General features: G+C 40.4%; 2 protein-coding genes and 1 pseudogene across 4 annotated transcripts; all 3 read right to left on the reverse strand.

Annotated features, from left to right (window-relative positions):
• Positions 1–49,134: 49,134 nt before the first annotated feature.
• On the reverse strand, positions 49,135–231,222 carry MYO1B (myosin IB). 3 transcript variants are annotated; one of them, XM_068544759.1, is made up of 31 exons: positions 230,980–231,222; positions 199,913–200,056; positions 181,098–181,213; positions 148,013–148,107; positions 131,949–132,053; positions 127,972–128,018; positions 120,702–120,765; positions 109,417–109,515; positions 107,847–107,950; positions 106,248–106,395; positions 105,856–105,974; positions 100,301–100,387; positions 99,460–99,525; positions 89,410–89,514; positions 87,258–87,320; positions 83,721–83,921; positions 82,280–82,506; positions 79,524–79,724; positions 77,789–77,882; positions 76,791–76,940; positions 71,996–72,064; positions 70,639–70,725; positions 70,286–70,372; positions 68,389–68,475; positions 65,097–65,171; positions 63,342–63,476; positions 61,367–61,473; positions 58,121–58,253; positions 57,308–57,460; positions 55,692–55,819; positions 49,135–50,439 (listed from the first exon to the last, which is right to left on the reverse strand). In XM_068544759.1, the coding sequence occupies exons 2-31, from the start codon at positions 200,045–200,047 to the stop codon at positions 50,316–50,318; spliced, it is 3,411 nt and encodes a 1,136-aa protein (XP_068400860.1). In that variant the 5' UTR covers positions 200,048–200,056; positions 230,980–231,222; the 3' UTR covers positions 49,135–50,315. The 3 variants fall into 3 exon arrangements, with proteins under 3 accessions (XP_068400860.1, XP_068400861.1, XP_068400862.1); XM_068544760.1 differs by lacking the exon at positions 70,286–70,372; XM_068544761.1 differs by lacking the exons at positions 68,389–68,475; positions 70,286–70,372.
• LOC137765232 (T-complex protein 1 subunit zeta) lies at positions 122,581–124,519 on the reverse strand. The gene has a single exon (XM_068544758.1). The coding sequence runs from the start codon at positions 124,440–124,442 to the stop codon at positions 123,936–123,938; it is 507 nt and encodes a 168-aa protein (XP_068400859.1). The 5' UTR covers positions 124,443–124,519; the 3' UTR covers positions 122,581–123,935.
• Positions 231,223–259,213: 27,991 nt separating the features above from the next.
• LOC137764616 (transmembrane protein 216 pseudogene) lies at positions 259,214–260,856 on the reverse strand (annotated as a pseudogene).
• Positions 260,857–288,358: the final 27,502 nt, after the last annotated feature.

Consider the following 288,358-nt stretch of genomic DNA (forward strand, 5'->3'; position numbering starts at 1 on the left):
AACCCAAGTGTCTTCTGCAGAGCTAGCACACTGGGCCCCAGGGAATGGCGGGGAGTGGCTGTGTGGACAGTGTTACTGCCAGAATTTGGCCAAGGGAGATAAAGGGCAAGGCTGAGGATGGGAGTGTGATCCTGGGAATCCAAAATGAGTACATGAGAGGACAGAAGCACAGAATACAAGGGAAGAGGCCCAGGAGAAGCGAGGAAGACCACAAAGAAGCAGTGCAGAATTTAAAGATCAAGCAAGATAATACATGATTGGTGATCTTGCTCAAAACCCAAGACGTGCTGTTTCTTCTAAGACCTCCCATGGGAAGGGGAGAGGAGTGGGAAAGTTTTCCCAGAAGATCCACTTCCCTTCCAACTTCCAGGGGAGGTGGCATCTGTGCTGGTCTTAAAGACTGGGTTGGAATGAGTTAGTGATACTGCACAGACTAGGAACCCAGACAGCTGGGCTCCAGCCCGGCTGCATGCTAGTTGTGTCGTCTTAGCCTTAGCTGTGCCTCAGTTTTCTCATCCGTAAAGTTCGTTCATTCAGCAAGTCTTTGCTGAGCCCTACAGTGTACTAGGCAGCATTCTGGTGAATAAAACAGACAGAAATCCTTGCTCCCTACAGCTTGCCTTTTAATGGATGAGAATAATGATAGTAATAATAATAATACCAACTCAAGGGGTTGTCATGAAGATGAAGGAGCAAACACATATCAAGCACACAAAACAGTGACAGCATATGTAACAGATGCTCAACAATGTTATTATTATTATTATTTTAATTGTTAGGTGGGCAAGAAGGCGAGGGCATTCCAGTCAGAGGTGGGAAGGATGTGGTGAATATGGAAATAGCAAGAAGTTAATTATGGCCACCTTGGTGGGTACCAGGGGTAAAGATAAAGTTGGAGAGTTGATTTAGGACTCCAGCTCCCTGAGCCCTCAGCACTTCCTACACATCTTCAGAGGCAGCAGTGTTCAGGCTCTAGCGTTTGAATCTCAGCTCAGTTGTTCACTAACTTGCTTACTATGTGACCTTGGATAAGTAACTGGAGTTCTCTGTGCCTCTGTTTCCTCACTGGAAATTGCAGTCATGAGATCTATTTCACAAAGTCGATGGAAGATTAAGGGGCTTAATACTTGTTAGCTCTTAAAACCTTGTGATCGCAACTCAGGGAGCATCTAATAAGTCTAAGCTGTAATTAGTCATTCTCATTATTATTATTTCTGTCATCTTCCTCAACTCTCTAGTTTACCCATAGGCGCTACAGTCATGTTTTATTCTTCTCATTGTTTTTCTTTCCTTCTATCTCCAACATAACTTGCCAGGAAGCTCTGCCTTTTCCCTTCATTGGGTCTCTCGGATGCTTCCTTTTTCTGCTAGGGCTTCTTTTCTAGTCTAGGCCCTCACTGCTTTGTTCCAACAACAGAGCAGCAGTTTTCTAGTTGGCTTTTTTTTCTGAAGCCGTCCTTTATCTCAGTCCATTTTTCACAGAGCTGCCAGAATAATCTTAAAGAGCATCGTCCACGTGCTTAAGAATCTATATTGTCTGTTGTACATGTTAGCCTTACCCTGGCATTCAGAATAATTTCATAAGCCCTGCCACCTCAACCATCACCACTACTATCCTACACCTTCCCTACCCCTCCAGGATGGCTAGCTCAGGTGCAAGGTGGAAAAAGGTACCCTGTCCTCAAGATATTTGACTGCCATCTGCAGCAAAATTCTTGTTATAAGCCAGGGTCTCATCAGGAAACAGATGGTACATTGGAACTGGATAATTCAGGTACAGTTAATAAGAGGACTATTTACAAAGCTTTGGGTAGGATTTAGGGAAACAAATAATGGAGAGTGTAGTACCCCAGGGCTTGCAACAGTCAGGAGCCATTATCAAGCACTAGGCCTGGAGGGCAGGGTGTGGTCATCACAACCCAGAGAAAGGTAGCTGTATGGAAAGGGCTGTTTGACAAGAATTGTGACCTTCAGTATAGGGATGTGGGCAACCTATGGTGACCCGGCAAAGAGAATCAGGGGAAGACATGCTCCCACCCCACATTCCTTTTACCCTGTGATTTTCTCTGAATCCAACCAGAAGCCATTGAGATAGCTCATACAGGTCAATTTCTTGGACACAGAGCAAGGTGAAGAAGTGCGAAGAGTGGAACGGGAGGAGCAGATGGGAGATGCTCAGCAGAATTATAATAACAAACATAAATCTATGATGACCGTACAGTTGCACAGTAAATAATCTGCACAGCCAAATGCAGCAGCCCTGACACCACGCTATGACCAGAACTACCTCCACCTCCAACCACACTCCCACCCCTTAACCTTCCCCACCAAGGCAGAGGCTTGGCCCGAGGGAGCCTCTGTACAAATTAGAAGAAGGTACCCCTTCCCCAAGACATTTGACTTTTATTTGATGGAAAGGTTTTGGAACATACTGAGCTGGTTAGAATAAGATGTCGTACAGTCACCTGTCAGAAAGTGTTTATTATTATAAAGATACAAGGCTGCAATGCGAATGAGGTCTATGACTTCGGGATGGCAGCACGAGGAGCCCCACAGACCCACTCCCCAGAGAAACAAGCAAAACTGGTGAAAACCACATTTAAAGTCTCGGAAATTGTCCTGAGGGAATAAGGCAAATGAAGAAACGTGTTTTCAAGAAAATCTACCAAAGTCAGAGAGATCCTGTGGCATTTGAACCACAACCCATTTCCTCCCTTCCCCCTGCTTCCCCTGCAGCTCAGCGGCATGGAAATTCCACTCTAGGCAGGTGTAGCCACGAAACTGGGGCTTCCTTCCCCCCTTGGCTCCCTATCAAGAGTTAATATACCTCACCAGGGGAGGACGCAACCAGCATTCCTTACCCCTACAACTCTGAGTGAAAGAGGCTAAAGTCCTTGTGACTGTGGCTGAGAGGTTGGGGATCTCTTCTGCAACCCAGCTACCACTCATAAGGGGGGGCTCTGCCCCAGGCATGGAACAAGAATCCTGGAATGTGATCACTTTCACCTCAACTCACTGATAGGGTATAGGTTCTACCCTAGACGAGACAAGCTGAGAAGACGAGAGACTCTTGCCCTATGGAGCACCCAGAATAGTGGCTTAGAGATTTTGACCAGGGGGAGACAAAGTCCACAAGAAAAGGGGGCTCCAATGCTCTTCCTAAAGAAATTGACTTATTTATTTATTTATTTATTTAATTTATTTATTTTTGGCTGTTTTGGGTCTTCGTTGCTGTGCGTGGGCTTTTCTCTAGTTGCGGTGAGCGGGGGCTACTCTTCGCCATGGTGTGGTGGCTTCTCTTGTTGCGGAGCACGGGCTCTAGGCACGCGGGCTTCAGTGGTTGTGGCTCGTGGGCTTCAGTGGTTGTGGCTCGCGGGCTCTAGAGTGCAGGCTCAGGAGTTGTGGCGCACGGGCTTAGTTGCTCTGCGGACTGTGGGATCTTCCCGGACCAGGGCTTGAACCCGTGTTCCCTGCATTGGCAGGCGGATTCTTAACCACTGCACCACCCAAAGTTGACTTTATTTAAAACAAAGCGTGAAATGGAGCAGAACCCTGTGGGGCCCTCCTGGGTACAAGTCCCTTCTGTGTCCCCCATTTCTTGTTTGCAGGAAATAGGCTTCATTCAGCCTGCTAAAATCACTGTCATTCCAGGGTGGTGCTGTACACACCCAAGTTTTCACCCTCTGAGGAGCAACACTCCCAGAGGGTGAGACAGCGAGGGAAACAGCCTTCACTAAAATAGTCTAATCTAGTCACTAAATAAATAAACAAGCAAACAACACAAACTCCAGAGACAAGGGAGGGAAATTGGAATCCAGAGTTGCTACAATATGTTACCTAAAATACACAATTTTCAACAAAAAAATTACAAGACAGGCATAGAAAGAGGAAAGCGGGACCCATACATAGGGGGAAAAAAAAGAGCAGGCAACAAGAACTGCCTTGACAGGGCCCAGATGTTGGATTTAACAGACAAAGACTTCAAAGCAATCATTATAAAGATGTTCAAAGAACTAACGGAAACCCTACTTTAACAAGAAAAGGAAGATATGATGATAATGTCTCATCAAGTAGAAAATATTGATAAAGGGATAGAAATTATGTTTTTAAAAAAGAACTAAATGGAAATTCTCAAGTTGAAAATACAATAACTGAAATGAAAAATTCACTAGAGGGGCTCAACAGTAAATGTGAACTAGCATTATAATGAATCAGCAAACCTGAATATAGATGGACAGAGACTGTTCAATCTGAAGAAGAGAAAAAAATGCAAAAAAATTGACAGAGCCTTAGAGAAATGTGACACACCTTTAAGTACAGCAACATATGCATAACTCGAGTATCAGGAAGAGAGGAGAGAAAAAGGAGCAGAAGAAATAATGGCTGAAAACTTCCCGTTGTGAATGACAGCACTTTAGATGTGATGCTTTTTGTGTGACACACAACTTGTGCAGCTGTACATGGAAGTCTGAATTTACCACCACAGTCATCACCACCATTACATCACTTCAACCCTTTTTCTTCTTCAAAAGAGCAATTCTGCTCTAGTCAGGTCAGTCGAAGCTGTTATCTGAACCTGTCTTAAGTCATTCTAGCACATGTCTTTTCCCTTGACATCTCTTATTCTTGGCTTACCCTTCTGGTTTCTTTTTATTAGTTACGAACCCATCATTTCTCCCAAGTTCCCAAGCCCATGTATTTTTTATCTAATTATATATATATTCCTGACATGCTTTTTGTTTGTTGTTCTAATACTTCATTTAGATATCTGACAAATATTTATTGAATGCCTATTATGTTTCAGGCATCTTACTTAGCACTAGCAAACAATAAGACAAAGACCTTGCCTTCATTAGCCTACACACAAGTAAGCAAATACATAGCATAATTTTAGATAGCAGTAGGTGCTATGTGAATATAAAGCAGGGTGACAGAGTTTACCTGAGGGAGGAGAGCTGTTTTAGATAGTGTCCAGAGAGGGCCTGGCTGATATTGAAGACAAGGAGCCGGCCAGGTAAGAGCAAGGAGTGAGAGAGTGGCATGGACACATATACACTACCAAATGTAAAATAGATAGCTAGTGGGAAGCAGTTGCATAGCACAGGGAGATCAGCTCGGTGCTTTGTGACCACCTAGAGGGGTGGGATAGGGAGGGTGGGAGGGAGACGCAAGAGGGAGGGGATATGGGGATATATGTATACATATAGCTCATTCACTTTGTTATACAGCAGAAACTAACACAACATTGTAAAGCAATTTTACTCCAATAAAGATGTTAAAAAAAAAAAAAAAAGGGCAGGGGAAACAGCAGGGGTGAAAGCCTTGAGGCATTCATGGTGGGTCTAGAGAAGAGCAAAAAGGACAGAGTGATAGGAGTCCAGTAAACCAGTAGGAAAAGAGTAGGAGGTGGGGTTGGAGGAGCAGGGGGAGGGGGCTCCATTGTGTAGGGCCATATTGGTGTGCCTGTCTCTCCTTGGGATGTCTGTCTGGGAGTACTTCTTGAAATACCCAAGTCCTCCCTCATCCTCTACCCAGGCCCAATCTGTCCAGTGAAAGAAGGGCAATTTTTAGATGCAGGCCTCAGAGTCCCTGTTCTTGAAACTGAGAACTGTTATAGTCAAGAGTGAGGGCCAGATTGACTGGGGAACAGGAGGCGGGGAGCCGAGGGTTAGAGATCAGTGACGGTCACTAATAATGGTAGGGCCCCAGCAAGTCGACAGATAGATTTATTGGAATATTACTTACTGTACACTTAATCTATGTCAAAGCCTTTATATACACAACGCCATTTAAACTTGACCACAACCCTGTGACACAGGCATTATTATCCTATTTTACACAGAAGGAAACTGAGACACAAAAAGGTTAAGTAAGTTGTCCACAGTCACCCTGTTGGTGGTAAAGCTAGGATTTTAATCTACATCTGTTTGCTCCCAAAGCCCAGACTTTTAACTAACCACTACACTACCCCACAGAAGCTCAAAGATTTAACAGGAGGCCCACCAGAAAAACAGGAGGAAAAGAAGGAAAGCAGTGAAGGAAGTTAACAGGAAGAATTCCTTAATTCCTATGACCTGAGAATGTTTTAAAAACATAAGTAAATATTACTGCTTATGGTCAATCTGTTCTTCTTATTTCACATAAGTAAGCAATCGAATGAGAATTGACTTGAGAGTACAGAGATGAAATCCTATTTATTGAGTTTTTATTGTAGAGTTTTTATTGTAAAACCAGCAGCAAGCCTTTTGTTTTCCTCTTACAAAAATGTTGTGTGTTTTTTTTTTTGTTTAATTTAGAAAACACAGAGAAGAAAATGGAAAAAAACAAAAATCACCCTGAGAATACTCATTCAGCTTAAGTGCTGACATACCTGTCTAGAATCTTCTGGGTCCTCATTGTAAATTCTTAGGAGAATCTGATTGGTTCAGCTTGGATCATATATGTTCCTCAATCCAATCACCTGTAGCCAGGAGGGTTAGGATTATACAGTGATATTGGAGTTGCAGAGACCCACCCCTTTGGATTTTTAGAGAAGGAGGTCATCAAGGACCCCAGAGGCTATGAAATCTGGTTGTGGAAGGCTCTCTCTGAAGGCAATGTGGGGTGGGGGCAGGGGTGGGGTGCAGCAGGACCAGAGACAGAGAGATGAATTGGGGGCTGTTGCAGTGATCTAGGCGAGAAAAAAAAGGCTCCTGAACTAAGTAGTGGCTATGGGATGGAGAGCTGAAGAAGGAACTCAGAAAAAATTAGGAGGGAGAACCAATTGCCTTTGGTGACTGATTTGATATGGGAGATGAGAGTGGGTTTAGGTAAGAGGATAGGCAAATTGGTTAACAAGATCATGATTTTGAGGTGCCTGTGGAATATCTAAGCAGATGTGTCCCATAGGCAGTTGTGAGCAGTCAGAGCTTAGGAGAGTGATCTGGGTTGGAGTGAGGTGGCGGTTCCAGCCGGGGGTGAGGATAAGATAATCAGGGAGAATGTGTAGAGTGAGAAGAAGACTGAGGACAGAACCCAGAGAAGGCTGTTAATGGATAAGGGACAGGTCAATTAGGAGGCTGAGAAGGAGTGACAGAAGGGTGGGAGTACCAGCATGGAGTGCTGCCATGGAAATCAGCAGAGAGTATTGTCAGGAAAGCTGACAGGAAATGCTGCAGACAGATCCAATGACACAGAGCCTAGAGAGAGCCTGTTCAACCTAGCAGCAAGGTGGAGTCAGTGTGGGGAGGGGTAGAGGGTGAAGCCAGGCTGCAGGAATGATCACACAGTGAGAACAGAGACGATGTGTGAGGCCTTTCAGGAAGCTTGGCCATTAAGGGAAGAAGAGAGGGTAAGGGCAGAAGCCAGAATAAAAGACATTTGGACAGATGACAGTGTGTGTGTGTGTGTGTGTGTGTGTGTGTGTGTGTGTGTGTGTATAAGACAAAGAGAGAGGAAGAGGGAAACGGAGAGAAGAATGTGGCCAAGTGCATTTAGGAAGTCTAATAAAGAGTAAGATGCAGGAGACAGAAGGAACCCTGAGGACAAGAGAAAAAGATGTACCAGTGCCTTAGACAGAGAAGAGTGAGGGGTGAGTCTGAGTGGCGGGCAGTGTGTAGATAGAGAAGCAGCGGGCTGAGAGACCTCTGCCTGGTGGCCTCCTTTTTCTCAGTAACCAGACAGAACAGGTCATCTGCTGAGAAGGTGGGAGGAGGTGGGATAGGGCTTGAGGAGCATGAGCTTTTTGCCGTGTGAATTGGAAATATAATAGAGACATTTCCCGCTGATATCAGAATCCATGATGCTGTGGTGACCTTAGTCTGAGCAGTGGGGAATTCTCTGTAAAACTCGGCAGCTGGGGCTGAAGAGAAAGAATGCTCGTGGTTAGGCTGATCTGGTTTGGGGTTTTGGCTGAAAGTGGGGGACAGAATGGCAAAAGGGAAGGGCTGGTGGGCATAGAGAAGATGGAGTAGGAAGTGGCAAGGGCCAAGGTGTGACAGCAGGAGCACAGCACTGTGTGATGGAAAATGATCTAGTTTCTCCACCCAGGTGGGATTGTATGGCCACTGCTGACAAAGCCTTGACTCTTTTGTGCTTTAATGTTGTCACTCTGTGTTAGGCTTAGACACTCTGGCCCTTAGTCAAGGGCTGTCCTACCCACAGTGGTAATAACAAACTAATAATAAGCTAATAATAAACATTTCTGAGCTCTTCGGAACATTTGTGCTAGTGGCTTCTCATGTTTTACGTCATCTAATTCCCATGACAATTTTGTCCTGATGTCTGGTAGTGCCCTCATTTACAGAGGACATTTGGATTCAGGGTCTAATCAACTCCAACAACATGTGAGCTTGGTTGATTTTTTAAAATAACCCCTTCCCCCAAATCAACTCCAAATCGGGTGTTAGCTTCATCTATTGAACATTCTACCAGAGTTCCTGACAGCCTCATATATATACAGATAACCCAAAGTAGATCAAGAAATATCAAAGAATACTCATTTTAATTTCCATAAACTGTAGGAATTGGAAGAGAAGTGGTCCTTAAGCCCATGGGGAAAGGGCAGGGGAAGCAGGGGAAGGGTACAGATGATGGGGAGCGCCCTGAAAATGCTGAGAATCCCCCAGAACTGCAGATTCTTAACTGAGGTGTATCTGGCAGGAAGCCCCAAAACACCTAAAATCTTGAACCCTTTGATCAGTGGCTTTTCTGAAAACTGTTTCTCCCTCGGCCTGCCCGACACGTGCAGGACTGAGAAATCTTATTAAAGGCCTTTCAAAAAAGCTCCATGTCGTGGAGCATCTGCTTCTGGTGTGCGGGAGATTATACATGCGTGATCTCTGCCAGAGGGACCCAGCCAGCTCTAGGCTCCGTCAGGGAGACAGGACTTCAAAAGAGACGCGCTCAATTAAGGAAACAGCCTTTCCTGGTCTTGGCTCTGAATCTCATTTCCAGCACAGGCTCATCTGGTTAATGATAAGAAGCCCAGGATAAGAGCCTGCTTGTCGCCTGAATGGCTTCCTTCCTGAGGGAGGAGAAGAAAAGGAGAGAAAAAGATTAGCACAGCATCAGGCTCCTGATTTAGCTTTCTTTCTGAAAAAAAAAAAAAAAATTTACAAAGAGCCCTTTACCATCTGAGGCTGTCTGGATTTCTCTTCTCGCACTGCCCGATTCAGGTTGTGTCTTATTTTTTATGGTTGACCCTGTGCATTGTGGAGTATTGTGTCCTTTTTCTATGGAAGGCACTTAATGGATTAAATCTGAAAAGAGTCAATGGTAACCAGACATCCATTAGAGAGGACTATTTACGTGCAGTCACTCCTGCAGTTTTTGAAAAGCACGGAATTAAAAGAAAAAAATTGCTGGAAAATACAATCATTAGAGTCCTTTGTCCCTCTTGGCTCCTCCTCTTCATACCCCTCCACCTGCTATGGGGGAGGGGAAGGCACCGAGTCACTTCCACGGGATTGAATTTGGGAGGGTGGGCGTGGCTTCTGGGGTGAAAAGGACAGTGAGGACCAATGAAGGCTGCGAGACTCCTGGTTCTTACCGTTTTCCATTCTGCTGCTGCTGCTGTATCTGAGGGTCTTTTCCTCCGGCACTCATAGAAACTCTCTTGAACAATCTGATTCAGAACAACATCTAAAATTCTTTACAAAAAAAAGCGAGATGGCCTGATTTGAAATTTCAGATTCAACCTTGTGCTTGTACTTTAAATCAACAGAGTCCTGGGCCAGAGAGGTACTGACAGGGAGCTTGGAGAATTTCACATCTCCAGCTCCATTAGAGGATTTGCACCGTTGAGTCCTTCATTTAAAGGACTGTGTTATTATTTTGTTTTGTTGTAACAATCTACACGTTGAAGACCTCATTTTTGCTTTTCTTGTGCTTTGTGATCTTCACAGGGTTAACACAGTTGTTAGCCGGACACATCTTAACTCATTAATGGAGAAGGCTGGTAGCAAACACCAGATTTATGTCTTTTCCAGGTCACATTCATTATGGATGCAGAAATGGGATCTTTGCCTGATTTAAAGAAAGTACCCAGATGAGAGGAAATGCAGAATCCACACACTCTTCTGTTAAAAGATAAACTGAGGCATATCAACAATTTTAAGAGTTTGAGCAAAAATCAATTCAAATCAGGTAGCATCCAATTTAGCAGAAAGAAAGGAGCTCCAAGGAGCTGTACAAAAGGAGAGACTGTTAGAGCCAGAAGGGAGCAGGAACAAGGAAGTTATACTAGGCAAAAAAGTGCTTGGTTATTGCAAGGTCACTTTCCTTTAGGGGATGGCGGGGGTCTATCAGGCAGATGACCTCATTAGTGCTGATCAGGTGATTCCTGATTGACTGGTTTAAGATTCCATTTCTGGGAGAGCTGACACTAATTAAGACTCAGTTTGGGCTTGTTGTCTTGGTTTTTTTTTAACAGATCTCAAATCACTCTTTAAAGTAGAAAGGCTTAAGGGTTATAAAATTAATAAAAATTCAAAAATCTTTTGTTAAGTTGTGTTGACAGCCTAAAGCAAAATGGAAATCAATTCAACAAATATTTATTGACTATGCTAGATGCTTCTGGGAGTCAAAGATAAATGTAACATGAATGAACGTCAAGTCCAACATTTAGGTTCAATCAATTACATAAACTCACAATACATGGTACATGGATGAATCAATTAGGAGTTCCATGTGAAAAAGGCCTTGAACCTCTGATATGAATGGAAAATAGCTGGTGAAGCCTTGGGCTGCTCCAACTGAGGTACAATACCATTTTTTTTTTAATTGAAGTATAGTTGGTGTATAGTATTATATGTTACAGGTGTATAATACAGTGATTCACAATTTTTAAAGGTTATACCCCATTTACAGTTACTATAAAATATTGGCTCTATTCCCCGTGTTGTGAGATGCAATACCTTTTACAATAGGTCAAAGTGGGCGTTGCCTCAGAGCCTCCTCTCTGGTGGGACCATGTCTGGAATATTACATTTATTCTGGGCATTACATACACTACACTACATTTTAAAGTAAACATTGACAGAGCAGAATCCACGCAAAGGGAGGCACACGTGTGGTTTTCCAGCTTGGAAAACATATCATCTGAGGAACAGTTGACAGAATGGAGACTGTTGAACCTTGAGAAGATCCAATTTAGGAAAGAACTAGAATCACAGAACTGAGAATGACCTCCTCTACATCTTTTACGCTAATCTCTGTCTCTTACAGATGCAAAAACAGGCCCAGAAAAGGGAATGCCTTGCTCATCTCCATCTGTAGTCTTGCCTAAACCTGGCAGTTTTATTCCTGTATCATCAGGTTACCTAATCCCAGTACTCACTATATAGCTCAGCTTATGCGCCCGGTCATTTGGTTGATTCCAGTTGTCAGAGGGATGGACCTTCCCTGCCCTCAAAGTAGTAGAAAGAAGAGGAGACCAGGAGTCTAATTCCTCTTCCATCCTTTGCCTGGCAAATTCCTACTCATCCTTCAAGACAGGTCAGATATCACCACTTGGCTGAGCCCTCACGGTCCTCCACTGAAAATTAGTTACTCTCTCCTCTTAGGTGCCATGGCTCTCTGTTAATATCTCACTGTAGCATCTTTCACATTGCATTGTAATTATGTACTGCAATTACGTGTACGTTCATCTTTCCACTAGATTCTGAGCATCTGGTCTAACACGACTCAAAGACTCAGCCCGGCTGACACTGTTGCCCAGCGCCACACGTGACCTCTCCGTTTGACCAGGGCTTCCCCACAGCACGACTGCCCCAGGGTAGTCAGGCTCCAAGAGCAAGTATTCCAGTGAACAAGGCAGAAGCTGCATTACCTCTTATGACCTTGCTTCAGAAGTCACATGGTGTGATTCCCACCGTGCCTGCCAAGATTCAAGGGGAAGGGCACAGACCCTACCTCTCTGTGAGAGAAATGTCAAAGGATTTGCAGTCATGTTTTAAAACTACCACAGGTTGACAGAATATAAACTAATAAATACATAAACTACTAGATAATATGTCTAGTGGTGATAAATGTTACAAAGAAGAACAAAATTTTAAAGGGGGGATAGAAAGTACAGTGACTTGAGGAATTGGGGGTGAAGTTCTAGATAGGATGGTCAGAGAAGGCCTCACTGATAAGATGGCATTTGAGCAAATACTTTTCCCTACTTAATCTTTAATCCATATGTTCAACTATCTTTCCATTCCTTCTGTGTGTTTAGGCCTTATTCTTATTGACTTCACAGCACTCAAAGTTGTTCCAACCATGGACTTTTAAACTTTTATTTTTATGGCATCGTCTGTCAGAGTCTGCAATGTGGATTCCCTCTGCCTATTGCTCAGGAGATATCACATATAAGCAATCCTTGTTTGCATGACACTGTGTAAATGGAAACTCCTGCATTTCAAAACTGTCCTTGGGACTTCCCTGGCAGTCCAGTGGTTAAGACTCTGCACTTCCATTGCAGGGGGCGCAGGTTCATTCCCTGGTTGGAGAACTAAGATCCTGCATGCCTCGCGGTGTGGCCAAAAAAAAAAAAAAGAAGAAGAAACTGTGTCCTTGCTAAGAGGTGAGAGGTGTCAGTTACTACGGAACCAGGAAAGGGAGCACACAGTCCCTTCCTATTCGCATGAGTTTCAGTTAACATGGTGCTGTGCAAAGCAAAGACTGCCTGTATTCTCTCATTTAAAAAAAAACCCACATTATTATTTCAAGCCTATCCTCAGTACCTAAAAACCTCTCCTTTGCATGCACTGCTTGGCATGTTTGATCCAGGACACTTAAATGTTTGGGATGTTGAATGAGTGTTTTCTAGTAGAGAAAAGTTCACAGAGGTGGAAGACTAGTCAAACACAACCTCGTGGGATAACACACAATTATCCCTCGTGGGATAACCAGAACTGAGGTAGCTGGTAGATATTGTGTGAGTGTCTGCATTTTGCGTGTTCCTGTGGGCTCAGCTGCGTGCCCTTTTCTGCATTCACCTAGTGTTTCTCACAAACAAAATGGCACATAAGCAAAGGCAAAATTAGTTGTTATGCTCAAATTACTCCCTAATGCATCGATCATGTTAGAACAAATTCACAATTTCAAAATAAGTGTTATAGCAGAACTGACTATATTGTATTGAGCTTGAGATGCCTATTGTCAGGCAAGTGGAGCTGTTGAACAGGCATTTATCTAGAATTCAAGGAAGAGGCCAAAGCAGGATATATACATCAAGGAACCATGAGTTTATACATATATCTAAATCCACAAGATCATCCAGGGATTGAGTATAGATGGAGAAGGGAGTCAGACTGAGGTAGTCCAACATTTAGGGGTTAGAGAGATGAGGAGCAACTAGCAAGAGAGCCGAAGAAAGAGCAGCCTGTGATGCAGGAGTAAAACTAACGATTGTTCTAGAAACAAAGGGAAGAATGTATTCCCAGGAGAAGAGAACGATCAGCTTTGTTCAATTCTGCTGACAAATCAAACAAGATGACGACTGGAAGTTAATAACTGATGGAATGGTAGGAGCCAAAGCTTCACTGCAGAGGGTTCAGGAGAGAAATTGGAGACAGTAAGTATAGGTGCCTCCACCAAGAGTTGTGCTCCATCAAGGAGAGCAGAGAATTTGTCCATAACTAGTATGAGATATGAGGTCAAAAGAGATTTTAGAGATTTTTTTTCACCAAAGATGGGAGGAATGGCAGTCTTGTATACTGATAGAAACGGGGAGGGGAAAAGGAAAAATTACTGATGCCCTGGGGGAAGAAATAATTAAAGGAGAGAAGACATTCTGTATGTGAGAGGGGATGGATGGGATTCAGTGCCCAAGTGGAGGGGTTGGCGGCAGATGGGGTGTGGACAGTTGATCTGTGGTAACAAGAGGGAAGGCAGAGAACATGGTACACATATAGGTAGGTATGTACATGAGGTGGTGGGAGTTCTTGTCATAGCTTCTTTTTCCTCAGTGAAATAAGAAGCAAGATTAGGGTTCATGAGATGATTAAGTAATAATCATATAAAGTGTTTGGAACAGTGCCTAGCACATCGTCATAATTAAATCATTGGTAGCCATTTGTTATCATCATCATCATCATCATCATCATCATCATCATCATCTCACACTCTTTACTCTTAAGAAACTTTAAGCAATCTTAAAAAGAGGGAAGAGGGATTTAATATTGAACATTTAATGTAGCCTCCTTACAAGAATTTTCCATTACCATTGCCCACCACAAGGCCTTGCTTTTAACTAGATCAGAGTTTGTCTACCAATTTAGTCACTTACTCTAGGCTGCTGTGACAATTATACAGGCAACTCTGGGAGTGTCATTCACTCCCAAATGTGACCCAAACTGAGCTATCATAGAACCCTATGTCTCTGGTAACAGTAGTCCATTGCATGGTAGCCACATGACCCAGTCAGATTCTTTCCCTATATTGCTATATAGAGTGGAGAGAGAAAGAGAGAATTTTCTTTCTCTTGGGTTGCCTAAACTGGGAGGTGCTCCATATTGTTGTCCAGTTGATGCTTTCAACTGATTGCTGGTGTATCTCCATTCCTTCTTTAGAACACACTGAATGATGCCCACAGCACTTTGAATACTCACTCACTGCTTCTAGGGGACGCTCATGTTTTCTCATTTCTGCTCCTATTGGTTGAGTTATATACTTACCGAGAGTTGGTTGCATCTGTTCCCAAACCTATTCATAACACCTGTTCTTGACTATAAATGTATAATGTAATGTATACTGTATAAATCAATGACATATATGTGTGTAGAGAGAGTTGTGCCTATGAAAACAAAGTCAAAGCCTTTGGAAAGACTTGATAAAAGCAAAGCACTACACAGAATAAAGTTGCTATCAATTTAAGTGTAGGCAAGAAAACTTTAAAAGATTGAAAGAATCATAAAAATTGAGATTTGAAAGCATCTTTAAGTTTTCCCTCCACAATAAAGAAAGCAAAAATAGAAATGATAAATAATACACAACGGAATGGCTTATGCAAGAAAGGCCACTTAGAACTGTAATCAGAGAGAACTTGGCCCTTCATCAAAAAATTGATGAATAAATGCACATTAAAATGTTTTAGGTTAAAATAGAATGTTTAAGATAAATGAGTATCATTTTTTAAATTTTATACTGTAATCAATTTTTAAAAATTTACCTACCAACTCCCAGACCTGATCCCATAAGATAAGAATAATTCCTTAGCAGCTTTTGAAATCTCTATGTTCCAAATTTACTAGGAGGCAAAATATAGACAGTGGAGGGTTCCATTAAACAAGTGGCATGCAAGAGCAGGCACTGAATGGGGAAGGGGGGGGCGTGGGTCAAGGTCTGATCAGGAGTCCAGCTTAAATTGGTTTTGGGGGTGTTCCTTGATGTCCCCACAGATCTAAATGGAAAAGAAAACAGTTTATGGGAATTTTAACTAGAGCAGGAGGATAAGTGTTTCCAGGCACGTATGGGGGGTGATGAGAGAGGCAATCAGTCTAGAGGCAGGATTCACAAGTCATGCAAGCAAAGAGCAGGGGTGGAGGTGAGCACTGACCCTAAGGGAGAGGCTGTGGGCTGTCTGTACCACTTTATGCTGCTAATAGGGCCTGGTAATCCTGGGCCTCAAACTGCTATCCAGAGCCAGAAGGATGTCAAAGAGCCTCAAGGTGAATCTCAACCCAATTTGAGAAAGAGCTAGAGATGCTGAGATTCATTTACATTATGAAAGATTTTGACATTAATTTTTAGTGTGTAGGCTAGTCTTATTGAACAAAGTTATTTGAAGTAGGAAGGCAAAATACTTTCTATTTTGAAAAGATTATTCCAGGCATTACTCATGACTGAGATTTTTTTGTACTTAAAGACAAGTTCATATATCCTCAATGCCAGCAGACCTAGGAAAGAATTTTAATTCCTCTTCAAATGCCATATCAAAAGAGCAAACCTCACGCACCCGCCCTGCACTTAATCAGGTTCCAAAGATAAATCAAATACAGTCACAGGCTTTAAGTCTTCATCATTTTTACTGAAAAGCCAAAGGCCCCTTTATGTATTTTGAGAACCATACTGTAAAGCTGGATTGATTACTGATACAACATAAAGTCTAACTTGAATTTTTTGCTATATTCAAGATTAATTCTCCAGAGTTTTATGAGGCTTTCTCAGAAGACAAGATGAAGACATCTTGCTGTGCATCAGAATTAAACAGTAACTGTACGATCTGAATTTCTTTTACTTCAAACAACTCAGCAATTACATATGTTTCATTTCCTTGGACAGACGGTAACCTGCTGAGTCTCCTATGTTATCAATGCCTGTTTAGTACCCTGGCTAAAATTTATTTTAAGGCTCTGTAAAATCAATTTCTCCATCTACAGAAGAAAGTATTCATAATAAATATGTGGAAGGATCTGGAGATGTAACAGACTAAGTCCCCCCAATGTATTTGGATTCCATTCTCAGTGGAGATCTGGCCACATAGGTCTGAGGTCAAGTGACAAATTCAATCCAAGGAAGCTTCATAATGATCTTAAAACTGCAATTGAATGTTTTTGGAGCAGTCAAGTTGTAATCTTTCATTTGTTCATTGGTTTTCTTCCTTCACATTAAACATATCTGAAGGTTTTATGTGGAAAATGTAAAGATGAGATAGGACATGGTTATATGGAAACTTAAATGTTATTAACAGGTGCTCAATAACATAAAAACCAAGTAGCAACAAGATAGTCCATTTCTACTTGCTAGTGAAGTGGTGTTGGACAATGCATGTTGTGAATTAAAAGGAGGAAGAAACCCTCATGAGTTCATGTGCAGGATGACATCCAGAACAAGCTAGGACTTGAGCAGGGTCCTGAAGGATACACTGGAAAGAAGGAAATGAAACACACGGGATGAACCAGGGAAAGGGGGGGATGAGGCACGGGCACGGAAATGACCGTGCTCGTTTAGCAGGATGGACCAGTCTACCTGCGGTAGCTGCCAAAATACTTTTGTTGAGTTTAATTGATGGCACATTGGAGGAGAGTTTTCAATGCTGGCCTACAGGTAAAGGAAAGCCTTTGAAGTCTCTTGAGCAGGGGCCTGGAAGGATGAAGTTACAGAAGAAATTCCTGCTGTAGTTTAGGTATAATAAAACAAGGGCCTGGATTGGGTGCATGGGCCACAGTGATTGGTTCAGGAAAGTGAAAATATGTATCAAATTTATCCATTTAAAGTGAATCCTAACATTTTTGTGTGACGTCTGGAAGACAAATAGGCCTCTGTTGTGATATAGTCCTGGACAATGAGATGTAAGTTGAAGTTTTGGAGAGGGGCTTCCAGGAAAACTCCTTCAAAGGTCAGATTCAATAAACATGCACTATTTTGCCTTTTTTGCTTTTCCTTAATTCCTGAAAAGTGGAAGTGCTAACTAGAGCCACGAAAAAAAAGGGCAAGAGGGGAATTCCTTGGCGATCCAGCGGTTAGGACTCCGTGCTTCCACTGCAGGGGGCATGGGTTCTATCCCTGGTCGGGGGACTAAGATCCCACATGCCTCTCGGTCGGCCAGAAAAAAAATTTTTTAAAAGGCAAGAGCCTTACTGAGATCTTGGCCTTGATGATTTTGAGCCACCCAATGAACATCAGCTGATAACTGCCCATTTCTTACTAGTTCCATGAGAAAAACAATTGCTTATCTTGTTTTAGCCACTGGTATTTGGGTTTTCTGCTATATACGTCAATTTCACCTCTGCTAACTTCTCTTCCTTAATTTTCCAATTTTAAGTTTCTATTTTCCCCCATACTGTTTCCTTAACCTGCTCATGTATCTTCTGCTCCAACAAGAGGAAAATACTTTCAGTTCTTTCAACAAGCCATGTCTTCTTACCTACAGGCCTTTTGTATGCTCTTTCTCTCTCTCCCTCAAACCCTTCTCCTGGTTAATTCCTGTTCAACCCTATGTCTCCCCGCAGTGGCACTTCCTCCTTGAAGGAGTCACTTTCCTGCCCCCTCCCACCATCGCTGACCCCTGTCCAGATTTTAAGCCTTCCTATGAATTCCAAAGCACACGTTATTCTCTCCATAAGAAAAATAGCACATCAAAGGGGCTCTTTTAAGAACATCATGCCTTTCAATATGCTCAACATATGGGAGAAACACAGTCAGGTAGCAAGGTTTACATATCCAGGTTAACTGTCTAGCTTTGCTCTTTCCCAGAGAGCCTCTCTGCCTGAGAGCCTGTCAAGAGATCTCTCGTCAAGTACTGGATTCCTTTACTCCCGAGGGAAGATCTTTTACCCAACAGAGTAGAGACCAAAAAATGGAGCAATGTAGTTCATATCCTTTACCACACTGATCTGAGAGTCGATTCAAAACACAGGCAGGCTCGGCCTATCCTTTTTCTCTGGTAATGTAATACCTAGCTCGCTTTACCATGCTATGATGTAGAAGATCCAACAGAGTCTGGCCTCAGTTTTACCATGGTTCCATCCTTTATAACAGTTTATTTTCCATTAAAAAAAATAGTAATTGTGGGTGGATAATCTTCTCCCCCTGTATTCTTTCCTTTTTCCTTCCTTCTATTCAAGGAGGTCAGGAAGTCAGCCCTGTCCTCGTGGTCTCTGGGTAGGTTTGTAACAGGGATGGATGAGAAGTAGCTTAGAGAAAGGTCTGGCTTTGTCTTACAAAAACCTTCTCTCCTGTTCCTCTCTCTCTCCCCAGACTCGAAGAGGATCTCTCGGCCTGCTTGTGGAGAGGAAGAGGAGAAAGTGAGAGAGGGAAAACAAGTGAGAATGAGAGATGGAGACAGGTGAGTTCTGAGAGAGAAAGCCACAAGCAGAGGGCACAAGTGTTGCTCTCTCCAGGAGCTCTGAGGGGAAATGACTGCTGGTGCATCTGGGGAAGGGACCACAGGCTTCTGAGCAAGCATTCCCATGCTCCAAAGGTGTAATGGAAACAGTAGAGAGCCACCAGCCCTGCAGGCGATGTACAGATAAGAACGATGGATATCACAGTGGCAATGTGTGGGGACAACCGGAAGTCGCCTCCCTGCTCTCCCACCTCCCCACCCGAGGTCTTGGAAATTCGGAGTATCCAAGAACTCTGGCACCTACCCAGATGGGATGGGGGAGAAGCCCAGGAAAGACAGACAAAGGTTGTCAGGACTACTGCACATGCATGTGTTGGTGGCCAACACAAAAGTACCTGGCTGAGGGGTGTGGGTGCAGGCTGGGTGAAACCTATGTGTTTCCCGTGCCCCAAGCTCTGTACCTAGAGGAAGAGGCTTTTTGTGACTTGCTCACCTAAGGTGTGTTTTGTGATTCTACTACCTGGCAGGGGTGCGTTTTGGAAACTGAGTGTTAGTGGAGCCCTGAAAGTTGACTTCCACCAACCCAGAGTCAGAAATTAATTAATTCTAGAGAGTTCTATTCTTCCACACCTGAACTGTGGATGGAATCCATAGCCACTACATGTGTGCCAGGCCTACCTGATGGATGGCTGAGCAAATCAAATGAGGTAATATATGTGAAGAAAGTGTTTGAAAACTGGTGACATGCACACATGCTTGAGGCATTATTATCAGCAGTTTTGTGCTTTGGGGCCAGAACACTTCTTTTTGTGTATGATCCATATAAAACATTAAATGTCTCTTGGATGCACTTTACTTGGCAGTGAGAAGGGCTAAGCCTACAAAACTGCGTGTTCACTTTACTCATGTCATTGCATTTGGCTTGTGGAATGGTCGTTCTAGGTCCTTAGATCATTTGTTTGTTTAACAAAGGCAATACATGTTCTGTGTACTATTAAAAAAAAATTGCTGATCGTGACACTAAAATTAAAACTATAAAGTACCATGAAACTCAATTAAATTGTTCTCAAAGGACTCTGAAAAGCAAACTTTCACAGTGCCAAAATCATTTCTTCTGTCAGAATATCAGACCAGGTTTAAAATGAAAATATTGTGTGAACATAAAACTAAATTGTTTTGTCCTATATTGTCACAGTAAGAGTTGAACCCAGGGACTCTGCTTTGGAAACTGATTCCAATAAGACTTCTATTTTGGCTTCGTAAAGGCCTTTCTCTCTTTCCTATTCCTGTCTCATTTTATTTTTTAAGCTATAACTAAAATTACTTAGTAAAAAAATGTTTTGAGACATATGAATTCATTTATAAAGTAGTTCTGCTGTAAAATGTCTTTTTGGCATCAGTTTCAATGAGCTCACTCTCCCCCTTATTCTTATGTTTAAAGATGATAGAAGCTGGTAGGAGGAAAAACTTGGGGGGTGGGGGGAATGGTTGGAGCCCTCAGGACTGCCTGTGATAGGAAGTCCCAGAGGAACAACCCACGGTTACAGGAAGTGAGGAGCCTTTCTTCCCAGAGTCTTCTGCAGCTGTGTCCACTGAGAAGGCCACATTCCTGCACCGACCTCCACTTAATTACTCTGACCAACAAAGCCCCAAACTTTGTCCTCAAAGTGGTGAGAGTATTTTCTGATTTTAAAAGTAGTTTTGACTCCTCACCTCTCCTAGGCCAGCCACTGCTGTGGGCTCCACCCCCGGAAGTGCCTCGGAGCTGCCTCTTCTTGAGCAAACCATCTCCTGGGACTATTCCCAGGCACAAGGTACAAGAGCTGGGTGAAACCAAACAGCCTTGAAAGAAAGAATAGCAAACTGACAGTCTCTTGGATTTTACACAGCCTCCATTTTCTCTTAGTAAAAGTGTAATATCTCAGGGGATTCCAACCAGATCTGACGAAAATTTGTATTAATAATAAAAAAATAGTAACTGGCTAGAGGAAACAGAAGTTATTGACCCAGAATCTGGAGTTATATATATGCGTCATTTTATAACATTTCTAATACCCTGGGCAGGAAAAACATGTACCAGTGAGATATGTTTGCTTTCGACCTTCAGAGGAGGAATGTGATTTCAAGCCTTTTCAATAGTTGAAATACCTTTAAGCAAAAAGAAATATGCTACGTTGAGAGAGCAGAATTTTTTTCAGTGGTGGGAATGGGATGCTCTTAAAACTCTTGCCTTTGTTTCCTATTAGGGTCTTTGGGGAAGCCATAAGAACTCATCATTTAAAGGCACATTAGTTCTTCTAGGTCACTGGGTGTCATGAAGTAAATTACTGGCCCAAAACACTTTAAGGTGCCTTTGGGGCCTGAAAGAATATGTGCTTTTCTCAAAGAAGGACTAGATCACTGATGGTTGGCCTGCCTGCCCTTCTTCCCGGGAAAATCAGTACCAATCCATCTTAAACTCATGTTTAATTCTGGGAGGTTGCTATATATCAATGTCAGGAACCAGCTTCTGCTGAATTGCAACTCTGTGTTTTGTATAAAGGCTTGATACACTGATTCTTCTCCCTGAAATGTTCCCAACATTAGGCTAGTGTTTCCCAATGCTTTTTCCATGATTGTTCTCATAAGGGTCCTTTTAAAACATTATTATTAATTGCTACCCCTCTTCCTGGAAAATTAAATACTAAGTAACTAAGGAATAAGATTTTGCCAGGTAGGGTTGAGCCATTGTAATGTGTAATTTACTGTCCTTGTTGAGAATATATGCATTAGACCAGGGCTTCTCAGCTTTGGCACTATTGACACCTAAGGCGAGATAATTCTTTGCTGTGGAGGCTCACCACAGAGTAGAATGTTTATAGTAGGATGTTTAGAGCATCTCTGGCTCCACCCACTAGATGCCAGTGGTACCCCTCTCCCCTGCCCCAGTGTGACCACCAAAAATATCTCCAGACATTGCCCAATGTCCCCTGGGGGACAAAATTGCCCCCATTTGAGAACCACTGCTTTAGACATATAAACAAGTAGGAGGTATGTCAATGTGTAGCAAAAGTCAGAACAACATTTTTGACAAAATGCAGGAAAGACAACTTTTAAAGTAAGAACTCAAGGAAATCTAGGAACTAGAAGGTCTAATGCAGAAGACAATAGTGAGAAAAGTGAAGTGCAAAAGGCGATGTGATGTGGGGGCATGGGAAAGGGAACGGTTGGGAAATCAGACCTATTTATTGTGTCCTGGAGGGCAGCTCGCTGATCTCACTCTCCTCACCTGTTCTGCCCGCTCTGCCCTCGGGCTCCCAACACATTGAGGGCCTGATGGCAGCCTGTATGCTTATCTTTTATTTATAACTCCGTGGATCAGTTTTTTGATGTTTTAAATCATTAGTTCTGCTTCTTTTTGTGAAGTCTAGGGGAAGAGTTGGCAGGGCTTGTCCTAGATTGGGTTGAGTTGCTAGGCCACCAGGCCTCGGTTTATAGCTAGAGTTACCAAAGTGAACAAGAATCTTGACTTCCTTGGGGCTTCCCTGGTGGCGCAGTGGTTGAGAATCTGCCTGCCAATGCAGGGGACATGGGTTCGAGTCCTGGTCCAGGAAGATCCCACATGCCGCAGAGCAACTACGCCCGTGCGCCACAACTACTGAGCCTGTGCTCTAGAGCCTGCGAGCCACAACTACTGAGCCCACGTACCACAACTACCAAAGCCTGCGTACCTAGAGCCCATGCTCCGCAACAAGAGAAGCCACCGCGATGAGAAGCCCGCGCACTGCAACGAAGTGTAGCCCCCGCTGTCCGCAACCAGAGAAAAGCCAGCGCACAGCAACGAAGACCCAACGCAGCCAAAAATAAAATAAATAAATTTATGGAAAAAAAAAAGAATCTTGACTTCCTTGACAAACCCCTTTTCATAATCAGTAGCACTCATCCTCTACTAATTGATTCTAAACGAGTTAAGAGATGATCTAGACCAGTAATTTGCCTATGGCCCCACCCTTGCTTCAATCAGTACAATTGTGCTTCAGTCTGTTTGGAGTATATTCATAAGATCTTATTTGAAAAAAGAATTCTTCCACTTAAAAACATTGATCATTTAGAGGTGGTGAGTGACATCCTAGAACTTCATTTTACATAGAGTGCTGAGAAAAGAGCTAAAGGTATCAGAACAAACACAAATAAAATACTGTACCTCTGCCTTATTACATCTGATTCCAAGGAATTCTGAGGATCTGAGGGACACCTCTTGAAAACCAGCAATCGATATAGTTTTGTTGTTAAGGAATCCCTGTAGTGATGACAGGTCCAACCAAGGATGGGCAACAATGGCTTAACATGACCTGGAATAGCCCTATTTAGATTGGTATGATTAGATTTCATCTCTACCTGTGAGAGTTGGAGAAGACTGAGAAGGCTTAGGGAAGTACAGCAGAAATGTATAAGAAACCGTACACCTGAAATTAATATAATATTGTAAATCAACTATACTTCAATTAAAAATAAATGAATAAAGTAACTACTGATAAAGCAAAAAGAAAAAGAAAAATACGTAAGAAATAAGAACCAGCAGGAAAGGATTAAAGAATGTTCATTTTCTTGAAAGGGAGAGGCCAAGAGATGATTTAGTGAAGAAAAAGGAGAAGGTAGTTTCTAGATATCATGAATCTTAGGGTCACTTAATCTTTACAATAAGCTAGAGTGTAATGCTACCATTTGCCCTTTGTAACATTCATTCTTTCCTTTTGCCATGGTAATAACATTTTCAAGTGGGCTGATAGCCTCCAAAATAAACACTACATTATATGCCGCAGAAGCTGGAACAGGAGCAACCACCTTGGGACTTCAGGTGAACTTGGTAATGTAGGCTGCTATGGACAGAACCACAAGATGAAATGAGTCCCTAACAGCATGGAGTGCCATACCCACTCGGGACCAACCTCCAGATTTATATATGAGAGATAAATAAACTTCTATCTTGTTTGATCCTTTGTTATTTCAGATTTTTCTGTCACTCAAACTTACCCAATCTCAACTAATAAACCTAGGTAAAGGCCATTAACCTCCTTTCCAGATGAGGAAATTGAGGCTCAGAGGTGTTAAATAGCCCAAAGTTCGAAGTGCCCTTTGTCCAATGCCAAAGCCTATGTGCTTTGTATTATACTACAGCTAAACTACCATATAAATTTAGACAGGTCTAGGTAGAATGAATCTTATTACTGCTGCTCTTCATATCTGGGACAGAAAGAATATAGATTTATCTTACAGTAAGAGTTTGGTAGACCTATTGTATTGCCTGATCCCTAATTAGGAGAAGTCAGACTTCATCATTGAATTTGTATCTATGGTTTAAGTATAGACCTGCCTGACAAAGAGGACGATCCGAATTTATTCACTCGTCTGTGAACAAATGTCTAATGAGCATCTCTTAACTGTCAGCACTGTTCTGACACTGAGGAGACAGCAATGAACAAAGAGACAAAAACTCTTGCCTTCATGGAGCTCATTTTTTCTAGTAGAAGTAGAAAATAAAAGAGTAAAATGATAATATTTTAGATGGCAGTAAGTATTATAAAGAAAACTATATTAAGGAAAGGAGATAAGAAATGGGGAGGGGGAGGAGGGGAGGTTGCATTTTTAATAGAATGGTCAGGGAAGGCCTCACTGAGAAGGTGACATTTGAGCCAGACCTGAAGTAAGTGAAGGAGTGAGCAAGGTGGATACCTGAAGGAAGAGCATTTTAGGCAGGGGGAACAGCCAGAACTAATGCCCTGAGATAGGAGAATATCTACTGTGTGTTAGCACAGCAAGGAGGCAAGTATTCCTGGAGCAGAACATGAGATGTAGTTAGAGAGATAATGAGAGGCCAGGTGGCAGAGGGCCTTGTAACTCATTGCAAAGAATTTGGCTTTTACTCTAAATGAGGTGAGAAATAGAGGGTTCTGACCAGAAAAGTGAAACGATATGACTTTAATGCTAAAAGGACACTTTAGACTGCTAGGTAGAAAACTGAAAGGGCAAGAGTGGGAGCAAGGAGACCCATTAGGTGGCCATTTCTATACTCTAGGTAAGAAATGATGGTGGGTTCTGGTTCCGAGAATGGTAGAGTAACATGTATCAATTAAACCTCTCGCAAATAACAGTTATAAACTCTGAACAAAATGTTTTTTAAGGCACTGTCAAGTGATCAGAAGCAGGTAAAAACTGGAGAGAATTCAACCCTTGGAAGAAAGGAATCACGTTAAGTGAGATTGTGGGTTTTCACTGGATAGCAGGCTCCAGTCCATGTAACATGGGGCAGCTAGAACTCACTCAGAAAGCAGTCTTACCAGTTTGAAGAGACAGACAGAATTTAGAGGCTGTAAGAGCAGCTGGAAATTGAGCTAAGAAGTCTCAGAAAAAAAGATTCCACAGAGTGGGGACCCCAAAATTCTGCATGTAAATTCCATTCAACTCCTTGGTGGACCCCTGAACTGCAAACACCTGGGGTAAAAAAAGTCCAGAAGAAAACAATAGGAAGAAGACTACAAGAACTGACCAGAAATTTTAACTGCTGCTCACATAAGGGGACGCAGAGTTTGGAGTTTAAGTTCAGCCAAGTAAATTGTTTGCTAGAACAACTGGATAAAAGAATCCAAGATTCTCCACAATATACCATCCACAATGCCCAGTTTGAAATCCAAATTACTAGACATGTGAAGAAAGAGAAAAATGTGACCCATGGTCAAGAGAAAAAGCAGTCAAGAGAAGCTAACCCCAAGATGACCAGATAGTGGAATTAACAAGCAAGACCTTTAAAGCAGGTATTATAAATGTGTTCAATGACTTAAAGGAAAAGGTAGCCATAATTATTGATGAATCTCAACAGAAAAAATGGAAACTATGAAAAAGGTTAAAGTTCTAGAACTGAAAAGTATAATACCACAAATGAAAAATTCACTAGATGGGCTTAACAATAGACTGGAAATAGCAGAAGGAGGAGACTGTGACCTTCAAGATAGATCAATAGAAATGATCTAATCCACAGAAAAGAAAGAAAAAAAGTTTTTAAAAAATGAATAGAGTTAAGTGACCTGTGGAACAATATCAAGTAATGTATTATCTGTGTACTTGGAGTTCCAGCAGGGGAACAGAGAGAATATAGAATAGCAGACCTGCACTACTAAAATGACAAGAGAAGAATTGTTTTCAAAATGAAGACAAAGGACACCAGATGGAAATACAGATTTACAGGAACGAATGAAGAGCACCAAAATGGCAAAAATTAAAGATCACATTTTTCCTCTCTTTATTTTAAAGATTGCTCACTTTCTAAAGCAAAGAATATAATATCATATTATTGTATTATGAGATTTATAACATATGTAGATATAAAATACAGAAGAGGGATAATCCAACTGGATATCAAAATATATAATAAAAGCAATGGAATATAAAGCATTCAATAAAATATGTCCCTGAGTTCATACTGATATAAACAAACACATAATACATAAATAAATGGGAGATGGAAAATCTCTTTTTTACAGAATAATGACAACTAATAAATTTAGAAGGAATGCTGGAATTTGAAAAGTATCAATGGAAACTAAAACTAGTGGTTGAAAATTTGATGAGGAATAGCATCTTTACATAGTCTTAAAGTTAATTATAATTTAACACTGAAAAACCAGGTAGATACCACTTTAATCAAGTGACCAAGTTCAGAATAAAATATACGTATGTTTATTTGTGTGTGTGTATCTGTTTGTGTGTGTTACGTTTGTGTGTTTGAGAGAAGGAAGAAAAAAGAGATGAGTGAATGACAAAGAAATTGAAGAAAAATGTAAAACATTGGAAAATATGGATAATGGGTATATGGGAGCTCTTTATACTATTTTGGCAACATTTTTACATGTTTGAAATTGTATTGAAATAAAAGGAAATAATGGCAGCTTGAACCAGAGTGGTAGTGGTACATGTCATAAGAAACAGATTTCTGTTTGAAAGTAGAATTGGAAGGATTTGATGATGGGTTGGATGTAGGGTGTGAAAGACGGAGGTACCAAGGATGACCCCAAGATTTGGGACTAAGGCAAGTGGAAGGAAGAAGTAGACATTTACTGAGATAGGAAAACTGTGAGTAGAGAAAGTCTGGGGAGGTGGAAATCAGGAATTTGGTTGGGCACATAATAAGTTTGAGATGCCTATTAGTCAGCCAAGTGGAGCTGTCCAGTAGGCTATTAGAATATATACCTGGAGTTCAGGGGAGGGGTCTGGGCTGCAGATATACATTTGGGAGTCATCAGTTTATTTAAAGCCACAAGAGGATGTAGGAAATTAACATATCAGTAGAAGGCAGAATTCTGGGATACTCCTGATGAAGACCTTCCTGCTTTAATCTATAAACAGCATATAAGTCTACAGTCTAGATTTAGCTATTTGCATACTCATGGTACAATTTAATATGTTCTTCTGTCTAATTTATTCACTGAAATTTTATAAAACAAGCATTTATTGAGTATCTTCAGTATGCAAGGCACTGTCTTGATATGCCTATAGCACAAGCATCAACATGTCTAAAAGATTCCACCTAATAATAGGACTTAGTAGACAGCATAAATAAACAATCCAGAGTCATGTATCTTGTCATGCTGCCTAACTGATTCATAGAAATTTATTGCCCTGATAAATTACAAACATGTTTTAGGTAATTTCAAGCACGCTTTTGCAAGAGAAAACACATAACTCTATTTTCTCACCACTTCTGGGAGAGCAAGGGACAAAGCTTATCACTGTTTTGTTTACTTATTTTTTAAAAATAAACCTGTTCATGAAAGGTTACAGTAAATTGGAGGAAACTTAACCCAAAGTCCTCTAGAAGTAAGTTTGCTATGTCAAATCAACCCATGACCTCTGTGAGACATTGCCTTCCCAAACTAACAGTTATGGAAAAATTCACTCAATTTTTTGGTGGTTTTCTCTTCTTTCTTTTTCTTCATATCCTCTTTAATTTTACTGTAAAATAAAACACTAATATAGAAAACTACATGAATTAAATGTATGGCTTACTGAATTACTATAAGGCAAATGTCTCCAAGGTCCTGAAATAGAACTTCACCAGTCACGCCAGAAGCCCTTCAATGTGTCCCAACCCAATCACAAACCCTCCCTTCCCCATGAGTAACCACTCTCCTGACTTAGTTTTCTATTCTCTATATTTCCTGCAAACTAGAAGATGAATCCAGAGAGAAGGTCAGACTCTGGTTCATCCCCTTGACAAATCTGTAGGTGGTATTATGAAGACTTTGGAGGCACATAACATCTGATTGTCATTCATTTTGTGTTTTTAGAAACTGCTGACACTTAATACCTACCACAAATCGTGATATTCTAGTTCTATAACATTTTTTAATTTATTCATTAGAATACTTTCATAAAGAAACACTCCCCCTCATCCATTATTTGGTTGTACTGTGATACAGTTCATATAGGAAAGGAGGGATAAATATTTGGTTATTTAGCTCTACTTGCCAGTTTTCAAGATAATTATTTGATTTTCTATCATCTGCCAAAAGTAATAATTACTTTCCATATTTTTGTGAAATCATGGATTTACATTGCAATTATCATTATTAACTCAAAATTTTCCATTTTTGGCTAGTGAGAGCCTCCTCAGGTTGACTCCAGGGTCCTTTAGACACAACCCGAGCAGTGTTTGATAGCTTCTTTGCCATCTGGTGTGATGAGATGTTCCAGGGTCATCTTGTTCATTTCCTGCCTTATACCTAGAACCAGACATTTCTCCAAAGAGACCCGGTCCCTTGTAGTGACAAATGGTATTGTAAGACCACAATCTGGGTGCTAGAGATGCTCATTGCTATTGTGTAGCTTACTGTTTCTAGGTCTTTTCAGTGGCCATATCCAGGGATAAAATTAGATCAAGTACCTCATGGGTTTATATTGATAGTTCCAATTCAGTTATGAAATTACAGAGTTTTTACTTAACCTCTTCTCTACTACTTTAGTATCTCTTTTCTTCCATATCAAGAATCCTGATTCTCAAGGAACCAGAGATGACAGAATTGTTCTCAGGGACAAAGGAGATGATAGACTTGAATATCTCATTATTATTTATTTGTTTTATATTATACACCTAATAGTCTCAGGATAGCAATTATAAGATGAACACCAATATGATTACTGAAAATATTCCCTTCTCCATTTTTAAACAGTTGTACAATATCTACACTATCAGAGGATACAGCTCGAAGCATTCTCTCTTACTATTCAGTTGTCTTAGTTCTAGGGGACCTCTGTACTTAATGCTCACCAACAGTCCTTAGGTCAGTCAATATCTGTCTAGTTATTTTGTTGTCTGAAGCTCATTTTCTAGAAGATTTCACAGGAAGGAATCATGGGAGCAATATTTTCTGAGATCTGTGCCCATTACACTTGAAAGCTATGCTGGATAAAAAAAAAAAGAAATCTTTGATTCACACTTGTTTCCTTGAAGATCTTAAATGTGTTACTTCATATTTTTCTCATATAGAGCATTAGCATCAAAAAGTATAATAATCTAATTTTCTTTTCCTTATAAATCACGTACTCTTTTTTTCTGGATACTTAAGCGGTATCTTCTTTCTCTTTAGAGTTGAGTGACTTTGCTAGAATATGTCTTGGTGTTGATCATCATGGGTCAGTATTCTCAGGGTAGATGGTATGTTCTTTAAATATTTAAGTTTCAAATCTTTAATTTCAGAAAGGTTCTCATATTATCCATATGTTCTATTTTCTTTGCCTGTCTTCAGTGTTTATTGTGCTCTCTCAAATCCTTTTATGTCTGTCTCCATTTCCTTTTTCTTTTGTTTTTAAGCATTTTTTATTTAAAAAAATTTTCATTTTGAAATTTTAGACTGTCAATAAAAAGATGTAAAAATAGTACAAAGAATTCCTGTCTACTGTTCACCTAGTTTCCCTAAATGTTAACATCTTACATATCCAAAGCATGAGGATCAAAATCAGGAAATTAACACCAATATAACTCTATTATCTATCTACAGACCTTACTTAAATTTCTTCAGTTGTTTCACCAATGTCTTTTTTCTCATTCACAATTCAGTCATTACACATTGACCTTAGATGTCTATCTCTTTAGTCTCCTTTAACTTTGAACAGTTCTTCCATCTCTCCTTATCTTTCATATTTTTGAAGAGTATCGGTCAGTTATTCTGTAGACTGTCCCCCAATGAGGGCTTATCTGATGTTTCCTCACAATTAAACTTAGGTCAGGGTTTCTCAGTTTTGGCACCATGGACACTTTGGGCCTGATAATTCTTTGTTGTAGGAGGCTCTCCTCTGCATTGCTTTTATTGTATATTTAACAGCACCCTCAGCCTTGACCCACTCCATGCCAGTAGCACTCTTGACAATCAAAAATGTCTCCAGACATTTTTAAAGTCCCCTAAGTGTGAGAGGGAATCAATTCTAGCTGAGAACCAACTAATGTAGGTTATGTATTTTTAGCAAGGATACCACAGAGCAACGTGTCCTTCTTACAGCATCATACCAGGGGGCACGATTTGTTCCGTTACTGGTAATGTTAATTTTTGATCACTTCATTAAGGTGGTTCTGCCAGAAGTCTCCACTCTAAATTTAATATTTTTTCCCTTTATAATAATATGTGTCATGTAAGGTCGTACAACTATAGTGTCTCTCATCATACTTTCACCTACCGATTTTGGCACTCATTGATGATTTTTGCCTGAAGCAATTATTACTGTAATTTTTGTCAACATTTCCTTTTTCATTGATTACTTATACTTCTATTTGCTCCATTTATTTCTTCATTCAATTATTTATATCAGTATGGACTCGTATTCTTTTTTTATTATGTAAGTTTCAGGTGTACAGCATTATAGTTCAACATATGTATATGCTACAGAGTGATCACCACCACAACTATAGTTACCATCCAACACCATACAATTGACCCCCTTTACCCATTTCACCCACCCTCCTACTCCCTTCCCCTGTGATAATCACTAATCTGTTCTCTGTAGCTATGAATTTATTTTGTTTGCTCATTTTTTTGTTTTATTTTTAGATTCCACATATGAGTGAAATCGTATGGTATTTGTCTTTCTCCATCTGACTTATTCCACTTAACATAATACCCTCAAGGTCCATCCATGTTATCATGAATGGCAGGATTTCATTCTTTTTTTATGGGTAAGTAGTATTCCATTTATCCATTCATCCATTGATGGACAAGGACTCATATATTCCTATTTTATAGGTTATAATCCATTACTATCATTATTCATTTTGTTGCTCAAATTGTCCCAGATATGGCCATTGGGAGTGCCTTGAAGTTGGCTTTTAAAAAAACTTTGCTAATTTTATTGATGTATAAAAAGCAATCTGGGGACTTCCCTGGTGGTCCAATGGTTAAGAATCCGCCTTGCAATGCAGGGGATGCCGGTTCGATCCCTGGTTGGGGAACTAAGATCCCACATGCCTCGGGGCAACTAAGCCCGCGTGCCGCAACTACAGAGCCCACGCACTCTGGAGCCTGCATGCTGCAACTAAAGAGCCCACGTGCTCTGGAGCCCGTGTGCCACAACTAGAGAGAAGCCTGCGCGCCGCAAGGAAAGATCCTGTGTGCCGCAACTAAGACCCAACGCAGCCAAAAAATAAAAAAATAAATAATTTTTTAAAAAGCAATCTAAGTAAAAAAATAAGATAATTTTTCAATCTCCTTCATCATATTGCTGCCCCCAAGTCTCTCTCATTTGGGCATTCCAGAGGTGTCCTGCTTCCAGGCTATGAGATTTGGACTTTATTCAGTAGATGATGATGATGCGTCATTTGAAAGAAAGAAAGAAAGAAAAAAAAAAAAAAAAAAGGCAGGAGCCAGCTGATCAGGACTGCAAATAAGAAAACATGATTCTGATATAGCCTGAAGTTTGGAGGCTGGAGGCAGGGAAGGCAACAACACTCTAGCAGGACCAGTGAAGACAGGGAGGGCGGGTTATTTTAAGAGAATGGAGGTGCTACTGCTCTGCTGCAAGGAAGAAAGATATCTGTGATATCACGTAATACACAGAGGAAATGTGCATGGAGGGCTGACTATATGCCAGGTGCTCTGCTAAGCATCATCTCACCCTCTCTGCCTAAGAAACCTGTGAGGTCAGTACTATCAGCCTCCTCACCAAGCATGGCCGCCTCTGGTGTTTGGCCCGGCACCCTGGACTGTAGAGCAGCAGATTCAAATAATCTCTAATGGACCTTGAGCCCTGCATCACTCCCCAAAGACCCAAAATTCCACAAGTGTCTGAGTCAGTGTGAAGGTCCCATGACCCAGGGAGGAAAAATATCTGCTGCTTTTAACTTCTGTGGTGGGTTCTGCCTCACTGCTATTCTTGTATTCCCTTCTAAATGGAAAAGGTATTAAGAGTCTGGGCAGCCAAAACAATGGGTGTATAATCCAAAATTATAGATAATGATGAAAGGAATATCTTAATGCTTCAGTTATAGAATGCTTGGAATTGTTATGGCTTATAGTGTATATATTTATATACTCCCTTCCAAAGGATTGTACCAATTTCCACTTAGTCTTTGACACTGTGGATTGGTTGATCCAATAGTAAATTTCAATCTCTTCCTCTCTTGCTATTTTCTACTCTAGAGGCTGGAAAAACAAAGCACTTGATTTTCCTGCCACCTTTGTGCTAGTAGTGACTTTGTGATACAATGTGATACAATAGAAGATTACAGGGGAGGATTCTGAAAGTTTTGTTTTTTTAACATCATCCCAGTTTTTTCTTTCTTTTCTTTTTTTCTTTCCTTTCTTCCTTCCTCCCTCCCTTCCCCTTCCTCCCTTTCTTCCTTTCTTCCTTCCTTCCTTCCCTCCCTCCCTCCTGTCCTTCCTTCCTTCCCTCCTTCCCTTCCTCCCTCCCGTCCTTCCTTCCTTCCTTCCTTCCTTCCTTCCTTCCTTTCTTCCTTCCTTCCCTCTTCCCTCCCTCCCTACCTTGAATGCAGATGTGGTGTCTGGAGATGCAGCATCCATTTTGCAAAAATGTGGCAGTAAGCATGAGGGAAAGGTCAAGAGAATCAGAGACACTGCCATGACATCAACAGGCTGCTGAACCAAAGTCAGCACCTATTTGCCTCCAGATATCTTCTTCTGTGACAAAATAAACCCTTCTTGGTTTAATTTACTATACAGAGAAACAGAACTAATAAGATGTGTCTATATATAGAAAGAGATTTATTTTAAGGAATTGGTTCACATGATTTATAGGGTTGGCAAGTCCAAAACTGCAGGGTGGGCCAGCGACTGAAGACCCAAGGAAAAGTTGATGCTGCAGTTCAAGTCCAAAGGCCATTTGCTGACAGATGCTTGGGGGAGGTCAGTCTTTGTTCTATTAAAGCCTTCAATTGATTGGATGAAGCCCACCCACATTATGAAGGGCAATCTGCTTTACTCAAAGTCCACCTGTTTAAATGTTAACCTCATCCAAAAACACCCTCACAGAAACATCCAGAATAATATTTGACCAAATGTCCGAGTACTATGGCCCAGCCAAGTTGATACATAAAATTAACCATCACAGTCACTGTAATTCAGTTTGTGTTACTTGCAGCCAAAAGCATTTCTGATACATAGTGCTATTTGAAATCTATGGGTTGGCCAAAAAGTTCGTTCGTGTTTTCCCATAAGACATTACGAAAACCCAGACAAACTTTTTGGCAAACCCAGTATGAAACTACTTAGATAGTCCAAACATTTCTCATTCTAGTTCACCTCAGTCATACCACACAAAGTATTTCCCTACTCTGTCTTTATGTATTCTTCATCTCCTACATTCTCAACCAAGATCTATGCATCCATTGTACATGAAAGGCCCTAGGAAACACTGGTAAATATCTACATATTTTTAGATAATTATTTTTTTCAAACTTCTATTCAAATGTTTGTTATGGTATAGACCTGTGACCTTTAATACGGTAGCCACTAGCTACATGTGGTAACTGAGCATTTGAAATGTGGGTGGTTTGAATTGAGCTGTGTGGTAAGTATAAAATATACATTGAATTTTGAAAATTTAATTCAATAAAAAGATATAAAATACCTCAATAACATTTTTACATTGATTGCATGTTGAAACGATAAGATATTTGGATATATGGGGTCAAATAAAATATACTAAATATATCATTAAAATTAATTTTATTTGATTCTTTGTACTTTTTTAATGTGACTACTAGAAAATTTTAAATTACATATGTGAACTGCATTTGTGGCTCACATTATATTTCTAATGGGCAGGGCTGGTATATGCATAGAATTTTCTGAAAAATTTACTGTCATTTTGTAATTTATCAATATTGCATGTACATTTTACTTGGATTTAAAATTTTTATTCAACTATATAAGTTGACTTATTTGTTTTATTATTTTTTAAAAAGGCTAGCTGAAACAGTTCAGAAAAACAAAAATTATAATGAAAAAATCCTATGTGTAATGAAAGGGTTATAAGAACAGAGAATCAGCACTTTGTGTCCAAAAAGTTTAGCAATTTTCCCAGCTCACTGAATTGTGGGAACTCAGCTTTTCCAAGGAATAAATATGCTATTTTTAACATTTTTATTATACAATTTGTCACAGGCTGTCTCATGAGAGTATCAACAATCAGTTTCAAACAGAATCCAACCACAAATACTTCTCCACATGTGACTTGGAACATCTGTCCTGCTCGAGTACCGTCCATATCAGGCGAGAGCTGGTCTGCCTTTGATTCTTACTCTCCTAAAATCCTTTGTCCTACTTCCCACACTGGACATGAGATAGGGTGAAAACCATCTTCTCAAGAGCCAGCCTTAAGCAAGTCCTTCGCTTCCCCTCACTGAAGACTGCAGACCCTTTCTGATGGAGACAAATGCTGCACTCCAGGGATATCACTGACTCAGTGATTTATGTGGCATTTTCCCTAATGAATCAAGATGAAAGCTTTGATCTAGAAAAAAAATCCAACCAGCACCTCTTAGCTGAGGAGTTCATCATACCTGCCCTGAGCAGAATGCTTTAAGCAGGAGGTGCACATTCTTAGGAGACTACACCCTCAGGTAATGAAGAAAAGGCTCATGACTGGAAAAATGAAAAAAGAAAATGTGCTCATTCAGTTAGGGGCGCTGAAGCCAAAAGAGGGTGATCTAGTGGGATGTGGAGAATTACATAAAGGGAACCCAGGAGTCTTACCTTCCCTTTAAACAATATCAGTCTTTTTGAAGTTAGACACTCAGTATTAAAAACTCACTGATGTTGTTGGCTATCTAAATAAGGTCCATGGTGAGTGCTTTCCTAAAAGAAAAAAATCTTTGGTGAAGCAAAACTATCCCCAAATTATGGTTTCCAAGTACAGATCTCTATACCAGTTTTTCTTTAAATGAGGACACACGTAGAAAATTCTAGTTCATAGGAGAGGTAGAGTCTTCGGGATAGCACGTATTTACAAGTAAATGCTTGTTTGACACTTCAGCTCACTCCTATGCAATAGGTAGACACACTACACCTCTCACTACTCCATGATTCACATGAGAAAATACACACTTAGTTGTTCTCAGCAATGATAACAAGACTCACAAGAAAGCATTTGCCTCAGCAGGAAACAGATTTCATTTTTAAGAAGGTTATTAACAAAGTAGTTGAAAATATTTAAGCAGCCTTGATATGAATAAAAATTTTACTGTAAGATGAAATATATTTGAATGAATATATGCCATTCCTTTTTTAATGTTATTAATATTAAATATTAGTATGCTTGTTCCTTTTTGCCATAGTCATAATTGTATGAAATAAATGACAGAGAAGATAGCAAAAGATTCAACTTGAGTTAGACTCAAATTAAAGTCACTGCTACAATAAATTTTAAATTCAGTCTTTTAACTGCAATGACAATGTTACATGTAGCACATGTATATATTTTGTACATAGGGCACAATTTTTATTTCCAGACTTTTACAGGGAGTATTATACACTTTTTATGTCATTACATAGTCGTCATAATATTCATCTTTTTGAGTATTTAATGGATGAATGAATAAATGAATGAAAGGGAAGCAATAATGCAGGAAAATAAAAGAAATTCTACAAAATCAATATAGTATTTTCATTGGGAGGATGCCTTTTAATTTTAATGTCTAATGAGAATTCATGCAACTTGTGGAAAAGGTTTACCACCTTATCTAGTTGGTGAACGGTCTTCCACATCAACGCTGGGACAGCCTCTCTTGTTTGATTTTTCCCTTTGGAAGAAGAAAAGTTTGAGTGACGTATAGATAGACCACAACTGGGGAAGAAGAACCAGGACTAACACCTACATTGCAGGGCCATGATCAAGTTCTTCCTCTTAATGATGATGTTGGAGCAATGAGTAGATAAAATATTTACAACTATTTTTTAAAAGCCAGGTTATTAACACTGTAATGCTTCCTCCAACATTTCATTGGGTTTTGCCCATGCTGAAATCCCCTCTAACCACACAGATAGGCTGTATTCCAAAAGTTAATTAAGTTCATTGTTAGACACATGAATATCTTTTCTTTAAAAGTTGTTCTAAAAGATAGTTGGGATCCTATGCTCATAGCCAAAGCTTATTCATATTATAATGTGGCTGGAACATTATGTTTGCAATGACATATAGTTGAAAATAATACTATATAATATTAGTCATTAAGAGAGAAAAATAACGAGGTAAAATAAAAAATATTTTCACTGGAAAGCAGCACTTAAGGAAAAGTTTTAACTAGAAAAAGATAAGGAGATAGAATCTTATGTTTACTTTCAAGGATTTTAGAGCTTGATCATACTGGTTTTTTTATGATGTCTACTTTCAGTTGCTTTTTCTTTTATTTAAATGAGGATAATTTGTTGCATTTATTAATTGAACATAAGCTCCAGGAGTCTAGGGACTTGTCAATTTTTTTTGTCATTATATCCCAGTACCTAGGATAGTATCTGATATATAGTAGGTGCTCAATAAATACTACATTCATTCATTCAATAATTCAGCAAATATTTGTTGAATGTCTGCCTTGTGCCTGCCACTATATAGAAGCTGGGAATATAATAAAAGAAGTGAGAAAAACCAAAGTCACCACCTTCATGGAGTTATTCTCCTGCAGGGGAGAGAGAAATTCACAAAAGAATCTCACTAATGAATGTAAACATTCAAAGTTAGCCAAGTGCTCTAAAGGAAGTGTTACTTTGCCATGATTAGCACACATTTTTTGGCTCAAAAATGCCACGAAGATGAAGAAGAAATACAATTCTCCTGAGAAAACTGAGAGGCTAAAGGGCAAGAAGGAAGGAGATTATAAAGAGTGTGTGTAAGCAGAAAAGAATAAACTTTCCAGAGATGCAGTGAACCAAGCTGAGAGAACAGAAGGACAGAGATGAGGCACAGCACCCCTAGGAGAAGGTGGGGTAGAAGGAAGGAAGTGTGGGGAGGCGATGTCCTCCGCGGGCAAGAAGCGATACTGTCCAGAGCAGGTCAGTGGGAGTGGAGTCGTGGGGAGATGAGGGAGCTAAAATGCCGCGTCATTCAAAAGTACACAAGATGTTTCGTCCTTAGAAAGTTCCTACGTTGTCTTACTGAAAAGTTAATTTTTATGATTTAGACAAATAACTTGATTTAATGAGATTATCTTTATAACTGAGCTCTGGCAGACTAAGTGGCAGGAGAAGTGTAAGGGTATAATAGACACTTTATTAGTCGGTAAGGCATCTAACTCGAACTGCCTCTACACACAGCCATGTTTCCTCCCACTTATCATCCGGCCCAAACCTCCATTCTTAGCCCTGGTGGCTGTGCCTTGCCCGCTGCTCTGTTCAGACTGCTTGGCCACATCCCCGTCTCCATGGCGTCATCATCGGTCCTCCTATCTCTCTCACCCTTTTTCCCCATCAGTCTGTCAGAATGGCCTAGAGCCAACACACTAGTCCACCCTGCAGAGAGAGATGGCACATCTTCCTGATGGCGTGAAGGGAAGCAACATTTTTCCAGTAGGGAAGGAATTAACAGTGGTGTTTAGGGGTCTGGCATCTGGGACTTTGCATGGTGGAGCATGGTAGATACAGAGCATGGAATTCTATTTTGTTATTTTGCTTTTTCAAAATTTTAACCCAAGCGTTATGGTCTTTGAGGGACAGGACATATTGTTTTCAAGGGAGGCAGAAAGAGGCAGGATTATGTTGCAAAATAGTTACAAAAATATCTCCAGTACTTCCTGATGAGATGCATCACAGATAAGGAAATCTGCCTATTTGCAAGATGAGGTTAAAGTTCAAAGAAGCAAGTGCATAATGAGGTATTTTTCCTTTTTCTTTTTTTTTTTTTTTTCGATGTCTACCCATATGCACATGCGCGCGCACACACACCACCTTCAGAGCGGAGGATTCTGAACACCTTCTGTTTTGGAGAAAAATTTAGCCACAAGAGAATCATATGGTTTCAAAGAATAACATATGTTTGATGATTTTAAATATCCATCTGTCAGTCACAAGCACATGGAAATCTTATGACTGTTAGGTCAAGAGAGGCCCCATATCTAAAATTTAAATGCAAATAAGGCTCCCCATGTTGAATAAGTGACAGAAATAGAAGGAGGAAGAGTCTATATGTTAGCTTCTTAGCATATAAGCCCTAAGGTTTTCAAGGGGAAAAGTAGTAAGCTATTCCCTACAAAACTTAAATGAAGCATAAATTAAACTATGCAGATGTAATTATTTCTCTTTACGGTCCAAAGCACCAGCTGTGTAGATTCAAGAGCCACTTGGTGCTCAGGCGGCAGTCTGCCAGGCTGTCTCTGCTCTATTAGCTACCACTCACACCAAGTGCTGAAGGACATGCTTAAGATGCTGAAACCACCACACTATTACTCCGTACTTCAGTAGTTGAAAAAATACTTTCAAAACTGTAGCCATTTTTGTTTGTAACATACCTGATCATATTATTCTAATTTTCTTCAGTAACAGAATTATTCTATTTGGGGGCCTAGAAAATAAGAGAGGCAACAGAAAAAGTAATAGCTTACTTTTTTTGTTTTTTAAAAGAAACATGTGCTGTACAGAATATACCCATGAACAACAAAATCTATCCCCAGTGTAATAATACAAATATGTCTTTCTTAGGCATATTCTGAAAAGTTAACATTTTTATAAATTCTGACTCTCATCATTTTACTTTTTACATTTCTTTCTGATAACTTGTTTTTGATTTTTCTCTGACTGGAAGTGGCTTCCAACATATCAGCTCCTCAGAAGTGGAGAAGTGCCAGGCTGCCACATTGAAGCAGTGTGTGTAGCTCTGGGGCTGTGTCTTTGGAGGGCTGCTGACTACCCTTCGTGCAGGGCTCCTAGGGCCGGGATAAGTACCACATGCAGGTGAAGAAAAGGAGGGTGTCAAACCTCTACTTTTTAAGTGAGGACCTGATGTTGCTGTCATTTTGAAGAGAGTAGACTTCTCCAGATCTGCTTCAGAGGACAACCAAGGTGGAGATCACAGTCACAGGCTTTATAACAGGTGTTCTCTAATCATATCTTCATCTGGAACACAATTTACTGTGGGCCATTTTAATCTTCATCAATCTAATATCAATTTATCAAAAGCATCGATTTTGAGTTACTAATTTGTTAAGAGAAACTTGTGAGCAATCCTCCCCAGATATCTTCAGGGCCACACTCCAATGCCAATAATCTGGGCTCCTGCTTTGCACTTGTCCTGAGAAGGTTTCGAGATGGAGGGATTAGAGAGATTGAGATAAGCAAGGAAAATAACAGGGCGAAGTGAGCATTAGTGAAGGTTTGTCCTTAAAAAAATAAACATGAGCCCAGTGTGTGCTACAGAAGCCCTGGGCTGTGTGTGTTTGTAAACCAGGATTAAGAACTAATGGAGCGGGACTTCCCTGGTGGTGCAGTGGTTAAGAATCCGCCTGCCAATGCAGGGAACACGGGTTTGATCCCTGGTCCGGGAAGATCCCACATGCCATGGAGCAACAAAGGCTGTGCAGCACAACTACTGAGCCTGCGCTCTAGAGCTCATGTGCCACAACTACTGAGCCCATGTGCCACAACTACTGAAGCCGGCATGCCTAGAGCCCATGCTCCGCAACAAGAGAAGCCACTGCACCGCAACGAAGAGTAGCCCCCACCCGCTGCAACTAGAGAAAACCCACGCGCAGCAACAAAGACCCAACGCCGCCAAAAACAAAACAAAACAAACAAATGGAGCTGACCGACTGTAGAAGGAGCTTCCAATCTGCTCTAAAAGGCTCTTCCTAAAAGATGTCAGGGCCCCCAGAGTCTAAGCAGTGCAAATCTGTACGAACACCCATCATTACTTTGTTTATCTGAGGTTGCAGTCATTGGCTTACTGCAGCCTCATGGAACTCAATCTGTTTCCCTGATCCTTCCTATTAAATAAATGGTGTGTTGCAAGCAGCCACATTGTTCTAAAAAAAAAAAAAAAAAAAAAAAATGAAGTGCCGAGTCTCATACAGACTTAATATTGTTACTTTACACATGGTCACTATCAAATAAACTTAAAGTAACAATTTCCCCTAAGAGATAAAATACCTAACTGCTCTATGTCTTCTCAGACAGCTGAGGGTATCTGTTCTCTCCTCTTTCCTTTGGGGAAATCAGAAGAGTCTACTATCGACTTGTCTGAAAGAGCCCTGAACCCAGGAAAGGATCATCTGAGTTAACGTCTGACTCTGCCTGGCACGAAGCACTCTTCCCTGGACAGCTCTATCAGCTCTTCTACAAAAAGCTAAGTCCAGTAGGATTCAAGTAACAATTTCATGGACGTAGGGAAGATGCAAATATATTTCTGAAATGGGTGTTCCTGCTGCAGGATAGTTGATACTTAAAGATAAGATTTGTTTTTGGAATATACACCATCTTAATTCGCATAGCGATAGCTTCTATAATACCAGAAAGAATGAATGAAGACCAGGGGAAGACTTATTTAATTATTCATATAAATGTTACTTTCCAGGATCACAAGAGAGAAAATTTCTTTCTGAAATATTTGCCTGGGAATTTAGAACAATCCATCTGCTTGTGCCACTTCCTGCCAGTGGGATGGTCTCACAAAGTTATGACACAAAATTATTGGTGGTGGGGAGAGTGGACAGAGGTGGGAGTTGAATTATTACAAATAAATATCTTTGGGAAAAGCAGGTTTGAACATTCAATTGTATAAATTGAATGAACAAGGACAAGTGAAATCTTCATGTTTAAGGGAACTGGAACACTCGGGCAGGGTGGAGGTGGAGGGACAGAGGGTTAGAAATGGAGAAGTTGTGCTTCTATCTGCTCTATCTACTGAACAATTACCATGTGCTGGGCACTGCCAGTTTGGGCTTCCACATTGGGGTTCCATCTTTCCTGCATGTTTTTTATATTGTGGCATCTCCCATTAATACCCAGCACTATAAATTCATAAATGAAAATTCAGGAGTTTGATCATCCTTTTCTAATCCAACTAAGGGAGACTGTGGTGGGGAGTAGAAAAACCAGGAGACATGAATTGCAATCTAGTTCTGCCAGAGACCATAAAAACTTGGACCAATCACTGAATCTCTCTGGGCCCTGATTTTTCTTATCTGTGATGTAAAGGAATTGGAAGATACAGATTGGCAATTCTCAAACTATGGAGTAATTTGCAAGGGGTCCATGATTCCACATGAAGTTCTGTCTGTTGACTGTACTGATGACTGCAAACGTATGTAGTTCCTTTTTGCAAATGTGCTGAGATGTTCTATGATTAAGCAAATGCAAATTTACTTAAGTAATCAACTTAGAAAAGTTATGTACCTACCCAATCAGAAGATGCTAAAAGCATGACCACCATCATGCAGGCAGTCATGAATAAATTAAGAAGGGGTCTTCATACTAGAAAACATTGGGATCCACCCAACTAGATGACAGATGTTCTCAATATTGTTTCATGGCTATTCTTGAAACTCCAATGTGTAAAGGAAAGATTCTCTTTTTAGGTAAGAGTTGAAAGTGCTTTTCCTTCACTAACACTTTTAATCCTCAGCATCCACATTCTAAATCAAGGTGGCAACCTGTGAGACACTCTCAATGTACCTTCATTTGAACAGCAGTGTCAGGTTTCTACCAAGCAATCAGCTGGCATTTTTGTCTAGTGATACACATTTGGCAAGACTTGTTGAGGTGAAGTCTAAGATAAAGCAAAATGGCCCATTCAGGGATCTGATTTTGGTTTCAAGACATTTTATTAGCTTCATGAAAAGAACAAATGATAATGCAATTATTGAAAAATAAGTGACTCGATCACATCAAAATAGGCCTCAATGTCAAAACTGGAAGAATCTAAATTTTTACACTCAACATAAAGCAGTTCCCATTACTAGAATGTACCATGTCTCAGCAGAAAATATAATTGACCCTTGAACAATGCGGGGGTTAGGGGAACCAATCCTCCACACAGTCGAAAATTCATGTATAATTTATAGTTGGCTCTCCATATACGTGGTTCCTCCGTACCTGTGGTTCAGCACCCAGGGATTCAACCAACTGTGGATCGTGTAGTACTACAGTATTTGCTGTTGAAAAATAATCTACGTGTAAGTGGACCTGCGAAGTTCAAACCCATGTTGTTCAAGGGTCAATGGTATAATGAAATCCTGAAGTGGTTGCCCCAAAGTATTCAAAGATGGGTTTGTTTGGGAGGTAAGTGGCAACCATGTGACTAACGATGACTTCTAAGCAATCCAGGATGAGTAGAGCAGACCTGTACCAATTTTCCTAATTAGCCACAAGTGCCCATCAGAAATGGCATCCTTAGGGATATGAATGGTGTGTCTGCATCTGTACATATCAAACCACACTTGTGAAATATATTGTTTCAAACGAACTTTGTGTGTCTGGTGTGGGCAGTTCAAGACACCACATGGCATCTTCATCTGTGGGGTTTCTTTTCTAGTGGAAGGAACAAATTGGGGAGTGGATTTCCTTCCCTTTTTATAATGTTTCAGCAACAGCTCCCAACTGCTTTTCCTTTAATGTTACCAGATCCCATTTTTTTTTTTTCAGATCCAAGTCCAGCTTGTGCAAGGAAGTAAAGACAGCTGTTACCAACAGCCTCCAAGATGATCAGAAAGACTAGGTTCCAACTACTGACACTTCCTGAATCTCTACCTTAATTTGTGCCGAGTGAGTCCATAATACCCAGACACAAGAACTGTTTCCCCATTTCTATTCAAAGCTATAGTAAAGTGACCATGTTTTCCAACAAAAAGACATCTATGAACATCTTTCTTTTAATTTTTGTTTATAGTCACCCAAATCCTACAAAACAATGATAGAAATAAGTTGTCTCCCCTCCTGAGTAAATGGTATGCCTGGGCAGCATTAAACTTGTCAAGCCCTTTTTGAACTTGAATCTCAAAAATGCCAGCTGGGACATCTTAATAGAAACTTACTGATTTTCCCCCATCAAAAAGTATTCGGTAGTTTCAACTGAATAAAATGGTGCCGAATCCTATCTAATAGATACAGTTCTATCTTCCGTGAGCTTTATTCTAAAAGCGGTTTTCAATCTTTTGGAAATTCATTTCAGGTCATTTTTAGGGGCTATAACAAGGAGAATGAGTCACTATGATTACTCTGCTTAAATATAACACTATCCCCTTTCAGAAGATAGACTATATTCTAAGAGACAATAGAATGGCAATATTACCATATACATTATATTACTGAATAAACAATGAAGATGACCTTGTAGCTGAAGGACTACTTTCAGGTTTCTAAATGGAAGAAAGTTTTATTTTCTTCTATGCAGTGCCTCAGCAACTCCATCCCTCTCCCTTTTGTGTATGAGCTGAGACCCATACAAACTTCTTCCTTATTTGACTTACAGATATGCGTACCTTTTTGGGAAATTATTATTGTTGCATATAAAATCAATATTAAACATGTTTTTGTTTGCCTACAATTTGCCCCTGTGGAGAAAGAAAAAAAAAAAAAGGATCCATATGCCTTTCCTGCTCCACTCTGTCAATTAAAATCTCGACCTCAGGAAAGCTGAGTTTGCAGTGATCATTTTAGAGAAGGCAATTCTGAATTTAACTAGCTCAGAACTGCACACAAGAGAATGGACTGGGTGATTACTAGGAAATGATTTAGAAAAATCATTTCTTTCTAATTAAAAAAAGTGTGGGAGTACCAGAGAAGCCAAAGATGTGGACTCCGCCTGCAGCACCGCCTGGACTCATCTACAAACCATTATCACTGCACAATGTAAGCCGTTGTAAAAGACTGAAAAAATATTGTAGAAGATTGTTAAAGAACTAGAAAAACCCCAGAGGTCTCTCATTATCTACCATCAAAGAACTTAATCGAAGAGGGAAACACCTAGAAACAAAAGAAAATACTCACATGCACTTACATGATAATTTTATGAAGACTTTATGGAAAATTGTAAATGGGGATGATTAGTAATGTGGATAGGAACCAATGAGTTAATGGAAAACCAAAATATCACAAAAAATTAGAAGTTGTTAATTTACTTCAAGGAAACCTTGAATATTTTCCCCATATGATCCCATTAGGAACTCCCATGCCCAATCCCTGTGGCTAGTGAAGGGCTAATTTTAGAAGTCCAAATTTTTAGAACTCTATCACTACTCAAAATACCTGAAAATGTGTATTTATTAGTTTTAATGCTTTTCCCCCTCCTATCACAGGAACGTAGGACCTCTAAGAGTTATGAATTTCCCTTCTAAGTGACTATGCCAACATGTCACAAAGCTATAATAACTGACACAGTTTACTATTGACACAAAGATACATAATCAATGTAATAGAACAGAGAATAAACAGTGCAGTGGGGCAAGGATGACGTTTTCAATGAAAGGTGCCGGGTCCACTGGGTATCCATATGAAAAAAAAATGAATCTTGACTCCCTACCTCACACCATTCAAAAACAAAAACAAACAAAAATTCCAGTAAACTAAAGAGCTCAATGTGAAAGGCAAAACAATAAAGCTTCTAGAAGAAATCACAGGCAAATCTATTCATAACCTTGGATAAACAAATATTTTGTAAACTGCAAACTAAAAAGTACCAACCATAAGGAAAAGAATCGGCAAACTGGACTACACTAAAATGGAATGTCTATTCATCAAAAGACACTGGTAAGAGAGTAGAAAGGAAACCAGACTGTGAGAAGATGCTGACCACACACACATCCAATAAAGGTCTCATGTCCAAAGCACACATGCAAATCAAAAAGGCAGACAACCCCAACAGAAAAAATGGCAAAATACTTGAGTAGGCACTTCACAAGAGATGATAAGCAAATGGCCAATATTGAAAAGGTACTTGAGCTCATTAGTCACCAGGAAAATGCAAATTAAAGAGCCATCAGAAGGATCAAAATGAAAACGACTGCAATACCAGGTGTGGCAACTGCGACCCCATACACTGCTGGGGCGAGTGTAAAGTGGTACAGATTCTTTGGAAGTCAGTTTGATGGAATCTACTAAAGCTGAACATATCTTACCCTATGACCCAGCAGCTCTATCCCTAGGTGTATATCCAGCAGAAATGTGTACAGATATTCACCAAATGACGTGCACAAGAATGTTTGCAGCAGCCAAATGCCCATCAACAGCAACGTGGATTATAAAAGTGCCATCTACCCACATGATGAAGTATTAGCCAGGAGAACAAACTTAAGCTACATGCAATAATATAAATGAATTTCACAATTACAGATCTTCCTTAACTTACGATGGGGTTACCCTCCTGATAAACCCATTGTAAGTTGAACATATCGTAAATAGAAAATGCATTTAATACACCTAATCTATGGAACATCATAGCGTAGCTTGGACTACCTTAAACATGCTCAGAACACTTACATTAGCCTACCGTTGGGCAACATTACCTAACACAAAGCCTGTTTTATAATAAATGTTGAATATCTCATGTGATTTATTGAATACTATACTGCAAGTGAAAAACAGAAGGTTATATGGGTACAGAATGGTTGTAAGTGTATCAGCTGTTTCCCCTCGTGATCACGGAGCTGATTGGGAGCTGCGGCTGCAGCCACTGCCCACCGTCACGAGAGTATGATATCGCTAGTCCCGGAAAAGATCAAAATCTAAAATTTGAAGTAGTTTGAATGAAAAGAGGCCAGGAGGAGGAGTATATACTGGATGATTCTATTTATAGGAAGTAAAAAAAAATGGGCAAAATTAATATACAGTACTAGAAAACAAGAGAAAAGTTACTTTTATAGGGAATTATGTCTGGGATGGAGAAGGGGGCTCCTGGGTGCTATCTTTGGGATGCTTCTTTTTTCGGTGCTAGTTACATGGATGTAAAAATTCTTTGATAGGTCCATTTCTGGTTTGTGTACATTTCTGATGTGTATGTCATTAAACAAAAATATTTTAAAAGAGAATATGCCAGATCCATTAATTGGTGAGAGAAAGAAAGGAAAAGAAAAAAGAAAAAAGAAAGTTGGGATGAGTATAAGTGAAATGACCTAAGAGAGTACTCTTAAAAGTCCTCATCACAAAAATTAACTATGAGAGGTGATGGATGTTAATTAAACTTACTGTGATAATCATTTCACAATAATACACACATAGCAGATCATTATGTTGTACATCTAAAACTAAATGTCAATTATGTCTCAAAACTGGATTTAAAAAAACACATTAAAAAACTAAGTGAAATGATAAGGTAAGCTGGCTGATCTACTGATATTTCTCTCAGTACTGCCAGGCCTTTTGGTGAACATGGAATTAAATTCTGTTCCCAGTTTCCTCCTTAAACGCTGAGAAGCTGAGACTATTTTCCTTACAAGCTTAGATTTTTGTTGAATTTTATGTAACTGAGGAGAGGGATCTGGCCACCATGCCAGCAAAAAAAAAGTTAATGAGGAAGAGATTGTGGTTTACGCTGTACTGTGATTAACTCCAGATTCTGAAAATGATCTTCAAACCAAAGAGAACGAAGCAAATGATTCCAAGATTTGGAAGAAAACAACTGAAAAACAATTAATTTTCTACTGAGTGGCTATTGGAATAGAAGCTGATGAGACCAGAAAGCAAGTGCCAGCTGGTCAAGACCGCAGCTTCCTAGGGTTTAGCTAAGCAAACCCTGAGAATGAAAGCGCACAGAATGGGAATTGTTAAAATGATGTCCAAAGAAAGAGCACCTCAGCTCCTAACATTAAATCTTCAAACGGACAAAGAAAACTCACAGCTGCTTTTCTTACCAGGAGGGAAGAAAAGCAGAACTACTGCCCTTTGTTCCACTGCACTTTTTTGTGAATTTGAGCACTGCAGTATTAATGGAAAAACAATGCCCAGCTTAAAAACAAAGGCTCTTACTACAATGCCTTTTGGCAAAAGCCTAATATAATAGACCATTACGGAATTTACCAGCAACATACACCATTTTAAAAAGTGCTTCTTATTTGAATATCTTAGGGCCTAAATTACCTTACCTAGTACACGAAAAATAGCGTATAAAAACAAACAAACAAAAAAGCTGTTGTCTATTATACTTAGCCTCAAAGAATTTTAAACCATGCTGTAATTATCATAATTACACTCAATTACATGAACTTGAGAGTTCTCACTCAGCATATTATTGAAATGACATGATAATAAAACTGTTTATTCTCTTAGATTTCAGCCAAATCTTCAATACTAAGGATGTCCCTGATTCTCAGAACCCTTGGCCCTGGTGCTTTGCCATTACAGACATACCTGTAACCCCTGGGGTATGAGCAAAGGTACTCAAACTACAGCTGAAGGTCTTACATCTAAGTACTGGGTCCAAGTTATTATTCCAAGAGTGTGAAATACAAAACTGCAACCAGTCTTTAAGACAGTAACTTTCCCATGTTCGTTTCTTGCCTTGTGGTAGATGGGTGTCAAAGTCAAGGGCAACTGCATCAACAGCACTGCAAACTTGGCGACTACCATGGTCTGATGTTTGGTCCTCACTGCCTGGTTACTTTTTTCAAGCACAACATCTACAAGCCACTCCATGGGCTGGGCAACTAAGTGGTGGTTGGGAACAAGTTAGGGCTGTGTCACTAAGGTGAAGGAAATCTGGAGTGCCACCAATACTTTAATTCTCCATTGCAGGACAGGGACAGAAATTCAAAGATACAGAAGTACTGGGTGCTCACCCGCTGTAGTAGGCAACATTACAGCTTATCAGTAACCTCTAGTCAGGCATGGGGGCAGGTGGGCAGCACAGGCAGGTCTGGCCAACAATGCCGTGCCCCGTGAGCTTCCATTCAGGAAACAACCCAATGATGATCAGTAGGGGACTGGATAAATACATTATAGTGCACCCATACAACGGAAGACTATACGGTACAAAGAATGAAGAGCGAAAAAGGCAAAGTAAAGAACAATATCTAGGGGCTTCCAATAGTGGCGCAGTGGTTGAGAATCTGCCTGCCAATGCAGGGGACACGGGTTCGAGCCCTGGTCTGGGAGGATCCCACATGCCGCGGAGCAACTGGGCCCGTGAGCCACAGCTACTGAGCCTGCGCGTCTGGAGCCTGTGCTCCACAACAAGAGAGGCCGCGACAATGAGAGGCCTGTGCACCGTGATGAAGAGTGGCCCCCACTTGCCGCAACTGGAGAAAGCCCTCGCACAGAAAACGAAGACCTAACACAGCCAAAAATAAAATAAATAAATAAAATTAAAAAATTAAAAAAAAAAAAAAAAGAACAATATCTATAATAGCTTTTGTCTACTAAAGCAGGAGGAAGATAAGAATCTCTATTTTTATTTCTTCTTGTAAGCATATGCATAAAGTAAAACCAATTAAAAACAATGGTTAACTTTGCAGGGAGGCACAGGAACTGGGCAGATGGGTGACTGATGGGATGGAGAATTTGTATTATATATCTTTTTACACTTATTTGTATGTTGAACAATGTGAATGTATTACATATTTTTTTTTAAACATTTTAATAAAACACCTCTCAATTCCAAATTTCTACTCACCTATTTCAGTAATCATCAATCTACCACTTTATATACATGTTGGAAAAGACTGAAAGAAAGTAATTATATCCTCTACCTGAGCCAATAAACACAAAGGCTTCTGAGAATTTATGGGAGCAACTTTTTAAAGTACAAAAGTTAAAAGAAAATCCCCAGAAAATACTTTCAATGAATGTTTCTGGTTTATAAAAGGTAAGTGAAATTCAACTACACAGAGAACACATAATGTTTGGATTGTAAAGCCTTTCTGTGCGACAGTACACTGACATACACATAAGAAAATAGCTTGAAATACAAAAATACAGTTGTGATCCAGGAAATGGCACCAAATTAGAACAGTTTTATTATTTAACATACCAATGTATATACATTATCCTCCCAAATGAGAAACGATTTGATTCCGAAGCTTAAAATGTAGTTTCCAAAATGAATCCTTATTGTAAATTTGGGGGGCGAAATCCTGCAAATTAACACACACCATTTTGATCCTTGACTAAAATATGTACCCTGTACTAATCATCTCTCTCATACAAAATGTATATTATAAATAAAACTTTCAAAAAAGATCTCGGATGTTTATTGCACATCATATAGAATGCTTGCCACCATCTGAAAGGCTTTCAGCCTTTCACTGTAATTTGGGTGAAAACAACACTCTGCAGATATTAGCATATCTAGGATCATATATGATGTTTACCAGAAACAGGAAAATATAACCTTACTGGACTGCTTCTGTCACTTTTTCTAAAATAAGAATGACTCTTTTCTACCGTTAAAAGCAATTACAAGAGATCTGAACACTTTAAAAGTCCTGTTCAAATTTCAGTTTTCTCTTTTCAAATAGAAACCACATGTAGAGGCAATTTTACCAAGTCATATATCAATATATCTACTTCCTAGGACCAGCCCTTCTTGAAGTATATATTGTTAAAGATCATACTACAGGGTTTCTAACAAATGCTGTCCATCATCAACAGTTACTGTTTTGGTCTCAACATTTTCAAACTCTCTTAGCCCTGGTAAAGCCAGCACAAACCAGCCAGAATGCAATGGCCTTAAAACAAAACAAAAAGGTTCCTAATAAGTTTTCGTATCACCTAGTACAGTGCCTAGCGCAGAGTAGGCATTCAATAAATAGTTGATGAACGGATGCACTATCTGTTAAGACCGTTTCCTACACTTAGATGTACTAATGATTTATGAGTAATATGTTGCTTTAGGGCACAAAGATCTAGCAATGATGACTAAACAAGGAACACGCACGACATGGCACAGATACTGTTAGTTTCTACGATCCTGTCCCAGGACAGAATGTGTACTTTAAGGGTTAAAACTATTCCAATAGTAAAAATTGATTAGTCAAATATGTTTATTTTGCCAAGGGACTCTAACAGTGTTAACCTTTGGCAATTCCCGAACATACAATGAACCCCAAACAAAACAAAACCAAATTGCACTATTACAAAGAAACGAGTCCATGGAAGCAGAGGGGAGGCGCCAGTTAAGGGACAGCGACTTCAAGGAGACGGTTGTTTTTTCGCTTGCATGTTGGGACACTCCCATTTTTCTGGTTGCCCTGAATAAACTTCACACATACTTTGTCTTGTCTGAACTGCACCAGGAACCTAGGAGGAAAGAATAAGACAAACTGAAGAAAAGTACACACAAAACAGCTGATGATTACACTAACACCAGCTTTTGTTTTTTAATGGATATTTACCTTGACAAGTATTCCCCTTTCTTTCCATCAGCCCTTCTAGCCACAGGATCACACCATCAGGTATTACATTGCATTTTGCTTCCAGTGGCCATAATTTAGCCCTAAGTAAACTCAAGCTCATTAGCTCATCATATTCCTATACCGTAAGAAGGGCTATGAATAATTATTTCCATGTTTCAGATGGAAAGATGAACGTGCTATTTTCCATTTTTCTCCATTTCTGTATAGCAAAAATATTAAATTATCAACAAATTGAGAAAATGCAATACAGAATTTCAGAAAAGGGGCCTAGGGCTTCCCTGGTGGCGCAGTGGTTGGGAATCCACCTGCCAATGCAGGGGACATGGGTTCGAGCCCTGGTCCGGGAAGATCCCACATTCCGCGGAGCAACAAAGCCCATGCGCCACAGCTACTGAGCCTGCACTCTAGAGCCCGTGCTCCACAACAAGAGAAGCCACCGCAATGAGAAGCCCACGCACCGCAACGAAGAGTAGACCCCGCTCTCCACAGCTAGAGAAAGCCCGCGCACAGCAACGAAGACCCAACGCAGCCAAAAATAAATAAATAAATTTAAAAAAAGAAAAGAAAAGGGGTCTAGAGACACTCCAGACTATGGTTTCCAAATGTTGGATATTTACATACATCCTACGCATCTTTTTTCATATCTACACGCTAAATAAATGTTTCAAAACAGCTGTGACCTACTGAATAAAAATGATGAAATCATGAGTCTGATCCGCCAGTTATATTTCTAATATCCACACATACATAAAAATCTTATCAGTGTACACCTAAAGCCACCTCTTATGCTACCGGTGGTATATGTGGTACACTGTGGGAAACCATGTTCTAGTTCAAAGCTTTCCTTTCATGGATCATCAGCAGTCAAGTGCCTGCCCACAAGATTATTTGTCACTCCTTCCTACAACAGACATAGGACTGCCTTCCCCCTGGGCTGGGTGCTGCGAGGGACAGACATCCAGATGTATAAATTGAGGTCTCTGCCCTCCAGGACGGCATCACCAAGGAGGCGTGAGGGCAGCATGGCTGGACCAGAACCCAGCCCTTCCCAGCTCAAGGCCTGTGCTCTTTTCTCTCCACCATCAGAATCAGTGTAATGTTACCATGCTTTCGGCTATGTTTCTCAGGGAACTGTTTTCTGAGTTACTGGCATACAACCAAGTGAGTCACTCTAAAAACCACGTGATGGGTCACATGCTCACTGGCACCCACGACAACAGCTCTGCTCTGTACACGTTAGTCTCTGTTTCAAGGTCTAAAGAGGCCACATTTTGCAAACATTAGCTACTGGAGTGAAACGTGACACATAAGTTTGTACTCATCGGTGGTACTTCTGAGCTTTCAAATGGGCTGTTTCTTTTCAACTTGAAAGCACTAAAAAAGGAGCTCTAGTTCCAAATTCACCTGAGATCTCTCTCCAGCATGTATACTTATATCTATGTGCCTCAAAGGAAAAACAAAATCTTTCAAGTTTAACATAAATAATCAAATATTTTTACATTTTAATTTTTAAAGACCACTTGTAGTAATAAATGTACGGGGAGCTCTTTTCCCAATAACTTTAGCATACACTGGCTGTCTCTGTGTTCGCAATTCATGACCGCGATTCACTCTAGAAATAACAGTAACTAAACTTCACTGAGTATTTACTATGGCCCACACTGTTCTTAGTAAGTTACACATATTAACTCAACTTTAAAACAATTCTATGAGGTAAGTACCATTATTTATCTCTATTTCATAGAAGAGAAAACTGAAGCCTGGCCCACAGTAAGGACAGAGAATCAGAGAATCATCCTACAGCAAATAATCATGTCAGATGCATGATTTCACAGCACCAATAACAGTTAGAACTTCACAGTAAAAGGAACATAGATTAGTTGTTTGGATTTAAAATATTCAGAAAAACAACTGTATAACTTAAATAATATACGTGTGTGTATTACATGTATGTGTGTATACATGTATGCATATACACATGTATATTTAAAATACTGAATAGAAAAATTCACTTTAGTTTCTATTACTATAGATACATTTTTAGAAATACTATAGATCTTATTTAAGGCTATCCTTAAAATGCAATCTATTTACAGATTGAATAGTTTGGGAGTTTAAGGACTGGGGATTGTAAGGCAGTTGAGTCTCTCACTGACTGAATTCAATTCTCACTTCTACATGTGCAGGTTAAAACTGCTCTAAGGAAGTAACAGGCCTTTGACTTTCCTCCTGTAAACTGACATATAGGGATTGTGGAGACTGGGTTTGTTAGAATAACTACTTCTACTTCTGAAAAGGCTCTAATGAGGAAGGTCCTGGTCACCGAACTGTATGCTCTTTACAACACTGGTCCGTATAGTCTGCAAAAATACGTCATGGGCACCCCTCCCCATGACTCTGTAAAATTTTGTTTAAAATGCTCTCCAAAAAGGAGTATAATCCCTGCTTAAGAGCTCCCAGAGGTTATGAATCAGAGGCTACTTGGGACCCTTGCTCTGCCACGTGGCTTCCTGCACTGCCCAGGAAGGGACCACGGTGCTAGGCAAGCTTCCATCAGCTATTTTATTTTTATGAGACCAACCAATAATTAGGAATAGGGGAAGGAAAGGTGTTCTGGACTGGTTTATAATGCTACTAAATGTTTGTTTTCTTCACGTGGCCACACAGAATCTTCACACAGTCAAGCATGTTTATCGAAAGCCTACACAGCTAGAACATCAGACCCCTCTTCTGTGACAAGCAGGGTCCCTGCCGCCCTGAAGCAAACTATCCCCATCAGTGTTCCGAGATCATGTGCCTCGAACAGAAATTGTGAGAGCCACTGGAGGGGTTCTGTGGTTGATACAGCACATGGCACCCCCCGGAGCCCCTCAGGACAGTCACAATGTGCAACAAGACTGCAGGGGCTCTGGGAGGTGCTGTAGTGAAGAAGGACTGTACATTTCTTCACAGCACATCACTACTAACATCCTGCAAAGGCAGTGTTCTCAGAATGCCAGTTTGGGAAGTGCTTAAAAGCAGCAATCCTTTGTGGCCTGGATGTTGGCGTGATTTTCTCTGCAAAGATGGCCTTATTAATGTAGCGGACCAAATGCGAGGCTGCTTCACCCATATATCAAGGAGCTTCTCCATCTGAACACATAGAATCTTTCCACGATGAGTGGGAATGACCAGTCCCACCAAAACAGAAGTGTAGCTTCCTGAGTTATGAAAAATTTCAACTAAAGAGAGCTTAAAGATCTAACAGCCCTCACAGGTTAAAACCTTAATTGACTGGAACCCAACAAGCCCTTATCTTTTTTCCTAATTTCTTTGTTTTATGAGAAAGGACTCAATCATAAGGAAAGTTATTTTGTGTAAATTGCATTTTCCAATATAGAGTATACATAAAGGCCAATATCCCCACACCCCCGCACCCCATCTAAACACCATTCTTAGACCAGACAATGAACCTAAGGTTCTGTCAATCCTAACACATCAAGGAGAGCTGGTTTGGCTTACAAGGGGACAGGAATGGGTACGAATTTATTTTAGAGAGACTTTTATAAAGACTTGAGATAGAATAGGCTGGCAAAATCTTCATTAGTAAATAAAATCATTTCCTGAGCAATATGGTAATGCAAATTTTTACTCTGCGTGCAAGGAAGTAGATAAACAGATAGTAAACAATCTATTAAAAAGTAATCAAGGGCTTCTCTGGTGGTGCAGTGGTTGAGAATCCGCCTGCCAGTGCAGGGGACACGGGTTCGAGCCCTGGTCTGGGAAGATCCCACATGCCGTGGAGCAGCTGGGCCCGTGAGCCACAATTACTGAGCCTGCGCGTCTGGAGCCTGTGCTCCGCAACGAGAGGCCGCGATAGTGAGGGGCCCGCGCACCGCGATGAAGAGTGGCCCCCACGTGCCACAACTAGAGAAAGCCCTCGCACGGAAGCGAAGACCCAACACAGCCAAAAATAAATAAATTAATTAAAAAAAAAAAAGTAATCAAGTAAGTGTCAATCCACATAGTAACTAAAATTCATGTCGATGATCTCATACTGACAGATTTAATAAATGGAGGGATGCTCCAATCTGCATACAAATCACATGTCTCTATAATCAGAGCCCTAATGTGAAGCAAAAAAAGCAAATTTCAAATTCATAGCCATCTTGACACTAGTGAACTGCTGTCAACATGGAACACTTACTCTATAACTCTAGCTTATATGTAAGAAAAGGTATCTCAAGTACCTAACGCATCCCAAACTGGCACTCTTGACTCCCCACACCTCAGCCACTCCCAAGCCCCCCTTTCTTCAGTGTCAGCTACTGCAGTAAATGGTACCATGTAGGCTCAGGCCCGAAACCTAACACCCAGTCTGTTAATAAGTTCTCGTTTTCCTTCCAATCACACTCAGAACCTGACTACTTCTCACTACCTCCTACTCACACCCTAGCCTAAGCCTCATCGTCCTTACCCTCGACAGCTCACAGAAGCTCCCAACTATTTTCTCTGCTTTCACTCTTGCCTCCCTAACAGTCATTCCCCACGCTGCAGCCAGAGAGCTCTTCAAAAATCATAAATCGGATCACGCCACGTTCTTGCCCATAACCCACAGTGACCTTTCATCAGCAGCAAAATCTCAATTCCTGACCTCAGCTACCAAGCTCTACACAGCCGGGTCCCTCTGCCTCTTGCTCCAGGGTCCTTCCCCCCCATTTCACTCTGCCACCACGTCCACTCCTGCTTCAGGGCCTTTGTACCTGCTGCCTCCCCCGGAAGGCATCTCCCTAGATTCCAGTTTTGATTCAAATGTCACGGCATCAAAGAGGCCTCCCTGATCTCCATATCAACATTAACACCGTCTGACCTTTAACCTGCCTTTTTTTCTCCACAAGCACTTGACACTAACCAAAGTCACACCACCTATGCATTATTTCATCCGTGCATACTTGTCTCCTCCACTAGGACATCAGGTACGTGAAAGTGGGGACTTGGTCAGTGTCACTCGCTGCCCCTTCATCATCTAGAGCACATGCCAGACGCATACTCGGTACTTAATAAGTAGTAGTTGTAAAAATGAATGAGCCCAGATCGTTCAACGAAAACAAGAAAGTTAAAAGTGAAAAGGCATATTCAAACAATTCATGAGCATACTCGTCGGAGATTTCGATATTGAGCTTCTGTCTGGTTTGGCTGAGAGTCGTCCGATAGAGCTTGGTGGCCATTTCAATCAGGTGATCACTGCTGAAGAGGAAGTCTCCTTTACTGGCTGCTTCCGAGCCCTGAAAGGACAAACCAAGAGTCAGGCTGTCATAACTAAAGACAGCTCGGGAGGTACATGTTTACAGGTTTGGCTGAAAACACGTTTACAGTCTCTCTAAAACGTCAGCTCCTGGAGTCCATCCTCCCAAACAAACAATAATGACAAAAGCAGTTATTTCTTCTGAGTTGCTCCGAGCACTTTAGTAAGGTTACCTCACCCCTTGCCGCCCCAAGTTGGTCGACGGACCAGAAGTACCATCCGCATCACCTGGGAGCTTGTTAGAAAAGCAGGCTCTCAGGCCTGACCGCAGGCCCACTGCAGACGATTCCACAGGAAGACCCCTGGGTGATCTGTTGGCTCACTCAGGTTCGAGAAGCACTGACCTAACCCATAACTCATTCTGAAAGGGCTGTTCTAAAAGCTCCTCCATGATTTGGTTAAAAAGATAAGAACGACAACAACAACAAAAAGACTTCCAACAAATACCCTCAGGCAGTAGCTTTCAACCTTAGCTGCACAAGGCACTCACCTGGGGAGCTTTCAAAATACAGGATGCTTCTGCCCCATTCCAAGAAACTCTGATTCGGTTGGACTGGGGAAATGGCCTGGGGACCAGCATATTTTAATATATAATTGAGGCTCGGAATCACTGATTTAATATGCTCCTTTAGGCTAAAATCCAGAGTGGGGAAAACAGGCTGAACTAAGCTTATGGGATTTTCTTACGTTTACAATCAGCTAGATAGGTTACTATCTATTAGCTAGGTATATGTACCTATATATGATTAATATTTGCTGACATCTGTTTATTCAGTGACTATTTGTTATGTGACAGGCACTATGCTAAAAGCACGTTACATAGTTTCTTTTAACCCTTATAACAACACTATGAAGTCGGTACTAATATTTTCCCTATTTTAAGAAAAGGAAAATTAGGTTGGCATATTAAAGTTAAATGACTTGGCCAAGGTCACTGTAAAGTTGGTGACACCAATGCCAGAGCCTACACTCTTAACAGCTCAGTTCAAGCCAGGAGGTCTTACTTAAGCTGACATTAAAAAATCTTTAGGTCAAAATTACTAGGCAGTTGTTTTATTATAGTTGCATCCTTTAATTAAAAACCCCCAAATTAATGATGAACAAGAAGACATTTACTAATTTAATAGATAGAAGAAACAACAGAAGGAAGTATAATTTTGAATGTCTTGATATTTCTAGGAATTAGTCTCAAAATAAGGCACATCATGGTGGGTGTAAACAAAAAGCTACTCAGTGAAATGAGAACTCAAGTGAATGAGTCAAAAAGAGTCATTAATCTTATTCAGTTACTGAAAAACCAAGCCTGAGATTTTACATGAGTAAATATAGACCAAATTTGCAGGTCAGTAAGAAGAATATATAAACTTCAAGTAATAGGATTATTCACATGTGGAAAATTTTAGATCAATGGCTGAGAGATTGGACCAGTGCAGAAATCTTTCAGTCAAATCGATAGTCAAAGCTTTACCTCTTTGAGGTGGACGGCAAAGAAGCCATCATTTTGTGAGCTCATCGATACTTTGGTTACATCCACCAGGGGAACCTCTGACTTGATCTGTCCAGACTTTTGATCAGCAAGAAGGAGATTATTATTTGTTAAGAGGAAAATCCGGGATGTACTCTACAAGAAACCAAAACAAACAAGGATGTAAAACCAATGATCAAAAATCCCCCAAAAGAGTTCATGAGTTTAAAGCATTGTTATTTGTAGAAATGTAAAAAATATTATTCTAATATTTTTCAGCATGCACACCTACGTAAACGAGAACACACTAAAGAACATAGATAATCTATTTTAACTCACAAAAATTTCAGAGAACAAGCAAAATTCCACCTAAGCTTAAAGGTAAGAGAAAACAGCTCCATTCACAGTAACTCTGTGGGGTATATGAAATGCAAATTTTTTTGAAGTATAGTTGATTTACAATGTTGTGTCAGTTTCAGCATACAGCAAAGTGATTCAGTTATACATACACACACACACACACACACACATATATATATTTTTAGATTCTTTTCTGTTATAGATTATTACAAGATACTGAATATAGTTCCCTGTGCTATACAGTAGGACCTTATTGTTTATCTATTTTATATTTAGTAGTGTATATCTGTTAACCCCAAATTCCTAATTTACCCCTCCCCACTCCTTTCCCTTCTGGTAACCATAAATTTGTTTTCTATGTCTGTGAGTCTATTTCCGAAATGCAAATTTTGACATTCAGAAAACTGTCCCGACTGATAAACACTTCTTACAAGTCTTCAGGGTTAGCATTTTTACCTTCCCATTAGCACGGTTAATTTTGTTCACCACTTCAGCAATGATAATCTTTTCTTCAATGGCATCTTTGAGTTTCTTATACTTGGGATTCTTGTTGATTTCCAAGTAAGGCCCTTGGAATGGCTGCCCAACACTAAAGGAAAAAAGTTCCTCACATAAGAAATGGTTTCACATGGAAGTACTACTAGAAAAAGGTAACAGGTCAGTTGATTTTGAAAGTCAAATTTCAAATATATATATATATTTTCTTTTTTCTTTTCTTAACATCTTTATTGGAGTATAACTGCTTTACAATGTTGTTAGTTTCTGCTGTATAACAAAGTGAATCAGCTATACGTATACATATATCCCCATATCCCCTCCCTCTTGCGTCTCCCTCCCACCCTCCCTATCCCACCCCACTCGGTGGTCACAAAGCACCGAGCTGATCTCCCTGTGCTAGGCGGCTGCTTCCCACTAGCTATCTATTTTACATTTGGTGGTGTGTATATGTCAATGTTACTCTCTCACTTCGTCCCAGTTTACCCTGCCCCCTCCCCGTGTCCTCAAGTCCATTCTCTACGTCTGTGTCTTTATTCCTGTCCTGCCCCTAGGTTCATCAGAACCGATGTTTTTTTTTTTTTGGATTCCATATGTGTTAGCATACGGTATTTTTCTCTTTCTGACTTACTTCACTCTGTATGACAGACTCTAGGTCCATCTACCTCACTACAAATAACTCAATTTCGTTTCTTTTTATGGCTGAGTAATATTCCATTGTATATATGTACCACATCTTCTTTATCCATTCATCTGTCGATGGACACTTAGGTTGCTTCCATGTCCTGGCTATTGTAAACAGTGCTGCAATGAACATTGTGGTACATGACTCTTTTTGAATTATAGTTTTCTCAGGGTATATGCCCAGTAGTGGGATTGCTGGGTCATATGGTAGTTCTATTTTTAGTTTTTTAAGGGACCTCCATATTGTTCTCCAGAGTGGCTGTATCCATTTACATCCCCACCAACAGTGCAAGAGGGTTCCCTTTTCTCCACACCCTCTCCAGCATCAACATTAGAGAAATGCAAATCAAAACTACAATGAGGAATCACCTCAAATATATTTTTGATGTGATCATGGCATTTGGTTGGTAAGACTTTGATAAAAATCTTATCACATGGAACAACCAAGAAAGAAATCACTCACAAGTAGGACAGCCAAGCCCCGTGTGCATGGACTCACAGGAAGGAATAGGTCATTCCTTTTCATCTCTTATTATAAGGTTAACAGCTGCCTACACAGGATTCATTAATATCTTTAAACAATACGTAGCAATGGTAAAAAGAGCACAAATCATTACCATCACCTGCTCCAAAGAAAATTTTCATTTTCTCACAGAGAGTAAGGAAATCAGTAGGCCTTCTGGGGAAGGATAGATCCAGAGCAACCACTTGAGAAGAAAACTGCAGAGCACTTCATATTACCATGTAACTCTGGCTCTAAGTAGGCCAAATATGAAAGAAAAATCGGGCCTTTCCTCTTAGGATATGCCCCTAAATGCACAGAGGTGGCCAAGGTAAACATTCAGAATCAGAGCAGTTTTTCTTCCAAACTACTTCTTGCAAGAGGCATGATCGTGCACACAGCACCAAGGTGGCTTTCCCTAAAGACCTGTGGGGTGACAGGGAGGCTTCTTCAAAGACGTCAAGGAAAAACCACGGCTTCATTTTGAGCTATAAAGTTCTGGCAATGTGCAAATACAACTTTAAATGCTTGTGCTGTGTGTGGAGGATCAGGGAAGAAAATCCCGCGTAGGTGGTCAGTGTTTCACAGCTCCCAGGACAGAAAAGGCCGGCACCCCTAAGGGCTGCCACTTCACACAGCGGTGGGAGGGTCAACGATTCGACCTCTCTCAGTGCTGGAGGGTGAGCACGCTACCATCCCCGAAAACTAATAAAACTACCCAATAAAACTACCCAAGAGGACCTGGCTTGATATTAACATTTTTTGGTTGTTGTTCATATTCAAACACATTTTTAATAATACAACGTGCTAACAGTCTTTGAATTTGTTTCTTCAAAAATGCATTTTTTTCTCCTTCCAGCTTCTAAAGAGTCAGCCATAGGGAATGTTAATTAAGAAGGCCACTCTATAATTTAAAGACATATAAAGAAAAAGTTGAATGAATTAAGTTGGTGGAGAAAGCATATAGACAATCTACCTGTTTGAATATGCTTTACAGAGCAGGCACTTTGAACAATGTTGGATTTAGACGCTGTGTTTGATTGAGGGGACTGTACACCCCCTCAAGCAGCCAAGTCAGCTGACCAAGGAAGCTGTGCCATTTAAAATATCTAAAGCAAATGAGTTTGGCAACTTATATTCATTTAATCCTTTAAGAGGAAGAGCTTTCAAATATGTGTAGACGTAGACAATACACACACACCACACGCAGTACATGTGAATATACCTAGCATATAATGCATTTTTATTTCTAAGACATTCTTTGGGAAAAGCTAAAAGTTGTTACAGATTTGGCTTGAAATTGTACAATCTACTTTTTTAGAAACACCAGATGTAAAGGGGATAGGAATTCTAGGGGGAAAACGATGAACTTGGGAGATGTAAGAATATTCTGATAAGCAGTTTTTACCAAGAACTTCACTTGGCAAACTTGCAGTTGGTGTTCCTTCTTTTACTGAGTACTTGGTGTCTACAATAAAGGAACTGAACTTGCTGCAGAGGCCAGTGAACTCACGGCCAGTAAGTTAGCAGACCAAAGGCTACCACAGGCCAGTGCCTAGGCAACACTCAGAAAGTGACAGACTGGCTCATTCTTCATTTATCTTACAAATAAGATTCTGACCCAGCTTGTTAAAGCAGGAAGATTGGAATGGTGATTACAGTAGATTGCCATCAGAAACCAGCTAGTGTCCGAAAACTATGGAAAACTAATGGGAATTTACAATGTAAATTTATCTTAACAGCCTAGACAATTTTATTTTAAATGACAACTTCTAATTATTTAGGAAGTGTTCAGGTAATGCCAATAGAGTAAAACCAACAAATGTGATCTCATTTCTCTAAGTATACTATGGAAGCCCTTGATCAAATGTGTTACATTCATATCCAGCTGATCATAAAATAATTCATGAAATTAAAAATCTGTGTATTACTAAAATCAAAACCCACTAGAAAATGCCTATGAATATATTTGAGAAACTTTTAAAATATTGACTGTTACGGGTAAAGCAAAGCCATAATACCTAGATGGGTATAAAGCCTTCTTGTCTTTGAAGAGTTCACTGGCTTCTAGTTTCTCTTCATAAATAAGTTTCTGTTGGTCTGTGAATTGGTCCCTGTATTTTTTACACTGTGAGATATGAAAAGAAGAAAAAAAAAAGGACATCACTTATATAAATAAATCATTACTCATCCTTAAATATGCTAAGCCAATTTAACAGCAGTAAGAATAATCATAAATGTATATGAAATATTCATTTAAAAGGCCAAGAGAATTTTTCCTTCCTGAGCTTTAAAAGGTTGGTCTTGGAAAATGTCATAAAAACTACTGTTTGTATGGCAGAACTTGCGATGCTATTTCAAAACATCTGGCCTGGGCCCCCCGGGAGTACCGTTTCCTCCCACTATGACGTCAGCCCTTGGACATCCACAGTCCTGAGCTATCATACTCTTTCAGAGACTCACAGTAAGGAAAACATGGTACATCACAACCCAGTGCACATATTTATAGACACACATATAGACAACTTACACAAAAGCTTCACAAAACAATACTTATCCTTTCTACAATGTCGTATATTCTGTTATTTTCTGTTGTACTGTATTTCATTTTAAAATGCTGGTAGAAATCAACTAAATTGATTTCATGACCCACAAGTATGCTATCACCTATAGTTTGAAAAGCACTGTTCCGAATCCTCCATTACCATTTTATAACGTGGACACGGGACCTGAGAAATCTTCCCTTCACCTGATTCTGAGATTGCACTGAAAGGAGAGGGGGGTGGTGGGAGGGGCAGGACCAGGTTCTTTAGATGAACTCTCTAAGAAATTCAGTTCAGGGGTGGTTGAGAACCACCCACATAATCATATAAAGGAATGTTAGCATTGCTGCCCACCCTTGGAATAAACTCATCCCTCTCATTCTCCACCCCCAATTCCACGGAGGTAAAGGCAAGGCTCAGGAGCCGGGAGAAAGGACAGGCAGAGCGGATGCCCAGCATTAGAAGCTCCCCATCATTACTTCTGAAAATAGTTTCTATATCAGACTCAAAGGGGGAGATGAACATTGAAGACATTGGCGAATCTTGCCAAATTGACTCACTAAGTTAGGGAACAGAACTCAGAATCCAGTTCTATATGCTGTGCTGGTATCACTGATCAGTGATTATGTCGCTCTATACATAATTGATTCAGTTAAGAAGAAGCCCATAGTACAGGGCAGGAAAGTTTCCCAGAAGACATATCCATCAATTGTTCACTTACTAAATACAAGCCCTTCAACCTAATGATTTCATTCTATCTGAATGACATATATTTAGCATTCCATATATCAACTAAGTTATTAAATGAAGTCAACCTCTGTAGAAGTACCCCATGTATTCCACACAGAGCACCACCTAAATTACATGCTATGCTCTCATATAAAATTAAGTGAGCCAAAATATAAGGCCAAATCAAGTAGATTTTCAGCTTCCCTTTCACTCAGGTAGAGGGAAATTTTAATCTCTTTAATGTCCTTTGGGTGACTTTAGAGCTTTTTCCCCCCAGTCCATTAAAATGTGTGTGTTCTCATGTGTGTCTATGTATGTTTACGTAGAAAGTAAACTCATACAATTTTCGAGACTTTACTACTCACATGAAGATGTTCAAATTTTATTACTTCTACCTCCAGCAAATATTTCTTCAACTAAAGATGAAAACAAAAACGAAAACAAAAAACTCAACTACTTGAAAGCAACTGGAATCTGGACGGGAAAGACAATGTAGCCCTGCTCTTTCCTTCCCAACCACGGATGAGAGAAGATGCCACAGGAGCACCTGGGGCTCCAGGAATTCTCACAGAAAGCCAAGCACGCTGCCCGCTTCAGAAACACCAACTTCCTCAACTAATTCTCCTTGAGGCTAGAGGAAAATTCTGCTTTTACGTAACACTCCTCAAACACTCAAAATATATGATAAGAAGTCTCTGAAAAAACATAGCAAGACATTTTTTACCCTCCACAAGTGGAAAATCCTTTTTAGCTCCTTGTGAGTAGAATCCAAGAATAGGTAAGGTCTTGATGGCCAATTCTTATCTATCGGAGATAAGGAAGGCACCTTATTTTTCATTTCCAAGAAGTATTTTTGTACCTGTGTTGGGTTTGACAGAAAATACCAGATGAGTAAAATACACCAGAAAAAAACACTGTTTGACATAAACCAGACTCAAAGAAACCAGTCTTTAGTGGAATTTACCAAGTTTTAGTCCATAAGACTTTGTAACTCTTCTGGAAAGTCTCTATTCCACTCTTCGCATTGGTTGGAGAAATCTGAGCTCCACCAAATGGTTAAGAGAAAAGAAGAATACTAACGCGCATACTAATTTTCATATTAACATTAATACTAACACCAGTCAACATTAGAGAGCTGCAGTGTTTAACAGGTAGCCACTAGGCACAGGTGCCTATTTATACTTAAATTTTAAGTAATTAAAAAAATTAAAAATCCAGTTCATCAGTCACATTAGTTACATTTCAAGTGCTCACTAGCCACACGTGGCTAGTGGCTACTCTACTGAACAGCAAAGATACAGAACATTTTTGTCACTGCAGAAAGTTCTACTGGACAGCGCTGCTCTAGAGCAGCGGTCCCCAACCTTTTTGGCACCAGGGACTGGTTTTGTGGAAGACTGTTTTTCCACGGGGATGATTCAGGCAGTAATGCCAGCCATGGGGAGCGGCAGATGAAGCTTTGCTCGCTCGCCCGCCGCTCACCTCCTGCTGTGCAGCTCGGTTCCTAACAGGCCGCAGACCAGTACCAGCCGGTGGCCCGGGGGTTGGGGACCCCTGCTCTAGAGCACTTAACATGGGCCAGGCACTGTGGGAGCGTTACAGTGTTACTTCATCTTAATCCTTACCATACCTCTACAGGTTTAATGCTATTATTATCCCCATTTTACAGATGACAAAATGAGGCTCGCAAATCTGTGAGTGGTGGAGCAAGCTGTCTCCAGAGTTTGCGCTCTTCACCACTACATCTACTCCTTGGAAAGATGGAAGGGAACTTTAGAATCCATCCCGGGAGACGGGCATAGCCTTGCTCTCCCTCACCCTTCCACCCACTAGCTTGTTTGCCAACCTTACTTTACAGCGGCTTGTGGCAGTTTAGCAGGGCAAGCTCTTGGCATTCCCCTCAAATTCCTATGCTGAAACCCTAACCCCCAAAGGGATAGTGTTAGGAGGTGGGGCCTTGGGGAGGTAATGAGGTTGAGAGGAGGTCATAAGGGCAGAGCTTCCTAGATGGGATTAGTGCCCTTGTAAGAAGAGACAGGAAAAGAGTTTGCTTCTCTTTCTCTTTGTCATGTGAGGAGACCAGGAAGAGGCCCTCACCAGAACCAGTCCATGCTGGCACCCTGATCTTGGGCTGTCCAGCCTCCAGTACTGTGAGAAATAAATGTTTATTGTTTAAGGCACACAGTCTATGGCATTTTTGTTATAGCAGCCTGAACTAAGACACCTGGCTTTCTTGGGTTCACTTTCCCCGAAGTATGTTCTCTCTGTCAAAGAAGAAGAATATTTGATTAATCACGTACAGGCCTCTTTCTGACACAATTCTACTTGAATTTTAGAACCGATGATAAAAAAGGTCACAAACTCTCAGTGGCACAGTTATGATTTAATTGTTACCAAATAAGTCACATATTACTGAGTTGGTGCTATTAACTAGTTAATCCAATAATGCTAATTAGCCATATGTAAAGTATAAACTTACAATTCTCTGAAGTGTAAATTCATAAATTTTCTTTCCAGCATTGGCTCTGAAGAATTTCCTGTACTCCCTGCGTACCTTTAAAAAGAAGCAGCAGAATACAGAGGTTAATGCGCGGCCAGCAGATGCCCACAAAGGTGAAACACCTCTATTAAAATCGAACATAGATGGAACAAGTAAATTTATGAGTGTCTTTCTGGATACAGTAAAATAATTGAAGCATACTGAGACAGTGGGTTTTAAGTTGGAGAAAAAGAAATTCAGAGATGCAAGATAATACCAGAATGTTTTGATGTTTGTAATCCTCTTAACTAGTTTTTAAAGAGCCTGACAATCTGATGGAAACGCTTTACAGGCATAGCTGCAAACCCATCACAAATCAAAATACATTCCAGAAAAAATGATGTAAGGTAATTTTCACTTCAAATTGTTCTTAGAAGGCAAAAAAATGCCTGAAGAAATATATGGCAGTTTCCAAAAGCCTTGCATATGAAGACAGGACTTTAGTACTGCATACTGAGAAGTGAATGTGACTAAAAATAAGAATTTAAAAGGAAGCTATTGAATGATCATTATCTCCCATTTAATTGCATTATTTTTTCTCTTACCCCTACTCCCATCAAACTGTCTACTAATACTAATCACAGCACTTAAGACATCATATTACAGTTTTAGTTTACCATTTCTTCCTTGCTATATTGTCGTATTTACCTTGTATACTAGTGTCTAACAAATAAAATAACTGAGGTGTTTGCTAAATGAATGAATGATAGCTAAATTTGGAAACTGAGGGGGAAAACATTTAAAATGTTTATCATCATTCAGTTATAAATGGGAGAGTTAGAATTTAGCAAAATATTAGCCTACTTGAATAATTCAGACATTATGTATGTTTTTCTTATATCTTTAGCTTTCTGGGTTCAATTGCACATGTTCAAAATATTTCTACATTAGAGGCTGTAAACTAGCAAACTAGTAACCAAATTGTTTGTCGAAAAATGTTTTATATGCACATTTTAAAATTAAGACCTTCACAGAGGAATTCAGGCTGCAGGTTTCTCTTACAATTTTCTAAGATCTAGCAACAGTGAGTCCTATTCCCACGTGACAAGGACTGAGCGGACCAGAGCAGCCGTTCGTTGCTGCCTTTGGAAGAGAGCTGTACCCTCCAAACCGCAGGAGGCCCGCAGGAGGCCTGCCTTCCTACCCCCTACCTTCCATCTGCTACTTCCCTCGCCCATGTGACCTGCCTGGTCCCTCCGGGCATTTGAGCACCAGACCTATTCTCTACACCTGCGGATTATTAAGGTTTAAAAATTCTCCCATACACCACATAGGCAGTTCTTCCTTTAATTCATATCTTATGTTACTGATTATCATTTCTCTTTTAGCCATGGAGTGGTCTATAACTATTTCAAATCTCACTTACAAGGTTAGAAGGAACAAGAAGAAAAATGATACCTATTAATTAGCTCCTGAAATTGTAAGAGTGTACAAAAGCAGAGAAGTTAAAGTGAGTTTCATGAAAACATATCCTTGGAAATATACTAGAAGCCCTATATTTACTTGAATTTCATTGTAAGGGAGCTCAATGCAACATTCTTTTTGATACTCACAGGACAGGCCCTTTCTCCTGAAAAACAGCTACACACAGAAGAGGCCTGGTGACAACATGCTGGCATATAGAATGGGTTCCCTTCATGGGCCCCAGGGTCTTAAAAAGGGTCCACTGAACTTTGTAATCAATTCCACAAGAATCAAATCATTTAAAAGGGCAAAATTACTGTTCATATCAACATACTTCTTTTTTAAAAAAAATACAAAATTATTACGTTCTTGGACTTCGAAGATGTTTAATCTTATAACAATAATGGTAACATATTAAAATACTGCTGTTTTGTGGAAACTGGACAAAAAAAAAAAGACAGTTATGTCTATAGAGTAAGCCCAGTTAACTTCAGCTAAAACAGTATTTACCTGTGAACTGAATTTGGTTTACAGGATGCTAGCATACACTCTAACTTAAAAGTACTTTTTAAATCATATGCAATTAGTTAAATCCAGAAAACTGAAGATAAACATGATGTTGCTGGTAGAAATCATTATAGAGAGTAAAAATCCTGACTCAATGTCGTTTGTTCCTTCCTTTTATGAAAATTAGAATGCAAATTAGAATGTGAATAAAATGGGAAATAAAATCCTCCGTTTTAACTTTAAAAAAGTAGTAATAGAACTTGCTCAGAATTCTTGAAATAGAACATCTTAAATTCATATTTAAGTTACTTCTTAATTACCTCAAAAATTACTTGATGAATATTCATTATAATAAAAAAGTTAATTTACTAAAAGTTTATAGGCTAAACTTTCAGGGAAAAACGCAGATTGTTCAAAGCAGAGTTTACAGATATTGCTAAAACAGTTCAGGTTCAGAGTCAATGGTTTCCTGGAGAATATTCAAATATTTAGAAAAAATGAATTATTATAATATTATAGTAAAAATAACAAAGAGGAAATGTCAAAAAAGGGCCTAATTATCCCAAAATGACAATATGGATGGCTCCCCACAGTGAGGAGTTACTGAATATTAGGAAGACAAAATCCTTACATTGCCTAAAGGTCGTTCTCAAGGTTTTCCAGAGCTCAGAGTCATATTTACTAACATGCAAGCTTACCTCAAGTAGGAAGTATTGCTTTAAAATAAACCCGGCCCTAAATTAGAGGGCATTTGAATCTAAAGTTCTCTTTAACCTGAATGATCTACTGCTGGTCTTATTTGTCAAAATCTGTACATTTATGCAAAACCCTTTCGTTTCTATGCTGAACAATTAGAACGATGGGCACTTTGAAGAAAGCTCTGCTCCAGGAGCCGTCAATGGGACAGAATAGATGGGTAAAGGGAAACAAAAGCCCAATATCCCCAGGCTGGTCACTGCAATGGTAGGTCAGCTTTTAAGCTCAACTGCTGTAACTCTGTCTCATAAATGAAAAAAAAATCTTCATCCTCATAAAGAGAACATTAAACAGAACTTGGATAACAAAGAATAAAATATGCTACATTACTATTTAAAGTAATATGCTATTACTTTAAACTTATTATTTAAAGAAAGACAGTGCAATAAAATCAGAACATTTTAGTGTACAGGTTTGTTCTCAAAAGGAAACCAAATTAGGCAAGATGACATTGTAAAAGACTGTGCAGACCATCAGCAAGCGTAATCAATCGTTTGGTCAGAGTTAGTAGGTGCTAGGCTTCACTGAGTTCACCGTGGGCAGAAAGAAGAGGTTGAGGAAGTACCTTCAGTCCAAGCCAGTAAGCCCAAATGACAGCAACTGCATGCTTACGCCTAGCCTCCTCCTTCAAGCGTTTCAATTCCCTTCGAGCCTAGAATGTTTTAGATGGTAAATAAAAGAGACAGCCCAATGCAGACAGCACAAATGACCAGAAAAAGACACCCCACCAAACAGAAGAGCCAATTTATGTATCAGGATTTCAGAATGAAAGAGAAATGGTGCACAATCATTTAAACCCAAAGCATCAGTGTCAGGCTAGCATAGTCCCTTGTATTTTCAGTGCATTGAGACTCTGTCCCAGAGGAGGGTACCTGAGGGAAGCACTCCCCGGCCCTCCCCCTTACTTCCATTCTGTTCCTTTTCTCTCCCCTGTTCTCTCTCCCTCTTCACTCCCTTCTCCACACTCTCTCCCTCCCTCCCTCATCAAAGCCTTAGATCTGGGAGTGGCACCTAATGATTTCCATAGACTTCCCTTTGCTGCCAGCCCACGGGGCTAAAGAGGCTGTGAATTCCTGAGTTCATTCATTTGGACGTGTAAAAAGACAACTCTTGTGAACAACCATTTAGAAAACTGGAAGGAATAAAGGCTGCCTCTGAAGTTTCAAACAAAAACAACAAAACCCCCAATTTTTTCCAGTTGGAAAATTAGAAGTAGCATGTATCAAAATTCAATATTAGGTAAGGCCCTAAACAGTGAAATATACAGAAGCAAGATAAAAAAGTGAAGTAACTCATAGGTTTAAAAATCAATCTTAGGGAAAAATTAATCTGAGGCATGCTATTTTAAAAGACAGGAACAGACAGGCACTATCGTTTCATTACATTACAGTACTCAGACTGGGAAATGGACTTCTCTTGTTCAGTGGAGAAATCCCAGAGTAATTGTCTAGGAGTCCCTCTGCCTCTGCTAAGACAGTTCCTTCAGTTTATAAAGGGAACTAGTTTGTTCCACACAGATTTTCAGGGGAGAACACAAATGAACAACTTTGGTTAGTTTGTGGCAAGTTAACATCTTTATACAGGCAAATGTTGACTTTTCTCATTTTTCTCACAAGACGGGTTTATAATGTTGACAAGGTAGACTTAAAAACATAGGACTGTAATGATATTTGAGTTTCTCACTGGGATACACATGTTTAGCAGAGATGATCTTTGATTTTCTAAGTTAACAAAGACATCTAAAATGCTCCGTCCCTTGGGATATGTGAAACGTTCACAGAGCCCACGACTCTGCCTGGGGATTAGAGAGAGTATTTCAGGAGCCCTTTGTTTCTGAACACAAACAGCTGATGCCGAAATTCCTGGCATTCTTCAGGGGCAATTACTGCTAGCTTTGCATGAACATAGCTTTCTGCTAAATCACAGATGATATTTCTTTTCACATATAATATTTTGCTTATAATAATCAACAGCTGCCACAGTGAGCCTAAAAAACAATTTCATTCATGGATTAATATTTTTGTCGAGCATGCGTTAAAGGTGTTTCTATTATTAACATGTTGCAGAAGACCAATCGAAACCCAAACTTTAACATTCCCATCATGCCCCCCGTCGCGCACAAAAACACGTTCAGAAAACTGCCAGGATACATTGGGGGGTAAAAAACAAACAAAAAACCCCCCAAAACTAAACATGCATGTTACTCGAGAGTTTTAAAAAAAAAGAGCAACTATGCTAGTACCTCATTAGTAAGCAATTAGTCTTTTTTGCCTACGCATGCTTAAGCTTCCTAACGTGCTCTCTTGGCGCGAACATCTCCAGGGTTATTAAATCTGGCTACTAGGACATGCGCCAGTGTGAGCCACTGTTAACTACGGGTCTTCATCCCCTGAGATGCTAGAGATATGGATTGATTACTGCGGATTCCAGGATGGGAGTGATGGGATGTGCATTTCAAGTACCTTAGATCCAAGCCAGTAAGCCCAAATAACTGCAATAGCATGTTTATTCCTAGCCTCCGCCTTCAGCCGGCTCAGTTCCCTTCGTGCCTGTGATGCATTTGAAAAGGAGTTACAGAAAAGTTTAAGGCAAGAAAGGTTACTGCTGATTCCCAATGGAGAAAGAGGAAGAGAGACACCGGTCACCATCAAACAGTAAACGCAAAAGCGTGTGCCACCACCCCACACCAAAACGTTGGAAAGAGCAAGAGGCAAACACGTGCTCAGGAGCTTAAGCCAGTGAATCCCGAATGGGGGTGTCCGTTGCTCCACACATCACTCCTGACCCGCTGCCTTCCTGGGCGTCTCTGGCCTACCTGGGTGCCATGCCAATACGCTGCAATGGTGGTTGCTGCTTCCTCACAGCGCTTCTGATGCTTCAGTTCCCGCAGGATCTTTCGGGCCTAAAGCACAGAATGACCCAGAAAGATAGAAAATTAACACCAAAAAACTATATCCATAGTGACTTGAAAAAAACTACCTGAAGAGATAGGCATAATCCCCATTCTCAAGGGAAAAAATCAATAGCTTAAAGAAAGGAAAAGGGAAAGTTGCTTTATTAGCCCAAAATGGACCACGAGAAGGTGGTAAATGAAGACATTATCAAGCATGACAGCGCAGCCCCACTCAGATAGACAGCAGCCTCCCACGCCCTGATACGCGACAGGAAAAAATCTGACCACAGCAATACAAACTGGACACGGCAGATGGAAGGAACAGTTCTCAGAAGGTGGTCAGTGGATCTCCAATGATCCACCAAAATCCACTTGATCACTTTTATTATTATTGTCTGGAAGGAACTGTAGCTGTACTTTTTTTTTCAAAAGAGATGGCTAAAAACTTGCTATAAAATAAAATTCTCTCACTGGTTCAGGACTAGTGGCTTCTTTCCAGTAGTTGCTTGAAACTGATTTAGTGGGGGCCAGGAGGACAGCCGGTTTGGAGGCGAACCCTGAGTCCTGCCTCTGAAGTCTCTAGACTGCACGCCTGGACTCAGGACTCGGTAGTAGGTCAAAGAAAAACCTGTAGGCAGCAATTTCACTTAACTCTGTGTGCTCAGACTTGTATTTGGCAATTGCTGTGGGACAACTACTAAGCACCTGGGCTGCCCACAGGCCTAGACAAAGGGCAATGGAAGCCGCAGGACTCCTGAACCAAGATCTGGCTTGTGGGCTATAGTGTGCTGACTCTGAATGACACTTTGGCAGGAAGGACCCAGAACCAGGTGGTGTGTGCACTAGGACAGCCAGCGCTTAGGATCTTTCAATCATGATGGGGCAGCCTGCAAGACGGTCACAGGGAAGGTATGGAAGGCATTGTGCTGGGGTGCTGAGGTCTGGCAGGGCTCACAGGTATGGAGGCAACAGTGTGAGACAGGCTTTTGCACTACAGCTTCCCTCGCAAACAGGGGGCAAGAGGATATTGAAATCATGTACGGTATTATTTCAAGGACTTCCTGCTCAGAGAACAAAGCTCTTGAAAAGAAAGCAGGAAGCAGCCAAGACATGGTGTAGGGCCCGAGCTTGGCCCGTAATATTTATTTTTTCCATCTGACTGTTTACAGGGTAGGCAGGAGATGAGAAACCCTCCCCTGCAGGGTGAGCCCAGAGACATCATCCTTTGTAAAGAACATGAAAACCTCACATAAATAAGGATCACTTCTTTTAAACTCACCTTCCAACCCCGGATATAAGACTGAATTACCAAGGTAGAGCTCTTTATCTGTTGATACCTCTTTTGTTGCTGTAGGATGAAAGGGGAAGATATCAGCAATTCTATTTATATATCCATAACATGCACACTGAGAAAGAGAATTTGCTCACTTAGTGCAATGAACTCTTGATCACCCATATTCTTTCTGGGAACCAATAAGTACAGAAATCAAAATATCCAACACTCCAAAATTATTATGATTAATCCAAAGTTTGCTTCAAGGATGGTAAATACAATTAATTTCTAAATGACTCAGGATCCACCATTATTAACATCTGTTCTTTGTGTCATGCTGTTATAATACAACGTCGAGCACATAGCAGATACCCAGTGAACACACATGAATGAATACACACTGAGTTCTGCAACTGCTCCTAAGCCTTCTCTCTTCTTGGTGCCATTTCTCACCATGCTACTCACTGGGTCAGCCTCTAACGTCCCCAGCTCCTTTTAGGTTTGCTGCTTTTACTGCCTCAAGCTGGGAAATCAGCTAACAAATTTAAGTCAACTCCTATCAATCAACTAAACTTTATTTATTGAGCGCCTACTCGCCATAGAGCCCTTCAATAGAACTGTGAGGATGTTCAGCAGCAGCAGAGGTTACTTCCAGTGGGGGAAGGTTAAGGAAGACCCAGTGAGATCTCCCCAAGAATCAGCTCGGCAAGCTCGATGCCCAGAGGCCCTTACTTCCAGGGCCAATGCCTTGGAGAGTGGAGGCTGCTAGAACACTATCCCTAGAGAAGTGAGCGCTTACTGTATTTAGTGGGGAATATTCACTACAACGTGGGCATTTGTGATGAAATTTCACAGCTTTTCAAACAAAATACTGAAGCCAGGTTGTGACTCAGACCCTGGAAATGGCAGACTGCCCAGCTCCCCTTCTCTGAGGGGGAACAGATGCTCCCAGGACTCTAGGCTATGTTCTGGAATCTCAGAGAAAATGAGCAGCAGAACAAAAGAGGATGCCAGAGAGAAAGGCAAAGAGAACCCTGGGACCCTGGAAAAGTCACTACCTTCTTTGGGCCTCAGTCTCTTCATTGGGCAACTGAGGAGCTGGAAAATCTCTAAGATTCCACACAGAGTGATGGTCCACACTGTACCTACAATATCTGACCATCACTTCTGACATTCATTTGGTACCTCAATGTCTTCTTTCAAAATTCCTACATGGCTTGAAAATAACTCTGTCTTTAAAATTCACCTCAAGGAGCCATGAAATATCACAGAATATGGATTTTAAGATAAATAGTAACTGAAAATGGTCATTCGGAAAATCTTTGAGTTATTTGGTCAAGGGAAAATCACTGGCTTGGATAACTGTAGTTAACTGGTGGAGGTATTTACAAGCATACCTTGTTTTATTGTACTTTGCAGATATTGTGGGGTTTTTTTTTTTACAAATTGAAGGTTTGTGGCAACCCTGCGTTGTCAAATGATGGTTAGCACTTTTTAGCAACGAAATATTTTTTAATTAAGGTATGTACATTTTTTTAAAAAGATATAATGCTACTGCACACCTAATGGATTACAGTATAGCATAAACATAACTTTCATGGGCACTGGGAAACCAAAAGATTTGTGTGACTTGCTTTATTGCAATGTTTGCTTTATTGGAGAGGTCTAGGACCAAACACACAAAGTCTCTGAGGTTTGCCTGTAGTTCAAATTCTGAAACAGAAATAACACTAGAGCAAAATTAATACTTCCTCTAAAGTTTGGGCTATTATTTATCATTCTAACTCTCAGCATCACAAATTAATGATACATATGGAGACTTTTTTAAAATCTGGAGATACAAAAGCTCTATATTGGGAGGGAGGGTAGAAATAGCACTTGCTATTTTTGGTTCCTTGCCTATTTCTCCTCATCCTTCTGATGAAATGGCCCCTTCCAGAAGGTCTTCCTTGACCACCCTATCAAAAGTAATCTCCCCCTTGAGGACATTGTATTATGTGAAATGAGCCAGTCACAAAAAGACAAATACTGTAGGATTCCACTCATATGGGATATCTGGAGTAGTCAAATTCATAGAAACAGAGAGTAGAATAGTGGTCGCCAGGGGCTGGAGGGAGGAAGGAATGTGGTTACAGTTTCAGTTTTGCAAGATGAAAAAGTTCTGGAGATTGGTTGCATGTTGTGAAATATACTTAATACTGAACTATATACTTGAAAATGGTTAATATGGTATATTTTATGTTATATGTATTTACCACAATTTAAAAAATTAGGATGCTTAAAAAAGGAACTGTGATCGAAAACTACAGTTCTACTACTAAGGACTTCCTTTTTTTTCTTTGTATGATATTAAAAAAGATTACAGACATTACCCATTCTAAAAAATACATAGTCTCACATAAGATATTATAGAGTAAAATATGAACAAAGATAAAAGGTGAATGACAAAAATACTAAACAGACTCTTTTTGTCAGTGGGATAACAAAGAAATCCAACCAGGTAAATGAAGTAGAAAGGGACTTCCTTAATAGAAATGGTAATAAGCTACTTTCTGAAACATTAACATGTGATCTGAGCAAACAGAGCATAAAATACAATGTGGGCTCCTCTTATTTTCCTTCAAGTCTTTTAACATTAATATGAGCATTTAACAATTTTGTAAAATCCTGGTGAGAAGAAATCCTTTTTATTCAGTATACCTGCCAACAGACATTTTAAATGATAGGAATCCTTCAGGCAACTAGAACCTTTTTGGAAGCTATTATTCATGTCTCCTATAGTTACTTCTTTCTTTTGAAGTCTCACCACAAATGCCAGATGTCTACATTATATGTGAGGGGTTCTCCAATGACAAGTGGGTGGCATATTCTCTGCTACTATGGTTCAGAGTTGCCCCTGAATCTGAACAACCCCTGGCCCACTGGTGCAGCTTACTGTTGAGACCATGATCCAAGAAGACACAAGGGCTGGTATATGCTCCACCCTTAAGCTAGCTGCCTTCTATTGACAGAGGATTCCTACAGTGAATCCTGGAAACCTGCTCCCCTCTGTGTGAGACCTCCCCCCCCCCCAAAAAAAAACCCCTCAAGTTTGGTCTAAATTCATCGGTTCTACTTTTTCTCTCCAGACATTAGGAGTATCTAAACATGTGACTTCCTAAAGCAAGTCAAAGATAAATTTTTAAATTAATATGTTTAATATGCTCAACCAGCAAGATGGAGTCTGACTCTTCCACTGATTTTAGAAATTTAGGAAATTAACCCCAAATGCATGTAATAAACTGATCACAGCTCAAAAAAAAAAAAAGTAATCTCCCGTCTCCCCATTATTCTTTATCTCAGTTCTCTATTTCCTTCCTAGCACTTACTACAATCTGTCATTGTTCTATTTATTTGCTTAAATGCATATTGTCCCTCACTAGACATGAACTGTATGAGGTCAGGAATCAGGTTGTTTGGTTCACCTTGCTATCCCCTGAACCTGGCAGAATAAGGGTTTCAAAACTATTGGTAGAATTCAATATAGATGAATTCAGGATGCTTCAAAACTTGGTTTTTCTTAATGATCTCAAAATAAGAAATAATAAAATGGGTTCCTTGAGGACTGGCTATTTGTTGGTCCTCCCTTTCTCAGGCAAACAGAAAACAGAGCATTATGACTCTGCCGAAGGGCCAAGTACCACTGCTACGTGCAGCCAGGTTGGTGACAACAGTCTTCTGGGCCTTTGCAGAATACATGTTAATGAACCTATCATTAACGTGGCTGGCTAGGGTCATACTTTAACACTTGTACTGTTGGTTATACTCTTTTAGCTTGAGGAAGCGATTTTAAAGACATTCTTTTAAAGATCACATAATTTTTCCTCACTTTTCATTTAAGTAACTCATTAATTTCTAAAACTTGGAAATTATACATTAAAATGTATTACATGAGAACAGGCCAGCATAAATTATGTCCTGATTGTACACACCCTTAAAGCAAAACTTCTCTACAGCTGAAAAAGAGGAAGAACACCCTAAAGGAGATTTGACTGCAATTTTAATTCATTTTCCAACTCACTCTCTAGTGAAAAAGCAGAGAATGAAAATGTGTTTGGAAGCAGTGCTCTTATCATTAAAATTCATTTTGTGAGAACGCAATGCCAAGTTCAAGCTAGCCTAGAGATAAACCTTCAGGTTTCCCTCAAACCTGTTACGCCTCCAATGAAACATCTATAATTGAGTGAGAAAGAAAATTCCGCAAAGAAATTCCATATCAATTAAATAAACATACTTTATTTTTGAGTCTTTTCCCAAAGGGCCAGATATGTGAGGACTAAAGGAGATCCAACCCTTTAACCCAAACCCAGAATTCTACTAAAATGTGGCATTAGCTTTCTGGAATTAAAGCCATTTTCAGTGTTCCTACAATAAATGGAAAACAGCTAATTATTTGGGAAAATTGACCCTACTATACTCAAAGGGTTAAATGACATTATCTCTTCCAATCTGATAACCAAATTCAAGATGTAGATCTCCCACTACATGTATTTCCATCAGTGGAAGACAGCGGGATAAACTAAACTTGAGCTTTGATGTTGTCCTGGATTCAAACCCCATCTCTGCCTCATAGTAGCTGTTACTTAACAGCTCAATGACTTAGTTTTCTCGTCTTTAAAAAAGGGACCAGAAGAGCACCCATTTCACGAGGTCATTCGGAGGATGAAGTATGTAAAAAAATAACTACACAGTTAAGTACGTAACAAATATTTGCAAAAAAAAAGCATCGTGATTACAGCTCAAAAATGTCGGGGGCTCTCACCGCATATCTCCTGTACCAGGCAGCGATCACGATTTGGCTTTTTCTCATCAGCAGGAAGTGTGTGCGACATTTCCACCCCCGATAAATCTTCTGAATGAGAGTGGCCAGGTCCTCAAGACGCTGCTTCCTCAGGTCTTCTAATTTGAATAACTAATAAATAATAGATGGATTTATCAAAAATCCACCAAAAACTCGTGGCATATGTGTACATCATTCTCAGGAAATAAAATGTCACAATGTTGGAGTGAACCACATTGAGGAAAAAAAAAATAACTTAATTACAGATATTATGAATAGTAGTCCATAAGAAAACTATTGGGATGAATTCACGCAAGATACACAATTCAGAGTACAGTGCTTTAGAATTTATGACGAATCATGTAAGGGCTGAACTGAGCTCTAGATGTACCTTCACACTATCTGTGAGGATGAAATTATTGGAAGGGAGGTGACGGCAAGGTCTCTCTCAGACGATTTGAACACTTTCCTAATTCTCCAAATTTCCAATAAACTGCTATGTAAATTTTACTTCATGCTAGTCTATTCAGTTATAAAAAGGCTCCAATGGAGTCCTTCACTAAGTAGAATTTTAAGTGTTCTTTTTAACTTAAAAAAATTTTTAATTTGGGTGCCTTCGTGTACCTCTGAATAGCAGGGTTGTCTTTCCTAAAATTACTGTATAATTCAGATATTACAAATACAGACGGAAGTAACCTCCAATTTTTATGAATTAGGGAGGTTTTATTGTAATACCAGTTTCTTTATGATTTCTTAAATGCTGTACAATCTATCAGCTCAAAAATTTTGGTGTTTCATAAAAAATACAGATGTTCTTCCATTATCCCTTATTAAGCCACCCCTTTGGACATTTGCAGAAAAACACAAAAATGTGACATTCTTGGTAGCATCTTGGGTAACATTATAAAGTTAAACATCCTTTAAGAATTTGCCCATATGATTATAACACAAATTCAGAGTGTAACGTTTCGATTACATACTGTTCTTGGGTTTCGAATGAATATCTTTGATCTACCAAAGGAGTACTCTTCCACAGGAATCTCCAATTCATTAAACAAAACCTCCACACCAGCTCTATAAAAATAAATAAAAACAACAAATTTTCTGAGTTACAAAAATAGGTTATCTTATCTTAAAACATGATATTAGGTTCTCAGCAGTATAAAAAAATAGCTTCATTTCCAAGTATAAATGCTCTTTCGGTAAGCATCCTTCCATCAAAGAACTTCCAGAGTGAATTCCACAAATTTAACCAAATCCAGTAAATGCTCAAAAAGCAGTTTGGGTTTAGAACTACGTATTCTAAGAAAATATGGTATTAGACAATTTCTTGATTTCATTAGCAGAGGCGATCAAATATACTTGTAACAATGGACCAACCAGGGCCAGAAGGGTATGCAAGAAACTCACATCTATTTTGAACCCACTCAGTTACTTCTTGCAAACATTTTAAACACTGCTCCTGCTTCTCAGATTGTGGGCAGGTCCCAAGAGTGCTAAGTGCCAGGCCAATGGGATGCAAAAGAACACAGGGTGGGAGCAAGGCCTGGACTTGACTCTGGCCTCTGCATCCTGGACCGTGGATTTAACGTCAGCCTTTAGTACTAAACTTTGTCCCACCAACCTGTGGACTGGAGGCCAGGCTGGGAGTGAATCCTTGTTCTGTGTATTATAGTAGATGCTGACCATAATACCCTGGAAATTAGCAGTGGGAAATGAAATAGCACCCAGACCCTACATTATTTGGGTATTGAATTATGCATCAGGGACCACACCATATGTCTGGAGTTTATCTTCTTGTAATACAGGGTGAGTGTCTAATCCTACTGATGTTCCTGTGAAAGGCCAGGTCCAGTGACAATGTGGAGTCAACACCCGTACAGTGAAAGAAAAATCCCCATAAAACAGGCACGTCTGCCCTGCTGTAGTAGTTGGGAGAGCTTCTGTGGCCTGCAGAAAAGGGGCAACTTCTGGGACTGGTGAGAGCAGAAAAAAGGTCACTGCACAGACAAGGCCTGGTTTCTCTTCTGCAGCAGCCCCCCTGCCAGCACTCAAGTTCTCTCTGCATGTGAAGAGCTCACAGGGGCTGCTCCATGGGATGAGTCTGCAGTGGTCCAGCACTCTGTCTGTGACGGGATGGATGAGTGCAATTTAGGGCAGATGAGCTGAAAGCCACATGGCCCCAAGTTCTGCCATATTCTCCAATCCGGCTTTACTCACAATAACACTGACACTGTGAACCTTATCTGCTCCTGTATCTGTTTCTCAGTTGGTACAGACTTGGTCAAAGAGTGGGACCCCCACCCTTCACTCACTCTCTCTGGGGTTAATTCCCCAGAAAAAAAACCCCAAAAAGCTGAGAGCAGTGACCCAAGATGCCTCTAACTCTACCCTTGTATGATTCTACACAAATACACCTATCAATTACAAATTCTCCTCCTGCTAACTTGCCACGGCATATTTTAGAAGTTTTATTGACATACAAGTTCCAAATGTGGATTTGATAAGCCGTGTTTAAACCTTAAAGAAAACCAAGACTTCTATAATTAATAAGAATTAGCACAAAGTGGTATCCTGATGGAAGATGGTCCAAAACAGAGGTTACAGCCAACTTTTCATAGAATTCTGTTTTGCCTAAACAGCACGTGAAGAAAACAACATGGTATCTGTACGCTTTAAAACTTCATAATTAAATATGATCAATGAATGTCTTACCTTGCTGGTCCTTTCCAATGAGGCCATGTTTGTTTACAAAGCATTTTGTATCTTTCTAAGCAAGGTTCATAGGCCTGCCTGAAGGCATAGCCTGCTCTCCTCACGCGGACATTCTCCAAAAGACCCAGATACCTGACCTGATGACATACTAGACCCTCGTTGAAGATGCGTGCTGCCTTTTTATCATTCGGTTTGATACACCTAAAAGATTACACAAATTTTAGGTTTTAAACTCCTTCTCTTATGGATTTATCTGTCCATGTTTTACAAAGCATCATATGTAATTATTTCATGGTGAGATAATTATTTATTGTTCTTGGAAAACCTAGTCATTTCTTTTGAAATTATTTCAAATCGTTTTACAAAAACCTTAAGATAACTACACTGCAGATACAGCAATAAAAAAGAATAATACGTACAATAACATGGGTAAATATCACTGACATTCTGTTTAATGAAAGAAGTCTGATGTAAAAGAGTACATATTTTATGATTCCGTTTATATGAAGTTCTAGAAAAACTAATTCCTAGTGAGAACTCAGTATTGCTTTACCTCTGGGGAGAGGTAGGGGTGGAGATCGACAGGGAAAGGGCACAAGGGAACCTTCTGGGTTGATAGACATGTTTTATATCTTGGCTTGGATGAGGCTATACAGGTGTATACATAGGTAAAAATTCAACAACCTGTACAATTAAGATTTATATACTCTGTTGTATTGTATATACATTACATACCTCAATGAAAAGGTTAAAAACACTGCTGTCTCGCTAAATCCCTATATCTCCCTCCTTTTCAATAGGGCACTTTGCTGCCCATGGAAAGACTACATTTCCCAGCTTCCTTTGCAAGTAGGTGTGGCTATGTGACCAAAATTCTAGCCAGAGCATAAGTAATGTTTGCTACTTCCAGTGTGTCCTTAGAGGGAAGGGACTTGTTCTCCCTTTGCTCTTCTGCTAAATGCTGGCAGGAATGTTGACGTGGTGGAGAGCTATCTTTGACTATATAGATAAGAGGAAATACCCTGGCAACTGCAGAGCCACAACATAGAAGGCGTTGCTCTATTAGCCCTGGAGTCTATACACTTAGAAGTACATAAGAAATAAATGTCAATCTTGTTTAAGCCCCTGTTATTTCCAGATCTTGTTGGAGCAATCTCTATATCCTAATTAATATATTGTTAAACATTTACGGTTATGTCTGCCTCACTTCAACTGTCAAATTCCACACATACATGCAATATATGGACAACTAAATCTTACCTAGTTTGACCTCGGTTTTTTTATGGTTTTCCTTTTACATTTATAAAAGTAATGTCTACTTTTTGGCTTAAGGACAAACAGATCAATGGAGCAAACTAGTGAGTTTGGATCTAGACTCCTATACATACATTCAATTGATTTTCGATAAAGGCATCAGGGCAAATGAATGAAAATAGAGATTTTTTTCTTTTCAATATGTAGTGTCAAAACAACAGGATAACTATATGGAAAAAACAGACCTTAAAATAAATCTGAAACTATAAAGACTCTAAAAAATATATATATAATAATATATTCACAACTTTGGAGTTTATTAATTAAGACTTCTTAGAGATACATTAAAACCACTGAAAGGGAAGGGGAATAAAGGAAATTTCTGGGGTGACGGGAATGTTCCATGTTTTGACCTGAGTGGTGGTTACCAAAGTGTACACAATGGCGAAAAAACAATGGAGCCATTCACCTAGGATCTGTACATATCACTCCATGCAAATTACACCTCAGTAAAACAGAATCTTAAGGTTAAAAAAAAAAGAGTTTACTCAAATGAGAATAACAAAAGCAACTGATCACACAAAGTTTCTTGGTTAATTTCTTTTGAAACTAGGATCCTTAACCTAATATATGTTCTACCCTGTTTGCAATTAAACCAGGGGATTTTACCTATTTACATTTGTTATGAATATAAATATTAGGTCAACAAGTTAAACACAAAAATGTTCTTCACTCTAACTTCCTCATAACTGAAATTTCAAAGACAACTGTAGAAGGTATGTGTGGGTGTGCACCTGCCACATGAAATCTGACCCATCAGGCACACACCTTCTATTACCTAGTTCACCAAATATACACATCACAAACTCTAATCCTAGTTGGTCTTTACTGAATTTTGAGAACTAAGATGCCCTAGAAGCAAAAAAAAGAGAGAGAGAGAGAGACCAGATGCTTTTTAAGGAGTTCTTTCTATTGTTTTGAAAAAATTATTTAGATTGTTTCAGAAATCATTACTTTCTCTGGGCCTATAACTCTCACAGGGAAGAAAGAGGCACATACTTCCTCACACCAGACCTGCAACTGAAGCCCCAGTTGCTTCAATGCCCCAAGTCAATACAACAAGAATCCAAAATGAATCCACCAAAAGTTTATGCAAAACGTTTACCAGAAAAAAATTTACATTTTGTTTCTTAACTTGTCATTAAAAAAAACAACAGAAAACCCAGAAAGTTGAGAACTCCTATGTGCCAGCAACCCAATTTCATTAAGTATCTATTCCCATTCCCCACCACAATTTTTTCTTTTCCCTTTTTAAAATTCCCTATTTTAGGGCCACTGGAGTATTTTTTAAGCAAACCCAAGACACCGTATTATTTGACCCCCAAGTACTTTAGTTATCCCTCTCCTTGGGTTACGCTCAGATTTAAGCAAACAGGTAAATGATCTTCCTTGAGAGTGCCTTCATAATCGAATGGTCAAAGAATTTTATGTGCCAGAAATACCTAATGTAGTTTGGATTCTTGGTCTGTAGGTTTTTCATCAGAGTGGCCACCGATGCCTTGAATTGTGAGCCGGCTGTAGGAGGCCTTTTTAGGTTGATCTTGGCAGGGTTCCCTTCGGGGAACAAAGACTTGATGAGGGCATGGCCGGCCTTCCACATGGCTTGGGACAGGTCTCTATAGAGAAGGTCGTTGTTCTTATCCACAAATCCTTCCACTTGGTACAGCACCTACGAGCAGCAGCACATGGGACTCAGTGGCTGACACACTGCACACTAGAACATCAAACAACTGTTAAAAATATCCCAACACTATCTATACTGCAGCCTCTTCTTTCTCCATCAAAAAATCTCCAACAAGTTAGTCACACTCTAATACCAAATTAGCCTCCAAGTTTAAATTCCATCTGTCTAAATCACAGAAGAGTTCAAAATAAATTCTATTACCCTTCAGGATTTGTAAGAATAAACTCCAAAAATGTTATTATAACATTTTCAAAGGATTTTAGGGTTTTTTTGGTGTTCAAGCATATTTTTGAGGTTTTACTTGTATTTTTTAGTTTACATGTGCCAATTCTAGTGTGTTTAAAAGGAGACAGGGGGAAACTGAGATGACACAGATATTTTCATAGACATCCTAAACCAGCAGAGAAATTGACCAGGAAAGTATCTTTTAATAACATGGGCTAGTGAAAAAAAATGAAGTACCAAGTTCCAGCATTTTAAAATTAAAGGAAATTTAGATACTATATACTCCATTTTTACTAAAGCCATAATCAGATTTTTTCCCCTTTGAAGTTTGCAAGCTTATTTATAAGAAAGGAGGTATTAACTCCAATCAATAATCATTCAGGACTCCAAAAATCAATCTATTGTCCCAATTGTTTTTAATATTATTTTTATATAGTTGATGACGTAAAATTAATTACCCCAAATACTAACCAAATTAATAAATGTTAAAAAAAAAAAAAAGCAGATGTTTTCTCCAGTGTCGTTTCAAAATTCAATCTAAGAATTCATTATTTTGCTAAATGGTTGGTGCTTTTAAAACCTTACTGTAAGTCTTTTTTTTTTTTTTAACATCTTTATTGGAGTATAATTGCTTTACAATGGTGTTTCTATAAGTCTTTAGTGAATGCTAATTTTTTACTGGCAAATCTTTTATCAGTGTCGATAGATCTTTTTTATAGGCTAGCTTTCAGAGCTTGAAAATAATAAAATCGATTTTTAATATATACTTGAACTTTCATTAAGTCCACTGGCTTTCCTTTCAGCTCTCAGTATTAGTAAGATTTTGCTCAACATGGTCCAGATTCTATCCCCACTGAACACTTATTGACTCTATGCTTTCAGCAGTTCCATTTATCCTCAGGAGCTGGCGCTGTTCAGAAAGCCATCTCTGAGGCTGAGGCTGGGGTCCTCGAGGAGGGCCCAGGCTCCCGCACCTTGCCGGCATAATGCTGGATCCTGAAGCAGCTGTGAGGCAGGGACGTGTCGTTGAGGAACCGGGAACACTTGCTCATCCTGCTCTCAAAGTGCTGGTGGGTGGCACACACTTGGTTCAGCTTTTCCAAGAAGGTCTCGTCGGTGACCGTGCCCGGCCTCAGGCACTCCTCATCCAGCATGGCCAGGATTCCGTTTGTGTTCTGGGCGAAAGGAGATAAAAGGGTTTCCTTCCTTCCTCGCTGTATTGTTTTAATAATTATTCCTAATTATGCCATTAAACACAATCGACTTAGTCACAAGAAAATTCCGTTCAGGCACAACAAAGAGCAGAGAATCAAAACAAGTAACAAATCGCCCCCCACAGAAATCAGCCCTCTTCCAGCGGGGTCCCATGTGCGCTGGCGGGTGGGGAGGGAGGGAGTGTCTGCATGAGTCTCCCCCACCAGCCCACGAAGCCTCCCCGACGGCAGAACAGGACTTAGGAGTCACCTCAGCCACCTTAGCGGGCTGATAACTGAAATTCATGTTGTTTAGCAAAAGGCAAGTCAGACCTCAAAGATTCAAAAACAAATCTAAAAGTCAGAAACTAATGTGACAATACTGTCTCCTTATATAACGTGGTCATAAATCACAAAGCATAGTCTCTAAAGGCCATTATTTGATTCATAGCTTGAGAAGGAAATTGGTTTCAGATGTTTCCAAATTGTTCCTGTGTTCAAAATAAAGTTTATTTTCTCGGGGAAAAAAAGTGGTGTGATTCGGGAGGCTGCTTTTAACGATCAATGCAATCAAGCTGTGTTTCAAGAATTATCTGTTTAGAATAAAATTCTCCTTCCATTTAAAATTTCGAAATGGATGTTAAACACGGGTGAGAATTTGTTTGTTGGGTATTCAGACCCTGTGATCTTATTTATCCGAAGAACAGTCAGCCCAGCTAAACTGAATCAAAAATCAGGAATCTTCTACTTTGCTAAATAAAGGCTGTTGTTCCTTCGATTGCCCCTACAGGCCCACACATCTCCATTCCACAGAGAACAATCCACTGACCATGACCCCACCCACTTCCGCCAGGGCAAAGTCCCCAGGGCTCCTCTCCCCTTCTCCTTACAAGGCCATGACATCCTCTGACCAGCACTTATTCATTCCACACAAAATCTGGGGGAAGTGTGGACTCTCAGGAGTCAAGTGTGTTCATAACATCCCCGGAGTAAACATTATTGTTAGGCGATGCTGGAAGGAAACATTTCCTTTATGTATCCAGGCTCCTACGTGAACATGAGTTTCTTCAATCATATATGCAAGGGGATTTTGGGCTGAGATAATCTAGTTAAATTAAGTGTATTACCACTGGTTTTTTTTTTTCCCCTCCCTTCTTAAAGGTAAATAATTAAGTGCAATGTTACATTTATGAAGAAAAACGTGATAGTCATGACTTCTGAAAGTTAAAACTCCCCCAGCAAACTACTTTGGTCACAAAATTTACCAGAAAAAATTTTCAGGAAATCCACTGGTTTTCTAAATTTTAGACTAGAGTTTTAAATTGCTTAGGTGGAATATTAGTGTTCATAATCCAACATTGTTTACATTTTTCAAAACAAAGTTTATTTTTTAATTGAAAAATAGTAATGCTTCAGAATATTTTTTTTAAAGTTCAATTTAATCAAAGATGTGGCTTTCAAGAATATCTTGAATACTGAGGGATAAGATACTGGCTAATTAATAATATCCAAAACGTCTTGTTAAAGATGAATAGAAAATGATTTGCTGGACATTTGGAGCCTGTGATTCTATTGCTGATGCACAGCACTCACCTACACTGATAGCTAAAAAGACTGCAGAAAATAAAGTTTATGCATTGTTTCAAATTAACTTTGTTATTAAGGCCAGGAAGATTTAGTAAGCCTAAGCTTTTACACACAAATCAGTCTTCTTGCAATCAATTCGTTCATGATAAACTACATGATAAATATGATGTAAAAACAAAAATCTTAGATTCAGAAAGGTTACTAAAAATTATGCAGTAATTTTTCACACTTTAAGCCTTTTCACGTACATAATTTGTAACCTGAAAAATCCCACGGCCCTTGGCACCTGTCAAGTCACACACACACCATCTCTCACATCCCTGAAGCAATCTATGGTCCATACCAGCCACTCCTGGGATCCTACTTAATTTGGCTCCCGAGATGGTCCCTTTATCCTCCTTTATTTTTACTTGAACAGCATGGAGTTTTGTTGTCGTTGTTACTTTTTAAGAAAATTTTTCCAGCTTTACTGAGATATAATTGACATAAAATACTGTGCAAGTTTAAGGTATACAACATTTTGATTTGATACACTACCATAGTGTTAGTTACTTCTATCACATCATGTAATTACCATTTCTTTTTTGTGGTGAGAACATTTAAGACCTACTTTCTTAACCACTTTCAAGTATATAACACAGTATTGCTAACTATAATCTCCACACTGTACATTAAAGCCCAGAACTCATTCATCTTACAAGTGGAAGTTTGTACCCTTTGGCCTACATCTCCCCATTTCCTCCAGACTTTAGCCCCTAGCAACCACTATTCATTTTATTCTGTTTCTGAGTTTTTTTTTTTAGATTCTACATATAAGTGATATCATACAGTATTTGTCTTTCTCTGACATATTTCACTTAACATAATGCCCTCAAAGTCCATCTTTGTTGTCACAAATGGCAGGATTTCCTTCCTTCTCATGGCTGAACAATATTCCATTGTATATATACATCACATCTTCTTTATCCATTCATCTGTAGACGGACGCTTAGGTGGTTTCCCTATCTTGGTTATTGTGAATAAAGCTGCAGTGAACGTGGGAGTGAAGATATCTCTTTGAGATCCTGATTCTGTTTCTTTTGGATATATACCCAGAAGTGGGATTGTTGGGTCACATAACAGTTCTAATTTTAATTTTTTATAGGAACCTCTATACTGTTTTCTTTTTTTTTTTTTTTTCTATACCGAGTTCTATAGCGATTGCACCAATTTACATTCCTACCATCAGTACACAAGGGTTACCATTTCCCCACGTCCTCACAATTATCTTTTTGATAGTAAGCACTGAATACTATGTTAAGAGGTCACTAGAATTTTAGAAATGAAATGGATATTTTGACTTGGCAAACACCTTTTTTTTTTTTTGAGTCTCCTCTGATCAGTGCTCATATTTCCAGGAGCTGTGGATTGGACCCGGGTTCCCAGCACACAAGAAAGAATGGTGCACCTAAGGGCATGACATCTGAGCGTCATGAATGGGCTCTGTGATACGGCAACAGGATGAGCATGGAGGAACCTGGCTAAGTATCAAAAAGTCCAGCTGTCTATGTATGTGTTTGAGAACCATGTGTGATTTCTTAAGGTTGTGATAAAGTTTCCAGAACTCTGTAATTCTCTGAAGTGTTGAAATAGTGAAAATACAAAAGCTTAACACTGAAGGCAGTGAGATCATTCGTAAGTAGTGAATTACACTACCAAGAACTTCTTTGGGAAACTGTACCTAATACTCACATTTTCTATGAGGTCACAAATGATAGCATTATTGAAGTACTCAATGTGAGTCCATTCTATGTCCTGAAAAAGAAAACAGAACATAATCAAATCCCATATGATGATGCTACAACACTACCATCTCTAACATAAGACTTTGCCCATCTTACTATACTCCACTTCCTCTCTGAAAATTTCCTTTATAAAAATCAGTGCTGCAAATGTCATCTTCCGGTTCCCAAAACTTTCATAATGCAGCAGTCTAGCACTGACATGATCCGACTGAAACAAACGCCCTTGACCTGTGCTGAGGCTGCCTCCCCTTCCACCCTCCCATCTGTGGCAATTTCCCATGCACTTCGCTGGCCCCGGGCCATTTATTCAACAGGCTCTTGGGTCAGTATTACTTTTTGTATATTTACAATGTTTACAAGGAAATAAGTCAGAACTTGATCCCCAGAATGTAAGGCATAGATTTTTCTGTTCTTAATTTGTAATCACAAGGAAGAAATTAATTTTAGAGTCAACCCCAAATTGTAGGGCCGTTAACCATTTCAAATGTAAAAATAGAACAGTGCTAAGATAAGTATTTTCAACATAAGGAAAGACATGAAAACCTATCCACTGGTTCTAACACTAGCTACAAAGCCAAATCTGGGAGGCCAAATGTAATCATTCTGTATCTGCTTACGCTCTGTCCATAAGTTTAAACATTTATTTTTCTTCTAAGGGGAAGAAAGTTAATTCATACGGCAAGCTAAGGATCTTCCGATATACTCTTAGAAGTGTTTTAGACAATCTGTACAAACTGTTTTAAGTTACAGATCAAAGTTTGGGCATTCTCTTTATGATGAGAAGACAGGAAGAGAATGAATCTGGCTTTTAGGATGTTTACGTTACAAAAGGTGCCATTCAAGTATAAAATGTTTCTAAAGCGTGATAATCATTCCAAATGAAAGATGAAATATTCATGATTTAGTTTTTCAGTAGATGAGTTATTTTACTAAGTCACTGGGAATAATAATCACATTAGAAAAATCTACACTGAGAGGCCAAAAAAAGAGGATTCTGTGTCCTTAATGACTTAAAATGACACTATAGAAAATGAAGAAAAGGAAGTAATATTACTAAAATATTAAAGCAAATAAATGAAAGGGAAACAAAAATATAATACTATATATACAATAAAATTTCTCCTTTTTGTATGATATAAATAAATTTATACTTAGAAAAACACAGGCTATTTAAAAAATGAAAGGGTGAAAACCAAGTATGTGTTTTACAATTAAGGATGAAAGGACTCTGTAAATATTACTTCTGATTATTTTCCAACTACATTCAGTGAGATAATCCATCCACAGCACTAGTATAATACCTGGCATAGAGTAAGCACTCAACAAATGTTACCTGTTTTTATTATAAAATTTTTAGAAATCAATGCTTTTCAAGACTGAACAAAATATTAAATATTAAAATAGTGTTAAATACTGAAATAGTAAAGTATTTTCAAATTTATATACGGTGATAATTGACTTCTTTGGTATACAGTTCTCTTAAGTTCTGGCAAATGAGTAGCATCAGGTAACCACCACCACAGCCAGCCTCCAAAATTCCCTTGTGCTGCCCCTTTGCAGTCACACTCCTATCCTCTGGCCACTATTGACTATTAGACACTTTGCCTCTATAGCTTTGACTTTTGTAGAATGACATATAAATTGAATCATACACATGTAGCCTTTCGAGTCTGGCTTCTTTCATTTAGCAAAATGCATCTGAGACTCCTTCATGCTATTGTGTGTATCAGCTGTTTGTTCCTTCTTATTGCTGAGTACTAGAACCTTGTATGGATGCACCGTTGTTTTTCTGTCCATTCATCTCAGACTAGTTTTTTAACAGGGTATTATTTTACTTCACTCTACTGGAATCCAGTGAGACTCAAGTCGGTCAGCTGATGTTCACTGAGTGAACTACTATGTGCTGAGCACTGTCCTGGGCACTAGCAGCAAAGAAAATCCCAGTTAGCTTAGATGTCATACCAAACACATTTTTAAAAGGTACAATATGGCTAAACTTTGATAAATCTGATTTTAGGGTCATGTTTGTACAGTCTTCTGAATCCAGAATTTGTATTATGAGTAAAAAAGGAATACTTAAAAATTTTTTTCAACATTACCTCCCGTATATATTCCTCCTGCTCTTCTTTAAGAGTCAGCTCAATGAAGATTTGTTGCAGCTTTTCATTACAATAATTAATAATGAACTGCTCAAAGCTGTTGTCCTATATGGAGAAAAATGAAGACAGCCTTATAAAGCAAGCCATCGGCGCTCCCATGACAATGCCACTCTAACATCTCATTCCACGAGAAACACCACACACGGTCTTGCAGGCCTAACCGCGGCCCAGCACACAGCTCCTAGACAGAGGCTGGCACATTGCAGGCAACCAAGAAACGATTCATGAGTCAAGTGAATGAATGAAGGATACACAAGTTACACACTATTTGGAGAATGAAGAATTTTAGTTGACAAATAAGCAGCCCACACACATGGTAAAATAATGAGAAAGAAATACATTTCCCCCTAGAGGATCAGCAAAGAAACAGTGAGAGTCAACATCTCTGTCACCCAAGGTCTCAATCTTCCATTCTCAACTCTGGAGCTCAAGAAAGTCTTTCTGACCTGACTTCTTACTCCCCTACTCAGGGCCAGATCCTTCATTCTGACACTTACATACCAGCACTTTTGAAAAATCATGCTATGTGTATACATGTGTGTACATGTGCATTCGCATGTATTGATTAGTGTCATATTTATCTGTCTCTCTAGATTGTACATTTCTTAAGGGCAAGGGTTGACCATATATCTCTTGTTCACCAATGGAAGCCCATGCCTGCAGCACCTTGTACCCAGCAAGCACTCAGCGTGTACTGGCTGACTAAATGAATGAAGTGCCCACAAAATACAGACTCAAGGGAATCAGCACATCAAAATCATTTCCTAGCTAGAAACTCTCTCCTCTCAGAAGGGTCACACATTTATCACTCTTATGATTCTCAGCAGTGTCTTCTTCGTATCAGTTATTGCCTGTGAAGACCCATGCCTACGTCATTTCTGAACGATCTGCAGGGCTTAACGTATTTCTGTACATATTGAGGGCACAAATGCATGTCTGTTGGATGAATATACTTCACCAAGAACCACACCATCCCAAAAGAGGTAGATCTACCAATAAAACTTGTTATTTTCACCTCTATCCCCCTCTTTGCAGAGAGAGGAGATGGTGGCAGTGGGAGTGAGAGATGGTGACCCCACCACTGATAAACCAGACTCTTTTCCCACTGAGGTGGCCAGTCCTGGCCTAACTGGCTATGAGGGTTCACCTGTAACGGCAGAAGCTCGCCACTCCCTGTGAATACAGAGCAGCTGCCTTCAAATCTTTCCATAAATGATGAAATCAAAAGTCAAAGACTTTCTTGAAAGTTGATCTTTCAAAATCAAGTTTGGTGCAACCAGGACAAATTGTAAAATGATACCTAGGATGTATCATCTCACCACACGCCTTCCTGGAAGGTGGCTAAGGATTTCTAATCACTAGTGAACTAATTAATCTGGGGAGATTTTAAACTCAAAACCATAAATGACACATAAAATACATTATCACTGACTCATCTTTTAATGTTAAATGTAGTCGAAGATAAAAGTTTCTTTCTTTGTTTTAAATCCTGAAGGTTCTTACTTAAAAGGCACACATTTATCACCAAAACGTTCAACAAATATAGTCCTGGACACAAAGGTCATTCCCCAGTACTCATTTTCACGTTACGTTTTAAAATCCATGTGTTCCCATCCTCAGAGGTTAACAATTTAGACCAGAAGCTGAAGTCAGTCTGATATAGATGCCTTACAATCAGTATAATAAGGCCATTTCTTCATGAGAAAGTCTGCCTTTCTCAGTTTGGTGAAATATATCCCTATATAGTGCTACTACCCCAAATTAAAACTTATAAATAAAACTAAAATCTTAGTGACTTATAGGAGCAGATCTTTGGTTTTTTTAGAAAACAAATTCATGGAGTAAATCCTTTCTGTCATTTAACAGGTCTGTGCCTATGGAGCTATTTAGACAAAATTATGCTAAATTTTCAAATGGCAACTAATGAGGAGAAGGGAGGGGAGAACAACTGGTGTCTCTGACACAGTATATGGCTGTGAATAGCTGGAGGTACGCTTCCAGAACAGGAATATGAAATACACACGAGCAGATTAGAAACCAGAGGCAAAGCTTCACAATTACAACACAACCTAAGGAGTAAGTCTGAGCTAAAGTAAATTTTCCCTCCATTTTTATAAGTTCTTGTATGAATTCTGTATTTCATATCCACACACAGTTAATCAATGGTCATTTACTGCAAACTTCACACAGTTGGAGAAGCTATTAACACAGGAGCATGCGACAGACCGGCACTGCAAACGGTTCATACTTACTGCATTCTGGTGCACAAAGGGACAGATTACACAAAATGCAGTCAGTTCTCAATTTGCAATAAACTTCTAAAAGTAAACACTCATTGACAGTTATTCATCGGTGCAAATGACAGATTTTATCATCCAGGCTGTATTTCTTTTTTTTTTCTTTATTTTTTTGGCTGCACCCCACAGCTTGTGGGATCTTAGTTCCTCGACCAGAGATTGAACCCAGGCCCTCGGCAGTGAAAGTGTGGAGTCCTAACCGCTGGACCACCAGGGAATTCCCCAGGCTATATTTCTGACTGGCATAAAACTTTAGATCAAGACACGTGTCCTATCATCTCAAAAGACAGGACCACGATACCTACGTGTGGTATCTGAATTGGGGTTCTGCTAGGTGAGAGCTATTCAGGATAAAAACAGTCTGACTGAAATAATATACCATATAACTCGCTGGAAGTCCTAAGGCTTCAGAATCTAATACTTCTAATGCTAAATTATCAGGAAAAATAAAATGTGTCTGACACATCCACCAAAAGACTCAGGGACAAAGGCAGCTGGCAGGTCACCCACCGAAAGAGTGAAGAGATTCAGCAAGATCCAGGGCATCCCCCCTTTCCCACCACAGCGACCCACCCCTGTGCTGCATGGGCTGTACCCGCCTTCAAACACAAACAAGAGGGAAATGAGAGCGTTCTGAAGACAGCCTAAGAACAAAAACTTGACTCTCTGACCTGATCCTGCTGCTTAAAGAACAAAAACCAAAATCAACAGCACAATCATTAGGGCCAAAACCAGCTGACTTCCCCACAGAAATACCTCAGCCTCTACTGCAAACCTACCTCACAGCCCCCAAACATGTCATGAGTCGTCAGAGCGATTCATTATTGCTGAAAATGAAGGCAATCACATTTCCTCTGATTAACGTTTAAGTTGTTGATAGTGTCCAAATTTTTGGGAAATGAGACTTCACAAATCATTAAAAATAAATTGCGAAAATTTATAATTTGCAGAAAATTAAGGAAATGTCTGGTAACAGTCCATAGAGCTGCAACCTGCACAGGTCCAATTTCTTCATTCATACAGGCATTAAATATCACCCGGTTTTCCCACTCCCCTTTATAAAATAGCTAAACTGGGTCTAGGAACCATCACTTGAATACGAAGGCACCAAAGCAACTTGATATTTGGATGCTTTTTTGGTTTGTCAAGAACTGTGTGGGTGGCTGGCAGTCCCCGAGCCGGGCTCGCTTCTGCACACGGCAGTCCCATGAATCAAAGTCTCCAAGGGAGGAAGCAGGCAGGAGCTGAGGGCTCCTATGAATGACTCACCTCCTCTCCCTCCAGTCTGCTACCCATGCTCCATGCATGGAATTTTTCTCCATTGTCTAAAGCACATTTATCCCTCAGGACTGAGGGATAAACTCATACTCCCAATAAAGTTCATAACTAGTTTATACTCGTAAGTGTCAACCATGAGCTTTCCACTTGGAGTGATTTTGAAAGAGGGATCAAAAGTACTGGCCTGTTACCATATCTGTATATTCTCAGCAAAGAAGGCTAATGATGTCTTACACTCTTTAAGAGAGAGATTTAAACCTTATACTCTTTAAAAGTAATGTATATTGGAAGGAAGATGTAAAATAAAGGAGGCAGCTCCATCACTGCCGTCATTAGGACGGTGGATGGGAAGGAATTTGCAGGTGAATATCATTTAGAAAACGGGTGGGGGTGGGGTGTGGCAGTTCAAACACTAAGATCGTGACTTATTTCAGCAAAAAGTACTATTAATTACATATTTAACTGATGTTTCTCATAGCTCAACACTTTCGTCTGAGGTCAAATTTTGGACGTAACTTGGGTGGGGGGTTCCATATTTTACATACAATGTAAAATACATAATATTTTATTTAATGCATTCTGTCTCTTGCATAAGAAATGAAATGGTACATTTATCCAAAAGTTATAAAACTTTGTAACAGCACTGTTTTAGAGGAGTTGGGCTATATTACTGCTTTAAAATCTGCTGTTGGTCTTAGCAAAGATTTACTTGGTGGAAAGCCCTTTGGCAGTCCCCATTTATAATGCTGTTCCTACAGAAAAATACAGTGCAATTAACAATCCATTTTAAAAAATCACAAGGTCAAGAAATGGGCCCTAAAACAAGAACCACTTTTTTTTTTTTAAGAAAGTAAACTTTAAAAAAAATCCTCAAAATAAGAGAAAAACATTTAATATTAGATATTCTCCTTTTAAGACATTCACAAAATTGAATGACTGGCTGAAGTTACAGAAAACTTCCCTTTAAATATGTAACATTTTTCTTCTAGGTACATACTCAATTATGGTCAATTTTAGAAAAATATCAATAGCATTATAGTGCTCTTAAATATTTTTAAACAGGTTTTGATTTAAAAAGTTAAAGCAACAACACTGATGAACGAGCATATATATATTATTATGAACCATATTAACTCTCACTATTTTCGTTCTAAAATCTACTTTAAATTGTCTCCTTTCTCTTCAACTACAAGTTCTCTAGCACATAAAGGACAAAATTAAAGGCAAAAAACTGGAACAAAAAGCGTTGCCTGCAACTAGAATCAATTTTCTTTTAAAAAAATATTTTAGAAAACGAATCCTATAATCATGAGACGAACCTACCAGTTGGTCTTACACTGACGCTTCCCCACCTATTAGATTGTTTTATTTGAAACAATCATTGCACCTTGCCTATCACACCCTTACTGTATATGGCCACTTTCAACGAGGTTGTAAGGGCAAGATGAATAAGAGTGCCTGAATCCAAATAACCAGCGTTTGGCCTGTACAAAACTAGCTCGATCATACGAAAAGTGAAATACTCAGCCACTGCTGTCTTGCTTTGGTCTACAGGACACTAATAGATTTCCCCAGTAAACTACCTATCCATTCTAAGACCTATCAGATAAGTACTTAGAAAAAAGTTGAATCAATTTAGATTGCCCAACACTGTTTTGAATTTAATTTCACTTTTTAAAAGAATAGCACTTGTTATTTTATGGAGATGCTATAAATATTCCTCAGAGATCTAAGGCCATGTTTTCAGTTATAAGAATATCCAAACTGAATTGTGTAGAATTGGAGTATCTGGATTATAATTCTCTTCCTTTGCAAAACTGGATATGTTCTACCAGGATTCACAGCTAGATTTTTCTCCTCAATGAACTTTAATTCACTTCACCTTATTTTCGGTATCAATGTTCCACTAATCCGTTTTCCAAACTGACATCAGCTTACATGCGGCCAGCAAGGCAAAGCTATTCACCCAGCTGGCACTGGAATGTTTTGCAGTCAAATGCATGTGTTATCATCCCATGGTTTAATGCATCAGTTTCCCTCTTCCGTTTAGAGACAGACGAAAGTAAATGAAAGGTTTCCACCAGCTCAGCTGAAAAACGTTCTCGTGGGAACTGTCAGTAGGGTCAAGAGGCAGAATTAGAAACATTCAAACAAATTTCTTCTAGTGTCCTGTCTAATTTTTAAAGTGATGCCCAGGGCTCTCCAAAAGGCAGGATCTTAATTCCTGCAGTCAATTTTCACTGAAGAAGAAAGGTGGAATTTTCTCTATAATCTATCAGTTTATTTTCACTTGAGTGGACAATATCATAGAAATTTTCATTTTTGCATTTATGTGGATTCTGAATACTTCCTCTTGAGCCATACTCTGAGCCCTTGTACTTCAGCTTATGGTACTTTTAAGTCCTTAATTATCTGGGTTCCTAGTGTTCAACCCTATGAGCTTTGACATTTCCATGCGTTCCAGTTTTGCTGAGAATCCAGGAAAATGTATGATAGCATCTGGGGTATTTATGTGAATAAATTAAAAGAAAAAAAAAACGTTTCTACTTCTGTATCAAAAAGCAGGTAAAAGTATCTTAAAAGTGCCCAACCAAATCTCTACTCTACCTTCCCCCCAAATAAGTTTATTTATAAAATAAATAATACATAAATAGATTATTGAAAATCAAGATGTTTGGGAGATTAACTGAGAAGGTTTAGACAGGTAAATGGAGAGAACAATTAACTATCATGAAAAACAAATCCGAATTCTCGCAAGAAACTGGGGGAAAAAACCCCAAAGCATTTATTGCATGGAGAAGGAAAATTAACTTCTAAAGATTTTATGGCCATCATAAGATTTGCTGTAGACATATGACTGGTTGGATTTGGCCTTGGCTGAAAGGTCTGCTTAAAAAGAGTAAAAATGTAACCTGCTTGGTTTTAGGAATATTATATATACACAGATTAGGTTTAGGTTAAGATGAACTGTGGGTGATGTAGGATGTTTTACAAGGGCATCTCATGCAGAGGTCAAACAGCAAGAACACCACATATGTTTGGAATTTACAGTTCACGCTGAAGATTCCCATTTACAAGAGCAGTTGGTCTCAACCTTGACGGCACACTGGAACTACCTGGGAGCTTTAAAATACTGCTGCTTGGGCCGCACACCCTGAGGTTCTGATTTATTGGTCTGGGGTGTGGCCCAGACAGCTGAATTTTCAAAAGTTCCCCAGGTGATTCCAACATGCAGCTACGTTTGAGAAGTACTGAACTGGAGTGTATTCTTCTGAAGGAAGAAGACTATTTAGAAACATAATGCAAGCATTTTCATGAAGTCCATAACTGTAACAATGTTGAGAAAAATGGTGATATAACTTGCAGAAGGAAAGGATGTTCAGAAAGACAGACTTGTAGAGAAACTTGAATTAACCGTAAGTGAAAAATATTCCTGGATTGCTAAAGGGTGTTTCGCTTAGTGCCAGGTTACAGGATGTTTCCACTTGGAACATCTAAATTCTGTTCTGATTAGGTCTGTAGCAAACACTTTTAAAAAGTAATCTAGGGCTTCCCTGGTGGCGCAGTGGTTGAGAATCTGCCTGCCAATGCAGGGGACACAGGTTCGAGCCCTGGTCTGGGAAGATCCCACATGCCGCGGAGCAACTAGGCCCGTGAGCCAGAACTACTGAGCCTGCGCATCTGGAGCCTGTGCTCCGCAACAAGAGAGGCCGCGATAGTGAGAGGCCGCGATAGTGAGAGGCCCGTGCACCGCGGTGAAGAGTGGCCCCCACTTGCCGCAACTAGAGAAAGCCCTCGCACAGAAACGAAGACCCAACACAGCCAAAAATAAATAAATAAATAGATAGATAGATAGATAGACAGTAATCTAGTTTCCTGATTAGAGCTTCCTACCAAATAGGATGTGTCCTCAGCTGGCAACAGAACCACCATCTTAGGGCCAAGACCATAAGTTCCACGCAGGCAAGGAACACCTTTGCCTTGCTTACCACTGGCATCTGGCTCACAGTAGGCACTGAATAAATACTGGGGAAATGACTCCCTCACTTATACATGGTCAAATTGCTCATGAGGTTTAACTCAGTTCCCTGAGGGCTGTGGGTATCTGTTTTCCCATGGCTTATTTCCCATCTTACTGGAAGATGAAGCCAAGCCAATGTCCCATCATGACCCCATTATCCTATAAAAAAACGTTTCTATGATTTGTGACATGATATTAAGCACCTGCCCAATGACAAGGATCAACAAATTTTTTTTTGGCAAAATAAAAATAAAATCAGTTTCTTTGATTTTAGAAATATCATTGAATACATCTTTTTTCCCTCCCCTAACTTTCTAGTGAGATCTCTGCTTTTGCCCTATTCATGAAACACCTAAATAAAGATCAGCAATGTGCCAGGTAAGAAATCTCTTTCCCTGCCAACTGTAAAGAATGACTTTAGCATTTAGTGCCCATTTAGTGACAGGAACCTGAGGTCTTGCCAGAAAGAAACTAATTTTAGCACCATGACTTCTGAGTCTACTCCAGCAATCCTCCTAACTCACAAATCTCAAATTCTTCCTCTTACCAAGGGACTGGAAGCTTTCCTTTCCAGAGTCTGCTAAAGAGACACCAATATAAGCAGACACTGTGCTGAAGGGGAGTTTTCCAGGGCAGCACGAAGCACAGGTGTCTCCCACACTCTGCTACCAGCACACAGATGAACTCCGGGAAGGCTCCCCACGCTGCCCAGGAGCTTAGAATGATGCCAAACGTGCAGAAATAGGGAGCATCAGAGACTTATAGCATTTGGGTTTCTTCCTTATTTCCAGATACTGGGAACCATGTGAGTTTGGGGAGAAAAGTGAAGAAAAGCCCTGTAGAAGGCCTTTTATTATTTATCAAGGAGGCCTAAGATTTAGATCCTGAGTCTGACATTTAGTAGCCATGTAACCTTGAGATAGTTATTTGACCTTCAAAGCCTCACTTCTATAAAATAAAAATAACAATAGCAGCTACTTCATGAGACTGTGGTGGCAATTAAATCAGACAACATACATAACCCCACAATCCTTGCATATAGTCAGCCCTCAATAATTATTTACTGCTAGCTATTAAATATGGGACATGATAAAGCAAGGAGCAGGTGCTATCCCCAAAATAAATGTTATAAGAAAAAGGCATTTACTAGGAAGGCCTGGCCGAGCTGCAGGAAATGGGCTGATGTTTTTTCTATGACTCTGTGAACCTGATAACTTGAAACATGTAAATTATTTGGGTGGTCATTCTGGGTAGGGCCGGGTTGTTTAAAGGAATTCACAAATTACTTATGGGGAGAGTTAAGAAAGGAGAAGCCTGATCTACTCATTTTCCTGAATCAAACTGAAGTACCACTGCTAAAAGTGAGAATAAGAGTTTTAAAAGCTCCTTAGGGCTTCCCTGGTGGCGCAGTGGTTGAGAATCTGCCTGCCAATGCAGGGGACACGGGTTCGAGCCCTGGTCTGGGAAGATCCCACATGCCACGGAGCAACTGGGCCCGTGAGCCACGATTACTGAGCCTGCGCGTCTGGAGCCTGTGCTCCGCAACAAGAGAGGCCCGCGCACCGCGATGAAGAGTGGTCCCCACTTGCCGCAACTAGAGAAAGCCCTCACACAGAAACGAAGACTCAACACAGTCATAAATAAATAAATAAATAAATAAATAAATAAATAAATAAATAAATAAATAAAAGAACGTGAATTTCTTTAAAAAAAAAAAAAAAAAAAGCTCCTTAAAAATGTCAGCTTCTAAATGTCAAAGTTAGCAAGGGGGTGAACAGGAAATTCTAATATAAGTCTATAATGTTTAAATATTTAACTTGAAATAAGCATGGAGTCTTTTTAAAAATTTCATTATGAACTTCAGCAGAAATTCTTTTTCAACCTTTGCAGCAGAACTCATAAGACCACAGTTGTACGACACCTGGATAAGACCCAACAAATCATCTAATACAGAACCTCTCTGCCTGAGTCCAACAGAGATGAAGTGACCAGCTCTGGCCAGGCCATGAGCTCTGGCTCTCCCACTCCCGGATTTTTTCATGGCACCATCCTACCTCACTTTCAAGCAACCTACAAATGAACAAATGACTACAGACATAATGTCCGTATACCTTGTTGGAAATTTCACAGTAAGAATTTTGAATCTGCATTTCAAAAGTCAAGTACTAATACAAGGAAGTCTTTTTAAATAGCACTGTCTCCAAAATGCTGGATCTCAGCACTTAAAACACACACACACACACACACACACACACACACTGTTACATCTTTACAAAAGTTATTTGTAGATTCAAACATTTAATTATATTAAATGTTGTCTATAGAATGCAAGATTTACTCTCCAAACTGTTCTACATTAACAAATACAAAAAAAAAAAAAAAGAAGCAGCTCACCTCAAAAATTTCGAAGCCATAAATGTCCAAAACACCCATGACCTTCTTTCTCACTTTTGTTTGTGCCTTAAAAATAGTTCAAATTGAAGGGTTAACTTAAGCATGAAATATAACACTAAAAGCATACCAAGGAATATAGACATATATTACAAGTTAATTGTGTTTCAGACCTAGAAGAATATAATTTAGTTGTTTTTAAATGTATGAGGACGCTGGTATGGAATCTTCCAGAAATTTTAATAATAGATGACTTATTTAAAGAAGGCATGACTATGCCTTCTTTATTAGATACTTAATTATAAAAAAGAGATCACTGAATCTTACAACAGGTAGGGTCTTTCAAAATCCCCTAGTCCAATACCCTTATTTTACTGAAGAACATATTAGTAGCTAGAGAGGTCAAGTGACCTCTTCAGCCAAATGTGTACAACTAGTTAGTAGATCAGTCACAACCAGGACCTGGGATGCTGTCTCTCACAGTTACTCTGCCAATACCATTAAACTATTCACCGGTGAGATTTCTTATAACACACATGGCAAAACAAAATAGGTAGAACCACTGACAAATTTCAATCCTAAACAAATCCTTGTTTAGGATTGAAACTTGTCAGTGGTTCTACCTATTTTGTTTTCAAGGAACAATCCACTGAAACCTATTTTGAAACAATCCAAACAAATCCATTGTTTTCAAGGAACAATCCTTGAAACCTATTTTGTTTTCAAGGAACAATCTCTGTAAGTGGTAATCAATTACCTGATTATAAAATTAAAGTATCTTTAATGTGTATACTCTGAATACCATTTATTATAACTGATTTATTTATTTATAGAGATTCAGTACCTTAATGCTTTCATTGATTCGATTTACCAACCACGAAAACAACCTGCTGTAGAGGTTTTTAGCCAGAGCGTCACGGGCATAATAAGCCTATTAAAAAGAAAAAGAAAAATGCAATACCCGCAATTACCACAATGCTTAATTTCAATAAAATAATGAAGTTTTTAAAAAGATATTGAAAGCTCTTTTATTTCAAATTTCTTTTCAAGAGCGTTTTTATTGTACTCTGGATCAACAGTCAAGCCATTAAGAAAATTGGGCAAATTGTTTATACCCAGTTATTATACGTTTTCACATCCCAGGAAATTAATTTTAAATATTGCAAAAGCTTTTGCCACAAAGATATTAATCTCAATGTTATGGAAAAGAGAAAAATCACAGGCAATTTAGAAGTTCAACAACAGGGGCAGAGTAAAATAAATAAATAAGCACCTATTGGACGGGAAGTTACACAGTCACCATAGAATGATAGTTATAAAAATTAGATAATGAAATGAAAAATCCTTGTTATGTTTTGTGACAATAAAAAATTATATATTTATTATAATATCAACTATTTTCTTTAAGCTACTACATGTAGGAAACTCAAAAGGATATACATTAAAATGGTTTTGACTGATGGGATCGGTAAATATTTTTCGTCATTCAATCTTTTGAGCATTCAAAAAAAATCTTTCGTAATAAGCAGTAAAACAATACATTGTTGGATAATACTTTGTACAATAAAAATAGAGCCCTTTTACTTGCTTATCTATTTGTTTGAAAGCTGTTCATAGCTACTTGACAAAGAAGGGGTAGAAGACATATATGTCTCTCTGACCTTGACTTAGAATGCAAAGGCTGGAGGAAAGTTGGGTTTGGTCAGGAGAACCTAATAGCCCTTAAACATATAGGGTGCCGAGGGTGTGCAGGAAGTACTAATTACATGTCTGAAACCAGTGCTCCGGGGGAGGCCTGGAGATGGGCGGCAGCAGCCCAAAAAGTAACGGGCCCCAGGGCAGGAAAGAAGAGGTTTTGCTGCTGTTTTCAACACTGGACATATGTGTGTGTTTCATTGCTTATAAGTAGAAAGTTGGGCATTACAGTTAAAGTAAACCATTATATTTTTATTTCATAAAGAACACAATTTATTGGATTATGTGAAAATTCTTTCTCTGCAATTCTTCCTAAATGAAGTGTAACAATTTTAAAAACAGACTCACTCTCCTGTTGCAAGCAATGTACTGCAGCTGGAAAGAGAGTACCTTTTCCCTTCATTTGATACTTCCATGCTAATCCCAAACCTTGCTCCCTAAGTCTCAGGCAGCTACTCAAATGAAGGTTAGAAAATCCACCCAGAAGTTGGTAAAAAACAGAGCCTGACTGTCCAATGCTATACATGGACATGGAGGGGGGTAGGAGAGTGGGTAAATAATTCCACAGCAGAAAATGTATGTAAAATGCTGACACAAAGAAAGAAGCCTTAATTAAGATGGATACCCTTTTTCCAATACCCCTTCTTCTAGTTTTTATTTTCTTGAAATAGATAATTTAAGTGTCTAGAGCAGTGCCTGGCACATAGTAAGTCTACAGGTATGCTTATAATTATGACTTTTGAAGTATCCTCATTGTCTACTACTGCCTCATGAGACTAAATAATTCTTTAATCCTTTCCTTTCTTCTTGTAAATTCAAGTTATCTCCAAACACTACTTATTTGTAAACAGACCCTATTTCATCATCGCGTCATCCAGCCTTCTTACTTGTATGCTATCTGCTTCCAACAAACCACCATTTCAGTATGCAACTGAACTAATAGTGACAACTTATTCTGGTAAACGGCTTTACAATTTTTAAAGTGTATCCACAGCCAATATTAATCTTCCTTGCTTCCTTCAAATACTTATTCCAGAAGTCTCAAACTCAGATGCTTTCAGGGACTGAACAATAGAAATGAATGGGAAATAGTGGGATCTTTGGGAGCTGGAGACTGCATTCCAGGTTAAAGGCACTCAACTTCAAAATTTAAAAAGCAAGCTAACAAAACAGAAAAACCGAAAAACTACCCTTTCCTCAAATATTCATCAAATAAAATACACCTATTGAGCTACATCTGGCCGCAGGGGCTGTCACTTTGCTACCTGTAACTTCTTGAGTCTGATTCATGCCACCTAATCTCCACAATAATATCCTCCAAAGTAAGGGCAGGAAGGGTTACTCCCATTTAAGGATCACGAATAAGGTGTGTAGACATGAGGGAAGACGCCGAGGATGCTGACTTGCCATCTCAGATTCTAAGCACAAATGAAAAGACTGAGTTTCTGCAGCTGATGAAGCTCTTAGAGAAAGATCCCAGGTGGAATTGCTTCCGTGATGACCACTATCAGGCATGGCCCAGGTCAGTATGGTAACTGGAGACAGAGATGCACAGATGTGGGGTCCGCCCTCTGGGAGCTTACAGCAGAATGCGGGAGGTCAAACCAAGGAGTCAAACAATCAAAGGGCAGGTTCCAAGGGAGTTTGCAGGAGAAAAAGGAGTTCAGAGAAGGAAGACTCTGGGGCCTATGTGATCAAGGAAGGCTTTCTGGATGAGGTGCAATTAAAGGACCATTTAGACAGCAGAAGGAATTAGCAATGACATGAGCATGGGGGATAACCAGGAGCAAAGGGTCAGGGCTAGGTAAAATAAGGTAAAAATAAGCATGGCATTTAGAGAACCAGCAGGGAATCAACTGAGAGAAGTCATTTTGGGTCAGATGACAGAGGACCTTGGAAGCCAAGGAGGAAGTATGTGGTAGAAGCTGAATAGTAACTCTGCCTTGAGTTTCTGTTATTTCAATGTTAGTCATTCTATCTGGGGAAAGATCTAAATGCCTTGAGGAAAATGAGGCATGGGGCAATAAAGATGATAATGGGGCCCAAGAATTGAAGCTATGAGGAAAAGTTAATAGAACAAATCACATCACTTAAGAATCAAAATCTTCTAGGCAGTAAGATCAGTAGAAACAAATACTCTGAACCCTACATTAAAAAAAAAAAAAAAAACTTGAAAAAGGAGCTGAATAATCAAAGATCTGAAGCCAAACTCTTTTATGCCAAAGGTTAAAAGAATGTGGAAAAGTTTTACCGAGTGATGCAAGGTGACTCAAGCTTATAAAAGTAAGAGGCACCTGGGCCTGGTTTCTGTAGAGGATGATTAAAAAGCAAGAGTAAAACACACAATAAAAACAGACAAAAATAGATCCATATCCATATCCCATATATATCCACATATATTCCATATATATATGAAATATTCCTACAGGGCCTCTTAGATGTTTTCTCATCGCATCACTATGTACTTCACAATCCCCACTCTGGCTACTGAAATGTTCTCAACATGTGCCTTCTGGATGGACCACAGTGGCAGCAGCGTCACCTCTGAACTTGTTAGAAATGCAAATTCTTCGGTCCCACCACAAACCTACTGAACCAAACACTCTGGGGGGATGGCCTGCAGACCGTGTTTAAGAAACCCTCCAGGTGATTCCGATGCACCCTCAAGTTTGAGAACCACTGCTCCAGATGCGCCACTCGGACACCAAACGTAACCCTTCCAGCCACGTTGCTTTGAATCCTCTTCACATATCTAAAGCCATAGCCAAGCCTGATCAACCCTCTTCCTGATATGTACTCCAAACCTGGCTCCTCTCACTGTTTTCTTCTTGAAATGCCATTTCACCCATTCTTTATACATCTAAATCCTTCAAAGTCTGGCTCAGAAACTATCTTCTCCGAAAGTCCTTTTTAATCCCTTATGTCCCTACCAGCAGTCTACACGGGGGCTTGTGCTGTGCAGGCTCTCAACAAACTTTTCTTGATGAGGTAAGTGACTCACCATCTGACTTGGAAGGAGTGAGGGGGACGGGGACAGATGTGACGGCAGTAGTAGTAACTTAGGAAGGACACACAACAGTTATAGCTAGAAACTTTATGTATACATCAAACTTACATATGCATAAAGGTACAGTATTTCCATAACCAAAATCCCTCACCTAAAATAAGAAATCAAAGTTGGAAGAAAGTTAAAGGCGTGTAGGCATTCTTGGGTTAGTAGAAAAGACTAGGCCAGAGCAGCAGAGAGAAAGATTGAACCCACTCTACTGTCCTAAGCTTAAGGCTACTTGCAAGGAGGATGAGAATACAGTTGGACAAAATAGGCCTGAGTGGGAAAAGTCCTGAATTAGTCATTTAATTCTAGCCCAGATCAGCACTGACTGGTGGGACAATGTCTAAGCCGTAGAACAAAGGGTTTACACTGAAAGCGTCTCCACAAGCTCCTAGGTATACATGCATGCATATATACATCTGTTCATCCATTTTGAACCAAAGGAGAGAAGACAGAAGCAACTCAGATTTGTGTCTTAGAAAGATTTCATTGGCCTAAGTGTGGAGGCTGGAGGGGGGAACAGTCAGAAAGGCAGCGAGGCCAGTTTGGCCTCTTGACCACAGCCAGCTTTCCCCACTGCCTTCTGCAAATCAATAAGTGGCAATTCCATTTTCCTAGTTGCTTGGACCAAAAATGTTGAGGGTCATCCTTGACTCTTCTCTTTCCTTCATATCACACATATCAAGGCATCAGCAAGTCCTGTTGTCTCCACTTTCAAAACATATCCAGATGTGACCACTTTTTGTTCCACTGCCACCACCTGGTTCAAAAGCCACCATCATCTCTGGGTTAGCACACAACTGGGTGCTCTCCTGTGCTATGAATGTCTGTGTCCTCTCACCCCCAAACCCATATTGTTGAAGCCCTACTACTCCCTAATGCGATGGTATTTGGAGGTGGGGCCTTTAGATTTAGATTAGATTAGATTTAGATGTGGTCATGAGGGTGGAGTCCCCATGATGGGACTGGTACCCTTATAAGGGGATGAAGACATCAAAGCTCACTTGCTTGCTCTCTCTCTCTGCCATGTGAGGATACAGTAAGAAGGTAGCTGTCTGTAAATCAAGAAGACGGCCCTTACCAAGAATTCGACCCTGTTGGCACCCTGATCCCAGGCTTCTAGCCTCCAGAACTGAGAGAAATAAATGTTTTTTGCTTAAGCCACCCAGTCTACGGTGCGCTGTTATAGCAGCCAAAGTGACTAAGACACCCGTCTGTCCCCTACACTCTGCTCTCTACATTGCAGCCAGAATGACTCCTTAAAATGCAAGGCAGATCATACCACCCATGCTCAAAACTCTCCAGCCACTTCTCAGCTCACTCAACTTCTCTGCTCCCAACACTATGGATCTCCCTTACTTTGCTCTACTTTTTTCTCTTTGTCTCCTGCACTTACCACCTGCTAGCTTGCTATATAAATTTATTTATTAGGTCTACTGCTTTGTCTGGCTCCTTCTGACAAAATTTTAAGCTCCATATGGGCAGGGATCTTTATCTGTTTAGTCTACCCTGTGTCCCTAGTGCCTAGAATGATGCCTAGAAAACAGCATGACAGTTAAGATAATAGCCTAAAAAATAAAATTTTTGTTTCCACTTATAGAAAAATACCACAGACTTTAAAAACTCCCTTGCAGACATTATGTTTCACCCACCTGAGCCACGTTCAGTGTAGTTGAAACTTTCTCTTGCTTGGCCTCAACTGTTCGGAAACTGAAGGCTCGTTCTAGGACTGACTGGTCAATGCCGGTCAGCTCGCAAATTTCTTTTAACTCTGTTGTGCGGGAATGGACAAAGAGTGACTGCATATCTGCTGCTCATAATCACTTTCAAGGCTTACACTGTTCTTTCTAAATCGTTTTCAAACCCAACAGTGTAAAATATATAAATCAAAAGACTTCAGACTGAGCTGTAATTATGTTTCTGCTCGATTTCACTAGAAAGCTTTTTCAACTCACTGAAAAGCAAGTTTTACTTTCTATATTAAAAACTGGGCAGAAGTTCAAAGCCAGTTTTGCTAAACAGGGTCTGTCCTCTGCTGACTTACCGTTTTTATCTTTGATCTTGCTTTCATCTAAGCCATTCACTCGTGATTCGGGCTTGAACTCGATGTTCCCCAGCTTCAACACCGCGGCCACCACCTCCAACACGGACTCAACTTCGTGGTCCATGAAACCCACAATCTGCATGGCATTCTGGGGAGGGGGGGAAAGCACCTGTTTTCTTTCTGTAGCTCTTTATTATTTTTTAAAAATAAATCATATAACAGATTCATCTCTGAAAAAAACAAAAATAACAACAACAACAAAAAGACAAAGTGTCCTGGAATAAACTTTCCAAAAGACAAACCTATTAAGAGACCTGAAATAGCACCAATGTGGGGCTCTATCTTGTTCAGCGGCTTCAAGCTCTGATTCAAGGAGCCGTGGGGTACTTCATGGGCTGTGGCAAAGGGGGCATGTAAAGAGGAAGACAGAGGGAGAGAAGGCTGAGAGCTGAGCCCTGGGTTCCCACTCTGACTCCAAACAAACAGCTTTCATAACCCCCTACAAAAAAACCTCTTCGTTTATTTTACATACGAGAAAAACTGTGGTTTGCAAAGGTGAAGTGCCTGATTCCACGAACTATGGATAACACAGAACATTCGTCCAGTCATAAGTTTTTACTGAGTGCCAATGATTTGCCAGGCAAAGCAGTTATGGAACTGGTCCTGAACTCAAGTCTTAAACTCATGTCCAGGAGTCAACAGGTTTCCGTAAGAGGATGGTGAGACAATTTTAAAAAATGATACTCTAAAGAAACGCTTTCTTGTTAAGAATAGCCCAGCTTGCTTGCTTCCTTATTTACTTTATCTCTCTCTCTCTCTATCTACCTACCTATCTGTCTGTCTAACTATTTATAGTGACTAGGTTACATAATAATGGGAGTGCTGTAAGATTTTTTTGTTCTAGAAAATGTCAAACATATATAAAAGTCTAAAGAGCAGGAAAAGAACCCCACGTTATATTCACTCACCCCCAAAGATGAACTGATTCCAGTCTTGTTTTACCTATAATCCAACCTATTCCCCCCCATCACCACTATCACAGCTCTCTCATTTGGAAGTAAATAACAGTTATCAGATCATGTCCTAATAGAAGTAATTTTCCAAGTGTCTCATAAACATAGAATGTAGAATATAATTTAAAATAATTTCTTTTCTAATGAACACAAATGCTAATTATTCTGGTTTATGCATGATTTTTTTGAAAACTGTATATAAACATGACTTTCTGTCTGAAAAATAGATTTGACTTAACATGACTGTAGGACAGGTTTACATGTGGAATTTAACTACTGAGTTTGGCTATAAGGACATTTGGAATTTCAGTACAATATTAAGTTAAACCCCAAGATATATAATAAGAAAGCTCCTTTTGACAAACAGTAAAACTGCATGCTCCAGTAAAGCATGGCCTTCTCGATATTGTAGGATTTTTGAGCTAGTAAAAAATCAAACTAATAAAAATAAAACAAATTCTTCTATAATTCTAAAACCTTAGGGAGCATGAGTTATACATCAAAGAAAAGTCAGAATTATTACCAATTCTGATTGAGCAATATAGTGTTACCCATTTTAAAGAGTAATAAGAGGGCTACATCTTACCCTAACGGTTCTGAAATTTGCTGCATCGTCCACTCCATTAACTTTGGCAGAGTCCAGACTCAGGTAATTATATCTGCTGAAATCCCGCTCAAGTTTAAGCTTATCTATTGAATCACACATACACGTTTATAAGTTACTTCAACAAATCTAATCATCTTTAATATTTCATCCCCTTAACGCTTCAGATAAAAAGATTTCACACTATGCATTCAAGCAATAGAACAAAAATTGATACCCAAAGATTAATAGTATTTTTCTAAAATCACCTTTATCACCATTGTACATATTTCAAACTCTGCTTTTTTTACACGTATTCTTATCGAGACAGGTTCTTTCCAAACTTTGATAACATAAAGTATCTTCAACGTACTATTTCCTTATAACGTATGATGTCTGCCTAGTGATTCCCCCACTGTTGGACATTTGGATTTTCTCCAGTTTATAATAATAAATAAAGGACAGTGATAAATGTCTTCACACAAAAATGTTTTTTTGGATTCTTTTGAATTATTTCACTGGGTATATTCCAAAAAGTGGTGCACCTGGGCGGTAGGCTCTGATCATTTTACGACTTATTCTTCTTTGCCCATTAGTCCCCCAGGAAGAAGTCCTCACTTTGAAGTGACACCCACAAGCTCTATGCAGATCAGTGCCTGACAACTCTGCCAGCTTTATCCTCTTTAATAACTTTTGCTAATATATGTGTGGTGAACACTTCAGTGCTGTTTCAATGTACATTTGTCGATAATTAGTAAGGACAATTTTTTCCCCCAAGTGTGTTGACTTTCCATAGGTCTTCTTGTTTGAACTACTTGCTCAAAACTTTTCATCACTTAGCTATTGCCTATCCTGATGGACTTATATTAATTCTCTAAAATATCCAAAGGTCAGACTTTGATCTCTTGTATCAGTTGCAAATGTCTTCCCACTATTTTTAAATCGTCACTGATTTGTTTTTATAGAACTGTATTCATCTACTGCTCCCTGCTAATTTTTTCTCCCCAACTGGACTAATTATATTCTTCCATTTTATTTTTTAAATTGATGATGAGCCCCTCCCTCAACTTTTAGCTCTTTTAGCAAACCATATGAGACACGTCCCAGTACCTGGTGAGGTACTCCGGGGACAGATATCAAAGACTGCAAGGTGGCAGAAGCCAACACATCGTGTTCTTCCCTTCAACCAGAATCATGGGAAAATCTTAAGAAGGAAGAGGAAAAGTGTATGGAACGCTTCTGCTTTGGAAAAATGTTGCAAGAGTAAAAATTAAAACATAGAAACAGGGACTGGGGCTTCCCCAGTGGCACAGTGGTTAAGAATCTGCCTGCCAATGCAGGGGAGACGGGTTCGAACCCTGGTCCGGGAAGATCCCACATGCCGCAGAGCAACTAAGCCCGTGCGCCACAACTACTGAGCCTGCGCGCCTAGAGCCCATGCTCTGCAACAAGAGAAGCCACCACAATGAGAAGCCTGCACACCGCAACAAAGACCCAATGCAGCCAAAAATAAATAAAATAAAATAAAATAAAATTCTTAAAAAAAAGAAAAAAAAAAGAAACAGGGGCTTACTGAGGAGCTCTTCAGAGGCACCAGAAAGCAGCTGATAGAACACGTGGAAGTTTCTTTCACCTCTTGGCTGCTTAACAACACGAGATTTCTCTAAAAGATCTAAAGAGAAAAAGAATCAAATTCATGGTACAGTATTAGTTTCACTTTCAAATACACCATGCTTCTTTCTTTTCCCCCTCACTTTCTTTTTCATTTTCTGTTTTGTATTAATAAAATAATAACAGAAGCTACATTTTTGGTTCTACTTTCAGGAAGAAGCACAGCTCTAACTAAAACCACCAAATTAAACAAACCAGGTTCTTTTTGAACCATAGTGAATATGCAAAATAAGTTTAACAATACATTGACAAGCTGATTAAAGACAATACAGCTTTTATAATAATATTCTCTTGATTTTATATAATATATGATGACATTAAGTTTTCAATATGTAGTATTACAAATCTAAGCAAGGAAATGCAGCCATTCAGTTAAGAATTCACTTAAGAGTTATAATGATAACAAGTTAACATTTTTGATATCTTATTTTATGCTAAGTGCTTTATAGACATTATTTCATTGATTCCTCACCACCATTTTTGTAAGGTATGATTTTACAGATGAAAAAACTAACAGTCCAAGAGTTTAAGATGGATTTGAAATCAGGCTCTCTGACCCAAGTGCAGACCCCACCATAACCACATGCCCTGCTACCTGGCATAAGTGAACCAGACTTTCTTCATCTCTTGAAGTCTTAAAGAATGAAAGGTGGTTCTCAATTAATGGAATCTGGAGTTATTTGACAGTATACTTTCATTGATTCCAGATGATTTTTCATCCTGTAAATCTGATGCCTTATCAAGTTTTCAAGCTTTCAGGAAGGGGAGGAAGGAAGGAGAAAGGAAGGGATGAATCCATCAAGCAAGTGAACCAGAAAGGTGCCACTGTGGCAGTAACAGGGGGTGGCAAAGTACAATGGCAGAGAATATTCCTGCCTGGAGTCCTGTTTATCACTGAGCAGTGATATAAAAGAGGGTCTGGATTCTGTGAGCAAGGGCCAGATTTAGTTATAAAATTATGAATCAGTGATCCTATTACTGAGCACTAATTCTACAGAACAGACACATTTGATTTCCCATCAGATTGAAATCTAAACATAATTCAAAAAGTGAGTAAGGGAGAGAACGATGTGCAATTTCACAGGGACTTGTCCTTGATCTTCTTAATCTGTGTTTCTGGAATCTACACTAGCACGTGAGGAGGAGTCTAGGTAGAGTTAAAGAGTGTAGATTCAATGAATGAGAAGCCCTAGGGTGCTCCAAACACACAAGGCCATTTGTAAGAATGAAGAGATGGGTTGTAAGGACACATAAAATAAACTTGACAGAAAGAGAACAAAAATATATAAACACAAAAATTATTAGGAACGGGATGCTGCAGAGTTTTCATTTTCATCTCCAGCTCTAACTTGACCTGGACGACTGCCAAGGCCCTCAAATCATAGATGGAGAATAATGAAGACTTCATATTTAGCCAAAAATAGAAAAGGATTGTGTAATAGTCATCATCTCTAAGGACTGAACGTTTCAATCAACTTATAAATACTGACATCCAGGGCAGGAGACAGAATAAACAGGTAAGGATAAAAGTGCAGTATGATTGCACTTATCATGGACCAAGCTCCTTTGGGGTCCTAAGAGTACCAGCACAGTTTTAGAAGAAAGACCTCCCAGTGCATGGGCAGAGTCTTCATTGAGAAGCTATTCCTTACAGGAAATTCCTCGAGCCTAGAAGAAAGTAACTCGACTACATGAAAAATATAAACAAATGCTCTAGTTTACTTTATCCATTCATGCACAAATTCCTTCAATCAACTCACTGCTCACCCACTACGTGCCAGCACTACCTGGGAATAAGCCCGGCACTGACTGCAAACCTGAAGACCTTCTTCCTCTTGACCTACAATTGTCACACATACATGCTCTTGATTGCACCCACCACCCAGACCAAGAGCAGCAGCTCTGTCCAAGGTGGGCTGGCAACACCTTTAAGAGAGAGCAGGAGATGGGGGTGAGAAAAGAGAATGACCATGTGTCTTTCACCTGTCAAAGCCCGCAAACCCCAGGCTCCCCCCATAGCACCAAGAATCCCGCCCTGCCTCACCAGCCTCACCTCACAGGGGCACCTTAATGACGACGACAAACAACTGTTCTGTGGCACTCACCCAGTCACACTCCCCAAGCAAACTGCGGGATTTCAAGACATGAAATCACACCTTCAGAGCACCTGACAGGGCCACACTGTGCAACAGCAACCTGGCCAGCCTTATGTTTGGCACTTTTTGAACAAATGCTCGCACACAATGGAGAGTTTAGAAAGAGCAATGGCTATAAGCTTCAGCAGATAACAGTCACCAAGTTAAAGGATAATATTCACAGCCACCAGGTTAAAGAATAATATTCGCCTGCGCAGGGTAGAAAGGAATGTTGGCCAATGTACTCCTTGCACCACACGTGCTGATAGTATCAGTGATCACTATCATAGTCAAATCTGAAACATAATACAACGTGCGTTTAAAAGGAAAAGTGCAAGGGAACTTTCACTGACCTTCCGCTCTGCATTCAGTACTTTTCATTTGTTATCAGAGTCAACCCTGAGCACCTCCTCTGAGGTTGGTTTTATAATCCCCATTTTGTAGATGAGAAAACAAGGCTCACGTCACATTGTTACTAAGCAACAGAGCCAGAATGCAAAGCATTAGGAGACGAAAGTATCGTGCTTATGCTCTTTATAATTTTCCAGGAAAAAGAATGCAAAATCCACAAACACTTGAAAAGCTTGAGGCTGTTCTTTACATAAAATATATGACTTCATCTAAGCGACTCAATCACAAAATGAGGAACCTTTTATTACAAAGCAGTTGAGGGTTTTACCACCTAAAATGCTTTGTCGATTACCCCAGAGCCTCCTATTTCTTTATGACTTTTCTTGTAAGTTACAAGCTTCTAGGCAGAACAGTAATCAGGGAAGATGTTTGCTCCCAAATAATTTACTAGTGCTTAAAACCATTCCCTAGTCTATTTTTTTTTTTTTAAAAACCCAACATAATCTAACAGCATGAAGCCATATCAAATAATTACTCAAGGTACAGAACATAAATTCAATTCACTATAAGGACTTGCCACCTGAACATTTTAATGTGCCCCTGAATTAAGGCAAAGCAAAACACTGGCACAGCCTTCTCTTCTGCTTTAGATGCTTCTGCTACCACTGACTGCGCCTCTACTAACAAGACTTAATAAAAAGGAGTATAGGATATGCCAGATATTTCATAGAGAAGAGAGTATAATAGCCTCCATATATTCCAATGCAGCTACATTCCTGAACCCTCAAGATATAAATTTAAGTTCATATCAAATTTCATATAAATTTAAGTTTTAAGGGAACAGATAAACCTATTAAGCCATTCTAAAGGGGAAAAGCAATGGGTAGGGACAGAGAAACTCTGGAATCAGAACTTTCCCACCAACTCCACCATGACACTGCCACCTGACTATTAACAGAATCAGACCATCACTGAGGGGTTTTCTTGGTTTTGACTAATTACCAGCTAGTCTACAGCATATACATGTTCCTGGGCACTGGGACAACCTCCCTATGGCATAAGATATGAAAGAAGTAAAATGTCCATGTTTGCACCTGCTGGAGATGGAAGTCTTTTAATAAGCCAAGGAATAAAAGAACAAGTAGTGGTTTGGAAGGAGAAAAAAATCACATTACTTTGGAACATAACAGGTGAAGGATTAGATAGCATGATTAAAGTTTCTTTACTCTATGTATAATCTCCCTTCCTGAAAAAGGAGAAATGGTCCAAGTTCTTGATTAAGGCTTATGGAAGAATTTGCTTTGTCTCAGTTTTGCCAGTAAGGCCAGAAGGACAATGAAAGCCCAAGATGCAGACACGACCGACCCTGCTCCTCTCCAACTGCTCAAAGATACATATATGAAAAAAGTGTTTGAGTGGCACTGAAGGCTCTTCCAACAGATTTGTGCACCTTTAATAAAGTGAAATGATACAGTTAGCAATAGTGAAGGGCCTGCAATCTAAGTGACAACAATTTATCTCCCTTTGGACTCCGCTGTCTTGAAGAAGAAAAAATGTCAAATAACCAGTGAGTTACTGGGCATAATGATGGTAATTTCAGTGGAAAACTTGGATTATGAACTAACGTTTGCTCTTAGATTGGGGTATATATTCTAAAATCAACTCTATACTTTTTCTGGAAATACACAACATAACCCTCAAGATTGAGAATTAGGAAGTTTCACTGAAGACAAGCTTTAAAGTAAAAAAAGATGGGGCAAATGTCTTCTTATAAATCATTCACCGTGCACATGTATTACAGAAAGCAGAGGCGGGTGTTCACCCCAGGGCTCTCTCTCAGCCCGGGTCTCACGCAGACCTTTGTCTATCTGCAGGTTACAGGCTTTGAGAGACCTCAAACACCTGGCGTGCCGTGACGGGACAGTGTTTCCCCTACCTCCACCTCCATGCAGCATTTTCATTTCTAAGAAAGCACCTTAAAGTTTTAAATCAAAAGTCAGAGTCCTGAAGTTATAAATCAGCACCAGCGATAGCTGGACATGTTACATGAAAAGTTGTGAGAGGGTTCCCAGTGTCTGCACATGAAAAATCAACTTGGGCTTCAAAACACTAAGAAAATTTGCCTTATTATCTACCTAATTAAATGCCATTTTTTAAATCAGGATCCAGTTGCATACATATAACATTTATGCATTTTCACAACAGACTTTTTTTCTAATACAAATTTAAAGTTTATCTAATAATTGGAAAGTAACTGATGTGTGTATGTATCTGAATCTACAATTTGATACCCAACCCTGAAATAAAATTAATGAAATATCTAGTCCATAATATCTTATTATTATACATACTATTCTAATAAACCCTGATTCATTTCTTAATCTGAGGTTAATTTAGACATATTTGAACCCCTGATTTCTTCTATAGTATTGGTATATAGTCTTGTTTCATGATAAACATGTAGTCTTTTTTCATGGTAAACATATTTTTGTATAAGAAAGAACACCAAAATAAAATTGAGACAAAGGAAAGCATCTATTTTTATATAAAGCCATCCATTACAGAGTAACAGAATTACTCTTTGAAATTTCAGTTTTATTGCTACAGATACTTCACAACCGATGGTTGATTATTTCTATCTTCTTTAGGGGTATTAAATGTCAAAGTGCTAAAAAAGCCCAGCCTTGTATTACAAACTAGGCAAATTATCTCAGTTTTTGATGAATTTTGACCCTAAAGAAGACAGCTACTGTTTACTGATGAACAGTCACTAGCTGTTGAGAACTGACTCATGTACAGGTAAGTCCCCAATTCCACATATATATATCATACATATACATAGTCCCAGAAAACAAAGCAGATCAGAGTTTCCTTTAGGAAGTGTTATAACAGATAGTTTTGCTCCCGTTCACCCACTCATCATCAATTAAACCAAAGGTATGATATAAAAGGAAAAACAAAGCTATAAATCTCAAACAATTTAAAAGGGTAAACTTATATTCCATATGCTACAAAATGGCAGGAATGTGCCATACATAAGGATTAAACAACATGCCCTGAGATAGTCAGCACATAAATTAATTGCATCGTAAATTCAAAAGAAATGTAAAAGAAAAAGAATTCAGAGCAATCTGTTCTACCCTCCACCTTCCCTGTGAGTAAGGCAGGCACTTCTTCCTGCTTTATGATTCCATGTGGGAGGATTTCATGAGATGAACCCCCCAGCTTCTCAGCCCCTTACTCACTCCTCTCCTCAGCAGGAGGAAAGCCTCCTCTGAGCAGCGAGGTTTGGAAGAAGAAATGGGCATGCGTGTACAGCTCAGCCCCCTCCTTCCCCACACTGTGCACAAATTCAGCCCCAGTCCCAGGCTGTACGACAGACGGGGCAACGCGCACAAGGAGAGGCCAGGGGTTGCTCGGTGCTGTCAATGCCTGCCTACCTGACAAAGGACTACTAGCACGCCCTCTTGGCTGATAAACCAAAAGCCGCTTTCTTCAACCTTGCCTCTACAGTAATAAAGCTGCTTCCTCTCCAGCTTATTTCCTGTGCCTATTTCTCATGTGTTTCCAAACTGGGTGGGGGAAGGATATTACCTATTAGACCTTTGTCTCAAGTTATTTTCTGCTGCATAACAAATGCCCCCAAAACTTACCAGCTTAGACCAGTACCATTTATTAGCTCATGAGTCTGAGAGTCAGATTTGTAGTTCCTCTGATCTAAGCCCGCTTGGCTGGTCTCTGCTGGCAGGTTGGCTGCCAGCTGGCTGATCTAAGATGCCCTCACTCACACGTCTGCTGGTTCATTCCATGCGCCTCTCATCACCCAGCAGACTAGCCCAGGTTCACGCACATGGTGGTAATGAGTTCCCCAGAGAAGCAAGAGAGGATAAGCCCCAGTAGAGAACCAACTTTCGAGTCTCTCATTGTGCCATGTTTGCAAATTGTTCCATTGACCAAAACAAATCTCACGGCCAAGCATTAAGTCATTGAGAGAGGGGACTACCGAAGCATGTGGACACAAGCTAAGAAACTACTGTGGTCATTTCTGAAAACAATCTATCAGCTTTAGGTTATTTAAAATAAAATGGTCACGAATTCTTTTCCCACTCTTCCCACTGAGAGGTGGAATCTACATTCCCCAGCACTGAAACTGAGCAAGTTTGCGCCCACATGGACTTAACAGAGATGCTGTACGATTTCCCAGGCTACTCAGGCTTCTTCCTGGTTCTCTTGGAACACCTGCTGTCAGGATGTTTCCTCTTGGAACACTCCCTCTCAGAATCTAGCCGCCTTGCTGTGAGAAGCCCAAATCACACGAGGCCACACATAGATGGCTCTAGTTAACAGTCTAGCTGAGCTCACCCCTTGAATCATCCCAGCCCAGGGGCCTGACACATGAGTGACAAAGCCTCCAGAGGACTCCAACCCCCCCATTCATGCAAGTTACCCCCAATCACTGGAGTCTTCCCAGCTGAGGTCCCATATGTCATGGAGACAAGCCAACCCTGCTGAGCTCCATCTGAATTCTTGACCCACAGAATCCAAGAGTGTATAACAGGGCCGTTGTTTTACTCCACTAAGTCTGGGGTGGTTTATTGGGCAGTAATAATAACTGGGCCACACACCAATGTCAACGTTTGCTTTCCTTCATAACCACAGGACTGGGTTACTTCTTTCAAGCTGAAGAGAGACATCAGTAACAGATGATGCTTGATTACCAATAACTTTGTTTGCCTTTGTGGGATTTAGAAAAAGTATTTTTAAATGATTAACATAGAATATTCAGATAAACGTACCCAATAAAGAAGAAGCTTTATTTCTCAATAAATTTCTCTATGTCAAACTGTGCTTATTGTACATTAGGTACTTATGTGATTATTAATTAGTTAATTCAACAAATATATATTAGATGTTAGACACTATTTTTTTTTATTTTTTATTTTTTTATTTTTATTTTTTTATAGACACTATTTTAGTTGCTGTCATTTAGCAAAGAACCATACAAACTGAGTCTCTGTCATTATAGGGTATATATTTGGCTAGGAGCTAGAGACAATCAACAAATAAATATACAATAATGAAAAGAAGCAAACATTTATTGAGTGCTTACTATGTACCAGGCACTGGTACAAGTGCTTTAGATGTTAACAAATTATTTACAACTCATCACAACCCTATGAGATCAGTACTATTATCCTCATTTCAAAGAGAAAGAAATGGAGGCACAGAGAATTAAGTAACTTGTTGTCTTTTTGTTTAGACATTGGCAACCACATGATAAATCACTGACAACTGCGTACGTAGGCTCATGGATATGTCCCAAATAATAAAGCAGGAAAATGTAGAGCCTGCCTATATTTAACCAATTCCACCCTCATCTCCAGCATTTACTGAGCACCTGCTGTGTGTCAGGTATCACCCTAGGCTCTTGATACACTACCGTGAACAGGACAGCCGGGTCTCCCATCCTGACAGTTTACGCAGGTATATGCACATTTGAAATCTTAAGGCTTCTTCTTAGTATATCTCTATGCTATTCTTCTTTTAGGAGATAAAATCCCTTGAGACTTGTTCCACATTTTCTCCAGTCTAAATTGCCATTTAATGCCACAACTATAAGAAAGTATCTGTGACTATTAATAAAAGCAACAGGTTTCCAAACATTTCAAGTTCATAACACTAGATCCAAAATCCTCAAATGTAAATGTATAAACTTTATGAGACCCACAAGCATTAACAAAGTAGGAGAAATAGTACCTCACATCAGCCAAACATCTGGATGTGCTTCCATATTTTATCTTCTCTACTTAGGTAAATGTTTGCCATTTTCTATTTTTGTAACACCTCTCTCCTAATGATACTAACCCTCAGAGATACGTAGCTTTCAAATGAGTTCAAGACTTAGGTTTTACAGCATACCTCTCTTAGAAAAAGAGGAAGAGAGAGTAAGTTATTGGGCGTTTTTTCCCCACTTCCTGGGTACACAGCTGGCTCAAATGATCCTGTGACTTTTTCAAGGTAATAATTACAGCCAACAATGACCTATGCTTTTACTAGGCGGCTGCTGGAAAAGGAAGCAAAATAGACGACTTACAAAATGGCAAATCTTGTCTCCTTTTCTGGGTACAAGAAGCTAACTTTTGGCAGCTTGCAGAGAACAAGAGTGGGTTTACCCATTGCTTTATACCCCCTTAAGCCAGCAGGCAGCAGCTCCCCGTGGCCACCTATGAGTCAGTCCTCTCTCTATACGGGGTGAAATTTCCTGCTCTCACCACTAATGTATCCCTTTCCTTTCCAAAGCAAAGGATACTCTAAAATACCAGGGTGTTCCCACTACCACAAATTTCAGGATAATTTCATTGTGGGAACAAATGGTAACAAACACCATATGAAATTCATTCATGATGGTTTTTAATCTTCACTGGAAATGAACTGGGTGTTTACTATTTATTCTCCATGGATACTGCAAGAATTAAGAGACAGGATGACATTTCTGTTTGAAACTTGAAACTTCAAAATGTAAAACCCTAGTATTTTCTAATACTTAGAATAAAGGCATCCTTAAATATTTTCCTAGAGTCCTCAAGAGTAATATTGGCTCAATCATTCTAGAATGTTCTATAATAAAAAGTTAATGTAGCCTCATTTTAAAAAGTGTATTACTCAATTAATAACTAAATTTAATTTGTCTTGTAAAATGCAAGTGTTATAAAAGTGTTATAAATATCTTTCAGAATAAAAGCTAATCTTTCCTTAAAATGGTGGTCTTAAAACTGAGGCATACCTTTTCCTATACAGCTCTCATCAGCTGCCACATACTGTGAAGGAAGCTTGCGTAACAAACTTGGCAGGGTTATAATCACTTGCTTTTGGTGGTATTATATATGATTTGCATGAGTATTTCTGTTTCCTTATTTGACAGTTAAAACCATTTAACATAAGTAGTACCATCCTAGCCAATTTCATCTCAGATTAAAACTTCCTCTTCAAGACGTTTTTCCAATAATAATACATTTTTACAAATACGTATAATCCCAACAATGCATGGCACACAAACTAAAATAATAAATTAAACTACTTTGGGACTTCCCTAGTGGTGCAATGGTTAAGAATCTGCCTGCCAATGCAGGGGACACGGGTTCGAGCCCTGGTCCGGGAAGATCCCACATGCCACAGAGCAACTAAGCCCGTGCGCCACAACTATTGAGCCTGCACTTCACAGCCCGCGAGCCACAACCACTGAGCCTGCACGCCCAGAGCCCGTGCTCTGCAACAGGAGAAGCCACCACAATGAGAAGCCCGTGCACCGCAACGAGGAGCAGCCCCCGCTCGCCACGACGAGAGAAAGCCCGCACGCAGCAATAAAGACCCAACGCAGCCAAAAAAATTAATAAATTAAACTATTTAAAAACTACAAATGGTAGAAATGGGAAGAACCATGGAATTCATCCAGTTCAATCCTATAGTTTCCAAGATAAAGAAACTCTAGCCCTAGAAGTTTACTCTACAAACTATGATTTAAAAATTTTTAAAAAAAATTCAGCTGCATGGTTTGCCCAAATTCTAAAAGCACTCACTTTCAAATGGCATCCCTCTGGTTCTAGAGTTTCTCTGGAAGATCACAGGGGCCACCTGGGGGTCTAGGGGTTCTGGCTACTCATCTCCTCTTTAACCAGATCAGGCCTCATTTCATCTGTTTCATATTTGGAATAAAATTTCATTTGGAGAAGGAATGCCACTGCTATAGCAAAAAGCAGTGCTTTGGATACCTGAGCCAATTGTTATTTTTTAATCTAGTACAAACTTAGAGTTTTTTCATTCCAACAATCCAAACAGCATCTTAGGGTGGTGAAAAGGCCAGGGGAAGCAGGGTGGCCCTCAAAAAAACAAGAGGATATAACCAGGCTGCAGCTTCCCCTGGAGGTGCACTAACCCTGAGTGGTCATTGTATCCTTGCCAAACGAATCAGCTACAGAATCAACAGGAGCAGAGACATCAGGGCGGTGCCACACGTACTGAAGCTCCAAAGCATGGATGAAGGGGCCTTATCTACAACAGATACTGACCACTGCGCCCACTTGAGAAAACTCTGGACCTGGGGCTGTTAAGTAGACCTCACCTGATTTTGTTCATTTTTTCTCCTTTGCCAGAGAACATTTCACTTCTACAATCACAAATCATGACTAAAGAAAGCTAATAAATCTGTCTCTACTTAACAGGTGTACCACATTTCAATTATTTAAACACACTGAAGACAAAATTCTCACAGTAAAATTTGAAGTACAGGTTTTTCTCATTTTATCGGATAACTGTTACCCCAAAAGTCATTAAATTAAAATCAATTATTATTTATATTTTGTTTTCAACCATAGAGTAATTTTGTTAAAGAAAATAACGATTGGAGAATCTTTTTTATTACTGGATTGGCTTGAAGACCTATATAGGATATAAAATACAGTTGGGCTAATATTTATTTCTTTAGCAGACTTCTAAAAAGTTTTTCAAAGGCAAAGACCTTAAGTGATCTTTTAAAAAGATTTAGAAATTAAATATTATAAAACAATCTGAAATGCATAGGTTAAAAATTTAAGTATAAGAAAAGGAAATGTATTCTTAAACCTATCTCCTAAAGACCCAAGTATCTAAAATATTCTGTTATAAATATATGTTTTACTATTCTGAACTTCTTTAAAATACTTACAGTTACTTATCACTCCTCCCAGTGGATCGCCTTTAAAATCGAATTCAATATCCATATATTTGCCCTGCCAAAGAAAGACTTTGTGAGTTTTCAAGTTCACCTCAAAATATTCAGTCAGTGTATCTTAAAGCATAGCATAATAAGCCCTTTATGTATTTGTTTAAATGTAATTAAGAAGGACACAGTTTATGTAACCATGATGCAAAACAATGTGCCTCCAAAAATAATTCATACTAAATACCCCATTAGCTCAAAGTGAGCATATCTCGTTGCTAATTTAAGAATAGATCTTCTCAGCCATCATAAGACTTTTGGATACGTTTCAAACTTCTCAAGGGCGTGTGTACTCAATTCAAGAATAAAAACCGGGAAAATTAGTATTCCTTGAATATACACTAGCTGGCAATATAAATTATTTCATTTTTATAGGCAAAGTATGTTTTAAGCCATGGCTAGACATTCCAAACATACTGGACAGTGGATAAAATGGAAGACTTCAAGTTCTGTTTTTATATCTACTCAAATCAAATGCATGATTATGTGGTGTGACCAACTCAGAATCAAAGGCTGATCATTATTACTTTCTTTGGCTTTTAATCTAGATTATACAGAAATATATAACTCATGTTCATATTACACCTTATAGATGGTATCTTAAACACACAGAAACACACATGGAGTCTCACACTGTGATTTTTAGAGAATGGGTCTGGATTGTCTGGTTACAGAGTAACAAGTATATCAGAATAACCCTGAGAGCTGTTTTTTGTTTGGAAAAGGGTGTATTGATCTAATAAGTAGTCTTTGGTTTTGTTTCATGTTCTACCTTAGTCAGATCGATGGTTTGTAAATAATTCTCCCAGAGAAATACTTTAATTCTATTTTCAAAATAATGGCAAGGGAGGAGAAACATGATCACATGGCACACAATCAACAATGTAATTTGTGATTTTTTATTAGCTCGTGCATGCTCCCCCGCCTTCTCCTTCTTCATTGTCATGGGTCATCTGGCCTTTTTAAGTCTTCACTTGCTCATTAAGCAAATGTTTATCAAGCATTTCCTAGACACTAACGTAGGCACAAGGGAAAGCAAGGCATCACTCCTGCCCTCAAGGAATTTACAGTCTGGGGTGGGGGGGGAACTGAGACATAAATAGGACATAACCATGTACAGGAATGCATCCTACAGTGGGATCATGGCGCTGTGCACAAAGAACAGGGGACAGAGGGGGAGGAGGAGATCTGCCCTAGCTTAAAGGCGAAGTAGCAGGAGAAGTCAGGCACGCAAGGAGGCAAGGGATCAGGAAGGAGCAGGCATAAGCAGTGGCATCCGTGAGGACGGTGAGGGAAGTCAGAGCACATCATGACACCGACATTTTCTCCTGACAGCAAAGGTGTGTCATTAAACGTTCCTCAACAAGGACACCATGATCAGACTTACCTCTTTACAAGATCACTCTGGCTAGTGTGGAATGGACTGGAAAGGATCTATCAGATGTAGCTGACAGAAGTGGCAGCAATTAGGGGAGAAACACTGGTGGCTTTACGCCAGAGTAGCAAAAGAGGAAAGTAAACAGAGCTGAGAGCTACCCAGAGAGTCATGATGACTGGTCATGGTTGGATGGAGAAGGTAAGAAACGAGGGTGTTCAAGAATTTAAAAGTCCAGGAATGTGGCCCAGGCAACTGAGTGGATCGCGACACTCTCTAGGATGCGAGGGGACACTGGAGGCAAAGCGGACATGAAGGAGGGAGAAAGAGTAACTTCACAAGAGAGTCAGAGGATGACCGCATGAGAGGGGATGATTTTTTTTTTCAAGGAATATTTAATACGGTAGATAATATATGCTTATCTAACATGTATTTTTATATCACTGAAGCTAAAGCAAAACATCCTGTTTATTGGTAAGTATGGCCTGTATGTGTACACTACAGTGCAATTTAAAAAATACTGTAATTATAATTTCAGAACTTCAGAATCTGAACAGATGCCAGTGTTCTCTCCTTTTTTTATATGGGAAAAGAAAATCCTTTGAAAATCATTTGAAGCTTGGACAAAAATTCCATAGCTATATTCTTAGGATCACTCTGTACAATCTTCATGATTCAGATGATACAAGGGAAGCTTCAATTCAACCTTTTAGAGAAGACATTCCAGCTCTCATGATCTCATCAACCAGGAGAATGTTGGTGGCAATCACAGTGCAGGAATGAAGAAGCTGTTTCTTTACACAATAGTTATCCCATACGCCTACTTCTGCTGCTACCATTGGCTCACCTGTGTTCAAGTCCACACCCACAAGTTGACCTGATTCTGAATGTTCTGCTTTAACTTTAACTAGTGTTTCCTGAAGGTCAAAACCAGAGTTCTGAGCAAGAACCTTGGGAATAATGAGCAATGCATCAGCAAATGCTTGAACTCCAAGTTGGGCCCTGCCCTTTACACTGGGCTTGTATTTAATCAGGGCTTCTGCCATTGCCACTTCCACTGCACCAGCACCTGGAACTACACAGCCATCATCAATAGCATTTTTAACAGCCCTCAAGCCATCTCTTATTGCATCTTTGATCTGAGTAAGTGTGTGCTTATTTGGTCCTTTGATCAATAATGTGACCGAGCAAGGATTGTTACATTTCTCAATGAAGGTGAACTTCTCTTCTCCCAATGTATATTCATAGACAAGTCCTGCATGTCCCAAACAATCAGGATTTAGGTCATCAAGAGAATTTAGGGCTACCCCACCACAAGCAAGAGTCAGCCTTTCCATATTTCTCCTTTTAGCTCTGCGCAGAGCTACTATGCCTTCTTTTGCAAGAGCATCTAAGGAAAAGGGGTCAATTCCCTTTTGATTAATAACAACAAATCCTTTATCTGAATCACCACAGACTTTCTTTTTCAGGTCGATTATTTTTTTAACTCTGTCTTCAATGAATTTTCTTTCAGCTTTCACTAGTTTCTCTCTCTCCTCTGCACTCTTGTAAAAAAAGCCAGAATTCACTTCTGTTTTTTCATATTCTAATGACACGTTGCATGTGAGGATGTACGCATCTTCTACTCTCTTTTTCATATCAGGATGCCGTGCCCCATGGTCCAAAACAAGACCTCTGATCAAGCTTGTATCGGTTTCAGATTTATGTTTCATCTCCATGATCTCAACCATGAAGAGGTCAATAGGTTCATCTTGTTTTTTAATGGCTAAAATGGAGTCCACTACAGCCTCTGTTAAGACAAGAGTTCAGCAAGTTAAGGCAAGTTCAGCATGACCTTTAGTACGTAGAGATGTTCTGGCCACATCTATAAGTGTTTCCCTGTCCATCTCTTTGCTTGCTTTGACTTGTTCCAAAAACTGAAGTGCCTTTTCCTTTGCAGCTTCAAATCCTTCTGTAATTATTCTGGGATGAAGACCTTCAGAAATGTAGAGATCCGCCTGCTTCAGGAGCTCTCCAATAATTAGGACATTGGAAGTGGTACCATCACCAGTTATGTCATCCTGGGCTGTTGCTACTTTGGCTATTAAGGAGGCTGTTGGGTGTTGAATTTGCATTTCATGAAGCAGCACATTTCCATCTTTAGTGAGCTTGATGTCTCCAGCACCAGAAACAAGCATCTTCATGGTGCCCTTAGGCCCCAAGTTGGTCCTCAGCATGTCCTGCAGCCCCTGGGCCGTGCTGATGTTGACCGCCAACGCCGCCTGGGCTCGGGCCACCTCAGCCTTGGGATTCAGGGTCGTCACGGCCGCCATAGCTGACCCAGCAGAAGAAAATGGGGGAACCCGGCGTCCGGAAGGCCCAGAGCCGGTTCAGCGTGGCCGGGAGGCGCTATCCGAGAGGGGATGATTTTGATGGCAGGTGGTCCCTGGGCAAAGGAGGAGACAGATCTAGAGTACAGGTGCAGAGATAAGTGTGAGAAAGGAGCATGTATACTGATATGGAGACAGGGGAGGTGCCAAGGAGCGGGGCTAATTTGGTTTGAGAGCTTGGAAGAGGATGATTTCTGTGAAGCAGGCATAACGCCATCAGCCGAGAGTAAAGGATAGAAGGTTTGAAGAGAGTAGAGCAAACACCGTGGAGAAAGGAAAAGGAAGCTGACCAGGGCTAAACTCCTGCACAACACGGAGGACTCAGCTGATGCCCACACTGATGACTCCCCAAAGGCTTGGCTCTGACCCTGTCACTAGACTACTCACCAATAACCAGCGGCTTCCCACCACCTACAAAATAAAGTCTGAGACCCTGACCCTGCTACTCCAGGCCCTCCAGCTGGGGCCCGGACCCACCTTCCCAGCCCTCTGGCCCACGGCTCCATTCACAGACTCCCTGGTCTGGCCATTAACTCTGGCAAATGAAGGTCCACACTGGTTTCTCTCCTCAGTTCCTCATGCTGTACGGCCAGCTCCTCCTGCTTGCCACCCCATTTCGGCTTCTTTAAATCTTGTGGACCCACTCAGGACTGTCCCCTGCCCCGGACTCCTCCAGCTTCTCTATGCTGAGCTTCCATAACACTTCATCTATACTTTTCATGGGGAACTTACTAGTTTATGTGTTGTGTTATAATTATTTTCAGCCATGTCTATTTTTCCTGACTAGTTTATAAGCTTCTTAAAAATAGGTATCCATTCATCAATAAATCAATGTTTTCTGAGTGTCCACTATGGCACCGGCCCTGCTCTAGCTCCTGGGGCCACATCAGTGAACAAGAGGGCCGAGGGGCTCGCTTCCTCGACTCCTACTCTCCAGGGCCGATGATGATGTAAACGGGGGAAGGGAGCACAGTAACTCCAGAGACTGCTGAATGCCTAAAAAAATGAAAATAGGATGAAGTCACAGAGTCTACAGAAGGCATCATGGAAGTGACATCTGAGATAAGACCTAAATGATACAAGACGCCAGCCATACAGAGATCTGGGGACAGAGTGCATGGTGTAGAAGGACTGGCAACAGCAAAGGCCCAAGTCCAGGAAGCACTCGGCACACCTGCCAGTCACAAAGGCCTGTGTGACTGAGGCCCAGGGAGCCGGGCAAGGCTGGGCCGGCCCACCTTGCGTGCGGAGGCTTGGGGGAGCCCGGGCTATATTCTAGGTGCGAGGGGACCGCAGAGGCTGTCAGCCGGCAGGGGACGGCAGCTTGTAAAGATCACTCCAGCTACTGGTGGGGAAAAGACTGCAGGCTGCAAGAGGATATGCAGGGAGACCTAAGTTTAACTATGTTTAAAAGAAAACCCGGAGGTTTCAAACAAATGAATGAATTGTGTGTGTTTCTATTCTTACCGAATGAGAGGAGTGGTAATGAGATTTTCCGGACCCTAGAGCGCTCTCTCCCACACTCTCCAGTGCCCCACTCAGCTCCTGGCACACCGCAGACGCTCAACAAAATCCCCCTCCAAAGTCCTTAGTCGAGAACAGTGATTTTCGAAGCCTTAAACTGTTTTTTCTTTTTTCCCCAAAGCAATGAATCTCTCTTACTAGAAGCTCAATATGCCAAGTCAAAGTGCTGGGGTGAGGGTCATTGTGAGGCACCTCCATGGGAACAGTGGTCCACAATGTCAGCTACAATGAGGTGCAGCGTCTCCCAGATTTCTCAGCAAAGAGATCAAAAAATTTATTCGGAGTTAACCCGTCAAACACAGTTGAAGGAAACGTAATTTCCCTGGAGTCATAAACCTCTGTTATACATACAGTAATAATTTTAAATATAGTAGAGTCCTACTATAATATTATAACATAGGCTTGAGTATACTACTGGTCAAAGTCACACCCACAAAGCAGAGAAATTACTAAAAACTGGGCATGAAATGATTTAGCCTATAATCAAGTATTAATCTCATATCCTAATACCCATGTTATGATAGGATTTCTCTGAAGTTACTTAACAAGCCAAATCACCTGCCAAGCCTTTCGCTAGATTTTCCGATGTCTCTAAGTACTAGTGACTAAGCAATACGGTTTTCTGTATTTTTACAGCCTACAGACTAAATATATTTGCAAGTATTTTTTTTTAAAGTGTGTGTATATGAGATTTGCCAATAGCAAAAATAAAATCTCTATCCTATAAAGAAGCTTGATCTATTGGAATTACTTTTATCTGCCCACACTCTGCGTCTAATTCTATTTATGTTTTTTATCTGCCCACACTTTGCGTCTAATTCTATTTATGTAATGAGATTAGTCATGTTATCGCAACAGGAAAAGGCATGGCTCACATCAGTTTTAACAACTTCAGGGGCTAATCCAATGGAAAAAATTCACTGCCTTGGAATTAGGAACCTTAGCCTTCCACTTTCCAATCTATCAAAACTATCTCCACCTGAGGTCCTTTGCATGCCTTAAGCACAGGATAACGCCAATGAGAAAAAAGCAAAAAGGGGGCTAAAAGAAGCTGGGCAGTGGAGGTGTGGGGATGCAGGAAGGGTCTCTGGCAGCGAGGCACAGACGATCATCAATAATGGTCCCAAGTAATGTATATGAGAAGACAGCTTATAAAGTAAATGATCTTTTATTATGAAATTTATAAAACTGGCTCAACTATAGAAAAAAAGCCATCGATTTCAAAATGCCACCATCACACTCAACATATTTCCCCCAGCTGCCTCCAGGCAGTGTGTGTCCCTGTAAAGACCAGAGGCAGGAAAGAAGGCAGCACGGCTGGGGAGACCCAGGGGCTGATGTGCCAGAGTGCACACTGCAGAGGCGGGAGATGAGGCTGGAAAGGTTTCTACTATGGGAATTAGCGTTTTCCAACTCAGCCAGACTCAAAACATCAATTAGCTTCTATAGTTTTTACTATTCAGTCCTCCCCACACCCCCCATTAGCTGCCAAACTTATTGATTTTACCTCTATAAAGTTTTAGAATACACCTCCATCCTTTCTGGCCCCACTGAAGAACGGACAAGAGCTGTAGAGTATACAAACTTGACACTTAGTTTACCCTTCTTTCTATGGAATTTCTGAGTCTTAATTATGATTTCTAAATATCAAAACTCACATTAGTAAAGAGTTACTCTAAACAGCCTCATTTAAATTGCTCATGGAATTTTATGATAGATGACAAGAAAACATGAAAAAAAAGATAGCTTGTCACACTCCAAGAAGAATTAAAAAGGAAAATTCCAGAAAGCAGAAAAATAGTCCTTATAGAACTTTTAGCCTATGTCTCAATATGGTGTTTCTTATTTTTTAAACGTGTGTATTAAGAAATATTAAACATCTACTGGTTGCTTAAACACACATGAGCTAAATATTAGTGTTAACACTTATGCTTATACAAATACTTACAAATCTAGAGGAGTTGTCATTCCTTACAGTCTTGGCATTTCCAAATGCTGGTAGGAAAGAAACAGATGTGTGGTCAAGTGACAGAAAAATAATTTCAAGCCAAAAAATAAAACAAATGTAATATTTGACATCCATAAATCCTAGAAATGCAACTTGTAGCAATGACATTTCTGTCCAGAAAATTTCCATAGAAACTACTTAACACGAGTCTTAATAAGCTGCTAAAGCTTCCATGTCTTTTTATAAGTTCATAGAAAGAGTCATTCCTACGATACACAGAATTTTTTTCAAGTACTACTGTAAACTTAATCCTCTCTAATTCAACACATTTTAACTGTTTTGATAGTAGTCAGCTGAATGGCGAGCAAGCAGGGCTTCTGTGCTCTTCTCCCATTATTAACAATGAATAAGGTTATTTTAGAGATGACTACTTAACATTAACAAAGGTTTTATGAAACTCAATTGATGAGGTTTTCAGGTGAAAAAGGCACGAGAAACTTCAAATTGTTTAATTAACTTCGAAATAAAAGGTATTTAAACGTGATTAAATATATAACTGAAATACAGAAAGAGTAAGAGACTTGGAAACTAACATCATTTCCAATAGGCTAAAAATACCATATAGTTTCATTAGTTTATGTCCATCAGACCTAAGTGAAACTTTCCAGAAAAAAAAAAAAAAAAAAAAAATCAGCCCACTACGCAAAAATCCAAGCTTGTCCCAATCTTAGCTGCTTCGAGGAGCTAGAATCTCCCACAGGACGCCCTTTCAAATGAGAGCACGTAAGAACCACAGGGATGACACTGCCCCAGGCACAGAATGCTCCTGTTTGACAAAGGTATTTCAGTGTCATGAGCTAAAATGACTGTTTCATCAAGCTTGTGCACAAGATAGGAGCAAATTAATCTGGGCCTTGGTAGTAGAGGATTTAAGTGGAATAAATGTAAGTCGTATAGGAAGAGGGGATCCCTGTTTGATGCTCTGAAGCCCAGCAGTGCACCTCAAACTTTAACGTGTAAACCAATCACCTGAGGATCTTGTTCAAGTGCACACTTTGGTTCAATGAGTCGAGGGATGGGCATGAAATTCTGCTTCTCTACCAATACCCTCCCACCCCACCCCGAGGCTGTTACTGGGATCCGTGGGCCACACGGCAGCCAGCGAGGACTGCAGAGTGATGCACGATGATGCGGCAAACAGAAATGAATCTTTAAATTAAGAGGTCGGGCATCAAATCCCTGGAAGCCTCCACAACTTCATTAAATTAAGATTAGCGTAACAAGAGCTCACATGATTAACAATGGCTAAAAGCTGGTCCAAGTTTTGAAAGCAATCACCTGATCAAGATGTGTAAAGCTCACTGTGGATATTCAGTAGCCAAACCTGTTGTGTTATATTTCACGTTAGCTAGTATTTTTATGTTTTTGATTGTAAAAAAAAAAAAAAAATAGTTGGCTCCTGCTAGTTAAGACAAAATTTAAAGTCAACACAGGGCAAATTCTTTGATTCAGAGATTCCACTTGGAATGGGTATGGTTTTGTAGGTCCCTGACACCAAATTCTCTCTTCAATAGAAAATAAGCTGAGATGTTATATTAAGTAAGGAAACCTGCACATGGGAAACACTCAAAAAAGGATGCTGAAGAGGTTCACATCCTTATCCTACGTCCACCACCAGCTAAAGCATTTTAATAAATGCAACCTTGATAATGGTGAGTGTTGACCTAGTCAACATGAAGACCACGACATTTTTCGTGTTTTCATAGGCTAGATCTTTGTGGTGGGTGTCAACACGCAGGGATGCCAAATTAACTAATTTGCACAGCCCCAAAGTCCAGCACGAGCTGCTGACACATAAAGGAGAGTTTATTGTGGCTTGAAGGTCAAGGGCAAGTGAAGGAATTGCTTCAAAAAAACTTTATTCAGGGTGCCATTTGCAAGCCATAAACCATCTTTTCATCAAACAAATCTGAGTTGCACATTACTAAACACAGCTCTAAACACTAAAGTCTTTTACTGTGAGCCACAGAATCAAAAACAAGTGTTCCATTATAGAACACTTGAGACACATTCCTCGATTGTTTTTTTTAAGTTCATTGTTCTAAATGTTCATTTACAGTAGCAGCTCCAGTTAAAAAGTAAAGCATTCCCACAAAAGATAATACATGCCCACAGTACACATTTCTTCCAGTTCCTGCACTGGGGCCTAGTTTCAAATACCATTGAATAAAGGGCCAGATTCTAATCACAGATGCAAGCTATAGCATTCCACAGTGTTTCTCCTTTAGATCACAGCATTCTTAAAATACGCATCTATAGAAATATAACACATGTATAGCATCCTAACTAAAAGCAAAAGACAGTAAGCAAAAAGTAAAAGACTGGAATAATAAGATAAAGATAAAACACTCTCTACAATAGCTTCTTTTTTTGTTAAGGTCCTGAAGGGGAAGAAAGATCAATAACAATGTAACAGGTGTTCTGGCCTTTGCTTCGCACAAGCAAAGTATTCTCATGAGTTTTATTTCACTATCTGGAGGATAAAGATGCATGTGGTGCCTCCTTGTAATAAAGTGGAAGGAGGGACTAGGCCTGAGTAACAAAGACAATGGGCAGGTTCTGTTCCTCCATACTGGGGCTGGGGGGCTCTCCCTCCACAGAGCAGTTCTGCTTTAATCCATGTTAAATCTTGATCTTCCATGACTTCGAACAAAGGGCTGAACCAAACTACTCTTCTAGACCAGAGATTCTGATCAAGGTGGTCTTGATCCCCACAGGGGACATCTGGCATTGTCTGGAGACATTTTCAATGGTAACAACTAGAGGCAAGGGTTAAACATCCTACACTTCACAGGACAGCACCCCACAGCAAAGACTTATCCAGTCCAAAATGTCAACAGCACCAAGGTTGAGAAACCTACCCTACCCCAACAACTGTGTTAAATGACAACACTGGCATGCTTACAATATAAAGCAAGGCAAAGGGCTTTCCAGCAATAGGAAGAGGCTTTGAGTTACTGTTTCCAACATAAGGATGGTTTATACTGATGGTTTACGCCAACCTCCATGGCAGAAGGGGACTTATCTCTGGCTTTGTTTTCTGATGGTATTATGAACTAAATGTTTGTGTCCCTACCCGACCCCACCCCCCAATTCATATTTTGAAGCTCTAACCCCCCAGTGTAATGGTATTTGGAGATGGGGCCTCTGCGAGGTAATTAGATGAGGCCAGGAGCCAGCGCCCACCTGCCCATCATCCCCCCTCCCCCTCCCATATACACACACAAAGAAGAGGTCATGTGAGCACAGAGCAAGATGGCAGCTGCCTACAAGCCAAGGCTTCAGAAGAAAACCTACCTTGCTAGCAGGTGATCTTAGACTTCTGAGCCTCCAGAAGTGTGAGAAAACAGATTTCTGTTGTTTAAGCCACCCAATCTATGGTACTTTGTTATGGCAGCCCAAGCTGACTAACAGACACAGATGGTCAACCACAGAATTTGAGCTTTAAAGTCAGGTTTAGGCTTTTTGTAACCCTGAGAAAACTGGTCCTTAAATATTTCTCTGGCATAGCCTTGGTTTCCCTGACAACAGAAATCACCAGCCATGGGTGTTATCCTGAATGATAAAATAGTACTGCCCTCACATTGCTCTTTTCCACCAAGTTTCTCCCAGCTGTCAAGTCAAATGCAAATATCAGTTGATTATTATTAAGCAAAATGTAAGTAATTCAAATAAAAATTAAAAGGGAGAAAAATGATTGCAAGTGGGAGAGCTCCTTTTACACGAGTAAAGCGTTCCCTCCTTCAAGTGCGTGAAGTCAGGAGTTCCTAAGATGCCGCTACCTTTTTTGCTCAGCAGGTCTGGGCCTGACTCCCCCCCTCCCAGCACACCTCCCAGCACACCAGGTGCCGGAAGTGCCCTGAAAACTGGATTTACCGTTCGAGTCACACCGACCCAATGTACACAGAAAATCCTACCTTCCAGGACTGGGTTGGACTGTAAAAGCTGTTCTTTGACTTGATTAACTTCTGCTCCTTTCCCACAAACAGCTGCTACGTAGGACATAACAAGCTTGCTGGCCTCTGTGGATGAAAACAAGCCATATTAATAAATTAAGCAGAAAATTTTTTTTCAACTTTCAGGGGAAAAGATTTGGGAGAGAAGGCCCAGTAACAGTGTTTTCAAATGACTTCACTCCTGGGAGCAAAGAACGTTTTGGAAACCTTTTAAAATATTCATGCTTTCTATTCAGACATGTCATTGATTCAGATATAACAGGAATTGTGCTTAAAGGTTATCACTGGGTTGCTAAAAAATTGGCTGAGTAAACATAGCCAACAAAATCTGAGGAGGACTATCTTCTTAAAGCAATTGTTTCTTAAAAAACTAAAAATAGAGCTACTATATGATCCAGCAATCCCACTCCCAGGCATATATCCGGAGAAAACCATAATTCGAAAAGATACATGTTCACTGCAGCACTATTTACGATAGCCAAGACATGGAAGCAACCTAAGTGTCCATCGACAGAAGAATGCACAAAGAAGATATGGTATATACAAATAACAGAATACTACTCAGCTATAAAATAATGAAATAATGCCATCTGCAGCAACATGGATGGACCTAGAGATTATCATACTAAGTGAAGTAAGTCAGACAAAGACAAATAGCATATGATACCACTTATATGTGGAATCTTAAAAAATGACACAAATGAACTTATTTACAAAACAGAAACAGACTCACAGACATAGAAAACAAACTATGGTTACCAAAGGGGAAAGGAGGGGAGGGATAAATTAGGAGTTTGTGAGCAACAGATACACACTACTATATATAAAATAAACAACAAGGACCTACTGCATAGCACTGGGAACTATACTCAATATTTTGTAATAACCTGTATGGGAAAGAATCTGAAAAAGAAAATATATATATATGTGTGTTTGTATGTATGTATGTGTATATATATATATATATATATATATATATATATATATATATATATATATATATATATATATATATATGTGAATCACTTTGCTGTACACCTGAAACTAACATAACATTGTAAATTGAATATACTTCAATAAAAAATAAATTTTTTAAAAAAGCAATCACTTATATACAAATACTATATTATACATAGGTGATTCAAGTCAAAATTAACTTGATAACCTGGGTCTCTTTATCAAATGTATTTTTTAAATTTAAAAGAACTGCCCTTCCTCCAAAATAGTTTCTAAATCAAATTGGTTTGCTTACAATCAGATTAAATTAATTACTCTTCAAATTGATTAAAAAACTAAGCAACTAATCTTAAGGATCTGAATACAAGAAATACAGACCTTCCAGGGCATCTTCTAGTTGTTTTCATAGGCTTCACTTGTAGAACAAGTTCCCTACTAAAAGTAGCAGGCCACCAGAGGCATATGAAGAATTCTTAGCTCAGACTGGTACGGTGGGCCAAATTTGGTTTTATCCTTCCCCTATTAGTACATGTCTCCTCTCAGCATCTGTTTCCAAGAACCTGATCCTTTTAATACTGAGTTCCAAGGAATGATAATAGATATTCAGGGGAAATGAAGTCTAAAGTCAAATGAATTTGGGGCCACAGTAAGTTAGATGAAGTGAAACAGGTTTCCTTTTTAAATGGCTTCTTAAAGGAGCATGTGCATTGTGGAACTCTGGAAAAAGATGGACAATGCACCGTCTCCCAAACTTATTTGCCATAGAATCTGTTTCTCATTCAGCTGTCCTAGTTCTAATGTTCCATAATCAGGATCTGGGACATACTCAACTATTAAATGTCAGTAGAATAAAACATGGGCCCAGGTCCAGGCAGTCAAGGCAAGAAAAACCAATCTCCCCAAATCTTGCTTTCTTGCAATTTCTTTGCTCTGGTGCCACTGTCTGAGGGCAGGAAAGCCTTCCCCAGGTGTGAGTGGCAGTACCCCTACCTATGGGTGTAAGGGGACAAATCTCAACGCTGCTCTTTCTCACAGGGAGACCTGCAGGTGACTTCCAGCCCATTTCCCACCACTGAAGAAATAATAAATGAACAGTTGGAATGTGACCTTGGGCGCATTGCCCAACGTGTGCTTCAGGGCGTATATACAACCCCAAAGCATCAACTAATAACAGGAGCCACAGAGCACCAAGAATCTATGCAGGTCCCATAAAGTTCTCAAGGGAGTGCTAGCAAGTATGGTGCAGAGGAAGCAGACGATCTCATGGAGCCCTGAGGATTGCGGTGGGATGCTGGGTACTTCTTCAGTGGTTGGAGTTAAATCTCCCTCCAGTTTGCTTTCTGGGTAACGAGAATGGGTCCAGGTAGATTCTCTGGTGGTCTGTGATGGCGGATGTCTGCAGTCTCCTTTTAAAGACTGTAACTGAGAAACATCAGTCTTTGCATCTTTGCAATACCCTCCCTCCAAAGGGCATAGTCCCTTAACACATCCTCCATTGTGTAAAGTTCCTGAGCTACGTTTTCCAATGTTCTCAGGGTTTAACTATCTAAAGGCCGGTGAACTGTTTGGACACACTTCTGTTGCTCCATCGGGCTGAACGGGCCTCAGTCATGAACAAAGAGTTTATATACTATTACATTTCATTTCACTTCTTGGTGCTACATTCCCGTCTACCCACCAGTTCACACTGGAACTCTTCTTCTGTCACTTTGGGATACTTTGTTTCTAGGCTCCCTGGCTTTCAAAGTCAGGTGAGGCTGCCCTCCCAGCCAATTCCTGACATCTTGTGCTACCTGGTCCCCAACTGGGGGCCAACTCTCCTGCAAAGCCCACACATTCCAACCCTACAGTCTGGCCTCTGAAACAACTCACCTCCAGGCTTTCTCATCATCCTGCTTTCTCAGCAGCATTCTTTGCTCCCCATCCCCACCTACACTCTCACATGTATTATGTATATTCTTCCTTGACTTGAATTTCTAGTCTTCCTACCCATTACGCTATTAGAAGAGTGGAAGCATTTATAGGCACAATAACTGCTCCAGATAGTGGCAAACACACACACACAAATATATATGTACATATTTTAGATGAAAAGCTAAGTTTTCTTTTAGGTAAACTGGCAAGAAATAGTAAAAGTCCAGGCCATCCTATATTGCTTATTCCAGTGATTATGAACCTCACTGCAGCCAAACCTCAAACCTCAGATACATGGCTACAGCCAGTTCTCTGGAAGTTCTGTTCTGGTTCAGGATGGACACCATGGACAAACTGCTTTGTGTGTATGTGTGTGGGAGCAGACGGAGGGGGTGTGATCAACCAAGAATGAGAACTCTTTGGTGGCTGCTAGAATTGATGTGACCTCTCAGAGACCTTTTAATGGCCTGAACTAAATGGCACCAAATTCTCTCAGGGTCAAATCTATTTAAAAATGGCGCCAGGGGCAGATCTATTGGAATTTGGATTGGACCTACATCATATGGCTGTTAAATTGTATGTAAACCCACAATATCTACTCAGATGTAAAGATGAGTTAACTTAAATTGAAATTAGGAATCAGTTTTATTAACTTTAAAATCTAAGTACTTCAAATATCATTTTTAAATATACTTCGAAGATCCTTCTTTCTAAGTTGTTAAAAAGATTTTATGCTCAGGTTCTTAACTATCTTCAGGAATTCTATTACTGTGCTCATTTTAATAATTCATTTTTGGAAGCTGGGATTAAGGGTAATTTTCTCCAAAGTCTCATTGTCTAAAAGAGACAACTCATTATTTTTTTCCTGACATAATACTTGATCTTTAACTCAAGTAGTTTATGAGATAGTCACTACTTTAGAAAAAGTAAGTAAACCTGTACGGACAAGTTGCAAGGTCCAATGTAGTTTAGAGGACTGTTTTCATTATATTTCACCATGCTGCAAACAGGAAGTAACAGTTATCTCATGAGGTTTTCTGCTTCATTTCCTTTGGCTCTGCTGTGCTGAAGTTCAAATAAATTTGGATCTTTATTCAAATATTTACATACTTATCCAAATCAAAACTCTATGTAATAACCTCTATGAATGACAAATATTGTATTTCTGAGGAGAATCAAGAATTAAATTATCATCCTCCTCCATACTGCAAAGCCTAGTTCTTGAATCATGTTGACTATCATAGGAGCCAACTAAACATGACCTTGGCAAGCACAGCATAAAATCTTAAGCATTTTCCAAGGCAATACTTTTGAGTAGACCGAATACATTAATCTAGTAATCCTACTCTCAGTGACAATGTCTTGCATGTTTGCTGTAAAAATATAAAAGGATTCTATTTAGGACAAAAAGGTGTATTCTTCACATGTACTCAAAATACTGAAAAGCACTGCCATTCTAGATATAAGAACACTGGCATTTAAAATTGGCAAATCATAACAGCATTGCTTAGAACTCATTCTTAGTTCATCATTTTCTCTAACTCACAGATACTTTACATATGTAGATTTATGCACATATATATGTTTGAATGTTGAATTTTAAAATGCATTGAGTTGGACAAACAAAATATGAAGTCTTCAAAGTCAAAATATCTTCTCACCAGAAAACAGTAGAACATCTAGGGTTATCAGATATCCTGCACTAATGAACAAATGGCCTATAATAAAACATTTCTAGATCAAAATATCTAGACCAGAATTCATTTCTATAAAGAATGGAAAGGGGTTGTAGATGATCGTTTATGATTCTGGGAATTTTAAATTCCTGTTAAGGCAGAATGATAACTAATTTAACTCTGTATACTCTGGTACCTTGCACTGGGTTGTGAATAGTATCTACTATATGTTATTATATAATTATGTAGTATGTAATCATATAATCATATAAATTCATATACTATAATATTCTTTATGTAAGAAAACATTGTGAAATAGCAATCAGTGAATGAGAAAGAGAAAACAATGAAAGACATTTGTAACCATGAGGACAAAAGGATGGGAATCTCATGGGCAAGTATGAAAACCTATGCATGGAATCGAGCAGGCTCCACATAGATACTATGTCAGGAAAAAAAGGTAGGAATACAACAAGGCTTATTCTGAGCTTTTTTTTCAGAGCTAATAAATTTATCCAGGAGTTAACAAATATCGATGCATGCATTCATAGATACAAGTAATATCATAGGTCACAGACATATAATATAAACTATGTCATATATGTCATACAGCATAGAGAAAGCCATACATTTATACACACGCAAATACTGACATATTTATCTACGTCTATACCTCTCTATCTCCTTGGTTAAGACACCCAAGTTTTTCTAGGGACTATGCTTACAAAGGTCTCGTGGTCCAGTGACCTAAAGAGTATGACTGCCTAAATCAAGCAAGCCGTGTTTGTATACAATGAAACAAGGACTCTGAAACATAGAAGAACACCCTTTTTTAGCAGTCCTGAGTCTGCAGTGCTGCAAAATCACCCAGCTGCAGCACATCCAAACTGACCCGACAGGCAGCTGGGAACTGCCCCGATCACTGTACCAAAAACATGGGTCTTGCAATGAGAAACACAGCCTCTGCTCCAAGAGGAATCATGACTGGCAATGTTTTTATTGAAATACAACTATATGTAAGTTGCTTTGCTTCTGAAAGTTGGCCACAAAATCTGATAATTCATATAAAACACGTGAGTCAAGAGAGGCCTCTCTCACATGAGGAAGAAACAAAACAAAGCTCACGACATTTTGGCCTTGAGCTTGCTTAGCTATTCCGCTTCCATGTGGAGATATTCAGCATTGTAAAACGCTCATGGATGTTTAGGCTACAGTCAGTCAGTCACATCTCTGTCGCTGACCGAGTCAGAAAACTATCACAGATGTAAAGCAGTACAAGGTCATTTGGGGTTCAGAACCAAGGGTCTTAACAAGCAAGGCAGGCTTCATAACTCTTTTAGCAGATGGCTGCAGAGTTCCTAGAAACTGATGTAACTGTAAAATTAGAAATCAAATAATTTATAATGCTTTCTTATATCAGGATCATCTTCTCAGGCCCACAGTTTACTCTGATGTCCTTGGAAAAATGCAGTTATGATGGTTCCCTCATGTTCTGCCTCCCTGCCCCCATCAGTGCTTGAATGATTTTCCACAAACTATTTGTACTCATGATAGTGAATTGTGAGTTCACTGCCTAGAAATAGTTGGGCACTTTTATGAGGCATGATGAATTTTTTATTTAGCACAGCAGTAATGAATTAAATAGGACCCCAAAGGATTCAAAATGTTCACGCCTCTCCCTGAGTGCCCACATTATACAACCCTACAGTGTAAGAGTGTCTCCAGTGTTTAAGACCAATAACATCATCATCTGCCAAGGGGGGTTTACAACCTCGTTAACTTAATTACTTCTTATAAAATGAGCCCTCTGATACTACATGGTGGTTCTGTATATGCTATTAAGCAAAAACTCTCACTGAAAAGAGATACTATACGTTAAGTACATAGCACATTCCAGGCCCTCGATAAATGTTAGTTCTCTTCTTTCATTCATTCACTAACATAAAAATGTTAATAGCTACATGTATTCAAAAAAATTTTGGTGACTAAGATAATGTGACATTTCAAAAATGGCCTGGCATTCCTCTTCCCCACAGAATTGAGATTAAACCCCTTCCTGAAATTCCTCACACACTGTACTGCAATCCCTGTATTATTTTCCATCATTTCGTTTTCCCGTAAGTAATCTCCATGAAACAGAGACATTAAACAACACAAAGTCTATGCTTTACTCAAAACTATAGTTTGATGACAATTAAAACCTTAATACAATTTGAAACAATTTCTGTACCCCCTGCTTTCAAAAAGAAAGAAAAGTAGAAAAAGATGGGAATACGTAAGTAAAACACTAAATGTCTCTATGGAAATGGAGGTAGGAGATGCTATTGGGATCTATAAATGAAAAGAAAGGGCTGAGCAGCTACCAAAGAGTGTAGCTGAGTAGATATTTAAAAACAGCAGCTCTCAGGAGTAGTGTCCACTGCCCAGCACCAGGATTTTTGTGATAATGGACACATGAAACATCACCAGATCCAAAAAGCACAGTAGCTCAGAAACAAGACGAATGCTTCGAGTGACTTCTGGACAGTGCTACTCAAACTACGGTCTGAGGACCAGCACTACTCAAAAGCTGGTTGGCCCAGGGACTGCTACTGGTCTATCTACACATGAGAGTAGGCGTTGAGAAGTTTTTGTAGCAATTTGGTAGTTTATTTTGTCTGTGGAAACTAAAACCAGAAATTGGGGCCTGAATTTTCTATGTCTTCTTTTATTTTATTTTTCTGGTATTGGTCAGCAGCAGACTGCAAGAGAAGGGAACCTGGTGTTTCCCAGTGGAAGGTTTGAGACGTACTGCTCCAGGGTGTCTGTGATACCCTCTCCAGCCTCTTGCTGAAGCAGCACCTGTAAACAGAGCTTCCTACCAGAGGAGGAGGTGATGACCCTGTGAAGCAGCTGTCCATTCCTCAGCTTAGGACAGAGGGCAAAGGGGTCCTAGAAAGGACTAAATCCAGGGAAAACGATAGGATTTCAAGTGGTGAATGGGACACTGAAACAAAGAGGACAAGTTATTGACTAGAAAAATAGAAAAGAGAAGAGAAAAATATAGAAAAGAAGAATGAACTCCATGTGCCACTAGATTTCCACCAGAGGAATAAGGTGTTTTTGTTTTTCTCAGAAAAGAATGAATGCCCTCCCTGTGAAATAGTAACAGCAACCTCCATTCAGTTTCTCAATAAAGAAGGTACACGAGCCTACCAGGAGATGGAATTTTGCTCCAGGAGGAAGCAGTATGGTTTACAACTCTCTGAGAAGGAGGAGGTCATATACTAACATGGCTCATGAGTGGATGTGCTGTCTTCTTGGAACACATGTTCCAGAGGAGATGAAGAACTGGCCAATACCAATCAAACCAGTGACCACAACCCACTTCTGATGACTCACTCAGGAACAAATTGAAACAATCAGATACTCAAAGAAGTCTTTAGACATGATGAAGAATGAGTAAAAATCTAAAAAAGTTAATAGGCTTAGGAATATTTTCATCTCTTCCTCCCTTATGCTTTAAAAAAGGAAACATATGTGAAATGAATAGGCTTGTAGAAACAGTCAAAGGGATTGAGGTAGGGGTAGGTGGCATGAGATGCATCACCAATACAAATGACTTCTGTCAAGGGACACAGTTTTTAACTTGCCTTGCCACCATTTTCACTGGTTAACCTGGAAGCAAACAAGAAGCTGTATTGCTTCTAAGAATTAAATTCTGTTTCACAAGAAAAGAACTGGTTAGTGACACGGAAGGAGCAGAAACTTTCCCCCAAGATACCAGTGTCCTCTTAAAGTTCTTACTGGAAAGAAAGAGTTCTACACAACCAAAGATATCACAAATTTCTGAGTAAACAGTGGTAAGAGCCTATACCCAGAGTTCAAATGAATGATCTAAAAAGGGGTGGGAAACTCTATATAATGACACTGGCTACATACAATAAAGAGCAAGCCTTTTAGTGAAAAGTAACATGAGCTGCCATTAGAAGGGGGGAAAGCATGAGGGGAAGGTGAAGAACAAGGTCGAGGCTAGATCAAGCAGAATCTTGTGTAACAGGCACATGGGGTTTGGCTTATATTTTGGTGCAATGGAAACTATTAAATATTTTTATGTAAAAAGAATCTTGAGGCAAACAAACACGGAAAAACAATATACCAAAACTGATGAGATGCAGCAAGAGTGTTCCAAGAGGAAATTTTATAGCTGTAAATGCATACATCAAGAATAAAAGAAACATCTTAAAAAAAAACCCTAACATTATACCTCAAAAAACTAGAAAAACAAGAACTAAGCCCAACCTTAGCAGAAGATACAGTTTTTTTGAGGAAATAATGAAGATTAGAGAAATAAATGAAACAGAGAATAAGAAAGCAGTAGAAAAGATTAACAAAATTAAAAGTTGGTTCTTTGAAAAAATAAATCAAATTGGCAAACTAACCAAGAAAAAAAGAAAAAGGGCTCAAATAAATAAAATTATAAGTGAAAAAGGAGACATTCAACAGATACCACAGAAATAAAGGAACATAAGAGACTACTATGAACAATTATATGCCAACAAATTAGACAACCTAGAAGAAATGGATAAGTTCCTAGAATCATGACGAAATAGAAAATCTGAACAGACTGATTACTACTAAGAAGACTGAATCAGTAATCAAAAGCCTCCCAAAAAGAAAAGCCCAGGACCAGAGCTATCTCAAACTCTTGCAATACAAAGAAGAGGGAACACTTCCAAACCCAGCATTACCCTTATACCAAAGCCAGATAAGGATACTACAAGAAAAGAAAACTATAGGTCAATATCCTTAATGAATATAAGGGCCAAAATTCGCAACAAAATACTAGCAAACTGAATTCAACAGCACATTAAAAGGACCATATACCATGATCAAGTGGAATTCATCCTTGGGATGCAAGGACGGTCCAACACATGCAAATCAATAAATGTGATACCTCACATTTAACACATACATCACATTTTAATAGAATAAAAGAATAAAATCATATGATCATCTCAATAGATCCACAAAAAGCATGTGACAAAATTCAACATCCTCTCATGATAAAAACTCTCAACAAATTAGATAAAGAAGGACTATACATCAACATAATAAAGGCCATACAGGACAAGCATACAACTAACATCATACTCAATGGTGAAAGGTTGAAAGCTTTTCCTCTAAGATCAGGAACAAGACAACCCTCCCCACTCCTATTCAACATGGTACTGAAAGTCCCAGGCAGAGCAATTAGGCCAGAAAAAAGAAATAAAAGGTGTCAGAAACAGAAAGGAAGAAGTAAAGTCATCTCTGTTTACAGATGACAGGATCTTATGTACAGAAGATCCAAAAGACTCCACCAAAAAGACTGTAAGAACTAATAAACTAATTTAGTAAAGTTGTAGGATACAAAATCAACATACAGAAATCAGCAGCATTTCTTTATACTAACAATAAACAATTTTAAAAAGCAATAAAGCAAACTATCCCATTTCCAATAGCAACAAAAACAATAAAATACTTCGGAAGAAATTTAACCAAGAGGTGAAAGATCTGTATACTGAAAATGATAAGACATTGGTGAAAGAAATTTAAGTGACACAAGCAAATGGAAAGCTATTTCACATTCGTGAACAGAAAGAATTAATATTGTTAAAACATCCGTACTATCCAAAGCTACCTATAGATTCAATACAATCCCTATCAAAATTCCAATGGCATTTTTCACAGAAATAGAACAAACAATCCTAAAATTCATATGGAAGCACAAAAGACTCCAAATAGCCAAAGCAGTATTGAGAAAGAAGAACAAAGCTAGAGGCATCATACTCCCTGATTATACTACAAAGCTACAGTAATCAAAATAGTATGATACTGGCATAAAAACAGACACATAGATGAATGAAACAGAATCAAGAGGCCAGAAATAAACCCATGCATAAGCAGTCAACTAATACTTGACAAAGGAACCAAGAATATTCAATGGAAAAAAGGCAGTCTTTTTAATAAATGGTGTTGGGAAAACTGGATATACACATGTAAGAGAATGGAACTGACAAAAATTAACTACCACCCAACAAAAATTAACTCAAAATGGATTAAAGACTTAAATGTAAGACCTGAAACTGTGAAACTTCTAAAAGAAAACATCGGGGAAAACTCTTAGACACTGGTCTTGGCAATGATTTTTTGGATATGACACCCAAAGCACAAACAACAAAAGCAAAAATAAACAAGTGGGATTACATCAGACTAAAAAGCTTCTGCACAGCAAAAGAAATGATTAACAAATGGAAAGGCAACCTACTGAATGGGAGAAAATATCTGCAAATAATATGACCAATAAGGGGTTAATATCCAAAATACATAAATAGCTCATATAGCTCAACCAAAAAAAACCCAAACAATCCGATTAAAAAATGGGCAGAAGGCATAGCACAGGGAGATCAGCTCGGTGCTTTGTGACCACCTAGAGGGGTGGGATAGGGAGGGTGGGAGGGAGGGAGACGCAAGAGGGAAGAGATATGGGAACATACGTATATGTAAAACTGATTCACTTTGTTATAAAGCATGAACTAACACATCATTGTAAAGCAATTATACTCCAATAAAGATGTTAAAAAAAAAAAATGGGCAGAAGACCTGAATAGACATTTTTCCAAAGAAGACATACAGATGGTCAACAGGCACATGAAAAGATGCGCAACATCATTAATCATCAGAGAAACGCAAATCAAAACCATAATGAGATACCACCTCATGCTTGTCAGAATGGCTAATATCAAAAAAACACAAGAAGTAAGTGTTGGAGAGGATGTGGAGAAAAGGGAATTCTTATGCACTCTTGGTGGGAATGTAAATTGGTGCAGCCACTATGGAAAACAGTATGGAAGTTCCTCAAAAAATTAAAAATAGAACTACCATATGATCCAGCAATACCACTCCTGGGTATATATTCAAAGTAAAAAAAATTACTATGTTGAAGCGATATCTGCACTCCCATGTTCATTGCAGCATTATTTACAATAGTCAAGAAATGGAAACAAGTAAGTGTCTGTCTATGGACGAATGAATAGAGAAAAATGTGGTGTGTGTGTGTGTGTGTATATATATATACACATACACAACTGAATATTGTTCAGCCAAAAAAAAAAAAAAAAAAGAAGGAAATCCTGCCATTTGTGACAACACGGATGAACCATGAAGGCATTATACTAACTGAAATAAGTCAGAGAAAGACAAATACTGTATGATCTCACTTACATATGGAATCTAAAAAAAAGACAAATTCATAGAAACAAAGAGAAGAGTAGATTGTTGGCTTGGGAAGGAGAAGGGGGAAATGGAGATGGGTGAAAGGTGGTCAGAAGGTACAAACTTCCAGTTATAAGATGAAGTTCTAGGGATCTAATGTACATCATGGCAACTACAGTTAACACTGTATTGTATACTTAAAAGCTGCTCAGAGAAATTCCCTGGCGGTCCAGTGGTTAGGACTCTGCGCTTCCACTGCAGGGAGCACGGGTTCGATCCCTGGTCAGGGAACTAAGATCTTGCATGCCGTGCGGTGAAGCTAAATAAAAAAGTTGCTAAGAGAGTAGATCTTAAAAGTTCTCAGCACATACACACACACACAAAAAGGTAACTCGAAACAAATTTTTTTTAACAGGCCAAGCGTTTGATCCAGTTTTCAGTTTTACAGATCATTCTGGTGTCTGTGAAAAAAAACTGTAGGCAAGCATGGGGGAAAAGAAGAGACCTGTTAGATATTGCTACAAACAGTCCTCAAAGGAAGTAATGGTTGGTGGCTTGGTCTAACTAGAGTCACCATATGGATACAAAGAAAAGGAAGAAAGAACTTGGCATGAGATATATTTTAGAGGTAGGGTTGACAAGATTAGAAAATGGGATTCATGTGGAAGATACAGAAAAGGAAAATATCAAGGATGACTGTTACATCTCTAGCTTGAGAAACTAGGCTGATGGGTGGTCCCATTTATTGAGACCAGGAAGTTTGGGTAGGAGGGTAAAATCAAAAGTTCGGTTTAGGGCATGCTTAGTTTGAGATGCCTCTGAGAGACCCACACAGACTTGTCAAGCAGGTACTGGATGTGTAAGCTGGGAGACAAAGTAAGAGGTACTGAGTGGAGTGTATAGTTTAGGAGGCAAAAACATAATCTGAGACTAGTTGTGACCCCCCTAAAGAGAATATAGAAAGATAAGGAAAGATGATCCAGAACTAATCAACACAACAACTTTTTTTTTTCTTTTTGGCCGTGCCATGAGGCTTATGGGATGTTATTTCCCCGACCAGGGATCGAACCCGGACCCTCAGCAGTGAGAGCTCAGAGTCGTGACCACTGGACTGCCAGGGAATTCCCCCAAATTAACTTTTAATGAATTAACTATGTTTCAATTTTCAGTTGTCAGGATCAGTCTTTGTCCTGGTCTGACTCAGTATTTTTGTCAATTTCTTAAATTAAGACACAGGAGGAGGCTCGGGTTGGGGGATGGCATTTATTCAATCATTCAAATATGTAGTGATTGCCTAATGGGTCCCAGGCATTAAGTCAGGCTATAGGGACACAGAGATGAAGAAAACATAATCCCTGCCTTAAAGAGACACTGGAGGCTAGTTTTAAAAAAAAATTACCAACAAGGGCAATGTGTTTAATGGCACTCAAAAAGAATCATGTTCAAAGTATGAAGATACAGCTTAGCATAGTGGATGAAAATGGTGCTGTGGATTAAATGTTTGTGTCCCCCTGAAATTCATATGTTGAAACCTTAACCTCCAAGATGGAGCCTTCAGGAGGTAATTAGGTTTAGATGAGGACATGAGGGTAGGACCTCGGTGATGGGATTAATGTCCTTATAAGAGGAAGAAGACCAGAGCTTGCTCACGCTCACTTTTAAACTCTCTCCTCCCATGTGAGGACACAGAGAGAAGGTCCTCACCAGGCACCCTGACTGGACTTCCCAGCTTCCAGAACTATGAGAAATAAATGTCTGTTGTTTAAATCACTCAGTCTCTGGTATTTTGTTACAGCAGCCTGAGCTAAGACAAGTGGGGTCTCTAGAGCTATATATCTACCTGCGTTCAAGATCCCAGCTCTGCCACTTACTCACTGTGTAAGTTTAAGCAAGTTGTTTAACCTTTCTGTGGCTCAATTTCCCCATCATAAAAATGGGGATAAGAAGAATACTTATCTCATACGTGCAATATGCTAACCACAATGCCCAACACGTGGTAAGTGCTCATGTAAGTTAGCTAATATTATTATTTCCCAATGGCATGGCAGTGGTTCTATGGGAGGGGACAGAATCATAAACAAAAGATTCTACATGTAGGCTTAAAATAATTTTGTTGAACAATACCCAACTGAGAAAATCTGACCAAACAGAAGTTAATATACAAGAAACCTATAACATCTTGCTCGATGAAAAGACCAATATGAGTCAGTACATGTACCACATTAATAGAAGTCTAGTACCCACAATAAGAGGGCGACAGTTTCACAATAACCAGGAGCAAATTTGAAGTATTCTGTTTACTTCTTGGGATGCAATTTTATAAAGCATGTTGACAAACTGGGAAGATTCTGGAATAATATGACCATGACAGTGAGGAATTCGGGAACGAGATTCAATCCTCCTGTTACATGTTCGTATAAGCACCCTTACAAGTGTACACTTCACTTCACTACACTTAATGTTTTGTATATAAATTGTATGTATACATGTATACATTTAGATGTATGTACATATATAGCGTAGAGCTATTGTTTATCTCCTGTACTACACTATAAACTTGACAAGGACAGGAATGGTGTCTGGCTCACCAATGTATCACTAGTACCTACTACAGTACCCTTCACCTAGTAGGTACTCAGGAATTATTTCCTAGATGAATGAATAAATGAATGTGTATCACATGAGAAATTTTTAAAGAAAAGGGATTTTTAGCCCTAGGAAGATATGTTGGATGACTTCAAAGAATTAAGTGATTGTCTTGTAGGAGAGAAAGTAGACTAATTTGGTAAGGTCCAAGACTGCAGAGTTAAGATGAATACATAGAGGCAGAATTCATCTCTAGGTAAGGAAGAACTTTTGTTACCAAACCTGTGTGACAAAGTCCATAGGCCGCCTTACAAAGCAGTGAGCCCTGCATCACTACAAAAGGAGTTTGGCTGTCCCTGGGGAGGACCCTACACTAGATGGTCTATAACTAAGATCCCTTCCAATTATATGAGGCTGTGCTCTCTGTTAACCTTAGATTCTTACGTGCCACTCTTTTCCCCTCCATTTCTGCCCATCCAGAGCCTAGAACCTGCGCAACCTTGCAAAGAAACAGTGCACTATGTCTCCAAAGGCTCCGGGAAGGGAGCTGGACACATCTTATCTAACCATTCTTTCTCCAGCTACTTTGAGGGGTAGGGAAGAGGTACTCCTTAAGAAAGTGGAGGAAGAAATAGGTATAGAAAGAAAAGCCATTTCAGGGCAGATAGGGAGACTTTAAAGGCACAAATCTAACTAAGGGCTAATGAACAAAATGGATTCAGTCAGTTGACTGAAATATCCATGGGGGATTTTCTTCTCTTGAGCATCAGGATATCAAAGTTATTAATCTGATAATTAAATAGCCAAGTAAAGTTGAAGCATTTAAATCCCACTTTGGCAAACTAGCAGAAATTACCAATGATCAAAGTCTTATCTATAAAACAAGAACATCTTACAGATGAACCAGTTATGAAAATACCATCCTCCTCTTTCATGGACTCATCAGTTCCATCAAAGAAACCTACTGACAACAGCGGTTCTAACCTGTCCAAGTCTGGACTCAGAGATCACAGCTCTTTTGAACGTTTTCCAGGTAGCTGGGCACCATGTGTAAAATCACTTTCTCACTCAAGACAATCACACACATTGCTTTTATTAAAAGCACAAGGAAAAAAAAGCATACTCCCTCCCCATTTGAGGGGTTGTTTTATGGGGAGGTTGCCAGCCTGTCTAAAAATGTGTACAAAAATCTCAATTCTTCAGGCTTCAGAGGAAGACTTTTTCTACAGCAAAATCCAGCATTTTCCTGGTGCCCTCCCTCACTTTTTAGCTTTTAGATAGTCTGTGGTTGTGGGATCTCCAAACCCAAACAGTCTGGCATTCCTTAGGGAAGTGGTGAGACCTTGCACTAGACCTTGGTGTCTTGGAGGGAAGGTAAAAGACCTTGAAGTACACAGGAACTGCAACAGAAAGGTCTAGAATCCAGAAAGAGACTCCCACATTGGTTGGAACCCTTTTGATAGGTGCCTGCTCCTTCATGTAAGAGATGAGGCAAGTCCTTCCCAGAGAACATTCCAGGATCCGAACCATTAGCCTTCCCAGCATGAGCCCTGTGAGCTTCATGCTAATGAGGCTCCACCCACCCGCTCTGCCGTCGTCATTCGGTGCAGCGTTTACCCTTCTATAGGAGAAAGTAAGGTTGTCCGGTGGCCTTACCTGTTTTTCCTGCTCCGCTTTCCCCAGTAATCAGAATACACTGGTCTTTATCTTGATCTCTTAGGGATCTGTATGCTTCATCTGACAGGGCAAAGCTGCAGGGGGTAATGGGAAAAAAGTCCTTAAAATTCAGCTCATTATTATGTGTTTATCAGATATAACTAACTACAGGCTCTTTAAAGGGTCATTGATACGCTTTAGATAGAAAGCTGAGATATCACATTTTATTTCCTTCACATTCTTAAAGTAAATAAATAAAGCTATCCATTCTCTGTGGCCCGTGTTACTTTCTCCTATGCATTCTCTCTTAACTGAAACGGTACTGATGTATTGTACTCTAAAGATATAGAGTACACGTCCACATGTCCACAACTGGATAATGTTGCTATTTGCAGGACAATACACTGGAGTTTTGAAACAATGAGAAAAAATTTTTTTCAAACATTAGAAAAATGTTATCATATACCAAATAGCTGATATTACCATCACTAAGCTAAACATAGAACTACTGCCTTCACAAACAAGATGGTTGAAACTGTAAGGTCCACCAGAGGCAGGTGGTACTATAGGTTTGCCATGGTTCTTGTCCAGATGACAAAGGGCCCCCTATCGAGAAAGTCCTCATGCTGACCTTCCCCTCCTCAAAATTTACTAACAAGGTAAATTTTGCTCCCTCTAACTGAAAAATAATTTTGACAATATGATACTGTACTTAAAATAGGAAAGCTCCTCTTCTAATTCATTTATTAACAAGTACTTATTGAGTCTACCTTATGTGAAGAACACGCCAGGAATGCAGGGGAGAGAGATACAAAATAGAAAATAGGTTAAGTGCAAGGAAAAAGATATGCGCAAAACATTGCAGAACCAGACAGGGCCCTCAAGGGGGTAGGGGTTTGGAGTAGGAGTATCTTAAGAGGTAGAAAAACAGCCCTAAAGAATTCATTAGCAAGACAAAGGGCTTTTAGGCAAAAACAAAGGCCGTATATCCTAGGAGGTGGGGTAAAGGGTATAAGCAGTTGCAGCTGCTGAAAGGCAAAGCCTGAGGAGTGATGCGCTAGAGAGATGGGCAGACTCCAAATCAGGAGAACAGAGGTGATCGGGAGCCACCCAGCGGGAATGTAAGCAAGGGAGGGACAGGATCACATAGTAATCAGAGAGTAATTAGAGCTAAAAATAGCAGCATTCACCCTGTACCAGCATGGTCCCCCAGGACCTTCATATTTAATCATTTTAAATCTCACAACGAAACTACTACAAATAAATTATTATTAATCCCATTTTCAGAGGATGAAATTGTGGCAAAAAGTGAAGACAGAAGGTCACACTGGCAGTGTGCTCTTGACCACTAGGACACACCACCTCCGTGTTCTGGACAGAGATCACAGGGCCACAGGACGGCATGTAAGAGAGACCAATCTGGAGGCAAGGAGCCTGGGGAAGGGCTGGGATACAGGAAGAGCGTCAGTTCAGCCAACCAGACGTTGGCTTCTCTTCAGGAAATGTGTGGCGCCATTAATAATGACAATGTACTGAGCACCTTCAATGTGCCAGGAGCTGGATGAAGTGTTCTCCTATTCATAATCAGATTTCATCCTTACAGTAGCTCTGTGAAGTGAATGCTACTTGCATCCTTAAAGAAAAAGGATCCAATGAGACTGAGAGGTGACATGACATGTCCAAGACCAGGACAGTCATAACTTGAACCCAGAAATCCTGTGTATCACATTCTTCCCCTCTCCTCACATCCTCTTACGATTATCTGTGAACTTATCCTCTGGCTGGACCAATGTGAGGCCCCCAAAGAGAGTCACCACAAGCCTTATTTGTAACCATCACATCAATGACTCCAACCAACGCCTTGCACATAAATATACTGATTTGTTGAATGAACATATAAAGAAAAGGAAAGAAAGGGACTTTTTCGAGTAACATGTTGCTTTAGCTTGCTTATGTGAACAATGTACACTGATCTCTTTCCATCCAGCATGTCTTCCTCACCCTCAGATCCCTTCAGCCATCCCCTAAGTAACCTTGAGTGTCTTGCTCACCTCCCAAGGTCGCTCAGTGGCCTCATCCTTCTCTAGTGTTCTCTGAATCCCCGAGGAGGAAGCAAACATCCCCCTCTGCACCACTGCATACTGGGACAGTGGACAAAACAGTGAATCCCAGAGGCAGAGGCATCCTGGATGGACAGGCTTCCCTGGGCCCCAGACCCCCAACTTAACACCTACAGGACCCCGAGCAAGTCACTCACCCTGGCTGAGTTTTCTTCAGGTACAAAATTAAAAATGTAGCCACGTACTTCCACTTAGAGGATTAAGTATACCTGTATGAAAGCACTTTAAAAGTGATCAAGTCCTGAATAAACGTCCAATGTCCTTCTGTATCATAATTAGTTATGCAGACATCTTCTGATCCCTTACCAGAGTGTAAGCTCCTGGGGACACAGCCTTTCTGTGTAATTAATCTTTGTGCATCCCACAGAGCTATGAACATAAGACATCGTCTATACCAAAATACGAATGCATGAATGAGTGGATCCTCTCAAGTACTGACAAAGTTCCTACTGGACTGCACTCCATAAAGGGTGGTGAACAGGAAAGCCATGTCTTCTATGACCTTCACAAGGGGAAGGAGAGCTTTACTTGGATTCCTTATTAGGCTTCCTCCCTCCCACTCCTTCCACCTCCAGACAATAGCTCAGTGATGCCGCTGTCATTTTCATCATTGGCAAGAAACAGAGGAAAGCATGTTATGGCAAATATACAAATGAACTTTTCCAACCACACACATTTGCCGACCTCTTCGTGGGTTAACACAGGCCTTTTCCCATGCTCCTAAGACTGCAAGTTAGCTTTATATATTACACTATTACTAGATCCCAAAGGATGCAAAATGACTTCTAACGTGAATAACCACATATGATTGTGCGTGCACATATATATGTGTACACACACACACACGAGGGTTCAGAAGATCACCAAATGACCCTGGCATGGGTTTATTTCAAGTCAAAAAAACACCTAGCTTGAACACTTACTTTCCTCCTGTCTATCTAGACAGAATACTTAACTGCTGTTCCCCAAACCGGGCTTGATTCATCTAACGAGGAGTATATTTTAATTTAAGATAAAGGCTAAAAGGGATAAGTTATTCTGTCAGGACTCTGGAGAGTCCCTGATTTCAAACTGCCATGAAAATTTACCAATTAAAGTATTTACGCACCGGGAAAATTGGCCTGGACCACTAGCACACGCATCTCAAGCAGAGCATAAATGTCATCATACTTATTTCATATAAACACGAAAGATCTTGACTTCACTTAAAAATGACAAAGGGGCAGGCAGGTCCTGAAGGACACCAGCTCCCCTCCCAATCTTGCTCTCTTTCTCTCTGGCAACGTTAGCACGTGCCCATCACCACGGCCAACATTTATAACTAAACTGAAAGCACATGCCAGTCTTCCCAACCACTCTGTAATTAAGGAACTTAAATAAATCTTTAGAGAAGTTTCTACTTAAAAACAGTTGTGACCCATATGCTTCGCATTATTTTGTGAGCGTGTCATCATTGTGATTTACCACACACAAAAATGAATGGTTTATTGAACTATGATGACGATAACAACGGGCAAACATGGTTTTCATCCCACCACATCAAGAGCGGGGTTTCATCCACTTTGTCTGTCCTCTAGTTGAGCTCTAAGAATAGCGACAGCCTGACGTATGAGTGTAAGTCCCCCCTTCATTTCCAGATCAGCTAAACGGCTGTTCGTTGAGAGCCAAACTTTCCCCAACACCAAGCATGTTCGCTGCACGTCTGCAAATAGCTGTATCTATCGCTTTTAGGTTTTGGAAGCTTGGTTTGGGGCTCATCTGTTAGGTTCTGTCAGGGCAGAAGATTGGGTTGCATGTTCAAAATTATCTAGTCGGTGTTTATGTTCCTTCTCCACCTTATTTCTGTTCAGAATGTTAATCTCCACCGTGGCCCTGTTTTCGTGGGCATCAAGGGTAATGGCAGGGCTTCTTTTCCCCAAATTCCAAGCTCTCCGCCCTGCCATTTCCTTTCTAGGTTTCTTTCACCTACTGTACGAAGCAGAAAAGATGATGTGACACCCAACACATCACCCACCACTACCTAAAGCTTATGCTTATGTTCTCCCAAGCAGCCCCCTACTTTTCAGTCCCTCTGGCTATCCTCTAATGAGGCGCTTGAGGAATCACTCTCCAAAATGGTCAAATCCATTTGAGGACTTTTAGTTTGTCATCTCCATTAGCCAAAGTGCTTAACAGAACAAATTTTGTCTCAGGAAACTCTCCTGAACTTAGGTAACTGTTTCTACCTTTCTGTTTCTGTCTTTTTCTTTAAGAGCTCTCTCAAAATGGTATTCCCCTTCATTCAATCCTGAATCCTGGAATACTTTCAAATCACACTAGGGAAATTCTGCTTCTGAATTTAACCCTCTTAAAATAGGTCTGTCTCAAAATTCTCATCTACATTGAGACCTACAAATATCAACTATTTCTCTCCTTTCTAGCTCTGGTTCAGCCCTAAAAACTGTGTGCTTTTAAAATCAAGCAACAAAAAGTAAGTGTTTTTAAAAAAAAATTCCTAACCTCTAAGTGTGCCACCAATTCCTAATTTCATACTAAACCCGATTAAGGGCTAAGGTAGTCCACAGCAAGGACGTGGAAGAGAAGGAAAAGGAGAAAGGGAATTGTGTGTGGTGTGTTTTGCACAGTAACCTTGAGGTCTGTTTGTTTATTTGCTTGTTTGTTTTTAAAGGAGAGGCACCATGCTGGCCTTCCTTGTAAAATACTATTGCAGGTATCTGTACATCTATAATTGTCTCATATTCTCAAGTCAGAAACATTCACTCACTTGAAAAATATCACCCTGTTAAATTAGTGTTATGCCCTTCCGTGAAACATTCATCCTATCATATCTTAAGGGAAAACTTCAGGGAAAATAAGTTTTTATACTTCTTTGTTATAAGTAACTATAACTTTTTTTATCCTGGAACGCTTTATTACATTCTTGTCCTATGCCAGTAGAGGCATACCTCATTTTAATATGCTTCATTTTATTGTACTTCCCAGATACTGTGTTCTTTACAAATTGAAGGTTTGTGGCAACCCTGCATCAAGCAAGTCTATTGGCACCATTTTTCCAACAGCATTTGCTCACTTTTATGTCTCTTGGTTGGTCATATTTTGGCAATTCTCACAATTATTTCAAACTTTTTCAGTATTATTACATTTGTTACAGTGACCTGTGATCCGTGATCTTTGATGTTACTATTATAACTGTCTTGTTGTTTCGTATTTTTTATTTAATGTATGTACACTGTTTTTTTAAAGACATAATGCTGTTGCACACTTTATTGATAGACTACCATAGAGTGTAAACATAACTTTTACATGCACTGGGATACCAGATAATTCGTGTGACTTGCCTTATTGAGATATTCACTTTATTGAGGTGGCCTGGAACTGAACCCACAATGCCTCTGAGGTGTGCCTGTGCAAGCATGGTAAATTAACATATTTACAACAATACAGTTATTCCTACACAGCCACAACACTGGTAAGCATTCCTAACAATCCAAGCCTCAGAGCAAGAGAAGACAGACAACAAAAGTAAGCCTCTCTTCAAGACAGACAGCAATAGGGACTTCCCTGGTGGCGCAGTTGTTGAGAATCCGCCTGCCAATGCAGGGGACACGGTGTTCAAGCCCTGGTCCGGGAAGATCCCACATGCCGCGGAGCAACTAAGCCTGTGAGCCACAACTACTGAGCCTGCGCTCTAGAGCCCGTGAGCCACAACTACTGAGCCCGCGTGCCTAGAGCCCGTGCTCCGCAACAAGAGAAGCTGCCGCAATGAGAAACCCACGCACTGCAACAAAGAGTAGTCCCCACTCGCCGCAACTAGAGAAAGCCCATGCACAGCAACAAAGACCCAACGCAGCCAAAAATAAAAAAAAAAATTTTAATATTAAAAAAAAGATAGATAGCAATGGGCATATGTACACCATGAAGTTAAAAAGAAAGATTATGAAAACAAACATAAAGAACAGATTAAGGGGAGATGGATGGTAAATGGACCTAAATGGTGGCGAGGTTTCTGTATTTTACATAAAGTGGTACAGTATTAATTCTGTATGGATCTTGAAAACTCAAGGATGTATATTACACCATGAACAACCACAAAATAAAATATAAAGAGGTACAAAATAACAAAAGAAATAAAATGGAATTCTAAAAATATTTCAAATTATCCAAAAGAAGGCAAGAAAAAAAGAACAAAAACAGAGGGGAGAAATAGAAAATAAATTATTGAATGGTAAACCTAAATTCAACCATATCAATAATCACACTAAATGTTAATGGACAAAATACTCCAATTAAAAGGCAGAATATGTTAAAATGGATATAAAGGCAAAACCCAATTACATGCTTCCTATAGGAGTCATACTTAAAATATGAAGACATAGATAGGCCAAAAGGACATAAGATGGAAAAATACATACCATGACAAAACAACTGGTCAAAAAAAAAAGAAGTGCATTGCACTTTCTTTTCTCTTTATACATCTAAACTCAAAGAGGTCCCTAGTTGTCATCTCAATGAAAAGAAGGATGCTATGCCATGGCATGGCATATGGCAGAGTAAAGGTGAGACTTAATTATCTCTAAAAATTATCTACAATCATTTTTCTAGGAATATTTTATCAATACTTACTTTTCTAAGTTCATATGCATTCTTATATCCTAAACATAATTAGTTACATTGCTTTTTTTTGGCTACATAATTGGAAAAGGCTTGTTTCTATTAGGTACAAAACAGAAATCTCATCAGGGATGAATCATTTTAAGATGACATCTGTTCTGAAGTGAGAACAGTTAAGGCATCAAATAAAGCTCAAAAGTCAGGTTTTAAAATAAGACATGACAAACAGGCACAAAAAGTTTCTTCTTCCTCTAGAATTACACTGGCTTCCAAAAAACAGACTCCACAGTATTTTTGCGAAATTTCATAGACTGCCTGAGTCAACGTCAATGTACACTAGGGTCTCTCATTATTTTTTAATGGGTCACTCAAAAATACTTTCTGGACAGTCAAATATAACCACTAAAGGGACAAAAACCACAGCATTTGAATGTTTTGTGTGTATAAAATGGTTCACATGTGTTATAACGTTTTAAGGAAAAACAGAAATCCCTGTGTAATCAGACAAGAAATTCTTCTCCTTCAGTATTAGAATTTACAAACAAAGCTCTTTATCTCACTGATTCACTTGCTAGTTATGCAATATTATCCAAAACAAACAGCAAAGAGCACTTAAGGGGTAGTCTTCTTTCAAGATTTCAGAAATTCTATTTACAATCCTCTTGTGATGAAGAAGCTTTGGGGCACACTCACATTCTCCTGATCCCATGGGCCCAACCATTATCAAAATCATAATGGAGTTCCTCAGGTCTACCCAGGCCAAGGCCAGCTGGCTAAATGTCCCTCAAACACCTTCCTTCTCCTGGAGACGGATGTGAAGGTGGACTGGGCCAAGGGATGACTCCTTTTCAAAGGTGGATTGCAAAAGCCAGGTATTGAAGACATGCATTAGGAAGTAGATAAGAGGTTTAAAAAAGACTGAATTATGTCAGGAAGGAAAAGGACTGGACTTAAGATATGAAGGCAGTGAGGAGGAAACATCTGCCTTCAGGGCCTGGAAGCCGCTCTTTGGAATTTAGCGGTAATCCCTTTGCCGCTGAGGACTTCCTTCTGCAAATGGTGCCCTGAGCATGAGAGGCCACAGGGGAAAGCCCTCCACAGGGCCAGCATCCTGCTTGGGGCTTGGCAGGCAGTTAAAAGCACAGATTCCAGCTTATCAGTCTTTGCTGCTGCAGGGCCTTATCTCACAAATTAATGAAGTGTGGGTGGCTTCTACTGTCTTGAATCAGTCCCCTAATAACTAAAATGGAAGAGTATGCGGAGGCTAGCGAGAACATTCACAAGGGTGAGGTTCCCAGGCACCCATGAGCTGAGAGGCATTGTGCTCATTCACTGTGAGGGTTCTGGGAATGCAGATGAAGAGAATCTGTCCTCCACAAGCTTAAAGTCGAACAGGAAAGACACTAAGTCCCCCCAAAAAGAGGTGTGGGAGAAGGTAAGAAACACATGAGCAATCTCCTAAAAACATTCAAATTGGGAAAAAATGACTTTTACTGACAAAGGCATGTCATGGAAAAATGTAAAATCTTAATCCCAAGGCATATGCAAGGACAGAGGCTGGGAGAATGCAGAGAGTAAGGAGGAAATTATGTTATTTCCCCTGTCCAGAAATTAACAAAACACACCTGATCTGGGGAAAAGAACAAACAGACAACTGGGCTCTTAATTCAAATTCAGAAAGCCCTTATAAGTATTTTTAGCATCTCTTTTAACAAAGGAATACTAACAATCATCTTTTATTACCCAACTCTCATAAAAGTAACTACACAGTTACTGTCTACAAGAATAGCCTTTCCTGAGCAAGGTAAATACAATTGAACAAATTCCCAACACAACTGTTTCTTAGCTTTTCAGCAAAACAGCTTATTTCAACCAATTTCATAGTTTTTATGACTTTATTACAGGCAACTCAATCCTGGGGGTGGGGGAGAAATCTATCCCGAGAGAAGTTATTCCAACGATCGTCCTAATTGTCCTTAGGACTTAATGTTTTATTCATTAAAGTAAACAGAATGATTTCAAGTTCTCAAAATGCTAACTGATTTTTCAGATAGGTGTTGCCTACTGATGTGAAGTGTAAAAATGTGCCACCTTGTATGCCATTCTGTGTGTCTTTGTGTAACACTGAAACACACATTCTGATCTAAGGCACTTCACATCCACAAACCAAACAGTTACGACTGTTCAATAAAATCAACCTTTCATGTTTACAATGTTCAAATGTCAAGCACTCTGCATCATCTAACTTTGATAGCCCCCGCCAGTGCCTGCCAGGTACACAGGATACAAGGACATGAGGTGGAGTCCCAGTTTCCCTCCAGTAAGAGAAAGAGAGAGACACAGGGACATTCATCTGCAATAGACAATGCTGCACTGGGCACCTTGCATGGCACCACATACTGAAGAAGTGCAGAGAAATCTGGCTTCGGTTATCATGGAAGGCAATGAGTGGAGATAGCATCTGAATGGGAACTCCAAGTACACATTGTTGTGGTTTATTTAAAAAAAAAAGCACAGAGGAGAGGGAGTGGGCAGTAGGGAAAGCTAACAACTTCTTCAAGCTTTGGTTTATGCATCCAGCCTTACAGAGCTGTGCAGAAGATGCCCCTTGCACAGCGCCCGCAACGGAGCAGGAGCTGAATAAACGACTGAAAGGCCAGATGGGTCTAAGTTCGCATGTTATGGAATCAAGGTCATAAATATATTCACATCTGAAGAACGACATCTACCACCATTTCATAGAGTGGATGCAAAACTCAATGAAATCAACAAATATTAATAAGATGCCTGATTATAAACAGATACATGTACATACATACACACACACATAGACCACAGGGTATATACAATGGAATGCCTGAGTTTGCATATATTATTGTGGAGAAAGGAAAGTGAATTGGCAAAATGATAATAATAATGAGACTTCCTGAAATTAGCTAAATTCATATCATGATATTGTAAGGGAAGAAACATCTTGGAAATAATTTTAAGAGAATTTAGTACTCATTAATTCAATAAACATTCTATGTGCCACGGAGAGTGTCAGGCAGAGGAATACAAATGATGTCATCCCTACCCTCAGGCACTCAGTTTAGAGAAATCATGTATTATCTAACTAGATAATAACTCAGTCGTTCGCAGACAAGTCATTTGGTCTACAGTGGCTCACTTAAAAAACAACAACAAAAACCTCTCTCTAAAGCATGAGGGATACCAGTACCAGAAAAAAATTTTTTTGAATTAAAATTTTACTTGACTCTTTCATCCAGGTACCCAATACCCTTCAAATCTTCCCCTTCCTCTCCTCTCCATCACTGGTTTTTTTTTTACTGCCTTAGACAAGTTCTTCATTTCTGGTCTGAGCGTCAGTAATTCTTAAAGGGATTTTCTATATCCAAGCAAGGCACTTTCACAAGGCACCATGAAACAACGCTGTCAAAATATGATGTCATTTTTCATTAACAAGACTTTCTCCCCTGTCCTCACTGCAGCCAGATTTAACTTCTTGCTTTTACGTGTTTCTGTAACAAAGTTTTTTCCCCAAATTGGTTAAACTCAAAGCAAGGTTATATCATTCCTGTCCCCAGAAATTACGATTCTATGGAGTACTCTGATTTTAAGTACAATGCTTTTATTTTGCTTAGGCACCAGACAGAAGTACTGGACACATGTTTGAGAATTTCATAGCCATCTGAACTGAACTGGAGTGATCCTAAGAGGCTCTCCTCCCCAGCAAACCACCAGGGTTTAATATGTACCTATTCCAATAAGGTCTACAAATTCAGGACAAAGACAAAATGCAGAAATCTTTCCTCTGGGTTTCCAAACAGAAAAAAACAGGAAAAAAAAATATTACACAGCCAAATCCTTGTCTCAATTTTAAAAAGCAACTCAGTGACTAAAGGGAGGCAATCAGAAGATTACTAATCAGACCACGGAGACAGAAGCGCCCTCAGAGAACGAGCAGGCTCCGGGCTTGGGGTGACTGACAGCCCTCTCTGAGAGGTGGACCTAGGATGACCACCCCTCACTTGGGTGTGGCTCCCAGACGGTTCTCACTCCCACTCCCTCCTTACCCCAGTCCTGGTCTCCTTCACACGGAAGAGGCTTCAACAATAAGGTAAGGCAGGCTCAAGATGCCAGGAGGTCTGCTCTGTACAGTATTTGGTTAACTATTTTGTATGTGTGTGTGTGTGTGTGTGTGTGAGATGCTAAAATGTCTGCCTTTTAAAAACGGCTTCAAAGTGGCCACGTAAGAATGGGTAAACCGAAAATACCATACGACACTCGCCACTTGTTCTGCAGGCTGGCTTCCCCACCACCTTCCTCCTTCTAAAATGCGAGCAGGTCACTCCCTCCTCCACAAGCTTCTCTGGCTCTCCACCACTCTCTGGCAGAGCCCGGCCCACACCTGAGGCAGGTGATGATGGAGCAACAATGCTTTGAGCTACCCCTGTAGGAAAATTTAATGCTGATACACAGAAAGTGCCCTGACACTGACAAAGGGGTCTGAAACAACTCTCGTATCACTCCAGCACACAGAAAGCACAGCTCCAAAATGGACTTAAATACAGAGCACGCAGAGTTTTTTAAGCCAGGTCACAATGTCTGCAAAGTGGCCACAAGAAAATGACTGCTTGAAATGTCACACACACAGATCACACATATATTTGAGAGAAAGACTCAGATCTGCAAGCAGGCAGTTAGTATTATTACCACACATTTGCAGGGGGAAAAAGTCATTTGACAAAGACTTTGTACTCAAAGACCAAACTTTGACAAACTAAGAATAAAGTCCTGGAAGCCAGCAAAAATCCTCCCTGATCAGCAGGGTAGGGGCAAGAGATCCCAGATGAGAAGAGACCATGCCCTGAGGTGCTCTGGATACCAATATTAGGTCCCGGAAAGCTATGCACAGTGCCAGTGTATGTTTTTATTATAGAATATAAGCTCAAGACAAGTTTCTATCTTCAACACAAAATCTTAAAACTTAAAAACTTCCTTCATGGATATGCTGACCAGTTTCTGGCCAGAGGGGTCAGAATCAGGCAGGCCACTCACACAGAATCCAGTCTCTAAGAGCCTTATTTCTAACAGATTAATCTGTGCCACAGATTACAAACCAAGCAAGCCCTTCCGAGGAACAAGGCCAGCTCTTTCTCCTGGCTTATCTCCCTATTGGTTCCTCCTCTGCCCCACTGACCCCACCAAACACCCTCTTCTCTTGGAAGTCCTCAATGATTCCCCTTGTTCTAAGAGATCCTTGCCTATACACTTATAAAAGAAATCCCATTTATACATCTACTGTATCCTTAACATGTGGTTTAAATTTCTGGAGACGATTTTGCTTAGTTTCTCTCCCTTGAGGGCAGAAATTATTACTCATCATCTCAGTGGCTGACACACAGTGTATGGTCAGAATAAATTTGTGAAATGAATCCTAAGATAGTCTTTTCTCTGAATCATGTAAGAAATTGACAAAATTAATGTATGGCATTTTCAAACTCTAAGTTTACCAACTATTTGTAAATAGTTGGTATATATAAACCAAGTAAGGGAGAAATCAAAAGATATGTTATTCAAGTATGCCTATGTAAGTGCACGTTCATATCTTTACCAAAAAAGAGCCTTACAAATTTAACATACTCAAAGAAGAAAGTTGAAGAGAAATGGGACTCTATTTTTTAAAAATTAATTAATTAATTTATTTATTTATTTTTGGCTGCATTGGGTCTTTGTTGCTGCGCGCCGGCTTTCTCTAGTTGTGGCGAGCGGGGGCTACTCTTCGTTGCGGTGCGCGGGCTTCTCATTGGGGTGCCTTCTCCTGTTGCAGAGCACAGGCTCTAGGTGGGCGGGCTTCAGTAGTTGTGGCACGTGGGCTCAGTAGTTGTGGCACGTGGGCTCAGTAGTTGTGGCTCGTGGGCTCTAGAGCGTAGGCTCAGTAGCTGTGGTGCACGGGTTTAGTTGCTCCACCGCATGTGGGATATTCCCAGACCAGGGATCGAACCTGTGTCCCCTGCGCTGGCAGGCGGATTCTTAACCACTGCGCTACCAGGGGAGTCCCTGGGACTCTATTTTACACTTTCTAGCTGAAATTCTTCATTTAGGTTATTTCTTATTACCTAGCAATTCTCCCTAATGCTAATCTATATAGATTCTGTTTAAAGACACAGGCAAATGGTCATCTATAATCTTCTGCTTTAGAAAGGCATGGTGTGATTATATTTGCACTGGTAACGCTCTAGGACCTTGCTAGTTCTTGAGCTAAGTGGCAAAAGCACTTAGAGTCATTTCCAGAACTGGCTGATGAGAAGATCCTGCTCCTACTGCTTCTTAAAGCCCCCGGTTGATAGCACTGTCCTCTCCAAAATATGTACAGTCACTTCGCAAGGTCCCTCTAAGCAAATCACCACGTTTATCCTAACTTGCTTCTCAAGTTCTGCGACCAATATCTATCGAGTGCCTACAATCCACCAGGAACTGTGCACCCAGCGTCAAAGGACATGAAGATAAAAAAGAGGCTTGTCCCTACCCTCCAGACCATCAAGTTCAAGGCTCTCCCTCCACCATGGCCTGTTGAGAGTCACTCATAACAGTCCCATTCTGCTCCCCCCAGCAAAAGACGCCCCCCCCCCCCCAAGAAGGAATGGAGTTTCACTGTTCTGTTATGTTCTTCAGAGCAGAGATTCTACACCAAGAAAATCACTGGGACAGACAGAGGTGGGGCACTCAAAATTTTTGTTACATGAATAAACCAATAAATCTTCAGACTCCACACATTAAATCTTTGTAACTTAAACTGGTTAAAAGACTGCTTAGACAAGCCATTGAGATCTGACATGCCGTGGAATCCAACCAATTTAGTGACATGTCCTAGAATGATACCAAATGACCCTCAATGGAGCTTTCTATATGCCAATAGCAGGCTTAGCGACAGAGGGAAAGCTACAAAGATTTGGAACAAAGCCACATTTCTCGGGAGGTTTCAAAACTGTGACACTTATTGGAGGAAGACTTCTCCACAATTTTTACAAACAGTCATTCAAATATGGAATCCCAATTCCGAAAACTATTCTATAGTCCCTAACCTTGTTGCTTAAGGTTAAAACACACACACACACACACACACACACACACTTGCAAACACATATATGACTGCTCTCTCCAGATATGTGTACTTCAAGTACCTACTAATTGAGGAAATACCAATCTCTGCAATAACTCTCCAAAGACTGGGACCATCCCTATACCCTACATGTTTGCCTAATCACCACCATAAACTAGTTCCAGTCTAGAGAATCTTCTATTTGTCATGTCTATGGTCCGTAACTCTACGGAGAGCAGGGGGACATCTATTCAAATGAGTCTTGGTTTGCTTCCTCAATTTTCATAAAATGATGACAACCTTATCTTAAAATAAAGCCTGTATCTTTTTATTGACAACAGAGCATGTGGACTCTGGGCCCGTTCCAGAGAATACAACCTCTAACGGTCTGCAGACCACCATTAATTCAAAGCCCAGTTATAAAAAAAGAAAACAAATAAAGGAACATACAAAACTGTCACAGTATCACTTGAGGGAGAAACTGCAATCTACCTGTTCCTTGTATTCCTGAATCAAACCAAACCATCAATAACCTAGGTACTTGTACTGGTGGTTCTCAACCTTGGACGCACATTGGAATCACCTGGGGAGCGGATGCCTCACCGCCCCTCCCCCACACTCCACAGATTTGATGGAATTCTGTGGTGGTTCTGTTGAGCAGCCCAGGATGACAATGTGCCTTATAGACTTGCTTTTCCTAAACTGTGCTTTGGTGTTATGTCCTTTGCTTCTTCTTAGTGAAGTGGCATAAAAAGCAGCCATATAAAATTCACTACTTTATTTTCCGCAAGGAAATTTTGGGAGGTGTTGCTCAAGATGACATCCTTCATCTCATAAGTCCCATAAGACTTTAAAATCACTTTTAAACCTAACTGGTAAGGAAAACTTTTCTTCTCTTGAGCAACTCAAGTGCTTTGATCTTATGTGCAAAAATAAGTTTGTAACTGATCATATTTCCCTTTTTGTTTTGACCACCAGGAAATGAAAAATCCAAGTTCAATAACCATAGAGGACATCATGGGATTAACTTTTGCTTGGGTCTCATTTCTTCTTTTCCCTTTGCTCTGACTTTTTTTTTTTTTTTTTGGAACAGAGAAAGGTTTATTACAGGGCCAACCAAGCAAGGAGAACAGGTGGCTTCTGCAAGCGCCAACCTGCTGACTTTTTAAAAGCTACTTATTTTATAATATTGACTGTAAAACAGTAAGCTGCCTTCAGTCAATTTTCAATATGAGGAGATATAACAATTAGCTCCCATTCATATTCCTCACATATCTTTGAACTATAAATGATCAAATATTGAAATTGGTGTGACTAAAATCCATGGATACATGTACAGTTCTTTAGTTTTTTGGGGGGGGGCAGGGGGGTGAGGATAGATGTAGGGATAGGTAGGTAGGTAGACAGGTAGACCTCCCTCAAAATATATGAGCCCCCTTATAAGCATAGCTAAGAATGGCAATTTCCCAGAAAATTTTCATTTATTCACTTAAAACTGTTACATTCTAAATTCACAAATCTAGAAAAACCTTCAGTGTGCAAGCAGATAGACACAGGTTTACCAGAATAAAAAGACTACAGTTTAAAAATTACAGCAACACTGAGTCAAAAGAAACCTCAAAAGGCTATCGCCCCACCTCATGTTATGGAAATAGGAACTCTGAATGCATGACTATTGGCATGGATTCTGTATCTATTCATTCCTAATTCTATGCTTTCTCCTAACCCATCACCCAATCACCTCAAAACTCCCCACCTCTTCTGAAAAACTCCAATATTCTTCTCCTTCCTTGCCAATTCCAAGAGGACTCTTTCCTTACATGCTTTTTTGGAGGTACTGAAAAAAGGCATGTGCTTATGAAAATGTACAGTTCCATTCACTATGATCTCTGGAGTAAATTAACCAGATCTTGGTCACCAGCAACTCAAAAAGAGTTAATAAAACTTATTTCTTGAGAGTTACCTCTATAAAGAGAATTGGAAAATATCTGCCTTCTTTTCCATGCAAATAAGACCTTGCAGGTACATCTCCATGCTGATAAAGCAGAATTTCTGTCACAAGTGCCCAGTTGACAATAAGTTGGAAAAGGGCAAAACCAGGCTTTAAATCTAGATATGTTAACTAATCTTCAATTTCTCTAATTTAGACTGTGACCTCAGAAACTCTAAAGAATGAAATGGCCCCAACTACCTAGTTATTCTAGACAACTGAAGCAAACCGGTTATTCACTAACATTAAAAAAAAATTTTTAACGAATTTTTTCCTAAAATACACCACACATTTCTTAAACAGGAGGATCATATACTCATAGGGTTTTAGAGTTGAAAGGAACCTTAGAATTAAATATTTTCCATTCACAAATTCTTTGCTGGCATTCACAACGCAAAACCACCACCAATAAATCTGTTGACAGCACAAATTTACCTGTGAAAATTTAGCTGTAATATTATCATTATTACATTCACATCTCATACTTGAATAACTTTACTGTTTTCTATTCTCTATTATGAATACTTAAAGAAGGTGGTTCCTAAATTTTAAAAATTATATCACACCATTTGAAAATCCCCCCCCCCTCTTTTTTTTTCAGAAGTCACTAAATATCAAGCTAAGATATCCAAGCAAAGTCCTTACAGTCTGGCTTCATCTTCTGATATGAATTCCTAGAACATCAGAAATTTCTGAACATGTGATTAAAGGTTTATCTAATCTATTTAACTGATATTACAGACTGTTTAATATGTGCCAGCCACTGTTCTAGGCACTGGGAATACAGAAGTGAACATGGACCTGACTTCCTGTGGGTGAGGTGGAGGAGAAGGCAGGCAATAAAGAAAATAAGTAAAGTATAATGTGCTGGAAGTTGGTAAAAGAGAGAAATAAAGCGAGCGAGGGATGGCGAATGCTGGGACAGGGCAGAAAAGGGGAGCAGGATGAAATTGTTAGAAAGGATAACAATGGAAGGACCTGCTAAGAAGGTGGCATGTGAGCAAAAACTTGAAAGAGATGAGGGAGGAGAACTTGTGGAGACAGACAGACAGACAGACACACACACACACACACACACACACACACACACACACAGATTGTGGAGGCTAAGGCATTCCAAACAGAGAGAAGAGTAGAAAACCCCCAATAAGCAAGTGTGCATCTAGTTTAACGGTTAAGCAGAATCCTATTTTAACTATATGATAGTTTAATGTTCTATTTAATGTCATCAAAGAGTTGATTGACAATGATTTTTAATCATACCTTTGGGTACATCAACCTACAAATATTAACAGTGACAATGAGCAAGATACTTGATTTGGTACTCTTATACCATTCAAAGAAAATAGAAAACTTAGTCTATTCCCAAAAGGAGATACAGTGTTGTATGAAAAAAAAGATAAATACACATACGAAGATAATTAGCTATTTAATAAATGCATGGATATGTATAAACTGGAGCTAGCTTTTTATATCCAATTAAACTGTTTACCAAAAAACAAGTATATTTTTCCAGATTAGGAGGATGCAAGAAAAGTATGTAAAGGATGTACTGTAAGCATTTTTGCAAAGTACTTGATTGTGGCCAAAATTAACAAGAGAATGACTGGTATAAGTTGGAAGTAAAATTAAAAAGTAATATATCATCTACATTATATAAGATGAAAATACAGAGTGACATTATATAAGATGAAAATACAGAGTGACATTATTTATTGGGAGTGAAGGGTTGTTTTTGGTTTTCCCGCCATGAAAATTAGTATTATAGCTTTAAAATGAAAATTTATCAGTCAGAAGTAATATTAATATTCTTCTGCAGTCATCTCTAAAATTTTAATATTTCTTCACCTTCCATCTTTGACTACATTCATATTTGGAAAAAGGATTTAACTAACATTGTCCTTAAACACAACTTAAACTTCTCAGTGTAAGGGAAACTGATTCTTATTCATTCATTCTCAGAAGAGTTGAATCCAAAAAAATTAACATTGCACTGGCTTAAGTTTCAAAGCTGGTTAAAACCATTTTGCCACAATTCCCAACAGATGAATATGTGAATTAATATAGATGAGATCAGCATCTAATTTTCTAAAACTCTCAATAAACATATTGGTTCCAAGAAAATTGGTAATATAGGAATTGGACCAAAGACAGATCTACTGGCATAAACTATTAAAGCATTTAGATAATATTCACATATTAACTACTTCTGTGAACAACTGCAATGAAATGTGACACTACTAAAAACCTTTGTTCATAATAAACCAATAAGCCACTAGTCTCTGCCGAATAGCAGTGTGAAAAAAAAAAAAAGGAATAACAACAGAAACATGAAAAATGAATGAACAGTTTTACTTTTGTAGTTTAAAATGCATTCAAATAAGATTCAAATGGAAATGTGAAAATGCACGGTGATTACAGTCATTACAAGGAAAAAATATTTGAAAGTGCTTTAAGAGGACTTATTTTCATACAGAAGCTTGCTTTACATGGTAACCCATGAGTTGAATTATCAAACAGTAACAACCCTAATGAAATGAACAGATGATCCTAGTAAACAGGAGGCCATGACACATGTTGACTAAATCCCATTCCATTTTCCCCTTCCTGGGTGCATTTCCCAGCTTCCTTTGCAGGAGGCTGGGCCCATGTGACTGCACACCAGCCAATGAGGAAGAGCTGACTATGCTCTCTCTTCACCTCCCACAGCAACCTTAAAAGCCATGTGTTCCAGCTGCTACAACTACAGCTTGAATATGAGTCACCACTTAGAGGACAGCCTCTGAGGAACACCATCTGACCCCCATCAGACTGCGCGGTCAGTGACAAGCAAACCTTCAGTGTGTTGTGTCTTGAGCTGTGAAGCCTTGTTGTCCAAGCATAACCTACCTTATTCTAATACATTCCTGATACTCCCTAACTAGATGTCAAACATACTTAGACTATTGCCTTGAGTTTTATTTTGGACAGGTAGAAAATCTGTTAACAACCAGCAGAAAATAGCTGAAGGCTAAAAATAAATACTTCCTGAGTCCCTAACATGTCCCTAACACTAGGTCTCCAAAGTGAGGTGTGTGCATCTCAGGGTATGCCCACGATGAGCCACTGGAATATGGATATAAAATATTATAACTTCTACTTACAGATCTTTATCATTTTTTAAAGTTCCTGTTCTTGTGGATGTTTTATAATGTACACAATACATTAGGATGGTATGACTTGAGGTTAACTATAGATAAACAAACATACTGGATGGATTTTAAGACCAACGATCTTGAGGCAAGAAAATAATTATAATTGCATAGTCCCTGCTCAAAAGATGCTTCCTCTTGTCCAACCCTTAAATAGGAAACAATTAATGAAATATATAAGGTAGTATGCAACAAAGTCCATACAACTGTGACATAATGCATGCTATGGAAAATACGTGTTAGGACTACCACGTGGCATTTTTGGGAAGAGGCTTCAAAATGCAGGTGTACCCCGGATGCATCTTGAAAGATGAGTAGGATTTGAATACGTGGAGAAGAGTGAAGTGAGTGTAACAATACAAGACCAGGGTGCCTGGAAAGAAGAAGAAATGAAAGCAACAGTGGGACAGGCAAGAAGAGGCCAAGAGAAGGAGAGCTTACAACTAACTGATCCCTAGCCACAAATTTATTCAAACTCAACCTCTCTATTTTCACAGTCAAAATTTTCTCTTAGGACTGATTTTAATTTTCTAAGTTCTGTTCAAGATCAATGCCAGATATATGCAAACACCAAAGAAAAATCTTTAAATATAGAAAATGACAAAGATTTTCAAGTTCTAAGACTCATTTATGCTACCTTATCTATGCCTGCAAGACAAAGTATGGCACATACAATCATAGATAGGATACTGTTATAATGACAATCATACTACATTATGAAAAAGAAGCAAATGTTCAAAGCATTATACACCATTTTCTCTTTGTTTTAGGAGCAATGTCCAAGAAACACCCATACACATTTCCACACTTCCTCCTTCCTTATACCCATGTTCCAGGTAATGAGTAACCAGACAGCAATGACTCACCCATATTGCGTAATCTTAAATGGCTACATGGGTGCATTTTATAATTTATGTCCTAACAACTTTACACTTCAGTAACATTGTCTTTAATACATTTCCCTGATCATGGATGGGATTCTGCCATTTTTAACATCCTCGTTTTTATCCATAATGCTATTCACACAAGAAAATTATGTATAAGCTTTTGCCATTTAACAATGGCCAAGGCAATTATAAATATAGAGAAAAGCAGCAGCAACACTCTAGGACGGAATGTGAGGTAGGGTATATGAGGGTGAGAATATGTCTTTTGAAAGTAATCAAAGCAGTGGCTTAAAAACTAGCAAGTCCTAAAGAAACACTCAAGAGCCCTTAGCAACCCATGCTTCATGAAAATATAGATGGTAAAAGTGGAAATGGACCCCTCCGGTGGCAATCTAGGTCTTAAGTAGGCAACCTAAGAGGATGCCTGCTTGTGTTTCCCAAAAACAAAGGTCCATGGTGCAAACCAGCCAAATCTTCCCTCCGTCCAGGTGCTTTCTAATGTTGTGCTGTTGAGGTGGACTAAAGGACAAAGGTTAGTAGAAAATGTACACATCCTAACTTATTCCTCTACTGCTAACTTCTTGTGAAATTAGACTAAACCATCTATTACGTTATGTTTCTAACGTAACTGGGCATACTCTTTTCAGACCTCAAGCTGACGGCCCACGCATTCAGACAATGCACACAAATATCCCAAGGGGAGGGTTCCCTATCCAAAGGAGAGCACATCCTTCGCGTAAGTCAATGACGAGTGAAAATCAGGACTGCTGTATATCAAATGTTCTTCCTCCTGAATAACTTTATGATTCATCACCAACAGCAACTAGAGGTTTTGTCATAAAACATAATGAACTAACATCTGTTTATACTTACAAAATTCCTTTCAACATTCAGTCATTTACCACTCATTCATTAAAACACTGCATTTATACACGTACACACTTAGGCATATTTAACAAGTCTGAATTTTTTTTTCCAGTCGGTGACTGAAAATGCAAGATGGCAATTTTTCCCGACGCATAAGCTTGTAATTTTAAGCAATGCCCTCATCCCAAACTCTCCTCCTATTACTTTAGAATAAACATAATCCTTCAATCCTCCCAATGATTAAAGTAGACTGGTATTTGAATGTTTTATTTAAAAAAAAAAAAAAGTTCTACATGTAGCTATAATCTTAACTCAAATACCTTTTACCTTCCTCAAATACCTTCCTATCATCCTGGTTCACTGTGCCTTAGCCAAACTGGTCCGTCCTTTGCTTTATCTTCTATGTAGGTCATTATTACACTTTACAGTGGCCACCTATTTCTAGAATTCCTTCTTGAAGACTCAACATAGGTGTCACCTTCAGAATCTCTGAACCCACCCATTTTTTGTGCTTCCACCTTATTCCCTGTCATTGCAAGAACACTATTATATTAAAATGACCTGCTTATGTAGCCATTCCCCTCTCCTCCCAACTAGCCTGAGATTCGTGAAGACAAAGACCACGTGTATCTTCTATATACAGTTTGTAACAAAGAGTAGGCTCCCCACATTCATTAATTCAGTCACTCACTCAACAAATACTTATGGAGTAGCTGCTACAGGACAGACATTATTCTAATTGCCATGGATTCTAATTGCTATGTGAAATAAACAAAGCCCCTGTTCTCCTAAAGATGACATTCAAACACAGGAGACAAATAACAAAGACACAACAAACACCTAGTGAAATGTCAGATGATAAACGAATGAAAGTAAAGTAGTCGAAGGCGACAGTGAATGGCTGGGGCAGGGGTTGCTATTTTAGGTATTTTAGGTAATCAGTGACGATTAAGGCGTTCCCTAACTGAAGTGAGAGAACAAACACGTTGGTCCCTTGAAGGGGAGAGAGTGACGCAGAGTGGGTGGCGTGTGAGAGGAGCAGTGAGGAGGTTAGGAGCCAGCACGGCTGCAGCAAGGGGATGGGAAGTTAACAAGTGCAGTCAGGCGGCCCGTGCCCACATCAAGTGGAGCTCTGCAGGTCACACACGAGCCACTGCAGGTTTCCAAAGCAAAGAAAAACAATCCAATGGGCATCTTTAAGAAAGAGGACTTTAGCCCGCAGCCACCACATTTTTGGGGAAAAGATGGCCGGGGGATCGAGGTGTGGGAGAAGGAGACAACGGGGGAGTTGAAACAGGAAGATCCGTTAGGAGGCTACCACAATGATCTAAGTGAAAACGGATGGCGGCTCAGACGAGCACGGTGGCAGTGGTGGCGAGAGTGGGATAGGTACAGGCAGCACCAACAAGACCCGACAGTGGATTGAATGAGGGGTGGGAGAGAAAAGGAAGAAAAGGTTTGTGGTGTGAGTAGCCAAAGGATGGTACTGCCGCTGCCCGAGAAGAGAGAAAGGATGGGGACGGGGGTGCCCTCCAGTCTGAAGCATGCGAAGTTCCAGGTGCCTCTTGGACACCCCAGGAGATACTGAAGGGTTGAATGTAGCTGAGTCACCAGGAGCTCAGGGGTGAGGTCCAGCTGGAGACCTAAATCTGGGGGCATCAGGACATATTTAAAGCCCAAATGGGCTCATCTAAGTGCCTACAGAGGAGAAGGAAAAGGCCCCAAAGCCAAACCCTTGGACATACCAGCATTCAGAGGTAGAGAGGAAGAGGCACATCCAGCCTTCCACCCAGGAGATGTAACAGCCAGTGTGCTGGAGGAAAACAGGAAAATGTGGAGGCCAGAAAGTCAAATTTTAAAAAGGGTTTCAGGAAGGAATTGGTCACACTGTCAAATATTACTGATAATTAAAGGAAGAAGAAGATTCAAAACTGACTATTGGAGTTGACAACATGGAGGTCATAGATGATCTTGAAAAGAACAGTTTTCATGGAGAAGAGAGATAAAACTCTGACTAGAGTGAATTTAATAAAGAAAAGAAGATAAACTGGAGACAACAAGTATACGCAACTTTTTCAAAAAGTAATAAAGGGAATCAAACAGTGTGATAGCTAGGTGACATGGAATCGAGAAATATTATAGCATGTACATTGGTGGAAACGGAAGAGGGAGAAGAAAAAGTTGATAATACAGTAGAGAGGGGAAATACTCACAGAGTAATGTCCTTAAGGGTATAAGAGGGGCTGGATGGGGTCCAGGGCCCATGTAGAGGGGGTGCCTGAGAGGGGACTGGACAGCTGAGTCTTTGTAACAATCAATGTTTATGGAACTGAACTACCCTTAGGTTGAACTACCCTTAAGATATTTCTTATAAAAAGAAGGCCCACTAATTCAGGTTTCTAGAACACCATAGAGAAACTCTGACATTAACCTGGCTTCAGGAAGCTAACACAAGTATTTCAGGACAAGCTTTCTATGCTTCTTAAGAAGGATGTATCCATAAGTGCATGCATATCTGTGGTACAATAAGAAATATATTTCGTCTGTGTCTCTGGTTCCCGGCACAGAGCTCCTAAAACCCTTGGAATTTCCTGAGTAATAGGACTGCCTTTTGTTATTCATAACAAGCCCCTTCTGCCCACACCTGAGTTGACACTAATGAAGTGACTCATGGTGGGACCCCTAAGTAGCTTCAGGCTGGGGACTGGTCACCAGAAAGACCAAACACATGATCAGAGGGTGGGTACTTTCAGCTCCACCTCCCCAGCTCCAGGAAGGGGATGGGGGCTGCAGACTGGGTTATAAAGACTCTTCAACAAGGAGATTCCGGAGCTTCTGGGTTGAAGGCACTGACGTGCTGGGAAGCTGGCCTGCCCAGAGAGGGCAAGGAAACTCTGCACCCCTCTTCCCCTATACTTTGCCCTATGTACCTCTTCCATTTGGCTGTTCCTGAGTTGCATCCTTTACAATAAACCAGTAAATATAAGTGTTTTCCTGAGTTCTATGAGTCATTCCAGCAAAGTACTGAACCTGAGGGGGCAGTGGAAACCCCCAAATTTGTAGTCAGCTGGGTAGAAGTGTGGGTGGCCTGGGCACTCCATTTTTTCACTGGCATCTGAAGTGGGGGCTGTCTTGTGGGGCCGGGCCCTTGACCTCTGGGACCTGCAATAACTCTGGGTAGTTAGCGCCAGAATTGAATTGTATCGTTAGACACCCAGCTGGCGTCGGAGAATTGGTATTGGAAATAACCATACCTTTGGTATCAGAAAACACACAACATCTGCTCTTGGGCCACAGGGGAATAAAACAAACAGGTGACAAGGGACCATGGGAATTGATGAGAGCAGTGAATGTCTCAATGCTGAAATTTCAAGCCATCAGGTTTAAGGAGTAAGAAAATAAGACTACAAAACTGCACTCTCTTAAAAATATACACAGCTAACCATAGACCCAAAAAGCAGAAAACATGGGAGAGGGGAGTTCACACACAGCAAAAGCGGGTCTATTTGCTTCCCAAATCTTAATCACCTGAGGAGAAAGATCAAAGCAACGGAGAGCCAAGGAGTTAAGAGGCATGAACCACTGAACACAGCACAAATAATTACCTTAAAAATAAAACAGCTACATGGTAAATTCATACACTAATGAGGGATTATTCAAATTTTACTTAAAACCGTTCAGAAGCACATTTATAAAAGAGAAATGCTCAGTGACTGAGCATGCGTGCAAAGGAGCCAATACTGGAAATGTAGGTCTACACACGTTCTCTTCCCTACGTTCAGACAAGCCACTCCGTCCCCATGCTTGGATCAGGGGACATGAAGGTGTCAGGGAGGAAGCCCCCTACTCCATGTTCATGCCAACCCCCAGCGCCCACCGCTGCTTTACAAGGCCATCTCCAGACTAGTTCAGCTTTTCGGGAATTGCTTGGCATCCACACCCCCAGCTCAGCCAGGAGTCATGACTGGCCTCTAAGTCTCCCTCCCGCCCCCCTCACTCTTCAGTCACTCCCACTGGGTTCTACGGGTTTGCCTCTGAAATGTCCCCCCCCATTTCCAGATGAGACTCTGCCCTCTTCCCTTCTAGTCTGGATTATTGCCAAAGCCGACCAGATCCGTAAACTTTACTGTCCTTGAGTTCCTCTTCCCCTGGGGCTCCAGAACAGTTCAAATCTCAAGGCTGACCTTATCTCTCCTTCTGCCTGCTTAAAATTGCAAATCCTTAGCACACAAGCCATTTGTGACCCAGATCTGCTCTTCCTCTTCTACCATATATCCCCCTTCCCAGCTTGCATCCTGCATTCCAGCCTCTGGGAACCACAGGAATTGAGATCACAGAGGGGCCATGTCGTATCTCTGGGTCTCCCCTTCAGTTCTTGGCACGCGCTGTTCCCTTGGCCCAGAACACTCCTCCCTCCGCACTTCACACGCCTCGCCCCCTCACCCCCAGGACACGACTAGAGTATCACCACCTTAGTGAGGCATCCCTGGCCACCCTATTTCAAATGGTACACCGTGGAACCCTCACCCTCACACAGTCCTTCTGTGCACTTGTCACCATCTACAACACCATTTAGTTTATTTCCTTCTCTGGCTTATGGTCTCTCCCCCTGCTAGGATGTAAGCTCAAAAGGGCCAAGATATTTGCCCAGTACCTGCACTCATGCCTGGCACTTGACAGGCACTCAAATAACAACTGCTGAATCACTGGATCAACACTATTCCCCCTGCTGGGAAAATTATCTCCTGGGCCTAAATCTTATTCCTTATCTATGTGGCAAATTCATCCTTCAAGACTCCCACTGTCCCATCCCCCAGCTCCTCAGGCAGGGCTGAACACCCTCTCCCTGGCATACCCACAGCACCTTATCCACGGGGACCACACTCAGACACCTGTGAGGACACGGGGCACTACTGATAATTATGCTGATACAACAGGAGTGACGGACTGTCCAGGGCAGGCCTGAACACATGGTCACTCTGATCTCCCACCTTTTTCACGGCAGTTCTCTCTCTTCTCTAGTTATTTGCTCACTGGTCTGTTTCCCACACTAGGCTGTGAATCTTCAGGGATGAATCATTTTTGTATCCCCAACACCTCACACATACTGTAGATGCTTAATAATGTTGATCGAATGAATGAACAATCACTTCTGCTCGGGGATTTGGACCCCTGAGACAGGCTGGAGCGGGTGGAAAGTACACCTAGACAGTGGGGACAGCAGCAAGCCCCCTTCCTGGGGCTGGTCCTCCAGGGCCTGCTTCCCTTGCATGGATTTCTGTCCCATGACAGCCCCAGTGCCCACTCTCGGTTCCCCAGTCTCCCAAGGATGGGCCCCCTAAGTGCCTTACTGCACTCTGTTTCTATTACTCCTGGCTTTGCTGATTTCCCCAGACTGGATCAGGACCAGTATTTGCCAGCCCCTGTTTAGACAAACTCCCACACAGTTCCCTTCAACCCACCCATCCGGTCCTACTGCCACACAAGTCCCAGCACCAGACCACAGCAGTGAGTCTTATTTCAACAACAAAGGGGGCACCCCTCCCCTGAACACACCCCCTCTAGACAGCACTCCTCAAATGGGTTCCAAGTGCAGATGAAGTGTTAGGCTAACGCTTTTCAGGGCTGAGGGCTCAGTGCCATTCCTTTGGATGAAATGGATCTCTTCCAGAAGGCTGCAGAATTTCTCAGGGCCTGTGAAAGTCCTGTAACATTCTGGCAGGAAGCAACCTATTTTGTCAAGAATCAATTTTTTCCCTTTATTATTATACACCAATGAAATAATCATGTATGCTGGTATGAACGTGTGCTCGGCTTTATGAATTGCCTTTTCAAAATAAACTTTCAAGTCTGAGACGTGCATTTTCTGAGAAGTGATAAAAATTCTAATTAGGGATCTAGAAATTAGGATTCTGAAACTTCTCAGACATACAAAAACACTTTTCATTAATAAATGTATTCTTCTATCACAATGATTTTCATGGTAAAAACATTATGGTAGTATAGAATCAACCTTCCAACTTCAATTTTAAAAGTTCATAATCTGAAAGAGAAATTAGCTGAGGTCCCTTTCTGCCAAGAGTATATATTCTGAAAGACACTGTTTTGAAAATAACTCCCATAAAGCAACAGACTGAGAATAAAAGTTTGAGAGTTAAAGGCAGGAAGTTCAGTTCATGGAGCTTTGTAAAATCTGATTCAGTGCGAAGCCCAGACGTGTCTCTCAGCATGGACCCAGCCTCAGGAAGCTTCAATTTAACACCTATCCTTCACTAGCACATTGCATCGCACTGCTAACAGGAATCAATCTCTCTACATCAAGAAGTCTTCTCATCCACATTTGTCCAGAATCCAACAAGTATCTGCCAAGACAGCCAACGTGGTGACTGCCTTCTGCTTATTCTGACCCATGACAGTCGTGCAGAAAGGGAAAGGGGCAATTTGAGCTCTTTTTAAGATGGTGGCATTCCACACGAGATGTTAACTTAAGGTATCCCAACTAAAGAGTAAGACGGAGCTCAGATTCCCCCCTGCACAAGTTACTCATGTGGATTAGAGACGTACACAGATGCAGACCCTTCCAGATCACAACCTATGGGCTACTGACTTAAACTACCTGAGAGAACATGGCTTAGAGGTGCTTTATAAGAATACTATTTAAATTTATTTTGTTTTGCACAAAAGCTTCCCTCCCTTTGCTCTACCCTTTTCCCCCCTAACCAATGGTTTGAACAATCTTGGTTTCTGTATACTAAAGTTTGAGGATTGTCTCCCTCACGAAGACAGGAATTTTATCTGCTTTGTTCAACTGCTCTATGTCAGTGCCTAAAAGAGAGTCTGGCACATGGTAAGCTCTCGATAAACATTTGCTCAGTAAATGAGTAACTTTCCTAAAGCAAAAAGTAGAAAGAATGCTAGATGGGAAAGCATAAAACCCTCTTCTGCAAGTGGTTTTCTGGGAGGGACTGAATCAATGGGAGGCTCCACTATTCCAAAAAGGAAATGAGGGAAATAATACAAAAGTCTCAGCGACATCACATCAACACACAAACACACACACACACACACACACACACACACACTCCTTCTCACTTTCCTTGAGAAAGTACTTTAACACCCGGTTGTACAAGCAACCTCTATGAGAATTCAGAATCTAGCTGTCATAAAAGTTCTCAAAACAAATAAAATTTTACTCACAGAATTTCAACTCCGCTATAGAGGAAAATACTGATAACAAGAAAAGGGACAACACCTGGGGCTTCTGCCCTAAACCCTTATCCTAAGCTCTGGACACCCAACCACAGCACTGGCACATTTTGAGATATAGTCAGAAATGTTTTTGATAACATGTATCTGGTTCACCCTGAATGGAGTAAAATAACACGATTAACAAGGACTCAAAACACTCAAGCTTTCTAGCAATGTCATTCTCTGGGCACTAGTATCTGGTCCTGCAAAATCAACTGTCATAAAATTAGGGGTCGGAGGTTTCCTAGAGACAGGGGGCTCACATCTGGACAACTGACAGGAACATATTCCAAATCCTCCCATTAATCACTTGTCCATTTTTAGGTGAGAGTAGCCAGAAATTTTTCAAGGCCTTAAGACATTTTTCTCAGTTTTTCGAATGTGTTGCAAGGCTTTTCATTTACTGAAATGGAAAGACAGCTTGCTTCAAATAGTGCTTGTAATGCCTACATAATATGGTCACCACACCATGTCTCAATGTGGGAAGGACACATTTCAGCTCACTCCTGGGTCGTGACTACCGGGAAGGATTGGTCGTGGGGCACTTTTCCTTTTAGCGGCATGTTCCCTTTGCTAGACACTGCATATAATTAGATGGTAAGTGCTCTGCATCAGGAAAAAATTGAACCTGAACACTCAGGGTTGAAGAGCACTATAATACTTTAGTCTACTTTTTTATAAAAATGAAAAAAAAATTCTCATTATACTGCATGAAGTTTTGAATAAACCCGGCAAATAGCATGCTAAGAATAGTTTGATTTCCTTGAATTGTCAGAGATGAGACAGTACAAGTAAAATGTAATGAAATATTATTTAAAACCTCTTTTGTTCTCTTGTTATTGAGCTCTTAAGAGAAAAGCACTGAAAGCACCACAGAGATGCACAGGATAAAGTTCCTGGTCTACAGAAGCTTCTATCTCGTTAAAGAAGATGACACTGAAACACAATTAACCACAGTAAGAAAGGTGGTGTGTCAGATCACATGAGTGGTTCTGAGAACTCAGAGGCAGGAAAAGTCACCGGTGGGTTAGTCTGGAGCTGATCGAGCCTTTAAGACAGAACCTAGGAGACAGGCAGGATGTTAAGAGTAGAGTTGGGGTATGAGGTGGGAGAGGCAGAAAGGAAAAGACATGGAAAGCTGCGACTCAAAAGGAGGTTCCACGAAGGCGTGAAGTGGTGTTTGGGCTGGAGAGGAGGACGAAGGCTGGACGGCCAAGAGCCTGAACAGTAAGCCAAGGAACTTGGAGTTCACTCAAATAGTAATGGGGAGCCCAGGAAGGTTTCCGGGAATAGCACGATCTAGTTTTCGGAAGATCCATCTGCGGGTGATAAACTCTATCTAGTGCTGCAAGGTGAAAAGGCAATCACCCAAGGGAAGGCCAGTGGATTTGGTAACTAAAATATCAGAAGGTGTTTGTCACCCTGCTATTCTGAGTGGAGGGAGAGTAAATAGTTCAGTTATCTCCCTTATCTCTCCCCTATCATTCTTTCCCATCCCTGACGTTTGGCCTCTGAGGCAGTTCTCCATGAACGCAGTTACTGAGTGGTCTGAAATGTACTAAGTCCTCACTGGGATATTTAAGAAAAATTCCTTATGTGCAAAATATTTAAAAATCATGCTGGAAAGACACAGCTTACACAATTAGAAAGGTAAACAGTATCACCTATGCTGCCCAGCAGGGCCCTCATTTCTCTGGGCAAGCCACCCAATGTTATCACGCTCAAGGTGTAGCTCCAAACATACAGGGGATAGGAATCCAGAGAAGGGAACAGAAAAGGAACGACAACAGAAAACCATTTTTGAAAAGGAACATAGATAAGAAGCCACGGTTTATCTTCATTTTATTCATTTCTGCTCTCTGAGTCACGTACTTATGTAGAATGTAAATATTTTTCAGTTGTCTGAAATTTAAAGAAAGATAATTTCTGGACACCTTCAAAAACACATGAGTTATGAGGGAAATATCTGGATGGTTTTGCAGACTAACAGTGAACAACAGGTCAAATGAAATTCCAAATGTAATCTGGGGCAAATTAATCAGCAATTTTCAAGGTACTTGGTTTGAGCAGCTGCTTAAGTTCTTTTTTATTCAAATTGGAACCAAATTCTTGAAGAGTTATGATTAGAATGCATCAAAAGCTTGAAGTCATCTTATCCTATTATATCACAAAGATCCTATGAGATCAGGTTGGGTTTTAGTAGGGAACCTAGCTAGTACTGACCCTGTTTCAGATGCTGTCAAAGACGGACACTCACAAAGGATAATGCAGGAAAATGCATTAAAGGAAGAGGAAATGTCCCACCGTGGAGGACAAAGTGGTAAGGAAGAGCCTGTTAAAATGTCAGAAGTGTGTCCCACATATCTCATTATTACATTAATTATTATATTTATCACTGTTAATAGCAGCAGCTGTCCATAACGACAGATTCCCTGCTAAGCACTTTACTTATATCAGATAATTATATTTTCTAAATATCTACTAGATAGTTATCCCTCACAAAAATCCTATGAGTTAATAATTATTTTCCCATTGTACACAACAAATTACTTAACTTCTGAGTTGAAGTTTTTTCCAGTAATTTGCTCAAGATGACATACATGGTTTGTAAATGGAAAAGCTGGGACTCAAACCAAGTCCTGTTCAATATATTTTGAACACTTACTTTCAGGTGCTAAGAATATTATGGTGAGCAAAAGCTGGCATGGCAGGTGAAGCTGACATGAATCAAATAATCCCATAAAGAAATGTTTAACTGTAACTGTGACAAGAGCAATAGATCTGACCTTGGCAAGGAGGGGGCGAGGGATGGACATTTCTTCCTTGAGGTCTAATGCAATCTAAGATCTAAAGGAAGAACAGGAGTTGCCTTGGGGAAAAGGGAGGGAAAAGCATTCCAGGCAGAAGGCACAGAATGTGCAAAGATGATGTGGTGGGAAGGAGTGTGCTGAGGACTGAAAGAACAAAGTGAGGTGGGGAGGGAGCTGTGATATGAATCTAGGGAATTCAGATTTATTAGGTGAGACTGTACCTTCCACCCCATGCACAATGTTTTATAGATCATGGTAAAAAGATTCTGTCTTTATCTTAAGCACACTGGGAATTTATTTTATTGCTGGTGTGGTTTTTTTCCCTTGGGGGGTAAGGGGTGAACTTGGGTAGCAGTGCTATGCAGCCTCTTATAGGAATCTTTCAGGAACAGGGATAAAAGTGGATATTCCACAGCATGAATTTCTGTGTTCTAGAATGGACATCTATTATATATCTAAACAACCCCAAAGTGGAGATTTAAGCTGCAAATGGAAGAATGGCATGCGGTCTCTGGAAGCAAACGGAGGCACAGCTAAGTTATCCTGGAGGGCCCAGGATGCAGGAACACAGGCAACCCAAGGGTAGCAGAATAAAACTGCACAGTAAGAGGCCGTAAGAAGAAAACAGTGGAACCCATTTCCAGCTGAGAGGCACAGCAGATGACTGTTTTCACAACCCTGCTCCCGACCCACAAGCTTTGATAAATGACTTATTTCTCTGAGACAATTTCCCCATTTGTAATAGTACCTACCTCACAGGATTATTTTAAGAATGACGTGAGTTATAATACATGGAAAGTATTTAGAGACGTACCTGCACATAGTAAGTATTCAATAAATACAAGCCATTACTGTTACTATTATCATTAATGCTATTATTGTAAAAGATCATAATTTGCGGTAAGCAGTTAAGGAAGGGAAAACATTTGTAAATATATCTCTGAGACAATATGTTCTCAAACTTGCACATACATATGAATCACCTGGAAAGCTTGTGAAAAATGTAGATTACTGGCTTGTTAGAGGTAAGGCCTAGGAAACTGCGTTTTTCCTAAGCTCCTGGGGGATTCTGACATAGCTGATCTAAGCATTTGAGAGGCATGGCTTCAAGGCCTAGAATTTAAAATAAATATTAAGGCATCAAATAAGGTATTTCATTGCAGGGACTTTAACTATAGGGATAACTTTATCAAACAAATTTCAGATTTTTTTTTGAATTTTAGAGTTTTATTTATTTTTTTATACAGCAGGTTCTTATTAGTTATCCATTTTATACATATTAGTGTATATATGTCAATCCCAATAGATTTTATTTTTGTTAAGGCAAAATGAAACAAGTTCACTTGCAAAACCTACTTCTAGGAGGAAACCGAATAATCAGAATCCACTTGATTGGTAAAATACAGTGTTTAGTTTTTAATAACCATTTTTACAAATTATTTAAATCTTTAGTTCCAAACAGTCCAAAAATGTCACTGTATGCTCCACTATCAAAAGAAACTAAAATAAACATCTGGACAGTGGTATGTATATTCTTTAATTATTAGATTTATTTTCTAGCAAAAATAATAGAGCCCATCTTCAATCATACAGAGAAAATTCTTTTCTGCTAGGACACAACTAAAACTCTGCAGATTCTTTCACTTTAGTTCAGGTTTTCTCAACCTCAGCACTGTGTAATTATTGTAGATTATTATTTACAGGAATTATTTACAATAACAAGTGACCTCAGAAAAATCAAACAAGTGACTAACTTCAGGGAGGGTGAAATCATTGGCTTAATGTACACATCTGGTGAACAATGTCCATGAAGATCATAAACTGAAGGGATTACTTATTCCTTTTCCTCAAAAACTATTACACAACCCAACACTTGGGATCTTTCTTGACCCAACAAGAGCATGAAAATGCTGCTTGGGCTCTTTATAATAACAAACAATGCACATTCCTGTTTTATTTGAAAAAATAATTAGCAGCAGCTGCTACATACACAGAATTTTTAACAGAAGATACTTTACATACTGAACCCAAATATTTCAGAACTTAAAGAGCCTGAGGCCAAATGAAATGTACTGCCTTTTTTTTTTTTTTTTTTGGTTAAAATAAGGCATAACAATTCACTTCCACATTCCTTCATCTAATTTTTAAAAATGACTAAAACATTTTCCTGAGACTCAAAGGAAACAGCTGGACACATCTGTCAACTAGACAGCTCTGGAGTGAAAGAGAAACTTAATACTTTAATACCATACTTACATGTGCGGGCTCAGTTCATAAAAATTTCTGTTCCTGTAATCTTCCACTTTCTCTGGTGAATAAATGGGCAATGACCGGTATGGGTTAACAGATATAACCACACTTCCAATGTATGTCTGCAAAAGAAAGAATAAAATATACCCATCTTAACATCTTAAGTCTTAATGTTGCATGGTTTCATCCTTTTAAAAACACTAGTTCTACTACCTGACCATTCATTTTATACTTTTCAAGAACATTTCTAAAGACAGATGGTCAATAATGTTTATTCATTTTGCTGATAAATGGAGAGCACATACTTATACATTGAAAATACCTTTCAAAATAAACCTCTAGATTAATTCATGATCCTGGATAAGACTCCTCCAAAGCCCTGTCATACTTGCCAAAAATTTTGTCACCAACCACGGCTAATTGTGAGCAAGAGCTATGCTTTCCCCGATTCCGGCTAGAACTGGTGTTTCCCTCTCTCATCTTTATCCTTTTATTTCAGTCTACAGTAACCCAGGCTTCCCCTCCTCCCTACCCATACTCATACCTATCCAATGGGGCCTTGACTTTGGCACTGTCCTTACACACACAGCCTGTCCATCTCTACAATGGGCTCCGACCACATACAATTCAATATTAGATATTCAATATCACAGTTATCGCTTGGGTATTCAAACAAAATCATTTCATGTTATATCTAGTGGACTTTAATATCAGAATTTAAATGTACTTGCTGAAAGATAGTACATTTCATGTTGAATTTAAATTTAAGGTAGAATTTAAATATACTCTCAGAGGGATCAATGCTCCTATTTTAACAGACAGTAACGCTCTCACACTGCAAACCAGAACACTAGTTATCTTCCTTTCCATTTCGATCTTAAATTCCCGGCAGCAAGAGCAGTGTTGGTTTAGGTCATTTTGTACAAAGACTAGCGCAATGCTACAAGCAAAAGTCACTTAACTGTAACTCATCTTAGCTCCATTTTTCCTTTCATTTTCAACATTATAAAGATGGCTGGTGGGGGGGAAGGGGGGTGCTAACAAACATATGTCAGCGATAAAAAGTTTTTTTAATAAAAAGGTGAAAAAAAAGAAAGGAAAGGAGAAAGAAAAAAGTCACTTCCAACTTCCCCGCCTTTCCAGGGTCATGTAACAAAAGGTGACATTTTTAGAGCAACAAGTTTTTCCAGTATTGTCACCACTGGATTCAAGGAGATTGTCAGATCAAACAGAATAGAAAACAGAACAGTAGAAATGTTCTGATTTTTTTTTCAAAACATGGGTCACAATTATTTTAATTATAAAAGACTTTTTTCCCCCAACCTGGAAAACTGAACAGGCCATTTTTATACATATTTTCATCCCATAAGAATACAATCTTAGCAAGAGTACATAAGACTGCTGCTGCAAAGAAAAACTCTCAGCTCCCATGCAATTAGGGTGTCTATTTCTGACACCCTAGCACTAAGGACCCAACTAATCTGGCCTGACAAGCAATGAGTCCAAGTGTCTTAACTTATTCCATTTAGGTAAGACTCTTCCAAAAAGGTTTCTTCACAGTCCAACCCACCTGGGCAAGTAGATGGGAGATGCTAGAGACTGAATAACTGTCTGAACAGCTTATAACTAATAGACTAGAATTACTTAGACTGGTAGATATGAGAATACAATAATTGATTTATTCCTTTAATATCTGTTGATTGAAAGATCAGCCTTCTTTAGTAGAAAAGTACATGAATCTCCCTTTTTAAGGTAGTTTCTTGAATACAATAATTAAAATACATATTTGCTGTTAGCAGAGAAACCAGTTACCAAGTTGCTCTTTAAAACCAAATTTCACGGTGGCTAAATTCTTGATAAAAATCTGCCTGTGTGGCATTCTTGCATGGAGAACAAACTCAGCTGCCACAAACCCAAAATCAAAAGCCACACTACTAAGCTTTAAATTTCTCTTTGTTACTCGTGACTTTTATACATACTGAATTGTGTGTGCTTTTCCCCCCAGCTGTTTTCTTATCACCTAGAACAGGGCTGGCCCATGAATAATGTCCCATAAATATTTAACTGAATGACTAATATGCACAGGATACATTCATCACTAAGAACATGGATGGTACAAACCACTTTCACACAACTATTCTTCTGTTGAAATATAATACCAAGTACACTGCCATACACTGCCTAATATTTTATTAAACCTATATGCCACGTGTAACCACCCGAACAAACCCTTAAACTATATCCTTCCACCCTCGGGTTCCTTGTCCGACTGTGGTAGACTGTTTGCAAAGATGGCTGGAACAATTCCTACCACCCCTATATGCAAAACCTCTGAAATTTGACTCTGCCACTCCTTCTATCAAGAGACAGAGTTTATCCTCCACGCCTTCAATCTGGACTTGTCTATGTGACTGATTTGACCAAAGGGACATTATAAGATGAGATACAAGCAGGGGCTTGAGCATTTGTGTATTAGGATGTTGCCCCTCCCCCGCCCTTATGACTGACGCTAGAAGCCATGATGCAAATGAACTTGAGCTAGCCTGTTGGAGAGGTCACACAGAAAGACAAGGGCCTGAACTACACAGCCTGACAACCATCAGACACATGAGTGAGGCCATTCTAAACCATCCAGCCTCTGTTAGGCCACCGAATGCCTAAAGCCACATTCACAATCCCAGGTGAGACCAGCAGAAGTCATACCAAGCTGAACTCAGCCTATATTGCTATCCCAGAGAACTGTGTGCAAATAGATGGTCGCTGCTTTATGCAATTAACTGGGGGTGGGGGTTACACAGCGACAATTACCTTACCGATACACCAACACGGCTCAACACGTAAGAAAAAGGGCCAAGCAGGACAAGCTTTATCAATCTGAATAAGCAAACAGTAAAGGAAACTGTGCTCTCCCTCTCCATTCCACTTTATATGTTTCAGATATGCATCCTCTAATCTTGAACTCCTAGTAGGTTTGTCCTGTACTGTGATACATGCCCTTGCTATTTATGGGTTTCTTCCTTGAAGGTTCTATGTGCATTAGTCAAAGATTTAAATAGTCCCACATCTGCCAACAGAATAACTCAAATGTTCATAGTCACAAGCCTCCTTTCTCTGAGACACAAAAGATACTCCTGGAAGCAGCTGATAGGCTGGGTGGAGTTTACAATCCTACTCCAGTTTTAGGCAGCTGTCTACTCTACATTCAAGTAACTGCAATAACAAATTAAACCTCCTTTCCGGGGAGCAGAACAATAGTGACCGGACAGTTCATTTTTATATCAATTAACATTTGGACTTATCAATGACATACATTTGTCCCTCAGTACCCCTGGGGGGCTGGTTCCAAGACCACTTGCAGAGACTGACCAAAATCCAAGGATGCTCAAACAAGGATGCCTTCTATAAAACAGCATAGTATTTGCATGTAATCTACACACATCCTCCCTCCCGTGTACTTTAAATCATCTCTAGACTACTTATAATACCTTATACAATGTAAATGCTATGTAAATAATTGTTGGCTCATGGCAAATTCAAGTTTTGCTTTTTGGAACTCTCTGGAATATTTCCCATGAATATTTTTGATTTGTGATTGGTTGAATCTGTGGATGAGGAACCCATAGACCAAGGGCTGACCGTACTTCATTATTTTTTTAACAAGAAACTGTATACAATTTAAAGTTAGTATTTTCTTATTGCATCATGCTCTAAAAAGGATCCTAAACTAAATCATTAAGTAACCACTGAAATAAAGAAGTTGGAGGTAAGACACAGTTTCTTAAACTTAAGTATGTGCATAAAAGAGCTGGGCATTATGTGTCCTTTTTATTCTGAATATGCCAAGGAGAAAAATACCCAAAAAACAAAAGAAAGAAAAGCATTGTAAACCTTTACAAAAGGGAGCAGCAAAGAGGATCCGCCTCTTGCCCCCTAGAATTCCACTCACTTACTCAACTGGAAATAATAGGTAGGTATGTACTGGGTCCAGCTCCAACGAGCTACTGCGGACTCGGATGGTGCCAGTGAGAGAGCCCACAGAAGGCCTCCAGCAGCTTAGCTCATTCCCACCAGACCACTTCTGGGCTGCACTCACATTCTACCTGGTCCCTATGTCCCAAATGGCTCACAGAGCAACTCCTACTGGAATCCGGAGCCTGCTCTTCTAATAGGCTGATCACACCAAAAAGGCCTCCTTTCTCATAATGGCAAAGACTACTTACCAATTAGGTTCTATCTACCTTCTCCAACAGAGACAAGTCTGGCTCTCATGACCCTCGATGGATGGATGTGCTCAATCAATGTAAATATTTACTCAGTGGAAACAACCTCCTAGCCATCCCGGCCATCCTAGTTCACTACCTCCATGCTCCGGGCCCACAGCACCGCAAGTCCTGAAGCATGCACACCACCCTGACAACAGAAGGCCGCCTCCACTCTCACCACCCTGCGGAACCAGACTCTGACATCTAGGAGGGGAAAGGGAAGGGAAGGGGAGGGGAGGAGAGGGGAGGGGAGGGGAGGGGAGAGGACAAGAAGAAAAGGAAAAGGGAAGAGAGAAAGGAAAGGCTCTACCTTTCTACAAATGGCATATTCAATTAACAAGTTTATCTTTCACTTCTCAAGGGCAGACATTAAACCAAGAATGTACAAACACTCCTAAGTCAAAACAATCCCTGTCTTCATATTTCAGATATCTCTAGAATTCCAGAACAGATGCCTTGTGAATAACCAAATAATACTCAAGTGCTCCTACTGTGATTACAGTGAAAACTGAAGTTTTTTTTGGAGGATGGTCATCCAGCAACCGCCACTCTCCAGACCACAATCCAGAAGCCAGAGGAAAGGTCCCTGACAGATACATAACCCAAGGACCACGCATTTCATTCTATAAGAAAGTTCTTCCAGAGGCCCATCCTCAGCGATTCTATTTCAATGGTCGGGAGAAGGGCCAGGCATCTGCCTCTCGTACAGTCTCCCCAGAAAAAGAAACGTGTAACCAGAGTTAAAAACCACTGCTTGTGGCCTTCACCCTCAGGGCTCACAGGACCAGGTTTTACTTTCAAATGCAGCAACCATGCTAGTGTCGCTATTGGCCTATCTTCTATTTTACCTTCCCCTTTAAATTGTCCTATGTAATTAATTCTGTGAACATTTCAAAAACAAAAGAAAATTCTTCTAGCTACCCTTTCATTTCAGCCACATTTATAATGAACTTGGCATACGGCATCTCAGCACACTACAGAGAAACAGCGGAAACAACTGTAAATTGGGGCCTTCTCATGGCAGTATGTTTCAAATGTTTGACTATGACTCACTGTAAAAAATAAAATTTTCATCACAACCAAGTATGTGTGTTTGAGTGTATACTTACATACACATATGTGTATACATATGTATGAAATAAGTTTCACAAAATCATAAATATCATGTGCAATGGACTGATATCCTTTGTTCAATTCTATTCATTACAAAATGTTTTAAAACTGGTCCTAACCCACTAAATGGTTTTCATCACTTAATGGCTGAAGCTTGCAGTTTAAAAAATACTGCCACAGAGCACTTCTTAATCTTTTTCTAGTTGTTGATGGCTTTGAGAGGCCAATGAAAGCTATGAACCTTCTCCCCCCAAAAAACACACGTATAATATGCACATAAAAGTTTGCATACAGTTGAAATACCAGGTTAAAAGCTCCCACCCTAAGCAAAGAAACAACGGCCACTAATGGAAAAAGAGACAGAAAAAGGATAAAAAAGAGAGACAGAGAAGCAAAGAAAGGAGTAAGAAGTGATCAAAATAATTCTAAAAGTATAAAAATGAAGAGTTGTTTAGAATAAGAGCCAACAGCTCAGTTCAGTGGGCCCTGAGTGCCTCATTACAGCACTGAGTCAGAACACAGCCTAACAATCAAGGGACAAAATGAGAGAGACAGTATTCTGTTTCCGACGACAAAGACATATGCAATACATTTTGGAAAGATATCTAACCAAAAACACTTTTTTCAAGTTAAATAGTGAAGCACAGTTTTAATATTTTGTGCATCTCCATTATGCAGTACTGTACACTCATTCCTCCACAATGCCAGGTAAACGAAACGTTAGTGCACAACAAAAAAGTCACAGGAGTTTCACATCTTTCATATCATAGTTCTTCCCAGGGCAACATTAAGATCTTAAGAAGCCCTAACCCTGAAAGTTTATATTTCAACGAAATTGAAAATAAAATTATAACTAAACCATAAAATACACATAAGGAATTCCTATAATGACTTCTTTTCACCATGATGAGAACTTGGAGGCTTCTCTCCAAATATCAAATTCTTCCAAAATATTTTTAAAGCCCCTGCTCTGTTGAGACTCTAACTAGGCATCCCATCTGCCTATCTACCAGCTTCTTATTTTCTTCAGAACGACTTTTAGCGATTTGTTTACAGTCACTGCAGTTTCTTAAAAACTCATCCCCACAGTTATTAAAGTTCTGATATATAATATACACTGAAGCACCTTTTTACTAAGCTCTTCCTAAATCCCCATGAGATAGAAATGAAGTCTCCATTTCAATGTCCATAACAATGGAGCACAAAGAAGTTAAGTGGAATGACCACATTATCTAACAAAAGTGGAATCAGGACAAGGAGCCAAGAATCTGTTCTCTTTTCATTAGAGCACACAAGCCATGCTGTCAGGCCTGGAAAGCTTTGGCAAAAAGTGGCCAGGAACACCTCAACACAGCAACTTGTGTTGTACAACGCCTTACACGGGCGTCTTCGCCTTTGTATAACAGAGAGCTACTCTGTTGGGCAGAAGCCTCCCTTTTGACTATCTGCAGAATGCTGAAATCCTTACACCACCAGGAATAAACAAAAAAGAAAGGGGGAGAAAAGATCTTCTAGTTACAGGGAAATTTTTTTATCTCAACAGAAAAGAATTTTTTTTTCAATGTTTATCCCAGCACATAAAGTTGTGCCTACCTCTTGAAGAAATGCAAGACGTTGTGTCACAATCACCCTTTAACTTCAGAGAAATGAATCAGGAGGGTGGCAATGCAACAGGTAATGTTTATTTAAATACCTTACTTAATGCTAATTATTTAGTCTAAAATGTCATCAAAAAATATTCAAGAATATGTTGGAGCTCTCCAAGTCCCAGTCTCCAAGCCATGTTTCTTTCACCTCTAAAGTAATAATAGTTCAAATCCAGGATGGATCAGGACTCAGGTAAAAATAACCCTTCACGCGGCTGCACAACCGCATTGATTTCCTTGCCTGAATTTAGGCTACAACCATTTAACAAGCAAGCAACAAATTTATCAAGAGCCTTCTTTATGCAAAACATCATGTTAGGCATAGTGAAAATACAGGACACTCCTGTGGTCTGTGCCCCTGGGAGATTATGATAGAGCTTAGGAGGTGAGACTTTTATATCATAAAACATAAAATTTAAGGGTTAACCACCGTAGGCACAAAAACAGAGGAAACAGGATTTAAGTGATTCTTAGCTAAATGAGTGCATTAGTCTTCTTTCTTTTCTTACTGCCTAAAGGAGTGCTTTGGGTTTAAACGAAGGAAAGGTCACTGTCAACTGCAGAGGTCCAAGAATGCTCCAGAGAAGTCACAGGATTTGGGCAGGTCTAAAAGGACGGGCAAGATTCGGATAAAGTAACATTCCACCGAAGAGCAGCATATGAGATTCCGGTTTTTAGGTCATAGCTGAACCCTGCCCTTTCAAAAAAATTTTTGCTAGGATAGTTGTATTCTTCCAAATGTATTTTTTTTAAGTATGAATTGCTAGAGACTCAAAGCAGATATCTGTACACCCAGGTTCAACTGTAGCATTGTTCACAACTGCCAAAAGGTAGAAGTAACCCAAGTGCCCACTGACGGATGAATGGGTAAACAAAGTATGGTGTACAGATACAAGGGAATATTATTCAGCCTTAAAAAAAAAAAGGAAATTCTACACAGGCTATAACATGGATTAAAACATGGACAGCAGCCTAAAGGCCCAACCAACCACATTTCAGACACAGGCGATGAAACAGCTGGCCTCAAGCAAAGACCTCCTGTGAGTAATAGCTTAGAAAGTAAGACTGGAATCAAATTTCAGACAGCCTCAAATGTCAGAGAGAGGAGTCTGAGCTTCAGTCTGAGAGCAGTTTTGAAGTAAAAGTCAATGTGTGGGGTGAGGGGGTTAGATGATGAAACTGACTGAACTTGAACCCAAGTCATCCTGACTTAAGTGTTTTTGAGCTCTTTGCTCAGATTCTATGTCATACAATATGACAAGGCTTCAAATGTATTTGAAATATTGTGTAAACCTTAGCTCCAAGTTATCTGGCAAAGTTTTTCAGTTTTGTGTGAACCTGGGCACATTACTGAACCTCTCCAAATCCCAGTTTCATCATCTGGACAAGGAGGACGATACTGGTTCCTCCTGTCTAATCTGAGGATTAAATGAGATTGTGTGCTAAAGCACGAACCACCTGACACATAGCAAGCATCTCATAAATATTACCTACTGTGAGTTTGGCTCTACTGGAATTTTTGGCCACAGTAAATAGCCAAATCAGGACTCAAAAGCCTACAATACATGTTAGTATCTCAGCTAAATTCATGGAGGAGTCCTATGATGCTGTAGTCTTACCAAATGCTCTTTGTATACAGGGAATGGATGAGTTATCAGAGGGGCACATGAGGTACGTACAGTCTTAATGAAGCTAGTAGGAAAAGCCTGGGATACTGAGAAAACGGCTATACAAGACAAGCTGGTGGAATCTTCAGAAATGACAACATGCTATTCACTTCACACAGAGGAATTTACCCTCTTCTTGGGTCTCGGATCCTGGGAATTTGATCACAAGGCATCAAGACATTGTGTGTCACAGCATTTTTAATTTAGACATCTGTAAGATTTCCCAAATTCCCCTGAAGAGGGCTTTTGTCTTAATTGGTTTTTTAAAGACACAGTTTGGTCTACCATACGCTCTGGTTGGTTTTTCAGACACAGTTCAAAATTGTGAAAAACTGCCTAAGTGAAAAATTATAAACATAAGGTCAATTAACCAATTTAGGCTTCTATCTGGGTCTTAAATCTAAAACAGTGCAATTCAGACATACACCTCACACCCCCATCTAAGAACAGATTTGTGATACATATAACCAATAATGACAGCCTAATTTTCACAGAGGAAGAAACTAAAGGCATTAGAAGGTTTCAAAGACTTGCCCAAGGTCTCACAAGTAGTGGCAGGGGCAGTTTCACGCCAAAGCTCTACACCAAGGTCTGTGATGCAAGAATAGAGAAGTATGATTTGTCAGGCTCTGTCAGCTGCTGGGCACAGAGATGCCCTCAAGTTACATCAAGTACTGAAGGTTTTACTGTGATAATCACATACCCAGGAACCCCCTGAAGAACCCATTACCGAGCTACAAGAAAAGCTGGGACCCAAAAGTGAGTATGGATGGCTGTGAGGCCACATTATGGAACAAAGCAACACAAGTTTGTGAAGACTTCCTTTCCAGTCCCACTATCAATGTGCTCATCCCCTGCTCACGTTTCTGCTTCCTCTGGGCCTGCTACTGACTGGTCTTCTCACTTTCTACTCCAAAGCTAGCCTGTTGCAAAGACTCTTATTCACAGTCTCTGCCTACACATGGCCCATCATGGCCTCACCACATCATGACTGCTGGCATCTGCTTCTGTTGATATTTTATTTTTTTTCAGTATTTCTCAACTCAAAGTTTGAGGAGAGATTCAAGCCCTATTCATCTTTTTAGCTATGCTGTGCTAAATCACTGGCCTTAGATCAGGCAAGCTTGTCAGGCATGGTCCCTGGCAGTCTAGTCTGAGACATGCCTTAACTACCATCATATTATAATCCTTTGTTCCTGTGCTGCCAGTCATTTCAGACTATGAATTAAAGAACTATATATGAGTTCCATGCCACGCCGAAACACCGGCTAAAAATACCACCTCGGGCAGCCTTTATTTCAGAGCAGGATAACACAATACTACCTTATCTTCGTTCAAGTATAAACTCTGTAAGGAACAAGTATTTTCCAAATATGTATCATTCTCCAGACCTAATAAGAGGCTCTTAACTAAGGTACAGAGAGGTCCTGTGTTACAGCTATGCTACCAGCTACAAGTCTTGAAAATAATATTATGTGGCTAATTGAAAGTAGTAATCCAACAAAAATGAAATCTGTGTAATGAATACCAAAGTAGGAGGGGGAAGGGAAAAAGGGAGGGAGGGGAGAGGCAACGAGAGAGTCAGGGAAGAAGAGAGAGAGAAAATTCTAATTATAAGAAAAGCTCAGGGTCTGAAATCTTGAAGAAAAGTCATGCTGGGTTTCCAAGTTTTTCAGATGGTCATGGCCCAGAACAGGTACTCCATTCCAACTATATGTCAAGCATCAGGCTAAAATGCCCCTTAATCTCCAAAACAACTAAACAAGATAAGCATCATGACGCCTGTTTTACAGATGAGAGAACTGACCCTCAATTACTTCAATGCACAGTGGTTGTGAGTGACCAAGATACAACCTTGGTCTGTCTGCCAAAGGCCCATGCCTTGCCCAATATGCCACAACAGAGTTGGATGCACAAAACAGCCTCTCTTTAGAAATTAGGATTATCGTTAATACTCATCTGTACTATAGATGTAAGAGCAGAAAGAGAAGTGTGTGTAGAGGGGAGGGCTGAATCAGCCGCATGAGTTAGCCACATGGCTCTTGTGGTGAATTGCTTCTTCCTCCTCTGCTCTGTGCTTTTTTTTTTTTTTTCTGGCTGTGCCCTGCGGCATGCAGGCTTTTAGTTCCCTGACCAGACCACGGATCAAACCTGTGCCCCCTGCAGTGGAAGCACGGAGTCTTAATCACTGGACCACCAGGGAGGAAGTCCCTCTACTATGTGCTCTTAAAGGTAAAGGACCTTGTGCAGCTATCAGTCACCTGCCATCCAGTGAACAGGATGAAAAACCATCTCCTCCCAAGATCGTCTTCCACCTTCCAGAGAGGAACACACCATCCTCACGGTTGCTATCACTTGTCTTTGACTAGAGAGCACCTAGGACTTTAGAACTGAATGCCCTTGTTCCCTGTCACTAGTTCACGTCACTGCACTGTTGAATGCTAACTCAACACGTGGCAGGAATACGGATTATCACTTCAATTATCTGTCTGGGTTGTTGAGGCTGCCTTGCTCCAAAACCTATACACTCTTCCATATCATACTCAGTTATGTTGAACAGCACTTTGTAGGCTGAGAATGCTTCCCTATCAGCGGTATCACTGATGCACATGGTAACTGCGTAAACTTAGCAGGACCATTATTAAGAGCATGCACTACAGAGCCAGACTTCCTAGATATGAATCCCAGCTCCATCACCTACTCGCTGTGTGACCTTGGACAGGTTACTTAGCCTTTCTGAGCCTCAGTTTCCTCATATGTAAAATGAAGATAATTTGAAAACCTACAGTGCATAGGACTCTAGTAAAACTTAAATAAACAAGTACATGTAAAGTGCTTAGAATAGCATATTGTACCAATAAGGACTTAATACGTGTTAACTGTCATTGTTTATCATTTTACCAATAAGAAAACAGGCTCCTAGGAGTTAAAGTACTTGTTCCAGGTCTCACAGATGGTAAGTAACGGAGCCAGGACTGGAGCTCGGGTCTTTGCTTCCTAGTACCCACCACGCTGCCACCAAAAGATGACACCTCTGCAGACCTGAAGTTGGGCCTTAATTTCCTCCAAATCGAACTTCAAGTATGGCTTCAATCAGAACATTTAAATTAATATATTATAAATATTATTCAAATATATCAAGTACTATATAGTGCCTGCATGAACTCCCTGAGCTTGGCAGATAACAGATAAACTCGTGCCATTTTGCAAGTTCTAAGAGGAAGAATTTTTCCAATCACCAAAGGTTTTAAGGGAGCTTGGACAGGTTGAAACTGGCAAGCTTTTACCAAAAATGATTGTTTTGAAAAGTATTACAAAACTGTCCAAGAGACAGACTGTGCTCCGAAACTAGACACAACAGCCTCATGATCTGCTGTAGTTCCCCAGCTCTATCTAGCCCCCTAACGCTGTGACTCCATTCCAAAAACCAAAGCTACACTCTTGAAAACACACACAATTTGTTCTCCATGTTTCCTTAATTGTCCACCTTTTCAACAACCCACGCAGGCTGAGTCTGCATTTGGTGAAGCCCTCATACACAGTCAAGTCTAGGCATTTCATTTCACCAGCTCAGGAGTCTGCCTTCCTTCCCCTACTTAGTCAAGGTGGGAGAGGAGGTGGCATTAAAGAAGGTTCTTGTTTCACTCAAATTTGCTGGGCCTGGGTTCTCTGGGTAAAGGCCCATCCACCTAGATGAAGGAGAACCTTCTACTTCCAACTCTAAAACCAAAAAAAATTTAATTTTTAATCAAACTTACATAATCTGGAAGATGACCCACCCAACTACCATTACTTCTGGAAATGGGACTGGGGTACCGAGATAAGAAAATTACATTTTTATGTTATGTTTTTTTCCCAAAAGCATTTGTTACTTGTGTAATTTTTTTAAGGCTGTAATTTTTTTAAGGCTGAGATAAAAAAATTACATTTTTATGTTATGTATCCCTATGCTATCTCATTTTTTTTTTCAAAAGCATTTGTTACTTGTGTAATTTTTTTAAGGCTGTTTAAAGGAAATTTTAAAAAGAAAAAAATTTAGAGAACATCTGGGTAGGAATAACACTAAGCTGGACATATGAACTCCAGCCCTGCTCTCTGCCAACAGCCCCGTGAGCTTGGAAAAGGGCCGAGCCCCTAACAAGACTGCAGTCCTGGCTGACACCTTGATGACAGCCTGGTGAGACCCCAAACAGAGGACCCAGCTAAGCCATGCCCGAATGCCTGTCCCACAGAAAGAGTCAGATAATACACGTATGTTATTTTAAGTCCCTAAGTTTGGGGCAATCTATTCTGCGGCAAGAGAAAACTAATACACCATTCATACTAAATTCTCAGGAATAATGTTATCCCCAAAAGGTAGGAATTTTCATGTATACAAATGAAAAGTGGTTTTGACACTTCAAATAAATACATAAATGTTAACTAGTATTTTTTTTTTATGTTTACCCCATTTATTGTGCTCAGCCAGCACCCTTAAATATAATTTTGTGGCTGACTTGGGTGCATAAAAAATTTACATATTTTACTTATAATCTCATTGGTTGTTTCAAACAGTTTCCAAATTATTTTTTCCTGTGTTTCCACAATATAACTGTTTATTCTAAAAGAACCTCTAAAGGGTCACAAAACTTACTGAATCCTCAGCTCAGAAGGGCTATTCTTAGCAGTACTAGTTGTCCTCTGAGCGTTTCATATAAAATTCTAAGTAGGAAAAGACAGAGAGCCCGAAGACCACCTCCAGCCCCGACCAAGGAACTCCTTCCTGCCTGTCCCTGAGTTAAGGCAGATAAGAGAAGCAAAGCAGGGACCCTTGGTCTACTCTCTACCTTTTATCCGAGGATATCAATATAAGCACCTTCCTTTTCTATTATTAGTCAAATAAATGTTAACTAGTATTATTTTCATTTACTTTCCAATATTTTAAACCAAATATATTGTACTTACATTTGAATATTTTTCATAAGAGTATTGGATCCCATCCTTATGGAGATCCTAATTCTACTACCAACTTCTAAAAATTAAGACAATTTTTACTAGACTTTCAAAGCAGTCACTCTTACATCTACAAGTAGTTTAACTTAAGATCCTAAAATTGGACTAATTCAGACCTCTACATCTGGATGATCCCCACCTGACAATTCAGATAGAAAACAAACTAAATCTACTTGTTAGTACCAAAAATACTTCCTGTCAGAGAATGGACACCTTGGTTCTTTAGTTTCCAAATTTGCCCTGGGCCTTGTTCTTGCTTAAATTGCAGCTTTCCTGTTCCTGAACGGAACCACAGTCCTGACCAGTCACCCTAAAAACAGAATCACGTCTGGCTGGGTCTCCTGCATACCAAGTTCACATGAAATCGTGCCACCATCCCATCTGGCTGTGGACGGGGGTGGGGAGGCCAGAAGAAGCTCTGACAAAGGACAGAAAGAATACAGACGAGCGGCGCTTAGGAATGTCACAACCAGCATTTCCCACCACTGACCCCACAGAGACTGCTGGAGCACGTCCTGCAGCTGGGCCCAGCCTGCACTGCACTTGGCCAAGAGAGAGGAATCAAAGCAAACAGTCTCTGACCCTGCGTGTTACCCCACTGGGCCAACATTCCTTCTATCTATTCTTACCTGATCCTCCTCCATCTCCAATGGAACAGCCTTCCCGCGAGGACCACGTCAACATCTGGAACTGTCTCAGATTTAGAGACTCTGCCCGGCTACAGACAGGGTGTTGAACCAACTCTGGGCTTTTTAAACAAGTGTGTGAACCCAACTCAAAGCAAAGAAGACATAATCCTGAAGCATGCACTTTACTATCTTTCGTAAAAGTACTGGATCCTATTTTGATGGGGATCCTAATTCTAGTACCAACTTCTAAAAATCAAGACAATTTTTACTAGACTTTCAAAGCAGTCCTCTTACAACTACAAGTAGTCTAACATAAGATCCTAAAATTGGACTAATTCAGAACTCTTATAACTAGATGATGCCCAACCTGACAATTCAGATAGAAAACAAACTACAACTACTTGTCAGCACCAAAAATACTTCATATTCAAAGAAGGGTTGCAAAGAGTAGAGTAGATTAAAACAAAACCATATGATATGCATTACAGAATAGAATAAAACTCTGAATGACTTCGGAAGCAAAGACTTCAACAGTATTTCCCTAAAGTGGACAGACTTTAACTACCCACCCCAGGGCCCTGTTTACTCTTCTTTTTTTTTTGGCCACACCATGCGGCATACAGGATCTTAGCTCCTTGACCAAGGATTGAACCTGTGTCCCCTGCAATGGAAGTGTGGTGTCTTAGCCACGGGACCGTCAGGGAAGTCCTTACTCTTCTCTACCATAAGGAGTTCTTGAGGAGAAAAGTCTTGAGAAGTGGCCACACCATGCAGCATACGGGATCTTAGCTCTTTGACCAAGGATTGAACCTGTGTCCCCTGCAATGGAAGTGTGGTGTCTTAACCACAGGACCGTCAGGGAAGTCCTTACTCTTCTCTACCATAAGGAGTTCTCGAGGAGAAAAGTCTTGAGAAGTGTGCCTTTGGGTGCACCTGAAGCTTAGAATTCCAATCATAAATGCTTCATAAATGGAACATATCCTTCAGCATGGTAGCAACACCAATAAAACTACTTCACTATAGGATTCCCTACCAAGCCTGTGAGGGGGTTACAGCAGAGGGCCTCATCAGCATCCACTCCCCTTCCCCCTTCCTAACACGCTGACAGAGATATTTGGTAGAGTATTCAACCTACTTACACACAACCCATCTACTTTGGAAAAAACTGACCCTCCCCCAATCCTAGGAGTAGACATCATTTTCTTAAGCCATTCAGCTCATTCTGGTCACCTGGCCACAGTCAGTAGTTTGAGGAGTACGTGTGACTCATTGGCCTACCCAGAGCTTCAGGTTTAGTATGGCAGGATCACCAGGGATTCCACTTCCAGATTCAGCTGGCTGGAGATCCAGAGGATCACTAGGGGTTATAAATGCTCTAGAGAGTTGATAACTCTTATCTTGTGAGAACTCTGTGAAGGCAGGGACTATTTCTTACCTCTAGATATGGTGGTGAAAGCCGGGAGGTGGGGGGCAGGTTGGAAGAACAGGGTCCCCTGACCTACAGCTGGCTCACACAAGAGGCTGCAAAAGCTCTGGGTACAGCCAGAGTTCTAAAGTCTGAGCCAAGCGTCCCTCTATTCACAGGCCCCCTTATCAACCACGGCTTCTGAACATACAAATGACTGTTCAGTATGTTTGCATGATGGATCACTCGAGACCATCACACACTTTTATAGGATAAAGTAAAGCTATGAGACTACAACAGAGACTAAATAATAAAAAAATTTTAAAAACTGTACCTTCTCTTCCTGGGAAAGAATTAAAAAACAAAGTGAAATACAAGATAGTAAAATATTGTATGTCATTAACTTTGCCTTTGGCATCAGCTGAACAATTTTCAGCAACCCAAGAAGAAAAGCAAAGCAGGAAGATTATCAGAATAAGGGCCAGAAACAGATATCCCAAGGGTAGTATATACATCATGTGGGGTTACAAAGGTGGGGTAATCAAATTTATTGTACAGTATTTTTTAAAAATTACAAAACCAATACATACTTGACTTAACAAGTCCTATAATACTGAGGTCTAAAAGAGTAATAACTCTTCCCCGTCCCCATATCTCAACCCACCCCACTAAAGTTAGCATGCCTAAATCCACCCATGCTAAAGTTAGCATGGTACTAAAGTTAGCATGGCTTTCTCTATGTTCATACAAATATACAAACATATGTACACATCCATAAACCCCCATTAAAAAAAGTAAGATCATACTACACACATTACCCTATAAGCTGTTTTTTTTTTTCTTTTTTGCTTAAAATAGAGAATGCCCAATCCTCCAATATGACGTGTGTTTAAAGTTACAAAATGAAGGCACACATCTCATGGAAATGATAGTCCCAAAATATCATGGAAAACATTAATTATATGAATATCTGGAAGCAGAAAGCAATTTTCTGCTTTTGTTTCATACCAGAAAGAACATTCCTAAAATAGTCAGAAAATAAAATCATGTAAGGCTGAAACCCAGAGAGTTCGTCTGCTAAAGACTCATGAATGTTAACACTTGACATTTTGTTAAAAAGGAGATTCTTTTATTTTTAGTGGGCACAACAAATCAGGTATTTGAATGCATGTAATGTTCTACTCTCCATCCTATTCTCAATTCAGCTGAAAGTGAATTGTGCCTCTTAGAGCCAGAAAGAAAAATGATCAGCCAACGTCGGTTAGGATATATCTGATGCCTCCTATCTCCATCTCAAAGACCAATGTTTAAAGTCTGTCTTTTATTTGCTATCAGACCACATTTTCAATTAAAGCTGCAGAACCATGAGGTTTTCCCACCTGAAAACTGAACTGCTACACTTTGAGGAAAGGTGACACGGGGCCTCACTGCCAAACCAAACAACACCTCTCACCTGCTCTACAGCAATGGCGTTTTATACCTCTTCCATCTGAATCAGCAGTTTACATAACTACATCTCTTAGTTAGTTTAGTAGCCAGTTACCAAATTAATATTCCAAAGCAGTATCCATATATCTCAGGTTACTGTCAACCTCCCCCTACCTCCAACAATCAAATCAAGAAAGACTGAAAGTTCAGTTCCCAGATGGTGACTCCTATTTCATTAAGAAATTAATTATCCGGGCTTCCCTGCTGGAGCAGTGGTTAAGAATTCGCCTGCCAATGCAGGGGACACGGGTTCGAGCCCTGGTCTGGGAAGATCCCACATGCCACGGAACAACTAAGCCCGTGCGCCACAACTACTGAGCCTGTGCTCTAGAGCCCGCGGGCCACAACTACTGAGCCCGCGCGTCTATAGCCCATGCTCTGCAACAAGAGAAGCCACCGCAATGAGAAGCCCATGCACCACAATGAAGAATAGGCCCCGCTCGCCTCAACTAGAGAAAAGCCCGCACGCGGCAACAAAGACCCAGTGCAGACAAAAATAAAATAAATAAATTTTTTAAAAAAGAATTAATTATCCAAAATTATCCTTGAAACACGATCGCCTATCTGGAAAGGAAAGCTACAGGCAACATAAAATATAGCTTCGCATATAATTTTTAAAAATATGTTAGTTCCACAAAGTTATAATCAGTTAACGTTCTCTCGTTTTATTTACTTATATTTCCTCCTCCTGTCCCCACACTGATAGACAGGAAAAACGTGAAGCATGGCCCCAATAATCCAATTCATATCTAGACACAGATACACTACAAAATGGGGGGAAAAGAACTCAGACGCGAGTCAGAAGCTATGAAAACTACTTCCACCCAATCCATCCACTTCCTTCTCAGCTGCTGGTACAGGGAATCAATGCTTCATCTCCTTGGTTTAGTTAACATGTCTCTACCTGAACGGATGCAAATTTCTGTGCTTTATGCAAATTCCTGAAAAGCTATATATAAAAGCATTTTTTACTCATGTTTTAAATATATTTAACAAACTTGATAGAGTAACACTATGAAATCCTTTATAAAGAATTTACTGTATGTATTTATATGTTTTCATTTTTGTGTCTGACATGATACTTTTGTATAGCAGGACATGACTATTCCCAAATCTCCAGGGACCGAACACATATTCGTATCTGGTAATTTGCTCCTGTCTCTACTAACTACAAATGTTAAGAAGGTTTATGTCTTTTTTGACGGTTCACTGCCTTGCATCTTAATGAGTAGCTTCTCCAAGGTCAGGCTGCTAGTCTTATGAAGGTATCCAAGAAGACGCCTGTGGATTTCAAACTTCCTCCTGAATACATGTTCCTCCGAGGGCAGAACTGAGTCTTCCACTTGTTTTAGAACACCCCCGACATCCAGGGCAACACTCTGCACAGTCAGCCCTCTACAAACACCGTGTGGAAAGCAGACCCACTCGACTCTAATGCGATATTACTCACGTGCCAAATGAGCAAACCCAAAACTCTTTCTGAGGTATAAACAAATACCTCTGGACTCCAATAAACAAACAGAAAGAAAAAAGACAGACGAGTATAAGGAAGAAAAGCCAGCTCTGTGCCACAAAATGCCAAGTCTAAACCCCCCAGATGACCTCCCGTGCACACTCACGTATATCTCATTGTGGTCAAAGCGTTTCTTGAGGTTGTTGATGACGGTCTCCTCATTGAGAGGTTCTAAAAGAACCATATCTCCAACTCCAATCATATTGTCCAGAAGTGACGTTTTCACCTCCATTTTGGCCATAGTCTCTTGCTGTAAGAAAGAGGGAAAGGGGGACAATTTAAATGAGCAAGATTATTTCAGATGGGTTCTTAGCACCAATGGAGAAATGAAACACTACTAGCTCCAAATGGCCCTCACCTGCCTCACCAATGTCATAACCCGCCCCCGCCCCCGCCCCCAAAACCTACGTCAGAAGCCTCTGCGGGAGCTGCAGTCACTGCCAAGCTGCTAGAAGCCCCACTTGCCAACCTGCTGCCACAAACAAATCTCCCTCCCAGTCATCAACCCAAGCAAAGTCCATCTACAGAAAGAGCCACTAGGAAGCCAGGGTCGCCGTTTTCTTCTTTAGACCATCTCCTCTCCCCAGCCAGAAGTTGCAAAGCTCTAGCAAGAGAACCCAACCCACCCCTTTCCACTAGCCCTTGCCTACCAATGTCAGACTTGAACCCACAGGAACCTGCTGCCCGAAGACGGCATCCCCCAGTATTCCACGATGAAATGCAGAATGCCATTTCCCAGGAAATAATGTTTAAAAAATGATGCTAACATTTACTGAGTACTTTTGCCACATAGCAGATGCTGTATCAAGAACTTTCCATGCATTAATTAATTTAATCCTCACAACTCTATGAGGTAGGTTGTTACCATTGTCCCCATTTTAAGATAAGGAAGCTCAGAGAGATTAAGAAATCCTGCTTATGGTTAATTAGGAGTGTGTTACATTTTGTGCTAAAAGAACTTAAATCACCACTTATAACACTACACCTATGGGGAGAAATTTCATTCCAGGAGTCAACACTGACTTAATAAAGAAAATAATACACCCCACTTGAAAATCAGAGGTTGTCTATATGATATAACCTGCCAAGAGTGACCTCAATATTCTCAATGTTCATTCCAACAGACACACCGCTAGAACAGCAAAATCGAATTAACATGCAACGAATAGACCAGAAATACTAGTTTCCCTTTAGCTCAATGTGAAAGCCTACCAAGTGGAAAACACAGGCACACTGCAAAGGCAGCACTGGACTCCCACTCTAAAGTGGATGGTGCCACCCAAGAGCAAGAATGTTAAATGCCCAAGACTTCAAATCTGATCACTGTCAAGAGTACTAAAAGTCTTTCAACCATCTGAATTTAGGAGAGTGTGTGTGGTGTGGCGTGGTGGGGTGTGGTGTGGTGAGATGTGTGTGTGTGTGTGTGTGTGTGTGTGTGTGTGTGTGTGTGTGCTATGTTGCTTTCTCTAATATCATCAGGATGTAGAACTAAATTCATCTGGGCCATTCCCTCTAAATGCTTCCAATGCAGAAGTCAATTCTGTTTAACTTTAGTACACTAATACTAACTAATATTTCAGGATACTAATAAATACTCACATATATTCATGCCCCTAATACTGAGAGGGGAGTACGTTTAATTCTTTCTATGAGGGAGTCACTCAAGCATCCTATATCTTATAAAGGTCAGTCTTCTTGCTTAAGACTTAGCAATTTAAATAAATGTACTCTATTCTAGTCTAGAACATCTAGTAGGTCTCTTAGAGGCAAAAGAAGCTACATTTAGTTGGGTTATTTTAAAGAGGACTGGGAAAGACCGGGAATTACATAATTCTTTATTATTAATTATTAATGATTTCTATGAATCCAAACACATTCTTTATTTCTGACCCATTAAAAAACATTTTTTTTTTCAAGTGTGCACTGAAAAGCCAAAAAAAGAGACCAAGAAGAAGCAGCAAGATTCTCTCATAAACGAAAGCAACCAATAAGGAAGTATTTAATATTCAAAAGAAGAAAAACAGGGTTAACTTTTTGTTAATATGTCTTTTTTTAATTTCATACCAAGTACACCTGGAATAAATAGCCCCAGGTATCGCTAAAACCCAACAATAGTCGCACCAAGAATGGTTTCACGCACTTTGAACTAGGCCAGATCTTTCAAAATAAACCAGGTGGAGGTAGGGGTACTTGCCACTCTCTAGAGATGCAGCAGAAGCCAGGGAGACAGCTGGTCCCACGCCAAGTCCGCGGAAAGACTTGTACAGGAATAGGAACATGAGTACCCAACCTTTGTCACAATAAATTAACATTTAAATCAAATTTCAAGTTCTCAGACTCGAGAAATGCCAAAAGCACTCTAGCTGCGATGCATTACATATAATTTGGCAGATGAGGAAAGAAGGCTTAGGGATTAAGGGGGAAGTGAACCTGAGAAGAGTTTCAAAAATAACCACCTCAAACCAGCAATTTAAATTAAGCAAAGAGGCAGAATGGGAACTCTTTGCCCTGGGGTAGATTCCTGTATATAATAAAGTCTACTTATGGAAACAGCTGCAGAAAGACAACAGCTTCGCTGCAGGTAGCAGTAATTAAGCAGCCAGTCTTTGTAATTAAACTTGCTTCACCATTTTTTCAAATACAAGTTTCAAGCAAGAGTATGGGTTCTAATTGTTACACTTCTATCCCAACTTTATAATCTGAAGGGCGGAAGAGAGCAAAACAAATGCTGAGTTACAGACAGTGGGTAAAAGTGAAAAACTCTGAAAATACAACTTTTGCAAACCAAAATACAGCAATAAAGTAAACCAACTGAAAAGGTGATAGCAACGTCTACGTAGTCATGCCAGCACAGTTTTGTTTCATATCATTTTACTTTTTTAGCATCTAGGCACTTAGAGGGGAGGAAACAGTGACAGCCTTCCCCCTCATTTTCATTCTCACGGTGAAACTGGGACACTGAGAAAATGACACAGAGATATTTCCTATCTTCGCGCAAATGGACTGATTTCCCTTACCATGACTACTATCTCCAGGCCTGGTTGGTTCACTTTGACATCTCAACGAAATTAGTCGGAATATTTTGTTCAGCCAAAAGAAACTGATTTGTTTTTTCTCTGAAAGAGCAACGCTGACTGCAGGAACAAATTTCAGAATCACTTGCTAACTCAAGGTTTCCACAAACTATCAGAAGAATTCATATGGGAACGTACATAGAGCACTAAGGATACTTTTTGTTTGACACATAAATGTCCACCTGCACCCTTCCCAAGACCCCCAGGGGAATCCACATTGTTCCAGGCAAGCCAATTTTATCCCATGCTCCGGGAACGTAGCGTGTGATCTACACTAAGGCGATCAACACATTTCCACCTCCCAGCCACTGTAATTGATTCAGGGCTGGTCACATAACTGAGCCTGAGGCTTTGGCTTGGAATATGAGGACAAAGGTTCCATCTACCTCTGGGTGGCATGATTTACAGATGTGATACTTGGAACTTCTGTGACCATGTCTGCTTTCATGAGGGGCCGGGTCTGAGGAGGAAAACAATACATGGAGGAGGGCAGGGAAAGAAAATAACCTGATGACATCACAAACCTCTGGATCAAATTACACCTGAAGCCCATCCCACAGCTCTCAAGTTTTCAGTCACAGAAGCCAATTAATTGTCTTTATTATTTAAGCTGTTTTGAGTTGGATTTTCTATTATTTGTGACAGAAAGCATCTTACCCAATAAAAGAAGCTGGCATGAGGAAATGGAGCGCTGCCAGTGAACACACTAAAGCGCATGCACTGGCTGAGCCAAGGCCACAGAGTGGAGGCATGAGGACCTACTTACCATCTTAGACTGGCAAGATCACCTCTGATGCTTAACAGAGACACAGCTGATTAAACCATGGCCTGTTGTGCCTTACGACATGGACCTGTGCCTGCAACTTTCGAGAATTCGAGGGGAAAAAAAAACAGATGCCAGAGTATGTGTTGGCTACTTCTTAAGGATCTATGAGACAAAGACATGCTTGCTGTGAAACTGGTCTGTCTGAAAGCCAGAGAGAAGAACATATGACGCTACTAAGTTGAGTCATTCTGCCCGGGGGCAGCGGACACAGAGGAGAAGTCCTCTATCCCAAGCACCAACCGTTTCATCTCTACAGCCTGAAAAAGGGATAGCACTCCCACCATGAAGATGGAGCACAGGGGACGTATCACCTGCTCTACTGCTTCTTAAGCTTCTTAACTGTTCCCAGGTGGATTCCATTAACCAAGAGCTAAGGCACTTGGCAGAGCAACAAGGCCAGGTCCAATCGCCCAGAGACAAGTTCTCAGACCAAGTTCTAGGTTCAAAACCTGAGGGGCTGGTAGTATATCTGGTTTTAGTTATTAGTCCATGGAAGCAGATAAACCTTGAAAGCCAACAACATTTTTAAGGGATCTAACACTGCCAAAGAAGTACGGCTGACAGTGACTTACAAGTGGCTTGACTCTTTAAGACAATCAACCCCAAGACCTCCAACTCGTAAAACAAAAAACAACTACTAAAGCATGACAGAGCCATCATCCCCAGTGCTCCACTTAGATTGGGCCACAGAAGACAATGGACAGAGGAGGTTTTCTTGAGAACCTCTGGGGACGGGGTGGCTATGTTTTCAGCCATACGGGGAAGAGGTGCATTATGTTGGCTGGGGCATTTTATTTTCGTAAGCCTAAGTATGGAAAGAAAGGCTTATGTGAATGTTGGGCAGCCAAAGGGGGAGCCATAGTAGACATTTGTCTTTTATTTTAAACGGGACACCATCCAGTATACAATCCTATTCCTATTTGCACCTAATCTCCCTTTCTGGGGGCCCAGTTACCTTGCGACAAGTAATCCAGTGAGAAGCAATACCCAGTTCCCAGTACAGAATTCAAAGGAGACAGATCTGCTCTCTCTCCACCCCAAGGAACATGGCTTGTACACAGCCAATGACATCCTCCTGTGACTTGGAGTCCCGGGTCATGACGACAGCTGGTGGTCACACTCATTATTCACTGCAGCAACAGCAGCATCGTGAAGACCGGGTGGTTCCTGTGCCGTGGTTTCTGCTATGGATCCTGCTGCCCAGCCCTCCAGTCTCTCTAAAGCTCCTGCCTAGCTTCTAAGCCCGTATCCTTCCTGGTCCTCCGACCTCTCTGCAATTCTGTGAGTCTCTACATCGTTCCTGCATTGCAAGCAACCAAGATCCCTAATCGACATGAACACTAAGTACTATGCCCAACATATAATATTAAACCACGGTTACATCTTCAATATTACAGGTACCTAATCTTTTTCTTCCAACCTTGGTGAAAGCCATCTACAAAATACAATCACCGGCGGAGCCCTCCGAGAAACCACAGAGGAGCCTGGAAGTAGGGCCTCTACCTAAGAGTGCTGATTTAGCCCAACCACCAAGCACACCAACTGATGATACCCGGTGACTCCATGGCTGCCCCAGCTCTTTCCATCTGTTTGTCCATCCAAGAAAAACAAAATATGTGATCACAACCATTCCTTCCCCCGCCTACTCTCATCTCAAAAACTTCCAAAATTACTACCTATATCTCAGTGTACACCAATTCACTTACTGGCATCTTTTGCAGTATAAAAATACCATTTAAAATATTGAAAGCATCATTTCAAAAGTTCCTCAAAATCCGAAAGAGAATGAAACATAAACACCCTAGAGCATCTTAAAATGCCATCTGTAACCTAACATTTAAATATGAGTAGTCTACTCAGTCCCAACCTTAAATGACCAGCCACCTACCATGTTAACGTCATCTATGCTCGGAACGTCAAGACCAGCATTCCCCAAGCCAACAGCCCTACACAGACATGGCCAAACTTCATGGCACATCCTTATGAAGGCCATGGCCATTCTACTATTGATATCAAAGCAGCAACACTGAAAAGCTGTTGCAAAGTAATCGATAATTTAATAATGACTAATAAGAGATGCAGTTTAAGTTGAAATATAGCATCTGGTGGTCTCCCATGTTATTCGAAGGTCTCAGAGTGCCACAGATGAGAACAAAGGTGTATTTTTAAGTTGAAACAGTTTTACTATAGAATTTGAAAGAACACTCACAAATCAGAGCTTAGGGTGCAATGGTTAACAGGGATTAATATTAAGTCATGAACACGATTTTAAATTTGAAGAAACTTTGGGCTACAAACTACTATTACATAAAAAAGATAAACAAGAAGGTCTTACTGTATAGCACAGGAAACTATATTCAATATCCTGTAATAAACCATAATGGAAAAGAATATGAAAAAGAATATATATATATAAAAAACTGAATCACTTTGCTGTACACCAGAAACTAACACAACATTGTAAATCAACTATACTTCAATTTAAAAAAATAATAAATAATGGGAATTCCCTGGAGGTCCAGTGGTTAGGACTCGGTGTTTTCACTGCCGTGAGTCTGGGTCCAATCCCTGGTCAGGGAACTAAGATCCCACAAGCCTCACAGCGCCGCCAAAAAAATTAATTAATTAAATAAATAAATAATAATTAATAAATTAAATAAATAAATAAATTTGAAGGAACTTTCAAAGAAAAGCCACTTGCAGGAAAACTTAATGAAAGCAGATTATCTACTGCTTTGGTAATTGTAAATGGGGACGGTTGAAACATGTCATTAATAATACACATCAGAGGCAGCACCTTCAGGGCGTCTTCTTAGCATAGTAACAATTGTTCTTATTTGACTCGAGTTCCCCTCATTAACCTGCTTGTAGGGTGGTCATGTATGCATCCTAGACCCTTTTCTGGAGAATCAGCTCCTTGGAGTCAAGAGTCACCCTTATTCATCTTTCTCTCCCCAAAGGCACAGTGCACAGCCTCTGGCATATGGCAGGCATTCACAGAAACACAAAAGGAGAACAAGTATGCAAATTTACAGTTGACAACTGATTCATTCAAAAACGGCATTCTCACAGCTGCCATTTTTGGTTGCTTGGTTCTGTCAAAGCAGACCAGAAGGCAAAATAATGACTGCGGCTTCAAGCCACTTTGATCCATTCCTCTAAAAACATTACTATCAACAAAGGACAGGAAACAGAATTGAGCTATTTGGCTGCCAAAGACATTGCTAATGCTTTTAAGAATAACATGAGAAACACATTTAAGTAAGAAAACAAGGCCAGTGTGGCAAGACTTCATGAACAAAGTAAGACTCAGCAAATCCTGATGGCACAACAAAGGCAAAAGAGGGGCCAAGTCTATAGGACGTGGTTCCGTACCTAATGTAACGGGCTAAGTGACTGAAAAACACTGGAATTTCCAGATCTTTCAGAATAGCATGGAATCACATCTCTGAGAAGAGTTTGATTAAATTTCCATTCAATTCAGTTCAACCACCGTTTACAGTATTGAGCCCTGTTGGTCCCTAGCCTTGTGTTAAGTGCTAGGGACACACTGTGAATAATCACGGTACTTCCTCCTCCTATACACCCCCAGGAGCTCACAGTCCAGTCAGAGGGTCAAGACAAGAAAATAGGCCACTTTTGACATTTCAAATGACCCTTTTAATGATTAAGAGCAATACATGTTCACCGTAGGAAAAAAAGTCAGAAAATGTAGATGGGCAAAAAGAATATAAGACAAATCCAACACTTCATGCTTTAGTTTAAATCCTTTTGGATTCATTAGAATCCTTACAAAACCAGATTTTTTTAAAATTAATTTATTTATTTTTGGCTGTGTTGGGTCTTCGTTGCCGCGCACGGGCTTTCTCTAGTTGCGGCGAGCGGAGGCTACACTTCGCTGCGGTGCGCGAGCTTCTCATCGCGGTGGCTTCTCTTGTTGCGGAGCACGGGCTCTAGGCGTGTGGGCTTCAGTAGTTGTGGCACATGAGCTCAGCAGTTGTGGCTCACAGGCTCTAGAGTGCAGGCTCAGTAGTTGTGGCGCATGGGCTTAGTTGTTCCGCAGGCACGTGGGATCTTCCAGTACCAGGGATCGAACCTGTGTCCCCTGCATTGGCAGGTGGATTCTTAACCACTGTGCCACCAGCGAAGTCCCAAAACCTGATTTTTATAACCAATGAATTGGCCATCATTTCTGGTGTTACAAATTTTGATATATATAAATATTTCTGCCTCAGGTAGGAATGTGAAATAGATCCATAGGAGCTATGAAACTGTGGAGCTACACCAATAATATCCCCAACACTTTTAAATTCAACCAAATTGCATGGCCATCTGCCCCTTTGTTCTTTACCTTCTCCCCCTCCCCCAAATTAGCAACACATATTATCAACAGCCTGCCCACCAATCATCTCTACTTGGTTGTGTCTAACATCTCAATACACAAAGATGTACACAATACATCCAAAATTTGTCTCTTGTATCATCACACACCAAAATACAAGAAAACAAAAACAAAACAAAACCCTTCCACTCCCCCTAAATTCCACAGTCACAACTGATCCAGTTTCTCATCCTTGGCCTCTCCCTGTCTCTTCCTTCCCTCACAGCCAACCTATCTCCTTGATTATATCAGCTGAATCACTCCCACTCCATCCCTTCCCCGCCCTTCCCCACTGTGACTGCCCCAGCTCAGCCTTCATCATTTCTCACGCTGAAGGCAACAGCCTCCTAAGTGGTCTCCCCGACAGTCTCTGCCAGCCCTCTCCTTCCCGCATCCATGGGCCACACCACCGAAGCTGCCTTTCTAAATCACAGTCTGATCAGGTAAGTCCCGCTTTAAATCCTTCAATAACTCTCCAGTGTCTTTAAGCTAATATTCAAATGCCTTAGCAGATGCTCAAAAAGATGAAACAGAGAACTGCCATAGGACCCAGCAATTCTACTGTAGGGTATGAAAGGAGAGACTCAAACGCCCATATTCAAAGCAGCATTATTCACAAAACAAAATGTGACATATATATACAACAGAATATTATTCAGCCTTAAGAAAAGAAGCAAATTCTGACACATGCTACAGCACCGATGAAACTTAAGGACATTATGCTAACTGAAGCCAGTCACAAAAGGACAAGTACTGTATGACTCCACTTATATGAGGTCCTAGAGCAGTCAAATTCATGAAGACAGAAACTAGGATGGTGGTTACCAGGGGCTGAGGGAGGAGGGAACGGGAAGTTGCTGTTTAACAGGTACACGGTTGCACAATAATGTGAATGTACTTAATGCCACTGAACTGTACACTTAAAAAGGTTAAAACGGTCAATGTTACATTAGGTAGATTTAACCTCAATAAAAAAATTCCTTATCAGAGATGACATGACTCCACAGCCGGACTCCAGCCGTCCTCCTCCGTCTCGTCTCTCCCCAACCAAGTTCCCCCGCCCCCTAAGGCAAACCTCACATGAAGGACCACCTGGGACAGACAGAAAAGCTGCTTTAGATCCTGACTGTGGTTCAGCTGAGCTGCTTGTCTTAAATAAATCCCCCGACTTTAACCAGTGTCAGCAGCGCTGCCCTATAGGCAGCGTGCTCTGAGCGAGCCCTACTCCTCCAGCACAGCTGTTAGCTTGCTGGTCTCCCCCGGCCCCTGGAGAAGGCCTGAGCTCCCCACATGCGAAGACCCCGCTGCCTGGCCGACGGGCTGGCTCACAGGGCACTGGGGTGCGGAGCAGGTAGATGATGCGTGTGAGAGGGACACCGCGCGTTCTTCCTTCCAGGGCTGTTTCCATCATCTCTCCCCTTCCTGTCAGACAGCCTCGCATGGTTCACCAAGAACAGGAAAGATCATGAGAGACTCGGGTGAGAAACCGAACGGCAAGACACCTTCTCGGTATTTACGAAGCTAAGGGCAAGCGGAATGAAAATTGCATTCTTCAGGACAATTTACTCAAGCAGCATGGTTCTCAAAGGAGAAGGGGTTAGTGGGCCACACAGAGCCACTCGGGGTGCTTTGCAGGGCTCCCCAGAGATTGAGAAAGTGGGCCGTGACATGCTTTTGTGAAAAGGCTTTAGGGGATGCCAATTCTCACTCCTATCAACACATTTCCTTAGAGAAGCTTAGATAGGGTATATCGATTCATGGCATTTACTTCACATAGTTATCTGATTTTCCAATCCTGTATTCCACTGTTAAAACCACTACATACTGAGGTTTTACCCACTTTTCTCTAAAGCTTTTTGTTAAGAATATATAATAGACTGCTAGTACGAGGGCTTTTGTTACAATCTTGGATTTAGGGAAAAACAGGCCCAACTACTGGGCAGTTTCCATACAATAACTATTGTCTTGAGTTCAAACTATGGGTAATACAAAGGACATTAAATTATCAGGCAATGATAAAATGGAATAGATTTGAACTGGGAATAAAAATAAACAGCTAAAAGCATACGGAAGCCCATAAGCCATAAAGCCAGACTCAAATCTTAAAAAGCTCTGTGAATGGGAAAGGCAATTAATGCAACATTCTGGGTACCTAAGAGTTCACACCCCAGAGGGTTCCTCTGAATAGGCAGAGATGGGCCAGGACCACTCAGTGTCAGGGTCAAGGTTTGTTTCTGTCTGGGTAGAGAAAGGCTAGCCATATCAACCAAAGCCATCAACCAGGAGCTGGGCTACCCTCAACCCCGGGCACAGTCCAGTTATTAAGGATTTGAAATATAGCATCTAGATAGAACTTTACAATTCATAAAGTGACAGGCTAAAAAAAAGTTTTTTTCTAACAGTGGAAATGAAAAATGTATTATCTAGACTAATTGGAAAGATTTTTGAGTCAAAAATAACTGGCTGCCATGACAACACTGAAGGTTCTGGATTACTACAAACTATCTCTTCTGATGTATGAGCAAAATTTCTTAGGATCCCAGGCAAAAGCTTCTTTTAAGAGACAGAAATGGACCCAGCAGATGTTGCACATCTGGTTTCTGGAAGAGCCAGGGTGAGGAAGCTTTCCTATCTGGTCTGAGAGTAGGCTTTCATACTTAGTATATTAATATCACACACACCCTTCAATCTAATTCCTAAGTCACCAGAGGTCAGAATATTCCACAGTTTTTAAAGAGAAGCTTTACTTGGGAAAGAGTAACTTTCTACAAGTTTAGTAGCAAGAGTTTTCCAGGACTGAGAATTCCCTTTTGATCCACCCCAACATGGAACAGCACAGGCTTTGAATCACTGACCCAAGCTCGAATCCAAAGGAATTCATCTATGGAATTCAAGTTTCTGATCTAAAAATTCAGGGATGACAACATCCACTCCACTTTCTCTTTTGAGAAAGCAAAGCCCGACTCCCAAGAGGCTCTCACCAGATGCTAGTTCCCTCCCTTCGCAGTGCCCATTTCTCCTGATCCTGAAGAGCTCCCCTACTCTTCCCTGCTGTCTTCTGGCAGGTGTGTCCATGCAAATAACCTCAAGCACTGCCTCATTTGAAATAGACACCCCATGGAGTTCAGTACCCTGAGGAGGAACGCGGCCAACATCACTGTGCCCACCGTCACTTCCTGGAGGAAGCTCTGCAGAGTCATGGCAGGAACAACTGCTGAAGGGCAGGGCGACTTAAGAGAACGACACCCACCCCCAAGACTGGGTCTGAAAGCCACCCCCAGCCCTCCCTCTCCACCCCCTCCCCCAGCATGGTACCCTCAACAGCCGAAATCCTAGAAGGTCAAGAATGTAGGGCAAGCCGTCCTGGCTTTAGGGGGAACCTATGGTCAGGCTGCCCTATACTGGATGTTACGAGAACTCATGAGCTAACTAACGTCTGAAAAAGCCTATGAGTTCCTGTGGGACAAAGTAGCCAAAAACTATAAACCACTGTTATAGCCAGAAACACAAACTCAGCTGCACTGGGATGTGCTAATTATAACCCATAGTCCTCTCAATGTGTTCCCTCATGCGGATTAAAAAATATTGCAAGAAGTCCAACATGTTTAGTTTGGCAAACCTGACACCCTGGAACCCCTGGGTGAACGTAAAACAGCTCACATGTAACTGGCACACCTGACAGCTCTGACTGGTTCCTGGCCGGTGTGCGGATCCCAAATACCGCAGATCTCAAATACCAGTGGTCATTAAATAGAATACAGTCACCTGGGGAAAACCAAGTTTCCTTCCAAATGAATTGGCTTGTTAATCAGAGGGTCCCAGTCTAGTCCCACATGCTAATACGCTCACCCAAGTCCTCCTGTCCTTGCCCCCTCCCCCTGCTTACATCACTTGTAGAGTGATTCTTTCTGCTCTCTTCATACTTGATCAGACCATCCAAGCACTCAAGATGTTCCCTTATAAGTCAAAGTACGGTGAATTGCACCTAGGAGCCACCCAAGTAGGGTTTCTTGTAGCCATCAGTTTGGGGGTCCCTATAAATCAATTTTTGAAGGCATTTGGCTGAACAAAGACTCTCACATAAAATAGCCTGGGGTACACGAGAGCAAAACTACCTTCTTTTAAAAAGGCACCTTTCAGTCATTCAGGCTCTTTTCAGCGACAATGGAGGGAAATGTATTGAATTTAGTGCACTCTTTGGGGAAAGGAAGCAAGTTATCTCTCCGGGAAATGTCAGCTGTTGCATTTTGCAACAGACCAGAGGTTGGAATGACCACCACAGTGGCTCCAGAAAAAACCCCACAAGTTCCATGTTGCAGACTCAGCTCTGCAGCTAGCGCACAGTGTGATCCTAGGCACACTGTCAAGTCTGAGCCTCAGTTTCCCCACAAAGGTGTCGAATACATCATCTCCTAAGATCCTGTCCCAGCTTCCATCATTACTGATTCAACCAAAAAAAGCTCAACTCTGCAAAGACTGACTTCCTTCATTTTGGGGTGAGCAAGCATCCTGGGTCTGGTTACAAAGAATGTTAAAAACCAAAAATGCCAGTCCACAAGAAACTTTCCCAGTGACATCTACACAGAGGTAAAGGAAAGCAGTCTCTTTATTCTGACCTCACCAGCAAAAAAAATGTATTAAGGGTCTAACCATACACAGCACAGAAGGAAATGCACAAAATCAACAGCATCACTATCAGCAAAGGCATCAAGGTACATGTGAATGTGTTCTCTCTATGTTTACAACTACATGGTTAGCTGCAAAATGGCACTGGCTTTTTTAACAAATGCATCTAGTTAAGAAAGCAAAAAGGGATCTAAAATTACAAATTAAAAAACCTATATAAAAACTATACTCCAATAAAAATTTTAAAAAAGAAACCTATATAGTAAAAGAAAAATATGCATCACTCAACAGTACGTCTTCAGTAATGCCTCTGTGCTTGTGGTTAAGAAAAAGTATTTTTGGAATAATAAAAATTCAGAAGCTTCCTCAAGCAGTTATCCACTAAAATAAAGTCTAATATACTACGTAATCAAAGAGAGAGATGTTTATACATTTACGTTAGGGCTTCATGAATGTTTATTAGTTCAGAATCGATCAAACAAAAATAGCTAAGATGTTACCAAAATGACACTGATAATGTAAATTGAGAAGGCAAAACAACTTTGTCACTGAAAAAGAATTTTTAGAAAAAACAGCTAAATTGCAGTGGGTTACTTCACCTAAGCTGATTAAAATCAGCAATCAGATTCGAATTTGGAAGTATTTTCTCGGTTAATTTTTTTCTAGTTTTTCTCATTTGGAATTTAAAGCACCACAATTTTTCCATATCTCTAAACACATTCTAAAGCATTTATGAAGAACTAAAAAATATACACAATTCAGCAAAGCAACTTACAAGACATGCCGTAACTAAATAACCCTTTTTAAGTCACAAATTAAAATGTTTAACAAAATCTATGTTTACTAAATTTAAATGGATAAATGTTAACTAAATTTTAATAACAGTTCTGTTAATTTCCAAAAGTTCTGTAGGATGCAGCAATTATTTCATATATTTACATAAGGATACATACATACAAATGCCCCCCAACACATAAACACATATTTTTTCCCTTGAATATAGCACGCACTTAACCTGTAAAGCTATACAAAAATCAACTGTTAATCAGATTGACCAAGTATAGAACCATACAATAAATTTTCCCAAGGGAAGTTTTGGTAAGAAATAAATATTTAATAGTGAACTACCTTGTATATGGCTGATTAAGAAAAGTTCATTTCCTTCTACAAGTAATTTATGAAAAAAAGATTTTCAAAATACCACACTGTTATATTGTAAAGCATCAAATCAAAAGGCCTAAAAACTTAAAATTTATACTCTACCCTTAATCATGTCTCTCAATAGGTAGGTAGGTAGATAGATATAAAAACTACAGAGCGTTCTCTTTAAATGACATAATTACAAGGTTTAGAAATTAAAACTACTTACCAACTTTTCTTCTCCATTGTTTTTTTCCACTGATTTAACTAGCACTTTAGCATTTAGTACATATGAAAGGGAGAGACAAACATTCGTTGTGACCGGGAGAACACACCACGTTCAACAAATATTTTGCAAACAGATAAGGAGGGAAAAGTAGGTCAATATCCAGTGGCTAGGAAGAAGCGGCGTCAGCTTCCATCCAGAACTGAATTATATGATTAACTAGGCACAGCCTACTGCTCTGACCTATGCACCTAGGATGCATAGGCACTGGGAGAAGAAAGAACTAGAGACACATCAACTGCTCCCCAGTCATTAGCAAACTAGTTGGGGAAAAAAATTCTTAAGAGCAATGTAACTAATAAAACAAGTGCTCACATAGGGCAGATGATTCACCACAAAAAGAAGAAGATAGAGCCTACCATCTATGTTTAGAGGTGAACTATTATCATGGTCTAGGAGGATTAGAGAAGGATGGCTGAAGAGGTGAAACTTGACCTTGAGGGTCCTTTTTGAGGATGAATAGGATGTGATTAAGCGGAAAAGAACCTGAAAGCAAGAGGTACAAGACATATTCAGAAGATGATGTCTAGACAGAATGGCAGCAGAAGACAGCTGGTGTTGTGCCCTGCTGGGCCATGAAGCTGGAAGGAAAGGTAAGCTGAGGCAAGTCTGAGAGTGCAGGCTGAGGGGGTGGGAGTGGGTGGGAGAGGAGAGGGAAGCATCACACAGCCTGCCTCATATGTCTACACTGCAGTCATTACTGACATCAGTGCATCCAGAAGGCAACAAGTGTGATCGACAGTCACTGGTGATGGTCTGATGGAAAATAAAGTTGAGGACAGCCATTATAGATGATTGGGAGTCATCAAAAATTTTTGAGCTGGCATAGGAACAACAAAAATTTTAAGGAGATTTGATCAGGGAATAGTCTGAATTAGTTGGGAGAGTGACTAGAAGCAGGGAGTAGGATTGCTCTGTGCAGTAGTTCAGTTTGTGCACTGCATAAAAATGGGCCAGCCAAGAGGGAATATGGTGACTGACATCAAGTCAAGCTCCTGAGGGACTGTGTTTGCCCTAAAGGACACCTTTTTCTACTTGCATAAATGCACTGTACAAGCTAGCAGTAGGGAATTCAGTTGGGGCACGGATCTAGAAGTTCAGGAATAAGAACTAGGGTAGAACTAATAGAAATGAAATGAGGATAAGTGCAAGAGAACTAACAGACAAATCTATCACAAAAGGTGGGAAACTAATTTGATGGAGGGCGCAAGAGAGAGGGGAGGATTTAAGACTCATGTAGAGGCTCTCTCATCCAAATGCCTAATGATTGACAGTTTGGCTGGTTGTTTTTTTTTAAAGGTCAGTTAACGTTGGAAGTCATAAGTAAATGATACATACCTAAACCTATTATTTTAAATAAACCCTATAAAAATATATATTTATTTTCCAATCTTTCTCTGTAGCGCTGAGGCCTTTTGAGTGTATGTCCACTGACTGTAGTAGCCAGTGGTCTCTTGTAAAACATCCTCATGGCCTCATCCTCCAAGTCTAATTTCTTTAAAGAATAGTGAGGCTGTAGAGACACCTGGGACGCAGTGTGGGGTGGACTGCACTACTCCTGACAAATGCTCGATACTCCCTCTGTGGGAAGCCCATCTATCCCTGCACTGCTGAATTCAGGCGTATGGCCATAAAGGTTTCACGTCCGCCCTTCCCTCTGCCACAGGGATCAGCAATGTTCCAGAGGGCACAGCTCCATCAGACTATGCGCTGGAGTGAGGACCAGGGCAACACGGGGCAGACCCCCACCTGACCTACAATGGCCACCCAGTGTGACTGTGCATTATCATTCGAGTCACTAAGATTCCCAGGTTTTACATAATCACAAATTAATCTACCTATCCTGAATGACTAACAATATTAGTGGGAATACTTTTATTTTATGATCCTCCAAATCCTTTAGTTATTTCAGTTACTCCTAAATCAGCTGTAATCATTTTTAGAAACTTATTAGGTGGTTTATAAAACATTCAAATGAATTTTCATAGAAACAATTCTTTTTGCACGTATATTTTAAATCATTATATTAAATACAATAATAAGTACAATTGGTATAAACAGGCTTGGGAATAAACACAGTTGAGCCCACATAAGCATAGACTGGTAGGAACAAAAACTCAAGAGCACACTACAGGGTAGCCCTCTAACTTTGGGCATTTACTGTGTCATGGGCATCAGGTGATATATTTGACAAAGGAAAAGAACACCCACTAATCCAGCAAATCTGGAGGTCCCTAAGAGCTCACAGAGTTTTCTAAAGCCATGAGCCTCTAGATAATTATAAGAATGAATAGTACTATCGTACTACCAGGTTAAGAATCTGGTTGGTTTTTCAAAACCATATCCAGCTACCATATTTATTCTGTCCCAAATGTACAGTCAGAAGGGCCTAAGTCATTTAAAAAAGCACAAAAATAACACTTCAAACCCACAATCAGATACAGAGTCAAGAGTACAAGGTCACATGTCATTCCAATAACCTGCCTCTTAAAGATAGAAAGAATAAACACATAAGTTACTATTAAGAACTAAATTTGAGTTTCATACTTTAAAATTATATACTTCTTTTAAAACTGTCGACAGAGATAAATGTTCCTCTCAAGGTTGCCCGGCAAAATCTGGGTGCTATTTTAGGTGGCCAAACAGTAAATCTATCCGTAATTTATATAGTTTTAGAAATCTGATAGTCAGCCTTTTCAATAAAAATATGAACTTTTACATAGAAATCATACTGATATATTTCAATAGACTATTGAGAGAAACACTATGTAAACACATGTACACCAGAAACCCCAGTGCAACCAACCACAGTTTAAATAACATATACCCACAATTTAACCCCAACTCCCTCATCAACACCATGCATGTAAAGCCTCCCTCCTCAGCATCAAATAGGATAATCTTAACTTCTATATAGTTTTAATTCCAAAAAAAAAAAAAAGAAAACCCACATCTGAAGGAAAAAAGGCAGTAATACCATACCTACCCAAATAATTCTGCCCCCAGGCACTACTGGGATAGCTACCTACTCAGTCTTATTTTAACCAAGATAAGCTCTTGGGAAAAAAAGGAATCCAAAACCAAACTCAAGGGGAAAAAACAACAACAACAATGTTAATTTGTAAAATACGAGATAAACTTAAATATAAATTTTGACTGAACCTTGACCTAAATCAATGTTCCCACTGTTTTGTTTTGTTTTTTTTAAATTGTGAAATAAGCAGCCGCAAGGACAAGATTACAAAATGGTTTAGTCTTATCATCAAATAAAATTTACTACAGGGTTAACCTGACACAACTTTTATACCTGAGAGAATTAATGCTTTGCTATCTGAGATTGAGTTATAGTTGAGAAGGAGTTGAAGACAAATAAATGAACTTGATTCTAGCAGGAGGCGAAAGCCAAGGCCCAAACCCTACAGAACCTGGACACCAAGGGACCAAGGGGAGATGAGACCAGAGCATGGGTCACCAAAGCCAAGAGACAAGAGTACGATGAGGAGCAGCAAAGGGTCAACAGTGTGTGTGTTTGGGGGGAGGCAGGGGGGTGTTGGGGGGAGGAACGGAGGAAGGAGAAAGGATAAGTGTGTCATCAGGCCTAGAATCCATCTGTTAGGAGCTGAACTGTGTCACCCCCTCCCCACATTCATATGTTGAAGCCCTAACCCCCAGAACGCAGAATGGGACTGTACTTGGAGATAGGGCCTTTAAAGAGGTGATTAAGTTAAAATGAGGCCATAAGGGTGGGTCCTAATTCAACATGACTGGTGTCCTTATAAAAAGAGAAGACAGGGACACAGCCAACACAGACTGAGGGATGTGCATACGAGGCCCGGTGAGAAGGTGGCCATCTGCAAGCCAAGGAGAGAGGCCTCAAAGAAACCAAACCTGCTGACACCTTGGTCTTGGACTTCCAGCCTCCAGAATGGTGAGAAAATGTATTTCTGTTGCTTACGATACCCAGTCGTGGCATTTTGTCATGGCAGCCCAAGCAAACTAATATACCGTCCTATAAGCCCTGGTAAGACTGCCTACTTCTCTCTTCCTCCACCGCTAAGCTTTTGACACAGCCTACCTTTTGACAGTTGCCACCCTTCCTAAGCACCCACAGCTCACTCGGCATGTGCCAACTGAAACATCTTCAAGTAGAATGTTACCACCTGTTTGCTGCCCGTGCACTCCTTCCTTAAAACTCTCTCCTGCCCTGGCTTCCCTCTGGCCACTTCTCCCTGGCTCTTCACTTCCCACCCCACCACTCCTTATTCTCCTTAGTGGCTTCTCCTTCCTCCACTTGTCACAAAATAATGTCTCCCAGACTTCTATCACCCACCTTCCCCTCTTCTCCCTCCGCCCTCTAAGTGGTCCTCTCAACATCCACAGCTTCGACCACACCAAGATGCTGGTAGTTCCTCCATCCACACCTCAGGCCCTGGCTTGTCCCTGAGCCCCAGCGTCTGCTGAACCTCCATCTCTGCCTGGAGGCCCCACCTCCCAAATGCAACCCACCCCCTTCAGCCTGTCTGTGACAACCATACCCAACATCACACAGGCCAGAAACTTGGGAGTCATCCCAGACCACCACTTCCCCTGCCCCCTCCAATCCAGTCACTACATCCACCCCACTGCTTAAAGAGGGGTACATCACAACAGTCACCACAATCATTGACCCAATCAGCTCATTCTCAACAGCTACTGTCAGAAAAAAACCCCAAATAGAGAAAAGGTTATATGCACAAAAATGTTCATCACAGTATTATTATTTACAGCAGCAAAGTGGTGGAAGCAACCCAAATGCCCAATAAAAAAGAGGTGTTTCAGGAAATTACGGTACTCAGTGGAATACACAACTATAAAATTTATCTCGAAACCCGCAGCAATACAGAAAATATATGAACTCGATGATTACAATCATTCCAAAACACACACATAGAAAACTTGGAAAGGAATACTCAGAAATGACCATAGTTGATATTTTAAGAGTTAGTTAACTCAAGAAGAGTCTTTTTAGTTCCACTTTCCAAACTTCCTGTAATGTTTGTTCTTAAGATGATTTTTTAGTACAAAATATCCAAAAGTGAGTGTTAGTAATCTTGGACTTTCTGAGTTGCCTGGTTTCAGGATAAATGGGAATTTTACTACAGGATTCCCTTCAGCTGCCATGCTACCTTCATGTTACATCTGTTGCAACATCCAAAACGAACTCCCACAAAATAACGTTTCCCCCTAAATCCTATTATACTTGTAGCCCTCAGCGTGAGATCCTAAAAATTAATTCTTTCAAGAAGTCCAACTGGACACATAAACAGCTGCAAGACTGCAGAAGTGGGCTCCCAGCATCTGCCATGGTCATTAACTGTTCTCGTAAGAAAAGATCACCACACGCGAGCTGCTGCCAAGAGGGCAAGTGCAAAGCTGGAAGCGGAATCACAGAAGGTGAAGCCCCCGCTGCACCCAGGGTCTGACAGGCTCGCTGACTGCCAGGTAAGGAAGGGGCACTTTCCCATCCAAGGAGAGAACTTGTCAACTCTTCCATCCCAGAGTCCATGAGATACAAAACAGGTCACCCGGAAGGACGTAAAATGGAACATGTTTCCTGTAGCATTTTACCTATACTTTTCTGTTTCTATTTTCAATTGCAACAAACAGCAAGTATAAAGGTTGGGCTGACAGTTTTACCATTATTTCTCAACACCTGTGGCACGGACATGTCACCTAACCCAACAGATTTCTCTTCCTCCATGTATTGGGGCATATGAAGTGAAACAGACAAGACGCAAGATCACGTCTGTACCTAGTGGGCCTGTGATAATACAGACCTTTTACAACTGCTGCCTTACTCAATAGTGGTATACATGTTGCTTCTAATTTAAAGTACTCCTCTGATGAATCCTTTTGAATAGTGAATACTAAATCCTAGTTATACCCATTCTATAAATCCAGATTTTACCCTAACTAAACTAGACTTCCTTACAGCAGAGAGAGAATGCGCATAAATATTTATGTTCAAATTAGGCATTTGTGGTTGGAGATGAAAAACACTACAAACTATGGAATAAGGTATAGGAAGGTATCCCTTAATTTAAATCCCCTCTACTAGATTTTACATTCGACTGTGAAATCTCACTGGAATTAGCAATATTTCTCAAGTAAATAGCTATTCTGTTGAGTAGCAACATGCTGTCATACTTTCTTTGAAATCCATGTCGGTATAATTTTGAGATACTTACAGAAAGCCACTGCTTAAAAATAAATTCCTGTAGATAAAACAAACTTAGCAGGAAAGCCCATTTCTCCACTCACAATTATTCAAGAAGAGGCACATGAAAGGAAAACTGGAAAGCTCACTGAACTTTTTAAAAAGTAATTGAAATCAATGGGCTTTTAAGGAAATGTGCCAAATTTGGCAAAGTTCTCTTTCTAAAAATGTATTTTGGTAATTTTCCAGAATTCGGTTCTTTCAGTTTGGAAAACTTAAAAAATTCTGAGACATAACTAAATGGTAGCCACACAGATGATCCTCAGCAAAATAAGGAAAGAGGAAAAATTCAGCTTCAGCATCCCCTCAATCTCCCCTTCCTTTCAGTCTCCCAAGTCCCCCAAGATGCCCGGTGCTTTTAGGAAATCACAGACTCCCCCAGACTTTAGTGAGTTAGTAAGTTAATTAATTAATTCTAGGTATGAGTTAACAAAAGGCAACTTAATGTAGATTTTTGAAGGTGAAAAGTTACATTTATTTTTACGATTAAAAATGAGAAATAAAATGTAGTCTTTACTTGGAATTGTAGAAATGTGTGCATCATTTCCATGTGACAAGCAAGTAAAGGAGAAAGATGGGGTATTGAAAGGAGTGGTTTTCAAGGGGAGGGGAGTAAGAGGAGACCAAAGAGAGTAACAGATGGCCAGAGGCACTCCCAGGGAGCAGAGCAAGAGACAAAAAAGGGAAAATAATGACAGAAAAAGAAACATTCAAAGAAAGAAGAGTTTCACAAGGATCCACATCCCCATCTTCTAACTTCCTGGGATACATCTGCTGAAGACTGTTAAATACTGTTGCGTTCCTGCAACTATAAGCATAAATGGGAAACTACTCCACCTGCAAATACAATCAGAGCAGGCAGACCCCAGGCGTGCCACTCTCTTCGGCTCCACTTTAGTGAACCGCTTAGGCAACTGCAGCCTGAGCTTTTTCATAAGATTTTTTTGTATTGTTATTAGTTCAGAGGTAACATAACCAGATTACAGAAAATGCAGAAAATAAAGAGGGTTGTAAAAGTAAGTCATCCCTATCTACTACACTAACACAATCACTGTTAACATTTTGGTTTCTTTGCCATCTTTCTTCCTATATATTTTTCAGAGGAGAAACTAGAGCCCCGTATCAAATCATAAATTATATGCACTGCTTGGAGTCAAACAGATCTGAATATCTGGTTGGGGAAGAGGAGGAAGAACTCCAGGAATCCATTTTCAGAAAAGACTGAGGAGTAGCAACTAACATTTATACTGCACGCTTGCTCTGTGCCTGACACTATTTATTCTATGAACATTAAGTGTGTTTACTCATTTAATCCTTATTACAACCCAAGGAAGAAGGCTCTACTATTACCCAAATACTGCAGGTGAGAAAACAGAGGCAGAGACAGATTAAGCTATGTGCCCAAGGACACGAGCTGCTAAACAGAGTCAGATTGCAAACCCAATACTTTCCCCAGAGCACAGCCCATCACCATTGCACCACACTGCTTCCCACCGAGCGAGGACTCACTGCCACGTAAGAGAACCAGGCTCTGATGCGCCTGCCCCAGGTGCAAAGCCTTGATGACTGATGCATGGCGATTCTAGGTGGAATGAGGTGTGCATAACTCAGACCAGACCCCTCCTCCCACCCCACCCTTTTCACATCAGAGCCCTCAGTGTGTCTCTAGAGAAGGTGCCAGAGAGAAAGGGGAGAGAGAGGGCTGAGACACTGAAAGGGCCAAAGGTGGCCCTGCTCAAGAGCCCTCCCAGGAGGAGAGAAAGGGCTTCTCCAGACCTCAGAGCAAGACCCAGTCCAATAGTGCAGAACCCAGGACACTGGTGTGCCCAGCAGCCACTAGTACTCAGGGCAATGGCAGCTCTCAAGGGGTAGAGGGAGGGTTGGGGGATGGGCAGTAGCCCCACTCAAGCCCCGTCACAGAGGCAGCACACTCTTTACTTGGGCAGTTTCATTTGAGGAGGAAGGGGAACATACTGGCCCAAAATAAACATTTTCATGTCATCATACTTAAACACTACTAAATACCACTATTATGATGATTTACTAAGAAGTACCACTTTTTAAGTCATTAATTACTAAAATTTCCATCAATCTATCATTAAGAGCAGAACTGCACCCCAGGGCTTCTGGGCCCGTTCTTCACTGCCTGGAAAGCTCTACCATCCTTCTCTTCCTGCAGCAGTACCAACTCACCTTTCAGGCAGCTGCATGAATGCCTGTTTCCTCAGACAGGCTTTCCCTCTACCCCCAATCCAGAGTGTCCCCTCCCCATCTTTCTTATTTTCACAGCATCCTGTCCTTTCCCTTCATAGCAAATATCACAATTCATAAATATGTCATAAATATCTAGATTCACTTCCGCAATGTCTCTCTCCCCTCACATTCCATGAAGACAGAAACACAATTGCTCTGCTCACCATTAAAGACTCAGTGCCTAGTACGGTGCCTGGCACACACTAGGCACCCCAACATTTGATGAATGAATACATGACTGCATTAAAGAAACAAAAACAACCCCCTCCTCCCCTTACTTCTAAAAGTATCACATATTATTTTTAAATTACGGTGAGTTATGACATTTCCATTACAGGTTTGTTATATCACGCTCTATTAGAAATGCCACCCGACTCCAGGCTCCTATAGCAAACACAAGTTGAAATGCGATCAATCAAGAACCCATCAATAAACAAATACAAAATCAATCCCATTCTTGTATACCAGCAACACCAAACAGAAATGTGTTAAACAATTCTGCTCACAATGATCATAAAAACCATAAAGCACCATGGCACAAGTCTAACAGAAGATGTGAGAGAGTTTTTACACATAAAATTATAAAACTTCATTGAAGGACATAAAAGACCTAAATCAATAGAGAGGTATATATGGTTGCAGACCGGAAGCCATGAGACCATAAAGATCTCAATTCTCTCTAAATTTTTATATAAATGGAATGCAATTCCAATAACACAAAATTTTTGAAAAATAAACAAGCCACATGCTTGGAGAATATATGTGCAAGTTAACCTGTGTTGAGGGAGCGAGAAGAATGTGATGTGCGTTTGACTCATCAACTGACACAAATATGGAAAACGGCATTTTGTGTGAATTCCAGTAATTTAACTATTATGGGTATGCAATGTTACTTCCAATGTTTTGACTCTTTCAAATATTGTCTCCGTTTTAAGTTGTGAAACAGTAAATGCTACAAGTTCAGAAAAGCTGGGTTGTGAGAGATGTGTAGGGGTAATAGGTAGAGAGGGGCTTCCAGGGCGAAGGAAAGATCCAGGAGAAAAATAAGGTAAAAAAGCAGAAGACATATTTGAGAGAGAACCAAGTATGGCTCACAGAGAACACATATTCCCATAGAAAGCCAGACAGTGATGGATCTACAAACGGTACAATGAAGTGACTACAGCAGTGTTATCTACACAATGATCCTGCCAAAAAGTGGGACACCGGTCACATAAGTTGGGACATGTGCATACCCTATCTCCCTCTTGGAGATCCACAGTGCACGGTCACAAATAATAGTCCGTGATAAGGCCTTCTGTAAAGAAGAAACTTATTTTTTTAAGTTTATTTAAAGAAACTTGTTTAAAATGTTATTTAACCAACACCTACTTGCCCAAGGAACGCTTTTCTACAGTAACATTTACGAACTTTTCATGGAACAACCCATTTTGGGAAATGCTGTATTCTAGTAAACCAGCCTTTTAAAGGTCTGAACCAGAATAGAGGTTTAAGGATTTGAAAATAAAAGGCAACAATCAACCAAACACTGTAACTGATTGGATGGATGTAAGAGTCACAGAAAATAGAGAAGTCGGTGATGCTTCTGAAATCCAAAGTCAAGATGATGGTAAGAATGCTATTAGCACAGTTACGTCAAAGACGATCAACTGTTAGGTAATGGGCACTAAACATGGATTTCGATGGGTTTGGAGAGACAGTGAGATATTCCCCTAGAAAAGAAAACTGAGCAAGAAGTTAAAAGCCTTGGAGTCCAGTGCCAGATCTGACCATGGTTAACCTTTTGAGCCTGAGCGGTTCTCAGATACAAGTAAGTGGTTACGGTGGTGGTCTAAAGGCCCTTTCAACTTCATCACTCTACCATTCCAAAAATTAAACATTTGAAGTCAAAATACCAATACAGTCAAGTCCTACCTTTAAAGGAGGTGTGAAATGTTTAAATATAGGATACAAATAAACAATTCAAGAATCTGAATATATGAGTTTAAATATATGGATGAGAGGTTTTTAAGAGATTATGCAATTATAGATGTTGAAGAGAGAGCCCCAAAACCTACTAAAGCTATAAAGTCTTACTCCAGCCCCCTCCTCCAATGTCACAGAATACTTAGTATTCTGCCTCTGCAGAAAGCAGATTCCTGAATCTGACCCAATGTGGCAGTTCATATATTTTTATGAATACCTCTCAACACCCTGAAGAGTTCAAGCAAGTGAGGACTTTTTGCTAGACAGCCCACCACATCAGGGGTAAATCAAAACTGTAGTCAACTTATTACAACTGTAAGCAGACTGCATGAGGACTGCAAAAAAAACGAGCCATGAAAATTGGCCTAGGCCCAATGTTTATAAAAATTAAACTTTTCCTAAAAGCATTTAGGCAGGGACTCTAAAATGAATAAAATAGTGATGATCCTTTTGAAGCACTTTCAAAGGAAAGAATGAGCAGCTAGGAACTGAGCCTGTTTGCAATCTGAACATTGCAAATAGCGCTTCAGAGTCTAATAATATAGAATTTAAAAGGAAGCAGCACTGAGGGAGGAGAGAGAAGGTGCACAGTGGCAAAAGTAAGTGGGGCCAGCAGGAGTTTTTCAATCAAGGTTTTTGGTTTGTTTTTAATTTTTTGGTTGAAGTGTGCAGAGAATGCTTTCGCGAAACCAGTGAAAATGAGCAGGCAAATAATATGCGCACACACAATAATGAAACCAATAACGAATAACCTGGTCCGTTCCATTGTCCTTTCAATGCAATTTTCTCAAGTCTCTTCAAGGATGCTGAATTCTTTTTTTAACGAGTCTAAAAACTTGTGAAGTACAATTTTGAATTGTATTTTCATTTTAACACAGCAAAATGAAGCCATCTGTGTAACTTCAAAGCATCTTGAGTCCACGCAGGATTGATCAGAAAGTCCCTGGAAAGCAGAGACCTGGTCTCCTCCTGCCTCTCCAAGCTATCTAGGAAAGCCAAGCACCTGGTATTTTTAGAAGCTCAGCATTGTTGTTTATCTGATAAGCAAAGGAAGAATGTCAGTTTTCACTTATCTCCAGACCTCAATTTCAAAAACTGCCTATCTTGGACGAATATAAATTCTATACCAATTCTTTTCTTCCTTGCCTTGTCCAAAGTCTTATCCCCTAAGTTCCAGCTCTGCAGTGGTGCTCCCACCAATTCAGCCACATGCATCAGACCCTGAGCTCTGACTGGATGCCCAGCAGCATACTGTGCTTGGAAAGACTGGAGACCAGAGATCAGACAAACCCCCTGAAAATCCCCAGAAGGCCAGCAGATTCCCACAGAGAAGGCAGTGACCAGGAGAGGGTGAGAAGTCCCCCTCACTTGGGGGAGGAGAATAATGCAGGGCTGCCAAGCACAAGACCCAGAAAAAAAAGAGCAACCCAGGAGCATTTGAACCAGATCCTCAGCCCTGGTCCAACCAAGGACACACGCAGGAACCCTGACTTCAGGGGACAAAGGAAGAGAGAGACTGTCAGGGTGGGCTCACTCTCTAACTCCGTAAAATTCACTCCTTAAAGTGGCCCAGAGCTTCCAAGAACACTGTCCCACGAGGCAGCACGTTGTTCTGTAAAGCACACAGTCTTGGGCTTGATCTCTACTAGCCCTGGGCACGTTACCCAACTCTCCCAACTACAGACATCTCCTACTGAAGGAGAGCAATGAGGATTAAATGAAACAGGCTATAGAGAGTACCCAGGACGCAGCCTGACACAGCGCAGCACCCACTACTTAATGACAGCAGCATGAATGTCATGTAACAAAATATAATTCTTTGGGGACTTGGCATTTCTTGTCCACTATGCAAATATGCCTGAAGTCTATGAACAGCCTTAGTGGGGTTGAATCAACAGCCATGCTGAACCAGGATGAGGACGGTTGGGACACTGGCAGGTGGGGAGGGAAGAAAGCAGGAGGACACCAAGGATTTGCTGTACACCAGGGCCGACCACGTAATTCAACACCTTCTCCCATGGAATGGTACTTTATACACCCTCAGGGTCCAAAAAAGGATCCTCTCCTCTCTCCTCGGGCAAGGAATTCACCAGAAAGAGGCTTCCTAACATCCCAACCAATCCAGCCTTCAGAGGCAGGTGTTCAGAGACCCGACCCCTTTGGCACCATCAGAGGTTGGGGGAAATAAAACCCAGGACAAAGAAGGAACAGGCAGTGTTTGGGTTCCTCCCACTCGCATGCTTTTGTCTCAGTAGCATGTGTTGGCGTGGCCTTGGTCACCACGGCTGTCACAGTCATCTCACCAACATCCACTCTCTGTGCACACTGCACTGCCCTGCTACATCCTTTGATACACAATGGATTTCCTTTGCTGCTTTTTAATGCATAGCCTTGCATCAACTGTGTGCTTAATACAATACAAATTGATGAAGACACTGGCAACTGAAAAGAAACCTACAACAGGTTATAAGAGCATCCTTCATCCTTCTCAGCTGGTAAGTTGGAAAGCGCTCCCTGTTAGAACTCAGCAGACCACGTGTGTGCATCCCCTCTAAATATCCAATGGATGAGAATCTAATGGCCTCAGGAGAGAAAAGTTACTGCACCTATACCACAGTCTCTGAAGACCCCAAATGATGTCTTAGCTTGAAATAATTTAAAAAGTAAAGGTAGAACTTTCCAGTCTTCGTAGTCTTAACTTAAGAACAAAAAAAACCAATACTGACTTTTCCATTTGCCCGGGAGCATTCTGAGAAATCCATAAATAATCAATGACGCCAAGTGTTCGAATCCACTCTGCTCCTGCACTCGGCGGTCACCCCTGGGTCAAGGTCAGGTGACTCCTGCCTGGCACCATACTCCTTTCCACCCCAAGGACGGATACCACTTCCATTCCACTTTCACGTGGATGCCTAAGCTTGTTCACTTCCCCTGTGGGGAAAAGATGAGCACAGAAATCCTGTGGAATGTGTGTTCCCACAGAGCTCAGAAATGTGATGATCTCAGAGGATATTGTAAAGAAAGACCCTTGACACTTCCCTAAGGAAGAATGTCTTCTGTAAAAGGCGACTGCCAGGACAAAAAGCATGTGCTGGGAAAATCTACGGCCTGCTGCTGTGTATGACTCCAATTCTGATGTCCCACTTCCTCTTTATAATCACATTCCTTCCCTCGTATTCCTCTTCTAAAAAGACACTCTGGCATTGGGTCTCAGTAAAGAAGCAAAGTGCAGTGTTCTAATAAAGGCTGGGAGATAAAAAGGGCTAAAATAGATTTCAATAAATATCAAATGACTATAAGTCTACTCCATTGCACCACTTTTAAATGTCCCCTTCTCCCCCTCAAAAAAACTTAGTTTTAGACATTGGCAGCCTAACTTTTTAAAGTTTCATTCACTTAAAGTTTATTCACACAGGCCATCAAACAGCAAAGCTTTTGAACAATACAGTTTGAAAAGTTGCGATGTCACTAATCTAGCCTTCCAAACCTATCTCACAGTGGTTTTTGAAAGAATCAATTATGCTAATATATGTGAAAGTGATTTGAAATCTGCAAAGGGCTAATCAAATAAACAATCAAATTGCTGTCATTCCTAGTATTAAAAGATATCATACCATACAGTGTGGACCGTGGAATCAGAGATTGGAATTCAAATCTCACCTCCACCCCTTACTAGTTACCTACACAACTAGGCAAGTTACCAAACTCCCTGGGCCTCAGTTTCAACTGTAAAATGGAGATAATACCCACTTTACCAAGTTGTTGTGAGGATTAATAAAATAATGTGTGTAAAACCCTTTTCACACAGTAAATACTAAATGACAGCTTTAACTACTGTTAGGCTGTTTAATTAAAATCCGAAGGTCCAGCTATTGAAAATAGCAGAAGGGAGGGGGACAAGAGAAGAATCTCGCCCAAAAGGAGGACAAATGTTAAAAACCTTTAACATCCTACATTCTGAGGATTCCCCTCTTGGCCCACTCCTACACCCCACTCCTTCCCCACTGATGTCGGAAGCTCCTCGTTGCTTTGCATAACCGCGAAGCAACCAGGGAGAGTCAGTCTTTAACTCCAGGCTTGACAAAGTGATGTTTCATCCCATCCCGTGAAGGGGGTGCAGCTTGCAGCCAGCCTCATCACACATGGGGAATCCATCGGACGGCCTGCAGCCAGAGACCAACTATTTAAGAGGCTTCCCCATCCGTGTCTTTGGTAGCAGTAATCTTATGCTTTGCATTTTGTTAATGTATATTCCAATGAGTACTTGGGAGGAATCCAATTGTGCTATATTTTACAAAACAATTCACAACATAAACGAAAAGTCCAAAATGGCAAGACAACGATAACGAAGTAAGTCTCCCTCTGTTCGCTGCCCATGGCACAATGTTTTGCCAGGCAGTGTGTTAGTTATAATGACAAACAGCTTGACAGTTGGACAACATCCCACTTCAACTGCACATCATAATGGCTCCGGAGGACAAATCCCACTGCTTTCCAGCCTGGCCTGAAAATCTGACCACATCCTCCAAGAAAAAGACAAACCCTCACGGTAGCTGGTACAGCTCTTTTCCATTACCACTTAGTGGGCAGGAAACATTTTTTTTCCCCGGGAGTAAGCTCTTCATTCCCCTTCTAAGGCTAAGAGACTTTCAAACTTGGTTGTCTTAAAATGAATAGCCAATGCGGTGGTTTACCGGTGGGCCCTCAGACTTGTCAAAGAAGCAGCTCTAGGTCATTTCCCAGCCCTGCCTCAGCCAGACTACTATAGCTAAATATCTCCTCAACTATCACCACAGTAATTCTAACCTTCAGCCCAGCTTTGGGATCCTTCCACCAGTGTCCCATAGGCACAAACCATGAATGCCTGGAAATGTCAGCCTCCTCCCAAAACGGTTTTGCTTGGAATACTCCATTCAAAAAACACTCATCATTCAATCCACCCTGGCTCCCTCCCGAGGTCAACCAATCCTCCTGGGCTTCTTGATTCCAATCTAGGAAAGGGTCACTTAACATATGCCCAACACATTACATTCAATTCTACCTCCCCCTAAAAATAATTCCCATTCACCATAATGGTAACTGTTCTTTCCTAGTCCAGATGACCCACATTAGGGGAGTGAAAGCACAGAAGTCATGACTCCTCAACTGAAAACCCAGAGGGTGGTGTGTATGATGCGTTTTCTGGGAAAGACTATAAAGGGTTTTTCAATTCAGTGTTACCTAATCTGATTCATTTATTTAGCAATGTCTAATTTTCTAGTGGTTTCCCCCCAAACATTCCTGGAAAATTGTTTTACTATATTACAACGGAGAAAATTATTCTATGTCAAAATCAATGCTATAAAATTTGCTTCCTACCCATTCAAGCCAATATCTACTAGCTACAAACACGGATCCACAGGCACATACATACACAGGCACATACATACACACAAATACCCTGAGCCACAAAAAAAAAAAAAAAAAAAAAAAAGTCTTCTTCCACTGTACTTAAGAAGATTTGATTTCAGCAAACTAACATTGGGAGCGCCTAGAAGTCAGGGAAGTACACAACTTGTTGAAGCAATAAACGCTCGGCAGCAGCCTGAACAAAGCATTGCAAATAAGCTCCAGAAACCCACACAGCAAGCCCGTGGACAAAATGCTGTGTGTCTGTAATCAACTCTCCAGTGCACTCACATCACCCACTCCCCAACCCTCTGCCCCGGCCCAGCAAGAACCCTCCAGGACTCCCGTTCCTAATCTGGTTTCCATTCCAGCCCCGCCCCCTCCCCTTCCCTCTCTAGGACCGTGAATCAATCCCATCCCGGGCAGGAAACGAGACCCAAGGCAGCCCCCTCCGCTGCGGCGGAACAAAGGAGCATAGCTCAGCTGCATGCGCAGGATGCCCCGTCGGGTCCTGGGCCCCTTATCCCCTGCCGCCGGGGCACGCCGCACCTGAACCCCACTCCCCAGGACGCCCCATTGTTCTCCCTCCGCTTTCCTTCCCGGAGGAGGCCACCCCGTGTCCTTCCATAGAACCAGGGGGCCAGGAAACAGCTGTGGGCCAGAGAGATGGAGGGGTGTCGGTGAACACCAGGAAGACCTGGATTCCACTTTGCCCACAGGTACGAAGGAGATGGGGCAAAGTAAGAACAACTTAGTTTAGCGCCCTCTACTCTCCCACCCGCCCCCGAAGCAACCGCGGAGTCGCGACCACCCTGCCCGACCTCCAGCGTGCGCGGTTCTCGTCGGAGCGCCGCCTGGCCCCGAGAAGAGACCGCAGACCCCGCTGACCCGTGTCAGCTGCGGCGGGGGCCACGGGGACCCCGGGCACAAAGGACCGAGCGGGCAGGGCAGGGGAGAGAGGGAAAGCGCTCGCGCTACCTCGCCGGGCGCCACTCCGACTCCTTGTCGTCCTCCCCCTCCGGCGCGCTCCGGGACGCGGGCCCTCCGCGAGGCTGCGGGGCTCCCGCGCAGTTGCTCGGCGGACGCTGCTGGCGGACGCTGCCCAGCGGCTGCCGGCCCCTCGCGCCCGCGCTCCCACACCACCGCGACGCGCGGCAGCCGAGTCTCCAGTGCGCGCCCGGCTGCAGAGTGCGCTGCCGCTGCAGAGTGCTGCGCTGCGGCGGGAGGCGCCCGGCCACTCCCCTCTACCCCGCGGGCGGAGGGGCCGGCCGAGGGGCGGGGGCGGCGACCTCGCAGCCTGGGATTCGCCTCTTTGCGCGCCGGCAGGACCGGGAGCCGCCGCCTCCCAGCCGACTCACCTCCGGCCGCTCGGTGCCGGCGGCACAGCGCCCCCCGGTGAGCGCGGGTGCAGCCTCCGCCCCCGGGGCCAGCCTGGATGGGGCAAGGAGTGGAAAAGCGGAGGAAGGAGAGGCGTCCCTCCCAGCCCCACGGAAGGCACGGCTCTTCTACCTTTCTCACTCCCGGATTTATTAACATCAAACGACAAATACAATAACTGGAGAGGCAAGCCATGGGGAGCGGGCCGGGGCGGAGGTGGGGGAGGAGGGGGGCCGCGGGGAATGACAACTGGAAGCCAACCTGTGGGCAGATGTCGGCAGAGAGTGGGAGTGTTCTCAATTGTTCCTTCTCCCTTAGACAAAAAAAAGTTTGGATACCCAAGAATATCGGAAAATATTAATTTGACCGAAAGGGAAAAGAGTGTACTGAGTGGCAAAGTGTGCTTTTATTTACAAGATTTTAAAATATCTATTAACTCACTTAATTTCACATGATGCTAAGTAGACACTGGCCAATTATCTGTTACAGAAATTAAAAGATAATTTAAAAAGAAATTTCAACTATATGTGTATATATATATGAAAATTTATAAATGAATATTGCGTATTAGCTGGCACTGGGTAATGATCGATGATAGGGTGTTAATCTGCATATTATTTAGGCATGCTGGAGGGAGCCAGAGAATCAGGCCCTCCAGCTTCTCACTCCAGCTGGCTTCTTGCTTCTTTGTACAGTAGAATTTAGAGCAAGCCACTTGACCCTTGTCCTGGTTTCCTCATCCCGGAGGAGGGAAGAGTGCTCATCCAACCTTACTCACTGGGTGAGGTGAGGATTACTTGGCTAAGGTGTTAAAAGAAATGTAGGCACAGTAATTATTACTCATGGTTCTAACTACTTTGTCCAATAATGAAATAAATTGCCATAAATGGAGCCAGGTTTAAATGGACTGACCTATATCTGGAAACTGTCGCTAAAATGAGGTGAACCAAGAATTCAGACCATATATAGTAATTCTTTTCCCACAGGCATAAGAACCACAGGCACTGGTATTTGTCAAATGCTACCAGTAGAGTTTGAAAAGGTAACAATTCCCCAGACTGTATCTGCTTTGGACCTACACCATCATTGATGACACCATCAGCATCACTTCTGATCCACATAAGACATGGTGATGTTCTAAGCTTAAACATATTGAGTACCAGGTACCATTCTTTTCCTGTTTAATCTTTGCAGAAACCTGGGAGGAAAGTTACTCTCTTTGTCCTTGTTTTACAAACCAGGAAAGCCAAGAACAGAGAGTTCTTCCAGCTAATAAGTGGCTATACTAGTTTGAAGACATGTCCACAAATTCTTTTACACTCCTCCCATTAAGGAATGGAGTCTAATTGTCTTCCTCTTGCATATAGGCTAGACTTTAAGAGATGTGATCCTAACGAATAGAATACAGCACAAATGATGTAGGTAACTTCTGATTCTGGGTTGTAAAAGGAGCTACAGCTTTCACCTGGCCTTCTCCTGGGCCAATCACCCTTGGAACTCAGCAGCCATGCTATGAGGAAGCTCTAGCCACGTGGTAGGTCATGTATAGGTGGTGTTTCTGCTGCTGATGTCAGCTGAGGACCCAGCCTACAGCCAGCTGAACTGCCAGGCATGTGAGTTAGTGAGCCTTTGAGATGACTCCAGCCCCAGTCACTGACTGCGAGATCTAGAAAGAAACCATAACTGAGCCTCGTCAGTGCCCAGAAACAGAAGGTAGCAATAATACGAGATGGGCTTCAGGGTGGTCATTGTATAGCAGTAGGCACCCGGAACAGTGGCAGAGCTGGGATTTGAACCCAAGCCTTCTGACTCCACAGTCTCCGCCACAATCCAGTACACTACCTCAGACCTTGATAACCTAGCCTAATGAACACCCTGAAGATCCCTGTCTTCGCAACAGACAACCTATGGACCTGCTACCTGATGACACCTGTAGCCTCCCTTCTCCATTTTGCCCATCTGACTTTAGATTCCAAAGTGACTGCTTATAGCAGTTTGGCAGTAAGGGAGCCTCTGACCTCTGCTGTCCAGTCCAGCTTTTCAAAAATCACAGAAATTCAAACGGCAGCTTCACAAGTACAAAATGTAAACAGATGGTTTGAAAGAGTGGGGGAAATTCTGTAATCTTTTGATCTTGGAAAAAGGCCAAGTTTTAGTAAAAAGTAAGTTTAAGACAAGTATGTGCTGAGTAGGACAATTAAGGGAACTTCTCTTAGGAAGGTTTTGGAGCTCCTGCCCCAAGAAAGAAATTGGGAACATAGTTATGTAGGAACAATTTTGCTTCTAGAAGGGTCTAGCAGAGTGGGGACACTTGAGGCTTTCTCCCTGTTTTTTAGCAGGTTCAGGAAAGAAAATAGTAGAAGCTGTTAAACTCATTCTAATAACACTGAGAAAATGAACCCAAGAAGCTATTAGAAAGCCAAAAATGTTTCTAGAGCAAAGCTATGCTTCTCTTTTAAAAATACCATTAACCTAGTTTTCATAAATCTCAAAATCCAAACTTCTGAAGACATACCATGAGGTTTTTAAATACTTTTACCTTCCTGGCCATTCTTTTCAAAAGTCAATCAATCAACAACTTTTGAATTTAAAAGAAGCAGATTACAGTTGTCCTAATAACTGTCAAGAATAGATAATAAATCCACCAAGTACAAAAGCATTTTTTACTTTCCCCTCAGTCTGTTTGGAAGAAGCAGAACCTATGAAGAAGCAGAAAGACTATTATTAAGATTTTAGGGTCATAAACATAAATTATCAAATTATAGGAGTAAAAGAATGTAAGAAGTGTGCTTTACCTCAATGAAAACATGCAATGATTTAATTCAAAACAAGGGAAATCCTGCCGTCTTTGTGGAAAAACTTAGAAATAAAAGCACATTTGTGTGTGTCCCAGGAAGAGAATTACTACTAAAAGTATAGAGTTGTTGTTGTTGTTTTTCCTTAGTTGTTTTTACTTGAGCTCCTTAAAAAAAAAATTTTTTTTTCAAGAATTCAACATTGGAAAATTGACCAACGAAAGGACCACATGACCTGATTCTGCCTCATATTGGTGTAGCAAATGAAATGGGGGCTGGAAGTCATAGTTTTAGATTTTCTCACTGGTTCTGTCTGCAACTAGCTTTAGAATTTTAGCCAGAAAGCTCATACTCTCTGTCCTTAGTTATTTTACATCATCTTGAATGTGTTAAGAACCTCTGGTTCTAAAAAATCTAAGAGTCTTTATATTTGCCATATTTTCTCTCCTTGCCTACCTGTCCAAACACTTAGTTTTCACCCACTCTGCTTATCCTTTGAGACCACACTCAGTTCTTACCTATTCCTGACCATCTTCTTGAATTGGATCTTGCTTCCTTTGCTGTGGTAACATCTTGATGCCTCATCTTCTCCATACTTATTAATTGGTTCCAGGTTGTGAAACCTTTCAAGTTGTTCTCTTATAAATGTTTGGCCTTTCCAACTAGATGGTAAATCTCTAGATTAAAGGAGTAATTCAATTTGAAAACACCAGGCCCATGACAGTAAGAACTATCTTAGAGAGCTTACTGTGTTCTAGAAAGTAATCTAAATGCTCTGCATGTGTGTTAATTCATTTAACCCTCATAACAGCCCAATAAGGTAGGTTATTATTATTATCCCATTTTACAGATGATGAAACTGAGGCAGAGAAAAGTTAATTACTGGCCTGAGGTTACACAGTAATAATGTTAGAGCCAGGATGTGAATCTGGGCAGTCTAGCGTCAGGGCTTGATCTCTTACCTCAAGGCTATATAAATACTTCCTCTCACATCTGTGAGCATTTAATCTGTGATCTCTTTTTCCTTTTGTCTCTGAAAACAAGTAGTGTCTCATCTCTTTAATTTATATATCTCTTAGTTTAGAATAGTGCTCTAAATGCAGTAAGCACTGCATTAGTATTTCTTAGTTCCATGCAAAAAAAAAAATCTTTTTTATGTATTTAAAGAATGCTTTGAAAATAAATGCATAATGCTTAAAATATTATTTGAAATTCAGATTAGGTATTATAAAAAATATTTCTATAGCGTTTTCAGCCTCCGAGACTCAGCAGGAAAAACACAACTCTTACTCTAAGTATTAAAAAAGCTGTAGATAGAAAGTAGCTAGGAGAGTAGATCTTGAAAGTTCTCATAAGAAAAAAATGAAAAATTTTGTAACTATGTGTGATGATGGATGTTAACTGGTCTTATTGTGGTGATTATTTTGCAATATATACAAATATCAAATCATTACACTGTATACCTAAAATTAATATTCTTATGTTGATTATACCTCAATAAAAAGAAAATTAATTTAAAAAAATTTAAAACTGTAGATAAATGACAACAAAAATATTAGAGGGTAAAAAGATTGATGAAATTTCCCCTAGGCAGGAAAATTTGCTAAAGTTTTTCAAAGATGAAAAGAGAAGAATTCAAAACTCAGGAATAGGATTCCTTATAGGTACTATATATGTGATGATCAAGAACAACTATTCTCTAAAAAAACAGTACTGGTGAACCTAGTGGCAGGGCAGGAATAAAGACGCAGACGTAGAGAATGGACTTGAGGACACGGGGAGGGGGAAGGGTAAGCTGGGACGTAGTGAGAGAGTGGCATGGACATATATACACTACCAAATGTAAAATAACTAGCTAGTGGGAAGCAGCAGCATAGGACAGGGAGATCAGTTCAATGCTTTATGATGACCTAGAAGGGTGGAATAGGGAGGGTGGGAGGGAGGCTCAAGAGGGAGGGGATATGGGGATATATGTATACCTATGGCTGATTCACTTTGTTATACAGCAGAAACTAACACAACATTTGTAAAGCAATTATACTCCAGTAAAGATGTAAAAAAAAAAAAGTACATCTGCACAAACTTGAAATAATATGTGTACAAGGTTAGTCACTGTGGCATTATAAAAAAACAAAACAAAACTATTCTTTACAAAATATAACAGTGTAATTGACCACTAAAATTAAGTAGTGAAACAGTGAAACTAGAATACTGTGATCCCTCAAATAAATTATAGATCCATTGCCAGGAAATTTAAATTGCCTGAATTTTTCCCCCAACGTTTTATAATTTAGCATTTTGTCTCCTCAACTAGTAGAATAATTGTCTTTTTTACTTCCTCGCAAACTGTAACAAGTTAGTAACATTATGGCAAAACCTTGCTGTTAAACAATAAATCAATCTGAAAAATGACTAGACTTTTTTCCCAATCTTTTTTAAAAAGCATTTTCGTCTTTCTGATGATGACTGGGGAGCTTGTCATCTCGTTGCTGAGGAGACCTGAGGAGGACTATAAGGAAGAGCAAATATTATGGCAAAGGAAAAAAAATTAGCTCTCTATACCAAATGAAGTACAATTTAGCAAACATATGAAGTAATATTCTGTTTCTGCTTCAGTCTCTAAAACTAAATGTCCATTTATTTGAGTCTGGTGTATACATTCATCACAGGTGTTAGCATATGAAAATACCGATAAAGATAATTGTGTGACCAAAAAATCTTTTAATTTATTAACAACCAAGACAACATATAATACAGGTGTAGGGACTGTTGACTAAATAAACCAACATTTAACTGGAACTAAAAACCAAGGCTTAGTAATAGATTTCTCATTTGTTTCAGCAGTGTTCTCAATCTTGACATCTTTTTTACAAGATGAGAAGCTCTGTGAGGGCAGGATTTTTGTCTCTTTGGCTCATTGTTGCATCCCCAGAGCCTAGGAACATACGAGGTACTCAGATATTGTTGAACTGATGAATGAATTTTTTTTTTTTTTTTGGCCACGCAGCTTGCGGGATCTTAGTTCGCCAGCCAGGGGTTGAACCCGCGTCCTCGGCAGTGAAAGCACAGAGTCCTAACCACTGGACTGCCAGGGAATTCCTGAATTTTATAAATTATTTTAGGTAAATTGAACTGGCCCATAATCTCAGTCAATATTTCTGGATGTGTCTTAGACCAAGAAAGCAAGATGTGTTTAACCTTGCTTTCTACAGCAAGGTTAAACAAAAGCAGGTCCTCGCTGATGGGTTCACACTGGTGATCTACTTCAACTCTGAATAAAGCTGGAAAACTTTAAAGAGAGTAGCACCAAAGCACTGCCCATGTCCTGCAGAGGAAGCAGCAGACCATGTGAGCCTGGGCATTGAAAAGCAACCCAGCTGCCAAGGCAATCAAGACTTCTACTGAAAAGATACATAACCTCCTTTCCCACTAGACATGCTGAAATCCATTCACATTACTAAGAAAAGGGAGCAGACACTTATGTCCTAGACTCTGGGCCGCTCTTGCCAGGCCTCACCTGCCCCAATCCCCTCTCGGCCAGTGGGTGTTTTACAGGTTCTCCCCAAATCTTGCGTCTGGACCTGCGGTAATCTTGATCCAGAGAGCTCAAACCTTTTCTTCTCTAGAGCACTAGGTCTGCAAATTGCTTCAAAAATTCCTGAAGTCTCCTCAGAACTGTTTATCACCCCCTGAGGTATCCTGCAGGGTCCTGCATGCTTCTACAAGTCCACAGAGTCCTTAAACTGGAAAGCATGCTAAAGCTTTTTATTTTTCTTTATGAATCTTTATCAGCCTAAAAGCAACTAGCCCCATCCAGATGTAGCCTGGGCATGGGGAAAAGGATTTCATTATTTCCAGGCACATGGGCTTTTCTGTGCTTTTGGTCCCACTGGGTGATTTTGATTGGCGCTATAATTGCTCCAGATTAGCAGCCATAAAAGAGCCTCAGCCTTAGAGACTCCTTCCATTCCAGTGCCTGTGGTCTTGCACCACTACCCCAGGGCCAAATAGTGAAGTAACTGAAACCTGTCCTACATCAAGAGGTATTACTTGAGGGACTTTCCTGGTGGCGCAGTGGTTGAGAGTCTGCCTGCCAGTGCAGGGGACACGGGTTCGATCCCTGGTCCGGGAAGATCCCACATGCTGCGGAGCAACTAAGCCTGGGCGCCACGACTACTGAGCCTGCGCTCTAGAGCCCGCGAGCCACAACTACTGAGCCTGTGTGCCACAACTACTGAGCCTGTGTGCCACAACTACTGAAGCCCGCATGCCTAGAGCCCATGCTTTGCAGCAAGAGAAGCCACCGCAATGAGAAGCACACGCACCACAATGAGAAGCACACGCACCGCAATGAGAAGCACACACACCGTAACGAGGAGTGGCCCCCACTCGCCGCAACTGGAGAGAGCCTCTGCGCAGCAATGAAAACACAAAGCAGCCAAAAATAAATAAAGTAAATAAATAAATTTATAAAACAAACAAAAAAAGAGGTATTACTTGAGTGTCTATTCAGTCCCATACTGGCCCTGTTGCTAGGATGGGACAGTGAACTTGACGATCTCTGACCTTTCAGTATGTAAGTCTAGCTTCGGGTCTCTGGCTGCTTCTTCTGGTGGCTAAAACTCCCTTTTCCCTTATAACATCCTCCCAGACCCTCAGGCAGTGAGAGTCCTGATGCCTGTCTCCCAGGCCTCACCATTCCACCTGGTCCTTCAGATGCTGCCCTGAGCATTTTAGATCAGTTGTTTGCAACCTGGGGTTGAAGGGCTACAGCGCGGTCCAGGATTTCAATTATGAGTAAAAGATTAGAAGGCTGCCTTTTGTTTCTTCATTTCAAACATTTAATTATCAAATTTCAAATATTCAAAAATTTAGTGGCTAAAAGACACCCATTGACATTTTTCTAGTCAAGAAAGTCAAATAATAAAGAAACTACTTGAGTTGTTTTTTAAACTGTTGGCCTCCTGTGGGCTTTGGGATTTCATGCTATATTTACTTCTTTTTCATACAAACAATGTTCCAGTTTTTGTAATAATAAACATGCATTATTTTTATAATCAGGAAGAATAATAAAGCTATTTTCATCTTGGACAAAATATGTGGTCTGTAAATTTTGAGAGGATGTTTTTCTGAATTGGCCCTACTGAAAAAAATAATAATATTGCTTGCACACTTTTTCTAATACCTTTCTATCAGAACATTTCAGTACTTGGTGATCCTTTCCATCAAATATATCAGAAACTAGCAGATCTGATAACTAGCTCCGCTGAGTGCGGGTTTGTGCTAAGGAGAGCATTTTCTTAGAATGCAGGGTCCTTGGATTTCTTTACTGAGTGCTCTATAATTGGAGAGGACCTTCTTTCCATTTCATGAAGTCTTGTGCCCACAGGTAGTGGGCAGAGGGTCGGAGGCAATGAGCGGTTAGAGGGAGTGCTGGGGGAAATCTCTCCATTGACAACCTGGTGGTTGACAATGATGCCTACCGCAAAGGAAAATTACGGCTGTGAAGACATCTGCCAAGGGCAATGCATCCAAGATCCCTGGGCCAGTGGGCTCTGTTAGAACCTCAAAAATGGCTGGAACACTACATATACGTGTGAACTTAAATATGAAATCTTTAAATTCCCAGCTAGCTATTTGCTGGGCTAGTTGCTATTGCATACAATACCGTAGTTCTTCCTGGTTTCTATTCAATAGTAGTTCATCCATGACTCCTCACTTTTGAAATTAACCCTGCAACTTAATGACTGCAACCCCCGTCCCTATCACTGTGGTTAGGTGTCCTGGTGAATTCTACATTGGTAACCTCAGGGGGTGGTAGGGCATATCTAAGTCTTGAGGAGTGGATGATGTTTTATCCTATACTATAAATTCATTTTTGGAAAAAATATTTCTTTTATAATATAAATTACTGTAAGTAAAGTTAGAATAAAAGGTGCTTGGTGGGTAGAAATACTCAAAAGATTGAGCCATGATCCTTGGGGAGAAGGGAGTTCTATCTGATCAAAATTTTGAGGTAATAAAATTGCATTCTTATGTTTATTGAAAAAGGAACCTGGGTCTTAAAAGCTCTGTCTCCCATCAATCAAGTTTTAGAAAGCTCAGGAGGTTTCTGTCTGCTTTCTCACCTCCTTTTATACCCAACCCTTTGCTCCTATGACTGTATTAAAACTGATCTTGTCAGTATTCTCAATGAACATTCAGTTGTCGCATCTTAAAGGCAGTTTTAAGTCCTCATATCACTTGACCCCTTACCACATAACACCTTGCTGCCTTCTTGAACAACTCTTCTTTTTTGGCTTCTGTTTGCCACCCTCTCTTATTTTCCTCTTAATGCTCTTTCAGCCTTTTCTCAATATTACTTAGCATTCCTTTGTCTCTGCCTTTCCCCCTTAAATGTTGATGTTACCTTAGGTTCTGTTTTCAACCCTCTCTTCTCTCTAATTTCACCCTCACCCAAGGCTTCAACTACTGATGACTCCCAAATTTGTGTCTCTTAAGATCAAGTTCCCTATATTCAAGTGTCTACTGAACGTCTACCTCAAACTCAGTATATTCAGAACAGAAACTCGCAAGTACCTCAGACACAACATGAAAAAAGAAACCATCATCTCTGCCCAATCTCAGCCCCATTCCTTGTCCTTTATTCTTGATCATGGTGAATGCCATCATTACCAATATAGTCACCCAAGTCGGAAGCAAATGTCATTCTGGACTCCTCTTTCTCTGTCATCTTCTGAATCCTATCAGTCCGGGAGCTATTGTTATTATACATCCTAGCTGACTCAAAGATCCATGCTCTTTTCTCCATACTCACTGCCCCTGCCTTCTTATCCTAAAGCCTTTGACTTCAGATTACTCCACTGTTAGCAGGGCATACATGTGACTTGTCCTCCCTCTCCAGCCCATCTCCCATCACACCCCCCACCCAGGCCTTCTGCACCAAGTCATTCCAGCGCCTGATCTCTCAGGATTCTTACTTTCACCTTTGCATACGGTGTCTCTGCTGCCTGGGGTGCCTCTCTCTCCTTTTTCCCCTAGCCAATAACTTCTCATTCTGGAAAACATCACCTTCTCGGAGAAGGTCTTCTGATCTCTCAAAACCAGAAAAGAACACTTCTTCAGTGCTCCGATAATACTCTGCACCTCTGTCATAGAATATATCACACCATGATTAAATTACGTGTTTATCAGTCTCTCTTACTACACTGAGACAATAAAATGTCTTATTCATTTTCTTATTCCTATGTTTAACAGAGGTCCTGGAATATAGTAGGCACTCAGTAATGCTTGTTGAATGAATGAATGAATACCAAGCATTTCCAGTATCTTCATTCATGGGTCCTGCATAACTCTTGTCACTCAGTTTGAAAGATTACCCCTTTCCTATTATAGAAAGCCTCAAGAATTTTAGTGTAATATCCTCTTCTAATAAACCCAAACACGAAAAACAGCTACAGATGTTTAAAAGAAAGCCAATCTTTCATTTTTAATCAATCTTGGAACTGACATCTCCTATACTTCTGTACACAAACTCATACCTTAATGCTAAAAGATTCTCACTTCTGTAGAAACAGATACACTAGGCTGACCCCACTGAGCTTGTCACTAATACACAATAATGGTTTCTATCTCTACTTCAGAGCCAGTACATAGTTTTTCCTGGTCTTTCTGCCCAAGTCAGTCCATAAATATTTTAAATGTATGAACTTTTAAACTCAAAAAGATTTATTGCGCCACTTTAAATACTTATTTCTTGCTTACATGGGATTGAAAGGTCACAGTGGCTCAGAATCAATTGCATTTCATCTTTTCAGTACTTATTTCACAGCTGAGCACGTCTCAGAGTTATGAACATGAGTCCAGCCCCTGACAAGCCATATCAAAGGCCAAAAGAATGAGCAAAATTATCCACCCTAGAACCCACATGGGATAGCAGAGATTGAATAGGCAGCATCTGCTGTGACTTATTATAGCATATATGTTGCACTAGGCCCCAGATCAATCCCCAAACAGAAGTCTTGTGTCATGGGTCTTTCACCACAGGAAAGCAGCATACACATACATTCAACAATAACGCTACATAAATCTCTGTCCCAATTACAGAACTTTATCTCATGTGGTGCCAATAAGAAAAAGAGCTATCTCAAAACAGCAGGAGAAAATGATTGTTTCATGTACAGAAGCATTTAATATCACTATAGAGAAATCTTTTAACACAAGTAAGACATGGAAATATCTGCCTAAGGATTAGTCCAAAAGAAGGAAGAATCTCTCCAAATAATATCTGACAGATTTTGTATTTTGAACTTAAATTCATCATTTAAAAGGACAAAAATGGAAAGAAAATAAGTTATTTGTAAAACTACAGTTTTACAAATAAAAAATACATGTATGTTTACATACATAGGCAAAACCCAGGGCATCCTGGATATTAACAGAATAATAATATTTGACCAAGGACCACGTGGTTGGTCAGGGGTGTGGGGCATTCTTAATCTGGAATCAACAAGCCTGCTAAGATGTATGTCAGAGAGTGTGTGTGTGTGTGTGTGTGTGTGTGTGTGTGTGCACCTGAGAGGTGCACCAGAGAGGATTCTGACCAGTTCCAGTATTCTTCCAAAAGGCCTTTGACTCATAAAGTGTTGCCAACCACTGCTCTATAGCAAATATTTCCAAGATTCACAAACAAAGAGGTGTTGCTGTCAGGTGAGATTCAAGATTATTGAACCTAGTGATGATCAAAACCACATTACTGGAGTCCTGAGGCTGTAGTGCAAAGTGGATGGGACCTGTCTACTCAGATGGAAATGAGAAAGTCACTCCCAACTCTCATATGACATTTTGTGTAAAGTCCATATTAGTAAAGTAAGAGCAGAAAATCCTCTCCATGTTTAGGAGAGTGAAAACAATAGGATGCCCTCAACAGGTGCAGATAGGAAAAGATACTCCATCTGTTTCCCTAGTGCACCATTCATGTGCACCCCAAACTTACCCTTGACTCTGGGTTATGAGAGCTATTGGTTTTGTAAGGTGTGCCATGTGTATAAAATCCCAAAAGGAGAGAAGAATAAGGTCATGCATAGCAGCACTCCACTCTGAGGAATTGTTGATCTGAGATGTTGCTATGTGGTGGTTTATCATTGCTGCTATTGTTGTTTAATTGCTTTTAATTGCTCTTTTTATTTTTATTGTTTTACTACATCAAAATTATGATTACCCCTCTGTCTCTGGGAATTTTGTGTCTCTTTCAACATTGGCAGACATACTGAAGCATTAGTCTAAACATGTTTACAGGGTTGATTCAGTTATACACAAGGAAGATTCCATTACCATGTGTAAATTTGATCATCTCATTAGTCCAAAAATCAACTAAAATTCGTATATTTATTGTAGGAGTATTATTTATGTAATTACTCTTTTAAGATTTAAGCTATTACTTGAGTGTCATCTCCTCTCTACCTATAACTTCTAGAGTTGTATAAACTGCTGTAACAAATAACGATCCAAATATATAATGGCACAAATGCAATAATAGTTTCTTTCTTGTGCATGTGCCAGTTTGAAGATGGTGATCCTGTTTAGTAGGCTGCTTTCCTCCATGTGGTGATTAGGGACCTAGGCTCATTCCATCTTACGGCTCTGCCGTTCTCTGAGGACTTGTTGTAATCCAGATTCAGCTTATGAAGATGTCATAAGACTTGAGTTTTGGGCTTCCCTGGTGGCGCAGTGGTTGAGAGTCTGCCTGCTAGTGCAGGGGACGTGGGTTAGAACCCTGGTCTGGGAGGATCCCACATGCCACGGAGCGACTAGGCCCGTGAGCCACAACTACTGAGCCTGCGCATCTGGAGCCTGTGCTCCGCAACAAGAGAGGCCGCGATAGTGAGAGGCCCGCACACCGCGATGAAGAGTGGCCCCCGCTTGCCACAACTAGAGAAAGCCCTCGCACAGAAACGAAGACCCAACATAGCAATCAATCAATCAATAAATAAATCTTTAAAAAAAAAAAAAAGACTTGAGTTTTGAGAGGTTCAGAGGAGGTTATAATTTTTTTAATTGATTTTAGATGACCAATTTGTTACAAAAGGATATAACTCAGGAGCAGCCAGATGGAAGAGGTGCGCAGGGCCAGGTACGTGGGAAGGGCTTCCACGCCCTCTCTGAGCCTGCCACTCTCCTAACACCTCCACGTGTTCACGAACTGGGAGCTCCCGTTTGTTGTTGCTGTCATCATGAGCCCCCTACTTCAATCAGGGCCCAAATGAGAAAACAGAAACCACTGTAGGTGTTCGAAACAGAGGGAATTTAATACAGGCACTCGTTACACGTGTGATGGAAGCACTGGAAGAACCAGAACCAAGGAGTGAAGTAGGATGGCGAGGGTAACCCAAACATTAACAATGGTCAGAAGCCGTTAACCTCCATGCTTCCCCCCTCCCCAGGGCTGGGGAGCCTCAGGGAGAAGGCAGTGTTAACAGAGCCTAGAAGGTAGGATCATCAGAGAGAAGTCAGGAGCACAGAGGGAGGATTCCTGGCAGAGGCTGAGACCAGGAAGGAAGGGACTATCTGACAGCAACTGAAATCATGGAATAGAAGCAGCTGCTGCCAGAGAAACCACTCAAAACAGAAAAGAAAGGGGGAGAAACTCCCTGGCTTCTCCCCTCCTCCCACTCTCCCGTCTTCTGCCTATGCCTCCCATTGACTCAGCTTGTGTGGAAGCCAGAGGGCAATGGAGCTGGAAAACGCAGTCCCCCATGATAGAAAGCAGAGCAGGGGAAAGGCCAGAGCAACCAGGGAAATGGTCAGCACATTCCTTTTTATGAAGATGGTTTTGAGATGAATCTGAAGAAGAAAGCCACATGGCTATGAAATTATTTGTTGATATGAGGAGGGGAAGGGAGGCAAAGGAAAAAGGTAGGAAAGGAAGAAAGGGTAGCAAAGATTGCAAGTCAGGAAGAGATAGAAGTGGGGGGATCTCTCTCCAAGTCTGCTAGAGCCGCTGCTGAGATCAGCAGCTCCATTTATACCCACTGCCCAGTGGTAGCTAGAACAGGCCAACAGAAGAATTAAAGAGCTGCAAGTGACCTTAGATACCAGTAGAGTACTCAAACCCATACTTAGATGTTATTGAAGTTTGTATTTAATACGTAATTGATTGAAACTAACGTGAATTTAATTCTCTCTTGTCAAAATGGAATTTAAATATGGTTCAAGAGATGAATGAAGGGATTTCAGAAAGCCAAGCCACTGCAGGTCCTTGTGCTGAGCACAAAGGCAAAAAGAACTGAGAACAAACAAAGCAGCAAAAAATATCTGTGTGAGGGGAGAGGGTGTGGGAGAAGAGAGCCCAAGGGATTTCTTTAGTAATGTTTGTTTATGGCTGTTTCAAATTTAGGAACTAATTTTGGATTGGGGAATAAATAAAGAAGTTCTTGAGAAATAGACTACTGCTAAGAAAACAGCACTGCCTGTAGTTAAGTCGGGGCGGGGGGAGTCTATTCCCACTAATACCTGCCGTATTTATTTTATGGTGTTAATGTGTTTGTGAAAAGACCCCAACTTGCACTATTTTTCTTAATATTTCCTATTTATCTGCTCATGCAAAGACCATGTTTTTAGAAGAGGCAACAGAGGTACCCCTGGAACCTGCATCAACTCTTTCAGGCACTATTCAGCGGTGATTAAAAGCCTGGTACGGTGTTCCTGGGTTCTGTGGACTCCATGCCTGGATTGGTGCACGTGCTTTTTTTCAAATGAGTGAAGATGTCTTGGGTCAACAGTAGACTTTGGTTAAGAGCCTAGTAGAATAAGGTCCATGTGGAAACAGTTGATGGATTTTGAAGAAGGCCAGTCCATGGCTGACAGCTTCACTGGGCCAGGCTCAGCTGAAGAAAGGAAGCAGAAAAAACCTGCTTGAAGTTCTAAAGTGTCTTATAAAATCATTTTGCCAGTATTAAGACTTCATCCAGGAATTGTTTTAGTTTTTGCTTCTGTTTTTTGAGCCACTAAGAAAGAATATTGCTAGGGAAAGTTCCCATTTAATATTCACTTTCATCAACTGAGTTATTCATAGAAAGCAGTTCATGGCAACTATATCTAAGGTGCCGATAAATGCCTAGTATTGCAACAGCCAATGAAATGTTGATCTTAAATGGATTTTCCTAAAATTGTAGCTTTGGTTCTACCTTCTAGAATGTTGAAAACATACCATTTCTGAAACACATCTTCTTAGCCATTCTTATTGTAGCTTGCAGGCCACATTTTTCAAACTCATGTTCGTGTGGGTCCATGCTTGGTAAAACAGATGCTGGTACTGCAGAGAGTATGAGATACTATTCCTACTTTAAGGAGTTTATGATCATCAGCTGAATAATCAATCTGAGTTACCAGCTCAGTGGTTCTTTTCTCTTCTAAAGCTCCCTAAAAAGGTAATCATTATATCTACAAGTTTTCAAGTGCCTATTATGAGCCAGGCACTGTATTTACTTCATTTAATGCTCACAGAAATCCCAAGTAGCAGGTAAATTAATCATACCCATTTTAGAGAAATGGAAGTTGAGGTTTAGAGATATTAAGTAGCTTTCCCAAGAGTCACACAATTATAAAGCAGAAGGGCTGGGATTCAAACTCTTGATTTCAATGCCCATGCTCTTAACCACTCTACTCAGGACTGCCTTTCCTGGGTGTGTCACCTGGGCAGTAGCACAGGGCCTGGCTCCTAGAAGGGGCCCACACTTGGTTTAATGTTCTGCTGTCACTGTCTTGAAATTCTTAATAATTCTTAAACAAGTGGTTCTGCATTTTTATTTTGCACTGGGTCCCAGAAATCTTATAGCCAGTCCTGAGCATACTACATTTCCTGATATCCTAAATGAACACTATTGGGTGGGCTAAAAAGTGCCTTGAGTTTTTTAAGTAAAAATAAAAGACACATTTTTCTTTTTCACCAAGAACTTTATTGAACAACGTATTCACCCTTTTGTTCCACTACCTTCTGCCATTTTTCAGGCAACTTCATAATTCCATTTTCCCAAAACTTTTTATCTTTTTGAGCACGGAACTCTTCCAAGTGTCTTCTACAGTCTTCCAGAGAACTGAACTTTTTTCCATTAAGAGACTTTTGTAAAGAATGAAATAAATGGAAATCCGAAGGTGCAATGTCTGGTGAATACAGTGGATGAATCAGAACTTCCCAGCCAAGCTGTAACAGTTTTCGCCTGGTCATCAAAGAAACATGTGGTCTCGCGTTATCCTGATGGAAGATTGTGTGTTTTCTGTTGACTAATTCTGGATGCTTTTCATCGAGTGCTGCTTTCAGTTGGTCTAATTGGGAGCAGTACTTGTTGGAATTAACCGTTTGGTTTTCCGGAAGGGGCTCATAATAAAGGACTCCCTTCCAATCCCACCATATACACAACATCACCTTCTTTGGATGAAGACCGGCCTTTGGTATGGTTGGTGGTGGTTCATTTCACTTGCCCCACGATCTCTTCCGTTCCACATTATTGTACAGTATCCACTTTTCATTGCCTGTCACAATTTGTTTTCAAAATAGAACATTTTCATTACGTTTCAGTAGAGAATCGCATGCGGAAATACGGTCAAGAAGGTTTTTTCGCTTAACTTATGCGGAACCCAAACATCAAAGCGATTCACATAACCAGGCTGGTGCAAATGACTTTCAAAGCTTGATTTGGATATTTTTAGTATGTCAGCTATCTCCTGCGTGGTATAACGTTGATTGTTCTCAATTAATGTCTCGATTTGATCGCTATCAACTTCAACTGGTCTACCCGACTGTGGAGCATCGTCCAGCGAGAAATCTCCAGCACGAAACTTCGCTTTTGACACGTTCGATCAGTCACAGTACCTTCTCCATACACTGCACAAATCTTTTTGTGTGTTTCAGTTGCGTTTTTACCTTTCTTGAAATAATAAAGCATAATGTGCCGAAAATGTTGCTTTTTTTCTTCCATCTTCAATATTAAAATGGCTACACAAAAATTCACCAATTTTGATAAGTCCTTTTTTAAATGCACGCTATGACAGCTGTCACATACAATCTAACAAAATTGTTTCAAATGAAGTTAAAGACAACTAAGTGCTATTAAAGCAATCTTACAGAAAAAAATGAATGAACCTTTTGGCCCACCTAATATACGTAGGAGTTTAAAATTCTTCAACAGTTCGTCCTCTAAAAGGTAGAACCAAAATCCCACTCCCCACTTGACTGCAGGCTGGACTTAATGATTCTTTTATTTATTTATTTATTTATTTATTTAGTTAGTTAGTTAGTTAGTTAGTTAGTTAGTTTTTAGCTACGTTGGGTCTTCATTGCTGCGCAAGGGGTTTTTCTCTACTTGCGGCGAGCGGGGCTACTCTTCGTTGTGGTGCGCGGGCTTATTTTCGTGACTTCTCTTGTTGCGGAGCACGGGCTCTAGGTGCGTGGGCTTCAGTAGTTGTGGCATGCAGGCTCAGTAGTTGTGGCTCATGGGCTCTAGAGTGCAGGCTCAGTAGTTGTGGCTCACGGGCTTAGCTGCTCCGCGGCATGAGAGATCTTCCCGGACCAGGGATCGAACCAGTGTCCCCCTGCATTGGCAGGTGGATTCTTAACCACTGTACCACCAGGGAAGTCCCCAAATGGTTCATTTCTAATGAATGGAACGTGGCAGAAGTGACAGTGTGTGTCTTCGTGATAAATAATAAAAGGCATTGTGACTTCTGCCTTGTTCTTGGGTCACTTGCTCTGGGAGAAGGCAACTGCCATGTTGTGAGGACGTTTAAGCAGCCCTGTGGTGAGGAACTGAGACCTCCTGCCAGCAGCCATGTGAGTGAGCCGTCTCAGAAGCATTCAGATAAGCATGGAGATGACTGGGCCCCTTCACCCTCACCCCGCCCCACTCTGGCCCAGAACTCAACTGCAGCCTCATGAGAGAGACCCTGAGGCAGAACCATCCAGATAAGCCTCCTTCATTCCTGACCCTCAGAGACTGTATAAGTTTGTGGTTTTAAGTTGGGATAACTTTTTATGCAGCTATAGATAACAAATACTTTATTGCAACCCTGCAACTCAAGAAATGAGAGGAACCTTTGATTAAAAGATGAATACATTCACCAGTATTTGGTGCAACATTGAAAGTAATTTAGTTGTCTCTTCAGAGCATATAGGTGTTTTATTCTAGGGGACATAATAGCAGTGCCCTTCAGTGAGCATCAGAGGGCTTCTTTCCGCATGGCCATTGTGTAAAGGCTTTCCTTTAATTTGGGGGCACAGGTTTTGATGGTAACACTTGACATTCTATCCTGATTGCTAATCCACAGACTACCAAGCACCTTTCTTCCATGACAGCCACCTCTCTTCTGATTGAGAAGGTCCCTTGTTCTTGGTATTCCCAGTTCTGCCACACCTGTGCCACGTGGCCTGGGGCTGTACTACTTCAAGGGGCTCTGACAGTATTTCTTCCACCTGCCTGGCATGGAGCTGGGCCCCCTCGGCTTGCTCCCCAACAGCTGCCGGGCTTTGCTGCTGTCATCCAACTCTGCCTGGTCCTGCCTACGGGATAAGTAGTCCCTAAGTGCTGCCAGACTGGCTCCATTCCATGCCCTTGTTCTTCAGGATCCAGTCACACTGGTTCATAGGAAAAGTAACAATGGTTCATACACAACAACAACAGACCAACTTGGAAAACAGATTCAACACTGGCTGTGCATGACATCTAAGCCTGCATTAGGGTGGGAAACATTAGAGTCCTAAGTGTGAATTCTAGTTCAACCACCCAGACATTTAAAATTTGATGCTGGAAGTCAAACCATCTCTTGGGGTGGGAGGGAGGCGCAAGAGGGAGGAGATATGGGGATATACGTATATGCATAGCTGATTCACTTTGTTATAAAGCAGAAACTAACACATCATTGTAAAGCAATTATACTCTAATAAACATGCTAAAAAAAAAAAAAAAACCCATCTCTTGGCTAGGGCCCCATGTATGTGAAACCTAAGGGCTTGCCTGAACCAGAACAGATGAAACAAGACTTCAGCTACATCTTGCTGTGTAGTAGAGGAATCTTACACATAAAAAGGAAATTATGACTACTTTAACATGGAAAGTTAGAGAGTTATAGCACCCTCTTTCAGAGCCACAAATGAAGTGAAAATTGTCTGGTATCAGAGGATGATGTGGGCTAGCCTTGTTGAAAATGTCAACTCCAGATCCTGCTTTCTACTCAATTATATAAGACAAACAAAGGAAGATGGTAGTGATAAAGATGGGGAGGAGGGACAGTGAGGGAAGACAGGGAATTGTATGATAATCTCTGTTCTATAGAACCAATCGTATATCCATTCTTCTCAAGGAAATCTATTCACTTTAAATTGATTATTCTGATGGCAGATGCGGCTAACTAAAGCCTTATATGCCTAAATGAGCATTTTTAAAGAAAAGGCATATGAGATTTGTTTATTACCCTGACAAGTCCCCCCTCCCCCAGTGCAACGGCCCTCTTCTGCTCCCCATTTTTTAACTGAGAACTTCAGAAGATGAAGGTTGAGCCAGTCAGGCCCCTAGGGCAGGGGAGGGGGGCAGGAGCTCCCAAGAGAGGCCCTCTTTGCTGTTTCTCATACCAGGCATGTCCTAACCTCGATGCAGACAGGACCTGAGCCATGAAGACTTGTGCTACCCAAAGTTACTGACTGGTCTACAGGGATTTTGTTTGCTTGTTTGTTTTGCTCTCCATCTTTTAGGAGTCAGCTCTATAAGAGCACTGTCTGTGATGCTCATAGTTGTATTTTCAGTCTCGTGACACATGGCAAGCATCAACAGATAAATGAAGGAAGGAAGGAAGAAATAAACTCACACCTAATGGAAGTAAACAAGACTCATTGATTCTGGAGCGTCCTAAATGACAACCCTTAAGACCACTAACAACCAGTAGCTTTCTCCATCATTAATTCATCAAACATTTAACCAGTACCTACTCTGTACCTTGAGTGAAGGCATCACCTGCCGCTCTTAGTACCTACACTTCTCATTTCATCCCTTCAGAATATTCTCTCCTAGAGTTGAAGCCTGAATCAATCCCATCCTCAATTCCAGGACAAAGTTCCACAAGGCTACTAATTTTTCAAAGTATTTTTCCAAGGTAGTGCTACCAGCTTCACTACAGAAAGGACCACTGAGCAGCCAGCAGCTACCTTTATGATTACATTGGTTTAAAAATTCACTACATATTTCACTTGAGAATTCTATTAGTACGTCAGGCGATAGTTTCCCTAGGTGGAATTAATTTTCCTACTTAACGTGTTTTAGGTTATTTTTATCATGGGAATGTTAGCAAAAGTAAGGCAAAATTCATATTTGAGGGACCTGGTTGATTTTTCCCCTTCCTTATAATTTATTTTCTTAGAGAAGAATAACAGTTGATCTGTACCTGATGTAGTGGCCTCTACTCTTATCTGTCCAATTCTGGAAGTAAACCGAAACAAACTTTTTAAAGAGTGAATAAGCTAGGCACCATGCAGTTGTAATCTCAAAAGTGAATTTTTTTTTTTGCATCTTTTATGGTGTATGTGAAAGAAAAATAATATAACGCTCTCTAGAATCCCATATTCTCTATCATATGGCAGATGATACTATGAATGAAGAAAGTATGCATAGAATGTTTGAAAAAGTTATTCTGAGGCATCTTCATCCTCTTCTTGAGCGGCTTCTCTCAATACTCGTTTCAACTATCTCTTTCAGGCAAATGGAGGATTCCTTTGGGACTCAGAAAATGTTTCCCATCCTAATGCAGGTCTTTGTAGGACATTTAGAAAAGGGGGAGGGAAATAAAAATATTTTTCCCAAGTCAGAAGACTTCTGGTCAATAGGAACAAATGTGGAATCTGGAGAGATTCCAATCAGAATCATCCCAAGGTTTTTCTTATTTTTAAAACATATCTTTCACTCATGTAGGCAACATGAACAAATAACTGATAAATTTCATGAACATAAAGCATGGATCATATGGGATAAAATATCTTCCTTGAGAACAAGTTGCTTTTTAAAAAATTCTTAGTGCCCTCCACTCTCAATTTTTTCCAGCATATTGATATTTCATGGTTTCACAGGTGACTTAATTGTTTTATACACACAGATGGGATATGAATTATTGTTATTATTTGAATGCACTGAAAGCCTATTTCAAACCCCTCTCAAAAAAAAAAAAAAACTACTGCTTGGGACACTCAGTGGAATCTTGTAACCAACCTTCATTTTCATCCTTGATCAGGGCTCTGCAGGGGAGAAATCTTGCCCTGGACCTCAGCAGGGGTAAAATCATGAGTGAAGCAAGAATTTCTTTTGTTTGTTTTTCCAGAAGAGAAAAGAGACTGCAAAATAAATAAAATGTTTTTCCTAAAGAGAAAGAAAAATATATGGTTGCTTCTTTTCCTCACCTCCTGCCTCGGTACTTAAATGGAAGAACAGAGAGCCAGGAACCCCCCTGGGGCCCCTAGCAAAATCTCAGAAGTCATAGAGTTCACAGCACTCTCTCTGGGCCTCAGTTTCCTCATCCATGAAAGAAGATATAATATCCCCCTCACAGAGTGGTTTAAATACAGTGTAAGGCACTAGGACAAAACCTGCCACATAGTAAGTGCTCATTAAATGTTAGCTTGCATTAAAGTGGAAATGGCCCTGTATAATATTGATTATAAGAGTCAATGATTTGCAGTTAAGAGTTTGTTCGAAAAATCTGAGTAAGGATATAGGACTCTTAGGGAAAAAGCATTGGATCTGGCACTTTCCATAACTATTTTATCCTCCAGCAAACGCATATGGATTGTTTACTGTTTATGGGCTACACTGCTAGGAGGGAGAGAGGTTAGATGAGAGAGGTCAGGACCCAGGGCTTGCTGTCTAGGCGCTCACAGTCCAGTGAGGAAAGCATTCCTAAACCAGTAATTGCAATGCAACTCGGCAAGTTCTGTAATAAAAATAATTACACCTATTAGTTATTGGCTGTGTTCTGGGGCAGATCAGCATGTTGCAAATATTGTCCTACTTGTTTGTCACAACAATTCTATGAAGTAAGTATTATTATTCCCATTTTACAGATGAGAACTCAGATTCAGAGAGGACTAAACAACTTGTCCAAGGTCACACAGCTAGCAAATGGTAAGTCTGGAATTTGAACTTGGGATGTTTAAATCCAAAATCTATTTTTTTTAACCACAACACTATATTGCCTCCCTAAAATATAATATAGAAATAATAGTGTATATTATTTTATTAAAATAATGAATATATTATTAAATAAAAATAGTAAAAATGTTTGAGAGCCAGGAGGGACTTGCTGGCTAACACTGCCGGAGCGAAAACAGGAGAGCTTCAGTGAGAAGGTGACATTTGAGTTAATCAACAGAACTATTTTCATGGATCCATCATGGATTAGATTCAAATGTATGTTTTATTTGGTTTCCCATCCCACTTGGCTCCCAGAAACCTAATTTTCGTCTTCTTCTAATCTGCAATACATTTTCAAATTTCTTTCATCAACGTACTGTAATCGGTCACTGAATACATATAGTCACTGAAACTCTCAAATACCACTATCTCCTTTTTAGGAGAAAGCAAAAATCACACACACACACACACACACACACACACACACACACACTAGTATATCAGGGTTTTCTTTAAACAACAAACTCCAATAGATCATGATACATTTTTACAATGCATAAGTAGTGATATACATCAAAATGTCAGCATTGACTACTTCTAATTTTACAGATACTGAGTTTGTCGGTGCAATTTGTTTACTTCTAAATTTTGCAAGTTTTCTCGAATAAATATTTGTCACTTTGGCAATTAGATTATATGTGTATTTAAAATAACAGGCAACAAAACCTCCTAGCTGTTGTCCTAAAGTCAGTGCACGGTCAACTCCCTCAGCTACATCTCGTCTACATCTCCAATAACAAGTTCCTTAATGACAAGGGCTGCATCCCCAGGAAGAGGTCCAAGTAGGCTTTGCACATGGTGGGCGCTTGGCAAATATTTGTTATCTCTTAACGTGAAAAATGAATACTTGGGGGAACTTTTACAACTTACAAATGAAGTCAGAGCTGAGAGACTCTTGAAATGATACTTTGGCAAATAAGATGCAAACAAAACCACCATGCACATCCTGTTCCATAGGTTTTCTCTCAGAAATGGAGCCTGTTATGTATACAAGGTGCTGAGTAGAAAGAAGAGGGCAGGAAGGGGCTACTCTCTAGCCTTGACAATCTTGCAGTTCAGCTGTGGAGACCAGACATTAATGCAGGAAAAGATCGCTAGCAAAACGTGTGTAGAATATGCATCTCTGTTCACAAACTCAAGTGTGCAAGAAAGGTAAGTTTTATTTCTCAATAATAAAAAAGATACATTCCTTTAATATAGAAAATACTGAATGTCCACGATTGATATCAGGTTCAGATTCTTCCAAGAGGCAAAAAGCATAATCTTAGTCAACTCAAAGACCCCCTCTCCTCAACCATGGTATCAGTTCTAAGTTTGAGGGGTCCAAGATGATGGGAGGAAGAATGGGGAACAGGCAGGGCCCAAGCTGACACCCACTGAGATCTATCGTCTCATCTGTCCCTGGGGGATTGGGCTGCCAGATGGCTGCTTGGAAGGACCTTGTTCCTATCCAAAGGGCCCCTTAAGGTCGGTGACCGTCCTTGCTACTAAAGCTCTCCTTGAGACCCCTGCATGTCAGGCAGTGGGGTCTGGGGGGGCTGTCCAGGGGCCTTGGGCAGTTCCGTGCTCCCTGTGAGCACACTGGAATCATTCCCCGGAGTCACATCAACTTGGGCTGGGGGTGCTCTGTGAGGCACCCTCAGGCCCACAAGTTGAGACAAACTTCACAGCCATTTCTATTCTGACATCTTGAAGCTTCCTGAAGCTCTACCTGCAAGAGGGGCAGTTACCTCGACACACCTGGGATTTCTGTTGTCTCCTATCCAACAGCTGGGTGGGGGGTGGGGAGGAGATGTCTTTTTTTCTAGGAACAAACTAGCAGCTCGTATACTCTATTTCCCCTCTGACACTCAGTGAAACTTATCAGTCTTGACCCATCAAACAATCCTTTGGGGTGGAAGATCTTGTTCCTGCGTCATTCTCTCAAATCCATCAACTTGTTCCCTGTAGGGTCTGTACATTTGAACTCAAGTCAGGAAAATACTTCTTTTTCCTCTGAGTCAGGGTGTGGCTCGTACTCTGGTTGTAAAATGGGAGAAGAGCCGGAGGGTTACAAGAAAATACATGAACAAAATCCTCAGGTAATAAGTCAAAGTATCTTGCTACCAATTGTTTAAACGCCAGCTCAAGGTAATAAAGGGAGAGATGGGCTGGCCTAGACCTCAGACCAGCCTGGGGCCCGCTGGGGCATGCTCCTTCCCTTCACCCAGTCATGCAGTCAGTACTCAGGGATGTGCAGGGGCTGTTTTACACATGCCTGCTCCTGGTGGACAGGCGTGTAGGTTGCTAGAATTGCCACAATGGTCAGGCAGGAGGAGAGACCAGAATAAAATAAAGCCATCCGTGATTATGGAGAAGGGTCCATCTTGCCCTGTCAGAACCCTCATTCTACAAGAGAAACATCAGAGAAGACATCTGGGTATCAAAACCTACGTGCTGTGTTACCTCCTGTTTTATATCACTATTCCCTTTGTGTTTCTGTCTTCTTTGCCATCAGTCATGTCGTTGGTGTCACTCACCCGTCTGGACATACATGCAAGTGTCACAAAGGTATAAAGTATAAGAAACACATTTTATAAATATTAATATTGTTATTCTTCACAAGCCCAATCAATGCCTTTGGGCAAGTCACTTAACCTCTTTATTTATCCATTCATTTAACAAATATTTTTAAGCAACTCATATGTTCTAGGCACAGGGCTCGTTGCTGCAATAGGACAAGAAGCAAAGTAGGCATAGTTGCTACTCTCATGGGGCTTATCATTTCTGGGAGAGACACAAAAATAATTTTTAAAGATCACACAAATATATGATAACTTGTAATAGTCTCTATGAAGGAAAAGTTCACGGAACTCGTCTGAGGGCAAAGGAGCTCTTTTTGAGGCAGTGATATTAAGCTGATACCCAAATACAAAAGGTTGAGGAGGAGATAACTGGATAGAGTTCTTGGGGGCTGGCCAAGGGCATTTCAGGTCAAGGAAACAGCATTTTCAAAGGCCCTGAGGTAGAAGGCCGGAGTGACTAGAAAGAGGCATCATGAGGTGAAGCTGGAAGGGTGAGAAAGGCCTCACAGACCATGTTAAGGATTTTTAATATTTTTCTTAAGAACCACCAAAACGTTGTAGGTGTAAATGACACATTCAAATGTGCATTTTAACGGGGAGATCAGCTTGGTGCTTTGTGACCACCTAGAGGGGTGGGATAGGGAGGGTGGGAGGGAGACGCAAGAGGGAGGAGATATGGGGATATATGTATACATACGGCTGATTCACTTTGTTATACAGCAGAAACTAACACACCATTGAAAAGCAATTATACTCCAATAAAGATGTTAAAAATAAATAAGTAAATTAAATAAAATCTCAAAAAAACCCAAGAAAAAAACCAAATGTGCATTTTAAAAAGATCTCTGTGGTTGCTGTGACATCATTGTTTCTTCACCTCACCTCAGCCCCCAATTCTAAGAGCCACATCAACAGTTCAGAACAGTAACTTAGAAATCTTAGTCTGGCCACAACCTCCTATTCTCCCAGGGTTGCAGCAGATACCCCAGGACACCTGTTCATTTATTTCATGGAGACCTCCAGTGGCTTTCACACTCTACTGTCTACATACTCATCCGTCTCTCTCCTTCACTCTCCTCCCTATCTAGCTGAAGGGGATCAGAACCTACCGCCCAAAATATGCCACTTTGACATATTATTTTGAGCCCAAGTCACTTAAGAAACGGCAGATGTGGGAAGGGCTCTCTGCCTTCCCCCTTTCTACCTAAAAGCAGGACATAAATTTCCAGTGAGAAAAATGCCCTCACTGTACCATGAAAAGGGGAACATTCTTATCATGAGAAACGAGATGAATCTGTACAAACAGACCTACTAAGATAGCCCATATCTTTCATTAATTCCCCCCATATATTTCCTAATCCTTTTCCCACAGTCTCCTGCCCCTCACCCCAAACCCTTCTTCCTTTGCCTTGTTACATCTCCACAATGTATTGTTCTTTGTTGCTATGGTATACAAGCTCTCAGAACTATCTGCTTCTTCGTGTCTTCAGTTCTTTTCTATGAAGTCTCCTGTGCCACATGAAAATAGTACCACCAAATAAAACTTGTATGCTCTTCTCCTGTTCATCTGTCTTTTGTCAGTTTAATTCTCAGGCCCAGCCACAGGACGCAAGAGGCCAGAGGAAAAGTCTTTCCTCTCTTACATAGCTAAGATTCAGTGGTCCATCATTTAAACCACACTTATTAATATCCACAATTACCTTGTCCTAGTCTTTCTTGTATGACATCTGCCCAGCAGAACCTAGCACAGAGCAGAGGGCCTGGTACAGAGCAGATACACAAGAAAAATTTGTGAGTGAATGATTCCAACAGTTCATCATCTCCAAGTAAACTCTGCATCATGAACGTAGCTGCAGAAGATCACATACCTTCCACCTGTGTCACTGTGAGTCAGCGGTCACCAACCTCAGTTGGTTGGGTCCTCATCTTGCTTAGTTAGCACTTTGACTACTTCAAATCTTCCCTCTGAACTCACCTCACCCTCACTCCCTGTCAGCAGATGACACCCTTTGTATTTAAGAGGCATCACAAGCATTGCACAGGAGCTACGCCAACTTCCGGCTACCAAGTCTGCAAACATACCTGAGTTTGCCTCACCCTTGACCTTCTCATGCGGAAGTTGTCCTTCCTCCCGTGTTCTGGATCCTATCCCCTGCCACCTTCTTAGGAATCTTCCTCTTGCCTAGATTTTCCACATCTCTCTCTCTACTGGCTTTGTTGTATCAGCATTTAAAACTGCTCATGTTTCTCCCCTTTAAAAAAAGCCCTCCCTCCACCTTACCTTCCCAGCCAAATTTCTAGAAAATGTTTTTGTTACCAAGGCTGTTGCCCCAGAATCATACCTCTGCCCCTCCCTGAAATAGAAACCCATCACTCTTATCTAAGTTTCAGGAGGAAGCTGCAAAGAGAAAAAAACGAGAACTGGTTAGAAATAACTAGGCCCAAGATGGTGGAAGATTTGACTTGCAGTGACCTTGGGCCTCATTACACACCCACTGTAATGCATTAGCGTGCTAAATGACACACCCACCAGTGCCGTGACTGTTGATGACTGCCATGACAGCAACTAGACAAGTCCCTAAGAGGACTGAAAAGGAAAGGTCCAAACCACACCCCTGTTCTTGGATAAGTCATGAATATTCTACTCTGTTCAATTTCCTCCTTTTTATTTTTTTATTTTATTTTTTTAATAGAAAATACATATTTATTATAAAATAATGTTTGTTTCATGATGAGAGTAGAAAAATAACACTATGGGCTCCAGAAGAAGTTCTGGAGCTCAGTCTCTGAGAAATGGGATGAGTGGCTTTTGCATCACTCTGGAAGCACAGCCTCCTGAGGTGCCCCGTGCTCCTGCAGGACGTGGGGCACCGCATACACAGGGAGTGTGTGGCTCAGGTCCTGCTGGAAGCCCAAGGAGCCTACACGGTCCACACAAGATGCTCTGGCCACAGTGATCAAAGGGGAAAACTTGAGGTCAGAAGGGAATTGGTTCTGAGAAGGGCCAGGATGGCGACGGCTTCGCCCCTCCCTATACTGGAGTGTAGAAGAGTCTCTTGGGCTGATGATCCTGGTTTAGAAGATGGTGCCCAGTGGCCTTATGCTTGGTTTGTTCCCCAAGGTGTCTGCGCTGAGGAAAAGCTGCAACCTTTCCCAGGACAGCTTGACTCAACGTTTCTCACTGGTATGGCTAAAGTACCAGAGGTATGTGCGTTCTCAGCCTGTGAGGGCTGCTGGCTGAAATTTTTGTACTTCAAATCCTGTCCATACTGGAGAAAGCAGCCGGGGTGAGCACCTCAAGCAGCAACTCTGAGCCACAGAAGAAGAGCAAGATGCTGTTCATGATGGCTTCCAGGCGGAGCACGTAGGTCTGCAGCAGCAGGTAATAGGAGGCCATCATGGCAGACGGGAAGGTCAAGGCCACACTAATACCAAGTGGCATCTTTCGTTGGCAGAGGTTTCCCTTTGTACCAAAAAATAGTTGAATTACTTCAATTCCAAGCTAAAGGAAGAGTATCACCACATCCAGTACTAGATTGGCTGTTGGATATGGTAGCAGGAGACCTGCCAATACAAAAGTCAGAGCTTTATCCAGAAATATGAAGAGTTCCAGCAGGAAATAGGTAGCATAATACCACCCGTTCAGAAAGAACAGGATTTCCAGGGGGGTGGAGGACAACCGTTTACCTCCAGAATCTCACCTCACGGTGACATCTCCAGTCCTCCTCCTTTTTATTTTGACCCTCCTATATACTGTATTTGGTGTCTCCACCCAAACTGGGTTGAGAAATTGATTTGCAAACCAGGTTCCCTCTTCTCCATTCTTTGGTCATTGAATAAAGCTTGTGCTGTTCCAGTCTCAGCATCGTTTCGTTATTGGCTGCACAAATCGATTGGAAAAAGAAACTCCCTGGCAGAGACAAGGGGTCTCAGCCCAGGCTAGGACCCAGGCTAGGGTCCAATCAATTGGATTACATTTTTAGTGTGATTATCACCATTTCCTTACCCCACATTCAACTTTTCAACTCACTGCAATCTGGCCTCAGCCTTCAGTGTGCCATAGAAACTGACCACACCAAAGTCACCAGTGACCTCCTTGTCCCCAAATCCAAAGAACACATTTTAATTCTCAGCTTCCCTTGCTTCTCAGTAGCTCTCAATATTATTGACCCCTTCCTCTTTCATAATCATTTTTGGGGGAGGGGAACTGGGCCTTCTGGTTTTCCTTCTGTACCTGTGACTGTTCCTTCTCTGTTTTCATTACTGACTATTGATTCCTAATCTCTACCAACTTGACAATGGTGGGGTTCCCTAGAGTTCTATCCCAGGACATCTTCCTTTCTCACTCTTGACTTTCTCCTTACAAGGTCTCATCGCATTTTCTATTTATATCTGTGTGCTGCTAACACCTGAGTCTGAAACAGGAGGGAAGAGGGCAGGGCACAACCTTTAGAAGAATGATATAGCCCAAGGACACAACACAAACTGATTAGAACCAAACAGGTCCAAGATGGCAGACAAGTCAACTTCCACCTAGACCCTGAGCCTCAGTATATGGTCATCGTAACACATCAGCAAGCTAAATGACACACCCACAGGCGTCATGACAGTTCCAAGGCTGAGCATAAAGGTCAAAAAGTGGGTGATAGCCCAATTTCTGGAAATCCCCACCCCTTCCCCAAAATAGGTGGAATACTCCTCCCACTCATTAGCCTATGAAGTTACCCACCCCTAAAAAGCTGAAAACTCCACACCTTGGTGCCTTTCTCACCTTCTGAGATGGCCCACACTCTGTCTGGGGAATGTATTCGTCTCTAAATAAATCCACTTCTTACCTATCACTTTGTCTCTCACTGAATTCTTTCTGTGATGAGACATCAAGAACCTGAGCTTCATTATGTCCTGCAACCAGATGTGTGATCTCAGTTAAAAGACTGTGGGTTCAAGTCCCAATCTGAGTTATATGGTTTCAAATCTACGTGAACAACCACAGTCTTTCTTTTGAGCTCCTCATATGTGCTTTCTTAATCGCTCCTCTTGAATATTTTTTAAATGCCTCAAACTCAAAATATCCTGAAATGAACACGTGAACTTTCCTCCAAAACTGCTGCTTCTCTGATGTTCTCTACCTTGGCAAATGGCAATACCATCGATCCTCTTGTTTAAGCCAGAAACCTTGACTCCTCCCTCTCACACACCTAATCAATGAGCTCACACTTCCTGCTGCACTGGGTCAGGCTGCCATCACCATTTTACTAAAACGGTATAAAAGCTTCCCCATGGGTCTCTCCCCATCCAGTCTTATCTCCTCAATCCAGCCTCCCCATTTCAGGCAGAACAACCTTTTAAAAAATGCACATCTGATCATGTCACTTTCCTATTTAAAATACTTTAACGCTTCTTATTGTCCAATAGGCAACCTCTCCAGCTTCCAGCCCCTCTGTCTCACTCTTTCTCCCCTCCGGCTACACTGGAATCTTCTCAGTCGTTTGAATTGAGCAGGCTCCTGCCCATTTAGGGGTCCATACAAATGATGTTTCTTCCACTTGGAATGCTTAGCCACCCTCCTTTTGGCTAATTACCTGATTACCTCCCATTATCACTTCTTCTTGGAAGCCTTCCCTGACCGCGCCCCCCCCCCACTAGGTTAGATCCACCTGTCTCACATTCCTGTAAGACCTGGTACTTGGCACACTTGTAATTGTCTACTTTAATGTCATTACTTGTTTCATGTTTACCTTCCCAGCTAGATTACAAGCTTCGTGAGGGTGAGGCTAGTACCTGCTTTGCCCGTATTGGCAGCAACAGCAGCACCTAGAGAAGGAACTAGCTCACTGCAGATGCTAAATCCGCATTTCTTCTTCTAATGACCAGCTTACACATAGCTAATAGTAGTTTCTTTACCTTAGCATCTAAAACTGAAACTGGGGAACTTCCCTGGCTGTCTAGTGGTTAAGACGCCGTGCTTCCAATGCAGGGGGCTCGGGTTCAAACCCTGGTCGGGGAACTACGATCCACGCTGGTGGGTGTCTGACAGCTCCTCAACTCGCGGGGGATGCAAAGCTGGGGCCTAGGAAACTGAAGACCACTACTTGAATCTTTTCGTCAAGGGTGCTGACGGCATGATCAGACGTGTTCCCACCCACGCCCCTCATTTAGAGGCGCTAATGCCACCTAGTGGACAGAGTTTGTGCGCCGTCTTGGATCCTCCACTTCTTAATATTTATCGCTAACACAGCTCCACGTTCTTGTGGGTTTTAGGAACTTGTTAATAGATCGTTATGCAATGATATACTTAGGCACTATGCTATGCTCCTCAGGGATGAACACTTTGTCTTTCTTTAATTGCATTTAATTTTTATTGAGTCTACATTGAAGTTTGATAAATGCAAATAGAAAAAACTTCTTTGGTCATTGTCATTCAGTGCTTTTTCCTTTTTCACAACAGGAAAGGCAAAATTTATATGCAGGAAGACTCAAATTCTGCACCTCAGTTTCTGTATTTTAAAATGGTAATAATAGTAGCATTTACCTCAGAGGATTATGATGAGAATCACATAAATTAATCTGTATAAAATGATAAAAAAGTACCCAGCACACAATAAACATTCAGTAAGTGCTACCTATCTATTATTTATACTGTTCCACAGGGAAATTGGATACTTTTCTAGAGTATTAAAACAAAGATAAACATTTCAATTTCTGGCATGCTCCAGAGTCATTCCTTTTGAAAACAAAGATGGCATAATCGAGAAGCTTAACTATTACAACTAGGCATAAAGTTATGGATTAAAGTTTTCATTCATTCTGTAATTCTTTCCTGAGTCTCTACTATATGCAGAAATGCTGGAAAGCAATGGTGAGGGACACGAGTCGCTGACCCCAAAGAACGCAGAGTCTAGGGACAGAATTAATGTGTTGACCAAACAAATAACCTGAGAGTGATATGTGCTGTCAGGAGCGTGCAGGGGCCCTGTGAGCAGACAGTGGAGGCAACTAATGCAGTTTTTTTTTTAATTGAAGTATAATTGACATACATTATTATATTAGTTTCAGGTGTACCACATAGTGAATTGATATTTTTATACATTATGAAATAATCACCATGATAAGTCTTGTTACCAGTTGTCACCATACAAAGTTATTACAATATTATTGACTATAATCCCTTTGCCATACATTACATACCCATGAGTTATTTTGTAATTGGAAGTTTGTACCTTTTAATCCTTTTCCCCTATTTCACCCATCCCCTCACCCCCCTCCGCCTTTCTGGCAACCACCAGGTTGTTCATTGTATCTATGAGTCTGTTTCTCTTTTGATATCTTTTCTCATTTGTTTTCTTTTTTAGATTCCACATATAAGTGAAATCGTGCAATACTTGTCTTTCTCCATCTGACTTATTTCACTTCGTGTAATATCCTCTAGGTCCATCCATGTTGTAGCCAATGGCAAGCTTTCATTCTTATTTTACTGCTGAGTAATATTCCATCGTGAGATATATAAATGTAGCCATCTATCTTTTTTAGCCATTCATCTATTGGTGGACACATGCGTTGCTTCTGTATCTTGGCTATTGCAAATCATGCTGCAATGAACATTGGGGTGCATATATCTTTTGGAATTAGTGTTTTCATTTTCTTTGTATAAATACCTGGAAGTGGAATTGCTAGTTTGTATCACCGTTCCATTTTTAATTTTTTGAGGACACTCCATACTGTTTTCCATAGTAGTAGTACCAATTTACATTACCAACAAAAGTGCACAACAGTTCTCTTTTCTCCATGTTCATTCTCACCAACACTTATTATTAGGTTTTTTTGTTTTGCTTTTTTTTTTTTTTTGACCATGCCACGCGGCTTGTGGGATCTTAGTTCCCTGACCAGGGACTGAACCTGGGCCACGGCAGTGAAAGTGCCAAGTCCTAACCACTGGACCACCAGGGAATTCCCTATTTGTTGTCTTTTTGATGATAGCCATTCTGACAGGTGTGAGCTGATATCTCACTTTTTGATTTGCATTTCCCTGATGGTGATGTTGAGCATCTTTTTATATGCCTGTTGGCCATCTGTATGTCTTCTTTGCAAAAATGTCTACTCAGGTCCTCTGCCCATTTTTTAATCAAATTATTTGTTTTTTTGATATTGAATTGTATGAATTCCTTATATATTTTGGATACTAGCCCCTTATCAGTCATATCATCTGCAATTATCTTCTCCCATTCAGTAGGCTGCCTTTTGTTTTGTTGCTGGTTTCCCTCACTGTGCAAAAGCTTTTCAGTATGGTGCTATTTGTTTATTTTTGCTTTTGTTTCCCGTGCCTGAGGAGACATATCCAGAAAAATACTCCTAAGACTGATATCAAAGAGCATACTGTCTACATTTTCTCCCAGGAAAATATATGGTTTCAGGTCTTACATTTAAGTCTTTAATCCATTTTGAGTTTATTTTTGTATTGGTGTAAAAAAGTGGTCTAGTTTCATTCTTTTGTATGTAGCTGTCCAGTTTTCCCAACACCATTTATTGAAGAAACTCTCATTTCATCATTGTTTATTCTTGCCTCCTTTGTCATAGATTAATTGACTATATAAACATGGGTTTATTTCTGGGCTTTCTATTCTGTTGCATTGATCTATGTGTCTGTTTTTGTGCCAGTATTACACTATTTTGATTACTATAGTTTTGTGATATACTTTGAAATCAGGGAGTGTGATCCCTCCAGCTTTGTTTTTCTTTCTCAAGATTGCTTTGGCTATTTGGGGTCTTTTGTGGTCCCACACAAATTTTAGAATTATTTTGTTCTAGTTCTGTGATGCCATGGGTATTTTGATAAGGATTATATTGAGTCTGTAGATTGCTTTGGGCGGTACGGAAATTTTAACAATATTCTTTCAATCCATGAGCACAGTATATCTTTCCATTTATTTGTGTCACCAAATGAATTCAGTAAAGTTGCAAGACATAAAATATACAGAAATCTGTTGTGTTTCAATACACTAATAACGAACTATCAGAAAGAGAAATTAAGAAGACAATCCTCATGCAGTTTTATGGGAAAGGCTGGTAACAGATGAGGCTGGAGTTGGAGAGATGGACTTTGTCTCTGGCAGCCCCATGGATGCCTGCTCCCCTCCTGGAGGCATCTTCCTCTTCTAGATAACTTCCTTTACCACCTTAAAACTCTTCTCTCTCTTTTCAGGTAACTGCCAACAAATCCATGTTAATATGTGAACAATCACATTTTAAGCTGTTACCTAGGAACATGTTTCTTCCAAGGGGTATATGCATTTTAAGGAAGAACTCTAGATCTTCTCACAGTTTGTGCCCCAGACCAAAAGATCACCAAACGTCCTTTTTGACCTTAAGATTCTTAAACTTAGTTCAACAGCACAGTCTACAGGATGGTGGCCAAATGACATTAGGAAAAAAAAAAATTAACAATGAACTTTAGTAAACAACACCATTTCGTGTGCTCATAGATGTGAAAGTATTTTGAAAGAAGAAAAAAGCGCTATGCAAATGTAGGATATTATTCCCCTCTCTGCATGCGTACTCGCTCCTTCATGCCATGGGTATTGAAAGATTCAATTTGGGACTGTGTTTCTGGCCCTGGGTCTAGATATCATGGTCATTACAGCTGTCATATAAATGAGCTGCATAAACCAGGGTTGCTTGTATGAGATAAATACTGCCTGACTTTCTGAAAAGATCTCTCTGGATTAAACATTGGGTTGAAAGACTTTAATTATATCTGTGTTACTCTTCAATACCAAATAATATCACAATTCATCAACAGCCTTTTGTTCTTCCAATTTAAACATAAAATTGTATTTTGTCATTTTTGTCAGCTTATCTATCTGCTTCCTGTCTGCTTCTGTCCTTCCCCTCCCCACCATCAATCATCAGGAGGTAAAAAATAAAAATAAAGCAAAATTCTCCTATTCAAAGAGCAAGACTCCAGAGTAGAAGTATATAGTCAAATAAAATTAATGGCTGGGTGAACAGTGATGCAGAAGGAATGCGTCAACCCATCAAGGTGGCCACAAAATCCTGAATGTCATATCCTGTTAGGATTAAGTCACAGGTCCTCATCTAGTATCGGAGAGTAGATCTTAAGATCTTACCTCCTCAAATCCCCAAACCACCAAATCCCTCTATGCACTAGGCTTCCCACCTCACATTTGTCAGAATTTCCACTGGGGAAGACAGAGCAACAGAGCTACTCCCCTCAGGGTCCCCATTCATGCCCTCCCTCCTTTCCCCAGTCTGTTCAATTAGTTTGGAGATAAATAGCATCTGCTCCTCAGAATAAGATAGGGGACCTGTTACAAACTATTTGAGACCTTCCCAAGTTTCCCAGTCCATTAGGAAAGTAATACAGTATTAGCAGGGTGCCTAGTACTGAGCTTTTGCATAATAGGCACTAAATAAATATTAGTTTAATTGAACTGAATAGTCTAAGAGGCCACAGCCAAGCAGAGGCATGAGGAACCACAGGGGCCTGTTTGGATTCTACCGCTGATGAACACGGCTAATTTATCCAAGACATTTTGTCTCCCGATAACTGGCTTTCCTAGACTGTCAAATAGTTTGTTGAGCAACCAGTCCGGTTCAAACTAAGGAAAATGCTCAACTAAATGACTAAGAAGGTGGGAGGAGCTATTGACTCTCAAAAGAGGACTTAAATTAAACTGACAATCACTGTATTTCACCTCTATTTTCACAAGTGGTCACTTTGTATTTTCTTAAAAACTCCTGCTGTGTGATTGATTTCTGATCCAATGTGTTGAATCAGTTTCCAAGTCTAGCTGGTATAGCATGAGTGGTCTCCTGGCTGGAGAATGCTTCTTCCAAACCACTCTGCTTTGCTCACATTGCTCAATCCAGGTCAGCATGAGGGCCTGGGGGAGTACCCAGGCTCCCCTTCTAGTGAGCGGCTGTTTCCAGCCAACCACAAATTACAAGTTAATTGCTCTAGTGGCAATAATACTGGCTAATTCAACCCCTTATTTTAAAGTTAAAAATCTCTTTAGTGTAGACAGCCTGAAATTAACTACAATTTGTAAACATTGCCCAAATTGTTGGGTCTTTCCAAAGTCATTCTGAAAACAATAGTGATGTTGTACAAATTACAAAAAGATGACATTTTTGTTTTAAAAAATATGGGGAAAATCTGGGTGGAGTGAATTAAAAAAGGAAATTCAAGACACTATGGCCTTGGAGGGAAGGACTTGTTTTGGAATTAAAAAAAACCAAGATCTGAGGATTGGTTCATCTGCCTAGTAGGATCGTAAAGTACCACACCTTAAACATCATTCAAAAGTACCTGGCTTTTATTTACTTATCTTTAAAAGTCACAGAATAGACCTTCTAGGAAGGAGACATATGGGTTTGTTTTTCCCTATTCCCTGGAAACCACAGGGAACCACCAGCCATCAAGGGTCAAAATTCAAACTATTTATATCAATAAACTAAACAAAGAGTTTTAGTATTAGAAACATCACAGAGGGCAGATTTCTAAAGAAGCTCTTACTATATATTTCTTTTAAATCGTTCCTTGGTTTCAGCAACTCTGCCTTTGAAATAGTTCATATTGATCCTCTCCTCTCCCTATTGCCCTAATCCATGTTCTCATCAACTCTTTTCTAGATTATGACAATCACCTCTGAACAGTCTCCCTCCTTTCAGGCTTGTTCCTGCATCAATCTTTCTTCTACAAGGATGTCACAAATCAAAATATAAAGTGCAAAACCAAACAAAGGTAAAAAACAATGAATATATGTATATGTATAACTGAATCACTTTGCTGTACACCTGAAACTAACAACATTGTAAATCAACTATACTCCAATAAAATAAAAACAAAAAACAGAACAACAAAAAAACCAAACAAAGCTAAGTGATATATTGTTTAGGGATCTATACATAGGAGGTGAAGTAACTCTTCAAAAAAACAAGGGAATAATGAACACCAAGTATAGGATAGTGGTAATCTCTTAGGAGAGGCAAGGAGATGACACAGGAAAGAAGTGTACAAGTAGAGCAATGGAGCTGGAAATGTTTTAGTCCTTAAGTTGGATAAAAATGTTTTACTTCTTCTATCGGATGACGAGTTCACAAGTATCCATTCTACTCTTCTGATTCATAATTTATATATGTGATATATATTCTTTTTAAAGTAATTAAATATTACATAATAAACTATTTTAAGTGAGGTGAGTTAGAGTCGTTTGAAGGAAAGTGTTAAATGAACATTGGTACAGATATTATGCATTACATATGGTGATAATGTGAAAGTGGTAGAAACATGACCAAAATTTAGGAAATATAGGCCTATGCAAAAAAAATCCATATTTCTTAGCAGATCATAAAGAGGGTAGTCTGGCTCAAGTGTACTTTTCCAGCAATTTCCTCTCACTGCCTCCCTCCCAAATGTACCAAACAAACCATAATCTCTCATGTTTTGGGGCTCTTGCACGCGCTGTTTCCTCTTCCTGAACTCTCCACCTACCTCTCTCTGCTTGATGAATTCCTACTCATTCTGAAAGACTCAGATTAGATTTTACCTTCCCCAGGGTACTGAGGTACCCTACCACAGCCTCCAGGCAGAGTTATTTCCCCTTTACCTTTCCAGAGTGTTCTGTTACCCATCCTCTGTTATTGCACTCATAAATTGTAGGCTTGTTTGATGTTTACCAATCTCTCCATCTAAATGATAAGTTCCTTGAGGCCAAAACTTACTCAACTTTGCACCTTCAGTACCCAGGGCAGTGCACAGCATCCAGAAGGTGTTACTCCATAAGTAACTGAGGACTGATCTCAACAAAGAGCCAGGAGTACATCAGTAAGCCTTCCCCTGCTTGAGTTGCACTGTGACCTCCAGCTCACTTAGACTCTCAAAGAATATAGCAATTTGAAGACTAATTCTGCAGTCAAAGGGTGGTTAAAGACAAATAAGCCAACACACCGAGGAGAGAAAAGTTTACAGAGGCAGAAAGCCACTGAACCCAGAGTGTTCTCAAAGCAGGAAGCTGCACTAGAGAGGGACTGAGAAACTGTCATTTAAACACACACCGCTACTCTCCATGGGCAGGCACGCATACAGAAATGACTGGAACCTTTTGTCATTAGCTCACAGAAGCTTCCAGAGCTTCAAAGATTGAGGGAGACTGACAATGGGGTAGGGGATTGGCAGAGGAATATAACAGACGAAAAGGAGAAGAAACTTGGTCTTACTACCAATCCAGTGAACATCCACCCACCATGGCAACTCAGAATGAGGAGAATTTGGCATGAGCTGCAGCCACATCAGGACCACTGACCTCTGAAGCAGGCGTTCAGAGAACAATGATGCCTGCATTATTAGACTACGATGAATAGAGCTGGGTTTAGGTAAAAACAGTAGATTAAGGGCAGCTTGTCTTGAAAGCCTTTCCATTTTTCTTCACCATTCATTCAACAATGATTTACTGAGCACAATTATTTGACAGCCATGGTACAAGGTGCTATGAGACCTCAAAGATGATTAAGATTTAGTCTTTCCTTCAATGAATTCACAGCCTACAGGGGGGCAAATGTGACATCTGTACAAATAATTACAATATAATTTAGAATTAATAATTATCCTATGTGAAGTATAAACCAAGAAATGTGGAAACACAGAGGAGAGGAAGCTAAGTCTCAATTTAAAGATACTGACAAAGAAGGAATAACTAAAGGAGGTGACATATCATTTGAATATTGAAGAAGGAGTGGAATTTTAACAGATATGGACAGAAATGAGATGTTCAAGAAAGAAGGAAAATGTGAGCATGGAACAAATTCTGAGAATCTAGTGCACCCTTTTCATTCTGAAAGAATTAGTCCAGAAATCTTTGAGACTGTCCCAAATAACAAATACTCCTAAGGCATATAATACCTCTTTATACCACTTAAGAGAATTAGGCCACAACAGAGAAAAATAAATGGCATATACCAGCCCCACAACTGTACACCATAGCAAAAATTATATATTGCTAAATGATGTGGGCTTTCAGCATTGAATGCAATAATAGATAATACAAATGTGGAATTGGTTTTTTCAACTTATTTCGAAAAGGGCCTCGGGGGTGTGGGATTCGACTAATCATAATTCATGGTTCATGATACTACTCTTCCTTGGCTAATGCATGAAAACCCTTATTTAATTGCTTGTTAGTTGGGTAGTTATTTTTAATAATGTAACAATTTCTGATTTTGGCAAAAATAACAGAGTAACTGGTACTGGACTTATGCTCCCACTGTAAACAACTAGAAAGTTGGACAAAATATAGGGAAAAACCCCCAAGCTTTCAGATATTGGAAAACAAGCTGTTCAGTTAAGTGACCCCTGAGGAAAGGCAATCAAATAAAATGGTCCTATGCTCACTCTGGCTTTCTACATGGAGGTACTTTCCAGACCATACCACAAGGTAGAGGAACCCAAACAGAGTACAGAAGTTGAGTAATGAGTTGAGGAGACAAAAATCAGAAAGACAGCAAAATCCAGACATACAACAATGCAAAATGACAATTTCCAGCATCCATTTAAAAAATATTAGACATGAGAAGAAACAAGAAAATGTGACCTATGACCAGGAGAAAAGTTGTTGAAAATAGAATAATAATTTCTTGTCAAAAATAACATAAGCCAGAAGATAATATTTCTAACACACTGAAAAGCAAAACATGCTTGAAAGTGCTGAAAGTAAAATGCTGTCAACATAGAATTCTATATCTACCAGAAATATCTTTCTAAAATGAAGGCTATGGCCATTACGGAGTAACAGGGACTGGGTTTGCCCTCCTGTGTTAAACCACTTAAAATAACAGGCAAAATATATGAGCCAATAATTTTTAGACAGTGAACAATAGTCAGTGCAGGACAATGACCATTGAGAAAGGCTGAACAAACCAGGTTAAGTTCTGTGATCACTCCAGAGATTCATTCCAGGCCACATTACAGGCAGGAAAATCTCAAGAGTCTGGTGGGATGAGACCTCAAACAATGTGCCCAACGTGAACACAAAAATAATGAGGAAAGAAATGGAAGGTATTTTAAAATCAAAATCAAACTGCTAAGACTGAAAACTATAATATATGAAATGAAAAATTACTGGATGGGATTAACCGCAGTCTAGGTACTTCAGAAGAAAGCGTTAGTTAATTTGAGGACATAGAAGTATCCAAAATAAAATACACACAGAAAAAAAAGACTGAAGAAAAAATTAACAGAGCATTAATAATCTTTGAGACAATATCAAATTACCTAAAATATATGCAATTGCAATTCCAGAAGCAGATGAGAGGGATGGGGGTGACAAAAAAAATTTTTTTGAAGAAATAATGTCTGAAATTTCAGAGGGGAAAAAAGAAACATCACATGAGACAAATAGAACACAGAGACCAAGATGATAGATTTAAGTCCAACAATGACAATAATAAATATAATTGGTAAAAACACTCCAATTAAAAAGCAAAACTGTCACACTTGATAGAAAAACAACCCCCAGCTATTTTTTGTCTGCAAGAAATGCACTCTAAATGTAAAGATATAGACAAATTAAATTTGAAAGATGAAATAAGATATACCATGCCAACACCAATCAAAGGAAAGCTGGAATAGAGATATAAATATCAGATGAAGTTCATTTCAGTAAAAGGAATATTATGAGGGATAAGAAAGGAAATTTCACAATAATAAAGGAATCAATTTATTAAGTGAACATAAAAATTCTAAATGCATATGAAACTAATAAAAGGGCTTTGAATATACAATGCAAAAACTGACAGAACTAAAAGAAATAGACAAATCTATAATTTTTCAATACTGTACTCTCAATAATTGATAGAAATGACAGGCAGACACAAAATCAGGGAGAACACAGAAGATCTGAACTGCACCATTAAACAAGTTGCTCTAGTCAATGATTATAGAACAACTCATATTCACTAAGCCATGAGATATCTATCCTATCATACAGAAATTACCCATATCAAGAAAAAATGAGAAAGGACATTACTACTGATCCTACAGACATTAAAATGATAATAAAAGAATATTAATAACTTTATGCAAATACATTTCAAAACTAAAATGAAATAGGAACATTCGTTGAAAGACACAACAACCAAAGCTCACTTAAGAATAAACAGATAACCTGAATGGCCCTATATATAATTAAAAATTGAATTTGTAGTTAAGAATGTTCTCACAAAGAAAATTCCAAGCCCAGATGACTTCTCTGGTGAATTCTACAAAGATTTAAGGAAGAAATAATGCCAATTCTACACAAACTCTTCCAGAAACTCCAGATGTGAAAATTCTTTCCAACTCATTCCATAAAGTTAGTTTTACCCTGATACTAAAACCAGACAAACATTACAAGAAAGGAAAAAAAAAAAAAAAAAGACGAATATTCCTCAAGAAACAAATGCAAAAAATTTTTAAATATTAGCAAAATAAATCCAACCATAGTTCAACCATATATAAAAAGGATAACATGTCATGAATAAGTAGAGTTTATCCCAGGCCGAAGGAACAATACAAATGGAAAAGTATGTATCCTACACCACATACAAAAATCATCTCAAGATGAATTAAGGGTTTAAATACAAAAAAGAAAACTTTAAAATTCATGGTAGAAAATAAAAGAAAATGATTTAGACCTTCAAATAGGGAAAGATTTCTTGTATAAGATATTTTCTTAAAAAGCATCTGCTACAAACATTGATAAATTATATTAAAATTAGTATATTTTGTTCATCAAAAGATATCTTCAAGAAAATGAAGAGTAAAGTAAAATGGAGATAAAATATTTGCAATACACATATAATTAGTCTCAAAAATATAAAAAGAGTTCCTACCAATCAATAAGAAAAAACACATAAAATTAGAAAAAATAACAAAAGAAACCTTAAAACATTTGCCAGGAGCAGAAACACATACAGCCAGTAAACATATGAGGAAATGTTCAGTATCATTAGTAAATAAAACCCAACTCACACTCACTAAGCCATGAGACAGTTTATTATCTTACACAACAAGAAGGTCATGTGTAGTGTGGGTCTCAGGCAGGCCACACACAAGTTCGACTTCCCTTCTCTGTGCTCTCCAGGTGACTCCCTCCTCCTTACTTCTACTCCATCCTTCCCATAAGAAAAGATACTCTTTCTTCCACATGACTCTTTTCAGGAGTAAGAAAATCTTTGTTCCCTTTATATCCTATTGGCCAGGATTGAGTCATTTGCTCCCTCCTGATCAAATTGCTAGAAGGGGAGTGAGAGTACCATGCTTGGTTTAGACTCATGACTCACTCAAAGAGTTGTGGGGTCAACACCACATCCCCTGCACAAGGGACTGCAAAGAGTTATATATGGCTGTAGCACAAACAGAATGAGGTAGTGAATGGCAATAGTTGAGGTACTGGAAGCTAAAGGAGAGAGAGACTGTTTCCAGAAGGACCGTGGTCAAAGGTGTCAAACACTACAGAGAGGTTACTTGAAGGAACTTGTCAAAGTGCTCATTGAAATTACTTTCGGGAGATTACTGGGGCTCTGAGAGGGTAGTTTTAGTCATGATGGGTGAAGTCAGGTTTTAGAGGCTTGAAGACTAAGTGAGAGATGAAGATGGAAAGATCACAAGTGTAGATATTCTTACAAGAAGTTAGATGGTAAACAGGGAGAGACAAGGGGTTGACAGCAACACCCTGGTTACCAAGTGCTCTGAGAGAGGAATCACTCAACCTGGGCTGGTCCTAGTTAATAATATGGTATTGCATATTTGAACATTGGTAAGAGTAAATCTTAAAAGTTCTCATCACAAGAAAAAAAAATTTGTAACTATGTATGGTGACGAACGTTAACTAGACTAATTGTGGTGATCATTTTGCAATGTATACAAATGTTGAATCCTTACATGTATACCTGAAACAAACATAATGCTATGTGTCGATTACACCTTAAGTTTAAAATTCTTTTAAAAAATGGAAAATAAATTTTAAAAGAAAGGAAGAAAGAAAAAGACCCCGAAACAACGGACCTCAGGGCAAGAGACCCCTGGAGCCAAGCGGGGCCACAATCTCTTGCTTGCCACCATGCTTCCCAGCCCCCCATCCCCCCCCCCCCCATTATGGTCCTTCCTGGCTCTGTGACAGCAGAGTTACCCACAGCTTCTAGAACGAAACCTGGGAGGTACTCAGTGATGACTGTTAACTACTTTCTTGGCTTAAAACTGATTATGGAGACAAAGGGGCTTTCCTATTCCTGTCAGCATGGTCAGGTCCTCATTCGTGGACCAGGTCCAGTTCTGAGAGCCACAGCTGAGAAGAGAAGCAGGGCATGTGGCCAGGGCACACAAAGGAGACCATGATTAAAGGGTTGGAAAAGAGAGCCTGTGAGGCAGGTTTTAAGGAACTGGATTTTTTCCTAGAAAAAAAGAGGCTAGAGGATGACTCAGTTGTCATCTTAAGTGTCTGAGGGGTAATTACGATGGGAGTGATATCCAGCTCCTCTCCATCCCAAACCCACCCGAGGAGCCATATATATCCTGTGGCAGGAGGAAGGCAGCCGAACGATACGGAGCGTTTCACTTTAGTAAAAACTGACGTTCACAGAAGCCTCCATCTGCCTCAGGCCATCACGAGGGTCAGGCTAGACTTTCTGTCTAAAACTCAAAAAATAAACTGGGTGACTGCTTGAATTTTTCTCCAACTTTAATTCTTAATGTCCTCCTCTACCATATTCTCTTTTATTTCCGTAGGCTTATCAGAACAAAGTTAGCAAAAGCTTTCTCGAATGAGGAAACATGTTATGAATCACTTAAAATTCTCTTTAGCCACATCCATCCTTGAAGTAACCACAGTAAAAAAATGTATGTATACGCTTTCTAAGCAGACAATTAGAACACAGCTGGGAAAATATTTAAGATTTTTATTTTTCCCTCAAGTTAGCGTCTTACCAGTCAAATTGCTATGGGTATAGTTTGCTCAACAGACTCGAGAATCATTTGGAGGTCTAATTCAAGCACAGGGCTTATAAAAAATATTCCCTAGATCATCCGTTCTTAGTTGCTTTTATTTAAAGATAATGGCAGGGGGTTCCCAGGTGGTGCAGTGGTTAAGAGTCCGCCTGCCAATGCAGGGGACGTGGGTTCGGGCCCTGGTGCAGGAGGATCCCACATGCCTCGGAGCAACTAAGCCCCAGCTCCACAACTACTGAAGCCTGCGCGCCTAGAGCCGGTGCTCCGCAACAAGAGAAGCCACGGCAATGAGAAGCCCGCACACCGCAACGAAGACCCAACGCAGCCAAAAAAATAAAAATAAATTAAAAAAAAAAAAAAGATAATGGCAGGTTTTCATGTCTCTGCTTCTTGTGAATTCTGTGTCTATACAGAGGAGCTGGAGGAATTTCTCAGGATGTCAAAACTACTGAAGGACATTTGGTACAATAAATTAGAAAACAGACTCTGGTCAAAAAACAGCAGAGTAACAATAGCTACCCTTTGTGTGAGGCTAGTGGGTGCCATGTGCTTTTCCTGTTAATCTGCATAATGGCCCTGTGAGGGAGGTATCAGTATCCTCATCTGACAGATCAGAACACAGACTCAGAGAGATGAGTAACTTGCTCAAGGTCATGTAGCTAGCAAGTGGTGACATCCAGATTCACATCCAGGTCTGCTTGACTCCAAAGTCTGTTGTTTTCATGTTGCTGCCCTGCTCCTGGTGTAGGAATTTGCTGTGTGGATGGGCTAGCCTCTAACATAGGACCATGCAATTTAAGAGGTTGTTTGGGTCCATCCCCTGATTTCATTATTTTGCTAAGAGAGCTCATTAGCTCCCAAGGTCGGTGAAATCAATGGTTGACAGGGACATTGTAATTAAACAGCTTCACCACCTTTCTGCAGTTCCATTTCCCACCCTCTCCATGAAATAATCTGTTGAATTTTTTTTGGCCTGCAACTTTTTAAAACATTTTATTTTTTTATTGAGGTAAAATTGGTATATAACATGGTACAAGTTTTGGGTGTACAACATTATATAATTCAACATCTGTATAAACCACAAAGTGATCATCGCCAAAGGTCAAGTTACCATCCATCACCATACAACTGACCCTGCAACTTAAAGTCTTCAGAGCTATGGCTTCTTAATTCCCACGGGTAAGCACAGTCCTTCCTCAAGATTCTTTAGGTAGTCCTGGCTCTAAAGTAGTGTTCCTTAAGGAGTGGTCCACCGACCTTCTACAATAGCACCTGGGCTATTAGCTAAAAACATAAATTCCTGGGCCTTACCATTGATCTACTGAATCAAAATCTCTGGGGGTAATCTAAATATTTAACAAGTATTTAATCTAAATATTTAACAAATATTTATACATGCTAAAATTTGAGATGTATTGCTCCTAAAGCAATGTGGTGCTTAACCTTGGGTGCACATTGTAATCACCTGGGGAATTTATGTCTGTGTTCCCCTTCCAGAGATTCTGATTTGTCTGGGGTGTGGCCATGGGCAGATTTTTTAAGAGCTCCCCAGGGGATTCTTAGATACAAGCAAGACTGAGAATCACTTTCCTAGTCCTAGAACACTGCTTCGCAAACGTAAGCATGCATCAGAATTACCTGGAGGGCTTGTTAAAGCACAGATTGCCGGGTCCTACCCCTCAGAATTTGATTCAGTAGATCTGGAGTGGGACCTGATAATTTGCATTTTTAACAAATTCCCAGGTGATGCTGTTTCAGGGACCACATATTGGGAGCCACTGGTTTAGAGATTCTTGGATATTAGCATGTATCACTGCAAGATTTTAAATAAGTAAGAAAAAATCTCTTTGCTGCTTTGAAATCTTCAGGGATACCTTGTACTTTCCAGTCCTAATTCAAATAATTTTTCATATGTTTGGTCCACCAAGATCAAGTCAGCCTTGTAAACAGAAGAATTACTAACCTATTTTTCCCAGAGGAGATTTAGATATTGGAGGGAGTGAAAGCAGCATTTACCTGGAATAAATAGTTAAATTTCTTAGGCAAATTGCTCCTTGCAAAGCTAGAAGAAAGCTGATGACTGGAGACCCATGAAAGTATAGGTCACTTCCAATATCAAGGTATGTACTAGAGCAATAAAATGGTATGGAAAATCAGACTTTTTGCACAAGCACTTGAATAAATCTTGGCCTTGTCATTATTGGCTCTGTTTCCATTCCTGCTATTGCTAGAGAAGACGGGTGCAGTAACCGATTTCTTCAGGACTAGGGATCACTAGGGAGAGGCAGGGTCACTTTGAATGGCCTGACGGGCTCTGCACTGTGCAACTCTGGGGCACTGTTCATGTAGACTTTGGCGTGAATCGTACCCTCTGCAGTTGTGCTACATGGCAGACCTGGGAGAGGGCTACACACTTTCTGGAGTTATAGAAATCTTAGCAATCTCTCCCTAGGAACTGTTATACACATGCCCAGAGGTCAAAGTTCAGTCCACTGCTCCGCCTTGACCACACCTGCTTCTCCTGCTTCCAGGCACTGGCTCTGAGTGACCCACCAGGGGAGGGATGGGGAAAACAAGAAATTCCCACGGTATCTGTTCACACACATAGAGAGAGACGTGGGAAACCTAGCTGGGGAAACCTTGAGAGCCCAGGGCAGCACAGAAAGGAGGTCTCTGAGTGAGGCATAGACCTTGAGCATACAGGGCCTGAGTATATGCCTGTGAACCACAGATCCTTTTCAGAGCTGTGGATAAAAGTTAGATCTTGCCCCTCAGCCAGGTTCCTTTATTTTCCCTACTGCCTCCTGCACCCTAGAGCAACCATATTCTATTCAACTCAGTCTGGAGAAGTTCCAGTTCTAAACATTTTTCTCTCAGCCTGGAGGTCTGCCCTGGCTTTAGCTCTAGAAACGTGGTTATCCTAAACTGCAGTCTGAAGGACCATCAGGATGTCGCCCCTCCAACTGCCCACTCAGGCATCTACTCTGGCTCTTTCTAGGACATCTAGCATCACCCATCCCCCTCAAATGGAAGTAGCTTCTGAGGCTGAGAACCTAAGCTAGGAGGTGGGGAGTGAGGCCAATGCGGACAATTCAAGGGAATAAATTATTGACTGAAGTAAATCTTCCAGAGAACAAGAATAAAATTTGGAAGATCCATTGCCCCTTCCAGGTATTTCACCTCAAACCATTGTTAGGCACTGAATGTCTCCCCAAAATTCACATATTGAAGCCCTATCCCTAAGTGTGACTGTATTTGGAGTAAGGCAGTAACTAAAATTAAATCAAGTCATAAAGATTAGTCACATGATTAATAGGTCATAATCCTATTAAGGTCAATAGGATTAGTGTATTTTTTTTTTTAACATCTTTATTGGAGTATAATTGCTTTACAATGGTGTGTTAGTTTCTGCTGTATAACGAAGTAAATCAGCTATATGCATACATATATCCCCATATCTCCTACCTCTTGAGTCTCCCTCCCACCCTCCCTATCCCACCCCTCTAGGTGGTCACAAAGCTCCCAGCTGATCTCCCAGTGCAGTGCTATGCGGCTGCTTCCACTAGCTATCTATTTTACATTTGGTAGTGTATATATGTCCATGCCACTCTCTCACTTTGTCTCAGCTTACCCTTCCCCCTCCCCGTGTCCTCAAGTCCATTCTCTACGTCAGTGCCTTTATTGCTCTCCTGCCCCTAGGTTCTTCAGAACCATTTTTTTTTTTTAGATTCCATATATGTGTGTTAGCATACGGTATTTGTTTTTCTCTTTCTGACTTACTTCACTCTGTATGAAAGACTCTAGGTCCACCCACCTCACTACAAATAACTCAATTTCGTTTCTTTTTATGGCTGAGTAATATTCCATTGTATATATGTGCCACATCTTGTTTATCCATTCATCTGTTGATGGACACTTAGGTTGCTTCCATGTCCTGGCTATTGTAAATAGTGCTGCAATGAACACTGTGGTACATGACTCTTTTTGATTATGGTTTTCTCAGGGTATATGCCCAGTAGTGGGATTGCTGGGTCTTATGGTAGTTCTATTTATAGTTATTTAAGTAACCTCCATATTGTTCTCCAGAGTGGCTGTATCAATTTACATTCCCACCAACAGTGCAAGAGGGTTCCCTTTTCTCCACACCCTCTCCAGCATTTATTGTTTGTAGATTTTCTGATGATGGCCATTCTGACCGGTGTGAGGTGATACCTCATTGTAGTTTTGATTTGCATTTCTCTAATGATTAGTGATGTTCAGCATCCTTTCATGTGTTTGTTGGCAATCTGTATATCTTCTTTGTAGAAATGTCTATTTAGGTCTTCTGCCCATTTTTGGATTGGGTTGTTTGTTTTTTGATATTGAGCTGCATGTATATTTCAGAGATTAATCCTTTGCCAGTTGCTTTGTTTGCAAATATTTTCTCCCATTCTGAGGGTTGTCTTTTTGTCTTGTTTATGGTTTCCTTTGCTGTGCAAAAGCTTTTAAGTTTCATTAGGTCGCATTTGTTTATTTTTGTTTTTATTTCCATTTCTCTAGGAGGTGGGTCAAAAAGAATCTTGCTGTGATTTATGTCATAGAGTGTTCTGTCTATGTTTTCCTCTAAGAGTTTGACAGTGTCTGGACTTACATTTAGGTCTTTAATCCATTTTGAGTTTATTTTTGTGGACGGTATTAGAGAGTGTTATAATTTCATTCTTTGACATGTAGCTACCCAGTTTTCCCAGTACCACTTATTGAAGAGGCTGTCTTTTCTCCATTGTATATTCTTGCCTCCTTTATCAAAGATAAGGTGACCATATGTGCATGGGTTTATCTCTGTGCTTTCTATCCTCTTCCATCAATCTATATTTCTATTTTTGTGCCAGTACCATACTGTCTTGATTACTGTAGCTTTGTAGTATAGTCTGAAGTCAGGGAGTCTGATTCCTCCACCTCCGTTTTTCTTTCTGAAGATGGCTTTGGCTATTAGGGGTATTTTGTGTTTCCATACAAATTGTGCAATTTTTTGTTCTAGTTCTGTGAAAAATGCCATTGGTAGTTTGATAGGGATTGCACTGAATCTGTAGATTGCTTTGGGTAGTAGAGTCATTTTCACAATGTTGATTCTTTCAATCCAAGAACATGGTATATCTCTCCATCTGTTTGTATCATCTTTAATTTCTTTCATCAGTGTCTTATAGTTTTCTGCATACAGGTCTTTCCTCTCCTTAGGTAGGTTTCTTCCTAGGTATTATATTCTTTTTGTTGCAGTGGTAAATGGGAGTGTTTCCTTAATTTCTCTTTCAGATTTTTCATCATTAGTGTATAGGAATGCAAGAGATTTCTCTGCATTAATTTTGTATCCTGCTACTTAACCAAATTCATTGATAAGCTCTAGTAGTTTTCTGGTAGCATCTTTAGGATTCTCTATGTATAGTATCATGTCATCTGCAAACAGTGACAGTTTTACTTCTTCTTTTCTGATTTGGATTCCTTTTATTTCTTTTTCTTCTCTGATTGCTGTGGCTAAAACTTCCAAAACTATGTTGAATAATAGTGGCGAGAGTGGGTAACCTTGTCTTGTTCCTGATCTTAGTGGAAATGGTTTCAGTTTTTCACCATTGAGAACGATGTTGGCCGTGGGTTTGTCATATATGGCCTTTATTATGTAGAGGTCGGTTCATTCTTTGCTTACTTTCTGGATAGTTTTTATCATAAATGGGTGTTGAATTTTGTTGAAAGCTTTTTCTACATCTATTGAGATTATTGTACGGTTTTTATGCTTCAATTTGTTAATATGGTGTATCACGTTGACTGATTAGCGTATATTGAAGAATCCTTGCATTCCTGGGATAAAACCCACTTGATCATGGTGTATGATCCTTTTAATGTGCTGTTGGATTCTGTTTGCTAGTATTTTGTTGAGGATTTTTGCATCTATGTTCATCAGTGATATTGGCCTGTAGTTTTCTTTCTTTCTGACATCTTTGTCTGGTTTTGGTATCAGGGTGATGGTGGCCTCGTAGAATGAGTTGGGGAGTGTTCCTCCCTCTGCTATATTTTGGAAGAGTTTGAGAAGGATAGGTGTTAGCTCTTCTCTAAATGTTTGATAGAATTCGCCTGTGAAGCCATCTGGACCTGGGCTTTTGTTTGTTGGAAGATTTTTAATCACAGTCTCAATTTCAGTGCTTGTGATTGGTCTGTTCACATTTTCTCTTTCTTCCTGGTTCAGTTTCAGAAGGTTGTGCTTTTCTAAGAATTTGTCCATTTCTTCTAGGTTGTCCATTTTACTGGCATATAGTTTTTTGTAGTAATCTCTCATGATCCTCTGTATTTCTTTTCTTTTTTTTTTTAATTATTAGCACCTTTAATTATTATTTATTTATTTATTTATTTATTTGGCTGTGTTGGATCTTCGTTTCTGTGCGAGGGCTTTCTCTAGCTGCGGCAAGCGGGGGCCACTCTTCATCGCGGTGCGTGGGCCTCTCACTATCGTGGCCTCTCTTGTTGCGGAGCACAGGCTCCAGATGCGCAGGCTCAGTAGTTGTGGCTCACGGGCCTAGTTGCTCCGCGGCATGTGGGATCTTCCCAGACCAGGGCTCGAACCCGTGTCCCCTGCATTAGCAGGCAGATTCTCAACCACTGCGCCACCAGGGAAGCCCGATCCTCTGTATTTCTGCAGTGTCAGTTGTTAGTTCTTTTTCATTTCCAATTCTGTTGATTTGAGTCTTCTCCCTTTTTTTCTTGATGAGTCTGGCTAATGGTTTATAAACTGTGTTTATCTTCTCAAGGAGCCAGCTTTTAGTTTTACTGATCTTTGCTATTGTTTCCTTCATTTCTTTTTCATTTACTTCTGGGCTGATCTTTATCATTTCTTTCTTTCTGCTAACTTTGGGTTTTTTTTCTTCTTCTTTCTCTAATTGCTTTAGGTGTAAGGTTAGATTGCTTATTTGAGATGTTTCTTGTTTCTTGAGGTAGAATTTTATAGCTATATACTTCCCTCTTAGAACTGCTTTTACTGCATCCCACAGGTTTTGAGCCATCGTGTTTTCACTGTCATTTGTTTCTAGGTATTTTTTGATTTCCTCTTTGATTCCTTCAGTGATCTCTTCATTATTTAGTAGTGTACTGTTTAGCCTCCATGTGTATTTTTTACAGTTTTTTTCCCTGTAATTGACATCTAGTCTCATAGCGTTGTGGTCAGAAAAGATACTTGATAGAATATCAATTTTCTTAAATTTACCAAGGCTTGATTTGTGACCCAAGACATGATCTATCCTGGAGGATGTTCCATAAGCGCTTGAGAAGAAAGTGTATTCTGTTGTTTTTGGATAGAATGTCCTATAAATATCAATTAAGTCCATCTTGTTTAATGTATCATTTAAAGCTTGTGTTTCCTTATTTATTTTCATTTTGGTTGATCTGTCCATTGGTGAAAGTGGGATGTTAAAGTTCCCTACTATGATTATGTTACTGTTGATTTCCCCTTTTATGGCTGTTAGCATTTGCCTTATGTATTGAGGTGCTCCTATGTTGGGAGCATAAATATTTACAATTGTTATATCTTCTTCTTGGATTGATCCCTTGATCATTATGCAGTGTCCTTCTTTGTCTCTTGTAATAGTCTTTATTTTAAAGTCCATTTTGTCTGATATGAGAATTGCTACTCCAGTTTTCTTCTGATTTCCATTTGCATGGAATATCTTTTCCCATCCCCTCACTTTCTGTCTGTATGTGTCCCTAGGTCTGAAGTGGGTCTCTTGTAGACAGCATATATATGGGTCTTGTTTTTGTATCCATTCAGGCAGTCCATGTCTTTTGGTTGAGCATTTAATCCATTTACATTTAACATAATTATTGATATGTATGTTCCTATTACCATTTTCTTAATTGTTTTGGGTTTGTTATTGTAGGTCTTTTCCTTCTCTTGTGTTTCCTGCCTAGAGAAGTTCCTTTAGCATTTGTTGTAAAACTGGTTTTGTGGTGCTGAATTCTCTTAGATTTTGCTTATCTGTAAAGGTTTTAATTTCTCCATCGAATCTGAATGAGATCCTTGCTGGGTAGAATAATCTTGGTTGTAGGTTTTTCCGTTTCATCACTTTAAATATGTCCTGCCACTCCCTTCTGGCTTGCAGAGTTTCTGCTGAAAGATCAGCTGTTAACCTTATGGGGATTCTCCTGTATGTTGTTTGTTGGTTTTCCCTTGTTGCTTTTAATATTTTTTCTTTGTATTTAATTTTTGATAGTTTGATTAATACGTGTCTTGGCGTGTTTCTCCTTGCATTTATCCTGTATAGGACTCTCTGCACTTCCTGGACTTGATTGACTATTTCCTTTCCCATATTAGGGAAGTTTTCAACTATAATCTCTTCAAATATTTTCTTAGTCCCTTTCTTTTTCTCTTCTTCTTCTGGAACCCCTATAACTTGAATGTTGGTGCATTTAATGTTGCCCCAGAGGTCTCTGAGACTGTCCTCAATTCTTTTCATTTTTTTTTTCTTTATTCTGCTCTGTGGTAGTTATTTCCACTACTTTATCTTCCAGGTCACTTATCTGTTCTTCTGCCTCAGTTATTCTCCTACTGATTCCTTCTAGAGAATTTTTAGTTTTATTTATTGTGTTGTTCATCATTGTTCGTTTGCTCTTTAGTACTTCTAGGTCCTTGTTAAATGTTTCTTGTATTTTCTCCATTCTATTTCCAGGATTTTGGATCATCTTTACTATCAGTACTCTGAATTCTTTTTCAGGTAGACTGCCTATTTCCTCTTCATTTGTTTGGTCTGGTGGGTTATTACTTTGCTCCTTCATCTGCTGTGTATTTCTCTGTCTTCTCATTTTGCTTAACTTACTGTGTTTTGGGTCTCCTTTTCACAGGCTGTAGGTTCGTAGTTCCCATTGTTTTTGGTGTCTGCCCCCAGTGGCTAAGGTCGGTTCAGTGGGTTGTGTAGGCTTCCTGGTGGAGGGGACTAGTGCCTGTGTTCTGGTGGGTGGGACTGGCTCTTGTCTTTCTGGTGGGCAGGATCACGTCCAGTGGTGTGTTTTGGGGTGTCTGTGAACTTAGTATGATTTTAGGCAGCCTCTCTGCTAATGGGTGGGGTTGTGTTCCTGTCTTGCTTGTTGTTTGGCATAGGGTGTCCAGCACTGTAGCTTGCTGGTCATTGAGTGGGGCTGGGTCTTAGCATTGAGATGGAGATCTCTGGGAGAGCTCTCGCCGATTGATATCACATGGGACAAGGAGGTCTCTGGTGGTCCAATGTCCTGAACTTGGCTCTCCCACCTCAGAAGCTCAGGCCTGACACCTGGCTGGAGCACCAAGACCCTGTCAGCCACACAGCTGTTGGAGGACAGCTGCCTTGAAAAAGTTTGATCAGGCTTGTTCTGCTGCTGGTAATGTCTTATTTTTGAATCTGTGTGCTGGTTACATGGCTATACTTAGTGTCCACCGCTAGCTGGCTGGGAGCTCAGCTTTGCATCCTCATTCCAGGATCCAGGCTGCTGAAGCTGCCACAAAATGGAACATTACCTATATTAGGGAACCGTTGACCAAAACTGCCCGCCTTGGCCAGGCACGATAATAACTACTTGCCTGAGTTGTCTCATAACAAGAGGTCGCGATAAAGAATGCAGTGCTGCCACCAAAAAATAACCGGGAGAATTCGGGAGGGGCCAAAAACAGGATTAGTGTCCTTTTAAGCAGAGACACCAGGCAGCTTGGCAACTTGCTCCCCTCAGTGCACAGACTGAATAAATGCCACGTGAAGACAAACAAGAAGGATCTGTCTGCAAGCCAGGAAGAGAGCTCTAACCAGCAACCAAATTGACTTGAACCTTGATCTTGGACTATTAGCTTCCAAAATTATGAAACAATAAACGTCTGTTGTTCAAGCCACCCAATCTATGATATTTTGTTATGGCAGCCTGAGCAGACTAAGATACCCATTCTTTCTTTTCTCCCCTCACTTAACTCAAGTTCCTTCAGAGGAGGGCCTAGGTTAGGTCAAGATCCCTCATCTTCATCATTGTGGCTTCTCACCATTTCCACACTGGATTGTAAGCACCTGAGGGCAGGGACTGACTTGCATTTATTTCCATAACTCCCCAGCATTTAGCAGATTATTCCCCTGCAGTAATACGTGAGAGACCAGGCAGGACGCACAGAGGAGGCAGATGCCTGCAGAGGGTGCAGAAGGAAGATGCCTAAGCTGTCTTGTTATTTCACCTTTTCCTTTTAATGGTGTGTCGAGAAAGCATTTACTCCCATTGTTATGACTGCATGTGAACATGTTGAGGCCAGGAATGGCTGAGATGCTGGAGTAAAAACAGAGTGAACCATGGTCATTATGTCCAATGTGGAAGACAAAGAACTGCATCATCTGCCCAGTGCTGGCACCTCTCTCCAGGCTTGGCTGGGATTTGCAGACAGCTTGAGGTGCAGGAGATGGTGTGTGGGGTGGACTTCTAGAAGCATTGGAAATCTTGCATTGGTGAGTCCTTGGTATATAATTAGGAAGATGTATCCAATCCTTACTAGGGGAGGTATTCAAAATATCTGACATCTGGTAGGACAGTTGTAAACAACCAGTGCAGCTGTATTAGTGCACAGCAGCTGCTCATCAGCCCAGTAGTGAGCTAAACTCTGTTTCCACTTTCCACATTTGCTTCACATACAAAAGTCACATTTGCGGGCACAGCTAGGTCAGGGCAGTTAAAATCCAGCCTGTATAATTCACCAGAAGAGCATGTGTGCTGCCATGAGAGTTACCCAGAGAACTAAGTCACTCAAGGGCACGGGGGCAGGAGACCCCGTTCTAGATCAGACACCCGTCTAGCTCGTGCAAATGTTTTTCTTTTTTCTTTTTTAAATATTGATTTTATTTATTTATTTGGTTGTGCCGGGTCTTAGTTGCGGCAGGTGGGCTCCTTAGCTGCAGCATGCGTGTGGGATCTAGTTCCCTGACCAGGGATTGAACCCGGGCCCCCTGCATTGGGAGCAGAGTCTTAACCACTGTGCCACCAGGGAAGTCCCCATGCAAATGTTTTTAATTTAAACCAAATACCAGGGAACCAAAAATAATGCCCACAGTGATCCTTGCCAAACACAAATATATTAAATGTACAAATTGGCATCCTGTTTTCATGCGTACTTCATCTTTTTCACTGCAAAATTTCAAACATTGCAAGGAATAGATTTAGAGAGACAAAATGTAGAAAACAAACCAAATATAAGATTTTGCTTATACTCTAGGAATTATGTAATGTGAAAAAGTTATTTCTAGTAGGTCCTGGCATAAATTCCATAAGATGAGAAACAGTGATAAGGGGAGTAGATGTAACCAAATGTTAGGCTCCAATCTAAACTGTTCAGGCCACATACAATTCCTGCACACACTGGAGGCACATACTTCGAGAGGAAACTCCCACATTTGGAATGCATCTATGCGATATGGCAAAGCAGAATTTCTTGAATTCTAGAAAAGGATTTTATATATAAGTATTCGCTTCAGCCACAATAGCACCTCCATTGTTCAAATGCCATTTATGTAACGAATTTAGTTATTCAGAACCCAGCTGGGAATCTGGAAAAATTTTCAGAGGCCTTGTAGTGATTAAGGCATATAAGTCCATGCATTAAATGCCATTCATTTTACTTCCTAGGAGAAACCCACATTATTCAAAATCTCTACACAGTTTTCTAAGAGGCTTGGATATTTGGTATTGGAATATGGCAGAGGCTGCTAGTGGTTGGCCCCAGCATCCATTCTTCCATTTCTACTTAGTATCAGAAACTCAAGTTTGTTCAGGGGAAGTCGTGCAGCCAGATGAAAACTATATTTACAACGATAAATGTGATAAACTTTTGACCAATGAAAGACAAGCGGAAACGTTGTTTTATAGGCCACCCAGGAAGTATCCCACCAAGTGGGACCCAGCCCTTCTGTCTTCCCACCTTCCAGTCTGCTGGCTGCCTTGCTATGATGATTCTAGGAGTCTTCTTGGACTGTGGCTATGAGGAATATGGCCTAAAGATGTTGCAGTGGAGAGCTAGAAGGAAATTGAATCCCTAAGAAATTCAAGATGTGTCCTACTCATCTTGGACTGCCTATCTCTGCTTTCTTACACATGAGACAGAAATAAGCTACTATTTTGTTTTAGCTGCTGTTACTTTTGTTCTAAATGTTATATGCATCCAAGTTCATTCTAATAAATATGCTCGACATAAATCAAAAGTAATAAATTGTTAGTTTTGTGGTTACTAGAAGCAGATACATGATACCTGGGAAAAGGGATGTCTGACACCCCTAACAAGACACCAAAAAAAAAAAAAAAAAAGAAAGAAAGAAACCCAGAAAACACAAACAACTAAACCTGTAGTAGATTTTCCTGTAAATACTTTTAAAGTAAAGCATTCTAGTCATACCTATTGAGATAAATTGTCCCAGACCTCTTAGGTAGGCTCCAAGGGCATTAATATGCTACAGAAAATTAGAATCATCTGAATTCATGTGTAATTATGCTTGGAGTCATCAAGAATAAATTATGTTTGGTTTAAGAGATAGGAAATATCATAGAAATATTTTAATTCAAAATTCCTTCGTTTTTTAAAAAAATTTTGCTCACAAAAGAGCATGCAAAAAGAGCAAGTTTTCTGGAAATTCTGTGATATGGAATAGTACATTTTTCCAGGTTGCAAAATAAATGAGTTGTCACTGGATATGGTTCTGTTGTTTTTAATGTGCTGATTTTATGTAAGAATAATTTTCTCAAAATATCTCTATACTTAAGTATTGTATTCATTTTGTTTGGTCAGCATTCCAACTAGATATACATTTTTGCCACAAAATAAAAAGTTAAAACAAAAGAAAACTACAAAATAGTATCTTGAGCCTTGGAAGCAACAAAATAAATGTTATGCCCTTCCTGCTCTCTTTATTTCCTAGAAAGTTTTAGTTCTTCTATTCAAATCATGTGAAAATTCTCACCTGAGCAATGCTTTACACAGATGAGTGGAGAAAGAGCAAGCTTTTTCTGGCAAAGATCAGAAGATCAGAAGGCCTAAAGGCAGTGTGATCCTTAAGCCAAAACCAGATAAATGAGAAACATATTGCAAATGGGAAATCAACTGAGAACTTGCTGGCTATTTGCCATTCTCCAAACAGAGCTAAAGATAGCAATGGCATAAACAGTGCAAGCAAAAGGTTAAAGAAGAAAAGCATTTGAATAAAATCCCTTAGTAGTGCCTTCATTCACATAGAGTAACAGGAACTCTCCCTTCTAATGCTTTACCTTCCAGAAGATAGATGCCCACACCACACGTTCCCTCACAATCCCCAGCTTCCAGGATTCTTCAGTTCTCTTACCAATTATTACATTTTTTTCCCCACAAAAGTTTTCAGCTCTGTGAGGGCAAAGACTGTATTG

The sequence above is a fragment of the Eschrichtius robustus genome, chromosome 5 (genome assembly GCF_028021215.1).
Source record: "Eschrichtius robustus isolate mEscRob2 chromosome 5, mEscRob2.pri, whole genome shotgun sequence".
NCBI lineage: Eukaryota > Metazoa > Chordata > Mammalia > Artiodactyla > Eschrichtiidae > Eschrichtius > Eschrichtius robustus.

What these genes read in the sequence shown, in the direction of transcription:
- LOC137765232 (XM_068544758.1), bottom strand. Translation starts at nt 124,442, where the DNA reads ATGGCGGCCGTGACGACCCTGAATCCCAAGGCTGAGGTGGCCCGAGCC.
- MYO1B (XM_068544759.1), bottom strand. Translation starts at nt 200,047, where the DNA reads ATGGCCAAAATGGAGGTGAAAACGTCACTTCTGGACAATATGATTGGA. An exon ending in CAAGATCAAAGATAAAAACG is followed by an intron (nt 105,975 to 106,247) that starts GTAAGTCAGCAG and finishes CCCGCACAACAG; the next exon opens with AGTTAAAAGAAATTTGCGAG. An exon ending in CTTATATCCGGGGTTGGAAG is followed by an intron (nt 70,726 to 71,995) that starts GTGAGTTTAAAA and finishes TCTGTGCTTTAG; the next exon opens with GCCCGAAAGATCCTGCGGGA.